Genomic DNA, 222,087 nt, shown 5'->3' on the forward strand with positions numbered 1-222,087 from the left:
TAAACAGCCAAGTATATTTTAGCCCAATGGAAAAAGGACAATAACCCAAAGTTTTGCTTCATTTCAAAAGATAAGAATGGACAGCTCCAAAGATCTGAGACAGGCCGGCAGTCACACATATTGGATTACTGATACCGGTGGTCATGACCTTAAAACCATGGCCGTATTGTAACTTTCAGAAGACCAACTGGACCAGCTACGAAAAATAAACCGAAGCTCTATTGAAAAACCTGAAAACTTTGACGAATTCATAACAATTCTGACATCTGACAAAAAAGACAACATCCCGAGGGGACATCGGAAAAGCTCTTCGCCATGTTGGCAACCAGAAACAGAGAACTCTTGAAGAAGTTCATTAGAACTAGTGACCAAGGTAAGGGCACCACATTGCTGACTCCCTCAACTCTGCATGAAGAAAACGTTGGTAAGACATCGCTGCAGACTTGGACTTTACTCACTCCATCCTGAGCTGCTGAAGAACCTGGGACTGTGTGGACAACAATGGCATCTACACTCCTTCACCATCATACACGGGACAGGCAAAATCCCAAATGAATGGAAGCAAGTCTGAATCATCATCATTGTGAAACACAGAAAGCCTCAAGAATTTCCTTTCAGCTACAGGCCAGTATCCCTCATCTCCTCCACCTGCAAGCGGATGGAATGTGCCACGCTTGCTGGACATTCCCCAATTATCAGCCCCCAACGTCCTCCCAAACAAGCCATATGTCCAATTGGCCACAGCTGCTGCGAACAAATCGTTGCCTTCACGACCCTGAATGAAACTGGTTTCCAGCATCAACAGAAAAACTGGCACAGCAACGATCATCTTCTCTGGTGCCTATGCCACTGTTTGGCATCATGGCCTGCTGCTGAAGTTGGCCAAACCCACCAGATGCCATTCTACTCTACACCTAATCAATGTGATGCATAGCAAAACTGTACTCCCAGGGTACACCTCGCTGATAAACACAGCCACAAACGAATTATGAATAATGGCCTCCCTCTAGGCTTGGTACTGGCACCACCACTATGTAACATACATATGAGTGACCTGCCATGCAGGTCATTTCGCAAAATCACATATGGAGATGACACAGCTCTTGCTGGATAGCCCACACACCTCGAGGACATTGACACTGTACTCAAACAGCTGATCGCTCTTCAGGGATCGTGCTTGCAGCATTCTAAAATCTCACCGAGATCCGGAAGAACGCCGGCGAACAGTCGAGCAGCGTGGACGTCCAGACATAAACGCCTCAATGGAGACCATGACATCGCACCTCCTGGCTTTAACATTTGTCGAAGTAACTGGGTGTAATCATCAGACACCATCAGAACATCAACAGGGCGCTGCAGACATAAATATAAAATTAAAGACGAGGCCACGACACCACAATGGCCATAACAACCCAAACTATGGACCACATAGCAAACCACTTTAGTCTGCGCTCCTTCAACGAATAGCGAAACTATAAAAACTCTCCTGAAATCAATAAGAGGTTTTTGGGTTATATTGCTTAAATATAAATACTTCGTTAAACCCGCCACCACCTGACACAGCCAATTAATGAGGTTTATCACGTAAAGAAAACATGCCAATTCGTTACTAGTTCAGCACACCGGTTGTGTGTTGGAGAGTAAACCCACAACAGTTACCATTCGAGTCTGACGTTTCACCGGTAATGATAACCAGCCTCAGATGATGAGAGACACCGCAAACTCCAAATATACAGCAGCAGGCGTCAGGGTCGGTATCGAACCCACGACCTCCTGCATACCAAGCGAGGAAGTCAACATCTCCTAGCCACCGCAATGATGATGATGAGAGAGACACGCAAACTCAAAATATACAGCAGCAGCAGGCGTCAGGGTCGGTATCGAACCCACGACCTCCTGCATACCAAGCGAGGAAGTCAACATCTCCTAGCCACCGTGATGATGATGAGAAACACCGCAAACTCAAAATATACAGCAGCAGGCGTTGTCAGGGTCGGGATCGAACCCACGGCCTCCTGCACACTAGGCGAGGTAGTTAACATCTCGTCACCGTAGCGAATCGGCGCGTTCGCCCCGGGCTCCGGGCCCCACGCTTTGGGGGGGGGGGGTGTCAGATGTAATATTTCCCCTTGAGGTTGAAGGCGTTGGGGGTGCGTTCTGTTCGCTGGCGGGGGGTGAGGGGGGGTGGCGGGAGATGAGGGGGGTGAGGGTGGTGAGGGTGAGGGGGAGTGGCAGGGGATGAGGGGGGTGAGGGGGGTGAGGGGGGGTGGAGGGGGTAGACGGGGTATGAGGGGGGGTTGAGGGGGATAAGGGGGGGGTGATAAGGGGGGGGTAAGGGGGTGTGAGGGGGGGTAAGGGGGTGTGAGGGGGGGGTAAGGGGGGTGTGAGGGGGGGGTAAGGGGGTGTGAGGGGGGGGGGTAAGGGGGTGTGAGGGGGGGGTAAGGGGGTGTGACGGGGGGGGGTCTCTGCCATTGGTGGGGGAGGAGTCGTGACCTCACGCGGCCCTGGGGAGAGGAGTTCGAGCTGAGCGCGGACACCCACACGGGCACCCATCACCACCTCCACCACCACCTCCACCACCATCACCTCCACCACCACCACCTCCACCACCACCACCATCGTCATGTCCCGGCGCCTCGTGGAGATCTTCTACGACGTCGTGTCGCCATACTCGTGGCTGGGCTTCGAGGTGACCACTTACACAGACGAGGCTCGCTGCTGAGCGGTCCTCGGGCGCGATAATGTCGGAGTCTGCTCCTCTTCCCTCGTCCCGAGCTGCTGCTGCTGCCTGTGTGTGTGTGCAGATCCTGTGCAGGTACAGGAACGTGTGGAACATCGATGTCCGTCTGCGGCCAGCCTTCCTGGGCGGCATCATGGCAGCCTCGGGTACGCAGCCTCGCAACCACCACCACCTTCACCAAAGTGTGCGATGTTCGTGCGGCTGGGGATCTCGCAGTGACATGTGGAGGAGTGCCGAGGGAAAAGGCGGAAACTCCACATTCACATGACGGGGACGAGGCCTTGAGACAGGACACCAGCTGTGTACGAATCCCCTCCGCGGCGTGCAACACGCGCACGTCGCGCGCTGTGGTCGTGCCATGCAAGAAACTGGCCAGACACAAAGATTAAACAACACAGGGGTGCAGTAAACATGTAACACAGTGGTGCACACGCGTGTACAGTACTACACGTGTGTACAGTGACAGTGGTGCATGCACGTGTACAGTAACACGCGTGTACAGTGACAGTGGCGCATGCACGTGTACAGTGACATGCGTGTACAGTGACAGTGGTGCATGCACGTGTACAGTAACACGCGTGTACAGTGACAGTGGCGCATGCACGTGTACAGTGACAGTGGTGCAGACGCGTGTTCAGTGACATGCGTGTACAGTGACAGTGGTGCATGCACGTGTACAGTAACACGTGTGTACAGTGACTAGTGCACACGCTTGTACAGTAACGTGTGTACAGTAATACAGTGGTGCAGACGCATGTACAGTAGCACAGTGGTGCAGACGTGTGTACAGTAACACGTGTGTACAGTAGCAGTGGTGCATGCACGTGTACAGTGACAGTGGTGTATGCACGTATACAGTAACGTGTGTACAGTAGCAGTGGTGCATGCACGTGTACAGTGACACGTGTGTACAGTAGCACAGTGGTGCATGCACGTGTACAGTGACAGGGATTTAAAGCTTTCGTGACTGCAGGGATTCATCTTCTTGCTTCTTTCGGTAAAGTCGCGTAGAAGTGAAATAATAAAATAATAAAATAAAAATTCCCACGACGTTTCGGCCACCCACAACAGCAGCCGGCAGCCTGAGTTTCTTCACCTGAGGACGGCTGCTTGTGTTGTGGCCGAAACGTCGTGAGAATGATTATTTTATTATGTTTTATTATGATTTTATTATTTCCCTTCTACGTGACTTTACCGAAAGAACCAAGAAGTAACAGGGGTGTACAGTAACAGTGGTGCAGGTACAGTAACACGCATGCACTTTCATATATGTGCGCACTTATAAGTACAGTTCATTGAAAGACAGATACCGACTTGCAGTACTAACACAAACCTTACCCATGTGTACTGTGTAACCTTGGCGAACCTTACCCAGCAGCCCTAAGCCTGGTAATCAGTTTGTCCTGACCCCATGCCTTCTGCTATCTTATCCCCTACCCATAAATTCCTTACTCCGACCTTACCGCCAGCAGAAAGCTTCCCAGTAAACATGCAACGTTCATCCAACGTTGCAGTCAGCCTGGGTCTATTAAATCCGCACGGGACATTTCAGTTCAGCACTATAGCAGTACCAGGTCTCGACGTAAGTGTGTCCCTGACTCCTGAACGCACGCCAAAGCCTGGGATGTCCGGGTCAAACACACAGAAGGTGGCAACCCGAACGGAGATGGGTAGTTTGGTGTTAATGCCAAGATCTAATACTCATTAAATACAAAGGTTTAATGCTCATAATGTTTCATCCGCGTCTCACCCCGTCACTGCACATTTTATTATTTTACACGTTTTCTATTAACTCACTGTTGTTGTCGTATCCTCAAATATTGTAACTCAATTTTAACCCACTTCCCAATGTGGTATCGACTGCAAACTTGGTATACTTATGTCATATTGGTGACAATACTATATTCTATCATAAAAAATGTATATTTTTAGACATTTTTTTAATGTTATGTTTCGGCTTGGGTTTAATTGTCCACGCTCAACTCACGTTAGCTGTAAATCACCACGCACGGCCCCTTACGTTATGGCAAGCTTCGGGGCCACTTCCTGGAGTGGTGGAGTTCTGCCATTACGAGGACGGTACATTTTTAAATATTACTTTTTTTATTACCTTGAATCAGTGATGCTTAATTTAGTGGCCATTGACACACTGCGCGTGTCCCTTTGCAGGCAATAAGCCACCGGGTTTGGTGCCCAACAAGGCGCGGTACATGACCAAGGACCTGGAACGTCTCAAGGATTACTTCCAACTGCCCATTGTTTTTCCCAAGAATCCTGCTGAAGCCATGTTCGAGAAAGGTCGGGTGTGTTTGGCAGCCTTTTAACACTCATTCGTTATTTATTTTGACATGGTTTGCGAGTCAACCATCTGCATCGCTGCAGGGAAACCAGATAATTAGAGGCGGCAGTACAGCAACTGTGTTAATCTCTGGGATTATTTTCTGGGCACTGGTTATCTTCCACGTGAATAAAAAAAAACACTCTAGGAACCAAGAATGCGGGTTTCCCTCGCTTTGTGGGTTCGGTTCCTGCGATTTTCACGTATATATGTGGAGAACGTATTTCTACCCAAAATTCTCTACTTGCAGTTTGAATTCACGCACATGCAGCTATGCAGTCAGACATGGGACGACATTGTGTGTACTGTATGCACTACTCGGCAGGCAGCTGTCTTGTGAAGTTTTTCTCTGTGGGCCCTTTTTTGTTCGGGTGCCATGGTGGTGAGATGTTAACTACCTCGCCTGGGATACAGGAGGTCGTGGGTTGGATCCTGACTGACGCCTGTATATTTGGAGTTTGCATGTTCTCCCCGTGGTCACGTGGATTTTTCTCCCTCCACATTTAGAAATGTGTTTTAGAGTATTTGACTAGTATAAGTATAAATTCCACATGATATAAACCACTTCTTTGAGCTGTCATTTGTGGCCAGGTCAGTTCTGAAAAAAGAGCTTCATAGCTCTTACCTCGTAAAATAAAAAAAACACTGTTTCATTTTTAGTTTAGTTTTTTAAATGTATTTACTGCATGAAGTGAGGGAAACCTGTGTATCCAAATTAGATTTTGATTTAAAGCTTTCGTGACTGCAGGGATTAATATTCTTGGTTCTTTCGGTAAATTCACAAAGAAGGGAAACAATAAAATAATATTTTTTTTATATTTTATTGTTTCCCTTCTACGTGACTTTACCGAAAGAACCAAGAATATCCAAATTAGGTTTCTCATTAAAATTTTTTCAAGTGAGGCTTTCTAAGATGAATAAAACTATATGCATAATCAAGAAATGGCTCGGGGAACTCATCACACAATTTTTACAAGAACCGTAATACATCATATCAAAGATCCCCCATATAGCCTTAAAAGACTGTAGCGGCAAGTGCTGTTAGCGATCACCTATAAAGGCCGGCACGGCACACGAGGGGGTGGGTGGCCAACACCACGCCCAGCCGCCTTTGTCTACCTAGCGGCGATGTTTACACATCGCACCAGGTACTCATTTGAGGCTGAGTCGACCTAGGGGAGGCCCAGGACCGGTTCAGATAATCGTCACTGGTGTTTGCCGTGAGCGGGAATCGAACCCGGGTCTCCAGGTTCGTCGTGCAGCGCGCTAACCGCTACACTACCGCTCCCCCCCATCAAATGCACACCATGTCACACACTCCCCTCTCGTGTGATCCGTGTTGTCTAGGTGCTCTCGATATTATTTGAAAATGTGAATATGTATTTTGAATGTGCCCGAATTGATAACATTTGTATAATTTGTTTACGTGAAATTTGTCTTCGCATCGTTTACAAGATTCTGAGGTCAATTGGCACCCTTCAATGTAAAATGTTCCCGACACAACAAACCCAGACTTGGAAAAGGAACTTATTCACAATAACACTTGATTGATTTATGATTGAAAGCTTCAGCTCATGCTTGGGGTGCCACCACAGTGGTGAGATGTTGACTACCTCGCCTGGTATACACAAGGTCGTGGGTTCGATACAGACCCTGACAGCTGTATATGTGGAGTTTGTGGTGTCGCTCTGTAGTCCCGTGGATTTTTCTCGGGTCCTCCGGTTTTTCCTTCACATTTCAAACCAATGTGCGTTTAAGAGTATTTGGCAGCTATCAGCTATCATTTGTGATGCCCAGGTCGTTTCTGAAAAAGAGCTACATAGCTTAGTGAGGGCCTTACCTGGTAAAATGAAAATAGTTAAGTTTTGTACACCGTTATGTTATTGTACCAACTTGAAGCTGTCACCCCTTTGCCCTGTGGTGGCACGACTGCTGCTTGAGCCGTGGACTTAATCCTCTCGGCACCCCCTGGCCTGTGCTGCGTGCAGGCTCGCTGGCAGCCCAGCGGTTTCTCACGGCCGTGGACATGGAGTGCCCTGCTCAACTGGAGGAGGCCTCCCGGCAGCTGTGGATGCGCATTTGGTCACGGGTAATGCAGACGCTGTGTTTGGGCTGCACTGCCATTGGGGGGAAGGGATGATGGTAGATGTTGGTCAAGGATAATGACGGAATGGCAGCCAAGTTGGGGAACGTACCCAATAGGACATCTACTAAGAAATGGATCAATTAAATCGCCTCGTGTGTAACTGCTAGATGGATTATTACCAAGTAGGAGCCAGTTGTGGGTTGTGGCTGATAATGAAGCAGACCTCTACGCCTCACATCATCCCCAATGACCGCTTTGAAAGCATGCAATGGGGGGGGGGGGAGTATTGCGTATTCGTACAGGTGGTGCTTAGAGCAGGCAGTTTTTGCAAAAATTTGATCTTGAACCTTGGTGATTCTTTCATGATTTTAAAGTGGATTCTGTTGTATAGTCCTGTGTGAGTGCACCAGTAAGATAAACGCAGTCTGCCCATGGGATGGTCAGGATGCCCAGGGTGCAGGATTGGGTCGGGGTGTAATGCACAAGTGGTGTAAGCAGAAAGGAAAATGCTGAACCGTTCTTTACACTTTGTGATAAAGACTAACAACAGCTGCTCAGACCAGCTTGTGGCATCCCATGCGATATAATTATCTCTAGGTTGCCTTGGGCTAACTACGTGACTATTTCTACCCACGTGACTTTACCGAAAGAACCAAAGAGTATGGATTCCTGCAGTCACGAAAGCTTCAAATCAAGATTGCCTTGGGCTATTTGAGTAGTGTGGCATTTACAAAACAATTCAACAGATGTTAAATATTCCCGAGCCTCTGGGGATCCACAGATTATTAAGCCGTGATGAAGTTACGTTTCCTTTTTTAAAGGTCAAAGTCCAAATTCCACAGCAAGCCGGTTATGACGACACTGCACGTGCCAATGCCTCCCATAATTTAAAATCGATATCTCTTCATAGTTGATGTTATGGGAGGCATTGGCAGAACTAGACATGATTGGTTCTGCATCACTGGTGGTAGCCCTTACACGTGAAGAGTGTCGAGATTGTACTCATGCATTCATTGATAATAGTAATTCGTTATGGGTCAAACTAACATGCATTAAATTTCGATTTAAAGCTTTCGTGACTGCAGGGATTCATCTTCTAAAGTCACGTGGAAGGGAAATAATAAAATTAAATATTTTATTTTATTATTTCCCTTCTACGTGACTTTACCGAAAGAACCAAGAAGATAACATGCATTACTTAACATTTCCATTTGTTTTGTGTTTTGTAGGATGAAGACATCACCTTACCTGAGAGTATTGCAGCTGTAAGTTGCTTTGGACCTTATCTGAAAGTGGCTTTTTGATAAACAAAATGAAAATAGTTTTTAAAGTGTGTTTTTTGCTATTGTGTACAGATTACTTGAACACTTTATTACCATCCTACTACAATACTGTATCACTCTTGGTCTATGCAAGACAAAGATCCCCCTGCATAGCCTTAACAGACTGTTGGGGCAAGTGCTGTTAGCGAGTAGCACCTATAAAGGCCGGCACGGCACACGAGGGGTTGGGTGGCCAGCACCAAGCCCGGCTGCCTTTGTCTCCCTCGTGGCGATGTTTACACACTACACCAGGTACTCATTTGAGGCTGAGTCGACCTCGGGGAGACCCAGGACCAGTTCAGATAATCGTCACTGGTGTTGGCCATAAGCGGGAATTGAACCTGGTCTTGCCGCTTTCCTAGCACAGCGCGCTAACCACTACACTACTGCTCCCCACACACACAATGTACACGCACAAAACACTCACTCCCTGCGTGAGGCTTACTCATTACATCTCAAGGGGGATCGCTCGGCTGAAAAAAATAGTCCCACTGTTCAATTTGCAAGTTCGCGTTTTAAGTCAATATGTTAAAACAGATATATATTTCATGGAAGCTGGTTCGTAAGTGCCGGTGTTTGCAAGTCAATGACCGTGCATGTACAGCATGACTGTGCATGTACAGCATTACTCTAGGTCTGTACTCACACTTGGTCACACTCACCAGCAGCCTAGGCCTGAATCCACGAGATGCTTCCCTTCAAACCAACGCAAAGAGCTTTATTTCGCCCTTACCATCAATTAACTAACCTCCCCTCTTTCCCCACCATAATTACCTTTTCACCTCACAACCTCATCTCCCCCCGCACGATTGCCACCTGCACAGACATTCACAACAGTTCAGTTAATTTCTGAAAGCAAGCATGGTTCAACTCTGCCAGTACCCCAAACAATTACCTGTAAAAAAGAACATCTCCTGGAATGTACGAGATCTTAAGCAGGTCTTTGGCCTTGAACAGTGGCTGAATGGGTGACAACCGTGCATTGGAGGGTTTCACAGACAGCTGTCGGGGCTGTGCTACTATGTGGGCAGCGCAGGAAAATGTTGTCCTGTACTTCTATGCTCCATTGATGCTCCCTGTGCATTTGCATATGCAGTGATTGCCACCTGCACGATCAGACACTTATGATTCCCGACAATTAAGTCCTTTCCACTTCCACATTTGCATTGACAGCAATGACAGTTGAGATTGTAACGAGTTTCAATTGTTACAAACGTTGTGTTACATTGTCACCTGCTCCCAGTAACGTTTCCTCCCGTTCAACCAGGCCGCCGCACGGGCTGGGCTACAGGCAGAGCTCGTCCAGAAGCTGCTCGCCATGGCGACGTCACAGCCGGTGAAGGACCGGCTGAAGAGCACAACCGAAGATCTCATGCAGCACGCGGTCAGTGCTCACGCCTCCTCCTCGTGTGCTCCCCGGGGATCCGTCCATCGTCAACACAGTCGCAATGTTTCATGGCTCTTCATACACGTTGCCCCCCCCCCCCCCCCATGGCTGCTGTAATGGCCGCTTGGAAGTTGCATCGGTCGTCTATTCAACATTTCATGAGCGGATACAGCCGGGAGATTTGCATGGCTGATGATGCTCTGCCCGCATCATCGGACAGTTGGCCTCCACCAATGACCTGGGCTCACACCTGGAACGTGGAACCTTGACGTGAATTGCACCCCACCATCGCGGGTGATGCGTGGGAACTAAGGGAAAAAATGTGTTGTCATTGTTGAATTTGGTTGCTTGGCACAACGTAGTGAGTGGATACATTTATGTGACTGATATTGGGTTGCATGGTGTTTGTGGATGTCTTGAAGTAGTTCTTTGACGTCATCTTCCAGAGATTTTCTGTGACGCAAGGTAGCAAGCATGCTTATAGCTGCAGCGTATTGCCTACACATGATGTGAATAGCACTATTGGAATATCGTTTTAGATGAGGAGCAAACATTAGTTTTAAAAGATGAGTACCCAGACAGAGTCCACGTATGAAGGCAAAACACAAAATCCATCGAGGTCAAGAAGAGCCTACTTGCTGTACTACCGCTCACCGGTTGCCTCCTGTTGTACACAATGGATTAGTCATGCACCACCGTGCTTAGTAACCGCATTCAACTTCTGATTTGTTTCTTGTATCATTGCCCCTTAAATTATCACTCACTCGGCTTGTTGTTTACCCAGGAACGCCTCGGCGAGCCTCAAGACTTTCAGGAAGGTCCCACTAAGTTTGGCACTAAGGGGCGATAACTGCTATGCATCTCCTAATTTGTTTGCGAGTCATTTTTGGACCATGACACTGGCACACGATGGCCTAATCTTTCTTTTAATGGCGTCCCGGTATCTGTAACGTCCACCGTCAAGCCTGACGGCATGCCGGATTCTAACAGTGAACTTCTGCAACAAACAGCAATCTTAACACTGACAGTAAACCCTTGTTAATTCAACACATGGGGCTCTGGCCTTGCCAAATTATCCAGTATTCCGAATTATGTAAAATGGAACTCCCCCAGTCCTTCCTGCCCCAATAAAAAAAATTGTTGTCCAAAAAAAGTAACACCATCAGTAACCAGCACTGCAGGAGTATTGACACACCTGCATGAATTCTATCCAAAACTTTGGATTTGTCTCGCGTACTAAGGGATCTATAGTTTAACACGTATGCTTTCGCGACCAATATCATCCATAATACAGGTTTTTTTTGGGTTAGATCGCGTAAATAAGGGATTAAGGGATTTGTACTTCAGTCCTTTTCTATTACTTCCTGATGTAGGTGTAGACGACATTTCTGAGAGGGTTGTGGCTTGCACAAAGTGCTTAAACAAGGTAAAGTCCAAAGCAACAGGTCTGCACGAACGCTCACCACGCTCACCACGCTCGCCACGCTCCCCACGCTCACCATGCGCACCGCCACTAGTCCGAGTCATTGTTTTGGTCGTGGCGTGGTCCTACGTGTGTGCCCAAATTGCACCATTCGGTACGGCATTTCGGCTCGTGGCGAATTGCTAATACTGTACATGTACTGAAAGTGCAGCCGTGCCGAATTATCCCCAATTACGAATGATAAAATGCCGAAATAGCGAGGTTTTACTGTAGTAGGCTTTTGCGACCAATACCCATAAGGGTTTTTTTTGGGGTAAATCGCTTAAATATAAATGTGTCGTTAAACCCGCCACTACCCGACACAGCCAATTAGTAAGGTTTGTCTTACCGGTGTGTTAGAGAGTAAACCCACATTGTAAATATTTTGGAATTACTCTCACCGGTGTGCTGAATTAGAAACGTTTTGTTTATATGACAAACCTTAATCCTCGGCTGTGTCGGGTGGTGGCGGGTTTAATGCCACATTTATATTTACGCGATCTTACCCAAAACACCTCTTATAGATAACAAGCAGAAAATTCGCTACCACTGGACCGTGTCTGAAACTAAGGGGCCGTCCATATATGACGTCACGCACCGAGGAGGGGGAGGAGGAAGGGGAGGAGGAGGAGTGGGAGGAGGGGGGGGTCAGACATTTGTGACGATGTGTGACGAGGGGGGGTTTGAGAAATGTGACATCACATAAAAACGCGCAACTTTAAATCAATGTTAATTAAATATAATTGTTATAACAACACTAATTTTGATTAATTTTCATTAACTATTTCATTATTAAAATTTACTAAGGTCACCTTTTATTTATTCCATGAAGGAGCATTTTGCTTCTCCATGGGAGAATGGAGAAGCATACATTTTGTAAATTTTTTGAATGATTGTTATTAAACATTTTGATTCTAATGATTTTACCAGGGCTTTTCATTCTGTGGAATTAATATATGATTGTTATAATAGTACTCTCCATTTTGCTTAGTTCTACTACAAAGTTTCAAGTATTTTTTATAGTTATAATTACTTTGAATATTTTAGAATTTCACTATAATATTCTGAACATCTGCAGTTTTAGTTAGACGTTGAATATTTTCAAGTGAATTTAATGCTAAATTTCAGCTTTCCCAACGCCTCCTTTTTTAATAAATGTTTTCTCCTACAACATCAGAGTGCAGTGCCACATTAAATACGCACTACAATGACAATAGTTTAAAGCGATTTGAAGCATGTTTTATTTTCAAAATGGAAATATGGATTTGGGGGGGGGGCAGAGCTTTGTGACGTCATATTTGAGGGGGGTGGTCTGACTTTTTATGACGCCGTGTGACGAGGGCGGGAGGTGGGGGTCAAAAATCGGCCAAAATCGCGTGACATCATTTATGGACAGCCCCTAAACTACTAAACGATTTTTATTTTACCAGGTAAGGCCCACTGAGCACTGAATATCTCTTCTTGAGAAGCGACCGGGCCACAAATAATTCGCCAACGAAGTGGCTTATCGCGTGGAAATGTGTCGCAGCCAAATGGCCGCTCCCTTGACTCTCTTAACGTGAAAGGGTGTGACATGTGGCGAGCATCTAGGCGGCGTGGACCGGCTATAGGCAGGGCGCATCCCGGCCTCTTGGCGTACCAGTTGGCGGAGCGGCCAGCACCATCCTGTCTCTTCTGCATCTCCTGGCGCATGTTGTTTTTGTGAACCCGTGTGTACGCAGGGCAGCACGTGTACGCACGACTGTTCACGTGGGCATCGCGCAGATAAACACAACATTTCCACATCGTCAGAATATTCCACTGTCATAAATGTACCCTCGGCCTGAACACCCCCAGCACGACAAACCTCACAAGAAATCAAATAATTAATAGAATACACGACGTTTCGATTGCAACACAAGCAACCGTCATCAGGTGTGAATGAATGCAAGCTTGGAGACACATATAGAGAGAGAGACAAACACAGACACGGAGAGAGAGAGACACACATATAGAGAGAGACACAGAGAGAGAGACATCCACAGAGACAGACACACAGAGAGACAGACACACAGAGAGAGACAGACACACAGAGAGAGAGACAGACACACAGAGCAGAGACAGACACACAGAGCAGAGACAGACACACAGAGCAGAGACAGACACACAGAGCAGAGACAGACACACAGAGCAGAGACAGACACACAGAGCAGAGACAGACACACAGAGCAGAGACAGACACAGACACACAGAGAGAGAGACACACAGAGAAAGACACATGGGGGAGAGACACAGAGAGAGACACATAGAGAGACACATGGGGGAGAGACACAGAGAGAGAGACACACAGAGAGAGAGACACACATATAGAGAGAGACACGCACATAGAGAGAGACACGCACATAGAGAGAGACACGCACGCAGATAGAGACACACACAGACACACAGAGAAACAACGCCTCTGTGACTAGGCATTATATATAGAGAGAGAGGGGGGGGGGGTGTGCAGAGAAATGGGCATGTGAATGAGAGCAGAGGGGGGAGAGAAATTGGAAGTTGACAAATCTAGTAAAATTTAGAGAGCGGCAGGGGGAGAGAAGTTGGAAGTTTGAGAAAACAAACCTAGTAACCTTAGAAATTTAATGCAACGCAACATATAGAGTCGGCTAACACAACAGTTAACACTTTACCTGGTTGATTACGCTCTTCCAAAGATTGCTAATTAGAAGTTTAAGTGTGAGTTGTGTGGAAATCCTCCCCGTAGAGGTGGTTCACACTTGATTTGAAGCTTTTGAGACTGTTGGAATGACTCTGGTTCTTTCGGTAAAGTCTCGTGGAAATAAAATAAATAATAGAATACGACGTTTCGATTGCAACACAAACAGCCGTCATCAGCTGTGAATGAATGCACGCTCGGAGCTGTGTTGCATCGCCTTACATTTCTAAGTTTACTAAGTTTGTTTTCTCAAACTTCCAACTTCTCTCCCCCCTGCCACTCTCTAAATTTTACTAGATTTGTCAACTTCCAATTTCTCTCCCCCCGCCGCTCTCATTCACATGCTCATTTCTCTGCCCCACCCCCCCCCCTCTCTATATATATAATATGCCTCTTCACAGAGGCGTTGTTTCTCTGTGTGTCTCTCTCTGTGTGTGTGTCTCTGCGTGTGTGTCTCTCTATATGGGGAGCGGTAGTGTAGCGGTTGGCGCGCTGCACTACGAACCTGGCGACCCGGGTTCGATTCCCGCTCACGGCAAACACCAGTGACGATTATCTGAACCGGTCCTGGGCCTCCCCTAGGTCGACTCGGCCTCAAATGAGTACCTGGTGCAGTGTGTAGTAAACATCGCCGCTAGGGAGACAAAGACGGCCGGGCGTGGTGTTGGCCACCCACCCCCTCGTGTGCCGTGCCGGCCTTTATAGGTGCTCGCTAACAGTACTTGCCCCTACAGTCTGTTAAGGCTATACGGGGGATCTTTGATCTTTATCTTTGTGTCTCTCTGTGTCTCTCCCCCATGTCTCTCCTCCATGTGTGTCTCTCTCTCTGTGTCTCTCTGTGTATGTTTCTCTCCGTGTCTGTGTTTGTCTCTCTATGTCTCTCTCTCTCTGTGTTTGTCTCTGTGTCTCTCTCTGTATGTGTGTCTCTCTCTGAGCTCGCATTCATTCACACCTGATGACGGTTGCTTGTGTTGCAATCGAAACGTCATGTATTCTATTATTCATTTTCTTTTCTTTCTACGAGACTTGACCGAAAGAACCAAAGAGTAATTCCTGCAGTCACGAAAGCTTCAAATCAAGTTTAAACCTCACAAGGTTATGTAATTTTCCAGCGTATTCCGATACTCGTTAAGGTCTAGCTTGCGCTCATCTGCATTGTTGATGTTGATCCGGTGGGAGAAATCACAAGCCATCTCTGGATAGCCTGTGGAAGATGTTCCCAGGCAGTTAGAAGCAGCCACCTTTCAGCAACAAGCAGAGCGCCTGGTGACCAACATAAAGAACCATTGGCACACTTAATGTTGATTGACCGTTTCATTTTTAAACTGAAGCAGCAACTATTTTAAGTGACGGAATAATTTATTGAAGGTGTTCTATTTCAACCGGTCACTCGTTCACCAATGAGTTGGTTGGTGCATCTGGATTGGTGTGGGTTAATCGGGCATATTACACGTGCAGAGAAACCGATGGGAATGTAGCATCACACGTTCAGGTCTCCGGTGTGATGTGCAAGTTGGGGTGCAACTGATACATTAACCCCCCCCCTCCCCTCTGGTCTTTGCACCTGATTGGCTCAAAAGTGGCATCATATTTGACCCTCTAAGAGTCTAAGACCTGAAACAAGACGATTTCTCCACGACTATGACTGTTGCCTGATGCGGCTGGTTGTAATTACTGGCGAAACGTAACGGTACTTGAATTGTAAATGTGGTGCTGGGTGCACTCTTCAACACACCGGTGTGCTGAGCTAGTAACGAATTGCTGTGTTTTCTTTGCATGTCGGGTGGTGGCGGGTTTAACGACACGTTTATATTTCCGCGGTCTACCCGAAAAAAACCTCTGTTGTGGTGTACACCTGTATGTATGTCTGCACGTACACATGCATAACTTTGTGCCCACGTGAAACGGGCAGAGTGCAAGCGCTTATTAAGGTGCCAGTGTCCTCCTGTTTGCAGAAGCACTCGCCAATGTTAATGTCTGAGCACGTGTGTGGCTGCAGGCATTTGGGATGCCCGCCATCGTGGCGCACGTGGACGGGAAGCAGCACCTCTACTTCGGCTCTGACCGCTTTGAGCTGCTCGCGCACCTGCTGGGTGGGTGGCAGGCACCGCACCTCCCCACGCCACACGGGATGCCTAGCGGCGACGATGTTTGATTTTTTTTTGGCGCGTCATTCACGCAAATTGCTGTGGATTGGGCACAATTTGTAACACGCGGTTTCCGCACACCGGAGGCACAATGGGAAACTACAGTCGGATCGGCAACCTCAAATGGAGCCGATAATTTCCCAAGCTCTGTTGGTCTGATATTGAGATGTTTGGCCAAATTATGTGGGAGGATACCGGAGCAACTGCAGAAAACCCACACAGGTGAAGGGGGGGTAACAACTCATTCGCCAGATGGAAATTAATCCACTTGCTGTCCTGCCATACCCTGGCAAGCCAGGAGATGGCGACACGACGCCTTTTGGAAGCTTCACGAATGTGTGCGGTCCACCAACCTCGGCCTCCGCAGCCACCCACCCGTGTTCCAGTATGTGCCATTAAATCCTCCCAACTTGAAGGTGACATCACAAAACAGGCTATGTGCATTACCTTGCAGTGAAGACATCCGCTGTGTAATGTGGCACATCCAACGTGAGATGAATTCAGCTTTGTGTGCAGAGTATATTCAGTTGCTGCTATTGTACCCATCCGTTGCACAGTAGCAAGACATGGCCTTTTCTTGTTGTGTACATTCCATAAATGGGGTAGCAGTGGACTGCGCACTGAACCCAGAACCTGAGTTTGATTATAACAGCCTACCTCAGCATTTTCTTGCTGTGGGTGTTCAACCTGATGATGATCGCTTGTGTTGCAATCGAAACGTCGTGATTTGTTTTATTTTATTTCTACCCACGTGACTTTACCGAAAGAACCCAAGAGTATAGCCATGGCTAAGTTTCAAGCAATACCTTAATCGGTTCTTAGCTGCCCAACCTTCAACCCACACTGACCAGCAAGGTAAAGTACGATCAATCTCCTAGACATCTGTGAAAATGTTACTCATAGCTCATCAGATTCCTCCAGTATGAAGATGCTGATTCCATCATCCCCCACAACAACCATAATCTAACTCTAGATTTGAAGCTTTCGTGACTGCAAGGATTCATACTCTTAGGTTCTTTCGGTAAAGTCACGTAGGTATAATAATAATAAAATAATACATGAAAATAACTAAATTAAATCACGTTTCGGAAGCAACACAAGCATCCGTCATCAGGTGTAACTGCTCCAGTAAAATGACACACAATTACACACGCTACAGTAATTTTACTGGAGCAGTTACACCTGATGACGGAGGCTTGTGTTGCTTCCGAAACGTCGTGATTTAATTTAGTTATTTTCATTCATTATTATTTTATTATTTTTACCTACGTGACTTTACCGAAAGAACCTAAGAGTATGAACCATAATCTAGCAGTGGATAACAAAGAGCTTTACATTTTTTTCATTGTGTGACCACAAATCTACAAACCATTTCCATCGGCACCATCTATTCTATGTGCAATTTTGCCCATGCTTTCTGGAATCCTCCCTTGTACCTCCCCATGCCGACTTGCTCCGTAAACTCCAGTCGCCACCGCCGGCGGCTCCGCTCCATCTCCTGTAGAACGCTCAATGGCAACTCGCCCACCAGCACATTCACCTGTGCTGCCCCAATGGAAGACTCCCTCAGCCATTGACTGTGCCACCTTGCATGCTTCGTTTAATCTACCCTGAGGGTCACCAGGACTTCTCGTTGCTTCAGTTATTATAATTTTCTACACGTGCATAAACCCAATATCAACTTGCTCCTTTTGTTGTGCAGTGTGTTGATACAAGAGCATATAACGACTATATAAAATTACAAAATAAACAATCCAAGTGACTGTATTCCTCTCTTTCCATTCAGGAGAAAAATGGTATGGACCACTTCCCTCCCAAGCCAAGTTGTGAAGTCCGATCTAATCTTTTGACAGCAGCCTAAGGTTACGTATCAGGCCTGTCATCTCACACGTGAACCACTAAGCTAAATGAACACGATTGCCCATGAAAGCAATGTAATTACTGTTTGAGATTTCCTGCTACTGTTTTAATGCAGATTTTCAGATGCCTTTAATATTTTACATTATGTGAATGAATGATGTGATGTTTGTCTAATAAAGCGTGGATGAGTATCATTAGCAGCATTGTCGTCTGGGTTTTTTTTCAGTGGGTCAGTCAAGTAAGTTTCACCATCTTCTACCCAATGGTTCCCAAAGCCATCTGGACTCACGGACACACTCAACCCTTGATATTTCCGTTGACCATGCAGTGTAAAGTTGTGAAACAAAAAAGCAATGGTTGTCTGCAAGAGTTCTGCGGATACCTTCACTTGGCCTGGCAGACCACCAGTGGGCCGCAGGTCACCAGTTGGGGCACCCCTGAACCTCCCCATGCCTCTGCCCCATGAGATAGAGCAGCACCGAGCACAGCTTCACAGTGGCAGCACAGTATTCCCTCGTTATGCTGGTAGGAACCTCCTGGTTTACACCAGCCCACAGGGGATTATTCTGTCCGTCCGTCGTGCAGGGAGGGGCTGGGAGGGGAGGGGCTGGGAGGGGAGGGTGGGGCTGGTTGGGGAGGGGCTGGTCACCCCGTGGTGCCCTTATACAACTCAACGTTTAACCTACTCACGCCGGCTTGTGCCCGCCCTCAGTCGGCCATATTTGCGGAATACACCACACCGCCGTTGACCCTGAAACATTGACCGAGCAACCCAACGTTCCTACCAGCTCCCTCCGCAGGAATGTGTTTCACAAGCTTGCTGTTCGCGCATCGCGTCTGGAACTCTTCGTGATGAGAGAGAAAGTGACGAGAGATAAAGTGACGAAAGGGATGAAAGAAAATGTTGAGATGGAGAACCTCTCGAAGGATCTGTAGTCGTTGCATGTACGAGATAGAACTAGAAGCATCTGTGTAGACGTTGCCTCCATGCTCATTTATTCTAACAAATGTAATATTTTTTGTTATAATTTTTATGTATTTAATAGCTTATGTGTTTAAGATAATTTCTGTAGGCTTATCATCACCAAATTTGCTATTCATGAGCATCTCTGAAACGTATCCCTTGCGAATCACAAGGGGATATTGTACCTCCACAGCACTAGCCAACAAAGACCACCTCATGCACACGTGAAAACAAAACTGTTTCTGTGGAAGGTTCATGCTCTCTCTCTTCTATGGACATTTTCACGTGCAAACGATTGCTCGTGCACAGGTACAATTACCTTTAATGAACGGTTGCAGGCAGGGATTAATTTCTCACCAAATATTTTCCTGTTTGCCGGTGGACTGGAGTCGGCACGTGAATAACTCGTCGTCAAAGTAGTGTCCTGTATTTGGTGTGCTGGTTATGGAATCTCTTCAGGGTCAGCAACCCAGACTGGCTGACATTAAGCCGTACTTACTGGTGAACAATTTTGTACACACGTTTAAAAATCGTGGGTAGGTTGCTTGTCTAATGCAGACTCGTTAGATGCTGCCATTTGTAGAAATGGAGAGAGACGTGAATGACGCAGACACGAAACAACAGGTTGTGCGCACAATCACTCGCGCTGGAGAGACGTGCACATCCAAACGGACACTCGTGCCAATGACCTCTTACAAATGCCGACAAACTTTTACACAAATGGGCATGGACTGTTGGTCAGATGCACAGACAGTAAAACTCATTCTTTTATTTTTACACGACAGTTCTTTGAGTTTGGTCAATACATACAATATGTGAATGTAAAAAAATATACAATACCCATCGATGAATTGTGCTGAATGCGATACTTTCTTGGAACAAAAAAAATCAATTGTTCTTGCCCAAGGAATAGGGACAAATATACCGCATTCGCACGAGTTTCAGAACATGTTCAAGTACTAACCTGCCACAGGACATCTGTTACTGGTAGGAATCACCTCCTGGTTACACCAGCCCACAGGGGATTATTCTGTCCGTTCGTCGTGCATCCAAAAATGGGAGAGGTGGGGCTGGGTGGAGAGGGGAGGGTGGGGAGGGGCTGGGTGGGGAGGGGAGGGTGGAGAGGGACTGGGTGGGGAGGGTGGGGCTGGGTGGAGAGGGGTGGGAGGGGTGGGGCTGGGTGGGGAGGGGCTGGTCACCCCGTGGTGCCCTTATACAACTCAATGTTTAACCTACTCACGCCGGCTTGTGCTCGCCCTCACAGTCGGGCATATTTGCGGAATACACCACGCCGCCGTTGACCCTGGCCATAGACCGAGCAACCCAACGTTCCTACCAGCTCCCTCCACAGGAATGTGTTAAACTCCACGTGACGGCCTGGTATTTCCAGGCTACCAACACACTGCTCACTGTTTAGACATCCGTGTGTGGGCGCTAAGAAACCCGGCATCCTTGGCCCCACTGTAGAGTTTGTGTTGAACCCAAGGCTATGTTTTGATGAGGCCAATATTACCCGTTCCTTGCTCTAAAGCCCAGTGCACATAAAATATGCATTGGTGAAGTCTTGGGTCAAGTGTCATTTCTAATTCATCCCAGGCATCACAGTAATTGTTCTTTTGTATAAAATTAGTTATGGAGTTAGCAATGTTGTGTTTGTAAGCGTTAAGCCACAGATTTCTGTGACAATGCATTTCCTGCCTTGTCTTGTAAAAATCACTTGTTAAGCAAGCCACCTGAAATGTTCCGGTAACGTGATTTAATTATTTATAAGCCACAAATCAACACAAGCAACAATGTTACCAACGTCATCAGCGAGGAGTGTGCTTTTACACCAAACACTTCTGAAGTTGGCTCAACAAATGTGGTTGCACCATTATGCTGAGCCCAGATTACAACTGTCCTAATGGTAGGAAGCCTCATTCATCTCAGTCAATACAGATGATTCTGAGTAGATGAGCACAGAGCTTCCATCTGAAATCATCGCATGTCAGACTTGAGTATTATTTGAAAATCAGCCGATAGAATTATAAGAGGATGCAGCTGAGACCACTGAGAATTTTATGAAATGGTCAGCAATAACTGAACAAAACCAATCTGCATTTAATTTTGCTGTTCAATCAATTTAGTCTGGCTTAGACACAAGAGCTAAAATGTGTAATGATATAGAACACATAACATACAACCACTCTGTATACAGCATAACACCTTGCCGTTCTATTCAAGGAACATAAACCATCATCACGCGAACTCCGGTCATCCTCGCAGCGGCTTTTGGCTAGCCATCGAATAAACACGGTCCCTGTATCGCGCGCTTTCAGATGCGCTTCTGCGGCCGTCAGAAACGATCTTCCTTCCGATATTAGGAAGCCACTGGAGCTATGCACGTTTAAATCATCTCGATTGAAAACTACTTTTTTTAGAACTGCTTTTTTGTGTTTAAATTGTCCTTCCCCTGCACCTCCGATTCACACGGTTGGCTACGTACGATACGAAAGAAGTTCAACATACATACATACATGAAAGTTCTGTGCAACAGCTTTCATCTTACACAGGCAGCTTCAAAGGTTTCTTGCTTGACTATAAGAGTGGAAGAAAAAAAAGTTCAAATGATGCCTTGCTCAAGAGCATTAAGTTGGTCATCATATCCTGTTTACAGCCATGAGCCAGTGATAGAAATGCCACATTCCCATGGTAGGAGGGAGTGAGCATATCCACACTATTTTGATTGACCTAAGAGGCATGATGGGCTGAGTCAACCCCCAACCAGGGTTTGAAATGAAAACCTTCACATTGAAATCTGCTCACTCTGCTGCTGATCCACCTGGCCAGGTCGGTGGAAGATAATAATAAAATCGAAATAACATCTTTAAAAAAGAACAACGCTATTAAAGCGATGCCGAGCCAATGGCGGTCAATGTCTGCTTGTTAACGTGTAAGGCAAGCGGCATGCGCCATCCGCTCGTTCACTCGCTCACTCGGTAGCAGCGCGGCGGTACCAGAAGCGAGCGCGGTAATCGTCGCTGCAGGTCATGAAGCCGGCACTGGTGGGCGAGTGGACGAGGCAGCGGACGGCATTGTTGTGGCCCAGCGAGAGGAGGTTCTTGCGCTCCGTGGTGCGGGAATCCCAGCAGCAGAGGCTGACTGTCCACTCGTCGGGGAAGAGCACGTAATCCTCGGTGTGGTTGAACACGGCCTGTGTGCGGTGAGTCTGCTTCCCGCTGAGGCCAGCGCCTTGCGGATGAGGTGCGTCAGGGGTCGGGGTTGTCAGGAGAAAGGTATTTATATATTCAAAATTATTGTATAAAGCCAATACAACTTTACATACACATTACCATGCCAACATGTAAGCGGGTGATGTGAGGCTACGGTATACATTTTTTTCAAGTTAAACACAGATTCTAGATTTGAAGCTTTCGTGACTGCAAGGATTCATACTCTTTGGTTTTTTCGGTAAAGTCACGTAGGTAAAAAATCTAATAAAATAAATGAAATTTAGTTTATTAGATTATTGATTTTATTTGATTTTTTACCTACGTGACTTTACCGAAAAAACCAAAGAGTATAAAAACAGATTGTTTTTGTCTTGCATTTCATGTCGCACAAGTATGAAAAAGCTAAATTGTTTCGTGGCTTGTGCAAGTGCAAAAAAATGCTTTTATAAATAAAATGACAATGAGCAATCGAGCATCAAGAGCATCATATCCACGTGTGCGCACCGACACACGTACCAGTGTAGGTGAGCAGTGCGCGCCCTGCCGACAGCTCCCAGAGGCGCACCATCGAGTCCTTGCCACTTGAGAGCACGTACTTGGCATTGCGCGAGAAGACCACGGAGCAGACGGGCGCCCCGCCGTGCGCGCGGTCGTACGTGGCCACGCAGCGGCTTGACACGCCGTCCCACAGCTTGATGGTGCCGTCGCGGCTGCAGGACACGTACGAGTTGGCCGTCGGGTTGTAGGCGACGCCCGTGACGGCGTCCGTGTGCTGGTCCGCGGGGTTGGGCGACACGTAGCACTCGCACGTCGTCACGTCGTACATCCGCAGCGTCGGGTGCCGTGTGCCCACCAGGAGGAAGTCACCCGCTGGGTGGAAGGCCAGGCAACGAAGCACCTCCGCCTCCTGCGGGGCGGCAAACATCAGCAAGGAGGAGGCCATCACGTGACCTTCGGTCATCCGAGCAGCAGCGGCAGCTTTTGGCTGGTCATCGACCAAAGACGGTCACCGCATCGGACGCTTTCAGATGCGCTTCTGCGGCCGTCTGGAATGCTCTTCCTTCCGGTAATAGGAAGCCACTGGAGCTATGCACTTTTAAATCATCTAGATTGATTAACTCATTTCTTTAGAACTGCTTTTTGTGTCAAGTTTGTTGTCCTTCCCCCACACCTCCGATTCGCACGGCTGGCTACGTACGGTGCGAAAGAAGTTCAAGATACATACACGGACTCACAGAGACCCACAGACTCGCACAGAGACCCATAGACTTACACAGAGACCCATAGACTCGCACAGAGACCCATAGACTTATACAGAGACCCATAGACTCTCACAAAAACTCATAGACTTACAGAGACCCATAGACTTACATAGAGACCCACCGAGATACAGAGGCAAAGTTCAACGACTGCTTGTGAAGTCACCACGCATGGGAATTAACGGCAAGCGGGGTGCTACACAACGTGAGACAGTGAGCTACGATGTATAGCGCATTTCCATCTGTTGTGTCGGTCAGCATTGTCCCATGTGCCGATGACCCCACCCGGTTGGGCGTTGTACAGAGATGCAGTGGGGTGCAGTGCCGCTTGCCTGCAGCGACTTGTACGCCCGTTTGACGGACGGCTTGGAGAAGTCGAAGAGCTTGAGCGAGTAATCGCGTGAGCCAGAGGCCAGGATCTGCTCGGTGGGGTGGAAGGCGAGGCAGGTCACCTCATCCGTGTGGTCGTAAAGCGTGCGGATCACCGGGTGGTTCTCCATGTTCTGCTGGGCTGTCTCGTTCATCATCACCTACGTCCGCACCACACCAACACCGTCAACGCCGTTCACAATGAGAATGTTTATTCAGACTGGAGAAATCTTATGAGCTATGAAGCTCTTTGTTCACATATGTCCAGGATGGGTGGGTCAGCAAGAGCATGGGCGCATGGGCGGGTCAACAAATTACAAACACAGGCACAGCTATCGCCATTATCGGTACCACCATTCATACCAACCGCACCACTCGTTGACCAAACATCAACACTAATAACCCTATGACCAAATAATAAAGACTGCACCGTGTCTTGTTACGTGTCTGAAGCTACGCTTGTGTTTAACACACACACAACCGCAATCCCGACCTCGATGGGCGTCGCACTCTTGGCCAGCATTCGCTCGGTGTCGAGGATCTTGATGGAAGCGTCGGCCGAGCCCGTGGCGATGAGCTGCCCATCGCGGCTGTAGGTGGCGGAGCGGCAGGGCCCCTTGTGCGACGTCACGTAGCACGTCTCGTACTCGCACGCCTCCGGCGAGCACGTCTGCACATCCGCGTCGAACTCCAGGTCCACCCCCGTCCCCGGCGCCACCATGTCCGAACGCCCCACCGGCCGGCTCGGGTTGGTGTCCTCTTGCTCCTTCCCTGCACCAGTCAATTATAATAAATGAGCACGAGTGCCTGAGGTCAACTTGGGAGAGACATTCACCAGGACAGGTCCTTTGAGGGCTTGCAAGGATGAACAGTTGTTCTACACCCAGTGCGGAAGAAATACCACGAGTGGATCTGCATCCTTTATTTGAGATAGAAATGTATTTTTAAATTTTGACTCAAAGCTTTCGTGACTGCAGGAATTCATATTCTTTGGGTCTTTCGGTAAAGTCACGTAGATGGGTTCAAAGAAAATAACAAAAAACTACGACGTTTCGATCGCAACACAAGCAGTCGTTATCAGGAAACGACCGCTTGTGTTGCGATAAATACGTCTTTGAACCTATCTACGTGACTTTACCGAAAGACCCAACGAATATTTCTAAATTATTCCCTTTTAATCTCAACTTTAGATGTTGCATATCATTACATAATTTACATCTTTAAAAAATGATCCTCAAGCTGTCCAAATTTAAAGCACAAAATATTTGATATTTATCTTCGGTCGAAATATTTTTCTACATAACTGACCGAGCCTATTTTGAAAGACTAGATGCACAAATTCGATTAAATGTTGCCATTTCACAACCGTGATTCTATTCATTAATCGATTATAATGTCTCATTTGTGCAGTTTGGCTCAATTATCTTTCAGAAAAACAGCATGTAATTTTCATATCATATACATAAATATCAACAAATCTCAATTACGCAATTTAATACACGAGCGATATTCATCCATGAACTGACGCATCGTTACACCGTTAGTAAGCATCCTTGTGAATGTACTAACATTGCAATGAACATAATACTTGTACGTGTGTCTTCTCTACCTTTTGACAAGCCGGAATCTACTCCTCCCAGGCTACAAAAAACAAAGACAAAGATCCCCCATATAGCCTTAACACTGTTGGGACAAGAGCTGTTAGCGAGTACCTATTAAGGCCGGCACAGCACACGAGGGTTGGTGGCCAGCACCAGGCTGGACCGCCTTTGTCTCCCCAGTGGCGATGTTTACACACTGCACCAGGTACTCATTTGAGGCTCAGTCGACCTAGGGGTGGCCCAGAACGGGTTCAGATAATCGTCACTGGTATTGGACATGAGCGGGAATCGAACTCGGGTCGCCGGGTTTGTAGCGCAGCACGCGAACCGCTACTCCACCGCTCCCCACGCACACATCTGCAGGCATCTCTGCAAGAGGAGTACAGCAGGGCCGTGCGAGCCTCCCAGCGTTGAGCCTACCGATCCGGGCGAGGTGGAGCAGCCTCTCGGAGGGCGGCACGGCGGGGCCCAGGTTCACGGCGCCGATGAGGGTGGCGGCGATGGCGGCGTGGCCGTCGTACAGCAGCTGGCTGATGATGAGGCGGTAGAGCTCCTCGCGGTCCCGCACCGTCGCCTTGTAGCCTCGCGTCGACATCGTGGCTCTGGCACGCACACGCAGTCAAGACCGCAAACGCCGTGAGACCACAGCCACGTGGAGTTGTGACGGGGACCGCAAGGTCCGTTCGATGCTCGACGAGTTGCATTGGCTTCCGGTTTGCCGAACTAATACATTATCATAAGGGGTCGCGCTCATTACACGCAAAGTGGTTGCACAAATGAACCACAATACGTCACTGATCTCGTCAAGGAGCATAAACCATCACGCGAATTCAGGCCATCCTCGCAGCAGCCTTTGGATGGCCATCGAACAAAGACGCATCAGGCGCTTTCAGATGTGTTTCTGCGGCCGTCTGGAACGCTCTTCCTTCCGATATTGGGAAGCCACTGGAGTTTTTAAATCTAGATTGAAAACTAATTTCTTTAGACCTGATTTTTGTTTAGTTTGTCCTTCCAGTGCGCTGCCTATCCTTGCCTACAGAACCCACTGAGCGACCTGCCATCCTTCATGGACTTCCGCCGACACATCTCACGTCTGCAAACGCAAGTTCGATCTCATCGCACACTTGGGCGCGCGCTCACTCTCTCCGTCTCTCTGTCTTGTCTGTCTCTTGGTGTCAGCGCCGTATTATCCAATAGGCCAGGGTAATCACTGTGCCAAGGGCCTCCGAAAACACATTTTGACCATGTTCTTTTTTGGTTTAACACGTAGGCTTTTACCGACACATGTATACAGGTAGTCTCCGAGTTACGATGGTCCGACTAGCGATATTTCGAACCTAACATCGTTCAAGTATGCAGACGACGGACAGAATCTTGGTGAGTACAGTCCAATATGATTCGTTACGATACGTTCAGTGCATGTTAAACGTTTTTATAGCAGATAGGATTGTTTCCTGAAAAAACTTTCTATGAAATTGCAGTTCATATAGGTAGGCTAAGAATTTACCTTGTTTTTTTACTTTACATTTTACTGTGCAATACAGTTTTGTAATGAATAAATACATACAGTATATAGTTTATACAGTACGGTACTGTAAATTGCTCTGTTTTGCTAAATTATCACCATTCTTTAAGACTCCTGGGTAGGCTAGGCCATCTTCGACTTACGATATTTTCAACTTACGATGGGGTCGTCGTAACGCATCTCCATCGTAAGTAGAGGACTACCTGTATTTACGCGTTCGAACCCAAAAACCTCTATTACGGATGTTTTGTTGTTGTTTTGTATGATTTAAAAAAAATGCAATCTAGATATCTTCTTGAATAAATATTTATATAGCAAGGATAGGCACAGTGTCTGTACAAAGAGGCAGTCATTTCAAACGGATTAATTTCAAAAGGCAAGAAATTATCACTGGAGATGAACTTTTCTAGATTTTTTTTCATTGCAAAATTAGCAGCAACATCTTCAAAAGGTGTTTTTCGCACAATCTCATTCTCAACAGAGAGTAGCAATGCAAGGGAAGACCAGGCAGCGGTGTTGTCCTATGGTTGTTTTAATCATCTTTAGCTGGGCAGTACCAACTGAAGCGAGTTATCACTGAAAGCCGACAAAACTTCTAGATTTGAAGTTTTCGTGACTGCAAGGATTCATACTCTTTGGTTTTTTTTAAACCGAAAACACCAAATAGTATGAAGCCTACAAAACAAATGCCTAGGGCCTTACAAGAAATCCGGCCCTGCTTGGTGTGATTGCAATCACGCACCTCTGTAATGCGACTTTTCTCACTTTAATACGGACAGGGGGTCATCTGCATTGAATACACGTGCTCTTTCGGCACACGCTTGTAATTACACTGTGAAAAACAAGACACGTGTATGAGTAAAACAAATAAACTGCAGCTTTACGAAAGAAAAGCTAACGTAGATTTTCTTCAAGATGTAACCATGCTGGGTCCGTGCCCTCTGCTGATCGGGTAACCCACAGCGACCTACAACACCCACGCGGCTTATCCCATAGAAATCCTAAATATATCCTAAATACAATCCCAGGTTCGATGCCTTCGTAGCCCCGGGAGCTGAGGGGGGGAGCTGAGGGGGGTAGAGGCCGCACCGACGGCGCGAGGCCTTCTAGGAAACACGTGGCCTAGCTCCGGCTGCACAGCGCCGCCGCCGCTGCCGCTCAATGAAAGTCGCCACTCGCCGCACCGCACGACACCCGCACGCAGCCACAGAGGAGAAGGAACAAGAACAACAACAACAGCAAGACAACAACAAACAACAAGAAGCAACACACCGCGCACACGTCTGGGACACTTTCGCGGGATCGGGGCTCAACTCACAATGCTGCTGGAGGGGAAGGCCGCTGGGTGGGGGTGGGGGGCGGGGTGCGCGCGTGACGTCACCCTCATGAATATTCACACCGTCATTAATATTTACGCCTCATGAATATTCACAAGCTCATTAACAGTTATCACTCATTACTATTTAAGACACATGAATATTCATATGTTCACATTCTCCGCCTGATGAAGACCGCTTGTGTTGCGATCGAAACGTCGTGGGTTTTTTGCTTTTATTTTTATTTATTTATTTCGTTGTTTTTCTTTTCCATCTACGTGACTTTACCAAAAGAACTAAGAATACAATATTCACACACCCGTGAATTTTCACGTTAATATTTAATGGTTCGCGCGGGGAGCGGTGGCGCAGTGGTTAGGAGATCGGTATCTTTCACCAAGTTTATCCGTGCTAATAGGAGGTATGTACTATATACAAAACCTGTAATCCCATTATAATGACAACTCGCCTTTTGCCCGTCCAAGGACGGGTGTATTGCAGTAAATCTGAAACTTGCGAAAAGCAGAGCGCGACGGAAGGCCGTAATAATAATATTCAAATATGCTCAAAATGTCCCCCCCAATATATTGTTATAAAATAATAATTGCTATGCTATGTAAATAAAAACAACAATTTGCTAAACCTTGGCCACAATATCTGGACTTGTCTTCATATAAATCAATGCATAGATTTCTGTTTATATGATTGTGGTTATGGTTGTACTTTATTTATCCCTAATCTCTGCCATTACATACAATGAAACAAGAAATGGTAAAAAGTTAAAACAGAGCAATGTAATACAATACCCTCTGAGACATTATTGTGAAAAATTAATAAAAAGTCCATCCCATGTGTTAGTGAATTTTTTAATTTTAGGCAGGAAATTCATTTTCAAACAGGGGCGGTTTCTTCATTAGGGCGATTGGGCGACGCACCACCAATGTCATTCAACCACAGAGTCACGCTAGCCGTCACTGTGCCTCTGGATATAGTCCAATCAGCGTCATGTCACGTTCTGTGGAGTACCGCCTCTTTTTGGGCGATTTCACTCCGGCTGAGAATCGCCCAGAGTGGTCCCATAGACTTACATTCAAAGATGTTTTTTTTCGAACGGGGGGCGCTGCAATGCATTCTCTATGGCTTCCGGGAGGGCTCGCACTAACGTGCTTACGTCATCATACGTAAGCACGTTTCAGTCAACAATTTTATTTGTCGCCACCTAGTGGAATCTTTAATAAAAGAAACTTGAGTGGATTGTATTAATAGTGAGTATAGAAACAAACAAGATGTATAGTAAAAGTCACTTTATTTTTCATTAATATTAAAGAAGTGAAGTTGCTTTTACATGCTTAAGCTGTTAATTTATCCTTTGCATGGGTGGACCTTATCCTTATAAATCATCCAGACATTTGCCCCCCCTGAGAGATTTTGCAGGAGCCGCCACTGTTTTCAAATGAAGATATTTTTTTGGGTTGGGACCCCCAGACCCCCTGGAAGATTTGGTCCCCCCCAATGTTGACTCCATGGCTACGGCCTTGCCGCGACGTGATATTCATTGCATCAATTCGTGTGCAATTTGTAAGGGCACGGTGACACAGACCTATTTCATGTAAAGGTTATAATCCCTTGTTCATCATGACGTCCTTTTTACTTTGATGTCTCAACAGCATGACGGAGATCGTGTGACGTGAGGGTTCTGCCTTTGCAGTGAGGGTTGTGAGTTGATGCCGAGGAGGGGATGGAGGCGCCTCGCCCCCCCCCCCCCCCCCATGTGGAGTGACGTCACCTGCTAATTATTATTAAGGGAGGGGGGTGTCCATTCGGAAGACGTCACCTCTTCATGATAATTAATGAGGGGGGCTGTTTGATGTGGAATGACGTCACTTGCTCATGATTATTAATGAGGTGGACTGGCCAACGTGGAGTGACATCACGCGCGGGACACACAGACATTATTTGCTCATTATAGTAGTAAATTATCAGTGCTGCCCACATTATTACAGACCAATTCAAACCTTGTTGGTCACGCCGTGCCCTTATAAATCTCAACGTTCATCCTACAAAGGCCCATCACAAGGGAGAAACACAACAAATATACACTTTTTGTGCCCGTATTGAAACGACTGTACACCGTATGGACCTGAACACTCAATTTCCCTGTACAAGAATACGGATAAACCGTGTGGGTTGACAGCGATGTTTTCGAATGTTGAACTTCTTTAGCACCGTATGTAGCCAACCGTGTTAGTATAGGGAGGTGCAGAGGGAAGGATAACGAACTAAACACAAAACGCAATTAAAAATAAATGATGTCTCGGTGTAGTTTTAAAGGTGCAATGCTCCCAGTGGCTCCCGAATATCAGAAGGAAGAACATTCCAGATGGCCGCGGAAGCAAGGCGTCTGAAAGCGCGCGCCACGCAATGCGGTGGTCATCTTTGTTCAATGATTCGCCAAAAGCCGCCGCCGCTGCTGCTGCAGCGAGGATGAGCGGAGTTCGCGTGATGATGGTTGATGCACCTTGACGAGATCGGCCAAGTGTTGTGGTTCGTTTGTGGTAAGCACTTGAGAAGAGTTGAGACCCAGCAAGGCTCCCCTGGACTAACACGCACTCAAGAGCCTGTTAACCGTATTTAATGCCAACAGTCAGGCCACGTGGAGCCTGACAAGTTACAATAATCACGCCCTCTCTTATTGTGGGCTGGGAGTAGTGGCCCAATGGTGAGCACGCTGCTCTCTGAACCCGGTCAACCGAGTTCGATTCCCGGCCAGCGACGTCTAACATGGCGCCGCGGTGGCTACGAGATGTTAACTACCTCGCCTGGTATGTAGGAGGTCGTGGGTTCGATCCCGACCCTGACGATGCCTGCTGTATATTTGGAGTTTGCGTGTCTCTCTCTCTCTCTCCACGTAGTCGCGTGGATTTTTCTCCCGGTCCTCCACTTTTCCCTCTCCACATTTATGATCAGCATGTATTTAAGAGTATTTGGCTGCGATACATTTCCACATGATAAGCCACTTCGTTGAGCTATCATTTGTAGCCAGCTCACCTTTGAAAGAGACACGTGATCTGGAGTCTCCACAGAGAGGCTCCCAGGTGGGGGGACTAGGGGGTGATCACGTGTCTGGGGAGAGCTCTCTAGATGGGATCGGGAGGGAGCTAGAAGGCTTCAGAAGGTGGGCGGGGCCAAGGGCGGAGCAGCCCCGACCGTCGGGGGATATAAGGCGGGCCCTAGGAGGGACGGGGTGGCTGCATTCTACAAGCTGGAAGCTCAACATCTCCAAGCTGGAAGCTCAACACCTACAAGCTGGAAGCTCAACATCTACAAGCTGGAAGCTCCACGTCTCAAGCTGGAAGCTCAACGTCTACAAGCTGGAAGCTCAACATCTACAAGCTGGAAGCTCAACATCTACAAGCTGGAAGCTCAACATCTACAAGCTGGAAGCTCAACACCTACAAGCTGGAAGCGCTGCATCTACAAGCTGGAAGCTCTACGTCTACAAGCGGGAAGCTCAACATCTACAAGCTGGAAGCTCAACATCTACAAGCTGGAAGCTCAACATCTACAAGCTGGAAGCTCAACACCTACAAGCTGGAAGCTCAACACCTACAAGCTGGAAGCTCCATGTCTACAAGCTGGAAGCTCCACGTCTACAAGCTGGAAGCTCAACACCTACAAGCTGGAAGCGCTACATCTACAAGCTGGAAGCTCCACGTCTACAAGCTGGAAGCTCAACATCTACAAGCTGGAAGCTCAACATCTACAAGCTGGAAGCTCTACATCTACAAGCTGGAAGCTCTACATCTACAAGCGGGAAGCTCAACACCTACAAGCTGGAAGCTCAACATCTACAAGCTGGAAGCTCTACGTCTACAAGCGGGAAGCTCAACACCTACAAGCTGGAAGCTCAACATCTACAAGCTGGAAGCTCAACATCTACAAGCTGGAAGCTAAACATCTACAAGCTGGAAGCTCAACACCTACAAGCTGGAAGCTCAACGTCTACAAGCTGGAAGCTCAACATCTACAAGCTGGAAGCTCCACGTCTACAAGCTGGAAGCTCAACACCTACAAGCTGGAAGCTCAACACCTACAAGCTGGAAGCTCAACGTCTACAAGCTGGAAGCTCAACACCTACAAGCTGGAAGCTCAACATCTACAAGCGGGAAGCTCAACACCTACAAACTGGAAGCTCAACATCTACAAGCGGGAAGCTCAACATCTACAAACTGGAAGCTCAACATCTACAAGCGGGAAGCTCAACATCTACAAACTGGAAGCTCTACATCTACAAGCTGGAAGCTCCACGTCTACAAGCTGGAAGCTCTACGTCTACAAGCTGGAAGCTCAACATCTACAAGCTGGAAGCTCAACATCTACAAGCTGGAAGCTCAACATCTACAAGCTGGAAGCTCAACATCTACAAGCTGGAAGCTCAACATCTACAAGCAGGAAGCTCAACACCTACAAGCTGGAAGCTCCACGTCTACAAGCTGGAAGCTCAACACCTACAAGCTGGAAGCTCTACATCTACAAGCTGGAAGCTCCACGTCTACAAGCTGGAAGCTCTACGTCTACAAGCTGGAAGCTCAACATCTACAAGCTGGAAGCTCTATGTCCTACAAGGTATCACTACGTGGTCGCAGACCCGAGTGAGGGCCCGACCCTTCGTAGCAGTAACCCCTCTGTATAGCGTAGTTAGCTGGGTGGCCACCAGCCTGGGCTGTATCTGATGAAGGGGCAGTTACCCCTTCGTGTCACGATGTTACAATAAATGTGTTGCCTCTAAAAGGGACAACATCTGTGACTCAGTTGAACTCGCTGCACGAGCATCGTAATTATCCAGATTACACGACGCTGCGGAAAATAAGACGCACTCCAAATGCGTGCACGGTGTTAATAAAGTTACACAAATCTGGTCTCTTGCACACGGACACCCACACCGTTTCATCAAAAGACATAAGGAAAGGGGGGGGGAAGTTGTGGAAGTGCGTATTATAATCCGGATAAAACGGTAGATGTCTCCCAGCTCAGGTTTGCGAGGGGTGGGCTCTTAACCTGCCGGAGATGAGAGTGTGGGGGAGGAGATCTTGCAAGCTCGTCTCCTCCTCCCTGCGCTGCTGGCTGGCTCGCTCGCTCGCAGCCCTCACTGCACACTTCACGGCCCGCGCACATCTGCCTGGCCACAGAGCACGGAGCAGGAGACATCCACGTGGAGGAGACGGCCACACGGAGAAGCAGACGGCCACGCTGAGCAGGGGACATCCACGTGGAGGAGGTCACAGACACGTGGAGGAGGAGAGGGCCACTTGGAGCAGGAGACATCCACGTGGAGGAGGAGACGGCCACACGGAGAAGCAGACGGCCACCCTGAGCAGGGGACCTCCACGCCGCCGGCTCCGCACGTGGCGTGTGCACGTGGCGTGTGCACGTGGCTTCCATCAACCAGACGGCGTCGCGCCACCGCGAGTCTCATCGCCCGCGACGACACAGACGAACCACCCGATACCACCAATCCCATTAACCGCGATCGCCCATGGAGGTCCGCGTCATCTGCTGCTGCTGCTGCCTCGCGATGCTCCTGGCCTCGACTCTGTGCGGTCAGTGATGACGATGATTACGATGATTCTGACGACGATGACGATGATATTTGCAGCAGACGCCAGCCTGGTGCACACCCCGTTACGACGACGAAGCTTGTGTGTGGTGTTGATCAGAGAATGAATGTCTGAGCAAGTCGCTAGGGCACGTGACTAGCAGTAGCTCCGGCCATAGCGAGATGTGTATACTGGATGTGGCGTGCCGGGCGCCGGAATATTTCCCCGTGGTTACTGAGCCGGCTGAAATGAAGCTCTGGTATTGATGACGACGACGATGATGATGGTGAAGGCAGTGATGATGGGGACAAGTCGTGGCCATCGTGGCGATGAACGATAATATCTCAATCTCGAGGGATGCTGGGACCCGTATTGCTTCTTGGATGAGCGACCACCGTGCATAACGGGAGGAGCCATCGGCCGTGGATGGGGCGGTGGGGAGCGGAGTGCGGTGCAGCAAAGTCGCTTGTTGCGCTGTGCGTTACTTCTACACTCCCATGTCAATGCCTCTCTCCTCTTGTACCATTGCTCATTGGCCGGCGTGGTGAAGTATGGTCAAAATATGTCTAGATTTGAAGCTTTCGTGACTGCAAGGATTCATATTCTTAGGTTTTTTCGGTAAAGTCACGTAGGTAAAAAAATTAAATTAATACAAGTAAAATAAAAATAAAATAAAAATCACGACGTTTCGGAGGCAACACAAGCTTCCGTCTTCAGGTGGATCCGTCACAGCACGATATTTTATTTTTTATTTAACTTTTATTAATTTAAATTTTTTACCTACGTGACTTTACCGACAAAACCTAAGAATATGGTCAAACTATCCCCCGCACGGCGTGGGCCGGTCCTCATCCAGCAGTGGACTGGCAAGTGACCGCATGTTACTACGGTACTAGCACTGCTATTTGTTACTGCGGGCAAGCATTGGGGAGTGTATCCCTTAGCGGTAACATCAGCGCATCACGAATACAGGAAAGCCACTAAGTGTGTGTTGCAGCATTTAGGTTTAGTTTGGATCGCTTTGCCATGATGGTCTCCGTGAGCTGCTGCTGCTGCTGCTGCACTGTGCTGCCGAGTGAACGTAAATAAGTAATGTTTAAAAATACTTTATAACAACACGCTTTAATGAAATGTACCGTACGAGTAATGGCAAACCTCCACGACTCCATGAAGTGGCCCCGAAGCTTGCCATAACGTAAGGGACCGTGGTGATTTACAGCCAACGTTAGTTGAGCGTGGACAATTAGACCCAAGACATATAAAAAAGATGGTTGAAAAATATATATTTTTATCTTTAATGATAGAATAGAGTATTGTCATCAGTATGCCATAAGTATACCAAGTTTGCAGTCGATACCACATTGGGAAGTGGTTTAAAATTAAGTTACAATATTTGAGGATACGACAACAACAACAACAGAGTGAGTTAATAGAAAGCGTGTAAAAATATTTGTTTCAATATTTGTATTTATTTTTTATGATAGAATATAGTATTGTCATCAGTAAGACATAAGTATACGAAGTTTGCAGTCGATATCACATTGGGAAGTGGGTTCAAATTGAGTTACAAGAATTGAGGATATGACAACAACAACAACAGAGTGAGTTAAATGAAAGCGTGTAAAGTAATAAAATCCTCTCGCGTGCCAAGTCGGCGTGCTCACAGCCGAGCGGCTCTTGTTCAGATCGGTCAAGAGTTCAAATTCCCACCCCCCACCCCCCGTCATCATCAACCACGTGCTTATCCACCGCTGGATGAGGAGCTCGCGATCCGTCGTAGCCCACTCCTTGCAACGTTGCGACATCTGCGATCCCGTGCGACTCCGGCCAGCTAATCTCATCACTCCGTCTCTGCTGTGGGCGGCCTCCCAGGTGTGTGTGGGGTTCTCTCCTTTGCCTCAAGTGTGGCGGGCGTGGTGGTGACCCAGCCCATGCAGGTGTCCACTCAAAGATGCGCACTGAGAGATGCACGGGCAGAGGGGAAATGAAAGGCCATGAGACTGGATCGGAACAAGGGGCAGGGAGCCAGCAGCACAGGCGGCTGAGGAATTGGAGAATTCCAGAGCCCTGGGCACAGCGGAGGAGAATGGGAGCATGAGCGACCTCCCACTCAGCGAACAGCTTGGTTGCTGGAGTGAAAACGTGCTTGGAGGGGAGTAGAATGAGTTGAGAGGGGGAGGGGCGGACAGCGGCAAGTTCGTGGATGATCTCGAAGACAGTGAATCAGGTGATCCGGGATTAGATTGGGAGCCAGTGGAGGGATCTGTGGAGTGTCGGGGTGATGCAGTCTGATTTTGAGGAGTCTGAAAGCTCAGGCTGGATCGTAATGAGCCCTTTTAACGTGAGGTTCTTAAGACACAAATTGGTCCATTGACTGTGACCATAAACGGCATGGCCATGGAAATCAGGAGCACTCGCTCACTCACAAACCCACAACACTCACGCGCAGCAACATAGAACCACAAGGAGAAACTACAACTACTCGTGCAGTAGTAATAGGTTTTTACCCTTTCAACTGGTACAAAAACTGACACCTTTATACAAGGCATCATGTTTGCAATAACCACAACACAAGCAGTCAAAATGCAAACAAAAAGAAACAACTCTGATAATGATATGCACTGTCCTTGAAGTTGATTGGTCCACACCCGAGACAGCTTTTCTTAGAGCCTAGTCTCCATTGGTGTTGGACCAGATGACGGCAAAAGGCGTACAACTCAAAAACAGCGCACTATCAGAGTATTGAGAGCTCGGGGTGAGCATTTACACTATGGGACATCTCCTTTTGTACCAGTTGAAAGGGTAAAAACCTACTACTATATTTTGCCACTGGTAAAGGAGATGTCTCATAGTACTCGTACAGTGTTTCTGGGTATGACCTCTGGTGTAAATCTTGCTGCAGGTGTGTAACGTGCCCTGTGAAGCGCCTTCATCGCCTGGGCTCTGATCCCAAAACGAGCCTCTGGCTGTGGCCGTCTCTGTTAACGGCTCCGTGCGGTCAGTTTGCTCGCAGATCACTTGATTTTAGTTCAGTTTATTTTTAAGTTCCCTGCGAGCTAAGAAGTTCTTAAGTCGTGTTGTTTCATCAATGAAAACCACACACCGTTTCCGTGACAGAAGTAAACACATTAGAGAAACATAAATGGATAATAAAATGAATAAATAAATGAAGAAATCGTATAATTTCAAATATAAAATGGATATTTTTAAAGTTTTTAGAAATTAAGGAATAAAAAAAAGTTTAACATTAGGCATACAAAATGCCAGTAGTAAAACACACCTTCTTCTTGGTTCTTTCGGTAAAGTCACGCAGAAGGGAAGTAACAAAACAATAAAAACAAAACATAATAAAATCAAATAATTCTCACGACGTTTCGGCTACAACGCAAGCAGCCGTCTGAAGACGGCTGCTTGCGTTGTAGCCGAAAGAACCAAGAAGATGAATCCCTGCAGTCACGAAAGCTTTAAATAAAACACACCTTTTACAAAGAAACGCTACATTTAAATTTCCAAAAAAAATTAGAAAAATTGCGTCAACCTGCGGTCCACAATCTGCGCACGGCATCGTCCCGAGTCGTACCGACAACAGCGGGAGAATCGCTGGCGATTTTACGGTCAGATAAAAAAAGCGCTCGGCCTTGCCTCGACCACCAGCTCAATAGAACGGAACGTGTTGTTTATTTCCGGACGACCGACTCAAAGAGTCGCTGTGACGGACCCACGGTAGGCCAGGGCGACCGTGACGTTGATGGCGAGCTCGAGGTCTCGGCGAGGTCTCCGTTGACCTCCAGGGCTTCGTCGGGAGGTATGGATCCGTTCCGTTTCAAATCGCCTCCACCCACAGTGCGAGTCGTCGACTTCTGATCAGCGCTTCAACTTCGCTCAGGCCCCGTCGCGTCACGCTCCACGCACCTGCCCTGCTTACGATGTCACCGCAGGTCACTCTGCAGCCAGCGTCCACAACTCGGATCCATATGATGGTGGGACCATCTCCCGTCCATGTGACACAAATGCAACTGGGCGAGGGCGACATGAACAATAATTCTTAGGGGACTCTGGCCAATATCTGAACTCGATCTCTCACGATCGGCAGGCCCTGCTTTTCCACCAGCATAGGTAACCCTATCCCCACAATAGGAGGTATAGGGGTGCACTGGCATGTGTGGGAAATAATCATTAGTCGCGGCTACACGTGGAACCATGGTTCATAATTGCACGGTGTGGGGAGCAGTCGGGTTTAATGAGCAACACTGCACCTCCGATTGGCAGAGTTGGCTCCGTACGGTGCAAAAGAACTTCAACTTATGTGCACGGTAGATTTGAAGTTTTCGTGACTGCAGCGATCCATACTCTTTGGTTCTTTCGGTAAAGTCACGTAGGTAGAAAAAATAAAATAAATCACGACGTTTCGATCGCTTGTGTTGCGATCGAAACGTCGTGATTTATTATATTTCATTCTATACCTACGTGACTTTACCGAAACAACCAAAGAGTTTGTGCATGGTCTTAGGACCGTCAATTACCACAGGCGCTGCCTGTGAATGTGGCACGGGGGGTTCGCGTGCGACTTACACAACTCTCTGTCCCGAACTGTTCCGATGCAAGCCATTGAGTCCGCGATTTCGGCCCCGTGAAGTGTGTTCGAACCCGCACGTACGGACAAACACGTACGCACTCGTGCGCGGTTACGTACAATACGTGATGCCTTTTCACACGTTACATTTTTTGTTGTTTTGTTATTCCGATTCTTGTTTAACCAGGAAAACGTCACTTGAGTGAAGACTTTTTATCAGGAGGCTTCTGGCATGTTTTCGCAGGAGGGGGGGGGAGGCGATCTTGCCGTGTGTGTAATCACCACTGAGTAATTTTGCAGTTAACTTTACAAACATTCGGACGTTTGGTCAACACTAGTTACATTGTATGCCTATTATCTATGGGAGGAAATCGGAGAATCCGGAGGAAACCCATGCAGAACAGGGGGAGAAAATACAACCTCCACTCAATCACACAACAACAACCGCCATTCGCCACTAAGTGGCGGTGACGTCACGACGACGCTTGTGTCAGGCTATGTGCACGTTGAGGCCACGTGAAGTGTCGAACGCCCGCTAGCAGGTCACGGGGCAGACCCCGATGCCACAGGTCGACTGAGACGACTGGTTGATGCACCACCTTTTCCCCCTACTGTGCCAACTTGTTGTGCTTTAGGCACCCGGCGCTCCGCTCGTTGTTGTGAGCGTCGCTCTTCTGCCCTCCATTGTTGTTGGAGGGCGACTGCCTCCAACTGCCCAGTAGCAGCGTCCTTCACGAGCCTCCTCCACAGAGGCTAATCTTGGCACCGCTGGTACTGGTCATCGGCATATCCACTCAGCTCCGCATCCTCCTGTACCACATCACTCCATCTCTTCTCTAGCTCCCTTTCACACACTCACTAGAACAGAGGGTGAGAATACAAACTCCACTCTATCACACACTCACTCACACACTCTCACACACTCACTTGAACAAGGAAAGAGAATACAAACTCCACTCTATCACACACTCCCTCTAACACACTCACGAGAACAGGGGGAGATAATACACTCAATCAGTTTGAAGAGTGAAACCACAAAAAAAGTTGTAAATGTTGTGGTTTCACTCTTCAACACACCAGTGGGCTAAAGAGGTGAACTATTTGTCTTTTGTCAACGTGACACTTTTTTGCTGATTGGCCGTGTCGGGTGGTGGAGGGTTACGACACATTTATAAATAACGCGATCTAACCCAAACATCTTTATTATGAATCATAAAAGTGAGACGAGCTGTAGACATAATTTACATCCTTAGTCACGGCTTGATGCCATGATTCAGTGTTCAAAGGAGACAACCGATGAAAGGATTAGAAACCACTCGATCATATCGCGATGGCTCAGTGGTGAGCGCCCTACACTACGGACATGCCAACCAGAGTGTGATTCCTGGCCAAACGGAGCTCGCCACCGACACACACATCGTGGCTCAGGACTGGCACCTTATTGAGCAGCCCGACAACTTTAAATATCGAGGCGTCATCCTGGACTCGAACCTGTCTTTAAAGGGCCACATTGAGCACATGGCCAATAACATAAAAGCCAATATTGGATCCCGATACAGAAACAAACGTCGTGTTGTACCTCGACTACTGCGCCTGAATATAGTTAACGCCACCATTCTGCCCATATTTAATCACTGTGACACCATCAACCACTCAGCTTCTGAATCCGTGATACTACTCGGCTCTCCGTTATGCCTTTGACGCCCCCCTATAGAAGTCATCACTGCTACCTACACATTGACTCAGATCTGTCCCCCACATCGATATCTGGAGAAAACCATCTCTGGCTGTCTTCATCCTAAAGGTGCTCGTAAACGAATCTGATAATTACCTAAAGGACCACTGGGTTCCTCTAACGCCCTCGTGTAGCATCAGAAGTGCCTCCTTATTTCCTCCTCAAACATTGAATTTGATGAAACTTTGTTTGGTAAGAACAAAAACTATTCCACATTGCTGCTCCACATTTCTGGAATCTCGTTGATGCTCATCTCCAGATTGGTTACCTCCCTTTAACCCCCCCCCCCCCTCTTTATAAAAATAGTTTACGCAAAAATATTGCGTAAACTATTTTTTTTATCCTACCAGGTAAGGCCCACTGAGCTTCTATACCGCTCTTTTTCAGATGAGACCTGGCTAACACAAATGACAGCTCAACGAAGTGGCTTATCGAGTGGAAATTTATAGCAGCCAAATACTTTAAACGCGTGACGTTCATTCTAAATGTGGAGGGAAACACCGGAGGACCTGGAGAAAAGTCCACGCGACCACGGGGAGAGAGAGAGAGAGACGCAAACTCCAAATATACAGCAGGCATCAGGGTCCTCCAGTATACCAGGCGAGGTAGTTAACATTTCGCCACGGTGACGCCCCATACGTCTTTGAGACCAACAGACAGAGCATACTTACACCTCTACCAAAACAATTCTGGCCCCACTTGCTCTCATATTTGCAATGGTTTTTCGATTCGCACGTGTTTAGTTTACAGCCATCAAACACCTCGTTGGCTAGTTGTGCAATATTCCTGAAGGACCCTGCAACTCGTTCTCTGCAGGAGTGATCTTCTTGTCTTTTGTTGCTGCTGTGCTCACGAACCACGGATCTGCCGTGTAAAATAGCCGAGCAACTGGCTGAACGTGACCATCCGTTTATAAATTCTAATGAACTGGAACATCGTTGGCAGGTGAAATTCTAAACGTCCCTGTGCTTTCCCAGCAACCCTGCACTGTGCAGCGTGGCGAAGTATGGTCAAACAAATCCCCTGGCATGGACAGGCCATCATCCAGCAGTTGAATGACAAAGGGATGTACATTTTCATTGTATTATTATCATTAACACATTCCTGCGGAAGGAGCTGGTAGGAACGTTGGGTTGCTCGGTCAATGGCCAGGGTCAACGGCGGCGTGGTGTATTCCGCAAATATGGCCGACTGTGAGGGCGAGCACAAGCCGGCGTGAGTAGGTTAAACGTTGAGTTGTATAAGGACACCACGGGGTGACCAGCCCCTCCCCACCCAGCCCCTCCCCAGCCAGCCCCACCCCTCCCATCCCCTACCTAGCCCCACCCTCCCCACCCAGCCGCTCCCCACTCTCCCCTCCCCACCCAGCCCCTCCCCACCCTCCCCACCCAGCCCCTCCCCACCCTCCCCTCTCCACCCAGCCCCACCCCTCCCATTTATGGATTCACGACAGACGGACAGACACAATAATCCCCTGTGGGCTGGTGTAACCAGGCGGTTCCTACCAGTATTATCATCATCATCACCATAGCTCCCGTTAACGTGTCGTTCTTGTTGTTGTTCTTGTTGTCGTGCAGCGCCGGAGCCAAAGGCCGGGTTCGTGTGGCCCAGGCCCCCAGCGGTGCTGCAGGAATCGGAGAAACCGCGGCCTTGGAACCCCGCGGGGACCCCACCGCCACCGCCGTCGGCACTGCCACCGCCGGTGCGCTCCCGCCAGCCAGCGGCGCGCCGCAAGCGCTGCTCGTGCGCGTCGGTGCTGGACCGCGAGTGCGTTTTCTTCTGCCACCTCGACATCATCTGGATCGACACGCCCAGGTGAGACGGCTAGGAGATGTTGACTACCTCGCCTGGTGCACAGGAGGTCGTGGGTTCGATCCCGACCCCTGACGCCTGCTGTATTTGGAGTTTGCGTGTCTCACTCTCCCCGTTGCCGCGTGGATTTTCTCCGGGTGCTCTGGTTTTCCTCTCTGCATTTAGAATCAACATCACACGTTTAAGAGCATTTGGGTGCTATACATGTCCACGTGATAAGCCACTTTGTTGAGCTATCATTTGTGATAGTCAGGTCGCCCTTGAAAAAGAGCTACATAGCTCAGTGGGCCTAGCCTGGTAAAATATAAAGTTTAGTTTAGATCAGAGACTCCAACAAAACCAAAGTCAATTCCTATCTGAAGCAGTGCTGCCCCACCCCACCCGTTCACCAACTTCACTGACTTGCGTAGTGAAGTCCGGTCAAATGTCCCCGTGAATAGCGAGGCACGGAGATGCCGCATTGTTATAATAATAATAAGAGAAGTATAGCGTACTCTTTGGTTCTTTCGGTAAAGTCACGTAGGTATCAAATAAATTAAATTAAAGCACGACGTTTCGGGCGCAACACAAGCGTCCGTCATCAGGTGGGACAACCACAGCAAGAAACCTTCAACAATTGTTTCTTGCTTGTGTGGCGCCCGAAACGTCTTGATTTTATTTATTTGATTTGATACCTACGTGACTTTACCGAAAGAAACAAAGAGTTTGGAGTCACGAAAACTTCAAATCTAGCTTGAAGTATAGCGTAGGCCAGGGGTCGGCAACCAAAATAACAAGAAGAGATATTTTTCTCGAATTCGATAAAAAAAACCCCCCGCCATATTTCAAGCGCCTCAATGCCTGTGACCAAGAGACGGTGGGCCTCATCAACGACGTCGCAAAGCAGCCCTCGAAGAGACGCACGCGGCTCTGAAGCCGCAGCTTGCCGACCCATGGTGTGGGCTGATGCCCTATCCTTGGAGCAGGCAGAGAGAGAGACACAGAAACGCCACACGAATGTCGCATTTGCTTAGCCAAGGGGACCGGGCCCTGCCAAGGGCACACGGGGACAGGGACCGACACCGCTCCTCCTCCTCCTCTCCGTCACGCGCGCATCCCACGAGCGTGAAATGCGCGACTCCATATGCTGGTGCCGCAGAGCCCCCCTCCTCCAGAGGTGACGGGGAAACTCCGCACGCGGAATCCCTCTGTGACAACGCGAAGACCCAGCAGACCCCCGATTAGCACGCTTTCAGATGCACTTCTGCGGCCGTCTGGAATGCTCTTCTTTCTGGTAATAGGAAGCCACCGGAGCTATGCACTGTTAAATGATCTAGATTGATGAACTCATTTCTATAGAACTGCTTTTTGTGTCAAGCTTGTTGTCCTTCCCCCACACCTCCGATTCGCACGGCTGGCTACGTACGGCACGAAAGAAGTTCAACACACATGCGTACAGTCGTATGTACGTTCGACAATAGCACTGTGGCCTTGTAAAGTAAAATGTGTTCAAGGCAGTGCTATTGACGAACGCGTTGCGTTGTTTTGTTATTCGTGTTTGCGCAACAATCCCATCGCAGGGGCAGAATCGCCGCATAGTTTGAATAAGTAACGTGGATCGTTGCAAATGTACACACACCCCTCCATCGGCATCCACACTCAAACATCTGTTGTCGAGTCTCCTTCGTGTTAAAAGGATTACGCTGCCCTTGTGGGTCCGTTCAATCACAATGTTTTGTTGTTTATCTCTGCACCGCCAGGGTTGGACCGAACAACTGAGCAACCCGAATTAGGCCAGTAAGCCAGTTGCTGCGTTTTGGCCACTTCACCCTCGGTTCGAATCCAATCTCGACTTAGATCGGCGGGTGACCGAATGAATTCGGGCCAAGTGGAATGCAGCCGACTCAACGGTCGGATTTCTCGGGGATCATTCCCCATCGCTCAGTGGCCGAGTCTTAACTCTGCACAAATCCATCCCCCGTGTGGCGTCAATTACTCCACGCCTGTGCACCCCCCGCATCCCGCCCACACCACCCACACACGCGAGACACCCACACCACCCACACACACACGAGACACCCACACCACCCACACACACACGAGACACCCACACCACCCACACACACACGAGACACCCACACCACACACACACGAGACACCCACACCACACACACACGAGACACCCACACCACCCACACACGAGAGACACCCACACCACCCACACACACACGAGAGACACCCACACCACCCACACACACAGGAGAGACACCCACACCACCCACACACACACGAGAGACACCCACACCACCCACACACACACGAGAGACACCCACACCACCCACACACACACGAGACACCCACACCACTCACACACACACGAGACACCCACACCACCCACACACGAGACACCCACACCACCCACACACACGAGAGACACCCACACCACCCACACACACACGAGAGACACCCACACCACCCACACACACACGAGACACCCACACCACTCACACACACACGAGACACCCACACCACCCACACACGAGACACCCACACCACCCACACACACGAGAGACACCCACACCACCCACACACACGAGAGACACCCACACCACCCACACACACACGAGACACCCACACCACTCACACACACACGAGACACCCACACCACCCACACACGAGACACCCACACCACCCACACACACGAGAGACACCCACACCACCCACACACACACACGAGACACCCACACCACTCACACACACACGAGACACCCACACCACCCACACACGAGACATCCACACCACCCACACACACGAGAGACACCCACACCACCCACACACGCGAGAGACGCCCACACCACCCAGTTCCCATGCTCGTGGGGCCGTGCCAGCTTGACCCGGACTCCAGCGCACGAGATCCGCCGCGTCGTTCTCTCTGTGTGTGTTGCACGTCCGTACGTGCAACTTCTTTCGCACCGTGCGTAGCCATCCGCGCTAATTTGAGGTGTGCGGGGAAGGACAACAATATAGACACCAAAAGCAGTTTCAAAGACATTATTGATCGATCGAGATGATTTGAAAGTGCATAGTTCCGGAGGCTTCCTATTGTCGGAAGGAAGAAGTATCGGGATTAGTATGAGAGCCAATTCACACCGCCTGGCCTCGTATGCGTGTGTGTGTAGAACTTCTTTTGCACCGTACGTCGTCAACCATGGCCTCACCACCTCGTAACCTTGGGCGTATCTGAAGTCATATACAAGTGAGTCACAGTGACGTCATATACACGTGCGTCACAGTGACGTCATATACACGTGCGTCACAGTGACGTCATATACACGTGAGTCACAGTGACGTCATATATACGTGCGTCACAGTGACGTCATATACACGTGAGTCACAGTGACGTCATATATACGTGCGTCACAGTGACGTCATATACACGTGTGTCACAGTGATCTGCACAAATGACCATTGAGGCATTGGCACTCACCTTCCGTCTCTACAGCCCTGCGGAGCAAGTGGCGAACATTCCACATTCCTATGGCGAGGAAGAGTTTTTTTCCCACAGTACAAAGTGCTACTCCCACCGGAGGGACGACGGGGCGAGTCTACCCCCAACCAGGGATTGAACTCGCAACGTTCCGCTCGCGAGCCAGGGAGAGGAGATGGACTCCTGACACTGAAACGTTGCGGCGAGCACTTGATGGCCGTTGCTCCTCTGTGGAGACAAACCCAAACATCGCCCTTACGCTGCTTGACTTCTTGTTTTGTTTTGGTGACATCACTTCCCTCCGTCACCCCTCTGCTTCGCCTTCCCCATGAAGCTGTCGCAGTCGATCACTGCCCTCCCGAGGTGGCCCTCCCACGGTGGTAGGGCAGTGAGCCCAGGGGCCTCCAGACGGACCCCCCCTCGCCCACCATTTGAGGAGTGCGTTGTTTCTGGGTGTTCGTTACACGTTCTGCATCTCCCCCTCTGCGATGTTTGAGTTTTGGGTTCTGGAATAAAAAACACGAAATCTTGTGGAGAGCTACGGTCACAATCTCAATCTTGATTTGAAGCTTTCGTGACTGCAGGAATCCATAGTCTTTGGTTTTTTCGGTGAAGTTCCAAAACATCCAGCAGTTCCACCGCTGGATTTTTTTTCCGCCTGAGGACGACCGCTCGTGTTGCGATCGAAACGTCGTGATATAATATTTTTTTAATTACATTTTTTTCTACCGACGTCGCTTTACCGAAAGAACCAACGACCACGGTCACAATCTCCTTCCGCGCCACTCGCTGAACCTCGGCGCTCACGCGTCCCCGTTTCCCCTGGCGGCCTTGCAGGAGCCTCGTGCCAACGGGGTTGTCCGAGAAAACGCGGGCGCGGAGGGGAGCCGCCGCCGAGGGGCTGCGTGCGGGCGGCCGGGGCAGGCGCTGCCGGTGCTGCTCCGGCAGCGAGGACGCGGCCTGCGCTCTGCTCTGCGCGTCCCCGGCTCGGAGCCGCGACCTCTCAAGGTGAACCGTCGGCGAGGCTGCCACCGTAGCCACGGCGCGTTTCGCCGGTGCTAATGGTGGGGGAAGAAATATCCACGGTCTGTTGGGACACATTTTATGGACACAATCATAATAATAACCTGTGTTTTATAAAACGCCTTTCGTATTGAAGCGTCTCAAAGCTCTGTACGTAAAAGTAAAACTATGCAATCGGAAGCTCCGTGGTCGACTTATCTCAAAGGTGAGCGTCACAACTCATCGTTGACTCGCGCGGGGTAGTGCACTGCTAGCTGCAACGATGATGCACGTCCACGATTCCATCTCTTTTACATGATCCCAATAGCACAACTGGATTGTTACTTGTATTTATCATGGACCCATCGTACAAGAGGCTTGTTATTCAGCCGTAAATTGTCTTTTTGATTTAAATACCGATCGGTAATGGCACGGTGGAATCGTTTGACCTGCATGGTGCGTGGTTCGTGTGCCCTCGATCCTCAATTAAAATAGCTCTCGGCTATTTGGTCTACTTTCCCACATTGACCAGGAACGCCACTGCTTGGGGGGACAGAGGCGGCGGTGGGGGCTTTAATGAATCTTGCCCCTTCGCTTCAGCCGCCGCGCCGGGAGATAGAATCCGACCGGCGACCTCAGCACCGCAGGTCCGGCGCGGTTAGCACGGCACAACAGCCGTTGAGTCTCACTTGACGAGCGACGAATGTGTCGCTTTTTCTTTTTTGCCGAGATATTAATACACGCCACGACTTGTATTGACATTAACATGGGGCGCCGCGGTGGCTAGGAGATGTTAACTATCTCGCCTGGTATACAGGAGGTCGCGGGTTCGATCCCGACCCTGGCGCCTGCTGTATATTTGAAGTTGACGTGTTCTCCCCACATTTATAATCAACATCGCTCGTTTAGAATATTTGGCTGCGAGACATTACCACGTGATGATGAGCCACTTCGTTGAGCTATCATTGTGGACAGGTCGCTTCCTAAAAAGAGCTACACAGCTCAGTGGGCCTTACCTGGTAAAATAAAAAAAACAGTTCAGTTTATATTTAGTTTAGTTTAATACATGCCATGGCTTTTATTGAGATCCATACATGCCACAGTAAACCGGAAAACATTTTTTTGCTCTTTCATGATGGCCAAAAAATCAAATAACCCTCCGCAAACCATAGACTTAAGCAACATAATTCTCTTCTTGGTTCTTTCGGTAAAGTCACGTAGAATAGAAATAACAAAACAATAAAAATAAAACACAATAAAAAAATTCTCACGACGCCTCGGCCACAACGCAAGCAGCCGTCCTCAGGTGGAGAACAGGTCTGTCGAGGAGACAGAGTCTGAAAACTCAGACTCTGTCTGAAAACTCTGAAAACTCAGACTCTGTCTCCTCGACAGACCTGTTCTCCACCTGAGGACGGCTGCTTGCGTTGTGGCCGAGGCGTCGTGAGAATTATTTTATTATGTTTTATTTTTATTGTTTTGTTATTTCCATTCTACGTGACTTTACCGAAAGAACCAAGAAGATGAATCCCTGCAGTCACGAAAGTTTTAAATCGAAATTCAACATAATTCTGTCCACGTAATTTAAAGTGTTTTTTTTTCAACGCTTAATTTTCATCAGATGTGAATCGCACACCACCTACTACAACGCACCTTCTCAACAACATTAACAAACTGCATTTGATTCAATTCGTTTTTGTTTTACCGACAGATGATCCTCCCGACCTGTGAACAACAAAACGTGGACCTGCCGACCGGACACGTCACCCCCGGTGGCCACATATTTATTGCGGGACGGCGTTCGCGCCGGAGCCGAGACGCGGCGTGCATTGCGTTTCACAAAAATCCGAGGAATTCCCAAAAAGCCTCCATCGCAGCCTCCAGCCAAGATCAAAACGTGTTGCGTGTGAAAGGCTCGCGGCCGCCAGATAAGGCGGGCGGGTGTCTGTGAATGAAAACCACGCAGGCTTTTACAAGAAGAGAATACGGAGCAGGTGTTCCAAGTGAATATGCATTTCTCAGAAGGCAGAAGTGGTAACACCCGCGCCGCACAGCAATGAGGACCCCGGGTTCGATTCCCGACTCGGGCACCATCCTCTGTGGTGTTTGTGTGTTCTCCCTCTCTCTCTCTGCCCCTGTTCTGCGAGGAATTCCTCTGGGCTCCCCAATTTCCTCGCATGGCTAAAAGAACTCGCACACAGTGCCACTGGTATTGGCCACACGTCCCAATACCGAAACCTTTCCTGCAAATCGTTCAGTTGGGATTGTATATTAGCAGCAGCAGCAGGAACATCGCCTCTCTCTCCCGACTGCGAAAACTGGGCAGGACCTGCATGAACACATCAGTGCGCTCAGGTAGACTGCGACACCCACAATGCATCTTCATAGGATCCACGGTGGATCCCATTATATGAGCAATGCACCCTCTAGCTACGAGTAGTACTTACTGTCGTAGTATTTACCAAAACAAATACATTTCCGCGGTACCAACAGCATATTTGTTTGGGGTGTAATGTGTAGGATAGTATCATGAACTGTATCCGAGTTGCGAGCCTTCCAGAACCCTCCCCCCTCCCTCCCCCCATATCGCCCTGAGCAGCAGAGCCTCACACTGCCCTGGAGGATACATACGTGTCACGTGTGCATGCTGAACTTCTTTCGCGCCGTACGTAGCCAACCGCTCCAATCGGAGGGTGCTGCCCGTTTGGACCACTTCAATTGAACATGCGCCAATCGTTGAGTATCGAACGGGCACGCGTCTTGCACGCGTGGGGCCTTGCGGCAGTCACGTGGTCTGGTCACGTGGTCTGGTCGCGGGCTCTGGCAGCGTGCGGTTCGTGTAGTCGTGGGTGACTGAACTGCAACAGCCGACGACGCTTGAGAACAAATCCTCTGGATTCGTGCCCAGAAGGCCGACCGTGAATGTTCATTCGGGTTCGCATGTGGAACTTCTTTCGCACCGTACGTAGCTAAAACGTGCCGATCGGAGGGCGCTGTGATGCAACTGTGACGGGCACCCCCGAGGCATTCGTGGACATGGCAGTTTCGGTGTGTTCTCTTCGTGACGCAGGCATGAAGAAACGCCACAAGCCACAAACTTTGCCGATATATTATGCACGGTCAAGAGCCGTCGCTCGGGGTAACACGGACAATCGGGGGGGGGGGCCGCCCCGGACCCCGCGCTTTGGGGGCCCCACCCCCGCTTCGACATCAAAGTGTGAGATGTGAAGCCTCCGGTTTAGCTTGAAGGCGTCGGGGGAGCCGACAGTGGGATTTTCCCCGGGGCCCCGCACCGCCCTATGGACGGCCCCGTATACATGTTGTATGTTATGTTTAATGTCTTTCAGTGCTGCAGTTTTATCGACGAATGCAATGAGTCTTCGTCGCTCGTGCACCAGGGCCGACGTGGCGGCAGCAGCGGCGGCAGCGGCGGCATTGTCGCGGGGCAGAATTTGTTTTCACGTTCCGAGGGGTTTTTCTGCAAAGAGAGAGAAAGCAATGAACTTGGACAGGTTTTAAATCTCAGTGACGTGATCATCGAATTGGTAGTCCACCAGGGCTTCCGGTTAGTTTCAGACGCGCTGCCTCTGCGGCCGTCTCGAACGCTCTTCCTTCCGATATTAGGAAGCCATTGGGAGCTATGCCACTGTTACATCTAAATCGATAACTCATTTATTTAGAACCGCGTTTTGTGTTTGGTTTGTTGTCCTTTCCCCGCACCTCCGAATATCACGGTTGGGTGCGTACGGTGCGAAAGAAGTGAAACGTGCATACGTACGTACCCACTTCTCTCACCCAATTAGAACAGCAACAATTCCCCTCCAGATGCAGATGCCCACGCATGCTTCCTCTGACCTCCCCTCCTTGGGTTGGAGGCACGTGACCCACTCTGCCAAACCGCCACCAGCTCGCCTGGCTCGGGGCGATTGGAGTTGTGGGAAAATAAAAGAGGTCATTCTTGAACAAAATCCAAATCCAGAGGTTGGAAAGTGTAAAGTTACACTTCTCGTTATGAATAAATGGGGGCGCTGCGGTGGCTAGGAGATGTTGCCTCCCATGCCTGGTATGCAGGAGGTCGTGGGTTCAATCGCGACGCTGACGCCCGCTGCTGTATATTTGGATACTCTCTGGTTCTTTCGGTAAAGTCACGTAGGTCGATACATAAAATAAAATTTAAAGAAAAAAAATCATTAATATTTATTTCATTTTTCTACCTACGTGACTTTACCGAAAGAACCAAAGAGTATGGATTCCTGCAGTCACGAAAGCTTCAAATCAAGATTGTATATTTGGAGTTTGCGTGTCCCTCTCTCCCCGTGGTTACGTGGATTTTTCTTCGGGTCCTTCGGTTCATCCTCTCCACATTTACTAAATGTTAAGCTGCTTTGTTGAGCTATAATTTGTTGGCAGGTCGCTTCTGAAAAAAAGCTAATAAGTCAGTGGGTTTTACCTGGTAATTAAAATAGTAAAAAAAAAATCCGACTTATTTAACAAAAGTAATATTTAAAAAAACTTTTTTAATAACACGCTTTAATTAAATATACCCTACTAGTAATGGAAAAACTCCACGACTCCAGGAAGTGGCCCCGAAGCTTGCCATAACGTACGGGGCCGTGGTGATTTACAGCCAATGTCAGTTGAGCGTGGACAATTAGACCCAAGCCGAAACATAACATATAAAAAAGATGCATTAAAATGTTTTTATTTCATTTTTATGATATAATATAGTATTGGCATCAGTAAGGCATACGTATACCAAGTTTGCAGTCGATTCCACATTGGGAAGTGGGTTAAATTGAGTTACAAGATTTTAGGATACGACAACAACAACAGAGCGAGTTAATAGAAAGCGTGTAAAAAATAGGAATGACATCACTTCTGCTACAGCTGTAATTGGAACCCAGTGGCTGACATCGAGTGGATGAATCCATGAACCTTGTCCTGCTTTGCTGTTTAATAACTCCAGTGAACATAACGTAATATATTTCTTCGTGCACGAGCGCCTTATTTGTGTTCATTAAACGTTTTAAGTTTCTACGGATGTGCGTCTTCTGGAACGTTCGCGTGACGCGTCACTCAATTTTTTTTTGCAGTCGATCCACGAATGATAATCTCGCTCGATCCCACGATCCCACGAATTCACTCGATCCCACGATCCCACGATCTAGCTGCCGTACGTACTTTCCGTACAGCTACTCCGCCGCGAGGCTACTCTTGCCGCACAGTTACTTTCCTAACAATACTTCAGATGAAGCGACCAGAGCAAATTACAGTTATAAATGAACGTGTGGATGTTGAACTCCTTTCGCATCGCACGTAGCCAATCGCGCTAATCGGAGGCGCGTCGGGTTGTGGGGGGGAGAACGATAAACTAAAGACCAAAAGCATTTGTCAGGAAGTGGATTTCCAATTTAGATTTAAGAGTGCAGAGCTCCCAATGGCTTCCTAAAATGGGAAGGAAGAGCGTTCCAGACGGCCACAGAAGCGCATCTGACAGCGCCGCGCGTTGCGGTGACCACCACCTTTGTACGATGACTAGCAGTAGTACCCGGCATTGCCCGGGTGAAAAATATATTTCTTAATAACCTTACATATATACACACCCTCACCACTCACCACTCACCCTCACCATTCACCCTCACCACTCTCCCTCACCACTCTCCCTCACCACTCATCCTCACCAATAACACCCTGACCACTCTCCCTCACCACTCTCCCTCACCACTCATCCTCACCAATAACACCCTCACCACTCTCCCTCACCACTCTCCCTCACCACTCATCCTCAGCAATCACACCCTCACCAATCACCACTCACCCTCAACACTCACCCTCACCACTCACCCTCACCATTCACCCTCACCACTCTCCCTCACCACTCATCCTCACCAATCACACCCTCACCAATCACCACTCACCACTCACCCTCAACACTCACCCTCACCACTCACCCTCACCACTCACCACTCACCCTCACCATTCACCCTCACCACTGTCCCTCACCACTCTCCCTCACCACTCATCCTCACCAATCACACCCTCACCAATCACCACTCACCACTCACCCTCAACACTCACCCTCACCACTCACCCTCACCACTCACCCTCACCACTCAACCTCCCCTCACCACTCACTAATCACCACTCACAATCGCCACTCACAACCGCCCTCACCATTATATTTTTGCCCCAGTCAACACCGGATATTTCCCATTCGTAGCAGTTTATATCAACTCTATAACCAACTTAGATTAAACAGGAAGCGCGATCCTAAAGTAATTTACAACCTTCGATTAGTCCTTTGTGCGATTCAAAGAATCGATTCCTGGCATGTTCGGGGTTAACAATTTGAATGATAGAGTTTCATTTTCATTGTTCTTTTATTTTTTTATTTTTTCAGGAGTTATTAATTACATTTTTGCCCCGGTCAACGCCGGATATTTCCCGTTCGTAGCAGTTTATATCGACTTTAAGCAACTCATAGTAAACGGGAATCGTCCGAATCTAAAGGAATCTACAACCTTCGATTCCTTTGCGCGATTCAGAGAATCGATTCTTGGCGCGTCGGGTTTAAAAGTAATTACACAGTTGTTTTTTCATTGGTATGTAATGTTTTAAAGTTTTCATAAGATTTTAAATGTATTTTCCCCCCGGGCAACGCTGGGTATATCGAGTTTATACCACAAATGCGTGCGCATATTTTTAACGGGAATTAAAAATGGCGTCCACCCGGCAGCGAATGCGTCGATACCCGTTGCCAGGGGCAACCGCCGTCCAATGAAACTGCGTATGGTCCGGCGACACACAGACAGACAGACACACACACAGACAGACAGATTTGCGATTTTATATATATAGATGGGCCAATAGCCGCTGAGAATAGATCGACCCATTGGGTAACTCCGTGCGGCAGAGTGCTCGATTAGTCCATCTCAAACACTTAACGCTGATCGCCGCAGCCAATGAACCAATCACAATGGAACGCCTTGTGCAGGGATTTAGCAATGCGCACGGAGATGTGCGTTGCATGAACAAAAGCTCTCGGCCTTATCGGGACATTGATGGCCGTACTGCACTGATGAGTCCTAATGAGGGCGACTTTGGTCGACGGTTGTGCCCTTGTTGCACTGCTGCCTGTTATCTTGCAATGGCCACATTTCCCCAACTCTTCGGGGGGGGTGTGGGGGTGGAGGTGGAGCCCAGTTCTTGTCAACCGTTCTCACTCCACGTGGCACTCGCGCCTTCGAGCTCGCCGCCACCGAACCAGAGAGAGAAATAATAGCCGTGGGCCGTTCATCCAGCAGTGGATTGATCATGGCTGACGACGATGTGTGTGTCTGTGTGTCCGCGCGCGTCTCTTCATCAAGCAATGCGCAGCTACGGACGGACTTGGTGCCGTCACGGAAATGAAAGAAAAATGTTTTAAATATATATATAAATCTATATATTTATTTGCACAACATTGAATAAGTCCGCGATCGCGTTGAGTGGCTCTCGCCTCGGTCACGCCGTGCTCCCCAGGAGCCTCGCCGCCGCGACTCGATTACAACCGCGGACGCTTCAAGCTCGAGTTGAACCCCACGCCTGGTGAATTCAAGAGGAGGGGGAGTTTTGTGTGTGTGTGCGTTTGTGTGTGTGTGTGTGCGTTTGTGTGTGCGTGTGTGTGCGTGCGTGTGTGTGTGCATGTGTGTGCGTGTGTGCATGTGTGTGTGTGCGCGTGTGTGCGTGTGTATGTGCGTGCGCGTGTGTGTGTGCATGTGTGTGTGTGCGTGTGTGTGTGCATGTGCGTGTGTGTGTGCATGTGTGTGCGTGTGTGTGTGTGCATGTGTGTGTGTGTGTGCGTGTCTGCGTGTGTGTGTGCGTGCGTGTGTGCGCGTGTGTGTGTGCATGTATGTGCGCGTGTGTGTGTGCGTGTGTGTGCGCGTGTGTGTGTGCATGTATGTGCGCGTGTGTGTGTGCATGTATGTGCGCGTGTGTGTGCGTGTGTGCGTGTGTGTGCGCGTGTGTGTGCGCGTATGTATGTGCATGTATGTATGCATGTGCGCGTGTGTGCGTGTGTGTGTGCGTGTGTGTGCGTGTGTGTGTGATTGTGTGTGGGGAGCGATAGTGCAGCGGTTAGCGCTACGCTGAGCTCCGAACCCGGCGGCCCGAGTTCGATTCCCGCTCACGGCAAATACCCAGTGACGGTTATCTGAACAGGTCCTGTGCCTCCCCTAGGTCGACTCAGCCTCAAACGAGTACCTGGTGGAGACAAAGGCGGCCGGGCGTGGTGCTGGCCACCCACCCCCTCGTGTGCTGTTCCGGCCTTCATAGGGGCTCGCTAACAGCACTTGCCCCAACTAAACCCGTTCAAAAAAATACCACGTCACACCTGGGGGCTTGCGAAGCACTGGGTCTAAAACGCCAACACGGCTCCTACACGTTCAGTTCTTTTGAGCAGGTGATCTGGATAAGGCCGAGAGGTGTTTTTCTCTCTCTCTCTCTCCTGTCCGTGAGACGATGCACACGCATCTCTGTGTGTGTTGTCGAGGCTGCGTAACACTCGGGGTTGGCCTGTCGCCGCTACCTCTGGAGCGGCAAGACGCTCGCGTGAAGAATGTTTCTGGCGGCGGGCTCATCACGGCTGCTTGGCGGTGACCCTTTCATTCCACCCTGGATTCGGTGGGAGCGGGGGGTAGGGGGGTTAGAAAGATGCCCAGTGGGGTTTTCCTCGCACACGCGCAGATACTCCGGAGAGGAAACGCTCAATCTTGATTTAGACAACAACTACAAATGTTGTTGTCTTAAAAATAAGAATCAATAACATCGATTTAGAGGAATTCATATTCTTTGGGCCTTTCTGTAAAGTCACGTAGATAGGTTGTTTGAACCCGACCACGTGACTTTACCTAAAGACCCAAAGGATATGAATTCCTATAGTCACGAAAGATTTAAGTCAAGATTTGGTTTAGAGGCAGACAATTAAGAGGTCCCACGTGATATCGTTTGTCGATGTCATGTTGCGGGGTAGGTGTCTCATCACGACTCGCAGGAGATGAGGTGGGGGGGCAAACACGGACCCTTTAAGAGCGGCTGCTGACTGCTCCAGTGAACGTTGGGCTGATATATAGAATGAGTGAATGTGCTTTAGGAGCAGCAGCAGCAGCAGCGGGCAGCCGACAAACACACAGGTATGCTCGCTGTATTCCTGGAATTCACGGTTCAAAAAGCACCTTTCAGCTGAAACTTGAAAGGCATTCCCAGATTCCTGCCGAGCTTTAATCTGTTAATGGTGCAATGTGCTCTGTGATTTGTGGCGTGTAAGTCATTGGAATTTGTGATGCTGCTTGCTAACTGCGCTTGATCAGAAAATACAGAATGCGAGTTAGGAGCAGGGCTTCCATTAAGTTAAGCAGAATGAAACAAGGTGAGAGTGCACTCGGCACACCACATCAAGTATACGATGTACACTTTTTTTATTTTACCAGGTGAGGCCCATTGAGCTATGTAGCTCTTTTTCAGAAGCGACCTGGCCACAAATGATTGCTCAATGTGGGAATGTATAGCAGCACAATACTCTAAACGCATGACGTTCAGTCTAGATGTGGAGGAAAAAATCAGAGGACCCGGACAAAAATCTACGCGACTCCGGGGAGAACATGCAAACTCCAATTTTTTTCCCTTTAAATTCCAAATATATAGCAGGCGTCAGGGTCAGGATCGAACCCACGACCTATTGCATACCTGGCGAGGTAGTTAACATCTCGCCTCCGTGGCGTCTGTGGTTATTAGCCATGTGCCACCAACTCCGATCTACTAGCGAAATGAATCCCCGGGGCAGAGATAAGGCTGAGAGCCATTGGACATGCGACGCTGCACGCCGCTGTATGATGTTAACTCTGTTTGTATCCCAGGCTGCACTCCGTTTTGTGTCGCGATGGGTTGACGTAATTATTTACGGATTTGAGGCACGTGCAGAGTGCGATGTCTCCCGTGCAGTGATTTGGTCACGTTTCATGATTGGGTTCAGTTTTCCAAAAAGCACTCGAAGCTGTCTCCCCCCCACCCCACCCCACCCCACCCCACCCCCTCTTTAGAAAACTGAACTTAGCAACGAAAGGCAACGTGCAAATGGCAGCTGAAGACGAAGCCCACTTTAAGTCAGTGCGTATATCTTCATGCGCTGTTACTGCGGACGATTGTCTCGGGCGCTGACGAAGGGAAACGGACCGAATGTTGAACGGTGCGCGGAGGCGCGTGGAGAGGGGCAAACGTGAACCAGGGCCAGGACCCACACGAAGCGGACAGCAGCAGATAGACGCGAGACACTTCCTGTTGGTGTTCTTTGGTTCTTTCGGTAAAGTCACGTAGAAGGGAAATAATACAATAATAAAAATAAAACAAAAATTCTCACGGCGTTTCGATTGCTTGTGTTGCAATCGAAACGTCGTGAGAATTTTTATAATGTAAACTTTTTATTATTTTATTATTTCCCTTGTACGTGACTTTACCGAAATAATCAAGCATATGTTGTGTTAAGTTTGAATTTCACGTCAATCACCGGGCGATGTTTATCAGCTGTATAAATTGGTTCTGTCAATTTGGTACAGAGTCGTTGACGCTGTTAGGTTTTGGGTCCATGTGGTTAGCGTTCGCTTCTTGTGTTTGCATTACCTCTCGTGCGTTCTGCACGATCAATTATTCCTTGTGCGCGATAATCAGAATCAGAATCTGGATGTATCCTGGACAAATCCGACGAGCTTCGAAACTCTTTGTTATTTTGTTCCCAGATGTCGCGGGGTTACCCCACATCGCCGCTGGTGCAGTGAGCAAGGTTGGTGTTGAGAGACACATTGTGTCCAACACACTTTCGCGTTCGTTACACGCAGTGGCTCTGCTTCTTAACGCTGCGGGCATCACGAGATGCCCTTTCTGGGGGGGGGGGGGGGTGCGAGACATGGACAGATTTGTTCGAGAAGGTAAATAATCGAAAACCCAAATTAAGGCACGGGGCATTTTAAGTTACACAACTACGTTGTCTCATCAACCCCTAAGTAGTAATTAACATTATTTTAAAAAATACGATCGAGAATCAATGGGTGCAAGGCTGCAGTAAAGGTTGTGGACCACTGTGTTAGTGATAGTGGTAGTATTAGTGTTACGGGTAGGGTTAGTGGTAGTGGTAGTGTTAGGGGTGGGGTTAGTGGTAGTGTTAGGGGTAGGGTTAGTGGTAGTGTTAGGGGTGGGGTTAGTGGTAGTGTTAGTGGTAGGGTTAGTGGTAGTGTTAGGGGTGGGGTTAGTGGTAGTGTTAGTGGTAGTGTTAGTGGTAGTGTTAGAGGTAGGGTTAGTGGTAGTGTTAGGGGTAGGGGTAGTGGTAGTGTTAGTGGTAGGGTTAGTGGTAGTGTTAGTGGTAGTGTTAGTGGTAGGGTTAGTGGTAGTGTTAGGGGTGGGGTTAGTGGTAGTGTTAGTGGTAGTGTTAGTGGTAGTGTTAGAGGTAGGGTTAGTGGTAGTGTTAGGGGTAGGGGTAGTGTTAGTGGTAGTGTTAGTGGTAGTGTTGGGTGTAGGGGTATTGGTAGTGTTAGTGGTAGGGTTAGTGGTAGTGTTAGTGGTAGTGTTAGTGGTAGGGTTAGTGGTAGTGTTAGTGGTAGTGTTAGTGGTAGGGTTAGTGGTAGTGTTAGGGGTGGGGTTAGTGGTAGTGTTAGTGGTAGGGTTAGTGGTAGTGTTAGGGGTAGGGTTAGTGGTATGGTAGGGGTAGGGTTAGTGGTATGGTAGGGGTAGGGTTAGTGGTAGTGTTAGTGTGTAGTTATGAGTAGTGCTCGTGTTGGGCCGAGTGTTAGAGCAGTGGTTCTTCTTCTTGAACTGGGGGTGCATCTCAGAGCTCCCCCTGGGCAAGCTGTGAGATGCCCTTTCTGGGGGGGTGCCAGACGTGGCCAGATTTGTTTTCGAAGGTAAATCATCGAAAACACAAATTGAGCACGTGGCAACGTAAGTTACGCAACTACTTTGTTTCATCACACCGGTGTAGTTATTAACATTATACATTTGTGTAACGATCCAGAACCAAAGGGGTAAAGTAAAGGTTAATGGCCACCGCTTTAACGCGATCCAGCTGTCTCGCGATATCGCTCTTTCCTCTGGCACAATCCTCAGCCCGGCAAGACTCTTCACATTTTCGCTGCGGTGTTGGTGGTTTGTGCGTAGCGTGCGGTGCGTCAACATCGCCACTGGGGAGACAAAGGCGACCAGGCGTGGTGTTGGCCACCCACCCCCTCGTGTGCCGTGCCGGCCTTTAATGGTGCTCGCTAACACCACTTGCCCCTACAGTCTGTTACAGGCTACACGGGGGATCTTTGTTGGTGGTTGTGTGTGTGGTGGTGTGTGGTGGTGTGTGTGTGGTGGTGTGTGTGGTGGTGTGTTTGTGTGTGGTGGTGTGTGTGCTGTGTTGTGGTGCGTGGTGGTGTGTTGTGGGGTGTTGTGGTGTGTGGTGGTGTGTGTGCTGTGCGTGTTGTGGTGTGTGGTGGTGTGTGGTGGTGTGTGGGGTGGTGTGTGGTGGTGTGTGGTGGTGTGTGGTGGTGGTGTGTCTGCTGTGCGTGTTGTGGTGTGGTGTGTGGTGGTGCGCGGTGTGGTTTGTGTATTGTGGTGTGTGGTGGTGTGTGTGTTGTGGTGTGTGTGGTGGTGTGTTGTTGTGTGTGGTGGTGTGTGTGGTGGTGTGTTGTTGTGTGTGGTGGTGTGTGTGGTGGTGTGTTGTGGTGGTGTGTGTGCTGTGCGTGTTGTGATATGTGTGGTGGTGTATGTGGTGTATGTGGTGGTGCGCGGTGTGGTTTGCGTGTTGTGGAGTGTAGGCGCACGCACATGGCGAGCTGGTAGTTTAATGTTTCACGCCTACCGTGAGCTGGTAGTTTAATGTTTCACGTCTACCGTGGTGCGTGCGCCCCGCGGGTTGCCCGCTCAGCAACAACCCCCGCTCGAGCCCCGGTGTCGCAAATCAACAAGGATAGGAAGCACGCGTCGGACCAGACGGGTTTTTTTTACTTGATTTTTTTTGTGCAAAGATGGAATGTGTTTTATTTTTCCCCTCCTCGCGCAAACCTTGCGCCGAAGAATTTTGCCACAACCTCGACAAGCACACGGGACGCATGCTCGTCCTGCGGGGGCGCGCAGGACACGCGCGCGCGCTGTCGTTAGAGGTTCATGGTGCGTAACGACGCCTCGGAATCTTCCAAAAGTAGGTGGTCGCCGGTGTGATCGGTGGGCACCTTTGGAGGCAGGCAGGACACACGCGGGGGTGATGCAGCTAACAGGATCGCGCCAACCTGCTACTCACCCCCCCGCCCCCCCGCCGCCAGCGGTGATGTTCGCATCCTGTATTCGGTGCTCGTTTTAGGCTGAGTCAACCTAGCGGAGGCCCACGCCAGGCTCAGTTTCTAATAATTACCAGTGGCGATTGGTTTCGGAGTTGAACCGCGTGGGTGGGATGGTAGCTGCGTGTGCGTTCAGTGTAAGTTCAGGCAGGTGCATCGTATCGACAAGGCTCCATTATTGCAACTCACTACTCTACGGGACGTCTGGTAAAAAAACCCAATATCAAGCTGCAGCGTGTGCACAACGTTCTCTGGCACGTCTCGTGGCGGGCACTGCAAGATCCGGCCATGTCCTGCCGGCGCTCACCGAGCTGCATTGGCTTTTGGTTACCGAACGAATACATTATACTGGTAGGAACATCCTGGTTACACCAGCCCACAGGGGATTATTGTGTCCGTCCGTCCGTCGTGCAGGGAGGGGCTGGGTGGGGAGGGAGGGGCTGGGTGGGTAGGGGAGGGTGGGGTGGGGAGGGTGGGGAGGGGCTGGTCACCCCGTGGTGCCCTTATAAACTCAACGTTTAACCTACTCACGCCGGCTTGTGCCCGCCCTCACAGTCGGGCATATTTGCGGAATACACCACGCCGCCGTTGACCCTGGCCATTGACCGAGCAACCCAACAACGTTCCTACCAGCTCCCTCCGCAGGAATGTGTTGAGGTTGCAGTAAGTGCACCCAAAGCGCTTGCCACAAACGAACCATCACACCTCGTTGCCGGTGTCGTCAAGGAGCATAAACCGTCATCACGCAAACTCCGGTCATCATCACAGCGGCTTTTGGCGAACCGTCGAACAAAGATGGTCACTGCATCGTGCGATTTCTGATGCGCTTCTGCGGCCGTCTGGAACGCTCTTCTGATATTAGGAAGCCACTGAAGCTTTTAAAATCTCGATTGAAAACTCATTTCTTCATTACTGCTTTTTGTGTCGAGGTTGTTGTCCTTCCCCGCCGCACTTCCGATTAGCGTGGCTGGGTCCTTCGGTGGTGCGAAAGAAGTTCAACGTAAATATCGATTTAATTATTTAATTATGTTTTTATTTTTATTACTTTATTATTTCCATTCTACGTGACTTTACCGAAAGAACCAAGAAGAAGTTCAACGTAGGCACGTCCGTACGCAGCTCCACTAAGGCTGGAGCAGAGACCAAGTTGAGCTCTGTACATGAGCGTCCTGGAAGAGCCATGGCCGCCACCCGGGGCATCTCGAGAGCTGCACTGCGTTTAACTCCACAAGCCACCGTCCCCTCTCACGTTCACTCTTCAATGGCAGAGTCCAGTTTGTTTGAGCGTTATTTTACAACTTGTGCCGTCTTAATAGGGGGTCTCCCCCTTTTTTCTGGCAATAAAACAGTTGTGCTAAGATGTTGAAATACCAAACTGAAACCTTTTACAAGGAATCATGTCTGCATTAACCACAAAGCTTGTGGTCACAATGCAAACAAAAAAACACACTGATAATATCTGCATTGTCCTTGAAACTGATTGGTCCACACCAGAGACAGCTTTCTTTTGAGCCTCTGGTCAAACATCGTTTGAGCCCGAGGTCTCTGGCTCATTCACTGGGTCAGGATGTGCCAGGAGTGAGCCGTCACCAGCCCGTAATCCCGAGGCACGCTCGCGTCTCTCAACACCTTTGACATCGCGTGTCACGTGATAGTTGCATTGTGGTCGGATGGCCTCGTCCCTGAATCAGTTCGAAGCTCAGCAGACACGGGACTGCACGGCCACGTGGCATGCGCCACTTCAGTTGCTGGCACGACAGCTGCCACGTGTTACACATCGCGCCTCGTACACGCGGAGATTGATTCAACTTCCTAGCCTGTGAATGTTCTGCATTTTTACGCTTTTTTATTGCATCAAGAAGGGCGCGTCCCCCCCCCGCCCCCCCCCCAAAAAAATCCAAGGAATTTGTCTCTAGAGGCCCAAAAACAAAACCCAACGCGCGGCAAGCCGAGCGCGGGGGGTGTCACCTGCAGCAGCTACAGGTTGTGTCGATGACTTGTGACTTAAAACTTTCGTGACTGCAGGAATTCATATTCTTGATTCTTTCGGTAAAGTCACGTAGATAGAAAACAAAAACATTTAAATAATAAAATTTTAATAAAATAATAAAAATAGATTGAAAATAATAAAAGCAAAAAAAACACAATAAAATAGTAACTTAGAATTAAAATAAAAAAATAAAATGTGTAGATCAGCTGCTCCCATGATCGACTGATCCCTTCGAAGCGAAGTCCACGGCTGCCCCAGACGCTGCCCCAAGTCTCGGGGCGGCTTCCAGGGCCTGCCCGACACGGCGCTCGTGCGCGCTCGGTCCTGACGCTGTCCAATTGTTTGGCTCGCAGTTGTTTCCGTCACCGGTAGCGTCCACAACAAACAAATTGTGCCGTCAGAAGAGGACGCGACGTGAATTTACATTAAAAATAAAAACAACGGAACGAGTGGCACTCGATCGAGGGGTAGTGCGCGTTCGCCGTCTGTTACGGAGGTTCGTGGTTCGAATCCGTCAGGCCACCCCGGTTAATTCCGCGGTAGCGTCTTCACCGTTACATACCCAGCCGCTGTCTGCTTCACCCACAGCGGACGTTGAAGACCCCCCCCCCCCTCCTCTGACGTCATTCGGAACGAGCAGTCGGTCACCTGTGTGCGGTGACGTCACGGAGCAGATTTGAAAAGCGACCCCCCACCCCCCCCCCCACAAATGTATCACAATTTGATTCGACACAGCGAAGTCGCCCCCCACTGTGACACCACCACAAGCAGTGTCTGTGAAGCAGAGAGCAGCGCTTTTACGTTTGTGCTTTTATGTTTCATTAAATTTTTTATGTTACATTTTTTATGTTTAATTTTATTTTTTTATGTTTATTTTTTATGTTTAATTTTTTACGTTAAATTTTATTTTTTATGTTAAATGTAACGTTTAAATTTATTTTATTTTAATTTTCTATCTCTGTGACTTTACCGAAATAACCAAAGACTAAGAGAGCAGTGGCCACGCTTCGTGGTGATCGCCTCTGCGCTACCAGAGCATCGCGAACACCAAACGAATACCACACGAATCACAAATTGTTACATTCATTGCAGAGAGACAGAGAGCACGGCGGGTCAATGCCCCGTTACCAACACTGTCCCAACAAAGACGGCGTCTGATGCACACGGTCAAACGGGCAGCTCATGTTTGTGTGTTGACCTTCTTTCGCACCGTACGTAGCCAACCGTGCTAATCGGAGGGTGATTGAGTGACGATGTGAGTGCGTGAGTGACTATGTGAGTGGGTGAGTGACTATGTGAGTCTATGCACGTATTTATGTTGAACTTCTTTCGCACCGTACGTAGCCAACCGTGCTAATCGGAGGGTGATTGAGTGACTATGTGAGTGGGTGAGTGACTATGTGAGTCTATGCACGTATTTATGTTGAACTTCTTTCGCACCGTACGGAGGTGTGCCGGGTTCAGCTGGCAGGCAAGAATATGCACCACCACCACCACCGCCACCGCTACCACCACAAAAAAAATAATTAAGCTTTCCCAAGTGCAGATCGCAGATTAGGCTGTCAGACATGTTCCCTATTAAGCTGTCCCACCACCTGCAGCTATTGCACGAGCCCACTGCACATTCGGACCGCAAAGGAAAACATTTTGTTGAAAAAAAATAATAAACCCCTGACGATATTAATTCCCTCGGGGGACATTTTTTTGAAAACATGTTTTATGGGTTTTTTTTTCAATTGACATTTTTTTTTTGCATTCCAACCGGAATCGTTGTTCACTACGCGCGGAATCGCCGGGTAAAATCTCATGCGCCAACTCGGGAGGTATCGGAGATAGAGAGAGAGTTTTCAGTTTTCAGTTTCATTTATTTCGTATAGCCCTGTGAGCCATTCGGCTCTTGAATCGGGTGCAACCGCAATAAAAAAAAAACATGAACAAGAAAACATCTTAAAGTGACTTTGCACAAACAGAAAAATCCAGGAAAAAACAGCAAAAATCTTCCAGAAAAACCACCGTACACCAACGCTGTGTGCAAAAATCCCAGTGGGATGCAAGTCAAGCAACAACCACAACAACAACCACAAGATAACTTAGATGAAAGCCATCAGTCTAACTCCGTACTACAACAGAGTGGCGTCGATTCTCGGTATGCGCCGATGAAGGTACAGAGTGTCCGTCGAGTTCGCACTTTAGATGACTCTGCGCCACGTTGGCTAGGAGATGTTAACTACCTCGCCTGGTATACAGGAGGTCGTGGGTTGGATCCTGACCGTGACGCCTGCTGCATATTTGGAGTTTGCGTGTCTCTCTCTCTCTCTCTCTTTCCCCGTGGTCGCGTGGATTTTTCTCCGGGTCCTCAGTGTGTTCCCCTTCACATTTGGAATCAGCGTCACACGTTTAGAGCATTTGGCTGCTATAAACTTCCACGCAATGATAAACCACTTCGTTGATCTGTCATTTGTCGTCATGTCGCTTCTGAAAGAGAGATACGTAGCTCAGCGGGCTGGTAAAATAAAACAAAGTTTAGTTTTAGTTTAGCAGAGATTCTGAAAGCACGGATAATGGAGAAATGTGCACAAAATGTGAACACATTCCTGCGGAGGGAGCTGGTAGGAACGTTGGGTTGCTCGGTCAATGGCAAGGGTCAACGGCGGCGTGGTGTATTCCGACTGAGGGCGGGCACAAGCCGGCGTGAGTAGGTTAAACGTTGAGTTTTATAAGGGCACCACGGGGTGACCAGTCCCTCCCCATCCAGCCCCACCCCTCTCACCCCCCACCCAGCCCCACCCCACCCTCCCCTCCCAGCCCCTCCCTCCCCACCCAGCCCCTCCCTCCCCACCCAGCCCCTCTCTGCACGACGGACACAATAATCACATGTGGGCTGATGTAACCAGGAGGTTCCTACCAGTATAACGCTCAAACAAACGGGCCTAGGCCATTGAAGAGTTTCGATGCCGGTTCCTTGTGACTGACGCGAGGCCTCGAGCAGGAGGACGGAGAGGGTGCGATGGTCCCAGCCGTCATCAGCCCAGCTTCAGAGGAATGAGTAAGGGTCCAGTGCCCGAAACGTCCGCAGTGGCATTGACGAATTGCATTGAGATGTCCTTTGCGTCGTGCCACGTTGCTCCGCCGTGTCTGCCGCAGCGCGCTTCAGGTCCGCCGGAGCGGTGGCAGAAACCGTGGAGCAACGGCCACGTCCGGAATGAACGAGCGACTGCTCGTTATTCGAGAACCATCAACAGCAGCAGAAGGTCGCCGGCAGGCCCGATGTGCCACGTCTCCTTCGCGAATGGAAAATTAAAGACGTGAAACTTGATTTGGAGCTTTCGTGACTGCAGGAATTACTCTTTGGCTCTTTCGGTAAAGTCTCGTAAGAAGAAAATTAAATTAAATAATAGCATACGACTTTTCGATTGCAACACAAGCAATCATCATCAGGTACGAATGAATGATAAAACAAACATAGTAAACTTAGAAATATAATGCAATACAGCACAGAGAGTCGGCCAACATAAGTCAACACTCCACCTGGTTGATTACGTTCTTCCAAAGATTGCTAAATTTGAGAGAGAGACAAAACATAGACACGGAGACACACAGACACGTAAGCAGAGAAAGATAACACAGAGACACACAGAGAGAGACACACACAGAGACACAGAGAGACAAACAGAGAGAGACACACAACATAGACACACAGACAGACACAAGTAGAGAGAGACACAAACACAGAGACACACAGAGGGAGACACACAACATAGACAGACACACAAGCAGAGAGAGATAACACAGAGACACACAGAGAGAGACACACACACAGAGACACACAGAGAGAGACACACAACATAGACACACAGACAGACACACAAGCAGAGAGAGATAACACAGAGACACACAGAGAGAGACACACACAGAGACACACAGAGAGAGACACACAACATAGACACACAGACAGACAAACAAGCAGAGAGAGGCAATACAGAGACACAGAGAGAGAGACACACACACACATGTAGGTTGTTAACTGTTATGTTAGCCGACTCTCTGTGTTGTATTGCATTATATTTCTAAGTTTACTAGGTTTGTTTCATCTTTCATTCGTACCTGATGATTGATTGTGTTGCAATCGAAACGTCGTGTTCTATTATTTAATTTATTTTTCCTTTCTACGTGACTTTACCGAAAGAACCAAAGAGTAAAGACACGAAGCCGCAGCGGTGCGATTGTGGCCATGCGACACGAGCTACGGACCACGCCGTAGACCAACTGAGGCTCTGCTCCTTCAGTGCCCACACCAAGTCATCTCTCCACAGCTAGCAGGCCTCGACATGAGAGATGTTAACTACCTCGCCTGGTGCACAGGAGGTCGTGGGTCCGATCCCAACCCTGCCGCCTGCTGCTGCTATATATTTGGAGTTTTCGTGTCTCTCTCCCCGTGCTCGCGTGGATTTCTTCTCCGGGCCCCCCGGTTTTTCCCTCCACACTCAGCAACACGCGTTTAGAGTATCTTGGCTGCTATACATTTGCACGTGATAAGCCACTTCGTTGAGCTATCATTTGTGGCAGCAAGATCGACTTCTAAACAGGAGCGAGACAGGTCAGTGGGGCCTTACCTGGTAAAATAACGTAATTCGTTTTTTTTTTATAGTTTCATATTGCCATGCGCAAGGACATAATGTTTGTGTGCAAGCCGTTGGAAAGGTTGCGGTGTCTTCATTCCGATGCCGCGTCATTACAAGTCGCTGCACCGACTAGGAGACGGATACACCCAGTTCGTGTGAAGCGGATGATGATGACGATGATGATTCCACTTGTAGGTGAGTGTACACTCGCTACAACCTACAAATTCAGTGAGATCATTCCAACCAATCGAATTACGGGCAGGATGAGCGACTCGCCGTTGGTGTTCATCGGAGTCGTCTGACCATACTTCACCACTCGGGGCATCGCTCACCAACCGACGTTGTCCCGTGCTGGGAGTTGAACTCGGGACGCGCGACAACAACCAACCAACCAACCCCCTCTCGGCCATTCCAGGAAACAACATCAATCTCTAAAATCATTATACATCACTCGGGCTCGCGTGCGTGTGAGGGTAGCGCCCCTGGGCATTCCTGGCAGCGCGAGTGTTGAGAGTTGGGGAGCCCCCATTCGCGTGGCTCGCAGTTCCAAGCTGTTCCACGCCGGTGACCTCCCCCATAGAGGCCGCGGGCACAACAAGCCGCCGCTGCCGCTGCCGCCTGCCGCTGCTTCTTCTGCTGCCTCTCGTGAACGCGCCGTGACGCACAGAGGAACGCGACTCGTGTTTCCTCCGGGTCAGTCCGGTCACGTGAGAGGGTGCGCTGCGGTGGCTGGCGAGATGTTGACGACCTCGCTTGGTATACAGGAGGTCGTGGGTTCGATCCAGAGCCTGACGCCTGCTGCTGTATATTTGGAGTTTGTGTGTCTCTCTCTCATCATCATCACAGTGACTAGGAGATGTTAACTACCTCGCCTGCTGTATACAGGAGGTCGTGGGTTCGATCCAGAGCCTGACGCCTGCTGTTGTATATTTGGAGTTTGTGTGTCTATTTCTCATCATCATCACGGTCGCTGGCGAGATGTTAGCTACCTCGCCTGGTATTCAGGAGGTTGTGGGTTTAATCCTGACCCTGCTGTGTATTTGTAATTTGCGGTGTCCCTTTCTCTCCCCGTGGTCGCGTGGATTTTTCTCCGGTTCCTCCGGGTTCTTCCCTCCACATTTAGAATCAACGTCACGCATCTCGAGTATTTGGCCGCCGATATATGTCCACGTGATGATACGCCACTTCGTTGAGCTATCATCTGTGATCGCCTGCAGGTCGCTTCTGAAAAACAGTTCAGTGGGGACTTACCTGGTCAAATAAAAACAAAGTTTTACTCTCGTTCCTCGCCAGAACCATGTGGCCGTTTCGGTCACAGTTTGGCAGAGTCATGGACCCCTCCTCTGGCACAAAGGGCATCACTGCCTGCGCACACGGCAGCTACGTCACTGGAGGAGGCCTTCCCTGTGTTGTTGCTACACGCTGGCCACGAGAGACTGTGAGAGAGCGAGACTCGACGAGACTCGATGTCACTGGAAGTCCTCCACTCCGCGTGGGTCTCATTCTGGGCATTTTTTGGCGGTTGACAGCACTCAACGTACGGATGTGTAAAGAAGGTCACGGTGCCTGGTGAGGCGGGTCCGTGCGTGGTGCAAAGAAGCAAGTGCGTTTTCACTTACCAACGACACGTTTGGATGAATTCCAAAATGCGAAGAAAAACCCCTCTGATATAAAAAAAAAAGTTGTCAAATGAAGAATTCGGGCTTATACCCTTCGGGAAAGATAACTCAAAGTGCACGCAGGCGGTGCGTGCGTCATTTGAATCCACGTGCAGCGAACACTCGGCGGTGGTGGTAACTGCCGTGACTATCAACCCCCGGGGTGACACATAAATCGCAGGCACCGCATGTTTAAGCATTCACTTGATTACTCCAATTGTGAAGCCCTCCTGCCCACCGATCTGTCGCGTTAGCAACCCAGCCCACCAATTCAACCAACTCACAACCCCACAGAACCTCTTATCCATCAAACTATCAACCACAACAACAAAAAATAATCACCCTCTCAAACTGTCACCTCACCAACCAATCAACCAACCAACCAATGAATCCACAGAACTACCCAATCAATCAGTTGGCAAACCCAGAGGGTGCTCGATTTAACAAAAAGAACTGCCTCCAAGAATTTGCGTCTGCAAGTCAGTCACGACACATGGATACTCGCCACCACAATAAACACGGGCACGGGCACTTGCAAAACACAACGACAATACAACAAAGAGCAAAAACTCCCCCGTGCCGGCGCGCAGCACCTGTGAAGGCCGGCACGGCACACGAGGGGTGAGTGGCCAGTACCACGGCCGACCGCCTTTGTCTCCCCAGTGACGATGTCTACACACCGCACCAGGTGCTCTTTTCCATTAGGGACGTGCGGTCAGGGGAGGCAGGGGAGGCTGAGCCTCGCCTGTCATACTCCAATGAAAACAGCTGTTACGAAAAGTAAATAAAATAATCAAATTAAATAAATATTAAGATTTTTCCACTGATCTGTGTTATAAATGTCATTTCTGTACGATTCCAATCATTTTTATAGTCAAAATCGCCAAATTTGCGGAGCTCCGCTGCAAATACAGGAAGAGACGAGAGGTGAGGCAGCGACGAGCTCAGCCTCCCCTCTGATTGCGCAACCCCTCAGTAACTGGATGGAGCGCGGGCAATAAGCGCGTGCCTGTTACTATCTCAGTATGTCACCAATGTGATGTTTGTAGACCCCTTCATTTCATGTCCTCGCCTTCCATACTCCAGGCAACTTATTTCACGTATGTGTATCAAGATATTTAGGCTCGCTGGTCTCGTCATGAAACTGCAATGAAAAAGCACCAGGGGAGGCAGCTATCACATCTGCCTCACTAAGTGAGACGTGTCTAACACGCCCCCCTCCGTGAGGACACGCCCCCCTCAGTGTGTGAATCTGGCTCTGACACGAGCCAGTGCCTCCCCAGCCATTGACGTCACTGCACGTCACTGGTTTCCATGTAGGCATGTTGAACTTCTTGCACACCGTACACAGCCAAGGCTGAGTCGACCTAGGGGAGACCCAGGACCAGTTCAGATAATCGTTGCCGTTGTTGGCGGCCGTGAGCGGGAATCGTGCTCGGGTCGCCGGGTTCGTAGCGCAGCGTAGCGCTAACCGCTGCACCACCGCTCCCCGTAAAACAGCACGAACACATTTCCACACGCCCCACAGCAAAGAGACACACACGCAAACACACGCTGAAGTTGTTACTGCGGATGTTGGAACTTGTCCGCGCAAACATGCTCCCAAGCGATGTACGTGAACACACCTGCTCTCTGGATTTCTTGTAATGAAACTTAAATAAGTAAATAAATAAATAATGAAGTGATGTGCGTTCAGAAATGTACGAAAAATATTCGCGGGAGACGCGTGTGCAATAGTTCCTTTAAAGGGGCATGAATATCAGACATTTGTTAAGTTCACACGAAAGCTTCCACAAAACAGATATTATGGTTCATAACACTGGTCAACAAAAAAAACTTTTTTTTTCTGGCCTGGACTTTTGCAGCTGTTTTAGACTAATTTCAGGGTGCTGATTCCAAATCTGATCTCAGATTTGCTCTATCACATCTCATTTTTATGCTATCGGCATTCCCCATTTTCATTTATTTTACCCGAAATTAACTCTGTCACTTATGATTGCAAGTTGTTGCGAGCCAGTGACTGCTTTAGTGTTAAAATATGGTGCTGTATTTTTAGGATAGTGTGTTTATAATATCATTTTATGTAGATATCCACATTTATTTAATACTTTTTTTCTGCAGTTTTTATTGAAAATGCAATATTTGATATCTCACAATCCTGATGTGATAGACAAAAACTTATGCCAGATTTCGAATCAGCACCCCAAAATTACCTTAAAACCGTTGGAATATCTTATGCAGAAAAAGTGTGTTGACCAGTGTTATTGGTTTAGATTCGGTTAGGATGTGATCTCGAGATCTGAGCTCCTGTTAACAAGCGGGTGATGCTGCGAAACGTCGCACCAATTAAAACATTGTGAACTCGCTCTCCAACAACAACAATGCTGGTGTTGATGAAGCAGTCACACATTTAATGTCTGATTCACGTGACGCTTTCGTGCCGCGTAGAGGAGGGTTTTCCACACACATTTTTTTCTCACACCACCTCACCCAAATGAAGCACATTGCGAATTATCGGACATTTGAGTTGCGTGTCAGAGCACGAAGCGTTCAAGTTGACACCAAAAACGCCACTGCCATCTTCGGGCTCGACTCTGCATCCTTTCTCAACTCCAGCCAATGATCGATCCACTGGATTCGAGCGGCTTGATCATGGTCACTGAGACGGTGGCCTGGGGCAGATCACGTTGCTATCATCAGAATCAGAATCTTTATTGATCCTGGAGGAGGAATCCGATGAGCTATGAATCTTTTTTCACAAACGTCCAGTAGGGGCGGGTCAGAACGTAACAACAAACAGTACACAAACTCGGTCGGAGTGTTAAGTATAGGAAAGGTCAACAAATCATTTTAAAATAGATACAAATAAAACTAAACATTTTTTTTATCTTACCAGGTAAGGCCCACTGAGCTATTAACTTCTGTTTCAAAAGTAACCTGGCCACAAATGATAGATCAACGAAGTGGAATTTTATAGCAGCAACATTATCTAAATAATCTCGACGGATGTTTCTAAATGTGGAAGGGCAAAATCGGAGGAGCCAGAAAAACAATTCCACGCGACCACGGAGAAAGAGGCACCGCATACTGCAAATATAGAGCAGGCGTCAGGATCGGAATGGAGCCCCCGACCTCCTGTATACCAGCGAGGTAGTTAACATCTCATAGCCACCGTGATGATAATGAGCGAGAGAGAGAGACACACATAAACTCCAAATATACAGCAGGCCTCAGGGTCGGGATTGAACCCACGACCTCCTGTATACCAGGCGAGGTAGTTAACATCTCATAGCCACCGTGATGATGATGAGCGAGAGAGAGAGAGACACACACAAACTCCAAATATACAGCAGGCGTCAGGGTAGGGATTGAACCCACGACCTCCTGTATACCAGGCGAGGTAGTTAACATCTCATAGCCACCGTGATGATGATGAGCGAGAGAGAGAGACACACACAAACTCCAAATATACAGCAGGCCTCAGGGTCAGGCCTCACGGCCGACGGTCAACAATAATGAATGAGTGGCATCCGAGGAATGGGAAGCGTCTGAGAGAAGACGGAGCAATTAAATTATCTCGTGTGCAGAGCGGGTTGCCGTGTGGACGACTCGATCGCAGTATCTGTGGGAGATGGTAACGGCTTGGGTGAAGAAGCCTTCGTCTAGCGGTGGTTTCAGTCGCGATTTCTGTGATGTTTTTTAATCGCACGGTGGCTTTAATTTCACGTAAAGGAAGGCATCCTCTCCGTCATTGGGAAGAAGTGTTATCGGAGTGCGGATGTGCGCGCGTCGATGCACAGAACTGCCACCAGCGTGTACCAGAGCCACGAGGCGTCTGGCTTGACTCTGGTCGTACTTGTGAGGCTCATATTAGCAACATTCTTCATCCTCATCAAAGCAAACATTCTTTGGTCACCTTATGTCTATTTGCGTAGCATAGCCGAGTACCACGCTCACGCGAAACTATTTGTTTTATCCATAATAGAGGGTTTTTCGGGGTTAGATCGCCTAAATGTAATATATATTAAACTATGATGGATAGCATTTGGCACGAAAACCTACGGGTTAAATCAAACAATGTTTTATTTTACCAGGTAATGCCCACTGAACTACGTAGCTCAACGAAGTGGCTTATCGTGTAGAAATATATATATATCAGCCAAATACTGCAAATGCGTGATGTTGATTCTAAATGTGGAGGGAACAATCAGAGGACCCGGAGAAAAATACACGCGACCACGAGAAGAGAGAGAGAGACATTCCAACTCCAAATATACAGCAGACGTCAGGGTCGGGGTCGAACCCAACCAACACACGACCTCTGGTAAACCAGGCGAGGTAGTTCGGGGCCGTCCATAAATGACGTCACGCGATTTTGGACGATTTTTGACCCCCCCTCGCCACACGGCGCACAAAAAGTCAGACCCCCCCTCAAATATGACGTCACAAAGCACTGCCCCCCCCCCCCCCAAAAAAATAAAACATGATTCAAATCGCTTTAAGCTATTGTCATTGTAGTGCGTATTTAATGTGCCGCTGCACTCTGATGTTGTAGGAGAAAACATTTATTAAAAAGTATATTTAATTAAGTAGAACGTGTTGTCTATATTTATTTAAAGTTGCGCATTTTGATGTGACGTCACATTTCTCAAACACCCCCCCCCTCGTCACACATCGTCACAAATGTCTGACCCCCCCCCCCCAGGTGCGTGACGTCATTTATGGACGGCCCCTAATGAGATTGGCCAACGACAAAACCTATCCTTTGCAATGAATTACCTTAAACAAATAAATAAGCTATTTGATGTGAAAATTATCATAACACGAAACATTTTAATCGGTTATAATAAACATAAAGTGAATGTATATTGAGTTATAATCCGTAAACGAACTTACCTTTATCGCATCACTTTATCTCTCATCGCTTCATCTCTCATCGCTTCATCTCTCATCGCTTCATCTCATCACGTTCCCTCTCTCTTTCTCGATGCAGCAGTCGTGGTGTAGAGTTCCAGATGCGATTCGCGGGAAATCTGATTATAATGAGGGAATACTGTGTAAAGACAAGTGGGGCCTACATCGCAGGGGTTTAGTTTATGTGCTGGCCGCTCACAAATTGCAACGCGCACTGTGTGTGGACGCTTTTCCACCAACTTTTTTTTTTATCGGAATGTCCCAAAACTAGAATGTGCCCGGCTGCACCTTTTTCCCCGATTTAAATGTTGTGAGAATGTGAGATTACTTCCCAATACACCGCTGTGCTGAAGCAGCAATAGCGCGTTTATTCAGGTGTCAACTTTATTAATTAAAAAAAAAACATCATTGGAACCTCCTTTTGGCGTCATCTGGTCCAACACCATGTGAGACGAGGCTCTAAGAAAAGCTGTCTCGGGTGTGGACCAATCAATTTCAAGGACAGTGCATACATTATCAGAGTTGTGTTTTTTGTTTGCATTCCGACCGCAGGTATTGTGGTCAATGCAAACATGACTCCTTGTAAAAAAAAGGTGTCAGTTTTGTTGCCAGAGAAAAGGTTAAAGAAAACAATTATAAAAAAAAAACCCATTTAAAACCATGTTTTTTTCTATTTTACCAAGTGAGGCCCCACTATCACAAACGATAGCTCAACGAAGTGGCTTATCATTGTGGAAATTATATTTAAACCAAATACTCGAAACGCGTGTTTCTAAATGTGTGGGGGGGGGGGGGGGGGGGACCGGACACGGAAAAAAATCCACGCGATCACGGGGAGAGACACACGCAAACTCCAAATATACAGGCGTGAGCTTGGGGATCGAACCCATGATCTCCTGCACAGCAGGCGAGGCAGTTAACATCTCGCCAGCGCAGCGTGTTGTAAGTGACCGTGTCAGGTGGAGTTTAGGACACACATTTTATTTACGCAATCTACCCCCCCCCCCCCCCCAATAAAAACCCACTGGAAATCAAAACTCCCGAGTGAGATTGTTGGGCCCGCCTGTGGAGGAGCGGACGGTGATGATGGACTGGCCTTGCCGAGCAGCGTGACAGCGGTGCCGCACCGCCACCTGCTGATAGCATCGTGAAGTGCACTGCGTCATCTGGTACAAACCTCGGTGCCATTGAATGCCCTGAAGTAATGGAATCGTTCATGCAGAATTATACTGGTAGGAACCTCCTGGTTGCACCAGCCCACAGGGGATTATTGTGTCCGTCCGTCCGTCGTGCATCCAAAAATGGGAGGGGTGGTGCTGGGTGGAGAGGGGAGGGTGGGGAGGGGCTGGGTGGGGAGGGGCTGGGTGGAGAGGGTGGGGAGGGTCTGGATGGGGAGGGGCTGGTCACCCCGTGGTGCCCTTATAAAACTAAGCGTTTAACCTACTCACGCCGGCTTGTGCCCGCCCTCACAGTCGGCCATATTTGCGCAATACACCACGCCGCCGTTGACCCTGGCCATTGACCGAGCAACCCAACGTTCCTACCAGCTCCCTCCGCAGGAATGTGTTCTGTGTGTGTACGAGCATCGGTAACACGAGAACAGGGCACACCTCCCTCATGCGTGAAAAAATGAAAAAGGCAAAGCCACAGTGGTGCGATCGTGTGGCAATGCAACCCAAAACTAGTCGTCGTGTCGTAAGCCGCTGTGGTCTGTGCTCCTCAAACACAGGAAGAACACAACGACTCTGTTGAAGCCGCATCATCGTGGCGAGCGGACCTCGACACATTCAGCTCCTTAACATGATGCGAGAGTGGGATGTCAGCACTCCAGTCTGCTCCCACCCTCCTCATCATCATCATCTTTGTATTCCCAGTCCCCTTTCAGTAACAACCCAAAGACGGAATTCCATACCCAGTCAGCCACTCCAAATAATCCGTTGCCACGCGGATCGTGCGGACAGAGAGAGAGGGGAACGTAGACATGGAGTAGGGAGAGAGGGGGTAGATAGAGAGGGGGTAGAGAGAGAGAGAGGGAAGAGAGAGAGAGAGGGGGTAGAGAGAGAGGGTAGGAGTAAGGAGAGCAGAGCGTGAAATCTTTCATTTAAAAAGGGGGGGGGGGGGGGGTTACATAAAGCAAAACATTACACAAAAAAAACCAAAAACTAAATGATGAATGAAGCAAAGTGCCGACTACACCGAGCATCTTCTTGTTTCCTCTGATCGTAAAAAAAACGAGAGAGAGGCGGTCGCAATTTGGAGAGAGAGAGGGCCTTTTTATTAAAACGAGCCGGCAAGACTCGTGGTCCATCTGTACACAACACCGCGAACCGATACAGGAATCCCCTTCGCCCTCTCGTCCACGACCTGTCGCATGCAAACCCGCGCGGGTTCCACCCCGCTCGCGTGACCCCCAGCTCCTATTGCTCTCGCTGGCGTCGCGAACAAAGACGTGGGCGTCTTTAACTTCCTTTCGGCGATTTAAAACGACGCACGCAAGAGTTTGAACACATTTGAAGGAGTATTTTTCCACACGTTCTGAACAATCACAGAGACCAGCGAGACGCAGACATACCAAGACAAAGATCCCCCCGTGTAGCCTTAACAGACTGTTGGGGCAAGTGCTGTTAGCGAGCACCTATGAAGGCCGGCACTGCACACGAGGGAATGGGTGGTCAACACCACGCCCGGCCGCCTTTGTCTCCCCAGTGGCGATGTTTACACACCGTACCAGGTACTCATCTGAGGCTGAGTCGACCTCGGGCAGGCCCGGGACCGGTTCAAATAATCGTCACTGGGTGTTGACCGTGAGCGGGAATCGAACTCGGGTCGCCGGGATTATAGTGCAGCGCGCTAGCCACTCCACTACAGCTGCCCCCTCACACACGGGCGATACCTTCACACACACGTGGCGACACCTTCACGCCTCCTCTTAACGGTTGGCACTACAGTAGTTCTGCCAGCTAACGCCGTCCGCTGGCATTGCTCGTTGGCACAAAATCTCGACGATCTTTTAAAATCTCTTCACCCCCCCGCGGCCCGCATTCAAATCCGTCGATCTCACAATCGCCAAGCGGGGGTTGACGTGGGGGGGGGGGGGTTTCGGGGTCCAGGCTTGGACACCAAAATATCATTGACGGAGTTCTAACCTGGCAAAGGGCCCCACGTCGCCGGCTTGCCGCCTCATTGCGAAGCAGCAAGTGAACAACGACTCGCCGTGACACACAAGACAAAGGTCCCACCGCATGGCCTTGACAGACTGTTGGGGCAAGTGCTGTTAGCGAGCACCTACGAAGGCTGGCACGGCACTCTAGGGGGTGGGTGGCCAGCACCACGCCCGGCTGCCTTCGTCTCCCGAGTGGCCATGTTTACACACCGCACCCGGTACTCATTTGAGGCTGAGGCGACCTAGGGGAGGCCCCAGGACCGGTTCAGATAATCGTCCCCGGTGTTGTCCGTGAGCGGGGATCGAACCCGTATGGCCGGGTTCGTAGCGCAGCGTGGCGGCTAACCGCTGCACTACCGTAACATAACGCGCACACGCACACACACATGCACGGATGTGTTTAGTCACCAATTTGTTGGCCGCGAGGAATGCGACCGCTGTCCGTGACGACCAGCGAATGTCCACCGATGCAATGGCTGTGGACACCAGACGGGAGATGGTCACACAAATCGTGGCCGCGGATAACAATGAGCGATGGCCCTCCGGTCGCAAGGGGCGCACGCCCTCGAGAGGGCCTGGTGGATTTGGAGGCGAGCGCGGTTCAGCGAGAGCGGTGCGGAGAGAGACGGCGCCAAACCACCAACCCCGGTAGCCCATGCCCCCCCCCCCCCTGGGCCTGCTCCCCGCTCCGTCAGTGCTCTCGGCCCCCCGCCCCCCCACCGGACAGTCGGGAGTCGGCACCACCAACCCCGACTGCTGCTCGCAGATGAATCTCCACAAGCCGCGGCCATTCGGCAGACACCCGGCAGACACCCGCGGTGTTCCAAAACAAAAGCGGATCAAATTCGCGATGTGCGAAGAGGGAATGAACGAGGAGCCACGTTGGGTTTTCTTGATTCGCACTCGGATCCCGTGAGGCTGACAGGTCTGGAGGGTGGGGGGTGGGGGTGCGTTTACATTTGAGGCGGACCGGTCTCCAGTGTGCTGCTCGGGATGGCCTCGGCAAATAAACCGACGACAATAAATGTACGCGTAAAACACAGGTCCGTTACGAAACTGCAGGCCCGCGTGCGTATGCAGGGACGGTCGAGTTTGTTGCGGCTCCGGAAATAAAGAAACAAAAATACTCCCCGCCGATATGTCTGTCGAAGTAAAAAAACTATAAATGTGGGATGTGACTTGTGGAAGCACCAACATTTGACACCTGACGATCGGAACACGTGCGCACAGCTTCCTTACAAACAGTGCAAGGGATCATAACGCAGTGGATGATTTCGTGACTAAATCTTAGGATCTTAACACTTTCATGGAAGTTGGAAAAGAAATGAAAGAATCCCCGTGTTTAAATGCGCATTTGGTGGTACCTCATCTGTTTAATGCAGGAAATTCCACGTTCTCAGGGCAGGATAATTGAAGCGTGTATATGCACCGCAATAAAAAAAACTAAGTGTAGGGTTTGAATGTGCAACGTGCTCTACATTCGCAAGTGTGACCTGTTCTGCCGGGAGAGCACAGCCGACATTCAACCGCAGTCCTCCAGCGCCCTACAGCCGTGGAGGTTCTGCTGCTGTTCTCGCGCGGTGCGTGGGGTTGGGTAACGCCACGCCGGAGCGGGCAGCACGCGGGTCACAAGTCACAGGTCACGCTGCGGCGCTCTCCCTTGGCACACCGGCACCGCGCGTGCGGCCGCTCAACACGCTTGGCGATATGGAGACTAACTTTTCCGACATCAACAACTGAACGCGTTGACCGTGGCCTATCTGTCGGCAGCCCGCGCTGGCCTTCACCCAGCGGTGGATTGATTGAGGCTGACGATAATGATCACCATGATAATTACGGCACGTGTCGAGCGCACGAGTGTTGCTTCGAAATTACTTCAGTCCTTTGCAGCAATGCACGTTCCCATTTCGAGACTAGTCACAGAGACTACGTTGGCAGCGGTGTGAGAAATCGAGGGTGTAAATACGTGGCAGACTGTCATACCTCTGGCAGTGAGCACAGCACGAGATTACAAACTGGGAGAAAAGGCCCTCCCCCTCCCTCCTTCAGTAGCAAAGCACTGACGACCCCTCGTGTGAGAATTGGCACGTGAACAGTGACGAAAACGGCGACTGCATCGTGGTCGCAGTGCTTTTGAAAACTCGCCCAAACACCGCCCCCCTCCTCGCTTTTTACACACGGCTTGCTTCCGCGTTTCCGAGGCCATGCGTCAAAAAGCCTTGCCGGGCACCAGGCCTCATCGGAGAAGCACGCAGCGGTGCCGAGCGTGGAGTAAACCGTGGGGCTCAACCAGGGAAGTTTTACGGGTTAATTCGTAGCAGCAGCAACAACAAAAAGGTGGCACAATAACCTCGCCATCATTTTGCGTTCCCCAACGACACGCAGCCGAGGACTGCAAAATAATCGAATTGCATCGATGATACAAAACGCAAAGCGGGATCGGCACTGGTATCGGTCGTCCTCCCCATTATGCAAAAATGCAAAGACCATTACGTATAAAATAATAAAGGGTTTTTCTTAAAGTAATGAATAACATCACGTAAAACTGATATAAATCCTTTTCAAGTAAAAAATATTTTTTACAGCTGTAAAATAACACATCGTCATCCCTTGCGGTTTTTACGTAGTTTTTTTTTATCACAGTGCAGAGACGTGTCTCCATGAAAAGCTAAGGGAGGAGGAGACCCACCGGCTGGGCCCGCGTGCTTGGAGTGCACGCGACACTCCGATGGTCTCGGGAAACAACATCGTGAACTGGAACCTCGACCGATCGCCAAAGCGCTTTCCTCTTCCACTACGCCCATCTTTACTCCCTCACATTTTTTTTGTTCAAAATAAATAAACCTCGATTGCTTGCCAAATCAAAACGACCCGGCGTATCGATAATATTCCATTCGGCAAAGAATGAGCGTTGTGCTACTGCCGGACTGCGTCGACGTCACCATCCGCGTCCTAAAGATCTGCCCGTGTGTGGCCTTGCCAAGGCTTGACGGCCGCTCACCCATCGCAGCCACGCGGCTCCGGTTAACCCGCAGTCCGCCACAAACTCGAGAACCAGTTCACCGCAGACGGCGGCGGCGGGCGGTGAAGAGCCTCCAAGCTGCGGCTGTCCCTCCACGGTGGATCGCAACGTGCCGCGTGCCACCATCCCTCCCTCTCTCCCTCGTCGCGTCGCCCTCCTCGCAACAGGAAGGGCCGCCCGGGCCGACCCGGCCGCACACCGCAAGCTCGCTCTCTTCGCTCGGCCGCCGTGATTTCTTTTTTTTAAATCGGAGCCAAATCCATCGACAGCAACAGCAATTTACTGAAACCGCCGCCGTCAAGGAGAAATAAACTCAAACGTCCTCTCCCCGGCTCCTCGCGAGGCTGTGCGGCAGCCACCAGCGCCACAATGAGAAGGAGGATCCCAAAGCGATTTCTCTCCGCCGATCAAAGAGACTTTGGCGACGTTCACAGATTTTAGCGAAAGCTGCCACCGGTGTTTGCTCGGTGTTTTTTTCTCTTATTCTTCTTTTTCCCCCGCAAGAGTTCAAAGTTTCTAAATCGTAAATTGGAAGCTTTTCCCGTGCGTTGCGTTTGAGACGTCTCGCTCGCTCCGTGCCAGAAGGCTTGGCCCACCCTTTAGAAGAAAAACTCCTCATTCTTCATCAGGCACTTGTGAGGCTGCCTGTGGACACCAGGTTGGGGTCCGCAGAGAAGAGAGAAACAGAATTCCGGCCAGGAGTATGGCGGCGAACGGCGATTATGGCCGGTGGAACCTGCACGAAGGAAAGACACGTTGGCAGTTTAGTGAGCGCACGATCGCCAACAGATACAAACAAACCCCCTTTAAAAAAAACTGAAACCATCACATCAGCAGAGGTGAGCTTTGGACTTGTATCAACTCGCTTAATCTGTAGCCGTCACTGATGAATGAATACACATTCAGAAAGACACACATTTAATCATGCATTCAACTGTTACTAACTTGAACACGATGCGTGGATACAGTGAATGCATACGCAGTTAAACGGATTGCACGTATGCACCCACAATGTTCCACTCGGGGAAGCAAACGGCCGTGAAGTGAACTCTGCCACACACCTCAGCGGGCATGCGAATACAATCACAGTCTGACCCCAGCCACTTGCACAGTGCAGGATTAATGTCTCAAAACTCTTGCTCTCCGTGTTCAGGGAACTGCTTTGCCAGGGCTCCACTTCTCACCTTGCTATTCTCCAGAACGTTTCTACATATTAACGGCGTAAGGCACTACCACTACCACTAGAGTACATGGTCTCCCCTATCCATAAAAACCCTATATTACTGTGCCCTATAGTCGTACAATCCTATTAACGTGTTGTTAAAAAAGGTACCGCCTATCCATAACAATCCTATATTATTGTGCCCTATATTCCTATAATACTATTAACTGTTCTTAAAAATAATAGGGTAAAGTAAGGTGAGAAGGAGCGCCAAAAAATAATTCCCAGAGAAGCGTTCCGGAATGTTGTGGCCGAGGCCTAAGCAGGGTGCTTTGCCGGCAACGAACCCCGCGTGACCCCCAGCTAAAGACGCGCACCGGTAAACGATGCCACGGCAGGTGTGCGTTGTGGATGGAGCAATTCTCAGAGGATCTAGGAAAGTCGGAGCTAGCGGTGACTTTCAGGGTTCACTTTCAATCCAATCTCACGTCACTTTACGCGAGAAGAAAACTACACCGGGGCCATGTCCATCCGTAAACATCCTCATTGGCAAATCTGCGCAATACTTTAGCTCATTCGTTAACCCCATTGTCAAGGCCAAGACACCTAAAGCGTCCACCCCTAATTGCTTTTTAACTATCCCAAAAACCAGACTTGAAAGCGATGACAAAGCCTTTGCCGTTGCAGCACCAAAGTTTTGGAACGACCTTGCGTCCTCCCTTAACATGGTAAATCTTCCTTCGAAAAATATCCTGAAGCAGAAGATTAGTGCCGAATACAACTGGATTTGCCAATGTGATTTGTAGCTTTCATCCTTACCCCGCGTAGTATCGATAGTTTCATTTTAACGTGCAATTTCATTGAGGGGCAACTGTGTGTTGCCTTGCTGTGGTCTGGGACTGTTCTTGTTGCTTCATATATTTTTCTATTTAAAGCTTTCGTGACTGCAGGGATTCATCTTCTTGGTTCTTTCGGTAAAGTCACGTAGAAGGGAAATAATAAAATGATAAAAATAAAACATAATAAAATACAATTCTCACAACGTTTCGGCCACAATGCAAGCAGCCGTCCTCAGGTGAAGAACAGGTCTGTCGGAAAGACAGCATCTGTATGTATCTTTCCGACAGACCTGTTCTTCACCTGAGGACGGCTGCTTGTGTTGTGGCCGAAACGTCGTGAGAATTGTATTTTATAATGTTTTATTTTTATTATTTTATTATTTCCCTTCTACGTGACTTTACCGAAAGAACCAAGAAGGATTCATATATTTTATTTATATAATTTTTGTGATTTGCTAACCGTCCCTTTCCGATACTTTGCACTTCATATCTCATCGGATTTCTCCAGGACGATTACGGATTCTGAATCTGATTTCAGTCTGCCGGAGGAATTCGAGGTTCAATATCGCGTCAACGTCCCAGCAATTATCGCTCATAACTCTCTGAAGAGGCGTGCGGGTTAACCTGTCAACCTCGGCTGCATGCAGTCGTGTTGCAGTCGTCAAATAAAGCACAACAGTTCACGTTAAATATCAGAATAGCACCACGCCCATGGCTACCTTTGTCTCCCCAGTGCTGATGTTCACACACTGCACCAGGTCCTCATTTGAGGCCGAGTCGACCTAGGGGAAGCCCAGCACCGGTTCTGATAATCATCGCCGATGTTGGCCTTGAGCGAAACTCGGGTAGCCGGGGGGTTCGTAGCGCAGCGCGCCGAAACCGCTGTGCCGCCGCTCCCTTCACGCGCACACTGTGGAGGGGGGGGATGGACGTGCGGCTCTACCGTGTGAGGTGCTTGCTGTGCTCGTGGACTTCCATCTCCCGGCTCTTGTATTCGTTCAGCTCCTTCCGTATTGCTGCCTGCGAGCGCAAGAGTCAAGCAGTCGTTAAAGCCGGGATGAAGAATCACGCTCGTGCATGGATTCCGTTGAAGCTTCCCGACGCGCACTTGCCCGAGGAAGTACAGATTTAATTGGTGCTAATGACGGGGAGAAGATTGCCTTGGAGGATTCAAAATCACGGATAATCCAAAAATATCCTTTTTCCGCGGATCTCTCCGCCAAAAACGAACGGTCAACCGATCGATGCTCGTGCTCAGTAATAATAACAACACTTTCCTGCTCCCGCACAGAAGACTCGGCCCACTTAGTGGATGATAGCAGAGCCACGCCAATCAACATCAATCAAACTTCGCCCGACTATTGTAAAGATCTGCCAACTACTGCACTGTAGAGGCGATCACGTGGATTTTGGGTTAACCGGAGCACAATTTGTTCAGTTTAAGCATGTGACCTGCAATAAACATTTCCAAGAACAATGTATAACTATTTTTACGTGATTAATTTGGGCTCGAGGGAAAATCCACAAGTTATTAAGTTGTCAAAATCTCAGGCGCGTGGTCAATCCGCAAATCGGTTAAACCACACGCGGATTAATCGGGAGTCCACTGTCGACTCAATTGTCGACAGTGTCGGCACGCCCGGAGCCCACGCGAGACGACTTCGTACGGCGGGCGACGTCCAAAGACGTTGCAGGGTGTGGCACCACGGGGTATGACGTCATCGGGCTAGTGTGAGTGCGGGGAGAGTGTGAGTTTTCTCTTAGCGCTGAGTGTTGCGTCCAAGTTTTGAGAAACTCTTTGATCAATGCTACCGGTTCCCTATTATTATGTAAGGCCCCGAACAGGGAAAACAACTTTATGCTGTACTGTAGTTTCATTCACGTTGGATCGTCTTCATGTCTCTACACAAGACTTTGCTTTTCAGAGAGACAGACGGACAAAGCTGGCACGTGAATAATTTCCACCTCGGTTGAAAACACTGTGGATCATTGCCGTGTGTACGTTGAACTTCGTTCGCACTCCGTACGTAGCCAAGCGTGCTAATTGGAGGTGCGGGAGAAGGACAATAAACTGAACACAAGAAGCAGTTCTAAAGAAACGAGTTGTCAATTTATATCATTTAAAAGCGCTTAGCTCCTGTGGCTTCATAAAATTGGAAGGACATATTTTTTAGTCGTTTGACTGTAACTCGATAGCTACTAACAGGTAACTCTTCGTACGCCTATTTAACCGACATTTTACAGGGGACATTTTCAATATGTAATTCTAATCAGGCCCCATGATGTAAACAAGTTGCAGTCTCAACATCTTATCGTTATTCAGTTTCTCTGGCCTCTCTATGTGATATGAAGTCGGGCCAATGGCCCAAAATATCGCCTGTTACGTACTTTTCCATTCAGGCCACTGTGCTCTTGGCAAATGTTTTGAGTTTTTTTTGTTGGTTTAACACGTAATAGGGCTTTCGCGACCAATATTATCCATAATATAGGTTTTTTTGGGTTAGATTACATAAATATAAATGTGGCGTTAAACCCACCACCACCTGACACAGCCAATTATTAAAGTTTGTCACGTAAACGGAACGCAATTTTTAGTTGTTTTTTTTGCTTGTTCACCCGCTGCCAACGCAGAATCACCACGATGGCATTTCTTTTCTCCACATCACTGGACCTCGGGCTCAGCGCGTTGTGCCCACTGCCAGGTGCAACGCAGGGACGCCCATCTTGCCGCTGAAGGTGGCCCAACGACCTTCGGCTGGCTCAGATCAGAGAGCACGAAACAAAAGGCCACATCTCCCACACCACGGAGATCTGTAGCTGTTACAGAGTGTTTGCTGGAATGTCAGCTGATGATAATAATCGCCTAATCACTCGTGAAAGAATCCGTAGGCTGATTTTCAGGAGGGTCCCCGCTACGTTGGGATGTTTGGCCAGCGACAACGGCATTGCACAATTTTAGCCACGAGAGGAAACCGGAGAACCCCGAGGAAAGCCCGCGCAGAACATGGGGAGAGAGAGAGGGAGAACACAGACTCCACGCAGAAAGTCGCACGAGTGGGGAGTCGAACCCAGGTCATTCCTGACGTTTGCGGCGCAAGCTTTATAGCCACGCTGCAAGCACCCGCTTCCCCCCTGCTTTGGGCTGCCCATCCTCAGCCGGTCCGCGAACTCCCGCACAATCAGGACTCACTTTGTCCGCGGCCGTGAGCCGGGTCCAGGGCTTGTCTGCCCGCCGGTCGTAGTCCTGCGCGTCCGACACCTCCACGTAGTCGTTGAAGCGGATCAGAATCCTCTTCTCTCGGAGCTCCTCCACCGTCGGCCTTTGACTCAGCTGACAGGTGCCGGGGGGGGGCGGGCAGGAGGGCACGGGGTTACTTGGGTTAGTCGCGTCGCTGTGTTGCGCGCACACAACCATTACAGAGGTGCAACGCACAAGGCGGACGTCTGCACGGGTTAACGTGTAAGGTCGTCGCAGCACAGTGCCGTGGTTCATCATAGTTTTTGGGTTAGGCCAGGTAACGATCTGATAACGTAACAATGGCGCCAGGTGACGTTATCCCGTTGCCATTGTTACCAATAATGTAACAATGGCGACAGGTGACGTTAACCCATTGCCATTGTTACCGATAACGTAACAATAGTGACAGGTGACGTTATCCTGTTGACATTGTTACCGATGATGTAACAATGGCGACAGGTGACGTTATCCCGTTGCCATTGTTATCGATAACGTAACAATGGCGACAGGTGACGTTAACCCGTTACCATTGTTACCAATAATGTAACAATGGCGACAGGTGACGTTATCCCATTGCCATTGTTATCGATAACGTAACAATGGTGACAGGTGACGTTAACCCGTTGCCATTGTTACCGATGATGTAACAATGGTAACAGGTGATCGTTATTCCGTTGCCATTGCTACCGATAACGTAACAATGGCGACAGGTGATCGTTATCCTGTTGCCATTGTTACCGATGATGTCCGGGCTCGGTGCTCCACAGCGGTAAGGGGTAACGATTGGGAGCGGTGTGCCCATGGGGGAGGGGAAAACAACGGGCGATGGGCGAGGGAGGGACGGGGTGGTTGGGGTAAATGTCCGAGGCTCGTAAGGAAATCTCTTCCCACCTTTCTCGAGAGCCTCTGCTTGATCTCCCTCTTCTCATCTCGCTCCTCATCGGTGTTCCGCTCTGCAATCAAAGTGGCGGCAACACGGGATCCATGAACGTCCGAGCAGGTACACGCACGCACCCACGCACGCATTTCGGTTTGCAACGCTCATGGTTTAGCCCTCACTTCAAAACTATTAAAACTAAAAGTTTGAACTATTCTTATTTTACCAGGTAAGGCCCACTGAGCTATGTAGCTCTTTTTGAGAAGCGATGTAGCTACAGGTGGCTTATCATGTGGAAATGTATAGGAGCCAAATACTCGCAAATGCACGTTGATTCTAAACGTGGAGGGTAAAACAGGAGGACCCGGAGAAAAATCCACGCGACCACGGGGAGAGACACACATCAACCCACGACCTCTTGTATACCAGGTGAGGTAGTTAACATCTCTCCAACCACTCGGAATAACCGCACTGCACACTGAACTCAAACTGTGGCCATGTGCTCGCCAACCACGCTGACCAGCATGGAGAAGTATGGTCAAGCAACCCCTACAACCCGCATGGTGTAGGCCCAATATCATCCAGCAGAGGAGGGCTGTGTGTGTACTCTACACATGGACGTACCAGGCCAAAGATTCAGGAGGAGAGAAGTAATTATCATTAATTACGTTATTATTAATTAAATTACATTTAATAAAAAATCGCACTAATTTAATTAATAGTATTAATTGTTGTTATTAATTATGATTGTTATTGATTGATGCTAATTATTGATTCATTTGTAAAATGTAAATTCTTCACATTTATGCTTCATGAGAAACGCACACCCATCTGGCATGGTATTATATATATGTCTATGATGGCCGTTTACCCAGGAAATCCTCGCGGAGTCTCAACACTCTTTCCAGGAGGGTCCTGCCACGTATATTGCAGGAGGCAGCAATGCTGCTGCTGTATGCAATCGCAAATTACCAATCAAAGTTGACATTTTTTTAAGGCACCTTTCTTAAAACCGAGGCCCCCTGTATGGAAAACTGTCCTCCATTTAACATTTTAAAATCATCCTGTTAAAATTCAGATTGATGTTTCGGCATTGGGATGTTTGGCTAGTGCCAGTTACATTGTGTGTTTGTGTTTATCTCTGGAAGGAAACCGGAGAACCGGGAGCAAGTGCATGCAGAGCACGGGGAAGAGAGGAACACCCAGACTACACGCAGAAAGGCACTCGAGTTGGGAATCGAACCCCGGTGCTTCTTGCTGCGAGGCGCGGCGAGTGTCACCAGCGCGCTGCTGCTGCTGCCGCTGCCGCCACCCCGGTGTTGGCGTGCGCGGCGCGTGAGGCTGTGATCTCGCGGCGCGTGAGTGAGGCGTGTGTGTGTGTGTGAGGCGTGTGTGTGAGGCGTATGTGTGTGAGGCTGTGCTCTAGCGGCGTGCATGTGTGTGTGTGTGTGAGGCGCGTGTGAGGTGCGTGCGAGGCACGTGTGTGTGTGTGAGGCTGTGATCTAGCTGCGTGCGTGCGCGAGTGTGCGCGTGTGTGTGTGTGTGAGGCGCGTGTGAGGTGCGCCGCGTGCCACACTCACGCTTCAGGATGTTGCGCTGCTCGAGCTCCTCCGCGGACGGCCGCTGGGTGAGCCTCCTGCGGAACAGAACGTAGATGACGCTGTGCACCATTTTCGCTCGCTCTCTCCACGTGCTCCGCTCTCTGCTCCTCCTCCTCCGCCTCGACTACCGCCACTGACAACGCAGCTTCTATCTTTCTCTTTGTTGGCCAAAAAAAAAAAGTAAAATAAATGTTTTTCCTCTCGCCGCTCCTTGATTAAATTCACGAGGAGCCGTGCGAGCCCTGGCGGCACAGTTAACCCGCTTCTCCGCCGCCTGACGCTGCGCGAGATCCCAATCGATGATGAGGGAGGCGGTGGCTCGCTTCCAAGACCGACTCCGATCGAGACTTCACCGAACTCGACTCGCGAGCGACGAGAATCAGCGAGACGCCGCTCCTCGGACAGGCTCGCCGACAAACGAAAAAACGGGCCCAGGAATCCTTTCACCAAGTACAAAATGTACGCAAACGCAGCGGCTTCACGCAGAGGTATTTGTCGTCAGAGGAGGGCTCTGCATGAGCAGACGAGGACTTCCCCTTTGCGCTATCGCGATCGAGAGTGCCCTGCGTGGCGGTGGCAATTTATAGACATCGCGCGTCCTCCCACGCACGGCGGGCGCGGGCGGGGGGGGGGACGCGGGAGATTCGTAGGCGGGGGAAGCCGATGCTATTTTTGGCTCTGCGGTACGACACGTTCAGAGGTGGCGTGCTGCATACGCAATGAGACGCTCCCTCACACCGCGCGGAAATCCCTGCACCGCCGTTCGTGCGCGGAACAGCGTAGCGGCGAGCCCTTTGTAAGAATCCGAAATTCCTCCACTGGGCACAAAGACCGACTGCTATTTTTAGCATTTTTGTGCTATTTTAAACTATTTTTTACCATGTAAGACCCACTGAGCTATGTGCCAATGTTCTTTACAGAAGCGACCTCGGCACCACCAATGATAGCTCAACGAAGCGGTTTGTCGCGTGGACATTTACAGCGGCAGCCAAACACTCTGAACGCGTGATGTTGATCCTAAATGTGGAGGGGTAAACAAGCGGAGAACGTGCACCCTTCAAATATACAGCAGCGGCAGCAGCAGGCGTCAGGGACGGGATCGAACCCACGACCTCCTGTATACCGGGCGAGGTAGTTAACATCTCGTCACTACGGTGCACGCTCGCGCTCCGAACACTATCCGGAGAACACGGCGAATTTTATCAGCGAATGTGCGATTTTGCAAATTATTTGCTGATGCTACATAAATAGGTGATGCAAATTCCAAGGGAGATATTCCCCTATGGCCTACACAGACCGTTGATGTTAGCGAGCACCTATTAAGGCTATCACAGTGCACAATGGGATGGTGCAGCTAGTAGCACCAGGCTCAGCCGCCTTTGTCTCTCCAGTAGTGATATTCACACAGCGCACCCGGGCACTCAATTCAGGACCGGTTTAAATATTCTCTACTGATTATAGCCACAGCCAGGAATCAAATTCAGGTCAGACTGTTGGGACAAGTGCTGTTAGCGAGCACCTATGAAGGCCTGCACGGTACACCATGTCAAACCGCCTTTGTCTCCCCAGTGGCGATGTTTACACACCACACCAGGTGCTTGTTTGAGGCTGAGTCGAGCTAGGGGAGGCCCAAGACCGGTTCAAATAATCGTGACTGATGTTGGTCATGAACGGGAATCGAACTCGGGTCGCCAGGTTTGTAGTGCAATGCACTGACCACCGCACCACCGCTCCACCCGTACACAATACACGGACACGCAAACGCTCAGGCATGCAATTTCCTGTCGCGATAAATCACAGTATAAATTGTGCTCTCCCTCAATGTGCGTTGACTGTTTATGCTGATAAATGCTGCAAGCTATTTTTAAGTGGTCCCCACCGTGCAGTAGATAACAGGGGATTGTCATCGTCATCACCGTCACACACACGATGGCAATTGTGGAACTTGGGCAAGACTGGTTTCTCATTCTGCACAACTGCCAGGAGATAATATTGACCTCTGATATCCGCTGAAGGTTATTAGCGCGCCTAGAAGCAGCAATTTATGACGATGACATTAGAAACCGGGGAAAGCACCGATGATTGATCAGCGCGATCGCTGTACTGTCCTATCGGCGTCGGGCGATTCCCACTCTCCGGAGCTCACAAATCGCAATTAAATTCCTGAAAACAAACTGCGATTCCCAACGGGCGTTGGGGGATTCGTCGTGGAACGATTTGCGTAGGGACGCAACGGTTCACGCATCCAACGCACCGCTGAACTGCAACGATTCACAGTCGTGATTTAATTTATACTCTTCGCTCTTCAGAGAAGGACCCTACTACCCTCCCAGCCTCGGCTCTTGCGCTCAATGCTGGGGAGGTTGGGTCTTCTCAAGCGCTGCCCCCCAAGGATCTGGAATGCCTTGCCGGCGGTGATCCGGCACGCTACAGGGCCTCGGTGTGTTGAGGGGGGAGTGCAAGACTCACGATTTTCTCATGGCTTTTACTTAAACATTATTTAATTGTCTTTGCATTTTATTTTAGTGTGCGATGTTTTCATACCCCCTTGAGTGGAGGTGGTATTACATTTAAAATAAATATGGTTTACGGTTTGCAATTCAGGAGTCGGTTATTTTTATTTTCTAAATACTCACCTCTGTTGCATCGCTTTCTCCCGCGTTCCTTTTGTGCACAGGTTTTGATCACTCTATTAGCCCAAATTGCAACATTAGCAAGTCAAACTATTTGCACACATTGTAATGCATGTAAAATTGTACATGCACGATTCAAGGAACGCATGTGAGAGATTAAGAATAGGGCGCCGTGGTAGCGAGATGTTAGCTACGCCGCCCGGTACGCAGGAGGTCTTGGGTTCGATTTTGACGCCCGCTGTATATTTGGAGTTTACATGTCTCTCTCTCTCCGCGTGATCGTGTGGATTTTTCTCTTGGTATTCTGGATTTTCCCTCCACATTTAGAAACATGCATTTAGAGTATTTGGCTGCAAGACACTTCCACATGATAAGCCACTTTGTTGAGCTATTATTTTTCACCAGGTCGCTTCTGATATCGAATTAAAGAAGCTCAGTGGGCCTTACCTGTTAAAAGAGAAAGTTTAGTTTCTGAATTGTAATCTGAGAATTCATGCTTAACTAAAAGATCGCCATTAGAATCCCATTGATGTGAATTGGACCCAGGAATTTCCCTCGCGACATTTTAGTGAGCGAGGAATCGCTGATGGAATCTCCATCCCATTCCAATTCTGATTCCCGTTTTCCCAGTGGGATTAATTGGGTTCCATCGGTCAGTCCTTGGGCTGTCAAATGACCCCGTTCACTTTAACGTCGACGCAGTGATATCCATTTCAATTAACGGCATCCCCTTAACAGCCCATTCCCTTTGATTGCTCGTTCATTTCAATGGCGGTTCAACTGCCGATTGTATTATGATCGCCACTATATTACGACATTGATACACACGAGCCCTGTCGGAATCCTGCCGAGTCCTCCGTTTTTCTTCCTCCATATTTAGAATCAACACGCGTTTAAAATATTTGGCTGCTATACATTTCCACGCGATAAGCCACTTCGTTGAGCTATAACTTCTGACCAGCCCGCTTCTGAAAAAGAGCTACATTGCTCAGTGGGCCTTGCCTGGTCAAATAAAAAAAAGTGCATTTCTTAGTACCTTCAAGGAATGTTAAAATCACGTGTGATGTTCAGGGGAAATCCACGTTGTTGCACTCTGTTCGCCAGCGTGCTTACAGATCTGTCTTAGAATCTAGGATGGTGACAGCAGCACGATCCCAGAAGGGATGGGATCGCGATTTGAGTCGGCGGTGAGGAACATCGTTCAGGTCTTGGTTGATGATAGTTGTTGGTGGTTGTCGCTGGCAATAAAACGTGTAAACTCACTTTTAGTTTGCACGTCTCTGCAGATTTTTGGTGGTAGAATGTTCACCAGAACAGGGAGCCAGAGGAATGGTGCCAGCTTCAGTGTTCTGGTTTGATGCGCATTGCGTTGTTAAATCGAGTACGATTCCTGCAGGAACCTCCCGGCACTCATGTCGGTGTTGAAGGGAGCTGTCGGTGTGCTGCCCAGTGAGTCCACTGCACAACAATATTTCCAACTCGGGTTGAATTCCTGATCATAATCCAGATTACTGCCAGGATTTATGTTGAACTTCTTTCGTACCGTACGCTGCCATCCGTGCTAATCGTAGGTGCGGGGGAAGGTCAACAAACTAAACACAAAAAGCAATTAGAAAGGAATGAGTTTTCAAACTAGATGATTAAAAAGTGCATTTCTCCAGTGCCTTTCCAATAAGCGTTCCGGACGATCCGCCAACCCTCGCTGCCTCCACAATGCTGGATCAAAGGCGTGCGTAGCCACCGCCACCGCCCAGATGAGTTTGTGTATAAGTCTGGAATCCCTTGCGTGCGTGACTCCAGAGGGCATTCCTGCACGAGCCACTGGCCGATAGAAGTTGATGTTTGAGCAGGGCCCAGTGTGCAATTTGGCAAATTCCAGCACCAGCCCACTGGGCAATATAATTCGGATTTGAAGTTTCCGTGACTGCAGGGATCTATACTCTTTGGTTCTTTCGGTAAAGTCACGTAAGTATAAAAAATGTAATACATTAAATCACGACGTTTCGGGCACAACACAAGCGTCTGTCATTAGGTGGGACAACCACAGCAAGTGGGCGAAAGGGCTGCCTCTCACTCCCAGCCCCGCCCACTTCCCCCCCCCCATCACTTCTGCAACGTCCCCTAAATGCTCTCGCAGTGCTTCCCTCCCCCAGCCCCACACCCCCCCTCTCTATCTCTCCTCCCTTGCTCCTCCCCCCTCTCTTACCTACATAGCAACTTGTCACGGCAGCCCTTTCGCCCACTTCAGCAATTGTTTCTTGCTGTGGTTGTCCCACCTGATGACGGATGCTTGTGTTGCGCCCGAAACGTCGTGATTTAATTTATTTTATTTTTTCTACCTACGTGACTTTACCGAAAGAACCAAAGAGTAATATAATCTGGGCTCAGCAGCATAGACCCCCCTGGCACCCAGTGACAAAATAATTTCGTTTTGGGTGACGGTGTTGATACCAACCTAAGGTCTCAGCAGGTGCTGCTGGCTGCACAATGCGGTCACCGTCTTTGTTCGATGGCCAGCCAGTTTATGCCCTTTGACTAAGGAGCGTTGAGTCCGCAACCCGGCCTAAGTTCCCGGCCTTAATCGTGATGACGGTCAGGGTCGATTCAGCCTGAATCGAGCAAGCCCCGTGGCGGTCGCTTTGCTCCAAACGTGACCAACGTGCTCGAGGCGAACGAGGCAGGGCGTGCGTTGGTGCTCACCACGCCGCCCGCTCACAACCGAGGCCATTACAGGTGACGGCTGACAGTGGCCCGCACCGACAGGCTTGTGCGAGGCGAGCGTGGCTCAGCGTGGTTCTTCCTCCTGCTCCTCTACGTGTATTTCACGGCGCCCCGGCACTCGGACACAGCGGTGCGTGTGTGTCACACATCTCTGCGTGTTATTCATCTTCATTAGTGTGCGCTTTTAAACGAGCAAGCGTGCATTGCTCACCCTTTCGTTAAAGCCCCCATTGATTTCCTCGCTCTCTGTGTGGAAAATGTATAACGACCCATCCAAATGGTAATTGCATCTGGGGATTGGATGTGGTGGTCTAACCTGTGGATATTTTTGGGGCAGTGGCACGGCCCGGGCGGTAGCACGCTCGTGGGTTGAATCTGGTAGCCCGCCATGATTATTGGTGTGGGTGAGATGTTAACTACCTCGCTTGGTACACCGGAGGTCACGGGTTCGATCCCGACCCTGGCGCCTGTATATTTGGAGTTTGCACGTTTCTCTCCCCCTGGATTTTTTCTCCGGGTCTTCCGGTTTTTCCCTACACATTTAGGATCAACATCACGCGTTTTTGGCTGTTATACATTTCCACCGTGATACGCCACTTCGTCGAACTATCATTTGTGATGGCCAGGTCGCTTCTGAAAAACTATATAGCTCAGTGGGCCTTACCTACTTAGTTAGGTTTCTCACCACTGCAGGAGAAACGACGACACACCGACTCAACTTTCAGGTGCTCACCCTGAACCGGACACTCGCATGAGCACCACCAAATGTCCATGGGCCACCCAAGGTCACTCTCCTAGAACTAAATCTCTGTGACGCTGCCCCCTCCCCAACACAGCAGGTTAACTGGCCCTCCATCCGAGAGGGTGGGAAGCCAGGCCTGCGCAGAAGCCTGCGAATATGCTAAAACAAAAACCTCTCCTACGTACAGCAGACTCGCGATTATATGCGTGCAGTTTATCCGATTTGCGGATTAACCGCGCACCTGAGATTTTGACATAAATCAATCACTCATGGATTTTCCCTTGAGCCCAAATTCAAAATCTACAAACAGTTCTACGTTACTATTCTTGGAGATGTTTATTTACAAGTCAGGTGCGTAAAACGAACAAATATGTTACTCCGGTTAATCCGAAATCCACGTGATCGCCTGTACAGTACAGGAGTTGCCAGATCCAAACAATGGTGGGCAGAGTTTGATTGATGTTGATTGGCGTGGCTCTACTATTATCCACTTAGTGGGCCGAGTCTTCTGCGCAGGAGCAGGAGCGTGTTATCACTGAGCACGCACAGTGATAGCTCTATACATCCACTGCTGGATTACGACCTCCCCAAGCCGTGCCGGTCGTGAGGGTGGATTGGACGTACGTCACGGGTCCGTGCGGACTGGTGAGGCCGGGGAAAATAGCTGTGGGAGCGTAGAACAGTCCAGCAATGTATGCTGCTGCAATGCTCTCTGCTTTCACACAGTGTAGCCATGCAGCCTGTAACGCCTGTTATGAGTGGTTGCGACCATCTCAGAAATATCCAGGCTGCATTCTTGCTTCATTTTCAAAATCAACATTCTGCATTCTGGGTGATTTGTCATAGGCAACGCCTGTTACCAGTGGGATATTCCCATCATGCCGTGGCTAGCTTTGATCGCATTAAAGAGATGGATTCGTGGGATGTCCCTGTTTCGTGTTTCATCTGTGTTGGAGATGTGTTTTTTTCCCCGCATAATCGCACGCTTGTGTGCGTGCAGTATCCGCAGCAGACCCGGCTCCGGCTTTCTGTCGGGCGGAAAGGGGGGGCAGCCACCCTGCTACATGGGGGGGGGGGGGTCGGCGTGGCAGTGATTTACCACCGAGGAAAGTGAACGTCGTAGGCCAAAGGGACATTTGGTGGTGCTTGTGTGTGTGTGTGTTGCATCGGCCAGTCAGCTCAGTCAGTCAACCCATGGCACCTGGGTCTGTCCCGTGACCTCCTGCCAGCAGGCGTTCAACACTTCCCGTGGCCTTAAAGTACATTTAGCCTGGCACAAGCGCCGTGGTGATGTTGTTGTCGTGTTGCGGTGGTGTAGCAGTTAGCGCTCTGCGCTACGAACCCAGTGGAACCGATTTCGATTCCCGCTCACGGCCAACATTGGTGACAATGATTTGAACCAGTCCAGGGCCTCTCCTAAGTGAACTCAGCCTCAAAAGTACCTGGTGTGGTGTGTAAACATCGCCAATGGGGAGACAAAGGCGGTCGGGCGTGGTGCTGGCCACCCACCCCCTCATGTACCGTTCCGGCCTTCATAGGTACTCGCTAACAGCACTTGACCCAACAGTCTGTTAAGGCTACACGGGGGATCTTTGTATTTTTTGCGTACAAGCGTGAGCACATGCCGAGGGTGCTTTACCTTTTTTTCCCACGGTGAAAAATCTCAACACAACCCAAGACCTACGTTGTGGGCACTCGTTCGCAGACGACTGACTTAAATCCATCGCACAATTCATCTCGATTTAAAGCTTTCGTGACTGCAGGGATTCATCTTCTTGGTTCTTTCGGTAAAGTCACGTAGAATGGAAATAATAAAATAATACAAATAAAACATAATAAAATTATTCTCACGACGTTTCGGCCACAACGCAAGCAGCCGTCCTCAGGTGAAGAACAGGTCTGTCAGAAAGACAGACCTGTCGTGAGAATTATTTTATTATGTTTTATTTTTATTATTTTCTATTATTTCCATTCTACGTGACTTTACCAAAAGAACCAAGAAGACAATTCATCTCGTCGAGGGAAGGAACTAATAACAGGTGGGTCTTGCCACGTACGGCTGTCACCATCCTAGAATCTAAAACGGATCAGTAAGTACGCTGGCGAACAGAGTGGAACAACGTGGATTTCCACCGAACTTCACACGTGATTTTAACCTTCCTTGAAGGCACTGAGAAATTTCCTGTTTTTATTTGACCAGGTAAGGTCCACTGAGCTATGTAGCTCTTTTTCAGATGTGAGCTGGCCAGAAATGATCGCTCAACGAAGTGGCTTATCATGTGGAAATTTATAGCAGCCAAATACTCGAAACGCGTGTCGATTCTAAATTTGAGGTCGGGGTTCACGGCGCTGCCTGGAGAGGCGCGGCTTGGAGGGCCGCCGAGCTGCGGAACCGGCAAACTGCCATGGGCCTCACGCGAAAGAATGGCCTCACAGTGGGCCTGGTTCGTTGTTGTTGTTGTTGTCGTCGTCACGAATGAATAGGGAACCTTACGGGCAGGGCAGCCTTGATGACGCATATCATAACACGTGCAAAGGGGACCGTGAAACTATTCATGGGAACCATCCGTGGGCCTCCTGTAAGTCTGCAAATAACAGAACACGTTTGAGGCTGTCAAAATTGTGGTGAACGACAGACGGGGGTTGCGCAGAGAAGCAGGTTGTAGCTGAGAGGGAATGATGCCGATGGATGGAAACAAAAAATTATGAACGTACAGAAATATATGCAGTGCACTCTCGATTAACCACGCTGATGACGGGGAGGACGGCCGCGGATAATTAGAAATCGCGGATAACCCAAAAATATCCATTTTCCGCAGACGATTTCGATTGTTACTCTTTCGATTTAGAATGACTAACGATAACACTTTCCACGCAGAAGACTCAGCCCACTAAGTGGATGATAGCTGAGCCACGCCAATCAACATCAATCAAACTCTGCCCATTGTTGTGAAGATATGCAACTACTGTACTGTAGAGGCCATCATGTAGATTTTGGATTAACCGGAGCACATATTTAATCGGTTTAATCAGGTGGCTTGTACTAAACATTTACAAGAATAAGAATGCATAACTGTTTTTAGATGATTAATTTGGGCTTCCGGGAAAATTCAATGCGTTTTTAATCTGTCAAAATCTCAGGCGCGCGGTTCATCCGCCAATCGGATGAACCGCACGCGGATAATCGAGAATCTGTTGCATTGAGTCGCCTCTTGTGATCGGAGCACGTGAACACTGCGATACAAATTGGCTGCTAAGTTACGTCGCAACTGGGGGGTCTTCAGACACAAGAGTGTCTCAAGGTGCCGTCCACAGAGCGTGGAGCCCACAAACACACTGACCTCGGCATCACACCCACGGGCACTCTCCTCCGCATACAAAGCGCGAGCCCATTAGGACCACGTGAGCCCCAGGGAACGGCAGGCGGGCTCACTCTGCCGAGCGTGCCTATTCTTGCCGTTTAATCATCGCAGCCGGCTCGATTGCCGCAGCCTCGGCACTCTGCACGAGCCGCGCCGTAAATAGCCTCCTTTGCCAAAAATAGCACCGACGATTCATGCACGGCAAAAGCAGAAAAAACATTAACCCTCGAGCGTCAGGAACCTCCCTTCGCGATTCGTGGAGAAAATTACATTCCTGTAGGAGAACACGACATCCACCCACAGCAGCTGCCGGGTTGCCGAGCGTGTCATACTCGTGCATCAGCGTGGGAGTTGTTGGAATTCCTGTTTAGTACATGAACATCGGTTGACACACCAGACATCCACGATTTCCCTGCGCATCTAAGATGTGTGCCAGGCCGTCAGAACACCGATCGCTGGGCAACTCGAACAGTGGCTTTAATCCAGTTCTCATCGCAGTTCCCTACCGGATTCGTTTAGGCGGAGAAAGGACAACAGAACGTGTGCTCTGAAATAACGTGAACCAACATTTTTTATCTTTATATTATAGTTAACATATTGTCTTCTTCCTGTCCGAATGAAAGCGGCAAAGGCAGCGTTGTTGAGGCCTTCATCCAGCGGTAGATAGATAGTGGCTGACGGTGATGATGACGTGGTGCACGTGCACGAGCGGATTTTTAATTCGTGTGAAGTTGGGGAGGAGTCTGCATCACCCATCAGAGGCAAAGTTCAAAGAGGCTCTTTCTTCATGCAGCTGCAGAGCGCTGCAGACCTTTGGAATATTTTAAAGGTTTACGAGTTTATTTTATCATGAATTATTAACACATGAACCACCGAATGCGATATTGCATGGCAGTTAACGTAGGCTGATTAATACTGCTCTAGATATAACACTATCGTCATGATTGTCAACAACTCATGTCGAATTATATAATTTTCAAGTAATTTTTTGTGGCTCCAGGCCTCGGGCCTTGTGACGTTGAGAGTTTTGGGCACAGTTTGCACGAAGAACGCTGCATAAACTGTAAGCTATGAATAATATTACTGCGATTATAGTTCAACTCAAAGCATTCAGTGTAACTGAACACTTAAAACTCCGATGGCACTTGAAAGAAACTGATGATGCGAACCGACCCACTTGTTTTTCCAGAAATCGGGGAAATTCCAAATCAGAACTCAACCACTGGTGCAGCTGTCATAACAAAAACAACAACCAGCTGTGACGATGGGTTACACAGAGATCGCTGCAATGTTGGGCTCAAGACAAACACGAGCGAAACGATCGTCGTGCGGAACTACACAAAACGCAATGATTAAAACTAAACTATTTTTACTTTACCAGGTAAGGCCCCGCTGAGCTACCTATCTCTTTTCCAGAAGTGATCTGGCTATCACAAATGATAGCCCAACGAAGTGGCTTATCACGTAGAAATATATAGCAGCCAAGTACTCTAAATGCATGTATCTAAATGTGGAGGGAAAAACTGAAGGGCCTGGAGTCAAATCCACGTGACCATGGGGAGAGAGACGCGCAAACTACAAATATACAGCAGGCGTCAGGGTCGGGTTCAAACGCACAACATCCTGTATACCAGGCGAGGTAGTGAACATCTCCAAGCCACCATATCGCCACCATGATTGTTGGAGAGACACAGCAAAATACGTAGCGCTGCTTGGGGCGCGTATTGAGGGCGGATTAGGATGGCAGCAATGTGGGTCAGGGAAGCAGTTGTAAATCCGAAGCGTCGTTTCGACTTCAACAAAGTGTGGGCTTGGGGCAGGCGTCGCTGCTGAACGCCCTGGATGATGGCTCATGGACAAAGACCGGCGATGGAACAGCAGCCACAGGAGGGCACAAGCAGGAGACGGAGCAAAGAAATGAGCTCGCGTAACAAGAGGCGACCGGAGATCCGCGCTATATAATGTTGCAAGGCTGCTCATGAATTAAATGCAGCAACACCCTCGCTTTACGTAGGGGATGCGTTCCTGAAAGGTGCGACGACGATGATCGAATCGACGTCAATCGAAGCGATGTACAGGGTAGTAGTAGTGGTTGGTGGTGGAGGCGAAGGCTGAGAGGCGACGGACAACGAGAGAGGGGGGCGGACGATGGCGTCAGCGACGTGAGCGTGCGGAGAAAAGGTGACACAAATAACAAAGCGATGACGAATCTGCGAAACGACGTAGGAGCTGGAGACGTTCATTGGGATGTTACTACAAATACAATCAACACACCATGAGAAGGCCAAGGCACGGGAAGGCATTCAGCAGCAGATTGACCACGGTTGATGATGATGAAAATTCAACGTCAATATTAAATTCTAGATTTGAAGTTATCGTGACTGCAAGGATTCATACTCTTTGGTTTTTTCGGTAAAGTCAAGTAGGTAAAAAAAAAATTAATCACGACGTTTCGGAGGCAGTAATTTTGCTGTGACGATTCCATCTGAAGACGGAGGCTTGTGTTGCCTCTGAAACGTCGTGATTTAATTTATTAAAATAGAGTATCAATATTAAAATTGCAATTACTCATTTATACTTTTCATACACGCTTCACATTGTCTACAAACATGTTTGCATTTTTCCTTCACGTTGCGTTATGTTGGTGCAGAAATTGGCTGGCCGATGTGTGCATCACCACTAGCAAGGGGTTAACCAGCGAGGAGGTGGCGTCTCAGCGGTGCAACAAAAGTGCGAATCGCTGAGTCAGGGCCTCGGTCTAAACATTTCATACACATCTAACAAACGCCCGTAAATGCTCACGGCGTAATTCCTCAAAAATGACTCTGTGGTTTGCATTCCCCAACACGGGCAGATGGACGGCTCCTAACTCCATTACAATTTTCACAGGCATTTCATGCCACATATTCTTTCAAGTGCAAATCGTCCACAAACTAAATGTGTAGCGATCACGCTGCTAGTACCGATCCACGTAGCCCTGCACGTGCGCTGCGTACAATCGCGTTCGCACCCCAGACCTCTTTGCAAAGAGAGGTTGCGTGAGCGTCAATGACGACCTTTCCTCTCCCCGCCAGCGAATATTACGCGCGCGCGTTTTGTGATGTGCTTTCCGTGTTACACAATGTTGAGCCGTTTGAGCAGCGTAATCAAACGCAAATCCTGATAGCGCGCGCGTGCAGTGGAGATGAAGGAGGACGCCCTTGAATAGGAGGGTGAACACATTCCCCGTCACGCTCGCTGCCAGCGGGGTCTGTGCCCCGTCAGCACCCGGAGGGAGTTTACCCAACAAGGTTGGACCCCGGCCACCACGCCCCCCGGACCCTGCGGACGAGCCACCCCCCCCGCGCGCCGTCGTAAACGCCGATATAATCCGCAAGAAACGGTCCGCCAATTCCCGTGGCGCCGGCGCTGCTTACAGCTCACGCCACGTGCGGGACACCCCCCCCCCCCCCAACTCGTCCTGCACTCCTAGCTCGCCAAAGAGAGCACTCGGAGAATACGAGCACATTCGTCCGTGGCAATAATTATCGTGACCCAAGAAAGCCCCAACCGAGTCTCACGACTCTTCTTCAGAAGCGTCCTGCCAAGGTTTCCCAGTATTGGGGGGGGGGGGGCGGTAATTGCCGTCTTGATGCCAACTGCATTTTTGGCAAACTGCACCGCGACAGCCTTCGTCGGTGCTTTGCTAACAGCACTCACCCTAACGGTGGAGGGGTAGAATCTTGTCTTTGTGTGAGTGCGTGAGCGTGCGGCGTTTCCGTACCGCGACAGCTTCGTGCCGATCTGCTGCCGCTGCTCCTGCCGCTCGACCGACGACTGCCGCGGCAAGATGTTCTTCCTCTCCAGCTCCTCCTTGCTGGGCCGGTTCCGCAGCTTGGCGGCCAGCGAGTCGCGCCGGGCCACCTTCCGCGCCAGGCCTGCTGTAAAAGCGCACGCGGCACACACCCCACCCGATGTGAGAGGTCACCGTCCGGGGTCACGGTGAACTCCCCTTGGTGGCGGCGGCGGTGAGCGGGCACCACGGTGCGGCCGCGTCCCACCACAGCGGAGGGGTCTCTCCAGGTGACGGTGGCGACGTCGCAGCAGCAGCTTGATTACCACCACCCCCCCTAAAGACGTGACAACAACCTCGTTGTTGTGACCAGAAAACCTCGTCGCAGCACACCGGGAGTTGGGGGGGGGGCTACACTTTCAGCTCGACGTTCTCTGGAATGCTGCTCGGCTCTCTTGGAAGCAGGGATTATCCGCACAAGGCACTACCCCTAGGATGTGTGATCCTACGTGATCGGCAGTATGGAAATTGCGTGCCAAAATAATGGCTGGTGGTGTACCGGACTGTTCTGGTTAAAATCAAGCACTGGAAAAACTCCCCAAGTTTCAATATGTGGCAACAACAATTCATCAGGGAAGGTGTCTAATGCTGTTCCCTTTACCCGGGAATGTTTCACCTGAATGTCCACATCATCTATGTCCATGTCTACTCCTCATGATCGCGGACACGCCGTGCGATCGTGGACATGCAACCCAATTTTTGGACCGTACAGAGACACACATAGACGGAGACTCATTGAGACACCCAGAGACACGTATAGATACATAGAGACCCGCAGAGACATATAGAGATGCATTAAAGATGAGCCACAGTGTGATCAGGGCCATGCACCAAAACTATGGACCGATAAGAAACCCATAAACACAGCGATCCCTTCCTGCAAACCGCCGCGGTTAGCAAGACTAAAGGTTTATGGAAAGTAGGGGGTTTGGTTCCACGGCCTAACTACCGCATCCTATGCGTTCAGCAAACGTGAAAAATATGTACAGTAACTACTATTTGATTCTTTCGGTAAAGTCACGTAGAAATAAGTAAAATAATAATAGAATACGACGTTTCGATTGCAACACAAGCTTCTATTATTATTTAATTTCTTTCTACGTGACTTCTTCCGAATGAACCAAATACTAATTCCTGCGGTCACGAAAGCTTTGAATCTAGTTTGTACTGCAACTGTCAAACATACCGTACTCTGTGTGAACTAAAATTATGTTCACATTAATAGTGAACACAAATACTTTTGAATGACATTTAACATTGCTACTCCGATCGGCACGGGTCGGCTACATACTGTGTGAAAGAAGTTCAACATACATATTGTAGCGAAGTCCAGATAACGATGACAGTGACGTTGATGTTGATATTAGGGGAGGGTTGGTAGGGGCTTTCCTTCTTCCTTAGAACTTGTTTCTCTAAAGACAACACTACGCTCACCTTCACCACCACCAGCTCGACGCTTAGGGGCCATGATTAGGGGATAAAAAGTGAGTAATATTGTGCAGTAATTGCGCTGCAACTTTCACGAGGTATAAATTCGAGCATTTCTACGATTTGAGAGACTGCTGCGTAACAACTGAACGACGCTGATGTGTACCGTACTCCATAACATCGGGTTTTATGGGTTAAATCGCCTAAATATAAATGTGTCATTAAGTGGCGTTGTATTTACGCGATCTAACCCCTCCCCCTCCCCAAAAAAATTCGATATTACGGATGATATTGGTCGTGAAAGCCTTCGTGTTAAACCAAAGTATTGTACTACACGCAAAGGCAAGCGTGGTGGGTTAGACACGCGCTTGACGCGCCCCTGGTGGCGGATTGCTGGAACAGGGCTGGAGATTTGAAATCGCGGTGAGTGGGGAAAATGAAACTGTGGTTACGCGAAACTGTGTACCATGGTTGTCAAACACATTCCTGCGGAGGGAGATAGTAGGAACGTTGGGTTGCTCGGTCAATGGCCAGGGTCAACGGCGGCGTGGTGTATTCCGCAAATATGGCCGACTGTGGGGGCGGGCACAAGCCAGCGTGAGTAGGTTAAACGTTGAGTTTTATAAGGGCACCACGGGGTGACCAGCCCCTCCCCACTCAGCCCCACCCCACCCTCCCCTCCCCACCCAGCCCCTCCCCTCCCCACCCAGCCCCTCCCCACCCTGCCCCTCCCCACCCTCCCCTCCCCTCCCCTCCACCCAGCCCCACCCCTCCCATTTTTGGATGCACGACGGACGGACACAATAATCCCCTGTGGGCTGGTGTAACCAGGAGGTTCCTACCAGTAAAACGGTATACGTAAGATTATGCGTGGATACTCGAAACCGCTGTTGACGAGGGATTGCTGTACGGTACATAGATCCGACCGTTTCCGTCCAGTATTCACCGAGCTGCATTGGCTGGTTGTCGAACGAATACACGTTAAGGTCGTGCTCAATACACACAAAGTGGTCGCCACAAATCATCATCATGCAAACTCTGGGCATCCTCGCGGTAGCGGCTTTTGGCTAGCCATCGAACAAAGACGGTCACCGTATCGCGCGGCGCTTTCAGATGCGCTTCCGCGGCCGTCTGGAACGTTCTCCCTTCCGATGTGAGGAAGCCACTGGAGCTATCCACCTTTAAATAATCGAGATTGAAAACTCATTTCTGTAGAACCGATTTTTGTGTTTAGTTTGTAGTCCTTCTCGCGCACCTCCGATTAGCACGGTTGGCTATGTACGGTGCGAAAGAAGTTCAAGATACTTGTATAAATACTCATTCAGATACATAGAGGCACATAGAGACCCATAGAGATGCATTAAAAACAAGCCAAAACATGACTGGCCATGCAACCCAAACTATGGACTGTGTAATAAACCCGCTGGGGTCTGCCCTACTTCAACAGAGGAGGAGCGACACGACACGAACTCTCTCTCTCTCTGGTGAAACCCTCTCGTCGTGGCTAACAGACCTCGACATTGGAATGTATCCCTGAACGCATTGCTGCCATTCACACACTTGAACAGAACAGAATGACGTAACAAAGGTCACGAATTATGTTTGTATGCAAGCTGTTGTTGATTGTGACCTCACGAACCAAGACACATTTTCTATTAAATATAACTTATTAGCAGAGACGGATTATTTTTTTTCTTCCAGGTTTAGAATAATCAAGGTTGCAGTTGGCCGACTTGGCCATCAATGAAGATGTATCGGCATGTAGAGGAGACGGTGATATATCACTTTCAGTGCACTCAATGAGCGTGCTATCCTGGGCTTGGCATGAGGGATCAATGGTGGAGAGCTGTAAAAGTGTTGGGGATGTAATGGAGGCCTGATGGACGTAAGGATTCATGGGGGAGTGGGAATGGTCAGCGAGTAAGCCAGTCGTCCCAACTTGTTGCTCAGGGTAAACGGCAGGCGATGGGAAGCAGGGAAGCATCCCAAGCAGGACACTCGGCCTGTGCGAGTTACTCTCATGAGGCCAAACTCCGACCCTTCGTTCATGCTGATGAAACCCAATCAGTTTGAAGGTCACAAACTTATGACTGTAAATCCATCAATTGCCCAGCGTATTTAACCAGGCGCTTACCAATCAAGTTCAAATCCTAGCTGGGAGCCAACTCAGTCCATCATCCCTCTGGGGTCAACAAAATTGAGAACCACTTTGTGGGGGAGGTCAAGGGTGGTTGTCCCGAAGGAACGTGGAATTTCGACCACTGCAGGGAGATGAGCACCTATGCCTCAACGCTCAATTCAACAGCAGGAGGAGATCGCTGTGACTGACGAGCTAGGATGTACAACTGAACATTTTTTTTTACCAGGTAAGGTCCACTGAGCTGTAGAGCTCTTTTTCAGAAGCGACCTGGCTATAACAAATGGTAGCTCAATGAAGTGGCTCATCATGCGGAAATGTATTACAGCCAAATACTCTAAATGCATGTTTCTAAATGTGGAGGGCAAAACCGGAGGACCCGGAGAAAAGTCCACGTGATCACGGGGCGAACATTCAAACTCGAAATACACAGCAGGCGTCAGGGTCGGGACCGAACCCACAAACTCCTGTACACCAGGCGAGGGAATAAACGTCTCCTAGCCACCGCGGCGTCCCGTCATCTGCGACGCATTTTTCCGGGCAATGCGTTAGCCGATGGCCGCGCCACGTACTGTAGGCCTCGATCTCGTCGCCGTGCTCCCAGTGCAGCCAGGGCCCCCCCCCGTCGTTCTCCCGGTTCTCCTTGTTCTCCTCCGCTGGAAAGGCCACAGAAGCGGGCGCGGGCGGGGGAGCCTCCGTCGTGTCCGCGAGGCCCGTGTTGGTAGTCCGCGGCGTCGGGCACTCCTTCTCCAGCCTCAGCGACGACGTCGACCTTTGCGGGGGAGGAAGCAAGCGGGCCCACGGAGAAGAGCGTCAGTCCGCGGGGCCCAGGGGGTGCTTCGCTTGACAGGGCCACCTGACGTGGCATCGCCGTGGTGAGGTTCCGGTTCCTACATTTACTTGCAAATTCCATCTCTAGCCCCGCCCACTTACCCTTGGGTTGTACCCACCTCAAACGTATATACCCTTTGGCTGCAGTAGCTCTCTCGCTACATTTCTTCCTGCCTCAGCAGTCCGCCTGCTGTATTTTTTCACCTGAAGACGATTGCTTGTGGTGCGATCGACACGTCGTGATCTATTAGTGATTTTTCTATCTATGTGACTTTACCGAAAGAACCAAAGAGTATGAATTCCTGCAGTCACGAAAGCTTCAAATCAAGATTAATACGGGGAGAGGTGAGCGGAATTCTCAAGTTTGCCTGGGACGAAAAAATGTTTAACCCGGGACAAAACGGGGATTTACACAAATGCTTCAGGAGTACAATGGACAGCTGACCTGAAACCCAGACATTCCCGGTCAAATCAGGGCATGTGACGACAACCTTAGCTTCCACACAAACACTCTGCACAATTCTCGATTATTCATCTAGAAACGCTTTCAAATGGCATTTCTATGAAAGCCCCCACAGTGCAGTCTCTATTGTTCACTCAACCACTCTGGCCTCTCTATCTCTCCGCTACACAGAAGGGCCATCGCCCAAAGCGACGCTCATTATTATTACATCTGTTACTTCAAGGGCAGTCGTTGCGACTGATGAACGCGAGCTTTTGTTATTTGTGCGCCACTACCAATGCGGCATCGCAACGCGAACGCTGCGCAAAAGTCTGAACCGGGCCGCCACTCGGGATGGTGGAGCAGGCAGCCCACACCTCGGCATGGCCACGGTGTAGCCCTCGATCCTCTGCGCAGCCTTGGCGAGCGCTCTGTTCAGCTCCTCAATCACGCTGCTGGGCGGCTGCAGGAGGAACGCCTGCGACGCCAAGGAAGACGGCGGCGCCTGCTGCTGATGATGCTGCTGCTGATGGGGCTGATGATGGAGCTGGGGCTGCTGGGGCTGCGAGCTCTGTGGACTCTGCTGAGTCGGCTGGCAACCAGGCAAGCTGGCAGGCTGAGAAAGGAAGTGCAGGCCCCCGCTGGGCCTTGCGGCCGATGAAGCCTGTGGGTGACCATGTTGATTATAACCCCACAATGGTAATGATGTATTTTTGATTTAAGAAAAAATAGGTTTTACCCTTTCTGGCAATAAAACAGCTGTTAAGATGTTCAAACACCAAATACATACCTCTTTCAAGGAATCAAGTCCTGCATTAACCACACGTACGCGTGGTGAACATGCAAACACACAAGCTCTGAAAATATATACAATGTCTTTGAAACTGATTGGCCTACACCAGAGAAAGCCTTCTTTACGGCCTAGTCTCACCAGTGTCAGACCAGAGAACGCCAGAAGGTGAACAGTACAAAGACAATGCCACTCTCAGAGCATTTATAGCTCGTGGTGAGCAGCTACAAAATGGGACTTTTTTGCCAGTACCAAAGTATGAAAATATAACAATAGCTTTTATACCCTTTCTGGCAAATATAAACCTTTTGCAAGGACTCAAGTCTGCATTAACCACACATTCTAGTGGTGAACATGCAAACAAACATGCTCTGATAATATATGTATTTGTCTTTGAAGCTGATTGGCCTACACCAGAGGCAGCAGCCTTCTTTATGCCCTTGTCTCACCGGTGTCAGACCAGTGTCAGACCAGTGTCGGACCAGCCACAGTAAGAGGCATACTGGATGTGGTGTGCGGTATTGTTTTACGGGTCACCGAACTCGGAAAGACCCAGCCAAAATCTAGCAGCATGGGAATGTTGTGCCAAACATAAAAAACACCACCAAATATTATCTAAAACGTGTGTGTTGGAGGCAGACCAGGAGCAGAAAAGCACAACTACATTGTAAGGTATTTGAAACTGCCCTTGAGAAAGTGCGGTCACCCAAGTTGCCGTTGTAAAAAAAGTATAATCTAAAAAGCCTGTATTGTTAAAGGCATGAATTAGAATATTCCAGCTCTTTTCAAGATAACTCTTCATAAAACGCTTTCGCAAGCGGCACCCGAAATAATCAAAACGTTATGCAACGTCTGACACGCTCGTGACTTTTAGGCCAATTATCCATGTTAGGGGAATCATTGGATGAAAGAGAATGTTACGTAATTAACGAGGTTGCAATGACACATGCGAGTGCACAAAGGCAAGTGTGATTATGCTGCTGTCTCAAATTATCGCCATTTCCAGCAAGTAAAAGTTCTCACGTGCAAGCCAGTTTCCAATCAAGAAAACTATGAATTTGCATAGACTTGTCAAAGAAATGTATTTGTTGTTGTATCTTTGTTTAACCAGGCGAGAGCTCGCTGAAAGTTCACTGGTACTCAGTTGGGTGGTCGTGGTGGTGGTGGTGGTGGCGGTGGCTACGCACGCGGTCTGCAATCCAGCACTGTGGATCACTCACACACGTCACGAATTCCCCTTCCCATGGGCGTCCGGGTTGACATACCCTGGCTGCCAGGTACAGCAGGTGGATGAATCTCCGACTGTTTCCATCAGTACGGGGATAGAGTCTCTTTGGCACGCATAGGTTTTCTCCGGGGGAACTTTGGTGTCATCCCACCCGTTTCATCACTCGCTAACGTCCCAATGTAGGGGCCACAGAGCTTGGTGACGGGTTCCGGCTGCGTTGCCGCACGTTGGCACGTCGTTTCCCTTTACACCTCCTAAGAAGACTGTACATATGTACGTTAAACTTCTTTTGCACCGTACATAGCCGACGGTGTTAACAGGAAGTACGGGGGTGAGTGTGTGTGGGTGAGTGGGTGGATGACTGTGTATGTACGTTGAACTTCTTTCGCACCGTACGTAGCCAACCGTTGCTAATCGGAGTTGCGGGGGGTGAGTGGGTGGATGAGTGGGTGAGTGTGTGGGTGAGTGTGTATGTATGTACGTTGAACTTCTTTCACACCGTACATAGCCAACCGTGCTAATCGGAGGTGCGGAGCGTGTGCCATGTAGTGTGCACGGCGTGTTCCGTGTAGTGTGTGTGCCCCGTGTGTGCGCAGAGTATCCCAACGCCGTGAGTGTGCACAGGGCACAAGGCACCGCGCGGGCGTGCAGCAGGTGCTGTGCGTGTCGTGCGTACGCAGCGTACCGCCAGCTGCTGCTGCATGCGCAGGATGGCCGACTCCATGGAGGCCGGCGCGAAGCAGACGCCCATGCGCTTGTAGGCCGCGGGCGGAGAGGCCCTGGTCGACCCCGGGCCCTTCTGGGGTGGCCCCGAGCACTCGCCTGCAGCGGAGAGACGAGCAACCCTGAGTAACCCTGAGCAACCCCGAGCAACCCTGAGCATCCAAACCTGGGCTTCAGAATAATTCAGGCATCGAGCCTGTCGACAAGCATCAAGTTTTTACCGAGGCCCTTCAGCAGCGACACTGCCTCTGGAGGTTCCATGTCAATGCAGGGGACTCGCGTCAGCTGCTTGCATAAAGCGCCTGGTCCACTTACCACGATCGCACAGCGAGACTCACGCCGCCCTCCGTGTCCAAAGCGATTTGCTGCTCAAATGAGACGGTGCTCATCTCCGTGTCACGGCCATGAGCCAGTGGTGGAAATTTCCCATTAATTTGGTGGGGTGAGTCGATCTCAACTAAACCGTTTCCGTGCAGACAGGGAACCATGAGTGGCTTTCAATTAGAACTCCGACATCGACCTCCTAATCACTGGCGATGTTTAACTAACATATGTCATGTAGAACAAGGATTTTGTGCATTTTCTATTTTTTTTATTCTCGGGGATGTGGGCATTGCTGTGGCCCAGCAATACAACGAAACTGTCAAACATTTTTTAAGAAAAACTAAACTCTATTTTACCAGGCAAGGTCCCACTGAGCTATGTAGCTCTTTTTCAGAAGTGACCTGGCCACAAAGGATAGATCAACCACGTGGCTTATCACGTGGACATTTATAGCACCAACAATACTCTAAAAGCATGTTTCTAAATGTAGAGGGAAAACCCGGACGACCTGGAGAAAAATCCACGCAACCACAGGGAGAATATGCAAAACATGTCAGGGTTCGGATCGAACCCACGACCTCCTGCATACCAGGCGAGGTAGATAACATCTCGTCACCATGGTGCCCCTATCCATAGGGAAACCACTATTGGCTTCCCACATATGGCCAGGTGAGAACCCCCCGCAGAATGAGCCATGGACAGGATCACCCTTCATTGGCGGGGACAACTCCCTCCCGCGGCAGAGAGCGGAGCAGCCAAACACCCGTCGCTGCAAACGCACCCTCGCCCGCCCTCGCCCGCCCTCGCCAGCCCCGCGCTGACCCGGCGGGCTGGCGAGGTACGGTGGGGGACGGCGCTCGCCCAGCGGCGGACCGGCTAAACGGGCGGCAGGGAACTTACCTGCGCTTAGAGCGGCGGCCGTCTTGGCCCCACTGCCGCCGCCGGCGGTCGAGGGCTTCGGGGGAAGGGCCGGCGGCTGCTTGGCCGGGCAGCCGCTACTGGCCTCCTTGGTCGGGTGTGCCGCATCGGCCGCCGCCTCCGGCGCCTGGCCCACCGACCTCCTGGGCTGCGCGGGCGACGCGGGCTGCGTCTGTTCGTCTGTTTGGCTCCCGCTGGCGTCCTTGGTTTCTGTGGGATGGGTCGGGGACCGGTATTATCGGACGAGCTTTAGGGGGGGAGGGGGCGGGGGGGGGGAGAGATGGCGAGAGAGAGAATCCAGAGTGGAGTGGTGCGAGGGAAGAAGGGGAGAGAGAAGTGTTTTGACCTGCAGTGTGGAGGGTGGGTGGTTTTGATCTGAAGTATGGTGTTTGCGTGAGTAGGTGAGTGGGTGGCTGAGGGAGTGGTAGTGCAGCGGTTAGTGCGCTGCGCTACTAACCCACTCATGGCCAACACGAGTGACGATTATCTGAACCGGTTCTTGGACTCTCCTAGGTCGACTTAGCCTCAAATGAGTACCTGGTGTGATGTGAAAAACATTGCCACTGGGGAGGCAAAGGCGGTCGGGTGCGGTGCTGGCCACCCACCCCCTTGTGTGCCGTGCCGGCCTTCATAGGTGCTCACTAACAGCACTTGCCCCTACAGTCTGTTAAGGCTATACGGGGGATCTTTGTCTTTGCATCTATACCCAGTGAAACCAAGTGACGTTGCCCAATGTTGGCACGTGCTTGGAACTGTTGGACCCGACGTTGGTGCAACGTTCCAAGTCGACAGGTTACGTGCACGTCTGCCCGTGTGTTGTGTGTGGGTGAGTGAGTGCATGAGCGTGTTGTAATCGGCAGTGTTGGTGGTGGTTGAACACAGTTCGATGGATGAGGCGCAGCAGTCAGCGTCTGCTAGAGACCGAGTCTTCAACACAGGTGGAGGAATCAACGAGAGTGGAGTTCACGGGAACAGGAACCATGGTGGTAGCAATATCTATATATAAATCAGAATTTTTTTTTTCTTCAGATGATTTATTTATACTGGAGGAATCCGATCAGCTATAAAGCTCTTTTTCACAGATGTCCAGTCGGGGCAGGTCAGAATGTTACGAGAACAAACAGTGTGCGTGTGTGCTGTGAGTAAAGCAGGAGGGAATTCTGAAATGCTGGTAGGAACCCACTGGTTCCACCAGCCCACAGGAGATTATTGTGTCCGTCCGTCGTGCAGGGAGGGGCTGGGTGGGGAGGGGCTGGGTGGGGAGGGGAGGGTGGGGAGGGTGGGGCTGGGTGGGGAGGGGAGGGTGGGGCTGGGTGGGGAGGGGCTGGTCACCCCGTGGTGCCCTTATAAAACTCAACGTTTAACCTACTCACGCCGGCTTGTGCCCGCCCTCACAGTCGGCCATATTTGCGGAATACACCACGCCGCCGTTGACCCTGGCCATTGACCGAGCAACTCAATGTTCCTACCAGCTCCCTCCGCAGGACAATGTGTTTATTTTGCCCGGGAATGCCTGGTTGAGAGTAGAGGACAACGCTTTTCCACACGGCCCTGCCACAGTGTAAATTGTTCATCAAACTGACACTTTTAATTCTAAGAGCTGGAATTTAGCCAAACTAAGACGGTGCTATACCGGACTTCAGTAGGAATCCTCCGAGCATTTATTTGGATTGCCGGAGGAATCCGAGGAGCTCTGAAGCTCTTTCTCACAGATCTCCAATATGGGCGGGTCAGCAAGTTTCAACAGCGACCGTGTGACACAACTGCAAAGATCGACCCAAAGGCTTTTATTTTTTATCTTCCAGGCAAAGCACATGTACCTTTGCTTTTATCTTGGTCCTCACTTGTGGGATCCGATTGGCTATGTTCAGGAGTCTCCGCACCTTCCTGTGCCTCTGCCTCTTGATTGGCCGCTCCAGGAGTCCCATGAGCCTCTTCCTCGGAGGTTTCGGATGGTGACGGCGTCTGGTCGTCTGGCACCGGGGAAAGACGCAAACAAGTCGGTCAGCAGAGTGGTGGCATGCAGTGTGGGCACTCCCACCCATTCCAAATGTAATAAAGGACTCGATCACTGGGTCTGTCTCCGTTGTCCTTTATTTGGGTTCTTACACTTGTCCCACACGGCCCTCGCTCAGAGCCCCTCCGCTTGGCAACTCCACAGCTGCCTTCGCTCCCGTAGCCTCCTCGCTCCTGCAGCTCCGCTGCAGATCCCCTGTGCAGTCCTCCGGCTGCCCTCACTGCAGCTCCACCGCTGCTCCTCGTTCCTCCGTGCTCGGTCACCGCTGGCCGACGGTGCCGAGTCTTACTCTGCGTGTGTGGCGATCTCACCACTCTCCAACCTCCGCCCTGCTTGGCCTCACTCTAACTCTATCCCCCACACTCTCCCGTCTCTTCCGGTATCTCTCCCTTAAGACCTCACCCCTCTCTTCCACGTGACCTAACTCCTCCCCCCCATGACGTCATATCCGCGAAGCCGTTTACGCCCGCATTACACCACCCTCCCCCGTAGAGAAAATCCAGCCGACCTCGGCTGAACAATAACGAGACAAGTAATGCGAGCGAACACAACCATCACACATTCAAGGACAACGAAGCATACAATAAATATAACAACAACAACAAAACACAACAGTAAAATTCAACGAAATGTAAGGGACTTTGAGCGCGTTCGGGTCGCCGGTCCGTCCCGGACGGCCGGCGGCCCTCCTGCAGACCGGGAACGTGACGGGGTTTTAGGAGCGACAGGATGAAGTCCTCCTGTCGCTATTGGAGGCCCGTCAACGTCCCGGTCCCGTGTCCCTGAAGGCCCAGCGTCGGGGGTGCGTCGCGATCGTGTCTGCGACGGGGTCGGAAGGGCGGCGGGGCTCGGAGTCTCCGCAGCCGTGGTAGGCACACCCCGAGTAGAGTCTCCTGTCTCCAGCAATGTCACGGCCGGCTTGTCTGTAAAAGGCACGACAGGCGCTCTTGCAAGGTCAACAGGCACAAGCAAGGATGAGTCGGCAGCCACAGACCCCGGCAAGGCAACATCAGGAGATGACGCATCGTTTCGAGGGGCCACATATGGTTTCAAGCGCGACGTGTGAACGAACCAACGCCGAGATCCAAACCGAACACGCGCGGACTGTGGGTTGGGAACCTCGATGAGGCGAACCGGCCCTTGCCATGGTTTGTGTAATTTAGGAGAGGTACCTGGCCTCACCTGCGGGCAATGGAGCCAGGCCATGTCCCCCACCTTCCAGGGGCACTCCCCCTTTGAGCGTCGAGCACACCGCTCGTTCCGGGCCTGGGCTTTGGCAGTAGCCATGCGGGCCCCTTCCCGCGCCTCAGTAACCCGGCGAACGGTATCCTGAATGTAATCAGGAAGAGGCTTAGCAGGTCCCCTCACTCCAGTTCCCAACTGCACATCCATTGGCGGCACGTTTTCGCGACCGTACATAAGGAAAAACGGAGAATATCCTGTAGCCGCATGCGGCGTCATTCGGTATGCCGAAAGTACCCCAGGGATATGCAAATCCCAATCCAATTGTTTTTCACTCACGGTGTGACACAACATGGCGGACAAAGTCCGATTTAGCCGTTCGACCATACCATCCGTTTGTGGGTGGTAGGGAGATGTCCGTATCTTTTTAGTTCCAAGAGCCGCACACACCTCCCCCAATAATTTAGAAGAAAAATTCCGGCCTTGGTCTGTGAGGAGCCTCTCCGGCGCCCCCTTGTCCATAACGTACCCGAATAGAAAGGCGTCTGTGATAGACGCCACTGACTGGTCAGGCAAAGGCCAGACCATCGGCCAGCGGGAGAGGTACTCCACCCCAACTAGCAAGTATTTATTACCCTTAGCGGATGGCGGGAAGGGTCCCAAAATGTCCAACGCCACCAATTCGTTAACTCTAGACACCTGAATAGGCTGTATGGGCGGCACATATAGTTGTTTAGGTGGTTTTCGCCGGGCACAATCGGGACACGCGCGAACGTGACCGACGACATCCGTTGTCATGCCGTGCCAAAAGTAGTCTCGCTGCAGCGTCAATCGGGTCTTCTGCACCCCCAGATGTAAAAGCGTGTCCCCATGCAGAGTCCTAATCAATTCGTACCGCAAGGATGCCGGTACAACCAGACGCCAGCGTTCCTGTAACCCTTCCCTCCACATCAGCAGACCATCGCGGAGAGCGGTTTCCGGCATACCCCCCGTACCCAGTCCCCCACTCTTCTTCGCAGTCCGATTCCATAACGTGACAAATGAATCATCCAACATTTGTTCCCGAATCCACACAGCCCTTGGAAGATTCAAAATCCCATCAGCCGGTCCCGGCTCCTTTGGAGCGTCAGGCACGTCGACCGCCAACGCAACAGGCTGAGGGGGTTGCTGAATCGGCGCACATCTATGCGTCCCAGACGCGCACGCGCAAGGGGATCGCTGCGGCAACCTAGAAAGCGCGTCCGCATTCGCGTGACGCACACCCTTCCGATGGTGAATTTGGAAGGAAAATTCTTGCAGCGTGTCCAACCACCGCGCCAACTGGCCGGATGGTTGGTCCATCTTGAGAGCATACTGCAAGGCCGCATGATCCGTGCGTACAATAAACGAACGACCGGAGAGATACGGTCGAAATTGGCGGAGAAAGAAAACAATTGCCAAAAGTTCCCTGCATGTGACGCAGTAGCGGGTTTCTGCGGGAGACAAAAGCCGGCTACCGTACGCCACCACGCGCTCCACACCACCTTTTGACTGAGAGAACACGGCCCCAATGCCCATGTCACTCGCGTCCGTATCCAGAATGAAGGGGTGATCGAAATCAGGATAATCCAACGTCGGTGCCGTAGCCAGTCGATCGCGCAGGCCCTGAAACGCCGCCTCTTCTGGCGGTCCCCAAGCAAATTTCCTTCCTTTACCCGTAAGGAGGTGCAAGGGCCTCGCGATCGTCGCGAAATCCGGAACAAACCTCTGATAATATGAGGCAAACCCCAAAAACCGACGTACATCCCCCACCGTGGCCGGGGTTGGCCAGTCACGGACGCATGCTGTCTTGTCCGGATCCGTGGCCACCCTGTCCGCACTGACGATATGCCCCAAATAGCGCACGGACCGTTGCAGTAGGTGACATTTCTTAGGCTTAAATTTCAAATTTGCGGAACGCATCCTGGCGAACACCGCCTCCAACCGCAGTAAATGCTCATCAAATGTGCGGCTGAAGACGATAATATCATCTAAATATATCAGACATGTCTCCCACTGCAACCCCGTTAACACCAACTCCATCAACCTTTGAAATGTGGCAGGGGCAGCATTCAACCCCATCGGAAGACAATTAAATTGGAATAACCCCTGCGGCGTACGGAAAGCAGTCTTCTCCCGCGAGGGCTCGTCAAGGGGAAGCTGCCAGAATCCCGAAGAGAGATCTAGCGTTGAAAAGAACTTCGCCCCCGACAAGGCATCGAGGGAGTCGTCCATACGCGGCAGGGGGTACGCATCCGCCACAGACACTTTATTAAATTTTCGAAAGTCGACACAAAATCGCAATTTGCCATCCTTCTTTTTAACCAAAACAACAGGCGCGCCCCATGGGCTGTTAGATGGAGATATTATGTCCGCAGCCAACATGTCATCCACTGCCCCTCGAACCTGATCTCGCTCCGCCGGACTCATCCGATGCGAGTTTAGCCGAATAGGGGCAGCGTCCCCTGTGTCAATATGATGGTAAAGCAACGAGGTGCGTCCCAAGTCCAAATCGTCGGAGCTAAACACATCAGAATAACTCAATAATAATTTGCGAAGCGCGCAACGTTGTTCACCGAAAAGGGAAGAATTTTCCCCACACAATTCGGCGATCCAGCGATTATCTGCGGCACCAGGACCTGAAACACCACCAACCATGACCTGGCTGCCCAGATGATCTTGTGCCGTAAACGCCGTAGTGGCATGTGCCACAACCGTACCAGCCGGCACACACACATTTTCGGTACTTGCCTTAAGCACCTGCAGAAACAGCTGCTGGTCTGGCCGGACAATAGTTTGCGCCCCAACGAGCGCCGCTCCGCCCGTTATGGTGGCGGACGGCGACAACAAAACCCCAATTGCACCCTGACGACAAGGTACAGGCTTCCGATATCGCAAGGGGATAAGCATCTGTGAGCCAGGTGGAATATCAACAGATACCTCGGACAGCGCCTGCACCTGAGCGACCGGAGCAGGTCGCCCCCAGGGCGACGGTAGAAATGTAATTTTTCGGCCACCCAGTAATTCAATGCAGTTTTGATTAATTCGAATTAGAATGGGCATCTTGGCCAGGAAGTCAGTTCCCAACAAGCAAGGAACCGCAAGGGACCTCGAAATTAACACAATTCCCGAGGCCGACACTCCCCCAATAGATATTTTAGCGTCCACCTGGCCCACAATGCCCATGCTACCCCCGTTGGCAGCGACGCAGGAATCATAAACCGGACGCACGGCCTCAGGTGGGATGTCCAACAGATGGAAAATTACATCCAATATAATGGACGCGGACGCCCCGGAATCCACTAAAATACGCACGTCCACCCCTTGTATAGAACCAGGTACCGTGGACGAACCAGTAGCGGCCGCGACGACCCGCCGTGCCAATTTACGCCACTGCGTTACTGAGCGACGTGGCCCAGTCGATGGCCTCCCCCCGTTATTAACAACACCCGGATCGCACGACAACGGTGATGAGTGAGGTGTCAAGCCTTGCCGGGTGTCTGGTGCGCACCGACTTGCCTGTCCTGGAGGATCCTTCTGTGGCACGTCCGCTGTCGAGGCCTCTTGCTGGGGCGGACCCGGGACACGGGCCCAGCAGTCCCTGGCGTAATGGCCTTTACGGCCGCAGCGGAAGCAGTCGATGTCGTTGCGCCGCGCCGCAGGCCCCCCGTCCCGACGCTCCCATGGCGGCGGCGCAGATCGCGGCCCCGGCCTACTGCGGGCCGACCACTGAGCAGAGGCAGCCGTCAGCTCCTGCGGGCCCCCCCCGTCAGGAACGTACACCGCCTTTTTGGGATCCCAACCCACGGCACCTCAATCGACGATGGGCCCCCCCGTCCACGCCGTGACTTGCTTCCAACGGCGCAGGTTGAACTGGGCATCAAGACATTTAGCGGCCGCCCGGGACGTGAGCTTTTCGTGGCCACACACCGGCATAGGAATCCCCAAATCCCGGGACAGCTCGAGCATCTTACCCAAGATGAGAAGTTCGAGAAGGTCAGGCTCCGTCTCCGGGTATGCAGCCATGGCCAACTCCAATACCGCACCCCTGTATGCCACCGGCGACTCCTCGGGTGCTCGCTGACATTGAACAAACCGGCGATGAGCATCATCCGGTGGCTCATATGCATCTGCCATCTCGTCGAAAACTCCTCTCAATGTTTTCTTCTTCTCGGCCTTTATAGAACGGAAGAATCTCACTGACTCGTCATCGAGAAGAGTCGGTAAAACCTCCAATGCCTCAGCGTCTGTCCACCTTGCTGAGCGTACCGCCGCCAAAAATCTGCAGGCGAAAGCACTCCAATCGCGCCCGATGGAGAATTCTTTAACGGTCGTGAGATGACGACTCCGACTCCTTGTTGCACCGTCCTCAGCCGATGACTCACCAGGAGGCATATTCAAAATGGCGTCACATCGCAACGTGTTCAAGATGGCGGCCCCTCGCCGCGGAGAGCACAAGATGGCGGCTTCCCGCCGTTCTTCTCCTGCCACGCCCAAGATGGCGTCTTCTTGCCGCGTGGCCGATGGCGCCGACAGCGGAGGCAAGGCAGCAACCTGCGGACCTCCATCGGCTCTCCCCAACGCCGTCCTCGGCGTGACGAGCTCGCACAATTGCGCGAGCACGATTTTCAGCGTCTCCAGCTGCGCCGCCATCTGCCTCCATCGCCAATCCGCGTCCTCTGGGGCAGATGGGTCCACCGACGCGGCGACATCTTGGACTCCCGGACCCGTACTCGTTCCCGCATGGATCTCCTCTTCCATCGCAGGCAAGTCCACCGCCTGAGGAAGGTCGTCGTCGTCGGATGAAGATGCAGATGATGGCGCAGGAATCGTCTTTTTTCTGAGCTGTTTTGACATGCCGTTTCACTTCTGACACCAGTGTAATAAAGGACTCGATCACTGGGTCTGTCTCCGTTGTCCTTTATTTGGGTTCTTACACTTGTCCCACACGGCCCTCGCTCAGAGCCCCTCCGCTTGGCAACTCCACAGCTGCCTTCGCTTCCGTAGCCTCCTCGCTCCTGCAGCTCCGCTGCAGATCCCCTGTGCAGTCCTCCGGCTGCCCTCACTGCAGCTCCACCGCTGCTCCTCGTTCCTCCGTGCTCGGTCACCGCTGGCCGACGGTGCCGAGTCTTACTCTGCGTGTGTGGCGATCTCGCCACTCTCCAACCTCCGCCCTGCGTGGCCTCACTCTAACTCTATCCCCCACACTCTCCCGTCTATTCCGGTATCTCTCCCTTAAGACCTCACCCCTCTCTCCCACGTGACCTAACTCCTCCCCCCCATGACGTCATATCCGCGAAGCCGTTTACGCCCGCATTACACAAAGATGCCTTCACAGCATGGAAGAGTAGGCCAAATACCCACAAGATGGACCCTCCAGAGCAGTGGTTCTCAACTGGGGGTACGCGGGCCCCTTGGGGTACACATCGCAATGTCTCAGGGGGTACGTGAGGTGATTTATAAATACGTGAAATTATATAATACATGAGTCATTGGTAAATAGTTATGTATGAATCTGCCAACTTAAAATAACGACGATAAAATGTAGATCCATATGGTAGCCTAAAACGATATGAAAGGCCTTTATAAACTCATTGATCATTCGCAATTTCCAAGAGGAACCAGCGTGCACGAACAATCTACGTCATGCGTGCAGAGCGTCCGTTGAATTTTCTTTATTCGCTTGCACTGACTGGCTACTTAGGATATACCTCACAAAAATGGACAATCGGTTAAAATATTGACGTTCACCTTTGGCGCATTTATTTCTCAGAACCATGTTGGGCGCAGGCAAGCGGCTGTAACTCGGTTGAAACAAAAATTCAACAAGGGGGGTAACAGCAGTAGCTAAATAAGGTTGAGAACAGATGCTGGTTTACATTCCTTCTCGTGCAGGATCTTCTGCCAATAGCGGCATGAGTGACAGAATTACAGAGCCGCACCTTTACCGTGTATGGAATAACCATGATATTATAATTGACAAAATGCTTTGATTTATTTAATAACATTAAACAGTAAATACTTAACACGACTGAAACGACCACTATTTTTTTATTTTACCAGTTAAGGCTCACTGAGATGTGTAGATCTTTTTCAGAAGCGACCTGTTCACAAATGACAGCTCAAAGCAAGTGGCTTACAATGTGGAAGTTTATGGCAGCCAAAAAATCTATACGCGCGTTTCTTAGTGAGGAGGGAAAAACCGGAAGATCCGGAGAAAAACCCACGCGACCACGGTGAGAACATTCAAACTCCAAATATCCAGGCGTCAGGGTCGGGGTCGAACCCACGACCTCCTGCACACCACGCACATCAGCTTATTGGCACGCCGCACACGTTATAGTAAGTCCCCGGGTTGCGGAAGACCCGACTTACGGAAATCCGACTTTACAGAAATTCTTCCATAAGTCATGTTTTTAAAAAATCTATACGCGGAATGTTTGTGCGTTAGAGCAAGTAGTGCAGCGCGGTGAGGTTGCGGATGAATACCACGGAGCGAGGCGTGACATGGGCCACCTTACGCTTCACTCCACAAAAACGCCGCCTTCACCGAGCCCGAGTTTCACCGGATTAAGCTAAATGGAATTTTTTGTAGCATCACGTAATTATTTTCCTTTTGTAGCATTACATAATTGTTTTTTTCTATGCTCAGAACTTTTCCCAGGTTTCTATTGCTAGTTTTCTTAATTTTAACTTTATTTCATGAGTTATTTACTGTACGTGCTTTATTTAACACACTTACACTTCAATTGCGCATGGTCTCAGCATACAGCGAATGGGGAAGTCGAGGCCTAGCCTAATGCACCAGTAAAGGAACATTCGGAAGTGACTGCCTTCTGTTAACAATTACTATTACAATGTTTCGTGGTATTCATAAACAATTGGATACAGCATATGCTCTACTAGTTTCATAATGGGGAGTGTTCAGGTAGATATTCGATTAAATGAAAGTGCAGAGCGTATGTACAGCGATACGGAACAGGTAGCGATAGAAAACGGACGACAGCGCGAGACAATACTGAGAGAAGACGGTAGAGTAGGCACAACCATTTCTGGCCATGGGATTTTGGGGGAAACATTTTTCCGTTTCCGACACAAGGAAATTTCGGGTTATGCATCGTTCTCGGGAACCTAACCCTTCCGTCACCCGGGGACCGCCTGTATTTTCTCTCTTAGCTGATAACATCCCAGTGCTGGGCAATGGCCACTCCCAATCCTTCCTCTTCCCAGTGGCTAGGAGATGTTCACTACCTCGCCTGGTCTACAGGAGGTCGTGGGTGCGACCCCGACCCTGACGCCTGCTGCTGTATATTTGGAGTTTGCGTGTCTCTCTCCCCATGGTCGTATTGATTTTTTTTCGGGTCCTCCGGTTTTTCCCTCCACATTTATAAACATGGAGTGGGCCTTACCTGGTAAAATAAAAATAGTTTCGTTTCACAATCTCTTGCTACCTCCATCCAATGCGCTCCTCCGCATCTGGTCCCCACCATCTCATTTCTTGTCTCCCACTCCATTCCCTTCCCTCTATTGGCCTCCTTTCCCTCGTTATTCTTGCACATTCATCATCCAATGTCCTTGCCCAACCTAATTTCAGCTTGTTTTCATTTCGTGAATTATGTATGCTCAACTTCTTTCACACCGTACGTAGCCAACCGTGCTCATCGGAGGTGCGGAGGAAGGACAACAAACTAAACACAAAAAGGAGTTCCAAAGAAATCAGTTTTCTATTTATATTTAAAAGTGCATAGCTCCAGTGGGGTCCTATTATCGGAAGGAAGGGGATTCCAGACGGCCGCAGAAGGGCGCCTGAAAGCGCGCGATGCGGTGACCGTCTTTGTTCGATGGCCAGCCAAAAGCCCCCTGCCTGGGAAACATCTGTTACCCTGCTTTTAATTCTCAAGTCCTCATTTGTCCCTCGGTGCATCACGCGAAGGCCACCGAAAAGCCACGGCAAGGGGGCACGGCACGTCAGCCGAGTGGCCACACGCACCGCAGCTGCTGAGAGACGTATTCGCCTGACGTCTCATCGCCAGCTGCCCCTGGGGTCTCTGAGAGCCGCGTGCGATCTGAAGATGGGACACTCAAGTCAAGGAGGTCACGCTGATGGGAATCCTCCAATTGTAGCGAAAATGCTTTCAGAAGAGATGCTTGAACCGAGACGCCCTGACACGGGATGCCAGTGTTCCGACGGTAATTGCGTTACGCCGGGTCACGTGTACGCGAAACGAGACGTACACCGGAGCCAACGAGCGGCCGAGAATCACGATGAGCCCGTGAGCCCATGAGCTCGTGAGCCTTTGAGCCATTCCCCAGCCCCTTGCGATGGAGAGAGAGACGCGGCTCGCAAGGTGGCAGCACCTGTACCGCGTGCGGTCGCAAGGCGACAAATCATCATTCTAAAAATAGCCTCTGCCGATAAGTGTTCTTCTGCTGGCTCTGACAAAAGGGATTTCAAGAGGCAACAAAGTGTGCGTTGTGCACAAAGCAGAATCCTCGTGACAAGTGTTTATATTCCCTCTCAAGGGTGCACGGGGACTTCATAGATCTCTCCTGGACACACGTGCACGCGCTGGGGTTTGGGATGAGTTTGTATTGAATCTTCCAGATTCTGAATATTCAGATGTTTTGGGGGCAAAACTTGATTTCTTTGTGGGTTTTTGGTTCAAGTAACATTCATGGTTAAATTAAAAAACATTGTGGGCGATTTATTTTAATCGCTCAACGTTTCAATCAATTGGTAATTTGGCTAATTTTGCGTTTTTGAGTATTTAAACATTCACATATGAATCTGAATGTGTTTGTTTTAAAGGGCAATGCTGTTTATGTTTTAAGGACATCCTCGGCGAGCCTTAACCCCGGGGAGTAGACATTAAATGCATATTCCGTGTGTGCGTACACACACGTCTATTGCAAGGAGCAGTAGTGTAGTGGTTAGTGCACTGCGCAATGAACGTGGCGGCCCCAGTTTTATTCCCAGCTACGACAAGTAAGAGTGGCAGCGAATTTATGAACCGGTCCTAGGTCTCCCCTAGGTCGACTCAGCCTTAAATTAGTATCTGATGTGGTGTGTAAATACGTCATGGGGAGGCAAAGACGGCCAGGTGTGGGTTCAGGCCATACCATGCCCTCGTGTGCCGTGGCGGACTAAATAAGTGCTCACGAAGCAGCACTTGCCCCAACAGTCTGCTAAGGCTATAGAGGGGATCTTGGTATATTTTTTCTGATGAATGGAACAAGGGGGGGCGGGAGCGGACCGCTGCACATTGTCGGCTTTGGGGTGCCGTGGTGGTGAGATGTTAAACTCCCTCGCCCGGTATGCAGAATGTACATATGTAATGTACATACATTATGTATGTTGATGAACTGACCTGAAACAGGAGGAAGATTTCTCCACAATTCTGGTTGTCGCGTGACGAGGCTGGTTATTGTTGTTGTTGTAATTACCGGCGAAACGTCACGGTAGTCGAATTGTAAATGTTGTAGTGGGTTTACCCTCCAACACACAACCGGTGAGTGCTGAATTCATAACTAATTGGCACGTTTTGTTTACGTTACAAACCTTACTAATTAGCTGCGTCGGGTGGTGGCGGGTTTAACGACACATTTATATTTACACGATCTAACAAAAAAAAACTCTTTCATGGATGATATGCAGGAGGTTGTGGGTTCGATCCCGACCCTTACGCCTGCTGCTGTATATTTGCAGTTTGCATCTTTCTCTCTCTCCCCGTGTTGGCGTGGATTTTCCACCGGGCCCTCCAGTTTTTCCCTCCGCATTTAGAATCAACATCACGCGTTCAGAGTTTTTGGCCGCTGCTAGAAACTTTCACGCGATGATAATAAGCCACTTCGTTGGGCTATATTCGCGATAGCCAGGTCGCTTCTGAAAAAGAGCTGCACAGCTCAGTGGGGGGTTAAAATAAAAAATAGTTTCAGATTTTAGCTTCGGTTACGTGAAAGCGACGTTACGCGGTAAAGGACGAGGACGACGGGCGGATGATACAGCACGGCGTGGCACCGGGCGTATCCCTCGCCCTGCTGCAGCAACGCTCTCGCCGCCTGCTCACGTTCGCGCCCGCACGACCTTCAGAGCGGCGGTGCTTTTTTTGGTCGTTTAATAAATACGTCACGGTCACGTCCCGACTGTGCCGCTCTCAAGAGTTATTTTCACGAGGTTGTTAGGGGAATGTCCTTCCCGAATGCTCGCAGTCAGCAGAGTAATAATAATAATAATAGTCAAGTCACATTTGGTGTCCGCGCCATTCGTCTGGCGCATGGCGATCATCACGAACGACGGCGCTGGAGTATTTGGCTGCTATAAATTTCCACGTGATAAGCCGCTTCGTTGAGCTATCAATTTTTGTCACTTCTGAAAAAGGGCTTCTCATCTCGCCCCCATCATTTAATTCCCAGTCTCCCTCTCCATCCCCTTCCCTCTATCGGCCTCAATTCTCTCGTTAATCTCACATAGCCGTCCTCTGATGTCCATGCCCAACTTGATTTCATTCTTTATTTCACTTTCTGAATTATGTACTGAATGTATGCTGGACTTCTTTTGCACCGTACGTAGCCAACCGTGCTAATCGGAGGTGCGGGTGTGAGTGGGTGAGTGTGTGTGTGGGTCAGTGGGTGGGTATGTACGTTGAACTTCTTTTGCACCGTACATAGGGGCAATATTGCTGCTCCGTGCGATCCCAATTTGAGTTATTTTGCGGGGTAATTTTTGTGTCATTTCCAAAAATTTGGAACCCTGACAAATTCGTGTATTTTATTTATTTATTTATTACTTTTCTGTTTGGGTGGCGGTGCCCGGCCGGTGATGGCAGCAGCAGTGGAGGCGCTCACCTGTCCCGGCGAGCTCCTTCAAGACTCCTTTTCGAATCAGCTCCTCTCTGCTCGCACGGCTCGAAATCTTCTTCTCGAGAACTGCAAAGTTTAAAAGACAATCGGGAAGTAAAATTTCATCATCAACATCATTTAACAGGCGTGCTCCATCCACTGCTGGACTAGGGCCTGCACGTGCCGTTGACGGCGGCGCCTCTCGCACGACCCCGCAAACTCGCTTAGCGCAATAAAAATTTGAAACCGTTCAATGAACTATGGGACGGTTGACGTTCACTCTCCCAGCAGCTTACAATGTTTCCCGGCGAGCGGAGGAGGTTCACGAAAAATAGTAAAACCCACCAATCTTTTTAAAAGATATGTTTCATCCCTTCGCTGCGACGCGAAAAGACATGGAGCTCGCCGTAAGGGAACGCCGCCATCTCTGTACTTCTCCATTTTGGTTTCTTCCATCCGGTGGTGAGCGGCTCGCAATCGGAAGGTCGCAAGTTCAATCCTGGTTGTGGACCGACTCGAAACTAAAGTGAACCTATTTTATTTACCAGGGGTACAGCAGTAGCCAAACAAGGTTGAGAACCACTGATATACCGCTCCCTCTCGTGCAGGATCTTCTGCCAGCAGGGGCATGAGCGACTTAATTGCAGGGCTGCACATTTACCTCGTGTGGAATAGCTCTACGATTATAATTGACAAATACTTTAAAAAAATTATGAAAAATAACTTAATTTGCTTAACACTACTAAAACTATATTCTTGGTTCTTTCGGTAAAGTCACGTAGAAGGGAAATAATAAAATAATATTAATATAAAACAATAAATATTTTATTATTTCCCTTCTACGTGACTTTTCCGAAAGAACCAAGAATATGAATCCCTGCAGTCACAAAAGCTTTAAATCAAGATTTAACTACTAAAACTATCACAATTTTTTATTGTACCCACTGAGCTATGCAGATTTTCTAAGAGGTGACCAGGCCACACATTATAGCTCATGGAAGTGGCTTGACATATGTGGAAATTTATAGCAGCCAAATAATCTAAATGTGGAGGACAAAACTGGAGGACCCGGAGAAAAATCCAAGTGACCGCCACAGGAAGAGAGACACGCAAACTCCAAATACACAACAGGTGTTGTCAGGGTCGGAGTCGAACCCACTACCTCCTGCATAACAGGCGAGGCAGATAACATATCGCCACCACAGTGCCCCATTATCCCCCTGTCCGAGGTCGATAAAGCAAGTGCCACTTAGTGGACAGACTCAACTCCTCAATATGAATGCAGAATACTCCACGCCCTTGCTCAGGCCTGTAAACCGGCGTTCAGTGCCACCCCAACGCTCATTTGGGCAGAAAATCTCGTTGACTTCTCCGACATGGTGACTTAGCGACATTTGTCGCCGTTCACACACAAACACACACATCCATCTCACGATGCGCTGCAGCCGCGATACAAATTTCGATACGCTTGACACTGCGTGGCAGTTGATACCATCCACGCGGACCTCGGGGAAATCAATTCGCTGGCGCTATTGCTTAAAAAATAAAAAGAGTGGTCATTTAAAAAAAAAAATTCCGATAAAACGTTTCTTGAAAAAATATATAAAAGGTGATAGCAATTTAGCCATTAGATCCGTGGTAGAGGGGGCGGGGAGGGGCATTTGCAAGTAGGCGGAGAGACCCGTGCAGCCTGGCGGGTAAGCCCTTGCGGGGTCTCGCCTTCAGCACCCGCAAGACATAGCGCGCCGCCCGGTTTACATCTCCCCCACCGCCACCACATCGCGCCACTGCGCCAGTAAAGTGCAATCTAAGGGGCGGCCGGGTGACGCAATGCTAACACCCATGTGCCTCACAGCGAGAAGGGCTCTGGATTCGATTCCAGACTCGGCCGCCTCTCTCTGTCTGGAGTTTGCACGTTCTCTCCCCCTGTTCTGTGTGGGCTTTCTCCAGGTTCTCTGGTATCCTCCCATAGTTCTGTGGACAGTTTTCCACGGCCCTGCGGACCACCGGTGGAGCCATGGATCTACGGGCTGGGAACCACCGTTGTTGAGTACAGTATTCACAAGACTGGCACATGTACGTCTTAATCGAGCCCGCTTCACCTTCACAGAGCTCGACGCAAGCAAATGCCGTGGAATTCAACGAGATGCTTTCCTGTTGAAGTCGAGCCGACCTTCATCCGAGAAAGGTCACGGTGTGACGAATCTCACAATGGAGATGCTCCGGAGCTCAGTTAAATAGGCTTCAATGTAACGGGGAGGATCTTCTCTTTCAAGGGCTCTTTATTATCCAGACTGGCGCAGGTGTGGAGAGGCCCTCATCCAGCAGTGGATTTACAGGCGCCACAGATGGTCCGTGTGTACAATGTAAATCGGATGAGACTCAAGAGATGTTTCTGCAGATTTTCGCTTTCCAGTGTCCGAGCTACGAGCTCTGCATTCAGATCACACGCGCGGGCCACATAAAATATATTTCATTTGGGCAAATCCAACGCGACCGGGCGTGGGGGGGGGGGGCAGAGTAGAATCTACCGATAAAAATGCCGCACCCTGCATGAGCGAATGAGCTCTCTCGCTTTCGGTGCGGCTTCCAACAGCAACACAACTGCACCGCGATCGTGGCATCTGTTGGTCCTTCATTTTTCAATATTCGCTGGGAGACCGGAGTAGTTGGCACGTGACCAGCAGTAGCCACGGCCCGTGGCAAGAGGCACATTGGGTGTGGTGTGCCGGGGCGCGGAAATATATTCTGGGTCACCGACCCGGCTGAAATTAAAATCCGTGGGATTTTTCGATTCTGCAGAAGCGCCCCGGCCGGGAGGGAGGCTGCCCCGGTGCTCTCTCCAGCACAGCACCCTCCCACCCACCTCCCCGGGCGTTCGCAGCTCTGCTGTCGTACGGCTCTCCGATGAGCTTTCAAGCCGGACCGCGCGGTGCGTTGTTGTCCGGCGCCATGTCCGACGTTCGAGGTCCATGTGCCGGCGGCTTCTTCGGCACGTCACGTGGAGAGGAACATTCCCGGCACGTCACGTGGATCGAAACTTTCGGACACGGAGTCCGAACCAACGCGACGGCACGTCGTGAGAAACTCTCGCATCCCCTTTTGGTTTCACAGAATGAGCCTGCGGAGAGTTCGCAGTCTCTGCCGGGGAGCACCATCCGCATTCCCAACCCCCTGCCACCGCTGCCACGTCAGGATTCGCAGCCGCCGGAGCGCCTGGGTAATTCCCTCCGTAAAATGGGAAAATCTAATTGTTTATTTATCACGAGCTGGGAGCCCAGTAGAAACGCGCTTTTTTTTCTTTTTTGCAGAGGCACAACCTCAATCGAATTGGGGGGACAAAATGTGCTGCAAAATAGAACGGGCACCTGATCATTAACGGTCGCGGGCAAAAGAGGAACGTGTGGAAATATATACTGTGCAATGGTTAGTCATTCTCTATCCACTGCTGGATGGAGCCTCCTTCGAGTCATCGCCAATACTCGTGGTGCTGTGACGCTGCAATCCTTAATCAATAATGGAAATTAAAACAGCGTACGGCAGTACCCTCTGCAGGAAAGCAATCCTAGCAGCCTCCCAAGTGTTTGGTTGGGAGCGCCACTGGACAGAGCAACGGCGATTGTTACTATTTATTATGACATTTTGATTTCCCAGGAAAGCCTCGCCGAGTCTCACGACTCTCTGTCAGGAGGGTCCTGCCAGGTTTTCACAGGCACAGGGGCGATAGCTGCCATCTATGATCCCGAACGCGTAATTTGCGGAGTAATTCTTGTTTTCACTTGCACCACGGTAGCCGGCACAGAATGGCCTGCTCTGGCGAAATGACATCAAGGTATGTTTAAAGCCCATTGTGAGCGAAGCAGAGTTATAACAACCAACAAAGTTACAACAACCAACGATAAAAACACACGATCGGAGTGCAATGTAAAGGAAATGTAAGCAAATCACTAAACATACGTAAAGTAGATAAAGTATATGAGTTCAAATTGCATGAGTACACCAATTTCCAACCTTGGGCAAGGCAGCAAAACAACAGCAGGAACAGGTCCAGACCACACCAAGACAACAAAGCACAGTCAGTTCCTCAATATAATTGTGCATTGAAAGTTGTTGTGACCTGCAGTGTGGTGAGTGGGTGAGTGATTCAGTCGTTGTGACCTGCAGTGTGGTGAGTGGGTGAGTGAGTGGATGGGTGAGTTGGTGTGACCTGCAGTGTGGTGAGTGGGTGAGTGAGTTGTTGTTGTGGCCTGCAGTGTGGTGAGTGGGTGAGTGAGCTGTTGTGACCTGCAGTGTGGTGAGTGGGTGAGTGATTCAGTTGTTGTGACCTGCAGTGTAGTGAGTGGGTGACTGAGTGGATGGGTGAGTTGGTGTGACCTGCAGTGTGGTGAGTGGGTGAGTGAGTGAGTTGTTGTGGCCTGCAGTGAGGTGAGTGATTCAGTTGTTGTGACCTGCAGTGTAGTGAGTGGGTGACTGAGTGGGTGATTGAGTGAGTTGGTTGGTGTGACCTGCAGTGTGGTGAGTGGGTTAGTGACTGAGTGAGTTGTTGTGGCCTGCAGTGAGGTGAGTGATTCAGTTGTTGTGACCTGCAGTGTGGTCAGTGGGTGACTGAGTGAGTGATTGAGTGGATGAGTGAGCGAGTTGGTGTGACCTGCTGTGTAATGAGTGGGTGACTGAGTGAGTTGTTGATGTGACCTGCAGTGTGGTGAGTGGGTGACTGAGTGAGTTGGTTGGTGTGACCTGCAGTGTGGTGAGTGGGTGACTGAGTGAGTTGTTGTGACCTGCAGTGTGGTGAGTGGGTGACTGAGTGGGTGAGTGACTGAGTGCGTTGTTGTGACCTGCAGTGTGGTGAGTGGGTGACTGAGTGAGTTGTTGTGACCTGCAGTGTGGTGAGTGGGTGAGTGACTGAGTGAGTTGTTGTGACCTGCAGTGTGGTGAGTGGGTGAGTGACTGAGTGAGTTGTTGTGACCTGCAGTGTGGTGAGTGGGTGAGTGACTGAGTGAGTTGTTGTGACCTGCAGTGTGGTGAGTGGGTGACTGAGTGAGTGATTGAGTGGATGAGTGAGCGAGTTGGTGTGACCTGCTGTGTAATGAGTGGGTGACTGAGTGAGTTGTTGTTGTGACCTGCAGTGTGGTGAGTGGGTGACTGAGTGAGTTGGTTGGTGTGACCTGCAGTGTGGTGAGTGGGTGACTGAGTGGGTGACTGAGTGAGTTGTTGTGACCTGCAGTGTGGTGAGTGGGTGAGTGACTGAGTGAGTTGGTGTGACCTGCAGTGTGGTCAGTGGGTGACTGAGTGGATGGGTGAGTGAGTTGGTGTCACCTGCAGTGTACAGACATACAGAAAAAACAACACAGTACAGACACATACAGTAAAAACAACACAGTACAGATACGTACAGTAAAAACAACACAGTACAGAAACGTACAGTAAAAACAACAGCACAGACACGTAAAGTAAAAACAACACAGTAGACACGTACAGTAAAAACACCAATAGACACGTACAGTAAAAACAACGCAGTAGACACGTACAGTAAAAACAACAGTACAGACACGTACAGTAAAAACAACAGTACAGACACGTACAGTAAAAACAACAGTACAGACACGTACAGTAAAAACAACAGTACAGACACGTACAGTAAAAACAACACAGTAGACACGGACAGTAAAAACAACGCAGTACAGACACGTACAGTAAAAACTACACAATACAGACACGTACAGTAAAAACAACACGGTACAGACACGTACAGTAAAAACAACACAGTACAGACACGTACAGTAAAAACAACACAGTAGACACGTACAGTAAAAACACCAATACAGACACGTACAGTAAAAACACCAATACAGACACGTACAGTAAAAACAACGCAGTAGACACGTACAGTAAAAACAACAGTACAGACACGTACAGTAAAAACAACAGTACAGACACGTACAGTAAAAACAACAGCACAGACACGTACAGTAAAACAACACAGTAGACACGTACAGTAAAAACAACGCAGTACAGACACGTACAGTAAAAACTACCCAATACAGACACGTACAGTAAAAACAACACAGTACAGACACGTACAGTAAAAACAACACAGTACCGACACGTACAGTAAAAACTACACAGTACAGACACGTACAGTAAAACAACACAGTACAGACACGTACAGTAAAAACAACGCAGTACAGACACGTACAGTAAAAACAACACAGTACAGACACGTACAGTAAAAACAACAGCACAGACACGTACAGTAAAAACAACACAGTAGACACGTACAGTAAAAACACCAATACAGACACGTACAGTAAAAGCAACGCAGAAGACACGTACAGTAAAAACAACAGTACAGACACGTACAGTAAAAACAACAGTACAGACACGTACAGTAAAAACAACACAGTAGACACGTACAGTAAAAACAACGCAGTACAGACACGCACAGTAAAAACAACACAGTACAGATACGTACAGTAAAAACAACACAGTACAGACACGTACAGTAAAAACTACAGCACAGACACGTACAGTAAAAACAACACAGTACAGACACGTACAGTAAAAACAACGCAGTACAGACACGTACAATAAAAACAACGCAGTACAGACACGTACAGTAAAAACACAGTACAGACACGTACAGTAAAAACGACACAGTAGACACGTACAGTAAAAACAACACAGTACAGGCACGTACAGTAAAAACAACACAGTACAGACACGTACAGTAAAAACAACACAGTACAGACATGTACAGTAAAAACAACACCGTACAGACACATACAGTAAAAACAACAGTACAGACACGTACAGTAAAAACACAGTACAGACACATACAGTAAAAACAACAGTACAGACACGTACAGTAAGAACAACACAGTACAGACACGTACAGTAAAAAAAACAGTAGACACGTACAGTAAAAACAACACAGTACAGACACGTACAGTAAAAACAACACAGTACAGACACGTACAGTAAAAACTACAGTACAGGCACGTACAGTAAAACAACAGTACAGACACGTACAGTAAAAACAGTACAGACACGTACACTAAAAATAACGCAGTACAGACACGTACAGTAAAAACAACACAGTACAGACACGTACAGTAAAAACTACACAGTACAGACACGTATAGTAAAAACAACAGTACAGACACGTACAGTAAAAACGCAGTACAGACACGTACAGTAAAAACAACGCAGTACAGACTGGGCCCTGTGTTTTTACACGCTTTTATTTCCTCAATGTTTACCCACTTCCCAATGTGCTATCGACTGCAAACTTGGTATAGCTATGTCATACTGATGACAACACGATATTCTATCATAAAAAATCCAAAACATATATTTTGAAACTTTTTACACGCTTTTATTTAACTTACTGTATGTGTTGTTGTATCCAAAAATATTGTAACTCAATTTCAACCGTATTCCCAATATCGTATCGACTTCAAACTTCGTATAGCTTTGTCATAGTGATGAAAATACTATATTCTATCATTGAAAATTAAATATATATATTTTTAAACAATATTTTTAACGGCTCGAATTGTCCACGCTCAACTGACGTTGCCTGTAAATCACCACGTGGTCCCTGACGTCACGGCAAGCCTCGGGGAGCCACGCCCAGGGGCGGGGGTGTGGAAGGAGGGGAGGGGCGATGGGGGCAGGGGGAAGGGCAGCTCGGACAGGACATTTCATTAAAGCGTGTTTAAAAAAAAGGATTTTTAAATATTTTATTACTATACGAGAGGCATTGTAGAAGGCACACACACACGTGAATAACATCAAACTATTTATAAAATAACGGGCTTTTGGCAGGCCACGTCCCGGCCAGAAGACATGACAGCCCGAGGGGCTGAGACTATTCGATGGCGGCAAGGGATAGAAGGCATCCGCCGACGAGATGCCATGGGGAGACATCCAGCGGTGAATTGACCGTGGCTGACGACGACGGATTTGCGCTCGAGACTTCCCTGCCGGCACCCATCGCTCCCATCTAGAGGCCAACCGAAATCCGGTTTCGGCGCCGAAAGTTGGAAAATGGCCTCTTTCGGCATAGTTTCGGTTTAGGCCGAAAGTACATTTTCACTTTCGGTTTACTTTCGGTTTGGGCTGAAAGTCAATTTTTCACTTTCGGTTTCGGATGAAACTAGAAATTCAGTTTCGGTTGGCCTCTCCTCCCGTCACCCTCCCCACACACCGCGCCCGCAACAATCGTCGCTCGTCTCCTCACCCGCGCTCGTCTGCTGGAACTTCTCGCTCTTCTTCTTCTTGCGCCACTTCCACGGCTTGAAGATCCTCCCGAAGCCCGAGAACTTGCTGCTGCTGCGCCTGCGTGCGGGCGGCGTGTGCCCGCTGCCCGGCATCAGCGCGTCCGTGCGCATCGCCGCCAGCCGGGTGAGGTCATCCACTGCGCGCACAAACACAATATCAGTAATATTTAAAACAAACAAAAACACGCTTTTATGAAATGCACCGTACTCGTAATGGAAGAACTCCACGACTCGAGGAAGTGGCCCCGAAGCTTGCCATAACGTAAGGGACCGTGGTGATTTACAGCCAACGTCAGTTGAGCGTGGACAATTAGACCCAAGTTGAAACATAACATATAAAAAATAATATTAAAAAATATATATTTAAAATTTTTAAAAATAGAATATAGTATTGTCATCAGTATGACATATGTATACCAAGTTTGCAGTCGATACCACATTGGGAAGTGGATTAAAATTGATTTACAAGATTTGAGGAGACAAAAACAACAACAACGACAACAACAACAGAGTGAGTTAAAATAAAGTGTGTAATAATAAAAATATCCCCGCCACCACCACCCCGGTGTAGGCTTAGCAGACTGTTGGGGCAAGTGCTGTGAGGAGCGAGCAACGGCGCCTATGAAGGCCGGCACTGTGGCACACGAAGTGGTGGGTGGCCAACACCATGCCGGGCTGCCTTTGTCTCCCTCGTGGCGATGTTTACACGTCGCACCAGGTACTCATTTGAGGCCCAGTCGACCTAAGGGAGGCCCAGGACCGGTTCAAATAATCGTCGCTGGTGTTGGCAGTGGGCGGGAATCAAACTCGGGTCACCGGGTTCATACCACAGCGCTGCACACTCAACACATGGGGAGAAGGTGACACACGATTCTTTTTTGTTAAAATTTGAGCTTGTTTACCCAGGAAAGCCTCACTCGGTCTCAAGACTTTGTTGAGGATGGTCCTGCCACATTTTCAACAATAGAGGAAGATGTTGCTCTCTGTGTAATCCCAATTGAGTAATTTGGAGGTAATGTCTCAGAATTGGGATGTTTGCCCAATACCAGGTGCATTGTTGTTGTATTATCTATGGGAGGAACCAAACTAAACTATTGTTATTTTATCAGATAAGGCCCACTGAGCTATGCAGCTCTTTTTCACAAGCGACCTGGTTACCAAAAGTGATAGTTCAACTTAGTGGCTTATCATGTAGAAATGTATCGCAGTCAAATACTCTAAACGCATGTTTCTAAATGTGGAGGGGAAAACTGGGAGGACCCCGAAAAAAATACATGCGACCAGAGGGAAAACATGCAAACTCCAAAAACACAGGCGTCAGAGTCGGGATCGAACCCACGACCTCATGTATACCAGGCAAGGGAGTTAACATCTCGCCACCACGGCAGAAACCAGAGAACCTGGTGGAAACCCATGTAGAACATCTGGAGAACAAACTCCACACAGCGAGGTGCCCGAGTCAAGAATCGAACCCTGGCACTTGTTGCTTTGAGGCGCAAGTCGACCGGCTCACTCACCAACCTCCCACATGTGAATCTTAAACGTGCCTCTTGGGACGGCCCTGTTTCCAAACTCGTTTTTGAATCAGTGGCCTCGACATTTACACGACCGGACGTTCAGCTTTGTTGAGCTGGTGGGTCTGGACAAGGCTGAGAGGGTTGGTAGATGCAATGTGGTGGTCACCAGGTGCACACACAGTCGTGAGCAGCAACACAGCTGCCACTGCGTGTTGTGAACTCTGGCAGCCTTCCGTGCTCACGTCGTGGATCGCCGTCATCAGCCCGAGGGGACCGCGAACTCACGCAATGGCGCTGGCCACACAGGGCCCAGTCACCTGGGCACACAGGGCCCAGTCACCTGGCCACACGTCTCTCCCACACGGGGCCCAGTCACCTGGCCACGCCACGAGCAGCAGCCGCACGAGCAGCAGAATCCCAATATCGTGACAATTCCCGACACGGGACGCTCCCGGCTTCCCACCCACAACAACACGAAACTGCGCTGCCATCAAAACCGTTAACACAAGCGCGGCGATAAAATCTCAAACTGGAGATGGGATATAAAAATAAAATTTACACGCGCAAAAGATTATTATTATTATTTACGACGTAAAGGAATAAATCAGACGGCTGGGAGCGGTCTCCCCTCCTCCCACCACCACCTAGCCGTCACCATAGCGGCGAGGCGGCGGCACCACCCCGCATTTGTCAATTCAAGGTCAACAGAGCTCCGACCCAGCGCCTGCGGAATCCGCGGGGTCCTCATCGCAGCGACGGCGACAACAAAAAGACGCGTGCGACACGAGCGCGCCAAGCCATCGAGGCGATCTCCGATTCCGTAATTGATTTTTGGTGTGAGGCCTACGTAATGATCTTGGGCGTTAGTGAGCCGTGAACCTCCCTCTCCTCTCCCGCACCAAGGGGGGCAGGAACTGTGGCAGCCCCCGGCCGTCTGGGACACGGCCACCGTTGTCCCGCTGCTGCCGCACATTCGCAACAGCGCGCGCTCTACATCGACCTTTAAGATACACTCAAAGGCCCCCATGTCTTTATTGAAGTCCATGTCTTTCTTAAAGGCCACATCTTAAAGGCCACCTCTTAAAGGCCACTCCTACTGCGAAGGCCACCTCTACATGAAGGCCACGTCTACATGAAGGCCACCTTTACATAAAGGCCACCTCTACATGAAGGCCACCTCTACATGAAGGCCACCTCTACCTCAAAGGCCCCAACATCTCTTTGGCCCGGCTTTAGAGCGACATGGAGCCTCAGTCATCGTCAACTTATGTCCGTGAAATATCGTGCGCGTTACAAATCGCACCACCGTCATTATTAAAACCTTTCTCCACGGCAAATTAAATTCAGAATCTTTATTTAGACTGCAGGAGGAGGAATCCGATGAGCTATGAAGCTTTTTTTTTTAAAGATCTCCAGTATGGGCGAGTCGGCAAATACAACAAGCAAGTGTATGTGACACGACTACACGATCTTCCCAAAGGACTTGCTCTTTTCTACTTTTTTTCTTTCTCTCTCCCGGCATTGCCGCGTCGGGTGTGCCAACGAAACACGACGTTTCGTTTGAAAACACGCCAGCCATCGTCAGGGGGGGAGGTCTATGCTCGAAATAGCCGGCCAGCCACCCGCCACCCCACCACCACCACCACCACGCCAACGTGAGCGTGGCGGGCTTGGCCTCTTTGTCGGCCGCCGTTCTCGTGACAAGAGTCCGTGACGATCACGGCCACCGATCGGCTCGCACCCCACTTTGACAAAGACGACGCCGGCCCATGGCGGCGGCTGTCCCGGTGTGAGGGCCCGCACAGTGCCAGGCTCGCGCGGCCTGCGTACTGCAGGCGGACAACAGGGCCCGAGGCCTCCCCCCGGGGCCTCCCCACCGCCGTGTTATCGTCGTCTCTTGTGCGGGAGAGGATTGCGTGGGTTGTGGTTCGCGATCGACGTGGCCACCAATTGCCAACACACCGGGCAGCCGTTCGCCACGACGGTGATGTCAACCACGGCGGCGGGGCCTGTGCCTGGCCAGGTGCACCACTTTGAGGCTGCCACGTGAAGTGTCGGAGGCTCGCTGCCGACGGGAGGTCATCTCGGGACAGACCCAGCAGGTGCCTTTGGTCGGCTGACTGAGATGACCGGTAGATACACCACCAGCTGTAGCCCCTGCTGTGCCAACTCGCTGCGTTTTAGCCGCCTGGCGCTCCGCTCGTTGTTGTGAGCGTCGCTCCACTGCCCTCCGTTGTTGCTGGAGGGCGACTGCCTCCAACTGCCCAGCAGCAGCAGCGGTGTCCTTTACGTGGCCACCCACAACACACGGGCAGACGTGCACTTGGAACGTTGCGCCAACGTAACGTTGGGTCCAACGGTTCGAAGCACGTGCCAACGTTGGGCAACGTCGCGTGTTTCACTGGGTATAGATACAAAGACAAAGATTCCCCACCACCCCGTGTAGCCTTAACAGACTGTTTTGGCAAGTGCTGTTAGCGAGTAGCAACCTAAGGCCGGCGGGGCACGCGTGGGGGTGGGTGGCCAACACCACGCCCGGCCGCCTTTGTCTCCCCAGCGGCGATGCTTAACTACGCACCATCACCGGGCTACTCATTTGGGGCTGAGTCGACCTAGGGGGAGACCCAGGACCGGCTCAGTGAGCGGGAATCGAACTTGGTTCGTAGCGCAGCAGCGGTATTATTAAAACAGAAAGAAGTGAGGCATTTAAATACAATTAAAGTGTTTCGCGATTTGCGGGACAGGAGTCGGAATAAGAAGAAACAAAAGTCGCGCCACGTTGGTTGACGTCGCCTCGGCAATCTCCCCCACCGAAAATGAAGTCACGTCGGGTCCACAAATACTCATTCATACAGCCGCTTCAATACGGACAACATGGATCTATTTGTTTGCGTTTCTCCCTTGTGATGGGACTTTGTAGGATGAACGTTGATATTTATATGGGCACAGGGTGACCAATAAGGTCTGATTTGGTCTGTAATAAGGTAGGGCGCTGATAAGGAGTTGACGGCTATGGATACTGCATGGGACATCGTGATTTAAATTAATCAAAATCCAAACAAGATCAAACGTTCATTCCTCGCGATGTGAGGTGGGGAATGATGTAAAGCCGACAGCCACGCCTAATGAAACGCATTACGTGGAGATGGAGTGCGGAGACGCTGCGTGGATCGTACAGATACCGCGAGACCGTGAGGGATGATGACGGCTCAGGAGAGGCGTTCATGCAGCAGTGGGTAGATCATGGCTGATGATGATGAGGCCTGCACATGGGTAACGGAGGCTGCTGGTTGTGTTCGCAAACCGCACATCGGCAGAAAGCTGCAAATGCAGCTATTGCGTGACGACAAAAGCCTGCCTTAGACTTATCATTAAACAGTCGGTGAAAGGCAAAATTACATTCCACTTCAGCAGAAATGTTTCCATACTTCAGGCAAGCAAGGAATCGTCACGGGAACGTCCTAATCGGACTAAACTACACTGGTGCTAATTAATCAATCGGGGGTGTTTGCTTTGTCCGTGAATTTCATAACAGCTCCACCAGGAGACCCGGTTAATGCTCTCTCTGTGCTTTTCAGTCCTCCCCATCCCAATGGTCACTTTCGCTGAAAGTGTTTTAAGATGAAAACCCGCCGCCGCTGTTGTAATTCGGGGTGTTAATTACACCGTAAATCAAAAAGAAAATCTATTTAGTGGAATGAAGGCCTGCTCGTTGTCTTGTGGAAACGAGCTCCCTCCGGAGTGTCGCTGGAAAAGCGGTGAAAGTGGCCGGGAAACGCGCTCCGTTGCCTCGTCGACATTCATCCACTGCTGGATGAAGGCCTCCTCAAGCGGCGGCCCGCCACCTCTCGCGATCTTTTGCGACGCAACGGCCCACCCCACCGGCACCTGCGCGTGAGCCAGTTTCTCGTCGCTGCCAAGTCTTCCCGCCTTTGGCTATCACTCCGTTGCCAGTCTCGACCGTTGGCGTCATCCCTTCAACGGGACGCGTCCTCACCCCCCGCCCCCAGCCTTGCTGTTCTTCTCTCAACAGTCCTCTTGGTTGGTGTAGAGTCGCGGTTTGTTGTTTTTATTTTTGTTGTCACGTGTCGTGACGGCTACCGCACGATGCGACCGTGTCCGTCAATTTCTCGCCGAGCTGCATTGGCTTCCGATTGCCAGAACGAATACTTTATTCATAAGGGGTCGCGCTCACGACGCACAAAGCGCTTGCTACAAATGAACCACAATACCTCGCTGCTGATCTCGTCAAGGCACATAAAGCGTCATCATGCACGGAGTTAGAATGATGGCTTTAATCTAAGTTGTCTTTTTTTCGATTTAAAGCTTTCGTGACTGCAGGGATTCATCTTCTTGGTTCTGTCGGTAAAGTTCTACTAAGTTGTCTTGTGGTTGTTTGTTGTTTGACTTGCATCCCACTGGGATTTTTGCGCAGAGCATTGGTGTACGGTGCTTTTTTCTGGAAGATTTTTTGCAGTTTTTTACTGGATTTTTCTGCTTGCGCATAGTCACTTTAAGATGTTTTCTTGTTCATGTTTTTGTTTTTTGTTTGTTGTGGTTGCATCCGATTCAAGAGCTGAATGGCTCACAGGGCTATACCAAAGAAATGAAACTGAAAACTGAAAAAAACTGGTTGGCCATCGAACAAAGATGGTCACCGCATCCCGCGCGCTTTCAGATGTGCTTCTGTGGCCGTCTGGAACGTTCTTCCTTTAGATATTCGGAAGCCACAGGAGCTATGCACTTTTACGTCATCTAGATTGAAAACTAATTTCTTTAGAACTGCTTTTTGTGTTTTAGTTTGTTCTACCCCTGCACGTCCGTTTAGCACGGTTGGCTACGTACGGTGCGAAAGAAGTTAAACATACACACATACATACTCCAGCGACGTTTCGAGCCCGCTCGCTGCCCCCAAAAAACTCCCTCGACTGTTCGCTCCAGCAGAGGCCCTTCCCTGAGCAGCGGCGTGATCGAGCAATTGCAGGGCTGCACTTTTACCTCTGTGTCCGTACCACGTCCACAAAAGTGCCAATCACCCCTGCCCCGAGCAGAGGGATGGTGATGGACAGTGGTCGAAACGAACAACTTGGAGTGGCACTCGTGGGATGGCACGCGTCCGATAGGACGTCAACCGGAGGAAATTGGGAGGCGAAATCCACTCGTGCGCAGGTGCTGGGTGGATTGTTGCATCTCTCGGCATAGTGGAAGGTGGCGCAGGTTTTGGGAGGCCCTCATCAAGCAGTGGATTGACCATGGTTGATGATGATGACTGACACTACAGCAGCATGTTTGTTTGTGCACGTTCTGCAAACTCCACTTTCCAATACAAACAGTGTTGGGCCTTAGCCCGTGACAACTGAGCCCAGGAGCCTACTTTGGTAAATTGTTAATAGACAATCAATTTAATAATCACCGTTTTGCAGATTGTACACGTTAGTCAATTACAACACCCCCAACAGAAACTTACCAGATCGCTGCATTGGGAACCGAAAACTCTCTCTCTCACACCACGCAAACTGGCACGGTGACAAGCACACAGATAGCTCACCCGCCTTCCGACAGCAAAGGACTCCCAACTGCATGTGCACTACATTATGACCTCGCCCCCCTTCCCCCAACAAAATCCCCCCCCCCCGCCTGCTCTGATGAGTCCAGTGTGCCTGATACCGTCGATGCAACTGGTAATGCCGTCCAGAATGTCAGGATGCTTGCAATGTATGATGTGAGGGAAGGATGCGGGAAAAAAATATTTGATAAAAAAAACATAGCAACTAAGCAAGCGTTGAAGATCCACAGCACCAAGGTGCTGGCACGCTCAATCAGGAGTCAATCTTAGCCGCGGCGTATTCAGAGGCTCGCTTGCTGTGAGCCAGCACTGCTGAGACCTTGGGTTGGGATCAACACTGTCGCCCAAGACTAAATTACACTGTGTAACAAAACAATGTTTTTGTTCCTGGGTAGTAAGTGTCCTTTTCCAATTGCTTATGCATTAAAAGTATAGAAAATGGATATTATTCCCCACAAACTTTGCTTTTGTGACCAGGCCAGTGATATTTTGAAATGTACCTATTTTCAATGAGTAAACGCAGTGTGCATTTGTGTCATTCCTTCATATAAAGTCCTAGTCACAAAAGCAAAGTTTGTGGGGATTAATAGCCATTTTCTATACTTTTAATGCATAAGCAATTAGAAACTAACACTTACTACCCAGGAACAAAAATCGTGTTACGTAGTGAAATTTCCTCACTGGGTGATGGGGTGAGGGATGGGGGCCTATGATGCTGAGCCCAGAGTGTGTTGCCGAGTGGGCTGGCGCTGGAAGTGCTCAACTTCACACTGGGCCCTGCTCAAGCACCAACTCTGATCGGCCGGTGGCTCGTGCAGGCGATGCCGCAGGAATGCCGTCTGGAGTCACGTTAGGGGCCGTCCATAAATGACGTCACGCGATTTTGTACGATTTTTGACCTCCCCCGCTCGTCACACGGCGTCACAAAAAGTCAGACCCCCCCTCAAATAAATGACGTCACAAAGCTCTGCTCCCCCATGAAAATAAAACACGCTTCAAATCGCTTTAAACTATTGTCGTTGTAGTGCGTATTTAATGTGGCGCTGCACTCTGATGTTGTAGGAGAACCCATTTATTAAAAAGTCTCTTTAATTAATTAGAACGTGTTGTCTATATTTATTTAAAGTTGCGCATTTTGATGTGACGTCACATTTCTGACCCCCCCCCCCTCCTCACACATCGTCACAAATGTCTGACCCCCCCCCCCCTCTCCAGGTGCGTGACGTCATTTATGGACGGCCCCTAAGAAATTCCAGAGTTATACATAAACTCATCTGGGCAGTGGCTACGCGCGCCTGTGATCCAGGAGGCAGCGAGGGTTGGCCGATCTACCGGAATGCTCTTCCTTCCGATATTAGGAAGCCATTGGGAGCTATTAACTTTTAAATCATTATCTACATTGACAAACTCATTCATTGAGAGCTGCTTGTTGTTGTTGTTGTGTTGAGTTTGTTGTCCTTCCCCCGCACCCCCGATTAGCACGGTTGGCTACGTACGATGCGAAAGAGTTCAACACACATTTTGACGTTGATGGTGGTGATGATGTTGATGATGCGGCCGTCTGGAACATTCTTGCTTCCGATATTAGGAAGCCACTGAATTCGATGCACTTTCAAATCTAGATTGACAAACTCGTTTCTTTCAAACTGCTTTGTGTATTTTAGTTTCGTCTCCCTCCCCCCGCACCTCCGATTAGCATGGTTGGCTACGAACTGTGTGAAAGAAGTTCAACACGCGTACCTACGTACATACATAAATACACACATGTTGGGAAACTCCGTTTTTTGTGGACCCCCCCCCCCCTGTTCCATCGAATGCTGTGACAGCCATTAGTAGTCGCTCGCTAACAGCAATTTAACCCCCGTCAGTAGAAGCCGGCAGGAGATATTAAGTTCTTCAGGTGCTCCGGTTTCCTGCCGCATGTTAACAAATTAATTGGCAGATAACACGGCTTCCTGCCGCATCTAAACACTCGTTATTCGGCAGATATTACCTTAATATATAGAGGAACGCAGAACTTGGGGTGGTGGGGGCAGGGTAGGTGGTGGAATTTGGTGCTGGCTCGCACAGCATCGGCCTTCCGCGCTTGTCTGGTTCCTCCTCGCACCTCTCAGGAGCCATGCTCATGGCGATGTATCGGATCTGTTTCCGATTGTACCACCATGGAGAAGAACACTGATCTTGGATGAGGAGTGCGCACCCGCTGCTTTGAGATGTCCGTCATTCGTCTGGAGATTTCTTCAGGCGCTATTGCGGCTTCGCGCATCGGATGCCTGTCTGAGCAAATATTCTTAAAACGCCGATACAAATATCCGTAACTACCGCTGTCATCACTTCTGTTCAAGCAAAATCACAAAAGCAAATTCGTGACCGCAATCCGATCAAATTCAGTGGCGGCGGTGATGGCGGCAGTGGTGGCGGCGGTGGCGGTGGTGGCGGTGGTGGTGGCGGTGGTGGCGGTGGCGGCGGTGGTGGTGGCGGTGGTGGCGGCGGTGGTGGTGGCGGTGGTGGCGGTGGTGGCGGCGGTGGTGGCGGTGGTGGTGGCGGCAGTGGTGGTAGTGGTGGCGGTGGTGGCAGTGGTAGTGGCGGCGGTGGTGGTGGTGGCGGTGGTGGCAGTGGTGATGGCGGTGGCGGCGGTGGTGGCGGTGACGCGAGCCGCTTTGTGGGCCCACGACGACGGATCAGCACGTGGTAAAATCGTTTGCCGGATTGGAGGAGACCTCCCCTAATGATTTTCCCGCGACTATAAATTCACTACTTAAAATGCGGGGGGGGGGGGGGCACGGGAGAGCCAAACGGGATTACGGCGCCCTGGAGCAAAATCAATAGGAGTGGGGGCGGGGTGACCGGCGTTGCCGATGTGTGTGTGTCTCTCTCTGTTTGTGTGTCTGTGTGAGTCTCTCTCTGCTTGTGTGTCTGTCTGTGTCTATGTTGTGTGTCTCTCTCTGTGTGTCTCTCTGTGTCTCTGTGTGTGTATATGTCTGTCTCTGTGTGAGTCTCTCTCTGCTTGTGTGTCTGTCTGTGTGTCTATGTGTCTATGTTTTGTCTCTCTTTCAAATTTAGCAATCTTTGGAATAACGTAATCAACCAGGTAGGGTGTTGACTGTTTTGTTGGCCGACTCTCTGTGCTGTATTGCATTATATTTCCAAGTTTACTATGATTGTTTTCTCATTCATTTGTACCCGATGATGGTTGCTTGTGTCGCAATCGAAGTGTCGTATTCTATTATCATTTAATTCATTTCTACGTGACTTTACCGAAAGAATCAAAGAGTAATAAAAATATTATTTATTTAAGGGTAACTACGGTGGTGAGATGTTGACTACCTCGCCTGGTCTACAGGAGGTCGGGGGTTCCATCCCGACCCTGACGCCTGCTGTATATTTGGAGTTTGCGGGGTCTCTCTCCCCGTGGTCGCGTGGATTTTTTCTCTGGGTCCACCGGGTTTCCCCTCCGCATTTAGAAAAATGCATTGAGATTATTTAGATTATTTTGCTGCTATAAATGTCCAAATGATGGGCCACTTTGTTGAGCTACCATTTGTGGCCAGGTAGCTTCTGACAGAAAAAAAAGTGAATGCCTCAGTGGGCTTTGCCTGGTAGGATGGGGATGGTTCAGTGTTGTATCTCTATGTGTTTGGGCGATTTGTTTACCTTTCTTGTACTTTGAACGACTATCGTATTTTTGTGCTGTTTGTTGTTGTAACGTTCCTACCCGCTACTACTGGACATCTGTGAAAAAAGAGCTTCATAGCTCATCGAATTCCTCATATTTTCAAGAAATATTCTGATACTGAATGGGACCACGCAAAACTAGGTCCTACACACAGCCTTGCCCTAGATCCTATACACAGCCTTGCCCTAGGTCCTATACACAGCCTTGCCCTATATCCTATACACAGCCTTGCCCTAGGTCCCATACACAGCCTTGCCCTAGGTCCCATACACAGCCTTGCCCTAGGTCCCATACACAGCCTTGCCCTAGATCCTATACACAGCTTTGCCCTAGGTCCCATACACAGCCTTGCCCTAGGTCCCATACACAGCCTTGCCCTAGATCCCATACACAGCCTTGCCCTAGATCCTACACACAGCCTTGCCCTAGGTCCTATACACAGCCTTGCCCTAGATCCTACACACAGCCTTGCCCTAGGTCCTATACATAGCCTTGCCCTAGGTCCTACACACAGCATTGCCCTAGATCCTACACACAGCCTTGCCCTAGGTCCTATACACAGCCTTGCCCTAGATCCTACACACAGCCTTGCCCTAGATCCTACACACAGCCTTGCCCTAGGTCCTATACACAGCCTTGCCCTAGATCCTACACACAGCCTTGCCCTAGGTCCTATACACAGCCTTGCCCTAGATCCTACACACAGCCTTGCCCTAGATCCTACACACAGCCTTGCCCTAGGTCCTACACACAGCCTTGCCCTAGATCCTATACACAGCCTTGCCCTAGGTCCTACACAGCCTTGCCCTAGGTCCTACACACAGCCTTGCCCTAGGTCCTACACACAGCCTTACCTAGATCCTACACACAGCCTTGCCCTAGGTCCTATACACAGCCTTGCCCTAGGTCCTACACACAGCCTTGCCCTAGGTCCTATACACAGCCTTGCCCTAGGTCCTACACACAGCCTTTCCCTAGGTCCCACACACAGCCTTGCCCTAGGTCCTAGACACAGCCTTGCCCTAGGTCCCATACACAGCCTTGCCCTAGGTCCTATACACAGCCTTGCCCTAGGTCCCATACACAGCCTTGCCCTAGGTCCTATACACAGCCTTGCCATGGGTCCTACACACAGCCTTGCCCTAGGTCCCACACACAGCCTTGCCCTAGGTCCTATACACAGCCTTGCCCTAGGTCCCATACACAGCCTTGCCCTAGGTCCTATACACAGCCTTGCCCTAGGTCCCATACACAGCCTTGCCCTAGGTCCCATACACAGCCTTGCCCTAGGTCCTATACACAGCCTTGCCCTAGGTCCTGTACACAGCCTTGCCCTAGGTCCTACACACAGCCTTGCCCTAGGTCCTACACACAGCCTTGCCCTAGGTCCCATACACAGCCTTGCCCTAGGTCCTACACACAGCCTTGCCCTAGGTCCTATACACAGCCTTGCCCTAGATCCTACACACAGCCTTGCCCTAGGTCCCATACACAGCCTTGCCCTAGGTCTTACACACAGCCTTGCCCTAGGTCCTATACACAGCCTTGCCCTAGGTCCTATATACAGCCTTGCCCTAGGTCCTACACACAGCCTTGCCCTAGGTCCTACACACAGCCTTGCCCCAGGTCCTACACACAGCCTTGCCCTAGGTCCTACACACAGCCTTGCCCTAGGTCCCATACAAAGCCTTGCCCTAGGTCCCATACACAGCCTTGCCCTAGGTCCTATACACAGCCTTGCCCTAGGTCCTACACACAGCCTTGCCCTAGGTCCTATACACAGCCTTGCCCTAGGTCCTACACACAGCCTTGCCATAGGTCCTACACACAGCCTTGCCCTAGGTCCTACACACAGCCTTGCCCTAGGTCCCATACACAGCCTTGCCCTAGGTCCCTACACAGCCTTGCCCTAGGTCCCTACACAGCCTTGCCCTAGATCCTACACACAGCCTTGCCCTAGGTCCCATACACAGCCTTGCCCTAGGTCCTACACACAGCCTTGCCCTAGGTCCCATACACAACCTTGCCCTAGATCCTTCACACAGCCTTGCCCTAGGTCCCATACACAGCCTTGCCCTAGGTCTTACACACAGCCTTGCCCTAGGTCCTATACACAGCCTTGCCCTAGGTCCTATATACAGCCTTGCCCTAGGTCCTACACACAGCCTTGCCCTAGGTCCTACACACAGCCTTGCCCTAGGTCCTACACACAGCCTTGCCCTAGGTCCTACACACAGCCTTGCCCTAGGTCCCATACAAAGCCTTGCCCTAGGTCCCATACACAGCCTTGCCCTAGGTCCTATACACAGCCTTGCCCTAGGTCCTACACACAGCCTTGCCCTAGGTCCTATACACAGCCTTGCCCTAGGTCCTATACACAGCCTTGCCCTAGGTCCTACACACAGCCTTGCCATAGGTCCTACACACAGCCTTGCCCTAGGTCCTACACACAGCCTTGCCCTAGGTCCCATACACAGCCTTGCCCTAGGTCCCTACACAGCCTTGCCCTAGATCCTACACACAGCCTTGCCCTAGGTCCCATACACAGCCTTGCCCTAGGTCCTACACACAGCCTTGCCCTAGGTCCCATACACAACCTTGCCCTAGATCCTTCACACAACCTTGCCCTAGGTCCCATACACAGCCTTGCCCTAGATCCTACACACAGCCTTGCCCTAGGTCCTACACACAGCCTTGCCCTAGGTCCTACACACAGCCTTGCCCTAGGTCCCATACACAGCCTTGCCCTAGGTTCTATACACAGCCTTGCCCTAGATCCTATACACAACCATACCCCTTGTCATATACACAGCCTTGCTCATAAAACTAAAGACCATCTTCGATTGTACCACCCGCCATGGAGAAGAACGCGCATTTTGGACGAGGAGCGCACGCCCGCTGCTTTGAGATGTCCGTCAGTACCCCGAGATTTCTCGAGACGCTATTGCGGCATTGCTCATTGAGAAACGGGAATCGTGAGTGATACAACTCCTCTTCAGTATGGACAACCGACTCCCATCACTGTCACAGCACGAGCAGGGCCGTAAATGATCGTTACTGTCAAAATGCCGAAGTCTGAACAGCTGAGTGAGTGTTGAGTACTTTCAACTAAGTCTGAAAATATCTAAATGCGTTGGCAAGTTAGCTTAGGTTGCGTGTATTGACCCAGCGGTCAAACGCGTATTGCACACACATTATTAAATAAGCGAACTGTTGTTATTATGCACGGGCTGCGTTATCACCACAGCGACTGACCACCCCGGTGGAATTTGGGTTCGCGGAACATTCCATCGCCAAATCCTCTTCGCGAAGCAACGTTTTTGCACACTTCAACCGCGAACTCTCGACACACACCCACGGCATAAGACGGGGCTTCCGGTGAATTCCAAAAGCGATCGCTGATTTAATCCCAATGTTAAAGGTGAGGTGGACGGGCCTCGATTAGTGATCATCGATGGAGCCAATCGTCTGGACATGTGCCGCGTGCGTGCGTGCAAGATGAACTTCACCGAGTGAAGAGTCAACTGGTCAAATGTGGAATGGCTTTATGCCCCTGCTGAACCCCCCCCGCCCCCCCCCGTTGGCAAACGGCGTTGAAGCCCCAGAGCGGGGAGACTAAAGGGGACGAAGCTGCTCTGCCCGTGTGGTAGTGGGCACCGGTGGCGTAGTGGCGACGTTATCAGCTCAGGGCTGCGCGTAAATCGGTCAGGTGGGGCCCACATTTTGTGATTTGACTCGCACGGTCGCACGGAGTGGCTCTTGGATATCGCGGCTCGTCTTGCCCTCGTCACATCGTTACGCTCACGATCTCGAACATTGAACGCTGTAGGGGCGCACCGTTTAAACAAGACACACAGCGCACTAGCTAGGCCTGCTCGTGTGGGGCAGAGTGGACCTCAGTGGTGGCAGGATGATACAAGGGCAGCCTCAGCACACAACACTGCCCAGCACGGAAAGAAAAATAAATAACAACACGATGCACAATCGCAGCGAGCGCTTAGACCGAACCGCCCGTGATGCAGCAGCCGCGTCCTTCTGCACCAGGCTAGGTGCACGTGAAGGCCGTTTGGCACGAAGTCATCGGTCAGAGCCAGGGGCTGGGTGGGTGGGTGGCCGTATCCGAACGGTGACCCCGTTTCACAAAGGCCCACCGGTCCCACGAGGCCTACCACTTAGCAGTAACACGGTTGGCGACGTTCGGTGCGAAATAAAGTTCAAACATCACCGCTCAATGTTCCCGCAAATCATCTTCATCCACCGCTGGCAATCATACGAAGTTAATCGGGCACCGGGCGAAGGGGAATATGTTGTGCCCTGGCAACAGCAGCAGCAGCAGCAGCAAAAGCGACAACAACAACAACAAGAACGCTGCGTCATTGCGTGAGCCTCTTGCAGTGACACGAGTCGGCTCACATCAAAGTTCATTTTGTCCGGCGAGGCGGCAAGAGGCGTCATGGGTCACGTTGGGCCACCGAAATGAGAGCAAGTGGAGGGGTAGCGGGCTGTAGGGCGGTGGTGTCAATGTGTGGTGGCCACCAAAATGGGTGTGTTGACCCTGCTTGTTCGACCCCCCAGTGAGGAGAGGGCCCCCTGCCCCCCCCTGGATTAGGCCAACATGATTATGCACTCGCTGTGCTGCCCATTGTCAACAGCGCACAAGACGAAGATGCCCCGTGTAGCCTCAACAGACTGTTGGGGCAAGTGCTGTTAGCGAGTAGCACCTATGAAGGCCGGCACGGCACACGAGGGGGTGGGTGGTCGTGAGCGGGAATCGAACTCGGGTAGCCAGGTTTGTAACGCAGCGTGCTAACTGCTACACTACCGCTCTCCATTACACACACCACACACATTAAACACACCACACACACACCCCACACTTCACACACCACACCCCACACTGCACACACTGCAAACACACACCACACCCCACACTCCACACACACCACACACACACCACACTCACACCACACTCACACCACGCACACTCACACCACACACACCACACCCGCAGACTCCACTCACACCACACACCCCACACACTCACACCCCACACACTCCACACACACACACCCCACTCACACCACAAACCCCACACACCACACACACACCCCACACACACCCCACTCACACCACACACTCACACCACACACACCACACCCGCACCACCCCCACACACCCCACACACACCACACACATCACACGCATCACACACACACCACACCCACACACCCCACACACACCACACACATCACACACCCACCACACCCACACACCCCACACGACGTCCCCTCAGTGCCAGTGGCACACAGCCGCTGCACCCCGCCGTGTGTCACCGTCCCGTGTGTCACTCTCCCGTGTGTAACCGTGCCGTGTGTCACTGTGTGTCGCTGTGTGTCACTGTGTGTCACCGTGCCGTGTGTCGCTGTGTGTCACTGTTTGTCACTGTGTGTCGCTGTGTGTCACTGTGTATGTCACTGTGTGTGTCACTGTGTGTGTCACTGTGTGTCACTGTGTGTGTCACTGTGTGTCACCGTGCCGTGTGTCACTGTGTGTCGCTGTGCCGTGTGTCGCTGTGTGTCACTGTGTGTCGCTGTGCCGTGTGTCACCGTGTGTCACCGTGTGTCACCGTGCCGTGTGTCACCGTGTGTCACCGTGCCGTGTGTCACTGTGTGTCGCTGTGCCGTGTGTCACTGTGTGTCGCTGTGCCGTGTGTCGCTGTGTGTCACTTTGTGTCGCTGTGCCGTGTGTCACTGTGTGTCACCGTGCCGTGTGTCACTGTGTGTCGCTGTGCCGTGTGTCGCTGTGTGTCACTGTGTGTCGCTGTGCCATGTGTCACTGTGTGTCACCGTGCCGTGTGTCACTGTGTGTCACTGTGTGTCGCTGTGCCGTGTATCACTGTGTGTCGCTGTGTGTGTCACCGTGTGTCACCGTGCCGTGTGTCGCTGTGTGTCACTGTGTGTCGCTGTGCCGTGTGTCACTGTGTGTCACCGTGCCGTGTGTCGCTGTGTGTCACTGTGTGTCGCTGTGCCGTGTGTCACTGTGTGTCACCGTGCCGTGTGTCACTGTGTGTCACTGTGTGTCGCTGTGCAGTGTGTCACTGTGTGTCGCTGTGTGTGTCACCGTGTGTCACCGTGCCGTGTGTCGCTGTGTGTCACTGTGTGTCGCTGTGCCGTGTGTCACTGTGTGTCACCGTGCCGTGTGTCGCTGTGTGTCACTGTGTGTCACCGTGCCGTGTGTCACTGTGTGTCGCTGTGCCGTGTGTCGCTGTGTGTCACTGTGTGTCGCTGTGCCGTGTGTCACTGTGTGTCACCGTGCCGTGTGTCGCTGTGTGTCACTGTGTGTCGCTGTGCCGTGTGGCACTGTGTGTCACCGTGCCGTGTGTCACTGTGTGTCGCTGTGTGTCGATGTGCCGTGTGTCACTGTGTGTCGCTGTGTGTGTCACCGTGTGTCACCGTGCCGTGTGTCGCTGTGTGTCACTGTGTCGCTGTGCCGTGTGTCACTGTGTGTCACCGTGCCGTGTGTCGCTGTGTGTCACTGTGTGTCGCTGTGCCGTGTGTCGCTGTGTGTCACTGTGTGTCGCTGTGCCGTGTGTCGCTGTGTGTCACCGTGTGTCACCGTGCCGTGTGTCGCTGTGTGTCACTGTGTGTCACCGTGCCGTGTGTCGCTGTGTGTCACCGTGTGTCACCATGCCGTGTGTCGCTGTGTGTCACTGTTTGTCGCTGTGCCGTGTGTCACTGTGTGTCACCGTGCCGTGTGTCGCTGTGTGTCACTGTGTGTCACCGTGCCGTGTGCCACTGTGTGTCGCTGTGTGTCACCGTGCCGTGTGCCACTGTGTGTCGCTGTGCCGTGTGTCACTGTGTGTCGCTGTGCCGTGTGTCGCTGTGTGTCACTGTGTGTCGCTGTGTGTCGCTGTGTGTCACTGTGTGTCGCTGTGCCGTGTGTCGCTGTGTGTCGCTGTGCCGTGTGTCGCTGTGCGTCACTGTGTGTCGCTGTGCCGTGTGCCACTGTGTGCCACCGTGTGTGCCACCTGCCTTTGAGAGTGGCGGCGCGTTTGAGTCGGAGTCCGCTGCCGCGACGAGGTGAGCGCGACGAGGGCGGATTCCGAGTGGGCATCCTCACCCCGCCCCCCTCCTCCTCCTCCTCTCACACGCGTATCCCTCTCCTCCTCCTCCTGCCGCTGCCGCTGTTTCTCCTCTCGATCTCTCTCTCTCCTCCTTCTCCTCCTCCTGCTGCTGCTGCTGCCGCTGTTCTCTCTCCTCTCTCTCCTCCGCCACTCCCTCCTCCTCCTCCCGCCTCTCTCTCGCCCCCCCCCTCTCTCTCTCTCTGTCGTCCCAGCGAACCAGCCTCTCTCCCTGCCGCGGGTGGCGATGTTTGCGGGGAGCACGATGGCGATGATGATGATGATGTTGTTGTTGATGATGATAATTGCCGTCCACTCAGCCCCTACGATGTGTTGTCTCCCTGGGACCCCTTCAAGGTCACCGCGGCTGATCCGCGACAGCCACCGCCGCGTTCAGTTCTTGGGCAATAGCGAAAAATAAATAAAGGTGACGGCAGAGAGTGTGTCAGTGTGTGTGTGTCAATGTGTGTGTGTCAGTGTGTGTGTGTCAGTGTGTGTGTCAGTGTGTGTGTGTCATTGTGTGTCTGGGCTCGTGCCCTCTCAGCTACCTCCTCCCAGCTACCTCCTCACCCAGCCCAGCCCACAGATGCGCACGGGACGAAGAGACTTTTATGCCTCCCCAGGGCACCGCGCATCCTGGCGCAGCGGCGGTGGTGACGGTGGTGGTAGCTGTGGTGGTGGCTGTGGTGGCTGTGGTGGTGGTGATGGCTGTGGTGGTGGTGGTGGCTGTGGTGGCTGTGGTGGTGGCTGTGGTGGCGGTGGTGGTGGTGGCTGTGGTGGTGGCTGTGGTGGTGGTGGTGGCTGTGGTGGTGGTGATGGCTGTGGTGGTGGCTGTGGTGGCGGTGGTGGTGGTGGCTGTGGTGGTGGTGGTGATGGCTGTGGTGGTGATGGCTGTGGTGGCGGTGGTGGTGGCGGTGGTGGCTGTGGTGGTGGTGATGGCTGTGGTGGTGGTGGTGATGGCTGTGGTGGTGGTGATGGCTGTGGTGGCGGTGGTGGTGGCGGTGGTGGCTGTGGTGGTGGTGGCGGTGGTGGCTGTGGTGGTGATGGTGGTGGCTGTGGTGGTGGTGGTGGTGATGGGCTATGGGTTGTTGGCGGCACGTGCGTGAGAGAGTCCCCGCCGCGCTCCCCACAGATGACACGGCGCCGAATAATTCTTACTCAGAGCCCCTGGGGCAGCGCGTGTCTCGTTGTCCCCTTCCTCCTCATTCCTCCCTCCCCCCTCCCTCCCCTCCTCCCCTCCCCTCCTCCCTCCCTCTCCTCTTCCTCGGCAGCCAACAACGGATCGCGTAAAACAAACCACGGAATGGATTCCGTCTCACGCCTCCAACTTTAATACTCGCGCGATACGACGGCAGCTCGCGCGGGGGGGGGGGGGGCTCTGCTTGCTCGAGGGGGGGGGGGCTCCGATTTCTCGAGAGGGGGGGGGGGCTCTGCTTGCTCGAGGGGGGGCCAAAGCAACGGGCCACGCTCCACGACGCCGATTGACGACGATTCGCCCGCCGTGGTAACGGCGCCACCGCTGCTGCTGCTACAGAGCGCCGCTCGCTCGCTCCCTGCCGCCGCCGCCGCCCTCGTCGTCGCCGCGAGCGATCGCACGCGGCCGCGTTCGACGGACTGCAGCGCGCGGGACGGGGGGGGTCTCGTTTAGCTGCGGCGCGTCTCGGAACGTCCCGCGACGCGGAGAGAGCCGCTCCCCGCACGGCTCTCTCCTCCTCCTCCTCCACTGCTGGTGGTGGTGGTGGGCGCGAGAGCCGGGCTATGTGAGCGAACGCCCTTCCCCTCCCTTCTCTCCCTGCCCTTCCCTGCCCCTCCCTATTCTCCCTGCCCCTCCCTTCTCTCCCTGCCCTTCCCTTGCCCTTCCCTCCTCTCCCGGCCCCTCCTTGGCCTTCCCTCCTCTCCCGGCCCCTCCCTGGCCTTCCCTGCCCTTCGTCCCCCCTCCCCCCGCTCTCTCAACCCGCCCCCCCTCTCTCTAAAACGATTGCCACGGAGCGCTCCGGCGGATGGCGGCGGTTGCTCTCGCCACCGAGCGCGATATTGATGACCCTGTCGATCTTATTTTACAGCGCAGCACACACACACACAGCACACACACACAGCCCACACACACAGCACACACACACAGCCCACACACACAGCCCACACACACACACAGCCCACACACAGACCACACACACACAGCACACACAGCTCACACACACAGCCCACACACACACAGCCCACACACACACAGCCCACACACACACAGCCCACACACACAGCCCACACACACACAGCCCACACACACAGCTCACACACACAGCCCACACACACACAGCTCACACACACACATAGCCCAACACACACACAGCCCAACACACACACACAGCCCACACACACACAGCCCACATACGCAATAACAATCACCAGGCCATTCGCCACCAAGTGACGGTGACGTCACAACGGCGTCTGTGCCAGGCCAGGTGCATTTTGAGGCTGCCACGTGAAGTGTCAAAGGCCTCGCTGCTGACAGGAGGAGGTCTCGGGACAGACCCAGCAGGTGCCATGGGTTGGCTGACTGAGATGACCGGTAGATGCACCACCACCAGCAGCACCACTAAGCAGCAGCAGCAGCTACAAGCAGCCCGCGTGCTGCAGGTTTGAGGCGGGGCTCGCCCACATGGCCGCACGCGCTTCGCACGGGGTGACGCGGGGCCACCGCCCGTTCGCGATGACGCTCCCAGCACACACACAGACACACACAGACACACGTGTGTCAACACACACACACGTGTGTCTGTGTGTGTGTGTGTTCACACAGACCGACACACACGTGTCGGTCTGTGTGTGTGAACACCTCCCAAGGAGTACACGTGTGTCTGTGTGTGTGTGAACACACAGTCACACATGTATGTGTCTGTGCGCGCGTCTGGGGGAGCGGTGGTGCAGCGCTTAGCGCTAAGCAGCGCTACGAACCCAGCGGGCCCGAGTTCCATTCCCGCTCACGGCTAACAGCGGTGACGATTATCTGAACCCGTCCTGGGCATCCTCTAGGTCGACTCATCCTCAAATGAGTACCTGGTGCGGTGTGTAAATATCGCCGCTGGGGAGACAAAGGCAGCCGGGCGTGGTGCTGGCCACCCACCCCCTCGTGTGCCGTGCCCGCATTCACAGGTGCTACTCGCTAACAGCACTTGCCCCAACAGTCTGTTAAGGCTGCACGGGGGATCTTTGTCTTTTCTCTTGGGAGGTGTTCAATTAGCGGTGTCGGCGTGACGTTTCAAGCCACGCAACGAGATGACGCCACGGCGCGTGATGTCGTGGCGCCGCTGGTGTAAACTAGGAACGAAACTTTTTCATTTCTATTTGACCAGGTAAGGGCCCACTGTGTAGCTCTTCCGCAGGAGCGACCTGGCGATCACAAATGATGGCCCAGCGAAGTGGCTCAGCGCGTGGAAATGTACAGCAAGCAGCCAAATACTCCCAAAGCGTGATGTTGATTTTCAACATGGAGGGAGAAACCGCAGGAGCCCGGGCGAAAAATCCACGCGACCACCACGGGGAGAGAGAGGGGGACACGCAAACGCCAAATATACATCAGCAGCCGTCAGCGTCGGGAGCGATCCCACGACCCTCCTGTATACCAGGCGAGGTAGTTAACATCTCCTAGCCACCGTGATGATTGAGAGAAAAACATCGCAAATTTCAAATATACAGCAGGTGTCAGGGTTAGGATCGAACCCATGACCTGTACACCAGGCGAGGTAGTTAACATTTCCAAGCCACCGTGATGCTTACGAGAGAGACACCGCAAATTCCAAATATACAGCAGGTGTCAGGGTTAGGATCGAACCCACGACCCTCCTGTATACCAGGCGAGATAGTTAACATCTCCTAGCTACCGTGATGTTTATGAGAGAGACACCGCAAATTCCAAATATACAGCAGGTGTCAGCGTTCGGGATCGAACCCACGACCCTCCTGTATACCAGGCGAGGTAGTTAACATCTCCTAGCCGTCCCTGGTGAGATGTTAACTCAAGTAGCTTAAGTGCGTGGGAGGGGCGGTGGTGGCGCAGTCGTCATCTGCAACACTCAGCAGCTGAGTTGTCCAGCGGCGACTGCCCCCTCGCAACGAAGCCACTTGGCACAGAGTGGCTCAATTCTTTTCACAGCCGCCCGGCAAGTCAATTGTGCAATTACCAAAGTGCCCGAGTCCTCGCGAAAGTGGATGGCGAAGACCCCGTGACATCATCATCATCATCTGTCTGCGGATGACGTCACTGTGTCCTTACAGTCAAAGTGCAAATCCCTGCGTTTAACACGACCCACGGTCGATACGCTCTGCGAGAGCGGTGGCGCATTGGTTAGCGCACCGCGCGATGAACGCGACGACCTGAGTTTGATTCCCTGGCACGGCTGACGACACCCGAACCGGTCCGGGCACCGCTTCATCAACCCGGAGTGACCGGCGTGGTGAAGTATGGTTAAAAACATCCTCCGCAATCGGCACGTTGTGGGCAGGCGTTCATTCATCATCATAAAAAACAAAATGAACAGAGGCCTGTGTGACGATGGTTGCACGGGTGTTATTTTGAATGCGTGTTGGACTTCTTCCGCACCGTACGTCACCAACCGTGCTGATCGTGGGTGCGGATTATTCTCTCTCTCTCTCTCTAAACGCGCAGAAAGAGTTCATTCATCTCAACGGATGTAGATATTTTACATTGTTAGACGGAGGAGCATCGGTAAATGGTGCCCAATGTGCTCGCCCGTCGTTTGACCTTGTCGGCCGGCGGGCAGTGCCCGAGGTGGCACGGGGACGTCGGGATCGAGCCACGCAGCGCTGCGCCAGAGCTCCGATGTCCCTGGGCTGTTGTTCTCCTGTCCGTTCGCTGAGTCCGGAACATCCCCCCACTCTTAAACCGCTCACCAGCATCATCATCATCGCCGCCGCGCGTGTGTGGGGGGGAGCGGTAGTGTAGCGGTTAGCGCGCTGCGCTACGAACCCGGTGACCCGAGTTCGATTCCCGCTCACGGCTACCAACACCGAGTGACGATTCACTGAATCGGTCCTGGGCCTCCCCTAAGGTCGACTCAGCCTCAAATGAGTACCTGGTGCGGTGTGTAAACATCGCTACTGGAGAGAAAAAGGCGGCCGGGAGTGGTGCCGACCACCCACCCCCTCGTGTGCTGTGTCAGTCTTCATCGGTGCTCATTAACAGGACTTGCCCCAACAGTCTGTTAAGACTATACGGGGGATCTTTCTCCTTATTAGCTGGATGTATATGTGTGTGCGTGTTGGCTGTGCGTGTTGGCTGTGTGTGTGTGTGTGTTGGCTGGGTGTGTGCGTGTTGGCTGTGTGTGCGTGTGTGTTGGCATATATATGTATAAAGCCAATTTCACCGGATAAGGCCTACTGAGCTCTATATCTGTAATAATCGCCGATTAGGCTGAGACCATCAACTCTAAACTAAAGACTAAACAAATGTATTTTTTATTTTACCGTGTAAGGCCAACTAAGCTACAGAGCCCTTTTACAGAATGATAGCTCAACAAGGTGGCTCATCATGTGGAAATGTATATCAGCCAAATGCTCTAAAACCATGTTCCTAAATGTGGAGGGGATAAACCGGAGGACCCGGAGAAAACAATCCACGCAAACTCCAAATATACAGCGGACCGAACCCACGACCTCTTGCACACCAGGCGAGGGAAATAACATCTCGCCACCGTGGCGCCCTTTCAGAGAGGACAAACCGCAAGAACCAAAGGGCAACTGATTTGAACCGAATGACAAGCGATTAACCAAACGACGAGTGACGAACCCAACCACGGCAAGGGTCAGCCGGCAGTGGCACGGCACGAGCGCACCGCGTGAGCTTTCTCACGCATCGCCTCCAGCGACGGGGATTCAAGTGCCCTCTCGACTCTCCGTCCCCACACTGGGCCGAGTCCTTGTCCCGGACAAAGCCCTCGTAACAAAAGCACGCGCGGCGACACGCGGCCCGTGGACGCGCCGAGCGATAGCGGTGTCCACGCGCGGTCACGAGGAAAGCGCGCGAAGACGAAAGCAAACGGTAGAGTCGGAGATGTGGGGAGGTCGTGCCCGATGGAAGGGATGGTGCCATGGCTCCAGATTGGCAGCAGTGGCAAGGGGACACATTCGCGGGATGGCTTATGAGGTCGGGTGACTCGGGGTTCCAGTCCAGGATGAAACCTGATTCTCGGTTTCATCGCGAGGGGCGCCACGTTCACGAGATGTTAACTACCTCGCCTGGTATGCATAATGTCGTGGGTTCGATGCCAACCCTGATGCCTGCTGTGTATATGGTCGCGTGGATTTTTCTCGCGGTCCTCCGTATTTTCCGTTCACATCTAGAAACATGCTTTTAGAGCATTTGGCTGCTATACATTTCCGCATGATAAGCCACTACGTAGACTCGTAGAGCTATACTTTGTGGCCAGGCCGCTTCTGAAAAAGAGCTCCGTAGCTTCGTTGGCCTTACACGGTAAAATTAAAAATACATTTGTTTAGTCTTCAGTTTTAGTTTAGAGTTGATGGTCTCAGCCTAATCGGCGATTATTACAGAACAAAGCACAATAAAGTTTGTATTTATTTATATTTAAGTTGGTTAAATATAGATAACTCGCCTTTTGCCCGTCCAAGGATGGGTGTATTGCAGTAAATCTGAAAGTTGCAAGCGAAGAGCAGACCGCGACGTGATATTCACTGCATCCATTCGTTGGCAATTTGTAAGGGCGCGGTGACATAGACTTATTTCATTTAAAGGTTATAATCTCTTGTTCATCATGACGTCCTTTTTACATCGATGTCTCAACAGCGTGACGGAGATCACGTGACGTGAGGGTTCTGCCTTTGCAGTGAGGGTTGTGAGTTGACGCCGAGGAGGGGGGAGGAGGCGCCTCGCCCCCCCCCCATGTGGAGTAACGTCACCCGCTAATTATTATGAATGGAGGAGGGGGGGGTGGCCATTTGGAGGACGTCACCTTATAATGATTATTGAGGGGGGCTGTTCGATGTAGAGTGACGTCACCTGCTCATGATTATTAATGAGGGGCGGGGGTCCATGTGGAGGATGTAACCTGTTCATGAATATTAAGAGGGGGGCTGGTCGACGTGGAGTGACGTCACGCGCGTTGCACACAAACATTCTTGGCTCATTATAGTAGCTAGTAATAATGGGGGGCGGGGGTCCATGTGGAGGATGTAACCTGTTCATGATTCTTAATGAGGGGGGCTGTTCAATGTGGAGTGACGTCATTTGCACATTATTAGTGAGGGGGGGGAGTACTCCATATTGAGTGACGTCACCCGCTCATGATTATTGAGGAGGGGTGGGGGTTGTCCATTTGGAGGACGTCACCTGCTCATGAATATTAATGAGGGGGGGCTGGTCGATGTGGAGTGACGTCACGAGCGTTCAGGACAGACATTCCTGGGTGATTATAGTCAATATTAAGGTATCGGTTTGACTGCCATGTGAAGGCGGCAAATGTCAGAGTGTCTTGGACCGCGTGCCCCATCGCTCGTATTATCTGGCTGTATAGCGAATGAAAACATACAATGACTTTACTATGTCATTTTTTTTCATATTTAGGTGTTTTTTGTTGTTGTTAAATTTAGGGCCCCTTCATAACATCATATGCCACAGGCCCCGCACTAGCTTAATCCGGCACTGCCTTAGCCGTGACCTCATTTGTAAACAGCATCGTCATCATCGTCGTCGTCACCGTCAGCCACACTCTATCCACTGCTGGATCAAGGCACCCCCCTCCCTGCCTCCCATCCTCCGCTGGTCGACAGCGCGCGCACGCGGTCGACCGTCGCGTGAGGGCCATTGTGCGTGCGTGGTCACTGAGGCTCGTGGGACGCAGGAGGAGACATGCGGCAGCGGCACTCGCTCGCTCGCTCTGTCTTGATCTCCGGACAAGCCCCTCTCTGCACCAGCGTGGACGGCACCCTCGTGTTCACCTTCTGAAGCGCTCGCTCGTCACCGTGGCGTGCGCGATGACCACCACCACCACGTGACTTTTCTTTTGTGTTGTGCGCGGTGCTTTCAGTGCCACAGCGCGTCGATTTGTAGCGTTGATTTTCTATTGTTTGCTGGTGACTTTGTGTATTTCATATTAAAATCGCCTCCAGTGCTTTTGCTGCTGGCGGCAATAAAAGTTGTTTAAAAGTCAAAAGTCTCTTTCACCTCGGGGCTCTGACCCAGCATCTCGCTGGGTGCCGACCCAGATTCTAACAAACGGCGAACGCGCTACCAGCCTCAGCGCGCCGGTAGCTGCCCATGGCATTCCCCTCCCCGTAAGCTCAGGACCTACGGACGGCAGAGAGGAAACACCGCTGTCGTCTGCGCCCTTACGACGGAGGAGGAGGAGCAACAGCAAAACGACACAAACATAAACTCTCGCTCTCTGTGTGTGTGTGTCGTAGCTGTCTCGCTGTGGCGAGCAATGGCAGTGAGCTCCTGATCGTTTTACTGCTCCTGCTCCCATCTCGCGCGAGAGCGGAATCGGTACATGGGGGGGGGGGGGGTGACACGCCCCAGCATTGAGGCGCGTTGCAGAGGTCAGCGCGGTTCAAACCCGTCAGGCCGCCCTCGTAAACTTCCGGTGTATAAGCCGTAAAATACCACGTGGCCACAGATGCTTTCATGACATTCAAAAAGAGTTACGCCGTTTTGTGCCGACTTCATGACCCCAAATTCGAAACTAAGCCCGCAAAACATCCTCATCTGGGGTTTCTTTTTACGCAGCAAGTTCGCACCTCCAATTAGCGTGGTCGGCAACGTTCACCGTACGTGCACACACCACGCAACTACCGCAGGCGGTGTCTGTGAAACGCGGCGGCTTCCTTAGTACGACCTTGCGCTATAAGAATGATAGAGCGAATGCCAAAGTACTGGCGACTTGATCATGATGGTGATTTAATTCGTCAGTTTCTCAGCTGACAATTTCCCCAACGTTCTCACACCACTAAGATGAACCCAGTAAGACGCTCCATCTGATTGTTGTCACCCTCTCGCAGGAGGAAAGATATAAACCCCAACGCAAAGATCGCCCAAATAGCCTTGAACAGACTTTTGGGGCAAGTGCTGTTAGCGAGCACCTATTAAGGCCGCCACGGCAGACGAGGCTGTGGGTGGTGACCAGCATCACGCCCGGTCACTTTTCTCTTCCCAGTGCTGATGTTTAGTCTGAGTCAACCTTGGGGAGACCCAGGAACGATTTAGATATTCACCACTGATGTTGGCCGTGAGCGAAAATCGAACTCACAGTGCGCTAAGCACGGCACCACCGCTCCCCACGCCATTAAACTGGAGCCTGTACCAGTGAGACACAAAATCTGATTATTGCCGCCCTCTAGGAGGAGGGCAGATACAACAACAAAGACAAAGATCCCCCGTGGCCTTGACACACTGTTGGGGCAAGTGCTGTTCGTGAGCACTTATGAAGGCCGGCACGGCACGCCCGACCGCATTTGTCTCCCCAGTGGCGATGTTTACTACACACCGCACCAGGTACTTATTGGAGTCTGAGTCGACCTAGGGGAGGCCCAGGACCGGTTATGATAATCGTCACCGGTGATGGCCGTGAGCGGGAATCGAACTCGTGTCGCGGGGGGTCGTAGCGCAGCGTAGCGCTAACCACTACACTACCGCTCCCCACACACACGTACACACACACGTACACACACACACGCACACACACGTACACACGCACACACACACACGCCTGTGGCCTTTCAGCTAGAATCGCTCACCAGTGTCTCCCCCTGCCTCGCAACCTGCGCTGCGCGTCACGCCGACGTCGCCTTCTTTGCAGCCCAGAGATGATATTGAGGCGCGGCGTTGTTTTTTCTTGGTATCTATTCATTTTAAATTGTTTACAACAACAACAAAAAAAGTTTCACGTTCGAACATTGTTTAATTTGCGAGAGACAATGACACAGACGGCCGAGACGAACGTCAGCCCAAGGACAAACACGTGCGAACAGAGACCGTCGCCTCCTTTAGAAATCGTGCCGTCAAATCAGCTCTCGTGCAGCAGAGAAGTTGCATTGTGATACCATCGCAGGGTCGCGAGGCCTTCATCCAGCAGTGGATTGACCATGGCCGACGACGACGTTGACGACGATGTGAGTGGCGATCGCGGCAGCTGCTTGCCACGGCACTGAGCCACCCTGATGGCGTCGATGCTAATAATTGTCGCGGAGAAATAAACATGACGACAAGATAATAATAATAAACGAGGTGCGCGAGTAATTGAAAGAGAGAGATAGAGGAGAAAGAAAAAGAAAACCAAAACTACGGGCTCTAGAGATATTGCGCGGTAATTTCATATCGCTGGCCCTGCCAGGTGCGGATCAACGAGCCGCGATTGGCGAGGGAGGACGGCGGCGTTGAGGCGCAGGGGCCCCGGCCGCGAACGCGGAGGGCCGCGTCGTCCTCAGGGCCCCCCGGGGCTCGTCAGCAGGCGCCGTGGCGCGATAGACGAGGGACGAGTCACCCCCCCCCCCCCCCCCCGGAGTGTGGAGGCCGTGGCGTGAGTCACGGTCGCGCCCACACCGACGCTGCCCCTGGGCGCGGGGGTTGCCCGCACGACGAGTTGCGGAAGAGGAATCGACAGAACTAGCGGCGAGGCCTATTCCACGCTCGACGCCGTGCCGAATTACGGTGCCGAATCACAGTGCCGAGTCACAGTGCTCCAACTCGCGCGACACCTCGAACCCACGCCGCACCCTACGCTCGACCCCACGCTCGAATCCCAGGCCGCGACCCATGCTCAACCCCGTAACCACTTCATCCCATCTTAGATTCAATGCTCAAACTTGTAACCACTTCATCCCATGCTGCACGATCCCCATCCATATCTCACGGACTCGCTGTAAGGCGCCACAGCGCCCTCTGGCCCACACGCTCCTCTCTGCCAGCATCGTCCCACGATTCTCCACGCACGCACGCGGGCAGCTTGCGGTGCTTCGCATTTTGGTTTCATTCCACGGAGCGCGCAGCCCCAATGGCGGAGCCAGGATTATCAGGTAGGAGGGGGGCAACCCCTCCAGAAATGAAACATGATAGAGGAGTTGTTAGTTAGTAAGGAGTTGTTAGTGAGTAAGGAGTTGTTAGTAAGTAAGGAGTTGCTAGTAAGGAGTTGTTAGTAAGTAATGACGTGTCACTTGCTTTTTATTCGACGCGTGTGCGGCGATGGCGCAGCCATCGATCGAGGGTCGAATTCGAACCGCGTTGTGTGATCGGCATCGCGCTCGCTGAAGGTGTTGATGCCTTCAGAGAAGTCGTGTGCTGTATACGCAACTGCGCACAATTCTGTGAGTCACTTATAACCGCTTTGCCGTTACTTATTGCCAATTATGGACTCAGACTATTGAGCTATCATCTCATAGAGTCCCTGGCACGTCATAATATGCTACACAGCGGCAGTGGGGGTCGCAAAATGCCGATTTATTACTAACTAGCTTAACTACCCAGCTTCGCTCGGGACTTGGATTCATCACGCCCGGCCGCCTTTGTGTCCCCAGTGGCGATGTTCACACACCACAGCAGTTACTCGTTTGAGGCTGAGTCGACCTAGGATAGGCCCATGACCGGTTCAAATAATCGTCACCGGTGGTGGCCGTGAGGGGAAATCGAACTCGGGTCGCCGGGTTCGTAGCGCAGCGCGCGAACCGCGACACTACAATGCGTTACGCTTCCACATGCGCGGGTCACATGACAGATGTGACGTCACAGCTCACTTGCCGTGCAAAAAATATATGCATTATTGAGCTCCCCCCCCCCCCCCAAAAAATACCAAAGTATATCTTTTTATAATTTTTGCATGGTGTACAGTCTGGAAAGTACCCACATGGCACATTTCAAGTTTGTTGCATGTCGAGAAGTACGCAAAAAAATTTGAACAGACACACATAATCACAAATTTGCCTTTTATATATATAGAAGAAGAAGATAATATTGGTCGCGAAATCCTACGTGTTAAACTAAATAAAAGATACCCATTGTAATTAATATGAATACCACCCTCTCCTGGTCCAGGCTCCTGATTGGCTCACGGGTGACGTCATCACACTTACCTCGCAGCAGGAGGAGGAGGGGGATGTCTCCACCACTCTGACTGTCGCCTGATGATGCTGGTTGTTGTTGTTGTTCTAATTACGAGCGAAACGTCACCGTACTCGAATTGTAAATGTTGTAGAGAGTTTTAATCTCCAACATACAACCGGTATGCTGAACTAACAAAGAATTGGCACATTTTGTTTACGTGACAAACCTTACTAATTGGCCGTTGCGGGTGGTGGCGGGTTTAACGACACATTTATATTTACGCGGTCTAAGCCCCAAAAAAAACGATTATGGAGAGCATCAGCGGTTTTCCCTCTAGAATCTGAACGTGCGACATGTCTGCCTCTGGGGTAAATAGCCACTTCTTAAATCATCTGAACGCGTTGTGTTTTCAGACGAAGCCCGAATTCACTCCTCAAACCTAAAACAAGAAGCCCAATTATTATTTTATTCCATCACGGTTGCCGAGCAAAAGCCCCAAAGCACCAAGCGGCCAGCAACAAACAGCACCATTGAAGGTGTACGAGCCACGATTTGAGACTTGTCTTGAATCGAGCGAGGAGACGGTGGAAATGGATTGCTAAGTAGAGCGGTACGAGGGAAGAAGCAGTGTGGTGAGTGGGTGGGTGAGTGGGAGAGTGAATGAGCGAGTGAGTGAGCGAGTGAGTGAATGAGCGAGTGAGCAAATGAGCGAGTGAGTAAGCGGGTGGGTAAGTGAGTGGGTGAGCGGGTGATGAGTGAGAGGGCGAGTGAGTGAGTGGGTGAGTGAGTGGATGAATGGGTGGGTGAGTGAGTGAATGAGCGAGTGGGTGAGCAGGTGGGTAAGTGAGCGAGTGAGTGGGTAGGTAAGTGAATTAATGGGCGAGCGGGTGGGTAAGTGAGTGAGTGGATGAGTGAATGGATGAGTGAGCGGGAGTGTGTTACTGTGGCCTGCAGTATTGTGTTTGAACCCAGCGTCTCATCTGTCCCCGTGTCTCTCCCCGTGTCCGTCTCTCAGTGTGTGTCTCTCCACGTGCCTGTATTATTATCACTACTGCTAGTATCATCATCATCATCGTGACCAACAGTTGTAGTTTGCCAGAACACGCGACACGAACGAGCGGCTACCTCCACGTGAGACCCCCCCCCCCCACGTGACCCCCCCCCCCCCCCGAGTCCGGGGCAACTCACGCGGGGGGGGGCGTGGCCGCCACAGCGCTGCCCCGCACGGAGCAATGTGGGGGGCTGGGGGGGGGGTGTGGGGGGCTGGGGGTGTGTGGGAGCTGGGGGTGTGTGGGGGGGCTGGGGGGGGTGTGGGGGGCTGGGGGTGTGTGGGGGGCTTGGGGTGTGTGGTGGGGGTGTGTGGGGGGCTGGGGGTGTGTGTGGGGGGCTGGGGGTGTGTGGGGGGGGGGTGTGTGGGAGGGGGGGCTGGGTGTGTGTGTGGGGAGCTGGAGGTGTGTGGGGGGCTGGGGGGTGTGTGGGGGGTGTGGTAATTAATTGACGCGCCGGTGTCACTTTTGAGATGGAGGCGCAAAGACAAACACGCGCGCGCATCGCAGCCCCCAGCCGCCGCTCCTGTCTCGACAACAGCCGCCGTCCGCGGCGCGTGACCCACATCACAAAGACAAAGATCCCCCGTGTAGCCCTACCGGAGTGTTGGGGCAAGTGCCGCGAGCGAGCAGCGCCTACGAAGGCCGGCACGGCACGCGAGGGGGTGGGTGGCCAGCACCACGCCCGTGCCGCCTCTGTCTCCCCGGTGGCGCGATGTTTGCGCACCGCCCCAGGTACTCATTTTAGACTGAGGCGACCTAGGGGAGGCCCAGGACCGGTTCAGATAATCGTCACTGACACACACGCAAGCGAGCACACGCCGCAGACACGCAAGCGTGCTTGCTGGGAGCATCACTGGAAACATCTCCGTGAGATGAATGGAGGGGCGTTCTGGAGACATCTGATCATAATCCGCACAATCGAGTTGTCCAGAGAGCAGGCGGTACTCGTTGAGAGAAGCCACGTTAAGTGGACGACAACTGTGGCTCATTAAGTTCATTGGATGGCCATCTGGGAGGGCAAACGCAAAGTTAAAGGTGCGGCCCTGCAATTACTGGCGGAAGGGGCCTCTATTTAAGACCGAAGCAGCAGGAGGAGGATTTCTCCACGATTCTGCGGCTGTCCGGCCGATGATGATGCTGCTTTTGTTGTTGTAATTACTGGCGAAACGTCACGCTACTCGAATTGTAAATGTTGTGGTGGGTTCACTCTCCAACACACAACCGGTGTGTGCTGAATTAGTAACGAATCGACAGGTTTTTTTCACGTGACAAACCTTACTAATTGGCTGTGTCGGGTGGTGGCGGGTTTCACGACACATTTATATATTTACGCGATCTAACCCCCCCCCCAAAAAGACCTCTAATATGGATCTCAACACAGCTGTTTTGTTTCCAGAAAAGAGTTAAACCTCTTCCTGTTTTTCATAGTTTACCGAAATATGATTGGTCGCGAAAGCCCCCGATCGAGGGAGCTCCAGCAGGGAGCCGCCCTCTGGAGAGTATTTGGCCTACTCTTCCACACTGGCCTTGACACGCGAGCAGATTCACACGTGTTCTGATTACTGCTGGCTGGACACAGGCGTTTGGAGCGAGTTCTAGAAACCTGCTGTTATGGAGTGACTCATGCAGCCAGCTATGGCTGCGGGGTTTGGTCGTACATGTTATGTATGTCGTTTGTTGTTGGATTTGAATCACAGTTCCTATGATCACTGTTGCATTGTTTTTGTGGCTTTATTTTGGTGATTTTGAGGACGGTTTGGTCTGGCCATGTTTGTTTGTTGTAGTATAGAGTTGGCCTGATAACTTTAATCTACATTGTCTTATGGTTGTTATTGTTTGACTTGCATCCCACTGGGATTTTTGCACACAGCGTTGAAATGCGGTGTTTTTTCTGGAAGACTTTGCTGTTTTTTCCAATATTTTTTTCTGTTGCGTGTAGTCACTTTAAGATGTTTCTTGTTCATGTTTTTGTTTGTTGCGGTTGCACCCGAGTCAAGAGCCGCATGGCTCACAGGGTTATACCTAATCAATGAACCTGAAAACTGAAAACCTGTGGAGAGACGAGAGCGAAGTGTGGGTGTCGGGGAGTGGTGGAGCAACGGTTAGCACCACGCTGCGCTACAAACCCGACGACCCGAGTTCGATTCCCGTTCACAGACAAAACCAGTGACGAGTTATCTGAACCAGTCCTGGGCCTCCCATAGGTTGACTCGGCCTCAAATGAGAACCTGGTGCGGTGTGTAAACATCGCCACCGAGGAGACATAGGCGGCCGGGCGTGGTGTTGATCACCCACCCCCACGTGTGTCGTGCCGACCTTCAAAGGTTCTATTCGCTAACAGCACTTGCCCCAGCAGTCTGTTAAGGCTATACGGGGGATCTTTGTCTTTGTGTAGGGGGTGACCGCCTTCTCCCAGGGCACCCCGATGTGAACGAACCTGCCGATGACCCCCGGTTCGCCCGGAGTAGGGGACCGGCGACTCCACCCCTTGGGGCTCCACTGGCGGCCGCGCCACTGCACTCGAGGAATAATTCCAAGTTGAGAGGCCTCAGAGGAGACCCAGCCAAGTCGAGAGTTATGGGTCTGTAGTTATAGGTTTGTAGTTATAGTTCTGTAGTTATAGGTTTGTAGTTATGGGTCTGTAGTTATATGTCTTCGTGGCGTGAAATGGTCACGAGCTTCGCTGCGAATGCCCACGGACAACGTTCTATTTATTATTTGAACAGGTAAGGCCCCACTGAGCTAGAAAGTTATTTTTCAGAAGCGACCCGACTATCACAAATGATAGCTCAACGAAGTGGCTTATCACGTGGAAATTTACTGGGGGACCCGCAGAAAAATCCACACGACCATGGAGAGAGAGACACAAACACAGGATGTCGTGGGATCGAACCCACGACATCCTGTATACCAGCCGAGGTAGCCAACATCTCCCCACAGCAATAACTGCACCTTCCTGGAATATTCCTGTTCCACCTGGCAATACCCATCAGTTCTGGCCCAATCTGAATAGCCTCAGATTCATCCGCTCCGTTTGCGTGACCCACTTTGCGCGGCCCGACAGGAGGAGGGCGCGTGACGCCGACTCATAAATCCCTGAGTAGGGAGCGCGACGCCGATTGGTGACACTCGTCGGATTGCTGCCGGAGACGTGGGAAGCGATGTCGCACTCCGCCGATGGGACTCGGGACAAAATAGAGGGCTTCTGGGGCTTTTGCGTAGGAGGGTTTCAGGTAACGTAGAGTCAAAGTGATGCCCTTGCTGGCATTGTGGGTGCTCAGCTGTGTACAGCTCTGCAGAGGCAGTGGTGGGAATTCCACATTCTTATGGCGAGGACAAGAGTATATTCAAAGGGCAACCATCGTTGATTTCCCCACAGAGTGGTACTCGTTTTATCGACCCCGGAGGGATGATGGGCTGAGTTAACCCCCCCCCCCCCGAACTAGGAAGTTGAACTCGTGACCTAAAAACGAAACTATATTTTACCAGGTAAGACCCACTGAGTTGTGTAGCTCTTTTTTCAGAAGGACCTGGCCATAAATGATAGCTCACCGAAGTGGCTCATCATCGTCATCATCGTGTGATGTTGATTCTAAATGTGGAGGGAAAACCCGGAAGACGCGTAGAAAAATCCACACGACCACGGGGAGAGAGACAGAGAGACACCGCAAACTCCAAATATACAACAGCAGGCGTCAGGGCCGGGATCGAACCCACGAACCTTCTTGTATACCAGGCGAGGTAGTCAACATCTCCTAGCCACCGTGATGATGATGAGAGAGAGACACCGCAAACTCCAAATATACAGCAGCAGGCGTCAGGGCCGGGATCGAACCCACGACCTTCTTGTATACCAGGCGAGGTAGTCAACATCTCCTAGCCACCGTGATGATGATGAGAGAGAGAGAGACACCGCAAACTCCAAATATACAGCAGCAGGCGTCAGGGCTGGGATCGAACCCACGAACCTTCCTGTATACCAGGCGAGGTCGTGAACATCTCCTAGCCACCGCGGTGCCCTTCATATTGCCAGCTGCTCGCTCTGGCGCTGGGACCACGTGGGGCCGGCTGGCGAGTGTGGCTCGGTCAAGCGTGTCGAATTATTTTGGATAACTGTTTTTGTTTTCAAATCGAGCGGGCGGCGTTTCTCAGTGTTCACTCAACCGGATCAGGGAAAATAAATCCATCTTGCCAAAATCGCGTGCTCATATAGGCATGTAGGAAGTCCACCTTCTCTGCACAGTTAAACAATGCCTATCAAGTTCCTTTTCCACTGGCACATCCGAGCCGTGCTAGTACCAGACCCTCACGGTACGGGTGGTTTTTCTGCTGGCGCTTTGTTTGCCTGAACCCAACCGTGCTAAGTTGGCCTCACAAGGCGTCTGAATCTTGCTCGGGGCCAAGCAGGGCCAGGCGCGGGGCTACGGACGCGTTCAATGCTCACGCTGGCGGTGGGCAACGCAACACAACGCAGCCACGCAGCCTCAACGCCGTCGTCTCTGCGCGTATTCACTCGGATAATTGCGTGCGACTTCAGTGATTAAAGCAAAATACCTGAGGCCTCCTGAACCGAACCAGGCTCCTTATTGCAACGGAGTAATTTGCAGGTCTGGCCTATACCAATGACCTCGTATTGTTTTGTTTAGCTATGGCTGGAAACAGGAGAACCCGGAAAGAAACCCATACAGAATAAGGGGAGAAAATACAAACTCCACCCAAGATATATGGCTGCGTCAGGAATCGAACCCAGGCCCTTGTCGCCTGTGTGCGGCGCGATTCTCACCACCACGTCACCACCCTGCCACTCCAATTATCACCGGGACTCAATTTCCCAAACCTCGGTGTGAGTTGCAGACATCCCCCGCCCCCTCTCTCATCCGGATGCGCAATTAGAATCCACGTTACACGTTCAGAGCAGTGTTCTTCACTCATTTTCAGAGAGAGGCAGGGAGAGGGGGGGGTGGAGGATGGCACCACATTCGCCAGCAAGACATAATCAGTGTGAGGGCTGCTGCACTCATTTGAAACACCATTGGGGTTTGTGACATCGCGTGTACGGTGGCGAATCAGGGGGTACGACTGCCCCGGGCCCCGCGGTTTGGGGGTCCACGCGCTTCGACGACCCTGTGTGAGATGTAATACTTCCGCTTTAGTTTGAAGATCTGCGTACCCCCCCTCCCCCCCGACCGCCTCGCGTTGTTGGCTAGTTCGTACAGCCTCGGCTTCTATTTCTTTCCCCGCGGACGAAAAAACCCGTTGACAATCACGTCGCAACTTTAGTCCGCGTGAAAACAACAACAACAACAACAACAAACAAACAAAACTCACCACCGACTTTAGCGATGGTGTTCAAGCGTCTCACGCCCGTGAGTTTTATGCGGCCCCCATCTCCCCATCGCCCCGCCACAGCACGGGAGCGAACCTGGGTTCCCGAGCCTGGACGGCGCTCTGCTAGAAGGACGCCCCCCCACCTTTGCACAGAACACGTGTCGCTGGAGGCGGCTATAATCGTTGTTGTACCGTACTTCTGTACCCCACCCCCCCGCGCGCCCCCTCCCTCCCCCACGACGTCTACGCGCACAGCCACCTTTCACCGGCCCGCACGGACCAGCGTGGTGAAGTATGGTCAAATAACCACCACGACCGACGTGGGCAGGCCCTCATCCAGCAGTGGATCTGCGACCCAGCACATCCGTGACGGGTGGCAGAGAGGGAGCAAGTGTTCCTCTCCACGAGTTTCAAGAGGGGGGGGGAGGCGCTGGGTTCGATTCAAAACTCGGGTGCATTTCTACCTGGAGTTTTATTACGAAGCTGAAACTCAATTTGTGTTTTATATTGTACCAGGTAAGCCCCCTTCCCCGACTGAGCTGTGTAGCTCTTTCTCAAAAGCGAATGACAGCTCAACGAAATGGAGGGGAAAATCGACGGGAGAGAGACAGCGACATCGTAAACTCCAAATATACAGCAGCTATCGTCGGGGTCGGGATCAAACCCCTGATCTCCTGCATATCTGGCGAGATAGTTGACACCTGGGCAGTTAGTTTGTATCTCTCCCCCTGTGTGCATCGGTTTTCTTCCATCGTTACCCCCCCCCCCCACACGCGCACAGATAATTGTTAACCGGTCGAGGGTCGTACTGGGGCGCACTCCCCGACACAGCGACCCACGTCAGGGCATGTGGGGCACGGCATCGGGCAGCGCGGTTGGCATGGGCCCGCGAATGAAATCGTGAAATGACACCACCCCCACCCCATGATGCATCCCGTTATTCGCAATAACCCGCACTTACGTAAACAACAGCAAGAACAGCAACACCGCAGTGTGCATGCGTTCAGCACACGAGCACCCCCATTGAGAATCCTACACGGTACTACGAACAACACACGCGAGAATACACACACGGGTATACACACACACACGGGTATACACACACACAGGAGGATCCGCACAGACACGCACACGGACACATACATATAGACACACACAGGTCTACACACACACAAGAGGATGCACACACACACAGGTCTACACACACAGGTCTGCACACACACGCGGATTCACACACACGCGGATTCACACACACAGGAGGATCCGCACAGACACGCACATGGACGCATACATATACACACACACAGGTCTACACACACACAGGAGGATGCACACACACACGGGTCTACACACACACGCGGGTCTACACACACACAGGTCTGCACACACACAGGTCTGCACACACACGCGGGTCTTCACACACACACACACGAGTCTACACACACAGGTCTGCACACACACGCGGAGGCACAGGCAGACACGACGAGCTAGCGGCGCTCCCATCATCACCATCACCGCCATCACCGCCCGCGCTGCACGGAGCGCACGGAGAGGCGGGGCTGTCTGTCAGACAGCAGCAGCAGCACAGGGCTGACAGGGAGGGCAGCTGAACACCGCGGACAGCCCAGCAAGCAGGACAACGCAGCAAGCAGGACAGCGCAGCAAGCAGGACAGCGCAGCAAGCAGGACAGCGCAGCAAGCAGGACAGCAGCAGCAGCGTCGTCGTCGTCGTGTTACCGGCGGTCTGCGTGTCCAGCTTGAGCGCGGAGCGGAGCTCGGCCAGGCTCGGCGTGTCGCTGCGCGCTCGCGTCCTGCTCCAGCCCCTGCTGCTGCTCCTGCTGCTGCTGCTCCTGCTGCTGCTGGTGGTGATGGTGGTGGGGCTGAAGGTGGTGGTGGTGGTGATGGTGCTGGGGCTCTCCTCTTCACGCTCGCTCTCCACACGCGGCTTGGGCGCCGCCTGCTGGCGCTGCGGGATCGCCTCCTCCTCGTCCGCCTCACGGCTCGACGCGCGGTGCCGATCGTGGCTGGACCACTCCTCCCCCTCCACCTCCTCCACCGCCTCCTCCTCCTCGTCGTCGTCGCCTGCGTCTCGTCGCGAGTCGCACTTGGACCCCCGCGGTCGCCATCAGCGCCACGTGGCTGGGTCTGCGCGCTGCGTGGGGCGACACGCGGTTAGACACCAGGTGGTCAGGTGACTTAGTGACACACGGGGTGAGACACCAGGTGGTCAGGCGACTTAGTGACTCACGGGGTGAGACACCAGGTAGTCAGGTGACTTAGTGACACACGGGGTGAGACACCAGGTAATCAGGTGACTTAGTCACTCACGGGGTGAGACACCAGGTAGTCAGGTGACTTAGTGACGTCACAAGGTGAGACACCAGGTAGTCAGGTGACTTAGTGACTCACGGGGTGAGACACCAGGTAGTCAGGTGACTTAGTGACACACGGGGTGAGACACCAGGTAGTCAGCTGACTTAGTGACTCACGGGATGAGACACCAGGTAGTCAAGTGACTTAGTGACACACGGGATGAGACACCAGGTAGTCAGCTGACTTAGTGACTCACGGGGTGAGACACCAGGTAGTCAGGTGACTGGTGTAGTCCCTGGAATGTCCGCGCTGTGTGTGTGTAAAAATGCTGTCATCAAGCGCAGCGTTTTGCCAAACATTCTTGGCTGAATGCCTTCCTACGCCGTGCCGGTCGTGGGTGTAGTTTGACCATACTTCACCACGCCAGTCAGTGCGGGTTGGTAAATGTCGGTGGGTGGGGGGAGGGTAGTCAGAACCGGTCCAGTCCTCACTCGCCTCTCGTCTTAGCCGTGGCCTCGAATCGCACTCAAGGTTTTGCCTCGATCCTAGCGCACTGCGCTAACCATTGCGCCACCGCTCCTCACAAAGCGCGAGTCACGGATGCACATCGAGTGGCGTGGCAGCAGCGATATTGCTGCGGCTGCATGTGTGTTACCCAGATGAGTGATTCGCAGGTGATATTTTCAGCACTTGCGATACCGTTTTGCCCAATGACAGCGTTGGGATTTCATTTGTTGAGGCGAGAACGCGGAGGTCAACCCACGCGCACACCAAGCGGGAGAGCGTGCAAACTGAGAGGCGATCGAGTCGGGAATCTCACCCAGGCGCTTCGAGCTGCGAGGCGCGAGTGCCACCGCTGCGACCGACGGACGAGAGCGGCGATGGAATGGCAGCCCAAGGAGGGGGGACGCGTCCAGCGGAAGGAGCACCACGGGGGATGTAGCGACGATGTGGGCTCAGTGTGATGATGGTTCAGTGTTGTATTTGTGTGTTGGGTGATCTGTTTACCTCTCTTGTACTTTGCACTCATATCGTGTCTGTTGTTGTTGTTGTAACCTGCTTACCCCGTGCCCCTACTGGACATCTGTAAACAAAGCGCTGATCTCCCCCAGTCATAAGTAAATCCAAATCTGCGCACAGCCAGCGAGGGAGATGGTTGGCGGCGGCTCTGGGCCGTGAGCGACGTGACGGCGAGGAGCAGGCACCCGGCTTTCACCCAGCAGTGGATGGACCACGGCCGACGGTTGTGGTGTCGCGTTAAGCGGGCGCAAGCTCACCTTGCAGGCGCAGTCCGAAGCGCTGGGGGAATTCGTCCGTCGTGTCTGCTGCAAGGGAGTGGATGAGAGGGGGGGGGGGACATGTTTGCCGGCAGCATGTGGACACCGTGAGACGGCATCCCGCGCGCCACGTGTCGAGCAGACGCCCTCGCCGATCTCCGAAGCTAAGCGGCCTCGAGTCTGGATGGTGCTCGGCTGGGCGAGCAGCTTGAGTAAGAGAAGCCGTCGTCGGGCTCCGGGGGCGGACGTGGCGAGCAGCACAAGCGGCTGAGCTCCTCCATAAAATAAAATACAAACATCACCTGCGTCTATGCTGCCCGCCTCCAGCAAATCTCGAGGACCGGCGTGGTGAAGTATGGCTGAATATCCCATCCAGCAGTGGATTGACAAAAGCTGTGACGTCGCAACTTGGAGCGATGCCAATCTCCGTCTGGCCGTAGGTGGACATTCCACAACTCCTTTGACGGTGTCCGATCTCCCTGACAATGTGCGCACGGAACGCGACGCAAAGTGCAGCGCGCGCCGACCGTGCCCTGCCATGTGCCCAGCGTGATGCATTCAGACGCGGCGGGCAAGCGATTCCTTGCAAGCGAGAGGGGCGGGCGGGCGTGGTGTCACCGCTCGCCGGAGTGCCGGGGGAAGGATCGTTTAGCGTCACGGCGCCAGTACCTGCAGCGTGAGTCGTCTCGACGTCGTCAAGTTCAGGGCGATTCCTCGGCTCCATCTCCACGGTGCCTTTCGCTGACGCTCAGTTCCTCAATGCGATAGTGATCATGCAACGATGGTGATCATGATGCAGTGATGATGATGACGATGCAGCGATGATGATGATGATGATTATGCAGCGATGATGATGATGATCATGCAGCAATGATGATAATAAACATGCAGCGATGATGATGAAGCGATGATGAAAATGATGATCATGCAGCAATAATGATGATGTAGCAATGATGATGATTGTTGTTATCTCAACAAGAATTACAGGACGCGTGGTTGCCGCTCGCTGCTCGAGACGCTGCTGGCTCGAGCGACTGATGCTGCCGATGGTGAACTCGGAGTCGCTTTGAATGCGGTGACTCAGAGGCACCGGGGGGGGGGGGGGCAGACACGGGGGGCGCGCGGAGACGTCTATAAACGAAGGAACTTTGACGGCGACCTGCCATATTCCCCAGGGCAGTGTGGCACACACACGCACAGACACGCACACACACACACACGCACATGCACACACACGCACAGACACACACACGCACACACACGCACACACACACACGCACACACGCACACGCAGACACACATGCACACACACGCACAGACACACACACGCACACACACACGCACACACGTAGACACACGCACACACGCACGCACACACACGCACACACACACACGCACAGACACACGCACACACGCACACACACGCGGGCACTCACACCACAATGATAAAGATGCCCGTATAGCCATGACAGCCTGTTGTGGCAGGTGCTGGCAACGAGCACCTATGGACAAGGGGGGGGGGGTGGGTGGCCAGGGCCCCGCCCGGCCGCCTTTGTCTCCCGAGTGGCGATGTTTTACACGCGCGCACCAGGTGCTCATTTACGGCTGAGTCGACCTAGCGGACCGGTTCAAATAATCGTGACTGGCGTAGCGCTCACCACTACACGACCGCTCCACAAACACACAAACACACACGCGCACATACATACACTTACAAAGATCCCCCGTATAGCCTGCAACAGGCTGGAGGGGCAAGTGCTGTAGCGAGCACCTACACAATCACACACACACAATCACTCGCGCAATCACACAAATCAAACACGCGCAATCACACAATCACACACACGCACTCACACACACAATCACACACGCAATCACACAATCACACAACCACACGCACGCAATCACACACACAATCACACACAACAACAACAACCGCCATTCGCCACTAAGTGGCGGTGACGTCACCACGACGCTTGTGGCAGGCCAAGTGCACCTTGAGGCCACGTGAAGTGTCGAACGCCCGCTGGCAGGAGGTCACGGGGCAGACCCAGGTGCCACGGGTCGACTGACCGAGATGACCGAGATGACTGGCTGATGCACCACATGTGCCCCCTACTGTACCAACTTGCTGTGCTTTAGCCACCCGGCGCTCCGCTCGTTGTTGTGAGTGTTGCTCCTCCGCCCTCCGTTGTTGTTGGAGGGCGACTGCCTCCAACTGCCCAGTAGCGTCCTTCACGAGCCTCCTCCACTGAGGCCGATCTTGACACCGCTGGTACCAGTCATCGGCAAGTCCACTCAGCTCCACGTCCTCCTGTACCACATCACTCCATCTCTTCTCTAGCCCGTGCCGCGCCCGCTTAGCCCCCTCGATCCGACCGAACAAAAGCTGTTTAGGCATGCGATGGCTGGGCATGCGGGCTACATGACCCAGCCAACGCAGCCTTGCCTGCCGGAGGAGCTCACCGATGGGACCTTGCCCAGATCTTTCAAGGATTTGTGAGCTCCTCACACAATCCAGCCTGGTTAAACTCAGAATGGATCGTAGGCAGGCCAGCCTAAATGTTTCCAACCGGAGAAGATCACACATACACACACAATCACACACATACAATCACACAATCACACACACACATACAATCACACACACACAATCACACACAATCACACACACGCACTCACACACACACAATCACACACAATCACACACACAATCACACACACGCAATCACACACACAATCACACACACAATCACACACATACAATCACACAATCACACAATCAATCACACACACAATCACGCACACAATCACACACACAATCACACACACACAATCACACACACACACACAATCACACACAATCACGCGCGCGCACGACATCCCTGCACGGGGGGTCACCATGGGAACTGAGCAATTAGCATCGTGATCACGTGAACGCGGGGGGTGGCAAAGCGAGCTGCCACACGTGGAGACAGACACCCCCTCACCGCCTCACCCCCCACCCCCTCACCCCCACCCCCTCACACTCTCGCCCCCTCACCCCTCACCCCCCTCACCCCTCACACCCTCACCCCCTCACCCCTCACCCCCTCACCCCCACTCCCTCACCCCCTCACCCCCCATCACACCCTCACCCCCCCCACCCCCTCACCTCCCACCCCCCTCACCCCCACCCCCTCACCCCCCACCCCTCACCCCCCACCCCCTCACACCCTCACCCCCTCACCCCTCACCACCTCGCACCCCTCAAACCCTCACCCCCCCACCCCCCACCGCCCACCCCCTCACCCCTCATCCCTCACATCCTCACACCCTCACCCCTCACATCCTCACCCCTCACCCCCTCACACCCTCACCCCCCCACCACCCACCCCCTCACACCCTCACCCCTCACACCCTCACCCCTCACACTCTCACCCCTAACCCCTCACCCCTCACACCCGCACCCCCTTACACCCTCACCCCTCACCCCCCTCACCCCTCACATCCTCACCCCCTCACACCCCACCGCCCACCCCCCTAACCCCTCACCCCTCACACGCTCACCCCTCACCCCTCACACCCTCACCCCTCACACCCTCACCCCTCACCCCGCATCCCCGCACCCCCCACCCCTCACCCCTCAACCCCTCACCCCCTCACCCCCTCACCCCTCACACCCTCACCCCTCACACCCTCACCCCTCACACACTCACCCCTCACTCCTCACGTCCTCACCCCATACACTCTCACGCCACACACATTTTACTCAATGTCCCAAGATGCGTGCCACACACACACAGAGATGCACTCACTCAGCTACATTTATAACGTCTCATTAAAAGTAATATGTAATTAACAAAGAAAATCTAAATGTGGACTCGCATATAATAACAATAATCCCCAGCCCTCTGTCGTTCTGCTGCCTGCTGCAATTACAAACCTCGTGACAACGGCGACCGGGGGGACGTACCCCCACCCCCCTCCAAGGCCCCCCCCCCCCACAGAGCCCCCCGCAGTGCGCCCCCCCCCCCCCCACAGAGCCCCCCGCAGTGCCCCCCTCTCCAGCGCCCCCTCCACCCAGCGCCCCCCGCCCCCACAGCACCCTCCCCCCAACGCCCCCCCTCAGAGCCCCGCCCCCACACCTCCCTCCAGCGCCCCCCCCCCCAGAGCCACGCCCCCTACAGAGGCCCCCTCCCAGCGCCCCCCCCCCACCCCCCCAGCAGGGCGCGAGGCGGCAGGAGGCGGGGCAGGGAGGGGCGGGGCATGGAGCTCGCTGTACGCCGCCGCGACTCCCTCCCCGCGCGTGCCCCGTGTCGAACTTCTTTCGCACCGCACGTAGCCGACCGTGCTAATCGGATGTGCAGGGGGGCGGGGGGGAAGGACAACAAACGGAACACAAAAAGCAGTTCTGAAGAAACGAGTTTGTCAATCTCGATGATGATGATGTAAAAGTGCAATGTTCCAGTGGCTTCCTACTATGGAAAGGGAGAACGTTCCAGACGGCTGCATCTGAAATGCGCCGCGCGATTTGCGGGGATCGCCACAACCACCGCCGTCGTTTTTCGATGGCTCGCCAAAAGCCGCGGCTGCTGCTGCTGCTGCGAGGATGATGCCCGGAGTGTCGCGTGATGATGGTCGATGCTCCATGTCGAGATGAGCGGCGAGGTGCTTGTGTGGTTCGTTACGGGGCGAGCGCTTTGTGCGTCATGAGTGCGACCGCCCGCCCTTCGAGACGAGTGCCACCTCATCTATTGCGAGGCAGAAAGATTCACACCACGGCGGTTTAACTCACGACGGGGACTTTCGTGATCGCGTTATCGGCGATAACGTTGCTGATTATTGATGATGATTGCAATACGGCATCAACACGGCCTCCTTCTTTAGGAGGGGCGGTTAAAATGGCAGTCACCGGCCATGATCAATGCACTGCTGGATGAAGGCATCCTCGTGCCATCTCTAACAGCCCAGTGTGTTACATCCCATCAGCCACCACCACCACCACGTGGCCTTTTTGGGCGTGCATCATTCCATCAGCATGAACCCAACACGAACAAAACTATGAACCGGTTTCGGCATACGATGTCTCATCAACAGGGCCACGCTTGCTTGACTTGATTCAATGCTGGGGAACTTTGCATACACCATGACACGAGTTGGTGGGTGGTCTTAAAATCACAAAATAGTCACACTTGCAGTTCCTGTGAGCTGGTGGTCTGCATAAGGCTGAGAGAATATGTGCATTCAATACACATGTATTCATAAACTAAACTAATAAAACAGTTTTTGTTTGAAACCAGGTAAGACCCTCCTCCACGCTCCACACTGCTCACTCCGTGTTACAAAGACAAAGGTGCCCCCTACAGTATAGCCTTCAACAGACTGCTGGGGCAAGTGCTGTTGACGAGTAGGACCTTTGAAGATCGGCACGGCGATCGTGGCGAATGGGATGGCTAGCAACCACGCCCGGTCGTCGTTGTCTAAAACTAATATTTGTTTTTATTGTACCAGGTAAGGCTAATGCAGCTCTTTTTCAGAAGCGACCTGGCCACAAATGAGAGCTCAAAGAAGTGGCTCATCCCGTGGAGATGTATCCCAGCCAAATACTACTTAAACGCGTGATGTTGATTCTAAATGTGGACGGCAAAAAAAAATCGGAGGACCCAAAGAAATAAAATCCACTGCGACCACAGGGAACAGGTGTCGGGGTCGGGATCGAACCCACGCACCTCCTGTATACCAGGCGAGGTAGTTAACATTTCCTAGCTACCGTGATGATGAGAGAGAGACACCGCAGACTCCTAATATACAGCAGGTGTCAGGGTCGGGATCGAACCCACGAACCTCCTCTATACCAGGCGAGGTAGTTAACATCTACCACGAACCTCCTGTATACCAGGCGAGGTAGTTAACATCTACCACGACCTCCTGTATACCTGGCGAGGTAGTTAACATCTCATAGCCATTGTGGCGCTCAAACTCCATACTGCTGGTGGTGATTGGTGTTCATATTCCTTAATTTCAGTACCAGAGGTGTTACAAAGTCATTCGTCCCAGCCGAATGTTGTGACACGCAATGCATTTTTGTTTAAAATAAATGATGTATTTTTTTGTTAACGCTGATGACTATTTGCCTCATTGTTCTACTTTATTTTCCTTTCGTGATTTTGGCGACAACCCAGGTCACAGCTGATGATAGAGACTCCCCTCTCTAGCCACCTGTGGCACCCCCAGGTTTAGTTTGATAGGCGTTAGGGGGAGGGGCGCAGTGGGGGCCCACACACGGAGTTTGACTTTCTCCGTGCCCAGGACACGAAATATAAAGATCCCCCGTATAGAGTTAGGGGCCGTCCATAAATGACGTCACGCGATTTTGGACGATTTTTTACCCCCCCCCCCCCCCCCTTCGTCACACGGCGTCATAAAAAGTCAGACCCCCCCCTCAAATATGACGTCACAAAGCTCTGCCCCCTCCCCCCTCTCAAAATAAAACATGCTTCAAATCGCTTTAAACTATTGTCATTGTAGTGCGTATTTAATGTGGCGCTGCACTCTGATGTTGTAGGAGAAAACATTTATTTTTAAAGTGTATTTAATTAAGTAGAACGTGTTGTCTATATTTATTTAAAATTGCGCATTTTGATGTGACGTCACATTTCTCAAACCCCTCGTCACATATCGTCACAAATGTATGACCCCCCCCCCCCCAGGTGTGTGACGTAATTTATGGACGGCCCCTTACCAGACTGTTGGGGCAAAGTGTTTTTAGCGAGTAGCACCTATGAAGGCTGGGACGGTACACAAGGGGGTGGGTGGCCTGCACCACGCTCGACCGCCTTTGTCTCCCTAGTGGCGATGTTTACCCACCCCGCCAGGTACTCATGAAAGGCCCAGGACTGGCTCAAATAGTCGTCACCGGTGTTGGCCGGAGAGCGGGAATCGAACTCGGGCCGCCGGGTTCGTAGCGCAGCGTAGCGACACAGTTGCAGTGACAGCCGGCACAGTAAGTCTTCAATAATTCAAGGAGTAATTTCTTTCAGCGCGAGGAATACACGCGGGGTCTTCAAGGGTTCCCATCACTCCAAGCGTTCCGAACTCCAACCTCACTTCCCCTTTAAACACGGTGTTTCAAAATAATGGACCCGATTTGAAATCGCTATATCTCTGTAACCACGAACCGCCCATGAATGAAACTCTTACCACTTGAAAGGGCGGGGCATAGAGAGGGAGGGGCATAGAGAGGGCGGGTCATAGAGAGGGCGGGGCATAGAGAGGGAGGGGCATAGAGAGGGCGGGGGCATAGAGAGGGCGGGGCATAGAGTTTCAAATGATTACCGCTAGATGCCTCTCCCAGCGCACAAACAGCTCCTAGCCTCAGTCATTCGCAAGACGCGCTGCCTCAACGTTGGAGAGGTCGCACGGGACCCCAAGGCTTGGCGCTACACTCTTGACCCCCAAGATCACCCCCAGACATCACCACACCCTGCGACTTTTTCTTGTGGGGATACGTCAAAGACCCGTGGTGTTTTTTGTGTCACCGTCAGCGACTAATCTGGATGACCTCAAAAACAGAATCACGGCAGCGGTGACTTCAGTGGAAGAAGACACATTGAGAGGCGTTTGGGACGAATTCAACTATCGTCTCGATGTTGTCCGTACAGCAGGTGGAGGGCACATAGAGCATTTATAAAAATGGTTAGTACAACTTAATAACTCATTAAACGATTTGTAACTTTTTTGTGTAATTGTAACATATTGCCATCGTTAAATATACTGCTTTGAAATTGGGTCCATCTTTTGAAACACTCTGTATATCACTCGAGCCCTTTCCCCGAAGGTTCCTTGACCCTCCGCTTTCCGCCTTCCCACTTTCTCCAACGGATCCCAACCGACCCACCCCATAAATCATCCTCCGTTGTCCCGCTCTCTCCACGTTACATTGCTCCTCAATCCCCTGCCTCTAACCAATCCCCCTTCAGGCCCCGTTAAGGGTCAGTCAGAAGGCGTGCTTCACCTTCTGACTCTCCGTGCCATGCACGCCGTGTCCAGCAGGCGGCGTGAGCGTTCTCGGTTGCGCCTGAATCAAGGGTGGCACAGTCGGGTTTTTTACAATCGGGTTTAATTGTCTTTTTATATTAAACCCGATCATCTGAGATTAGGAGAAATCCGGTTTAATTGGTTCTAATTGCAGAACCGCACTTCGCCAACTTCTCAACGATGGGCTTCATCCATTCCAAGCTAAGGAACTCACTGGCGCCCACGATTGTGGAGAAGCTCGTGTTCATCAAGACCAACCTGCCCGCCGCATTCTACGACTACCCCGTGCCCGACGGCCCCGAGTACGATAGCAGCACCGATGAGGGAGGAGGCAGCCTAAGCCTATCAGAGTTTCGTATTCATTAAACCAGGTTTTTAATTCCCCGAAATCGGGTTTAATTGTATTAAAGAAAAAACCCGATGCTTGCCGCTGGAAAAATCGGGTTTTTTCCACCCATGGCTTGAATCCAAGGTCGTAGCCATGGGAGTCAACATGGGGGGGGGACCAAATTTCCCAGGGGTGTCTCGGGGTCCCCAACCCAGAAAAAATATCTAAATTTGAAAACTAATTTCCTGCCTAAAATATTTTAAAAATCACTAACACATGGGATGGGACTTTTTTTTTACAATAATGTCGAATAGTGTATTGTATTACATTGCTCTGTTTAAACGTTTTACCATGTATTGTTTCATTGTATGTAATGGCAGAGATTAGGGATTAATACAGTACAACCATAACCACAATCATATAAACAGAAATATATGCATTGTTATATGAAGACAAGCCCAGATATTGTGGCCAAGGTTCAGCAAATTGTTGTTTTTTATTTACATGCATAGCAATTCTTTATAGCAATATATTGGAGGGACATTTTGAGCAATATTTGAATATTGTGTCCCCCCCCAATATATATTATAATTAGCGGCCCTGCCTGAATCACTACACAACGACAGCGGGCCGCGTGCTGATATCGGCCAATCGAATGAAAGGGGCGCGTGTCACGTCATTACTCGATCCATGGATTGATTGCCGATTAATCGACACGGCGATTAACCCGCAAACTACAAATTAGCCCAGTATTTTTTTTTAAATGTTTGTGATATTCTCGTGCCCGTGTTGATATATTCGCGAAGAACATTGCATTCTGATGTCCGTTTTTTTATCTTCAACTTTATTCCGTGAGTGTAGACTAAACGAGTGGCGGGGTAAGGAATTTACTCCTCCGCGCTGCAGAACTTATCAATATAGTTCTTTATATGCAACTTATCAATATAGTTCTTTATATGCATTACTGCTGGGTGAATGCCTCACTCGCCTAACCTTCCCTCTCCCCCCCCCCTAATGTACCATCGGCATCATTAGCCAGGGTCTCTCCACTGCTGGATGAATGTCACACTCCCCTCCGAACAGCTGAGACGGCGCGGCCGCCGCCACTGCTTTGTCGCCCACGCGCCACCAGATGGCGCCACGCGCGTTGCCAACTCACGGCAGCATCCACACAGAGAGAGACAGAGAGAGAGGGGGGCAGAGAGATAGGGGGGGGGGGGCAGAGAGGGGGGACAGAGAGAGAGGGGGCAGAGAGAGAGGTGGGGGCAGAGAGAGAGGGGGGATAGAGAGAGAGAGGGGGGGCAGAGAGAGAGGGGGGGGGGCAGAGAGAGAGGGGGGATAGAGAGAGAGGGGGGCAGAGAGAGAGAGGGAGGGGGGCAGAGAGAGAGGGGGGACAGAGAGAGAGGGGGCAGAGAAAGAGGGGGGGGCAGAGAGAGAGGGGGGGATAGAGAGAGAGAGGGGGGCAGAGAGAGAGTGGGGGGGCAGAGAGAGAGGGGGGGCAGAGAGAGCGAGAGACTTTTTTGACTTTTAAACAACTTTTATTGCCGCCAGCCAGCAACAGCACTGGAGGCGATTCCGATATGAAATACACAAAGTCACTAGCAAACAAATGAAAATAAACGCTATAAATCCACGCGCTGTGGCGCTAAATGCACCGCGCACAACACGAAAGAAAATTCACGTGGTGGTTGTGGTGGTCATCGCACGCCACGGTGATGAGCGAGCGCTTCAGAAGGTGAACACGAGGGTGCCGTCCACGCTGGTACAGAGAGGGGCTTGTCCGGCTCCCCAGCGTTCGAAGAAGACGCGCCTGCACATCACCGGCATGTGTGTGGTACATGGCGTGCTCCAGCCGGAGCCGCGCCTTAAGCAGGCCTCTGAACACTGTAGGCACAGAGCAGCCGTCAGTGTCACCTTGCAGCATCCTTTTCCTCGTTCTATACACCGCCATCTTCGCCGGAGCACAGGCGAAGCAGAGAGAGAGAGAGAGAAGGGCAGAGAGAGAGAGGGGCCGGCGTGGAGTGGTTAGCAGCGAGAAGATGATGCTGATGCTGTCCTCTCTCTGTGTGTGCGTGTCCATTGTTCGACTCGTCGTGGTTTTGGTGACCCACCGGGAGGAGATTCCTCGCTTTGCGAACGAGACACCAGCTGAGCAAAACGAACTTGGAGAGAACAAAAAAAAAACACCCACACTGCCACGTGCAAAAAGGGCAATTGCCTGAAACGTCGCCGATTACATAGATATCGTTGCTTAATGCCACCGTGTTGTTGATGAGCGTGTTGAAGCTTCTTGTTAATCGCGCTGATCAGGGTGGGTCGGGTTTGGTTGCACAGCAACCCATGATCGGTTAGGCCCTCATCCAGCAGTGGAGTGACAGCAGGAGCTGCCCGCCTTGACCGGATCCGTTGGGGTCACGCACGCGTCACGCACGCGTCACCGCACGCGTCACACGCGCTCAAGGCTCGGGATCAATGACCGTGGCGCACACGCAAACACGCCGCTCGGCGCCGAGTTCGATTCCCGCGCGCGGCCGCCAACGCCGGTGTAGATTACCAGACGCGATCCTGGGCCTCCCGTAGGTCGACTCAGCCTCAAACGAGTAACTGATGATACGTGTAAAACACAGCCGCTCGGGAGACGAAGGTGGCCGGGCGTGGTCCTGGCCACTCGTCACCCTCGTGTGACATTCATAGGCGCTTGCTAACAGCACTTGCCCCAACAGTCTGTCAGGCTATACGGGGCTCCTTTGTCTTTGGGGGTGAGGGCGGTCGGACCTGGTGGCGGCACACCGCTTCAGATTTCCTCCTGCTCCCTCGTCCTCCCTCACTCCTCCTTCGCCCACTCCTCACCCTCCTCCCTCGCCCACTCCTCACCCCCCTCCTCACTCGCTACCGATGACAGCCGTGGCTGGGAACCGCTCACCACTGCGCCACCGTTCCACCGCGCGCGCCCAACGTCTAACCCAGGCGTCGGCGTCCACAATAACAAGAAGAGAAATGTGGATTTTTTTTCTTCCGAATTCGATACGAAAAACACATTCCTGCGGAGGGAGCTGGTAGGAACGTTGGGTTGCTCGGTCAATGGCCAGGGTCAACCGCGGCGTGGTGTATTCCGCAAATATGCCCGACTGTGAGGGCGGGCACAAGCCGGCGTGAGTAGGTTAAACGTTGAGTTTCATAAGGGCACCACGGGGTGACCAGCCCCTCCCCACCCAGCCCCACTCCTCCCACCCCCCACCCAGCCCCACTCTCCCCACCCAGCCCCTCCCTACCCTCCCCACCCAGCCCCTCCCCACCCAGCCCCTCCCCACCCTCCCACCTAGCCCCACCCTCCCCACCCAGCCCCTCCCCACCCTCCCCTCCCCACCCAGCCCCTCCTTCCCCACCGAGCTCCTCCCTGCACGACGGACGGACACAATAATCCTCTGTGGGCTGATGTAACCAGGAGGTTCCTACCAGTATTAATCAGTCATTATTTCACGAGCCGCAGTGCACAGTGCCGGATTATCCTCGTAGCACAAGTAGCTACACAAGCTACGGGCCCCGCACTTTCAAGGGCCCCGCGCTAAATGCTTTCAAGCTATCAACTCCGGTTCAGTGATTCTGCACTTGCTCTATTACTATAGTACTATACTGCCTTCAACTTTTATGAACGACTGGGTGTTTAAGGTTAGCGATTTGTCGTGCTGTATAGCAAATGAAAAAACTACAATTACTTTAAGTAAAAAAATTGTATTTTAATATTTATCTGTTTTTTATATTTAGGGGCCCCTTTATAACATATGCTACAGGCCCTGCACTAGCACACACGCAGAATATCCATTACCAGAAACGTTGCCGATTTTATGTATATGAAATATATATTTTGATTTGAAGCTTTCCTGACTGCAGGGATTCATATTCTTGGTTCTTTCGGTAAAGTCACGTAGAAGGGAAACAATACAATTATTTACTGAGAATTGTAATGTTTTATATTTTTATTATTTTATCGTTTCCCTTCTACGTGACTTTACCGAAAGAACCAAGAATATGAAATATGTCATCACATCGCTCACTAGTTTCCTCTCTGCACTCACAACTCATTTATTGTTCTCTAGCTCACCCCACGACCCCCCCCCCCCCCCTTAATCTGCCGCTCAAAGCCACCACCACCACCGCTGTTCCCTCTCCATGTTCCCATTACATGGCTCTCACTCATTCCCCATTCATTCAATCCGTTCTCCTTCATCATGTATCGTTATCCATTTCGCATTCGCCGAATTCACGCATCACAGACGCGCCCCCATCGCTTCCTCTCGTCTGTTTCATTCACCTCATCACCACCACCACATTCACCCGTTGTTGCACCCTCGGCAATTCTTGTGTCAAGTGCCTTGGATAAGGCGCCGTGTCGATTATTTTCAGATCAGAGAGGAAATGCAAAGACACGACGGGCGTGCAAAGTACACGGCAGGTAAGCGAGTCGCCAACAACAACAACAACAAATACATATAAAGTATAGATTGCAAAAGTGGACATCGATTCCTGCCAATATTCACAATTACGAAACGCGACCTTGGGCCAAGGCAGCCACCCAGCCCGTCTCGGGTCGCGCAGTCGGCAGCTGCCAGCGATGAGCGGCATGGGCTCGCCATGCAGGTCAGCGCTGATTGATCTCAATCTCCCCGCTAATGTGCCGCTAATTGCCCGCTGTGTCATCTCAGCCAGCCCCACGTCCCGAACGCAGCCACGGAGTAGCGAGCGGAGGGTCATCAGCCCGGGGAATCGGTTCTCACCGGATCGCTGCTGACAGACTGGCCACGCGAGTCGTATTAACGGGAACCACAGGCAGAGCGAGCATTGCTGTTCTAACTCAGTGCTTCTTCACCTTTACTGCAGCCTTTCATCCCTTTGATTCACAATCGTTAAAATAACTATAACCTTAATAAATACGTAGGTGTGATGAAACAAAGCAGTTGCACTTACGTTGCCACGTGCTTAATTTGTGTTTTTGATGGTTTGCCTCGTAAACAAAATCTGGCCACGTCTCGCACCTCCCCAGAAAGGGCATCTCACAGCATCCCCAGGGGGTGCTGTGGAATGCACCCCAGGTTGAGAAGAAGAACCACTGCTCGAACACTCCGCCTAACACGAGCACTACTCATAACCACACACACTAACCTCACCCCTAACACTACCACTAACCCTACCATACCACTAACCCTACCCCTAACACTACCACTAACCCTACCCTAACACTACCACTTACCCCACCCCTAACACAACCACTAACCCTACCCCTAACACTACCACTTACCCCACCCCTAACACTACCACTAACCCCACCCCTAACAATACCACTAACCCCACCCCTAACACTACCACAAACGCTACCACTTACCCCACCCCTAACACGACCACGAAACCTAACACAGTGGTCCACGACCTTTACTGCAGCCCTGCGCCCCTTTGGTTCTCAAACGTAAGTAGAAATGTACAATGTCAATAACTACATCGGGTTTGCTGAAACAAAGTGAGTTGCACCACAATGTTCCCATCTTTAATTTGTCTTTTCAATGATTTACCTTCTAAACAAACATCTGGCCACGTCTCGCGCACCCCAGCAGGGCATCTCACACAGCCCCCAGAAGGTCAAGAAGAAGAGCCACTGCTCGAACTGGATGTTGTGTGCCGGGCGTAGAGACATTCGTTTTCCCGTGCCGCTTCGCTGGCTATGCCGTCTTTTGTCCAACGTTTCGCTCGGCTCCCCCTTTGAGACGCAACGTGACTTCACCGACAAAAACAAAGAGTACGAACCCTTGCAGTCACGAAAGCTTCAAATCAAGAATGAACGACAATAATAATGACAACAACAATAATTTTTCGATTTAAAGCTTTCATGACTGCAGGGATTCATCTTCTTGGTTCTTTCGGTAAAGTCACGTAGAAGGGAAATAATAAAATAATAAACCAAGAAGAAGAACAACAATAATATGAATAGCTGACGGGCCTTTGTCAATCCACCGCTGGATGATAAATTCGCCGTCGCGCCGTCGCCACCGCACGGCTCTGATGCGACAGCTCCGTCTCGCGCCGTCGTCGACTGCGACGACGCCGCGAGTTGGAACCTCGCGCGGGGACAGGCGCCGGGTGGCTCGTTCCATCGCAACGGCTTGGGGAGGGCTTCGTCCAGCGGTGGATTGAACACGGCCGATGGTGAAACCCGATGAGGGTTGGAGAGCGCCGAGTGTGCCTGGGTGTGTGGGTGTGTTGGGTGTGCACGTGTGTGTGTGCCTGGGTGTGTTGGGTGTGCGTGTGTTGGGTGTGCCTGTGTGTGCACGTGTGTGTGGGGGTGCCTGTGTGTGTGGGTGTGTGTGCACGTGTGTGCACGTGTTTGTGGGGGTGCCTGTGTGTGTGTGTGGGTGTGCGTGTGTTGGGTGTGCCTGGGTGTGCACGTGTGGGTGTGTGCACGTGTGTGTGGGGGTGCACGTGGGGAGCGGTGGTGGAGCGGTTCGCGCACTGCGCTACGAACTTGGCGACCCGGGTTCGATTCCCGCTCACGGCCAACACAATTAAAGATTATCTGAACCGGTCCTGGGCCTCCCCTAGGTCGACTTAGCCTCAAATGAGTACCTGGTGCGGTGAGTAAACATCGCCACTAGGGAGACAAAGGCGGCCGGGCGTGATGGTGGCTACCCACCCCCTCGTGTGCCGTGCCGGCTTTCATAGGTGCTCGCTAACAGCGCTTGCCCCAACAGTCTGTTGAGGCTATACGGGGATCTTTGTCTTTGTGTGTGTGTGGGTGTGAGCGATAGTGAAGCGGTCAGCGCGCTGCCCTGCAAACCCGGCCACCTGAGTTCAATTCCCGCTCACGGCCCCCACCGGTGATGATTACCTGGACCAGTCCTGGGCCTCCCCTAGGTCGACTCAGCTTCGAATAGTTACTCGGTGCGGTGTGTAAGAACATCGCCACTGGGGAGACAAATGCGGTCGGGCGTGGTGCTGGCGACCCCACCCCCTCTGTTGAGGCTATGGGGGGGGGGGGGGTCTTTGTCTTTGTGTGAACTGGCTCGCAATGATCGCCACCTCCTCCCACTCCTCGCCACACGCGGGCAGCGCTGCCCTTCAGGCGTGGGCAGCGCTGCCCTTCAGGCGCGGGCAGCGCTGCCCTTCAGACGTGGCTCGGCGGGGTAGGGAACTGGACAGTGAGTGCAGATGGGGATGGTGGGGCGAGTGAGTGGGAGAGGGGAGGAGTGAGTGGGAGAGGGGATGGTGGTGGGGTGAGTGAGTGAGAGAGGGGATGGTGGTGGTGAGTGGGAGAGGGGATGGTGGTGGGGTGAGTGAGTGAGAGAGGGGATGGTGGTGGTGAGTGAGTGAGAGAGGGGATGATGGTGGTGAGTGAGTGGTAGAGGGGTGGTGGTGGTGGTGAGTGAGCGAGAGAGTGGATGGTGGTGGTGAGTGAGTGAGAGAGGGGATGATGGTGGGGTGAGTGGGAGAGGGGATGATGGTGGGGTCAGTGGGAGAGGGGTGGTGGTGAGAGAGTGAGAGAGGGGAGCGGATGGGGGTGATCAGGAGAGTGAGAGAGAGGGTGTTGGTGGAGATGGTGAGAATGAGCACAGTGGGGGTGATAGTGGGGAGAGTGAGAGAGAGAGAGGGTGGTGATGGGCAGATTGAGAGAGGGTGGTGGTGGTAGTGGGGATAGAGAGAGGGTGGTGGTGGTGGGCAGACTGAGAGAGGGTGGTGGTAGTGGGGAGAGAGAGAGAGGGTGTTGGTGAAGGTGGTGAGAATGAGCACAGTGGGGGTGATAGTGGGGAGAGTGGGAGAGAGAGAGGGTGGTGATGGGCAGATTGAGAGAGGGTGGTGGTGGTAGTGGGGAGAGAGGGAGGTGGGGGGTACTGAGAGAGGGAGGGGGGTGCTGGTAGCGGAGAGAGAGAGGGAGGGAGTGAGAGAGAGGCGAGTGCGCGACGGAGCGAGCGGGAACGCGCGGGTGCCGACCACGGAGCCGCGAGCACAGGTGAGGGTGGTGACACGCGGCGTCGTGAACCTCCATCGTCGATTTCAATCAATTCAACTTTGAGCACCGCTTCGTTCTACATGTTCATTCATAATAATCGGTAGTCATCGTCGTCACCGCCACCATCACAGTTCAGTTCCACGTCGTCGTCGTCGTCCGCGCAACTTGTATCGCTCCGAGACGAGGCACCGCAGACGAGCGGGAAGGGCGTCCGAACGGGAGGTTTGTTCAGACGCGGTGCCTGCGAGAGCTCTTAGGCTCTGGCTGGACGCGTCACACGGAGAGGATGAACAACAACAACAGACAACAACAACAGACAACAGAGGCGAGAGACGGAGCGATGTTGTTGTGGGTTCACTCTCCAACGCACAATCGGTGTGTGCTGTTCTAGTAACGAATTGGCCACGGTTTGTTCACGTGACAAACCCTAGTAAGTGGATGTGTCGGGTGGTGGCGGGTTTAACGACACATTTATATTTACGCGATTTAACCCCCCCCCCACCCCCAAACAAAGACCTCTAATATGGATCTCAACACAACTGTTTTGCTTCCAGAAAAGGGTAAAAACCTCTTCATGTTTTGCATAGTTTAACGAACTATTATTTGGTCGCGAAAGCCCCCTGCGATTACATGTTGGAAAACGCACACAAACACACACACACACACACTTACAAACACACAAACACACACACACAAACACACACACACACACAGACACACACAAACACACACAAACACACACACAAACACACACACACACTTACAAACACACACACAAACACACACACACACAGACACACACAAACACACACACACTTACAAACACACACACAAACACACACACGCAGACACACACAAACACACACAAACACACACACACACACACAAACACACACACAAACACACACACAAACAAACACACACACAAACACACACACAAACACACACACACTTACAAACACACACACACAAACACACAAACACACACACGCAGACACACACAAACACACACAAACACACACACACACAAACACACACACAAACACACACACAAACAAACACACACACAAACACACACACAAACACACACACACACAAACACACAAACACAAACACACACAAACACACACACACAAACACACACACACAAACACACGCACACAAACACACAAACACACACACACAAACACACACAAACACACACACAAACACACACACACAAACACACACACAACACACACACACACACAAACACACACACACACACAAACACACACAAACACACACACAAACACACACACAAACACACACCACACAAACACACACACACAAACACACACAAACACACAGACACACACACAAACACACACACAAACACACACAAATAAACACACACACAAACACATACAAACACACACAAACACACACAAACACACACAAACACACACACAAACACACACAAACACACACACAAACACACACAAACACACAAACACACACACACAAACACACACACACAAACACACACACAAACACACACAAACATACACAAGCAAACACACACACACAAACACACACACAAAACACACACAAACACACACACCCAAACACACACAAACACACACACACAAACACACACACACAAACACACACACAAACACACACACAAACACACACACACAAACACACACAAACACACACACACACACAAACAAACACACAGTGTATGTATATAATGGGCGACGAGCTGGGCAATTGGTTGATAGCAGAGAGCTCTGATGACCGTAACGCGCCCCTCCCATCCTTAAATGCCTCTTCGCCGCAATAACGCGCGCAGACGGCGTCCAATTTTTTACTCATTTCTCATTAATAATAATCACAAACAAACAAACAAAGGCACACACGCTCCATGTGTTGTTATTTTATTTTCATTATTAACCCACGAGCGTCACCCGAGCCGTGCATATGCCCGGGTCGGCGCCCCGCGAAATATGTACCGGGGCCCGGCACACCACGTCAAGTAACCCGCTCGCTGTGTCGTCGTCATCGTCATCACGATCCCTGGGCGGACAGCCCCGTGGTAGTCGTCGTGGGTGTCCACTGCTCACGTGGTCACGTGCTGTTCCCGCTGTCCTCCATGCGCCAGTCTCGTCAAAACATTCCCTGCTGTCGGTTCGAGTCTTCCCGCCTTGACGGTTCCTTCCATTCTTCCGAACAACAAACAAACAACAACAACGACAACAACAACACGCATTTAATTGTCCTGTTGTTTACCCTGCTGCGCACATAGCTCCAGTTACCTTCTCGTCACTGCCTGCATCATCAGGTTGTCCAACTTCTGCGCGCAACCTTTTTGTCAGGTCTGCATTGGTCACTCTTTGGGCGCAGCTATCGCCGTAGAGGAATGGGAACGTCCCCGAGAGAAGATGAAGATAACAACGCAGCCTGTGGAGAAGATCCCCCATAGCGTCCCTCTCATGCTCGACGTCAACGTGTGACGTGGCCCTGCCCCGTGCCACTCCACTGCTGGATGAGCGAGCCGAGCACCGCCTAATATCGAGCGGCGCGATACGAACCCCAGCGCCCCATCACTTGGGTTACCGGGTCACGGCTCTGTAACATCAGCGACGAATTCTATCGGAAGTGTTCTCACTCCCTTTCCTCCCTCCCCTCCCTGCCTCTCCTCCCTCCCGCCCTCCCACTCCCCCTCCCTCCCTCTCCCCCTACCTCCCTCTCCCCCACCCTCCCTCTCCTCCCTCCCTCTCCCCCTCCCTCCCTCACCCCCTCCCTCCCTCACCCCCCTCCCTCTCCTCCCTCCCTCTCCCCCTCCCTCCCTCACCCCCTCCCTCCCTCACCCCCTCCCTCCCCTCCCTCCCTCTCCCCGAGCGCCAACCCGCGATATCCAGCACGCTCTCCCGTGAGCGAGAGGGCGAGAGGGCGAGGACGTAGCAGTGGATTGGCGTGCGCTGTGCGTGCTCAGGGCGAGGTGTGGTGGTGAAATCACGGATGGATTTGCGACGCGCGCCCGCCGTTTCTCCGCGGCCTCATTCCGCGGTCTCAGAGTCTAAATCTAAAACAATTTTGTGTTATTATTTTACCAGCTAGAGCAGCCCACCGAGCAATGTAATAGCTCTTTTTCAGGAGCGAGCTGGCCGCAAGTGATAGCCCAACGAAGTGGCGAATCACGTGGAGCAGTCGAACCCTCTAGATGTGTGTTTCGACATGTGGAGGGAAAAAGCGGAGGACTTGCCACGCGACCACGGGGAGAGAGAGAGAGAGACACCGCAAACTCCAAATACTCTCTGGTTCTTTCGGTAAAGTCCCGTAGATAGATAGAAAAACACCTGAAAACGGACGCTTGTGTTGCGACCGAAACGTCGTGATTTATTTTGTTATTTTTTCTACCTTCGCGACTTTACCGAAAGAACCAGAGCGTATGAATGCCTGCAGTCACGAAAGCTTCAAATCAAGACTAAACTCCAAATACAGCAGCAGCAGCAGGCATTGTCAGGGTCGGGATCGAGCCCACGACCTCCTGCGCACCAGGCGAGGTAGTCAACATCTCGAAACGGTAGCGTCGTCACGTGAGTGTCCTGTCCCCCCCCCTCATCGGTGTGTCGGGGCTGCTGCTAAACAATAACAACAACAATAACAACAACAATAACAACAACAATAACAACTACACGTGTTTCACCGTCAATTGTTGCGCGGTCGTTGCTATCGGTACGGTGGCTAAGAGATATGCATAGCTTCGCCTGGTATGTAGGAGGTTGTGGGTTCGATATCGACCCTGACGCCTGCTGCTTTGTATTTGGGGTTTGCGTTGTGTCTCTCTCTCATCACGGTGGCTAGGAGATGTTGACTACCTCGCATGGTATACAGGAGGTCGTGGGTTCCTTACCGACCCTGACGCCTGCTGTATATTTGGAGTCTGCGGTGTCTCTCTCTCATCATCACGGTGGCTATGAGATGTTGACTACCTCGCATGGTGTACAGGAGGTCGTGGGTTCCTTACCGACCCTGACGACTGCTGTGTATTTGGAGTCTGCGGTGTCTCTCTCTCATCATCACGGTGGCTATGAGATGTTGACTACCTCGCCTGGTGTACAGGAGGTCGTGGGTTCGATACCGACCCTGACGAGTGCTGTATATTTGGAGTTTGCGTTGTGTCTCTCTCTCATCACGGTGGCTATGAGATGTTGACTACCTCGCCTGGTGTACAGGAGGTCGTGGGTTCGATACCGACCCTGACGACTGCTGCTGTATATTTGGAGTCTGCGGTGTCTCTCTCTCTCCCCGTGGTCACGTGGATTTTTCTCCGGGCTCTCCGGTTTTTCCCCTCCACATTTAGAATCGACATCGCCACGAGTGTTTGGCCGTCCTGTATATCTCCACACGACGATGAGCCGCTTCGTTGAGCCGTCATTTGTGATAGTCGGATCGCTTCTGAAAATAGCTTCTAGAAAGCTCAGTCGGGCCTTACCTGGTAAAACTAAAATAGAGTCGGAGTAGTTGTACGAGAAGAAGGACCCATTGGGAATTCTCACAGAGCAATTATTATTTTTTAAATCTTTTTTTCCTGCTTCTTCACTTGATGACGAGTGCTTGTGTTGCGATCGAAACGTCGTGATATTTTATTATTTTTGTTATTATTATTTTTCTATCTAGGTGGCTTTACCGAAAGACCCAAAGAATATATCACAGAGCAGTGCAGCCCCTCGATGTGAGGACACGGCCCAGGGAAGAGGGGGGGGTCACTCTCGAGATCCCATCAAGTGGCCCTCTCTGCTCCGCACAGCGGAGAGCAGGGCTCGCTTCTTTTAGACTCCCAGACGCTGAGATGTATTTGGATGAAAGTTCGGAACCACGTTAAACGGGGGTCGCGGTCTGTTGTTTCGTCGCATGCAGCAAATCTCCGACCGGGCCCGAGGCCACCAGCAGACGCAAGTCTCGTCTCACCCCTCGGGAGAGGCGGCGTCTCTTAGCTGCGGCGGTGATGCGAGCACCACCACCGTCACCACCACCACCACCACCGTCATCACCATCACCACCATCACCACCACCACCGTCACCACCATCACCACCATCACCACCACCACCATCACCACCATCACCATCACCACCATCACCACCACCACCACCGTCACCACCATCACCACCGCCACCACCGTCCCAGGGCAGCGACGAGCTTGTGTCCATCAACGTGGGCGGCGCGCGCCACTCGCTGCCGTGCGCGGTGCTCGCCTCCTACCCGCGCTCGCGACTCGGCCGCCTCGCGAAGCTGTGGCGGTGGCGGCGGCGCCGTGGAGGAGGAGGAGGTGAAGGAGGAGGCGGGGGGCAGCGAGACGCGGGGCCCGGGGGTAGCGGCGGCGGCGGCCACCCGCACCCCCTGCAGCTTTGCGACGACGTGGGAGCGTCGAGCGAGTTCTTCTTCGACCGCAGCGCGGAGGCGTTCGAGTGTGTGCTGCACTTCTACCGCACGGGCCGCCTGCACCTGCGCGAGTCTCTGTGCGCCGTCTCGTTCGGCCAGGAGCTCGAGTACTGGGGACTCGAGGACGCGCTGCTGGCCTCCTGCTGCCAGGACCGCTACTCGCGCCGCAACGCCGCCGCCGATGACCGCGGCGGCGGCGAGGACGGCGCGGGACGAGACGCGGACCGGGACTCGGACTCGGACGGCGAGGGCGGCGGCTCCGAGCGGGGCCGGTGCCGCCGCCTGCGCCGCGCCATCTGGGCCACGCTGGAGCGGCCCGACTCGTCGCGCGCGTCGCGGGCCGTGGCGGCCGTGTCGGTCGCCTTCGTGGTGCTGTCCATCGCCAACATGGCCCTGGTGAGCGCGCCCGAGTTCGCGCCGGCGGCCGGCGACGACGAGGCGACGGCGCTGGGGGTCCTGGAGGGCGTGTGCATGGCGTGGTTCACGGGCGAGCTGGCGCTGCGCTTCGCGTGCGCGCGGCGCAAGCGGCGCTTCGCGGCGCGCTTCGTCAACATCGTGGACCTGGTGGCCATCGCGCCCTTCTACGTCACCCTGGCGGTGGAGCGGCTGGCGGGGGGCCTCCACGGAGCTCGAGAACGTGGGCCGCGTCGTGCAGGTGCTCAAGCTGTCGCGGTCGCTGCGCATGCTCAAGCTGGGCCGTCACTCCACAGGCGAGTGAGGCGATCACGTGGGGGGGGGCAGGTCTCACGTGGGGGGGGGGGGGGCCCAGGTCTGACGCAGACGGCAACCGCCACGATCGCTCAGATTGGGCCGCTCGAATGAGCAAGGCGAGGTCGGTCCCGCAGAGTCGAGGCAAAGAGCTCCCTTACACCTAACGGGGCTCCCAGAGGCTCGTGGCCACAGCCAACACCGATGCCTCTCGTGCACTGCTGTTGGGGCCTCACGAGAGAACGGCCACACCGGCTGCGACTCGTGTCACCACCGGCGTCACGACCGCAAAATCATCCCAACAGCTCCCTTAGATAATATGATAATTGTTTTTTTACCCTTTTATCTGGCAACAAAACTGACAACTTTTTTACAAGGAGTCATGTTTGCATTGACCACAATACCTGCGGTCGGAATGCAAACAAAAAACACAACTCTGATAATGTATGCACTGTCCTTGACATTGATTGGTCCACACCCGAGACAGCTTTTTCTTAGAGCCTCGTCTCACATGGTGTTGGACCAGATGACGCCAAAAGGCGCACGTGTTTTTTGTTTGCATTCCGACCGCAGGTATTGTGGTCAATGCAAACATGACTCCTTATAAAAAAAGGTGTCAGTTTTGTTGCCAGATAAAAGGGTTAAAAAACAATTATCATATTTTGCTACTGGCAAAGGAGGTTCCAATGGTGTAAAAGCTCCCTTAGAGCCGGTGGCGTCAGCGACCGCACGGCGACTCGCGCTGCAGCTCCGTTGAGCTGGCGGTCTCGATGAGGCTGAGCAGCAGCTCAGAGATGTTGGGCACGCGACGGCGCACCACACCACACCGCACCGCGTCGCACCGCCCCGCACAGCACCACACCGCACCACACCGCACCGCACCGCGTCGCACCGCACCGCGTCGAGTGTCCAGGGAGCCGGGCGCTGCTCGTCCGCCGTATACAGCCCAGTGGGGGACATTTCCACGTTCCCGTGGCGCGGAGCGACGGCCCTGGCGGGGTTTGCTGGCGGGTGCCGCGTGCTGCTCGGCACGAGCCGAGTCTGAACTCGTGACTCCTGATCACTGATTTAGTTTTTATGTGACGACAGAAGGCCCCGCTGAGCCATCGCAAATGATAGCTCAACCAAGTGGGTTTATTATCAACATCATCATCGTGTGGAAATTTATGGCAGCAGCCAATTACTCTAAACGCGTGACGCTGATCCTAAATGTATAAGAAAGGTAAGCGAATCGCTAACATTTCATAAATATGCTAAAACTAAACTGTTTTAATTTGACCAGACAAGGCCCACTGAGGTTTTGTAGCTATTTTCTTCCAAACGCGACCTGGCTATCACAAATCATAGCTCAAACAAGGTCGCTTAGCGTCACGTGGAAATGCACAGCAGTCAAACGCTCTAAACGCGTGGACGTTGATTCTAAATGTGGAGGGAAAAACACGAAGACCCGGAGAAAAATCCACGCGACCACGTGGAGAGAGAGAGAGAGAGAGTTAGAGAGACACCGCAAACTCCAAATACACAGCAGCAGGCAGTGTTGTGTTCTGGATCGAGCTCACGACCTCCTGTATACCAGGCGAGGTAGTTAACATCTCCGAGCTGCCAATGGAAACAAATCGTGCGGGCGCCACGGCGCTTCCGAAACGCGGTGTTTGTGATGTGGCGGTGTTTGGTGGCGGCGGTGACGTCTCGTGTGTCGTTGCGATCGATGGCTGTGAATCCATTCAGCGACGTCCGACCTTTAGCCCCGCGTGGCGACAACTCCTTTGCGCAGCAGAAGCCCCCACACCTCGTGGAGCGAAACGTCGGACGTCGTGCCGAACGACAGGCGCGACAAGCCCCGAATGCACACGCGGTAGTCATGACCCATCGAACGAACGCCGTGGATCTCCCGCGGTGTTGGCGGATTTCTTTGTTTGTTTGTTGTGACATCAGCCGCACCGTGGGGGATTCGAGACGCAGCCGACAGGCGACGCGAAGAGAACTCGTCGCCTCGTCACGGCCACTCCACGCTGCGACACGAAACATGAGCGCAGCGCGTCGCTGTGTTGCCCGAGGTCCCGGAGGTGATCTTTGCCCTGCACGGCTCTCGCGTCCCTCTTTGGAGTCTGCGAGCCGAGCGAGCGAGTGGACGTGGTGCTGGACAGTCACCCCCCCCCCCCCCTCGTGTGCCACAGTGCCGGCCTTCATAGCTTGCTGCTGCTGCTACTCGCGACTACTGACAGCGCTTGTCCCCAGCAGTCTGTTGAAGCCATACACTGGGGGGGGGGGGTGTCTTTGTCTAAATGTGATGTTTAAGCAAGAATAACGAACACAGGAACTCAACACATTCGTGAATAACCGCGCTATGAAGAAGGAACATTGCCCGAAACGTCGCATATTCGATATGTTTAGTTTTAGGGCCGCAGTGTTTTTGATGATTGTGTTGAGTTAGTTGTGTGTGTGTGTACGTAGTGTGTGTGTGTACGTAGGGAGTGTGTGTATGTCGGGAGTGTGTGTGTGTAAGTAGGGAGTGTGTGTGTACATAGTGATTGTGTATGTACGTAGGGAGTGTGTGTGTGTAAGTAGGGAGTGTGTGTGTATGTGTACATAGTGATTGTGTATGTACGTAGGGAGTGTGTGTGTGTACGTTGTGTGTGTGTGGTATTGGGGAGGGGAGGGGCGGGGGGAGGGGGGGAGCTCCTCGGCTCCCCGAGGGATCTTCGTGAGCGAGGCTGCCAGGCGGACGCAATGACCTTGACATTATTTATTTATTTCCTTTAAAAGCCAAACCGCGTGCGCCGCTGGGGCTGACGAGATGCGCAGTTCGCACCCACCCGGAGGTTGCTATTTCCGTTTACTGAGAACTCCTGCAACGGGGGAGGGAGGGGGGGAGAGGAGGGAGAGGGGGGAGAGGGGGGAGAGGGGGAGGGAGGAGAGGGGGGAGAGGGGAGGGAGGAGAGGGGGGGGGGAGAAGAGGGGGGGGGAGGGAGGAGAGGGGGGAGAGGGGAGGAGGAGAGGGGGGAGAGGGAGGGAGGAGAGGGGGGGAGGGGAGGGAGGAGAGGGGGGAGAGGGGAGGGAGGAGAGGGGGGAGGGGAGGTAGGAGAGGGGGGAGAGGGGAGGAGGAGAGGGGGGGAGGGGAGGGAGGAGAGGGGGGGGGAGGGGAGGGAGGAGAGGGGGGAGAGGGGAGGGAGGAGAGGGGGGAGGGGAGGGAGGAGAGGGGGGAGAGGGGAGGGAGGAGAGGGGGGAGAGGGGAGGGAGGAGAGGGGGGAGGGGAGGGGAGGAGAGGGGGGAGAGGGGAGGGAGGAGAGGGGGGAGAGGGGAGGGAGGAGAGGGGGCAGGGGAGGGAGGAGAGGGGGGAGAGGGGGGGGAGGGAGGAGGGGGAGGGGAGGGAGGAGAGGGGAGGGAGGAGAGGGGGGAGAGGGGAGGGAGAGGGGGGGAGAGGGGAGGGAGGAGAGGGGGGAGGGGAGGGAGGAGAGGGGGAGAGGGGGAGGGAGGAGAGGGGGGGAGAGGGGAGGGAGGAGAGGGGGGAGGGGAGGGAGGAGAGGGGGGAGAGGGGGAGGGAGGAGAGGGGGGAGGGGAGGGAGGAGAGGGGGGAGAGGGGAGGGAGGAGAGGGGGGAGAGGGGAGGGAGGAGAGGGGGGAGAGGGGAGGAGGGGAGGGAGGAGAGGGGACGTAGGAGAGGGGGGAGGGGAGGGGGGAGGAGAGTGAGGGGAGGGAGGGAGGGAGGAGGAGAGGGGGGGAGGAGAGAGGGGGGGGAGGAGAGTGAGGGGAGGGAGGGGAGGGAGGGGAGGGGAGAGAGTGAGGGGAGGGAGGGGAGGGAGGAGAGGGGGGGCGAACATTGAGGGCGAACATTGAGAGCAGAGGCAGAGAGGGAGTTTGCTAAGTGCCCTCCGAGTCACGGACGCTCGTGTAACGCGATTCGTCGATCTCCGTTCCCACGATCAGAAACCCTCCCAGGTAGCAGCAGCCCCTCGCGTAGCGCAGTGCCCCCACGACATGTGTGTGTAGTGTGGTTGTGTGTGTGTGCTGCAGTGTGTGTGTGTAGTGTGGTGTGTGTGTGTGCTGCAGTGTGTGTGTGTAGTGTGGTGTGTGTGTGTGCTGCAGTGTGTGTGTGTAGTGTGGTGTGTGTGTGTGCTGCAGTGTGTGTGTGTAGTGTGGTGTGTGTGTGTGCTGCAGTGTGTGTGTGTAGTGTGGGTTGGTGTGTGCTGCAGTGTGTGTGAGTAGTGTGTGTGTGCTTGTGTGTGTGTGTGTAGTGTGGGTGTGTGTGTGCTGTGTGTGTGTAGTGTGGTTGTGTGTGTGTGCTGTGTGTGTGTAGTGTGGTGTGTGTTGTGTACTGTGCTGTGTGTAGTGTGGTGTGTGTGTGTACTGTGGTGTGTGTGTGTACTGTGGTGTGTGTGTGTACTGTGTTGTGTGTGTATTGTGTGTGTGTAGTGTGCTGCGGTTTGTGTGTGTGTACCGTGGTGTGTGTGTGTGTACTGCAGTGTGTGTGTGTGTGTACTGCAGTGTGTGTGTGTACTGTGTGTCTGTGTACTGCGGCATGTGTGTGTGTGTGTACTGCGGCATGTGTGTGTTGTACTGCAGTGTGTGTGTGTACTGTGTTGTGTGTGTACTGCAGTGTGTGTGTACTGTGTTCTGTGTGTGTACTGTGTGTGTAGTGTGGTGTGTGTACTGCGGCATGTGTGTGTACTGTGTTGTGTGTGTGTACTGTGGTGTGAGTGTGTGTGTACTGTGTGTGTCTGTGTACTCTGGCATGTGTGTGTGTGTACTGTGGTGTGTGTGTGTACCGTGGTGTGTGTGTGTACTGTGTTGTGTGTGTGTGTCCTGCAGTGTGTGTGTGTGTACTGCAGTGTGGTGTGTACTGTGTGTGTCTGTGTACTGCGGCATGTGTGTGTGTACTGCGGCATGTGTGTGTTGTACTGCAGTGTGTGTGTGTACTGTGTTGTGTGTGTACTGCGGTGTGTGTGTGTACTGTGTTCTGTGTGTGTACTGTGTGTGTAGTGTGGTGTGTGTACTGCGGCATGTGTGTGTACTGTGTTGTGTGTGTGTACTGTGTGTCTGTACTGTGTGTAGGTGTGTACTGTGTGTGGGTGTGCACTACGGCATGTGTGTGTACTGTGTTGTGTGTGTGTGTAGTATGGTGTGTACTGTGTGTGTGTGTACTGTGTGTGTAGTGTGGTGTGTGTACTGTTTGTACTGCGGGTGTGTGTGTACTGTGTGTGTGTGTGTGTACTGTGTGTGTGTTTGTAGTGTGGTGTGTGTGTGCTGCAGTGTGTGTGTGTGCTGCAGTGTGTGTGTGTACTGTGTGTGTGTACTGTGTGTGAGTGTGTACTGCGGCGTGTGTTTGTGTTCCGTGCTCCAATATTGTCGACGTGGGACCGCGTGACCTGAGTCAGATTCCCTGCCCCGGCCACCATCAGCGGCTTAACAGAGATGCACCTGTGCACACGTGTGGTTGGGTTGAGCAAACCCTCGGTTCCGACTCAAACAGCACTCGACCCCATCTTGATCCCCCCCCCCCTCCACTTCTGGGACGCCACGTTAACAGCCCTCATCCAGCAGTGGATCTAGACAATGGTAACCGGTTCAGGTGGCCCCGACCAGGTTACCGGTTCAGGCGGCGTTCTCCTGTGGCTGGTGATGCCGTCGACCGAGCCGGCGGCGAGATCGCCGCTCGTTGCAGAGGTTTCGCGGTTCGAGCCGAGCGGCCGCCCCGGTTAATACTGCGGGTGCGTTGGCCCTAAACACGCGCGCCGCGACAGCGGACGTCATCGGAACAAAAAAAGAGGAGTAGGCCACGCGTGCCGATGTCACGGTTTATGTTTGATGAAGGGGCTGAATTGGACAGCCACACCAACATTGCCCTTCCCCGCCTGGCACACCAATGCCCCACTTGCAGGCCGCTGCTACATCCACCTTGCTGCCGCGCGTGGACAGCTGCGAGACGACGACGACGGGGGGTGGTGGTGGTGGTGGTTGTGGTGAAAATTAACCTTCATCAAGTCTCCGCCGCTCACCTCTGCCCCGTCTCTCCCTCCCCCTCCCGCCCGTGACCTCGCAGGCCTCAAGGCGCTGGGCGTCACCATCAAGCAGTGCCACGAGGAGGTGGGGCTGCTGCTGCTGTTCTTCTCCGTGGGCGTCTCCATCTTCTCGGTGCTCGAGTACGCGCTGGAGAGCTCCTGCCCGGGCACGGGCTTCACGAGCGTGCCGGAGCGCCTGGTGGTGGGCCACCACCTCCATGACCACGGTGGGCTACGGGGGACGTGCGGCCCGACACGACCGCCGGCAAGCTGGCGGCCTTCGCGTGCATCCTGTCGGGGCTGCTGGTGCTCGCCCTGCCCATCGCCATCATCAACGACAAGTTCGCCGCCTTCTACCGCGCGCTGCGGCTGCGCGACGCGGCCGAGCGCCACGGACGCGCCCTCCGCGGTCTCGCGCGGGCCCAGGAAGACGGGGACGCGGACGGGGACGCGGGGCCGCGGGCGAACCTGCGCGACGCTTACGCGCGCCACGTCCTCGGGGCCCCTGCGCGGCGAGGTGACCGCCACTCTGTGGAGAGGCTTTGATGGCCGCGGTCCTGGCGGGGGGCGTCTTAGGGAGGGGGGGGGGGGCAAGCGCCGGTCGTGACAATGCGGCGACGTTGCGTGGTCACAGGGCTGAGTCGGAGGTCAGGAGCGGGAATGTCGGGATCGGCACCGCGCACGTGGCGGTGATATCCACCTTGGAGCGTGACGCCGAGATCTGCGTACGGCATTCATGTTGCCGGCAACATTGTCAGGTTGCCCCGCGCGGAGGATTTGGACTGAAAATTCAACGACGAAAATGGGAATTCGTGGCACCCGGGGTAGAGAGGGAGGGAGAGAGAGGGGAGGGAGAGGAGGGAGAGAGAGGGAGGGAGGGATAGAGGGAGGGAGAGGGGGAGAGAGAGGGAGGGAGGAATAGAGGGAGGGAGAGGGGGGGAGGGAGAGGGGGAGGGAGAGAGGGAGGGAGAGGGGGAGGGAGAGGGGGAGGGAAAGTTCCTGCACGCCACCCCTGCACCGGCCTGGAGCATCACGGCCTCCTTCCTCCTGAAACAGCTGGGGGCTCTGCAGTGCTCCAAACAACTATTCTACTTGGACCTGCAGGGCCTCCCACTGGGACAGCCGCCACCTTTCTACAGGAGCGTCCTGCAGACGTGGAGCTCCCTCGCCATCAGGAGGCTGAACCAGCCGCGATCGGCCGAAGATCTGGTCTTCGAACCAATCCTCAGGAACCCGCAGACAAAGCTGCCATCCACCACCGCCACCCCCGGCACGGAGAGACGCCTCACCAATGCACGGCTCACCAGGATGGGAGATCTGTGGAACCTGGAACACGGGGCCGGTGGCTCGGACCAGCAGACATGGCCGCAAGACAGGGGGGGCTGCAGTCGCTCCGGGTGGCTGCCCGGATCCTGGCCGAAGCCAAGGGGGCCTTCTCAGTGGCAGCGGGGGAGAACGCCCCCATCGGGTTTGGGAATGACGAGGCCCCTCTCGGTCCCCCTCCACCGGAGCTCTCCGTCGTGCCACTGCATCGCCACTGCCGACAAACGAAGGCGGATCACAACCTGTGCCGGCTGGAAAACCTGACCCAGAGGTGCCCTTCGAAAATGTAAAGAGGAAGGTGCTCTACTCCTACATGGTCCGGTTTCACCAACAGGACATGCTGAGGAACCACAAGAACCATGCCTGGAGGAAAGCCCTGCCCTGCATCTCTCCGGAGAGGCCTCGCTGGAGGCAACTCTACTCCAGCCCGACGTACAACCCGCATCGGTGACCTCAGCTGGAGCATCGCCCACGGCACCGGCACCACCAACGCCTCCCTGGGCGCGCTTCACCGACACGTCCCCGGAGTGCCGGTTCTGGGGTTAAGTGTAGTCGGTGGCGCACCAATACGTGGAGTGCAAGAGCCTGGACTCGCTGTTCAAGGTCCTGAGAAACATCCTCCTAAAGTTCAGCCTCCACTTCTCCCCGACGGTCCTCATCTTTGGATACCAAAAGGGCGACGGACCCCAACATCTTCAGGGGGCTGGTCAACGTGCTCGTCGGCTATGCCAAGCTCGCCATATACAGGGCGAGGAAGGTGGCCCTGGAGGGGAAACGTCCGGCCAGCAGCTGGGCATCTTCCGCGCTCTGGTCGGAACCAGGGTGTGGCTGGAGTTCCGCCATGGGCGGCTGACCCACGCCGTGCCGGCCTTCAAGGAGCAGTGCGCGATGGAGGAGGCCGTGTGCTCGGTGGCAGATGACGGGGAGCTCTGCATGCTGATATGAGCTACCCGTCGGAGGCCGTCGGACTGCGAGAATGGCTGCGTGCAGAACGAGAGAGAGCGATGAGAGTGAGCGAGAGAGTGAGCGAGAGGTGGGGGTTTTACATAAAGCTAAGTTAAAAAATGTAACAACATTTTTTTACGAAATGATGAACGAAGCAAAGTGCCGAATACACCGAGCATCTTCTTGTTTCCACTGATCGTAAAAAAAGAGAGGGAGAGGAAGGGAGAGAGAGGGAGAGAGAGGGAGAGAGAACGAGAGAGTGAGCGAGAGAATGAGCGACAGAACGAGAGAGTGAACGAGTGAGAGAGCGAGAGAGAGAGTGAGCGAGAGAGTGAGCGAGAGAGCGAGGGTTACATAAAACCCCGTTTAAAAAAAACAAATTTTACGAAATGATGAACGAAACAAAGTGCCGAATACACCGACATCTTCTTGTTTCCACTGATCGTAAAAAAAAAGAGAGGGAGAGAGAGGGAGGGAGAGAGGGCAATGAACAGAGCTGGACTGTGAATATTCCCAAGATGAACATCCGTGAGGTGAAACGGGCGTCGTCGTGAAATTAGATTGGGTTTTTTTCCTTCTTCAAGTTTAATGAGATATTTGAACAATGATAATGACAATCCGCGGTGTTTCCACTGTCCACCACTGCGCTTGCCGCGCTCCGACAGCACGTGGTCTGTTTATCGGCGAGTCAATTCACACGGGAAACTAATTGCGGCAAAACCGCATTCGACACAGGGAGAGCAGCAACAACCACAGCAACAACAGCAACAACCACAGCAACAACAGCAACAACGAAAGGGGCTCCGGTGTCGCCAGGGGCCCGTAGGTTGCGCGGGGAGGAGGAGGAGGGAGAGAGGAGGGGGGAGGAGGAGGGGGGAGATGTCCCCCCCGCTCCCGGTAGTTGCGAGCGCTGGTGGCCGACAGAGAGAGACAGAGAGACACAGAGAGAGACAGAGAGACAGAGAGACACAGAGAGAGACAGAGAGACAGAGAAAGGACACAGAGAGACAGAGAGGCACAGAGAGAGACAGAGAGAGGTGGTTTAATTTGGCACGACAAAGACGCAGATCCACACCCCCAGCCCCCCCCCGTATCGCCCGTAACAGACTGGGGGGGGGGGGGAATTGTGTTCGCGAGTAGCACCCTGCGAAGGGCGACCGGCACCACGCCCGGCCGCCTTTGTCTCCCCAGTGGCGATGTTTTGACTGCATACCGCACCGGGCACTCGTTTGAGGCTGAGTTGACCTCGGGGGGGGGGCCCAGGGGGGAGGCCCAGGACCAGTTCAGAGAATCGTTAGCGATGTTCGCCGTGAGCGGGAATCGAACTCGGGTCGCCGGGTTCGTGGCGCAGCACAGCGCTAACCGCGACGCTACCGCCCCCCACAAACATACAAAGATCCCCCGTATAGCCTCAACAGACTGTAGGGGAAAGTGCTGTTAGCGAGCACCTATGAGGGCCGACAAGGCACACGGGGGTGGGTGGCCAGCACCACGCCCGGCTGCCTTTGTCTCCCACACACACCCCCACACACAACCCCCACACACACCGCCCAACCCCACACCCCCCCCACACACCCCACACACACCCCCAATAACAACAACTACCGCGGCGCTTGTGCCAGGCTATGTGCACGTTAAGGCCACGAAGTGTCGAACGCCCCTGGCAAGAGGTCACGGGACAGACCCAGCAGGTGCCACGGGTCGACTGACTGAGCTAGCTTGCTGTGTTTTAGCCACCCGGTGCTCTGTTGTTGTGGAGCGTCGCTCCTCTGCCCTCCGTTGTTGCTGGAGGGCGACTGCCTCCAACTGCCCAGTAGCAGCGTCCTTCACGAGCCTCCTCCACAGAGGCCGATCTTGACACCCGCTGGTACTGGTCATCGGCAAGTCCACTCAGCTCCATGTCCTCCTCTACCACATCACTCCATCTCTTCTGTAGCCAGTGCCGCGCCCTTCTAACCCCCTCTATCTGGCTGAACAAAAGCTGTTTAGGCATGCGGTTGGCTTGGTATGCGGGCTACATTACTCAGCCAATGCAGCATTGCCTGCCGTAGGAACTTTGTCCAGATCTTTCAAGGATTTGTGAGCTCCTCACACGTGAGGCCCCGCGCCTCGAAAGGGGCCGAAAACTTCTCTGCATCTGTCGCCGTCGCTGCGACAACCTTAGCCGCACTGCTCGGGTACTGGAGGGGAAGATGCGCGACCTGGCAGCTTCTTCTTCCGTATGCCCTGTGAGCGACAGTTTGTAGAGATTATGTCAGAGTTGAATGTGAAGGCCCTTCAGCCAATCCAGGGCGGCAGTAGATGCTGTCGTGACGAGGCCCGGTCAGTTTGCGCGTTCACTGACCACGTGGTCACAGTGCAAGGAGGCACACGTGACTCTTGTGTGTGCACTGACCACGTGGTCACAGTGCAAGGAGACACACGTGACCCTTGTGTGTTCACTGACCACGTGGTCACAGCGCAAGGAGCCACACGTGACTCCTTGTGTGTTCACTGACCACGTGGTCACAGCGGTGGAACGTTTTCCGAATTTGAAAAAGTGACTCGCAAATTACAAAATTGGGTAAAAGCACGTGACTGCAGACAGTCCTCGTCACAGCGTCACACCTTTCTCTAACACCATCACCACCATCACTCACCACCACCACAACCACCACTCACCACCCACCACCACTCCCCACCACCACCACCACGCTCCACCACCACTCTCCACCACCACTCTCCACCACCACCACCACCACCACTCTCCACCACCACAACCACTCTCCACCACCACTCACCACCACCACCACTCTCCACTACCACTCTCCACCATCACCACTCTCCATGCAGCACTCTCACCCAGCACTCTCAACCAAGAGCAAACCTAAGGCGTAACACAACTCAGAGCGCCGAATTATGGCAACCAATCAAGATGTCATGATTCATCATCATCACAATCAGCCGTGATCAGTCATCACAATCAGCCGTGATCAGTCCACTACTGGACCAATGCCTCCCCAACCCGCAACCGTCTCTCGTGACCCTGCCATGGAACGATCCGCCTGGCGGCTGCATTCGAACTAATGATGGACAAATGACTTCGGTGGGGTGGGGGGGAGGGAGCCGAGCTGGTCACACGCGGCTGCCTTTGTCTCTCCGAGACAACGAACGAACGCGATGCAGCTCACGGCTCCACGGTGACACGCGCGGGATGGGACTGCTCAGGGGAAGGGGGGGGTCAACGCAGGGGTCACGCAGCAGCGACAGCTGAGGCTGAGAGGGGGGGGGGCGGGAGACTGTTGCGTGACGGAGGGGAAGCTCGTCACGGCAGATGCGTGAGCGCATGGCTGGAAAACACAACAAATTGAACGCACGCACACACAAAGACAAAGATCCCCCGTATAGCGTTAACACACTGTTGGGGCGAGTGCTGTTAGCGAGCAGCACCTATGAAGGCCGGCACGGCACACGAGGGGGTGGGTGGCCAGCAACCACGCCCGACCGCCTTTGTCTCTCCGGTGTTGATGTTTACACACCGCTACACCGGATAATCATTTGAGGCTGAGTCGACCTTGGGGAGGAGGCCCAGGACCGGTTCAGATGATCGTCACCGGTGTTGGCCGTGAGCGGGAATCGAACTCGGGTCCGCTGGGTTCGTAGCGCTGCGTAGCGCTAACCACACACGCAGCTGCGTGCTGCGTAGCCGCATGTCAGAATCGGAATCTGTATTTATCCTCGAGAAATCCAATGAGCTATGCAGCTCTTTTCACAGACGTTACAATCAAAAAACAATACAAACAACGACGGTTAGTGCAAAGTATAAGAATGGTAAGCAAATCACTAAAAGTAATGAATTAAATAAACTACCAATAAAATATGTTTTGCATTCTACCAGGTACGGCCCCAATGAGCTGTGTAGGTTTTTTTTTATATCAGAAGCGATCTTGACCATCACAGATGAAAGCTCAACTAAGCGGCTTGTCGCGTGGAAATGTATAGCGGCAGACTAATCCTCTAAACGCGTGTTTCAAAATGTGCAGGGAAAACCCGGAGAAGAAAATCCACGCGACCACGGGGAGAGAGAGACGCGCAAACTCCAAATATACAGCAGCAGGCGTCAGGGTCAGGATCGAACCCACAGCCTCCTGTATACCAGGCGAGGTAGTCAACATCCCCTAGCCACCGTGACACTCCTTAAATCAGTGGTTTTTTTACTTTTATTGCAGCTTGCACCCCTCTGGTTCTCAGAAAGGGCATCTTTAACCCCCAGGGGGTGCGTGCACCCCAGGTTCAAAACCACCGCCTTAAATCGACGTCCCAAAGCTCCCAAGACTTGTCCAGACCACCGGCTCGACAGAGCGGAATTCGCGTGGCCGTGTCGGCCGTGTTGACACCGCCGAGACTCCAAGGGGACGTGATAGAATGTAAGTGGGTCAGACAAAGACAACATAGTGATGGGATGGGATGAGCTCCCGACCGCATCCCCTCTTCTCAGCCCGCGGAGCGTCTGGGGCAGCCCACGGTGCGGTCCGCACCCCCTACCCAGGGCCCCCCACCCAGCACCCCCTACCCAGGGCCCCCCACCCAGCACCCCCTACCCAGCCCCCCACCCAGCCCCCCCTACCCAGCCCCCTACCCAGCGCCTCCTACCCAGCGCCCCCTACCCAGCGCCTCCTACCCAGCCCTCCCTACCCAGCCCCCTACCCAGCCCCCCCTACCCAGCCTCCTACCCAGCCCCCCACCCAGCGCCCCCTACCCAGCCCCCTACCCAGCCCCCCACCCAGCCCCCTACATAGCACCCCCCTACCCAGCCCCCTACCCAGCCCCCTACATAGCACCCCCTACCCAGCCCCCTACCCAGCCTCCTACCCAGCCCCCCACCCAGCGCCCCCCACCCAGCGCCCCCTACCCAGCCCCCTACCCAGCCCCCCACCCAGCCCCCTACATAGCACCCCCTACCCAGCCCCCTACCCAGTCTCCTACCCAGCCCCCCACCCAGCGCCTCCTACCCAGCGCCCCCTACCCAGCCCCCCACCCAGCCCCCTACCCAGCCCCTACTCAGCACCCCCTACCCAGCACTCCCTACCCAGCCCCCCACCCAGCCCCCTACCCAGCGCCCCACCACCCAGCCCCCTACCCAACACCCCCTACCCAGCGCCCCCCACCCAGCGCCCCCTGCCCAGCCCCCCACCCAGCCCCTTACCCAGCGCCCCCTGCCCAGCCCCCTGCCCAGCCCCCCACCCAGCCCCCTACCCAGCGCCTCCTACCCAGCCCCCTGCCCAGCCCCCTGCCCAGCGCCCCCTGCCCAGCCCCCCACCCAGCCCCCTGCCCAGCGCCCCCTGCCCAGCGCCCCCTACCCAGCCCCCTGCCCAGCGCCCTGCCCAGCGCCCCCCACCCAGCACCCCCTACCCAGCGCCCCCCACCCAGCGCACCCTACCCAGCCCCCCCTACCCAGCCCCCCCTACCCAGCCCCCTACCCAGCGACCCCTACCCAGCACCCCCTACCCAGCCCCCTACCCAGCCCCCTGCCCAGCCCCCTACCCAGCGCCCCCTGCCCAGCGCCCCCTACCCAGCCCCCTGCCCAGCCCCCTGCCCAGCGCCCCCCACCCAGCACCCCCTACCCAGCGCCCCCTGCCCAGCCCCCTACCCAGCCCCCCCTACCCAGCCCCCTGCCCAGCCCCCTACCCAGCGCCCCCTACCCAGCACGGGGGGGGGGGGGTGAGACGGACGCGGCCGGAACTCAGAAACACCTTAGCCTCGGTCTCTTCTCGGCTGCGGATGATGTAATGTACACACTGTGTGTGTACTATATTTATATAATGGTTGCTAAGCACAGGCCCAAAGGTCCTAACACTCCAAGTGGGCGGCTACGAACAGCAGTGTCGAAGATGCGCCACAAGAGAGGGCGCGTCTCGAGTGAGTGGATGTGAGAGATTGGGGGCGATGGTGGGAGGAGGGAACTCCAAAGCGGAGCAGTGCGTGGTGAGCTCCAGTGTGGTGAGCGGGTGGGCGAGCGGGAGGGTGAGTGAGTGTGTTGGTGTGTGCTCCAGTGTGGTGAGTGGGTATTTGGGTAATTGAGTGGGTGGGTGAGCGGGTGGGTGAGTGAGTGTTGTTGTGAGCTCCAGTGTGGTCGTGGTTGTTGAACACAGTGTGGTGGTGGTGGTTCTTCACCACAGTGTGGTGTTAGTGGTGGTGGTTGAACACAGTGTGGTGGTGGTTTTTCACCACAGTGAGGTGGTGGTGGAGAACCACCACCACACTGTGGTGAAGAACCACCACCACCACACTGTGGTGAAGAACCACCACCACCACACTGTGGTGAAGAACCACCACCACACTGTGGTGAAGAACCACCACCACACTGTGGTGGATGCGATGCCATCATCAGTGTCTGGTCGCAGGGCCGGCCCGAGGCATAAGCGAACTAAGCGGCTGCTTGGGGCCCCCTGGCCACCAGGGGGCCCCCGAATCGTTTTGTGACATTTGTGTCAATAATCTTCTAGCACAGATGAGTCTGCGTGGTGGGAGGGGGGCCCCCAAATCAAATTCTGCTTAGGGCCCCCAAGAGGCTCGGGCCGGCACTGTCTGGTCGAGCTCAGTTCGCCAGACACGAAGCCGTCTCTCGGCTTTGCTTGCGGCGCTGTTTGCGTTGCGAGCAGTGGGAGCCCAGCCACGCGGTAGGCGGGATGGCCACGTGCTCACCGCGTCAAGCTCAACGTCCCTGGGCCAGTGTCCACGGAGCGTCGCACTCAGTGCCAGATCAGCCGAGCAGCACATGTAGCAATTCCACATGTAGTAGCTACACATGTAGTAGTAGCTACTACATATGTAGTAGTAGCTACTACATATGTAGTAGTAGCAGCTACACATGTAGTAGTAGCAGCAACACATGTAGTAGTAGCTGCTACATGTGTAGTAGTAGCAGCTACACATGTAGTAGTAGCTGCACATGTAGTAGCTGCACATGTAGCAGCTGCACATGCAGCAGCTGCACACGTAGCAGCTACTACACGTGTAGTAGCTACTACACTTGTAGTAGCTACGGGCACCGCACTTTCAAGGGCCCACGAGCTAAATGCTTTCAATCTATCAATTCCGGTTCAGTGAGTCTGCACTTGCTCTATTACTATAGTACTATACCGCCTTTAACTTAATTGAACGACTGGGTGTTTAAGGTTAACGATTTGTCGTATTATCTGGCTGTATAGTAAATTAATAAATACAATTACTTTACTATGCAAGTGAAGAATGTGTTTTAATATTTGTGTTTTTCTTTATTCAGGGCCCTTCATAACATCACACGCTACAGGCCTCGCACTCGCTTCACCCGTCACTGGTCGCACTCCAACCTCTCTCGTTTACGCGCCACAACACGTGCCCGCTCTTCATTCCCTTTCACTTGACCCGCGGTGTCTCCATTCGCAAAAGAGATCCCTGGTCAAAATGTGCGGAGCTTACCGAGTTATGAAATGTAACGAACTCGGTGTGTGAAGTGTGTGTCGCGTAGGTTCATGCCTACGCGTCTCTTCCACGGTGAGGCCCGCGAAACCGCTGCGTGTGACGGCACGACACGGCGCTGCGTGCGTTTCATTTGGGCCACATCTGCAGGACGCAGCGCGTTAGCGCACAGGGCGAGTTGACTGTGTGGAGCGAAAGACAGGGGGAGGGAGGGAGGGAGGCAGTCGGTCATGGGCAGGGCAGAAGAGGGAGGCCTTGGACAGTCGCAGGGGGGTCGACAGCACGGATCGCGGGGGGGAGCGGTGGGAGGGAGGGGAGTTCCATCTTCATTTGAAGCTTTCGTGACGGTAGGAATCCATACTCTTTGGTTCTTTAGGTAAAGTCACGTAGTTAGTTTAGTTTATTTCCAACTACGTGACTTTACCGAAAGAACCAAAGAGTACGAGTTCCATCTTGCGGGAGGCAGCAGGACAGAAGGCGCGACCTCGATGTTGCCGCACGCCGCACGCCGGGGAGCGCGACTCGAGTGGAGCGGGCTCATGAATCGGTCGTCTTCAACGCAACTGATCTCAAGGAGGATCAAAGTGACCTGGTTACCCCCCTCCCCCCACCCTCGTGTTGCGCAACTCGTTGTCAAGGCCACCAGTGGCGTGCGCAGGGTGCGGACTGCAGCGTGGACAGCGTGCGCGGCACCCTGGAGAGAGAGGGGGGGGGCAGGTGGGTCACGGGCAGAGCAGCAGAGAGAGAGAGGGGGGGGGGCAGGTGGGTCACGGGCAGAGCAGCAGAGAGAGAGAGAGGGGGGGGGCAGGTGGGTCACGGGCAGAGCAGCAGAGAGAGAGAGGGGGGGGGCAGGTGGGTCACGGGCAGAGCAGCAGAGAGAGAGAGAGGGGGGGGGCAGGTGGGTCACGGGCAGAGCAGCAGAGAGAGAGAGAGGGGGGGGGCAGGTGGATCACGCGCAGAGCAGCAGAGAGAGAGAGAGGGGGGGGCAGGTGGGTCACGGGCAGAGCAGCAGAGAGAGAGGGGGGGGGGGGGCAGGTGGGTCACGGGCAGAGCAGCAGAGAGAGAGAGGGGGGGGGCAGGTGGGTCACGGGCAGAGAGAGAGTGAGGGGGGGGCAGGTGGGTCACGGGCAGAGCAGCAGAGAGAGAGAGGGGAGGGCAGGTGGGTCACGGGCAGAGCAGCAGAGAGAGAGAGGGGGGGGCAGGTGGGTCACGGGCAGAGAGAGAGGGGGGGGGCAGGTGGGTCACGGGCAGAGCAGCAGAGAGAGAGAGGGGGGGGCAGGTGGGTCACGGGCAGAGAGAGAGAGGGGGGGGGGGCAGGTGGGTCACGGGCAGAGCAGCAGAGAGAGAGAGGGGGGGGCAGGTGGGTCACGGGCAGAGCAGCAGAGAGAGAGAGGGGGGGGCAGGTGGGTCACGGGCAGAGAGAGAGGGGGGGGGGGCAGGTGGGTCACGGGCAGAGCAGCAGAGAGAGAGAGAGGGGGGGCAGGTGGGTCACGGGCAGAGAGAGAGAGAGGGGGGGGAGAGGGGGGGTCTTGAGCCTGGACTTGAACATTGGCAGGGAGCCGAGGACAGGGCGGACGGCCGGGGGAATGGAATTCCACGTGGCGGGCGAGGGGTGGGAGCGGGGGAGGAGGAGGCGGAGCGGCCTTGCCACCGACAGGAGGATGGGGCGCCACGGTGGCCAGGAGATGTTGACTACCTCGCCTGGTACGCAGGAGGTCGTGGGCTCAATCCGTGCCCTGACGCCTGCTGTGTATTTGGAGTCCGCGTCTCTCTCTCTCTCATCATCACGGTGGCTAGGAGATGTTAACTACCTCGCCTGGTGTACAGGAGGTCGTGGGCTCAATCCGTGCCCTGACGCCTGCTGTGTATTTGGAGTCCGCGTCTCTCTCTGTCATCATCATCACGGTGGCTAGGAGATGTTAACTACCTCGCCTGGTGTACAGGAGGTCGTGGGTTCAATCCCGACCCTGACGCCTGCTGCTGTATATTTTGAGTTTGCGTGTCTCTCTCTCTCCCCGTGGTTGCGTGGACTTTTATCCAGGTCCTCCGGTTTTTTCCCACCACGTTTCGAATCAACGTCGTCACGCGTTTCGACTATTTGGCTGCGAAACATTTCCACGTCGTGGAGCTATCAATTGTGATAGCCAGGTCGCCTTACCTGGTACATGCTCTTAGGTTTTTTCGATAAAGTCACGTAGGTGAAAAATAAAATAAAAAATTAATAAAAGTAATAATAGAAATCACGACGTTTCGGAGGCAACACAAGTCTCCGTCATCAGATGGGACCGTCACAGCCAGATTTACTGTATCAACTTGATGCAGTAAATCTGGCTGTGATGGTCCCACCTGATGACGGAGACTTGTGTTGCCTCCGAAACGTCGTGATTTATTATTGTTTTTTATTTCCATTATTACTTTTATTAATTTTTAATTTTATTTTTTACTTACGTGACTTTATCGAAAGAAACCTAAGAGTATGAATCCTTGCAGTCACGAAAGCTTCAAATCTAAAATTACCTGGTACAATACAACAGAGTTGATAGTTGTCGACTTGGCTGCCGCGTCGCCTCCCATCTCCGAGCGATCCACCAACCCTGCGCAGGCAAAGCTGCTGCACGACGCGCCACGTGGGCACGGTCACTCTGGCGCACAGACGGGGTGGGGAGGGGGGGATGGGGGGGGTAGTGGGGGATAGGGGGGGAGAGGGGGGAGGGAGGTGGGGTAGTGGGGGGAGAGGGGGGTATTAGGGGGAGAGGGGGGGTAGTCGGAGAGGTGGGGTGGAGAGCAGGGAGGTGGGGTAGTGGGGGGAGAGGGGGGAGGGGGGATCGTGGGGAGGAGGGAGATACTCAGGGGAGGAGTGGGGGTAGTGGGGGGTGGGGGAGGTATTGGGGGGAGAGGGGGAAGTGGGGGGAGAGGGTTAGTGGGGAGAGGGGGGTAGTGGGGGGAAAGGGGGGGTAGTGGGGGGAGAGGGGGGAGGGGCTAGTGGGGGAGGTCGTGGGATCGCAAATCATGAATCACAGCGTCCTCGTCCCCTTCACGGAGACAACATAGCGAGGAGAGAGACAGAGACAGAGACAGGGAGACAGAGAGAGATCACAAGACCGAGACAGAGAGACAGACAGAGAGACAGAGACACAGACAGACAGAGATCGCGAGACAGAGACACAGAGAGACAGAGATCACGAGACAGACAGAGACAGGGAGAGAGATCGCGGGTTGTAGCGGTTCGCGGGACAGCGGGCAGCGTCGTGTCGATGATCACGGCTCAGTGGAGGCTTTGATGGGGTCCCGGGATGGGAGCGAGCGCTGAGTGGAGGCGCTAAGAGGCGGTTTAATCACAGAGGCGTGGTAACCCGAGGCTGTGGTGAGGTTGGTGGTGCTGGTGGTGGTGCTGGTGGTGCTGCTGCTGCTGGTAGCGGTAGTGGTTAGCACTCCGCTGTGCTACGAACCTGGCGACCCGGGTTCGATTCCCGCTCACGGCCACACCGGTGACGATTATCTGAACAGGTCCTGGGCCTCCCCTAGGTCGACTCAGCCTCAAATGAGTACCTGGTGCGATGTGTAAACATCGCCACTAGGGAGACAAAGGTGGCCGGGCGTGGTGTTGGCCACCCCCTCGTGTGCAGTGCCGGCCTTCATAGGTGCTCGCTAACAGCACTTGCCCCTACAGTCTATTACAGGCTATACGGGGGATCTTTGTCTTTGCTGCTGATGGTGGTGGTGTTGGTGGTGGTGTTAGTGGTGGTGCTGGTGCTGATGGTGGTGGTGTTGCTGGTGGTGGTACTGGTGGTGCTGCTGATGGTGGTGGTGTTGGTGGTGGTACTGGTGGTGGTGGTGATGGTGGTGATGGTGGTGCTGGTGCTGATGGTGGTGCTGATGGTGGTGGTGCTGGTGGTGCTGGTGGTGCCTTGCGCTGGTGGTGGTACTGGTGGTGGTGCTGGTGGTGGTGCTGGTCGTGGTGGTGGTGGTGCTGGTACTGGTGGTGCTGGTGGTGCTGCTGCTGGTGGTGCTGCTGGTGGTGGTGCTGGTGGTGGTGCTTGTGGTGGTGGTGGTTGCTTGTTGCGGGGGCGACCCCCCCCCCTCCTCCACGTCAATCCGGGGCGCACCTGGGGGGGGGCAGAGCGAGTCCTGGACACGTGCAGGAGGCGACTTGGCCGCTTGGCTCGCTGCGGACTTTGCTCGCTCGCAGCCCGCACGTGACCTTGGACCTGACCGTCACATCCGTCCGTGCCTTCGGACGTAACAACCCAACCAGCCAGCCAGCCGGCAAAACTTTTTGTTCAATTTTTTAAAATACATTTTGACTTAAAACTTTGGTGACTGCAGGAATTTATACTCTTGGTTCTTTCGGTAAAGTCACGTAGATAGAAAATTTTTAATATAAATAAATTAAATGAAAAATAAAAGCAACAATCCCCACGACGTTTCGATCGCAACCCAAGCGGTATGTTTTTTTTTTATTTTCTATCTACGTGACTTTACCGAAAGAACCAAGAGTATGAGTATTATTTAAGCAGGGTGCTTCAAAATAATGTCAACACTTACATGGGACTATCGTTTTTAATGGAAAAAGAACGGATAATATTACACTGTAACATGATAACAAATGTAATGTTAATAGCTTCAAAAAGTAAAATAGTCTCTCCAACTTGTTCGCCATCATTGTCAACGCGTGCCTGGAATCTTCTCCAGGTGGTCTCCAGAGCCCAGAGTCAGCACATTTCTCGTAGTATTGTTGCAAATTCTCGTAAGCATTAACATTTCTGTGAAGCACCCTGAATATTACGTTTAAAATACCCCGATTCGCGTCTTTCCGCTTTTGTGTCGTTTCGCGGATACGTCGTCGCCGCTTCGTCACGAACACCGCTGGCCGATTTGCGTCGCCTCAACCCCCACAACTCACGCCGCTCCTCGTTATCCGACGCCTCTCCACCACCACTACCACCACCACTACCACCACGCCCACCACCACCACCACTACCCTGTCCATCGCTTCGATTTATGCCGTTTCGATATCCGTCGTGGCGCCTTTCAGGAACGCATCCCCGACGTAAACCGGGGGTGCTGCCGTAATAATGTCAGATGCTGTCCCGCACAGAGACGCCTCCGTGTCACACGGGACGATGATCCCAATCGTCCATCAGTTCACCTGCCCCACGCTCGAATAAAAGACGCGGTGATGGTGCTTGTCTCTGTGTGTGCATCTCCATGCGGACGCCTCCCCCCCAAAGACTTCGGATGCCACCCCAGGGATGATTCATCATCTCCGGCACGCCACATCAAGTATACCAGTCGCTACGGCTGCTCGCAGTCACGACTCACTCGTCGCATACGACGTAGTCGCGTCAACCAGCGACCCACAGACATTCGGATGGAAGATTGCCGTGGATAATGACTCGATTGGGATCGCACGCCTAGCAATCATCGCCTGCCCCCCACCTCTTAAATGGCAGACTAAAGGCACGAGGCAGCTGCCACTGGGGGTGCCCCTTTGGACCGCGTTGAGATGCGATTCAGAGTTGCTCGTCGCGTGCGAAGCGCCCAGAGACGCCGCCTCGGGCGTAAGGGAAGAGGCGTCTCTGTGATAAACACAACCCACTGGCATCATCATCATCATCATCCCTCGTTATCCTCATCATTGGCATCATTATGATCATCATTATCATCATCACCATTATGATCATCATTGTCATCATTATGATCATCATTACCACCATTATGATCACCATTATGATCATCATTGTCACCATTATGATCATCATTATGATCATCATTAGCATCATAATGATGATCATCGTCATTATCACCATTATGATCATCATTGTCATCATTATTATCATCATTATCACCATTATGATCATCATTATGATCATCATTATCCTCATACTTATTAGTATTATAATTAACATCATCATTAACATCACAATTATCATCATTAGCATCATAATGATGATCGTCGTCATCATCATCATTATCATTGTAATCAATATTATTATCATTATGATTATCATCATTATCATCTTCACTATCCTCATCATCATTAAAATCATTATCATCATTAACATCATCATCATTATCAACATTAGCATCATCATTAGTATAATTATCAGTTTCATCATCGCTATCATCATCAGAACCATCACCGTCATTGTTCACGTGGCCCCAGCTGTCGTGCTCGTGTCGGGGCGCTGCGAGGAGCCGCGCGGAGTGGGCACTGCGGGCCCCACCACTCCGCGTGCCTCCTCCGTCTCTCGGTGGAGGGAAGCTCTCCTCCATCCATTCGCGATGTCACCATGAGTCCACGGAGAGAGAGATACAATAAATGCACTGCAATAGTGAGAGAGCACATTAAAAAGCAGCTCTGCATTCATCACGCCAGCTATCACGAACGCGATTTACACATTCCTGCGGAGGGAGCTGGTAGGAACGTTGGGTTGCTCGGTCAATGGCCAGGGTCAACGGCGGCGTGGTGTATTCCGCAAATATGCCCGACTGTGAGGGCGGGCACAAGCCGGCGTGAGTAGGTTAAACGTTTAGTTTCATAAGGGCACCACGGGGTGACCAGTCCCTCCCCACCCAGCCCCACCCCCCCCACCCCCCACCCTCCCCCACCCTCCCCACCCAGCCCCTACCCACCCTCCCCTCTCCACCCAGCCCCACTCCTCCCACCCCCCACCCTCCCCCACCCTCCCCACCCAGCCCCTACCCACCCTCCCCTCTCCACCCAGCCCCACTCCTCCCATTTTTGGATTCACGACGGCCTGCATCACCGCGCGGAGAGAGCCACGCTGCGTCTCACGACTTCCTCGTCGTCAGAGGGCCCCTTGTCAACTTGTCGCAGTTGTGGGGGGCGGCCAAGGGCTGTGATCGTCCCCGAGGGAAGTCATTGGCGGTGTCATTGTTTGTTCGTTGCTGTTTGTGGTTCAGAGTGGCCGTGACGCCGCGGGGGATCTTTGACGTCCCGCCCCGAGCGAAGGCGACGTCGCAGAGAGGATTCCCCTCCCACGTTTGCGACCGTTTCGCTTTCGCTCTGAATGTCCCACGTGACAAGCCGCTCACTTACCTCGCGCTATCGGTCGTGACGGCAGCGTCGCTGCACGCGACTCGTGCGGGGCCTGAGCTGGCAACGCACAGCAGCAACAACACGATGCCGGGGCATTTGACGCCGGGCACACGCGTGCATTGTGAACCGCGACTCGTCGAGATAAGGGGCCGTCCATAAATGTCGTCACGCGATTTTGGACGATTTTTGACCCCCCCCCCCTCGTCACACGGCGTCACAAAAAGTCTGACCCCCCCTGAAATATGACGTCACAAAGCTCTGCCCCTCTCCCCCAAAACCATATTTCCATTTTGAAAATAAAACGTGCTTCAAATCGCTTTAAACTATTGTCATTGTAGTGCGTATTTAATGTGGCGCTGCACTCTGATGCTGTAGGAGTGTTGTTATAACAATTCTATATTTATTTAAAGTTGCGCATTTTGATGTGACGTCACATTTCTCAAACCCCCCCCCCCCCCTCGTCACACATCGTCACAAAAATCTGACCCACTCCCCCCCCTAGGTGCGTGACGTCATTTATGGACGGCCCCTGAACCCTTTTACAAAATGCCCCATCTTGAGTCCTGCCCACGACGACGCGTGCCGACTGCTCTCCCGCGATCGGGTCCTGGGGGGGTGGGGGTGGTGCCACGCGTCGCTGCCGAAACCCACCACGGGTCCAGCTGTGGTCACGTATGGCCGAGCACGTGGCGGCGTGCGGAGGCTCTTGAGGCCACGTGGTGCTGCTCGCCGCCACGTGGCGGCTCTCGGGACGCGTGTCACGTGACCAGTGAGACGCAACAGCGGAGGGAGTCACGGTGCCACGTGACTCCTCCCGTCAGGGGTTTGGTCGGACGGGATTTGGGGGGGGGGGTTCCTGACGGCCGGGCATCTGTGAAAAAGAGCTTTATATCTCATCAGATTCCTCTGGTATAAATACGGATTCTGATTCGGACTAATTCGCGTGCCGATTTGCGCGGCACCACAAATGAGTCACTCCCCGAGGGCGTGCTCATCACTGGGAGTAGCCACCACAACCACCGCCACCACCGCCACAGTCACAGCCACCACCACCGCCACCACCGCCACAGCCACCGCCACCACAGTCACCACCACCAACCACCACCAACCACCACCGCCACCACCGCCACCACCGCCATCACCGCCACCGCCGCCACAGCCGCCACCGCCGCCACCACCACCGCCACCGCCACCACCGCCGCCGCACGCATTACATCGCTTGCCATCCCCACACTCATGTGATGATGATTATTATTTTTGGTTTCCCATGAATTCACACGAGTCGCGCCTCACCCCCCAGCCGCCGCACACGGCGACCTTCACGAGATGACCGCGTGAGCGTTGGATAATGTGTGGGGGTGTGTGGAGGTGTGTGGGGTGGGGGTGTGTGGGGGTGGGGGTGTGTGGGGTTGGGGGTGTGTGGGGTGTGTGTGGGGTGGGGGTGTGTGGGGGTGGGGGTGTGTGGGGGTGGGGGTGTTTGGGGTGGGGGTGACCTCCTGCCAGCAGCGAGCCTTCGACACTTCACGTGGCCTCAGACTGCACGTGGCCTGGCACATCAGTCAACCCACGGCACCTGGGTGTGTCCCGTGACCTCCTGCAAGTCCTTCCGGGTAAACAAAGGTCACGTTTTCTCGAGATGTGCCATTCACCGCGAGTTCAACTCCTGCCTCGGGGATAACTCATCATCCCTCCCACGGTCGGTACAATAGGTACTGCTTTGTGGGCAAGTCAGCGGTGGCTGTTCTATGGATGGCCTCGCCCCGTCATAGGAATATCCCCGGACTGTGAACGGGCGCGGTGTGAGCCCCCCGTGTCCCGGCGCTCACGAGAGCCGCAAATCTCTCGCTGGCCTGTGGCAGGGCCCAAAGGGGCTCGCCGCTGGCACGAGGCCACGTGATCACGGCGCCTGTGCCAGGCCAGGTGCACTTGAAGGCCACGTGAAGTGTAAGAAGGCCCGCTGGCAGGTCACGGGACAGACCCGGCGCTGCGCTCGTTGTTGTGAGCGCCGCTCCTCCGCCCTCCGTTGTTGCCGGAGGGCGACTGCCTCCAACTGCCCAGTAGCAGCAGCGTCCTTCACGAGCCTCCCCCGGCAGATGGCACCCACACCCACATCGACTCACGACACGAGAGGCACGGTTCCGAAATCGCCACATTTATTTCACAGTACAGGGAGGGGACGAGGGGGGGCTCTGACTAGGGCAGTAATAGCTGAGACTCGGGGTGGTTACCCCCTCCCCATACCCACCCAGAGTGGGTGACATCACAACCCCCCATCATCACCACCACCATCACCAAATATTTGGAAATGTTGGCAGACGCTCCTAGACCCACCCCACCCTCCCCTTCACCACCCGAGAAATTAACACTGACGTGGCGCATCCTTCATAATTCACCTGGCAGGGACGCTAAAGATAAGAGCTCGGATGCAGGAGGAGTGGGAGGAGGAGTGGAGGAGGGAGGAGGGGAGGAGGGAGGGGGGAGGAGGGCGGGAGGAGGGAGGAGGGAGGGAGTGGGGAGAAGCGAGCGAGATCGCTCACAAAGCCATCCCACACCGAGCCACGTGGGTGAGCCGAGGTGTACAAAAGCAATGGAAACGCGAGCGTGTGACGCGGTTCGCATCTCCGCCGTGATGTTGAAGAAGGCCCGCGGATGGGGCCGGCGCACGTGTGTGTGTTACACGTGTGTGTGTGTTACACGTGTGTGTGTGTGTTGTGTGTGTGTTGTGTGTGTGTTCCACGTGCGGCGCGCTCGCCTGTCCTTTTAAAAACCGTCGGTTATTCTAAAAATCGGTCCGCCACTGGACGAGTTACAAAAACACAATCATAAAAAAAATTAAGCGAAGTGTCACTGTTGTTCACATGCGGATTACCCCCCCCCCCGCCCCCTCTACCGAGTCAAATAACACGCAAATAACTCGATACCATTGGTTAATATCATTGAGTCAAGATGGGTTAAAATGGCAAAAATAAGAAGAATCAAACCGCAGAACGCAAACTGCTCTCGGCACGGTGGCGTTGCGATGATCGTGAAGCGAAAGGCCGGGGGGGGGGGGGGGGACTTGGGCTGAGAGTGGAACTCGGAGCGCCCTCTGTTCCACATCGTCGTGTTCTGAACCAGCGCGCAAGCCGGGAGAATTGTGCGGAATGAAATAAATGCGTGGAAGAGAGGAAAATGAAATCGGATTTGACCATCACGTGACAACAATCGGGATGGGGCTGCCCCCTGCCGCGAGTTCCAGACGTCACGTCGAGCGGACTTCGTGGAAAGTAGCTCTGTGATACCCCATTCCGTGGGCCGCTGCCCCTTACAGCGGAGGGGGGCTGCGCCACTCGCCTGCCGGAGAGTTCCCAATGGATCCTGGACACTTGACGCCGATAGCGCGGCGATTGCGATACAATTGGGGGGGGGGGGGGTGGGGGGGTGGAAGTCGTGACATGCACACAAACGACAATGGCCAGGGCTGATGTGGGATTCCTCTGTGGTTGGGATTCCTGACTGCCTCCCGCATACAACTTATCTCGACATGCATTTACACTTCGTCTCAGACTGGGTGAGGAGGGGAGGAGGGGTGGAGGGGCGCTCTTCTCAGCCTGCGTGCAGTGGCTCAAAGAGTGACCCGGGCGGGCGCGCTGAGAGATCGACGCGGTCCTCACCGCTCGCCATCCCAGCCGACCTCACCCTGGCACCTCAGTCACACAGGGGCGAGCGGGGGACACGTAGCACGGCACGGTACACACACCGCGGCACACGCCATGGTGCACACGCCGCTCCACACACTGCGGTACACACTGCGGTACACGCCGCGGTACACACACAGCGGTACACGCCGCGGTACACGCCGCGGTACACGCCGCGGTACACGCCGCGGTACACGCCGCGGTACACGCCGCGGTACACGCCGCGGTACACACAACGCGGTACACACAGCGGTACACGCCGTGGTACACACAACGCGGTACACACAGCGGTACACACCGTGGTACACACAACGCGGTACACGCCGTGGTACACACAACGCGGTACACACACAGCGGTACACGCCGTGGTGCACGCACCGCTCCACACACTGCGGTAGCCTGCAAGTTGGTGAACCTGGTTCGAGTCCAGGCCGTGTTGGGCTTCACGGCCGTGCCGCAGCGTCGCCCTCCGGGTCGTGCCGCGTCTCGCTCAGCGCGACGTCCCCCGACGTTTCGACCGAACGCGGACATTCATATCCCGAAGGACCTCCCCGGGCATGCGGAGCGAAACGTCGGACCTCAGCGCGCCGAACGTCGCGCGGCCCCCCGCACAAGCCGCGCGAGTGACGCCGCTTACAAAGATGCCCCCGTGCCTGCCCGGTACGTCCCCATCTCTCTCTCTCTGCGGGGGTTTCCAGCTCTTCGGCCGCCCCCCCTTCCTTTCCACTTAAACGTCCCTCGGATTTTCCTCCGACGTGCCCCCCCCCCCCAACAATCGCTGGGCGTACGCCGCACCGACGGCTCGAGGAGGGCACCTGGGAAGAGCAGGCCTTGGGATTCGCCCCCCCCCCCCCCCCCCCCCAGACGGGTGGCAGGGTCGAGGCTAATGGCGGAGCGGCAGTCAAGGACCAGGGACAGCGTCCGGCTGGGATTGCGTCGGAGGAACGCGGGAGGGTGGCGCTGCCTTGGGGAGGGCCTTCATTCAGCAGTGGATCGACCATGGCTCATGACGACGACGACGATGATGGTGGTGGTGATGGTGTAATGCTTTGGCCACTACTATGAACCCACCTGACTGGAACATGGGGGTTTAGGTTATATCGCCCCATAGGGAACTGCCAACTGATTCCCATCTCTTACGCAACGGCAGCCTCTAATGAAGCCTCTCCAACATCATCGTCATCACGGGCCTGCAGCTCCACGCGGGTGTGTGGACACCATCGTGGTGGCGGTGCTGGAGGCAGTAGCGGTGGTGGCAATGGCGGTGGCAGCGGTGGTAACACTCGTGCCTCATGGCAAGAGGGACCTGGGTTCGATTCCCGACTCGGGTGCCTTGCTGTGTGTAGCCTCTCCCCCCTATTCTGCACGGGTTTCCTCCCATAGCTAAACCCACACAGAGTAGAATTAGTATTGGCCAAAAACAGTGCGACACGGTCACAACGCGAACTCCGATCGGCCTCGTCGGCAAGCCACGGCAGGAGCCAGCGACGCCGCACCCGTCCCCCCCCCCTCCCTCGTTCAGAATCAGCGCCACGTGTCCAGGGTCTTTCGCCACCGTACAATTTCCCGCGTGATGACAAGCCACTTGGGTGAGCTATCAATTGTGACCAGGCCACCTCTGAAAAAAATAGATAGTGACTCCTCGACTTACGAACGAGTTAGGTTTCGAGAAGTCTGTTCGTAACTAGATTTGTTCGTAAGTCCAAACTTTACTCCTGTCGATTCCAAACATTGTTGTACGGCGTGTACACTAAACACAAGTTGTATAATCTCCTGCAGATGTAGATGTCACTACCGCCATCTATTGCACAGTGGTTTAACTTACGACTTTTGGTCCAAACAGGCAACTGGACATGCGGACAGGTTAATTCGTATCTCTGAAAGTTCGCAAGTCGAATGTTCGTAAGTT

The 222,087-nt window shown here is 52.2% G+C and overlaps 4 protein-coding genes across 9 annotated transcripts; 2 read left to right on the forward strand and 2 right to left on the reverse strand.

Moving 5' to 3' along the window:
• Positions 1-2,470: 2,470 nt before the first annotated feature.
• GSTK1 (glutathione S-transferase kappa 1) lies at positions 2,471-18,234 on the forward strand. 2 transcript variants are annotated; one of them, XM_078604715.1, is made up of 8 exons: positions 2,471-2,689; positions 2,805-2,886; positions 4,910-5,038; positions 7,067-7,167; positions 8,394-8,429; positions 9,754-9,870; positions 16,030-16,127; positions 17,964-18,234. In XM_078604715.1, exons 1-8 carry the CDS (start codon positions 2,624-2,626, stop codon positions 18,025-18,027), a joined length of 693 nt encoding a protein of 230 aa, XP_078460841.1. In that variant the 5' UTR covers positions 2,471-2,623; the 3' UTR covers positions 18,028-18,234. The 2 variants fall into 2 exon arrangements, with proteins under 2 accessions (XP_078460841.1, XP_078460842.1); XM_078604716.1 differs by having other exon boundaries at positions 16,030-16,123.
• A 2,504-nt stretch (positions 18,235-20,738) lies between these two features.
• On the reverse strand, positions 20,739-28,323 carry CSTF1 (cleavage stimulation factor subunit 1). 5 transcript variants are annotated; one of them, XM_078604719.1, is made up of 7 exons: positions 28,286-28,306; positions 27,710-27,799; positions 25,863-26,044; positions 24,335-24,612; positions 23,805-24,002; positions 22,730-23,120; positions 20,739-22,232 (listed from the first exon to the last, which is right to left on the reverse strand). In XM_078604719.1, exons 3-7 carry the CDS (start codon positions 26,035-26,037, stop codon positions 21,973-21,975), a joined length of 1,302 nt encoding a protein of 433 aa, XP_078460845.1. In that variant the 5' UTR covers positions 26,038-26,044; positions 27,710-27,799; positions 28,286-28,306; the 3' UTR covers positions 20,739-21,972. The 5 variants fall into 5 exon arrangements, with proteins under 5 accessions (XP_078460845.1, XP_078460846.1, XP_078460843.1 ...); XM_078604720.1 differs by lacking the exon at positions 28,286-28,306 and adding an exon at positions 28,240-28,256; XM_078604717.1 differs by lacking the exon at positions 27,710-27,799 and having other exon boundaries at positions 28,286-28,323.
• A 51,453-nt stretch (positions 28,324-79,776) lies between these two features.
• Positions 79,777-171,977, reverse strand: LOC144726512 (phosphatase and actin regulator 1-like). Its single transcript, XM_078605308.1, is given in 17 exon segments — positions 79,777-79,822; positions 82,122-82,198; positions 84,369-84,509; positions 85,308-85,369; positions 86,874-86,929; positions 100,116-100,272; positions 104,322-104,521; positions 105,400-105,686; positions 107,726-107,862; positions 108,988-109,215; positions 110,826-110,978; positions 123,068-123,148; positions 131,304-131,480; positions 169,401-169,776; positions 169,778-169,815; positions 171,254-171,298; positions 171,923-171,977. Coding segments are annotated over 17 exon segments (2,316 nt in total).
• A 14,677-nt stretch (positions 171,978-186,654) lies between these two features.
• On the forward strand, positions 186,655-219,870 carry LOC144726513 (potassium voltage-gated channel subfamily V member 1-like). Its single transcript, XM_078605309.1, is given in 14 exon segments — positions 186,655-186,769; positions 189,982-190,085; positions 192,502-192,540; positions 192,770-193,635; positions 193,637-193,734; positions 199,772-199,920; positions 199,922-199,966; positions 199,968-200,242; positions 200,759-201,000; positions 201,087-201,224; positions 201,323-201,500; positions 201,729-201,810; positions 206,269-206,404; positions 219,812-219,870. Coding segments are annotated over 14 exon segments (2,526 nt in total).
• The last annotated feature ends 2,217 nt before the right edge of the window (positions 219,871-222,087 follow it).

Source organism: Lampetra planeri, chromosome 23, assembly GCF_965212315.1.
Source record: "Lampetra planeri chromosome 23, kcLamPlan1.2.h2, whole genome shotgun sequence".
NCBI lineage: Eukaryota > Metazoa > Chordata > Hyperoartia > Petromyzontiformes > Petromyzontidae > Lampetra > Lampetra planeri.

What these genes read in the sequence shown, in the direction of transcription:
- GSTK1 (XM_078604715.1), top strand. Translation starts at nt 2,624, where the DNA reads ATGTCCCGGCGCCTCGTGGAGATCTTCTACGACGTCGTGTCGCCATAC. An exon ending in GGATGCGCATTTGGTCACGG is followed by an intron (nt 7,168 to 8,393) that starts GTAATGCAGACG and finishes TGTGTTTTGTAG; the next exon opens with GATGAAGACATCACCTTACC. An exon ending in CTCGCGCACCTGCTGGGTGG is followed by an intron (nt 16,128 to 17,963) that starts GTGGCAGGCACC and finishes CTTTCCATTCAG; the next exon opens with GAGAAAAATGGTATGGACCA.
- CSTF1 (XM_078604717.1), bottom strand. Translation starts at nt 26,037, where the DNA reads ATGTCGACGCGAGGCTACAAGGCGACGGTGCGGGACCGCGAGGAGCTC. An exon ending in AGAGTGCGACGCCCATCGAG is followed by an intron (nt 24,003 to 24,334) that starts GTCGGGATTGCG and finishes GTGCGGACGTAG; the next exon opens with GTGATGATGAACGAGACAGC. An exon ending in CGCACTGCTCACCTACACTG is followed by an intron (nt 22,233 to 22,729) that starts GTACGTGTGTCG and finishes CTCATCCGCAAG; the next exon opens with GCGCTGGCCTCAGCGGGAAG.